Here is a 288358-nt window from a genome sequence, read left to right as displayed (position 1 = left end):
GAGTAAATCGACCCGCAGGAACTCAGAAAACACATCAAAAAGAGCGTAGGACCAGCGGCAGAGAAATGGCGATGAAAATAATGAGTTTTTTGGCTGTAACTTTTGATGCGTTGCTCGCAGCGTATCGGGACTGCGCTTAATCGATTCCTCTCGCAAAATTACGTCGGAATAGTGCCTTGAAGAATTAATTGCAGCACTTTTCAAAGTCATCGAAATTTTCGGCAAAAATCCAAAGGGGTTAGCCTTACTTTTTGGGTCATTTTTGGGGCCGAAAATTTCTGGTCTTGGAATAGATTTGTATGATCATTTCTAGAGTAATTCGACCCCCAGGAACTCAGAAAAAACATAGAAAAGAGCGTAGGACCAGCAGCAGAGAAATGGCGATGAAAATCATGAGTTTTTGGGCTGTAACTTTTGATGCGTTGCTCGCAGCGTATTGGGACTGCGCTTAATCGATTCCTCTCGCAAAATTACGTCGGAATAGTGCCTTAAAGAATTAATTGCAGAACTTTTCAAAGTCATCGAAATTTTCGGCAAAAATCCAAAGGGGTTAGCCTTACTTTTTGGGTCATTGTTGGGGCCGAAAATTTCTGGTCTTGGAATCGATTCGTATGATCATTACTAGAGTAATTCGACCCCCAGGAACTCAGAAAACACATCAAAAAGAGCGTAGGACCAGCAGCAGAGAAATGGCGATGAAAATCATGAGTTTTTTGGCTGTAACTTTTGATGCGTTGCTCGCAGCGTATTGGGACTGCGCTTAATCGATTCCTCTCGCAAAATTACGTCGGAATAGTGCCTTAAAGAATTAATTGCAGCACTTTTCAAAGTCATCGAAATTTTCGGCAAAAATCCAAAGGGGTTAGCCTTACTTTTTGGGTCATTTTTGGAGCCGAAAATTTCTGGTCTTGGAATCAATTTGTATGATCATCTCCAGAGTAAATCGACCCCCAGGAACTCAGAAAACACATCAAAAAGAGCGTAGGACCAGCAGCAGAGAAATGGCGATGAAAATAATGAGTTTTTTGGCTGTAACTTTTGATGCGTTGCTCGCAGCGTATCGGGACTGCGCTTAATCGATTCCTCTCGCAAAATTACGTCGGAATAGTGCCTTAAAGAATTAATTGCAGCACTTTTCAAAGTCATCGAAATTTTCGGCAAAAATCCAAAGGGGTTAGCCTTACTTTTTGGGTCATTTTTGGGGTCGAAAATTTCTGGTCTTGGAATCGATTTGTATGATCATTTCTAGAGTAATTCGACCCCCAGGAACTCAGAAAACACATCAAAAAGAGCGTAGGACCAGCAGCAGAGAAATGGCGATGAAAATCATGAGTTTTTTGGCTGTAACTTTTGATGCGTTGCTCGCAGCGTATTGGGACTGCGCTTAATCGATTCCTCTCGCAAAATTACGTCGGAATAGTGCCTTAAAGAATTAATTGCAGCACTTTTCAAAGTCATCGAAATTTTCGACAAAAATCCAAAGGGGTTAGCCTTACTTTTTGGGTCATTTCTGGAGTCGAAAATTTCTGGTCTTGGAATCGATTTATATGACCATCGCCAGAGTAATTCGACCCCCAGGAACTCAGAAAAAACATCGAAAAGAGCGTAGGACCAGCAGCAGAGAAATGGCGATGAAAATAATGAGTTTTTTGGCTGTAACTTTTGATGCGTTGCTCGCAGCGTATTGGGGCTGCGCTCAATCGATTCCTCTCGAAAAATTACGTCGAAATAGTGCTTTCAAGAATTAATTGCAGCACTTTTCAAAGTCATCGAAATTTTCGACAAAAATCCAAAGGGGTTAGCCTTACTTTTTGGGTCATTTTTGGAGCCGAAAATTTCTGGTCTTGGAATCGATTTGTATGATCATTTCTAGAGTAATTCGAGCCCCAGGAACTCAGAAAACACATCGAAAAGAGCGTAGGACCAGCAGCAGAGAAATGGCGATGAAAATAATGAGTTTTTTGGCTGTAACTTTTGATGCGTTGCTCGCAGCGTATTGGGGCTGCGCTTAATCGATTCCTCTCGAAAAATTACGTCGAAATAGTGCTTTCAAGAATTAATTGCAGCACTTTTCAAAGTCATCGAAATTTTCGACAAAAATCCAAAGGGGTTAGCCTTACTTTTTGGGTCATTTCTGGATCCGAAAATTTCTGGTCTTGGAATCGATTTGTATGATCATTCCTAGAGTAATTCGACCCCCAGGAACTCAGAAAACACATCAAAAAGAGCGTAGGACCAGCAGCAGAGAAATGGCGATGAAAATCATGAGTTTTTTGGCTGTAACTTTTGATGCGTTGCTCGCAGCGTATTGGGACTGCGTTCAATCGATTCCTCTCGCAAAATTACGTCGGAATAGTGCCTGAAAGAATTTATTGCAGTGCTTTTCGGAATCTTCGAAATTTCCGCAAAAAATCCAAATGGGTTAGCCTTATTTCTTTGGTAATTTTCGGAGCCGAAAATTTTTTTGTCTTGGAATCGATTAGTATGACCATTTCTAGAGTCATAGGACCCCCAGGAACTCAGAAAGCACACAAAAAATAGCGTATGTACACTAGCAGAGAAATGACGGTAGAAAGACCTGCAGCAGAGAAATGACAACATAAAGTATTTTGTTTTTCGGTGCCAACTTTTCATGCGTTGCTCGCAGCGTATCAGGACTTTGTAAAATCGATTTTTCTCGAAATATTACGTCGGAATAGTTCATGAAACAAAGGTTCTTAGCATTCTTATAAATTTGTTGAAATTTTTACTACAAATCCAAAGTAGTTAGCCCCACCTTTTTCCCCAGCTTATAATTTTCTTTTACAGTATCGATTGGTGTGACCTAATTCTGACTTATCGATCCGATAATAGTGTGAAAAAGAGATGTTGAGCAGGAACTGACTAGGGTAAGGAAACACAACGGACGTATGTATGTACATACAATCAGAATTCATGTTTCACCATCCAAATCCCTCTTATGTGAAATAGAGACAATACAATATAGCACATCACATATCGTATTGTGCAGAGGCGCGTTGCTCCACTACCAGGCCACCATTTCAGCTGTATGTTAAAACTATGATAATGATGGTCTGACATAGTATTTTTGAAATTCCTCTCAGTCGATCCCCATGTCACATTCATTTCCTCTTATAAATCTTAGATTTCTCATGCAATAATTTTAAAGTGTATTTTTCTATTTCTCTTTGTTTTTCACCTCAATTCTATATGTTAACATGTTGAATTACTACACACAAACACTTGAACACTTGTAATAGATGTAAGGCATATTGAATAAACAGCTGAAACTTAGTAGCTATGAATTTGTGATTCTCCTTCCCCACCTTTTCGAAAACCATCTGAAAATTTTATGTTTTGGCTGTAACTCTTTATCTCTTGGTCGCAGGGAATCGGGACTGCGCCCAATCGATTACTCTCGAAAATCTATGTTGGAGTAGTGCATAAAAGAATTGTTCACATCATTTTTCAAAATTGCCGAATTTTTCATAAAAACTCTAATAAGCCTTACTTTTTTTTTGGCCGAAGAATCTTTTGTCTCGGATTCGATTGGTGTGAGTCTCCATCGACTAATTGGACCCCCAGAACGCAGAAAATACATCAAAAAGAGCGTGGCACTAACATCAGAGAAAATTACACAAAATCTTTCGCTCTTAGCTTGAACACCTGATTCGTTGCTCGCAGCGTACTCGAACTAGGTGCAATTCATTCCGCTTGTAAAATTACGTTGATATAGCACGTCAAAGAATTGGTCACAGCATTTTAAAATTTTTTTTCACATTATCCGCAAAAATTCAAAGGCGTTAGGTCTTACGGTTTTTTTGTCCAAACATCTTTTGGATTCGAACCGATTTGAACGAACTCATCTGGATTAATTGGACCTTCAAAAAAGTGAAGAAGGCATTCAGAACAGTAGCAAACCAATATCCGAGGAAATACATCGAAAATACAGAGAAAATTCGCCACGGCAGTATCCCGATCTATGTATACGACAATAATTCTTAGCGATCTTCTTTAAGGGACTGTACGCATGTAATCCCTAATTTTGAAACGACTAAAATTTGGGATCAGTTGGTCGTGTTGGCAATTCAGGTTCGGCCTGTAGCGACCGGCCTGCAGTAGCACACATAGGTCTTCTACCGCCAAGGAGGGCGTAACCGCAATCGCCTCAATAGGAAGTTGGAGAATGGGGAATCTGTGATATGGTTTACAACGCTGTCTAATGACGCTTTCGTTCAATCTGTTTCAGTAGAGTCTAACCAATGCAAACTTTAACCTCGTACCGAATCGTTTTACGGTCAGTCAATCCGATACACGTGAAGGGGAGCTTGACTGGTATTCGTTTTAGATGCAACCAATAACAAGGTGGTACCGTACGGAGATTACTTCCTACGAAAACTGAAAACGGACTTTGTAAACTGCGCGATCTGTGCAACGAGCTGAAGCCATAACTAGAAAAAGAGTGCAACAGCTGGAGCGGACCCTCTCACTCAAATCGGCGACTTGGTGGGAGAAACACAATCATACAAGTGTGGCATACAAGTATACATCTGCATTGCCAACGTAACAAATTTGTCGAAAAAATTGGCCGCTTAGAATCTTAGTGCATGTCAAGGCGTTAACGTGTGGCAAGGATGGCTGACTGCAAAAGCAAGTTATAATTAAACCTACAAAGGTTCTTAATTGACATAGACGCCCCTGGGCGGTGTGGCCTTGGGCGCTTATCGAAATCACGGTGTCCCAAGTATTATTGGTTAACTTTAGACATTTTACCGTAGAACCGAGCCCCGCGATAAGCCTAAAAAATTTCTAACGTATACAATGAGTGATTGACAACTAATCTGTACTGAGCACTGTACGTCGTGTGTAGTAACGAGCACTAGCGGCTATTGTGATCAGGATTCGGAGAGTTAGTGAGTTTAGAAGGAGTGTCTGAAACAATAACAATGTCATCTAAATTCATATTTCTTGAGTCAGTGGATTTGCTGAGTACTATACCGCAGTACCATCTTCTATTAGGAGCATTTGTGTTACTCTGGTTTGCATGGCTGACTGCGAAAAGACGGTATAATAATCGCCAACTGCCAGAATTGTCCAACGATGAGGTGGAAAGAAAGATAGCTAACTGGCAACCAGAGCCATTGGTAAATTCGATCGAAAAGAAGTATCACCATGCTCTGAAGCCCAAACTGGTCTCAACCAAAGTTGGCAAACGGATTACTGTCAATGGCAAGGATTGTCTCAACTTAGGGACACACAATTATCTGGGATTTGTGGGTTCGTCAGAGATTGAGGATACCGCTATCGCAGCAATTGAAAAATATGGAGTTGGTTCTTGCGGACCCCGAGGCTTTTATGGCACTGTTGACGTCCATTTAGAATTAGAGGAAAAGTTAGCCAAGTTCATGGAATCTGAAGAGGCTATTGTTTATTCTTACGGATTTACCACAATTGCTTCCGCCATTCCAGCTTACTGCAAACGCAGAGACTTGGTGTTTGTCGATGAAAAGATTAATTTTTCTATTCAGAAAGGTCTTGATGCTTCAAGATCCAACATTAAGTACTTCAAGCACAATGACACAGATGACTTGAAAAATTTGTTAACGCAGCAAGCCGAGGAAGACAAAAAAAATCCTCAAAAAGCTGCCAAGATTCGAAGGTTTCTAATTGTTGAAGGAATTTATATGAATACTGGAGAAATTTGTCCATTGCCAGATTTGGTCAAATTATCCAGGGAATACAAATTACGAATATTCATCGATGAGTCCATCTCATTTGGAGTTCTTGGTAAACACGGTAGGGGAGTTACAGAGCACTTTGGAGTCCCCAGACATGAAATAGATATGATAATGGGTAAGTATTTTTGAAACTTTTTTAATGCATTGAGGAAAGCAACTCGCTGAAACTAGGAATAAGTAATTAATCAAATTTTCGTGTTGATTTTACTTTTCAGGATCCTTGGATTGGGCTGTGGCATCAATCGGAGGTTTTTGCGTTGGTTCATCATACATCATCGAGCACCAGCGACTGTCTGGTCTTGGATATTGTTTCTCTGCTTCTCTACCTCCATTTTTAACATCTGCGGCAACAAAGTCGCTTCAAATAATGGAACGCAACCCTGGAATATTTGATACACTTAAACAAAAATGTCTGCAGTTTGATGCCAGACTTAGAGAATTAACTAGTTTTCATTTATCGGGCTTTGCTGAATCTCCAGTTAAACATTTGTATCTCAAGGAGATACCGAACCATGCAGATGAGCGGGAACTGCTAAATCTTATCTCAGATAAGTGCATTGACAACAACATTGCTGTTGTAGTATCTGCATATCTGGAAACAGAGACAACTCTCCCCAGATCAAGCTTGAGAATTTGTGTGTCTGTAGTCTTAGAGGACATGGAAATAAAACATGCGTGTCAGGTGATAGAGAAGTGCAGCAAAGCTGTTTTATCATCTATAAATTAATGAAATTTCAATGAGATAACTTTTACTAATTTCTTTAATGACTACTTCAACAAAGTACACCGCACGTTATACTAATCAATATTTTAGCCGTGTCTGTAATGAGAATTCATTTGTTTGGTTAACTAGAATGTTGTACACTACTAGAATTCAGGTTCAATATTATTTTATAAAATCTCGATCGATTAATTACTTTCAAGCGAAGCATGAAGGTAATCGAGTTCGCTATCACAACTGTAAGCATTCCTGGAATTTAAAGCTTCTCATGACAATGCTCAGTATAACAATTAGCATATCAATAAAAAAAATTTTTATTCATAAGTAAAATATTTATGCACGACGCGCAGTGATTGTACAAAAATTAATTTTTTAAATTATTAGGTACAAACTTACGCACAACTTATGCAATCTGATGGTAGATTCTACCTCTAATACCTCTAAATATACCTAATTTATAGTATGTACGTTTAAATCGTGCAATAATTACAAGCCTTTCAAGACTAATAAATTATTAATATCTGCTTGCGATACGCGGCGTTGAGTGAAGCATTTCAGTCACCGTATATGGATAGGATGTGATTCCTCTCAATTAGATGTGTCTACCTGTTTACATGTAAAAGTAATTATATTTAATAAAGAGAGAATATATTGAAAACTAATGACTTATAATTTATCCCGTGACAATTTCTAGAAATTCGTAAACATTCTGTCTTTGTAACGTTTATCTAACTTACCTATATTATGTATTCCAAATCCAGTAATTACAGGTATGTAGTACAGTGTATTAGTGTGCTCTGGAATCGCCAGTATAATCTAGACAAACGATTAGGTCCTTCGCTATACTAAAAATCAATTCATGTATTTTTAAATCAAGGTGAAAGTAGTCAAATTTGAACAAGCCTTTCTACTACCTGATTGAAGTATTATTGCCAATAATACCATGGTACAGCTTATTTGTAGGGAACTGAAACTGTTCTCTCTGGGATTTTTTAACTTGGAGTATTGAACAGCGTTTTATTTCCGATTTGATAGTTGAACTCTGATACATTGTTATACTCTGCCACTTGTTGCTGTATTAAATCAATACGAACGATAGATTTGAATTAGAGAATTTATGCAAGTGCCTTGTTATTTTTTTTCTAGAAGCACATTTTATTAACAGATTGATAACAATAAGTCACAATAGTAGGTGTAATACAAAAAGTTTCATTATAAAATAACATGCCTAATTCACTATCCAGTATATTGGATGCTCCGGTATGTACTTTTACACTTGCTTATAATAACTATGCCAATTGTGTGCTGCCGTCCAACAGATTCCATACAATATGTCTAAGTTGAAATATGTAACTAACAACGCTCAGCTTTTTTAATCGTGCAAATATTGCACGCCCACTTTTTTACCAAGTAGTAATACTTGGTGTGTATGAATATTGAATAATTTTATTTAAATGAAAAATTAATATATGCAATATCACATGAAATTCTATCTAGTAGAACATACAAAATTTGGTTCATAATTACAAATGAATCAAACAAAAAATTATCGGCAAGCTTTTCAGACAGGTAAAATTCTTTCAATTTATCTATGCACTCTGTGTAATATAAAATTAATACCTTTTAAAATATTCATCAATTTCTGCATATACTGAAACTCCTCTGTACTGTCATATTACTTTACGTTTTTATCGGTTGAAAATTTTTACATGGAACTCCCTCTACAACTTGGAAATACATCCTAGCCTAGCGGTTTTATTTTATATTTCGTATTATGCAAAATGGAATTATTTCTTTCATTCCCTTCGATAGCACATATCAGTTAAAATGATCAACTGTCACGTTAAGGGTCCAAAATTTTTAATATCAAGGGTATAATATCTAGCCGATTAGAGGTATGTATCGATTAATGTCAGAGCTTTAAGTATCGCAATGTTCGTGAACGGAGCTATTAAGTTTTCATACTTTGAAGAACTATAATTTTTTCATTCAATACAAAAACTGATACTTGGTGAATTGTCACATTTATCATACATCGTAAAACACTAAGAACAAGCTTCGAAACATAAAGCACGATAATTTACACTATGAAAGGAAAACTAAGTGATGGATTGTAAAAGAAAACATCTCGATTGCAAGTAAAAAAGTAAAAATAAGTGTAAATTTCTAAACTTCAATCAGATGGCATTAATCATGCTGCATAGTATAAACTATATGTGCAAATTATATTTAATACCTCGTAAATATTTCTTACGATTTCGACCAGATTTAAATACCCATTTCACAATCGGTCTTTTACACTTTCAAATTGCTCATAGTGGTCAAATCTATCCAGATGGATATATGTAGCTGGGCATTCCAAATAAGATCACCTCGGCTATTTTACTTATAGTCTTTAATTCCTTTGCAACTAGGTGAAAGTCTTTTGTATTTGAAGAACATATCTAGTCATTTTCAAAAAATTTTCCACATTCACTAAACCAATACACCTGTTCAAAGACTATAAATCAAGGACTTTTGCCTAAAGTTTGTTCAATTGCTTTCTTCTGAATTTATTATATCTAAAACTATAATTAGTATCTCAAGGAATTGTAGTAATATAAGCTTATCAATTCTCAATTACATCTAGAAAGCTTGAGTCAAAGCTTGACTCCTTTTGGCCGATCTAATATGAAATGCCTCATGTATTTACTAATACTCTCATATGTACTTTAGTACCTTATCTTGAGATGAACATTAGATCATTCAGATATCAATAAAATGATGGAATGATTTGCAACACTAAATTAATGCAAGAATAATTTCCAACCTAGTTGCCAATCAGAGGCAGTGCTACTTTTGTATAGTACTCAATTAATACAAACATAAGTATTTTCTGAACGCAATGCTGACAATAAGTATGCTCATTAAAGAATATGGACGTATACCGAATATGAATTTAAAAAACTACTATAATCCGTAATGCCATCATACATACAAGCTAATAATTACGTTGTATAAGTCGCCATTAATATTTTGTTTTCGTTGTACTACTTAAATAAGTATGTTATTTGATTCAGGTAACTTTGGTTTCAGATTTATCCAGTTATTTTTCCAAATACTATCGCATTCAATAGGTAAGTATAGAAGCATTAGTCGACGATACACAAATCATTTGTGTTGATCAGTACTGGTTTCAAGTTAGATTTACAATTATTTAGTGTTGGATCGAATTGCAATTTATCATTTAGAAAATGTGAATTACAAAATATGTATTTTGCAATTCAATTCCAATCCAATCGATACGATTGGTACATCTAAAATTTTCAAATTCAACTGATTCCTTTCCAACTAGCACAGTGTTAACATGTTCAGAGATCGTAATTAGATTTGATTGACTCATGAATTGTAGTTGAAAATTTCGATCGAGTTGAATGAAGATAATAATTATATTGAAGACTGTACGATTAGGATAATCAAGAAATCGGTTACTTTTGATAATTGCAATTCAATCGACAGAAATAAATACAAATCACGAATGAGTTTTGTAGTTGATTCCGCTTTAATTACGAATTCACATCGTATTATGTAATTAATTTCGTATTTACACGTGTTTGTAATTACAACGTAATTAATCATAAATAATAATTGACTAGTGCCTTATGTCAATTGTGATCCTAAATGTACAAGATTTCAATAATATATTGTGCGATTAATTGTAATTTGTGACCACAAGTTTTGATATGATAGTAAAAAATAAAAGGATACATCAGGCACTGATCAGCTGATATTTTTATCGATAGTCCGTTATAATAGTGAGGATCCAGTTATTTTAAAACCAATTCTTCAATTTCACCATAGAGAACGATAGATACTACGAGACTTTCCTTAAAATTTTGTATTTCTAAATGAATATCGCAAAATAGAAACCGTGCAGATGTTTCAGTTCTAAATTACAGCGTTAAAAATTTGCTATGTGGATGGTTAGTGTATTTAGCATAGTTACCCCCTAATACAATATTAGATTTCAAAACGAGTTGCAACATACACATTTATGGTTGACTAAATTAAAACAGTAAACAACCTTTCACAATACGATATTAAAAAAAGAAATTTTTTTTTAAATAAGCCCATTCTAATAGCATAATTTTCGTTTCAAATACCCTAAATATAAATCTGCCATTCTCTAAAGAATAATCTGTGCTTGGCTTCCTAACGGAAATCAGGCTAGCTTAATATTAAGTCAAGTAGTTTTTAATTGTACATTGATTTGAAATTTCAGGACTATCCCTTAAAACTATCTAAATTGCTATATTGTTCAGAGTACAAGCCGAGCCCGCATATAAGACGACCCTCAATTGTGAGACAATATTTCAGGGTGTTTTTCTTACAATTAGTGACACACACATGTGACGGGTTCGCGTATAAGACAAGGGCGAGTCTGGCAGGTGCTGTCAACGACAATAAATCTCGGCTTAAATTCGGACCAATGCGGTACATCGTTATGCTATACATATGCTACCGCACATAATTATATCTCACATTGACATAACGTTGCTAGATTATAATGTTTGCAAAAAATATATGTTTGATTACAAAACTAAGAAACCTAGGTATATAGTATATAAAGCTATATAAACTTTGGAATATTACAATTTTTTTAGATAGTGAAATAACATAATTATCAATTTAAAATCTGTAAAATATTTGAATGTAATATATTATAGAATTCGTACTGTTGTTCTATGTATATTATTATCAATTTATGTGCACTTTCATATTGTAGAGTTTATAAAGTGTAATAAAAAAAACTTTTCATTTTATGATGCTCTGTATTACTTTCGGTAATATACTCATTTTTTGAGACTTATTCGTTACCCTTGTTATGTACATAACGTATACATACACCATATATTCAGAAAGCAGACAATTTAAAGTGACTTCATTGCCTCGAACTGATGGCTATCAGTTAACTCTAACTGTAGAGAATATGTGTGGCCCTCTTCACTGAATATCCCACGTACAGTACATAATAATTTTACCAAGTCTTTCCATGTTTTTTTTTCACCAGAATTACAGTTATTATCACCAATAGTACGTCCTTCCTTTCTCACATTAATGGGGTACAGAAAAAATGGATGAAGTTTTGGAATTCATATCTTGACATACAATTGTTAAATTTGAATAGGGTTTTTTTCATTAACAAGTATGTAGATCGAGCTTCTTTTATACATTTTTTCATAAGATTCTGATAAAAAAAATACGTACATGAACCTTGATTTACATACTTTTGGATAAAAAATTCCAATCGAATTGAATAATTGGTTGTTGAGATATAAATTCGCAAAATCCCCCCACTTTTTCCATCGTGTACTTGTTCATACTTCATTATTAAAAATTGGTTGTGCATAATACTTCCAAATCTTGAAGCAGTAAATTGAATTTCTTTCTTCAAATTTTAGGATATGTATAATGAAATTTTTAGACTTATTGAGGACAGTTTGAATTCTGTCTACAACGTACTATAAATATTAGTATGAGTAGACAGAGAATAGTAGATTGTGCATCAAGGAGGCAAAGTAGATCTTTTCATGCCGAGCATAAGCTTGCAATAGGAATCACAGGCAAGCGCGTACGCAAGCCGAAAACGGATATTGCAAAAACGCGACGAACGAAAAGACTACCTCCATGGTGCATGCTATACTATGAAAAAGTATGGTTTACAATTTTTTATTTGTACTTCAATGCTCTCTTTTTCTGTACTGTTACAGAAGCGACTACTTTACGTACGGAATTAGGCAGGCAAAAGAAAAACTCGTAAACCATACTTGTATTATATAAAGAATTTTTTAAAACACCAACCAGATTTGTTTACGAAAATCATTTCTTGCAATAATTCTGCATTTCAATGAATTCTCACAAATTTTACTACCACTTTTTCTTATGAAATGGCAAACATCTCAATTTGAAAATAAAATTGATAATTTTTTAAGGACTTTTTTCACTTTCCTCGAAACTTAATCGAGGATATTTTACATATCTTTTCAATATTGACTTTCAGGATTTTTTAAATTGTTCCTTATTTCCAATAATTACTACGAAAAAACTTGGAACAGCATTATAATTAGTTGCAACTGAGATTAGATTTCGAAATCAAATGATTGGCTAGGAAACTTCTAGAACCAAAATCATTTGATTCCATAGATTATCTTGGCTTCTGAATGCCAGACCTTGTCTCTAATCACACATGATGACATAATCAAGGCAATAGCGTTAGGATTTAAAAAGTTTTCCTGATTTTATGTAGTGATGGAATATTTTTGGGATAAAATGTTAAGTTTTTGGAAACCTTGGAATTTTAGAGCATTCCTGAGGACTGTTGTACTTATTGTAATCGAAAAGCCTTTTCACAGTCGGCTTGTCAATATATTCTGAAGCATACACGCTCCACAGCTGTATTATACTTATAGTATGCAGTAAGATAACATCAGCATAAAATATTTAATCATTAATCCGTAGGCATTCCGTGCTTATCAGTTTTTTACAACCCTATGAAAGTTCACCAATCGGGGCATTCTGTAGCCACAAATCATGAATGAAGTTGTACAAATCATCACTGACTGCAACCTGTGAGAAGTAATATATAATGCTTTTTAAACTTGTAAACATTACAGTTAAATATAAATACTGTGTAATAAAAGTGAATAAAAGAAAGCTTTTAATCAGGGATGTACAAATAGTGGTCAGATCCAATAGTCGTGCAGTCTGATTTTTCGAATATTTCGGATAATTCGAGTTATTTTGACAATTTTAGTAGCTCAAAATATTCAAATTTCTCAGTTCAAATCTTCAATTCTCCATTTGTTTTTTTCTATCTTAAAAGTACTTAGTTAAATAACATGTGTGATTGTCAGAATTCGTCTTGACAGCAAATTGAATGTGATTCCTAAAATGAATGAAAAATTTTAAGTCAGAAGATGCATCAATTCGAACGATTGCCAAATTTCAGATGTAAGAGAATTTGTAAATAAAGAATTGACTCTGAAAAAAAACTCATATTTTTTAACCTCTGATGGAATTATTAGGATACTTTATCACACGTATGCAAAATAATAGTTGAAGATTTGTGGTTCCGACCAAATCATCTGAGATCCTCGAATTACTTAAATTGAATTATTCGATTAACATGTCGAATCATATGTAGTTTCGAATAATTTGAACATCCCTACCTTCGATATTATATCACTTCATGAACTTATATAAATTACCTTGTAAGGTGTTGGATTCAGATTTCGTTTGTGGTCATTACGTAATGTTCTAAGGGAAACTTGTACCCTATTTCTAGTTTCTTCTAGTGTCGGTAATGGAGTGGATATCTTACCATTCTCCCAGTACACCTGCAACAATAATTCACAGTCAATTCAAATATTCGAACACATGTGCGTTGTAAACTTATAAATTATTATTGTTATTAGCAAAAATCATGAGCTTAAAACTACACTCAAATATCGGTTAGCGCAAAAAGAACTGGATTTAATTTTATATCTTCACCTTGTACAGTGACTCTACACGGGTTGGAATAACATACGCTCGTTTCGATTCTTGGAATGGGTGTCTGCACAGAACTTTATCCCCCACTTGCGGTGGATCCTCTATGGATCTTTGTAATAAATCAATTAATGCATGTCCGTCAGCGCCATATAATCTATAAGCATTTTTTTTACCAGGCATTGTTACTTTGCCGACATCCTGACTGAGTTTTATTCTTGGCTGGTCATTTATTTCCACCATTTTATAAACACATCCCAATGCAGGTTGCTTTTGACATGTTACCAAATGTGTTCCAATTCCAAAACAGTCAATCTTGTGCCCCTGAAATACATATCATGGAGTATACACTGATGATACAAATTTCCAGTGTTGTATATGGAATTCAATATTATTATTTGGACAAAGAAAAAATTATTTATATCAAAATTCATGTAGCTAAAAATAAAATGAATGAATAAGCAATAAAATGAAAGATAGTTTCTCATACAATTATTTCTCTAATAGATAAGACCATTCTCATTTTTATCTAGATACTCAAAAGAATACCAAAAAAAGAAAACGAGAGATTGTTGATACACTGAGAAAAAAGAATTGATTCAGTAAATTATTTCTTTGTAGGTTTTTCTTCATTTCATGAGAACAAGTTGAATTTAATTTGAGAAATATATTTTTTTTTACCATCAGCACCAAAATATTTAGTCGGCTTTAACGATCCTTTTTTTTAGAATAGTACAATTCAAAATTTTTTTTTTACTAATTATATTAATAAAATTACATCAGAGTCTTGACTTTGAATGACTTCACCAAGATTTCAGTGTTTCTTCTTTTAGTTTACCTCATCTTCATACCGTAAAAAAGGTAAAAACGAATAGCGGATTGATCAAGATGAAGATGAAAGTTGATCTTAGATTAAGTCATCTAGATAACTTACCACACCGCAATTTTGCTAATTGATTATTACAAGCGTAACAGAGAAGTGGAGGTTGTAACACCCAGCAAAACAAATTTTATTTACCTGTTCGTTCAAGCTTAATATAGTCTCTTCATTAATATCATTGGAAGCAACTATTGTCAGCTTTGCAAACCATGGTAAATTATATTTGACTGCAATTTTTTCAAATACTTCTCGTGCAGTCATACTCAAGTAGGCTAGATCCCCACTATCGATGCGAATACCAATTGCTTGGTAACCCAGGTCAGACAACGCCAATGCCACAGCGCAGAAATTCAACAGCCCGCTCCTGTTAAAAAAATTGGTAAATAAACAGAACTAGCATATTTCTGACCCTACACATGCATGAATTGATTGAGCAATGGTGACAATTTCAACTTAACCTTCATTGATGATGGCTTAATTGATGTTTTCTATGAAGCGCTCATAATTTTTTTTTCATTCAAAGCTACATCTAAGTAATTTCATCATTTTACCAGTTATTAAAAGAAAGCTGCATAATTTTTCATTCTATCCAAAATATTTGCAACTGGCATTTTCAGAAAGTAAGTTTTATGAATATAATATAATGAATCCAGCTGAAAAATAATGGACGTGAATTGCCGGGACCTGACGTCATAAACTATATCACATTATGGCCCCAAACAGCCAGCCCAAGTTTGGACAGACTCAACTTTCATCATTTGTTGTGGTTACGTAGATAAATTTGTTACATATCGCCCAACACCATTGATTGGATTTTGAATGAAAGGAAACACTTTTAATGGAGGACCATAGTATCAATGGATTATGCAACCTTCCTGTTTACCCCATGCTGACAATGAGAAAAAAATATGATGGTGTATGCATATGTTTATGCCCTTGGCATGCCAAAGCTTACGGAACTAAGGAATTCTTGCATAAATATCACAAATTGTTGTCAGGGTACTAATTGACTGTACATTCAAATAAAACGCCCATTTGCCGAAGCAATATTGTTAAATGATAGACAATCATGCGTGTGTATAAGGCATAATACACACGCTACAATACGTATACACGAAGACAAATAACTATTGAACAAGGGAAGTTTGTTTGTCAAAAGCACAGTCTTTGAAAACCACTGGACATCAGCCAATTATATTTAACATTATTTTGATAAGTGTTGCGTAACATAGCACAACTACTAAAAGCCTGATGAAAACTTGATTTAAAAATGACAGAGGGAACTGAACAGGGACTGTGAAACATATTTTTTTTATAAACTGTCATTTTGATTCCATTATTCAGGTTCAATAATTTAAAAATTATGCGATATAAGAACATGACGGATTATTTATTAATAGCAAAAAATCTTCAATTTCAGTTTACTCTCGGGCTGAATTTGGGAAGGCACTACATAAGGTCGAACATTGACAACCATTTTTTGTACGAAAAAACACATAAAGCTTTATGTTAAATGAAATCCTTTTAATTTTTGCCTATTCTATGATTTCATGCTGCGTGAATATAGTGATATGATGAAACATTATATTTGCCTGTTATAAAAAGTGATGCTTTATTTCACCATTCATTAGTACAACCCCTGGGAACAGATGTAGTCAATGAGTAAATTTTTATTACTATTATTTACGAAATTAAAATCTTCTGTTCCACAGCTAAGCAATGGAATTTCCAATACAACGTTTCTTTACCTTTTATTACTAAGTCAAGACTTCAAAAAAAAATTCCTACAATCTAGTACTATTTCTGTAACTCGAGGTTTCTCAAAAATTGCATAATAGATAGAATGCATATTCACTGTTCAACTTAGATACAAATGAGAAGAGCGATGTGAATAAAACCCTTTCTTAGCCAATCATGGAATTAGCTGACATTTTTTACTTTTTACGATTATTAATTTTTCCCACATTGCATCTTTTATCAGAAACGTAAGACCGCATACTAACACGAGCCTTACTTCAAATATATGACAAACAAACGAAAGCACAGTAACTGCAGACCTCATCAAGCCCTGGTGATGGTACTGATTAACAATTGCTTGGCAAATCTCAAATCAAATAATTTTTTCATGAAAAAGACTCAATGTGTTTGACCTACCCACTAGACCAAAAATACACGCATTTGTACATTTAAAACTTCTGTCGAATAAGGCAAATATGGCGTTCGCAACCAAGGTGTTCAGGAAAAATGTAAAATTTGACAAACGAAACGTACGAACATCAGCCAATTCCTAGCTGAAACAAGAGCCAATATTCATGACTTGACACCTCTTACACAGATAAATTTTATATGATTCGTTATTGATAGAAATGATTGTAATATTCATGTCAGAATTCAGTGGTGTTAAATATTAGTACCTGTACTTAAAATCAGTTGCTGAATATGAGATGATTCAACTGTGAAATTATAATGTGAACAGAGGTTTGAAAATTGTTTTCATTCATAGTCAAGTCATAAAAGATATTTTGTCATATGGAGTTGACAAATACTTCAACAAGTGTAATAATAACTTGGTGTACATTGGGTTGTACTAATAAAAGTATCACTCTGCGATTAGAAAAGAACTTATAAACATCGCGGATTCGTACCTCACATAGAGCTCACCCAATTCACCTCTTTTTACACAGCCATTGTTGCAATACATCGTAGAATTTGATACTAGCGGGCCATTTTTTCCACCATTTAGTAGTGACTTATTTGCCCCATAAGCAAGTCCGTTAGTTAGAAGTTTAGGCTTTACATTTAGACTGGCTATGTGCGCCTGTCGTTTGGCCGATGCTTCTATGCTACAAACACACTCTTGTTAGGCTACTGTGCACATGCCATCAACTATGTGCTTGTGCGAACACTCGTAAGTATTCTTTGTAATTCATATAAAACTTTTATCCTCATAACTTCCTCATTATTGTTATATTTATTAATATTATTCCTTCAATATTTGTATTTTATTGCGCAAGTATGTTTTACGCTAATAAAAGGGACTTCGATTGTCTGTACTTGGTCTGTGTGATACAGGGTCAGAAATGACTACTTAAACAAATTAAACTCTTTAACGAATTGAAGTACATTGGATTATGGACCCGAGGTAAATTACCTATATAAACGAATACATGATTTAATAAATTATATGTCAGCAACTCTATTAAAGTACGTCAAATACTTACATTCAATTGTCAGAAAGTCATTTTATTATTAATTTTATGACAAGCTGAGTGACAATAGTTTCAGAACATTGAATTTAATAAGTTATGGCGGTCATGCAAAAAAAATAAACATTATAATATACACACACCATACTAGAATGCAACGAGATTTTGGTTTACAGCTTCATTCACGATAAAACATCTATAGTTATCACAAGCACTAATCACAATTTGAATTCCCTGAAATTTTATTTTGTAAAAGTCAGCAAACGCGAAAAAAAAAATTTCGACCTTCTTATAATATTCAGGTCATTCTGACAGACAGAGTATATACAATCAGAAATTTGTATATTTACAGTATTAGATATACACGGACAGTTCCAGCTATTTTCGCTCATTTTATAACTGCTGCTAGTCCTAATTTGAAAGTCACCCTTGTAAAAGTTAAACGTAGGCAAAGACAGCTGGAAATTTTTGTGTAACACATTTTTGGGAGAAAAGCTACACCCGGAATATGAAATATAACGCCATTAATGCAAATGTATGTAAGTATTATTATGTCAATCGAAAAGAAAAACGGAGTATCATAATTCTAAAGAATTCTACTCGGGCTGGTCCAGCTCATATAGTTCACTAAAGATACATAGACATCACCAACCTTTATGGGACAAGTGCAGAGTTTCAATGGGCTAGAGAAGGTATTCGTGAAGCTGAAGCCAACAGCCAGACTACTTCTTTTAAACAGTATAATTTAGTTAAATTTAACGTCTATAATGTTGTAAAAATATTGTACATTCATAAGATTTGACAAAATTCTAATTTATGATTTTTACTATGGACGGGCACCTTCTATTCGATTCTGCAGAGATCGATCCAAAATGTCTAACAAATTGATCTTTTACTATTTCGATCTTGCATGAATTGATCCACAATGGTTAAAATGAAGGAGTCAATTCTAATAAATTCCAAGCAACTTGCGCTTGTGCAGTTCTGGTTTTATGTACGCGAATTTTTGAAGAATTTTGATGCTGAAACTGAAATTTTGGCATGATGCATATTGTCAATAATTAGGTATATGCATACACTTAGTTCGCATTGTATAAATATTATGTTTGATATGCACTGTTTATAATGCTTTTATATTTTATTTCATGCATATTACGAACAATCTATATTTTAATTGTAATTTTATACTTGTAATACGATGCGAAAAATTTAATACTTTTTAAAGAAATGTTTTATTTTTGAATTTTATTCATTCAGTGATTGGAAAAATTAAATGTAAAGCATAATTGAACAGAAACTTTTGTAGAAACAATAACTAGTTTGAATGTTAAAAATGTTTCTGAGAACAATTCATATTAGCTCGAATTTTGGAAGCCAATTTTTGATTACATCAATTCTTAAGAAACCAATTCAAGATCGACCCGAGTATCAATTCATTTGGAACAATCGAACATCCCTAAGTTTCTCTGCCTTATCTCAATTAACAATGGCATGTTTCAGCGCCACTTTAGGCTACTAGTTTCAGCTTGACGATTCAGACTCAGTGAATCCGTTACAGAAATCCGTTCAGGTTTGGTGGTCCTTAATTATTCATCTACAATTAATCTTCCAAGACCTCAAAAAGTTCAACTTCTATTTCTGATAAGTACCAATTTAAATCGTGTAATGTGCCAATTTAGTTATGGAGAGCTATCACGAGCAAGTGTGGGGTTACAGTGCATGGTGTGAAAATACCTCTTAACATCGTACGTGTCTACTAGGGCCATGAATCCTTCTGGCAAAGCAATTGCAAAGCTTATCAAGGCCGCTAGTTCTCCATCTGATGCCTCAGACACTAAAGCTCCCAACTCAGAGGCGATAGAATCACGATAAGTGTAAGCGAGCGCCAAGAGATCGTAAGTTATACCTGTCTTTTTGTGTACCAGTGTCTGAAAATAAATGGCCAAGTGTGAGAAAGACACCTTCTGTTGGTAAGAATTTATACCTTAATTTATCCTCTTTCCCATATTTACCCAGAGCGAGTGCAATTTACAATATATTGGTAGATCAAAATTATTTGTAAAAATGTTTATAACAATGCAACCTGTAACACTGGCCGACAATTGAATTTTTTTTTTGTACCTGGGTTAAGAATGCTACTTTCTTGATGATCACGTTTGGAAAGTAAACGGAAAAAGATACCCATACTTTGCTTAAACTTTATGATAATAATCAGAAGGTAAATATTATACAAATATGCAAAAGTTTCTGAGTTCGTAATCGTGTACTTTAGTTATCTTTCATAGTATTTAAAAATATTACTCTTCTGGTCATAAAATAAATTTATTTGAAGAAAAAGAACGATTTCTTGCACTTTTCAAGTGAAAAAAATACGATCAACTTAGGAATTACTCAAAGCTCAAAAATCGAGTTAAGCAGTGAAATCATTCACTTATTATATAAATAGGTTTTATCTAATCTCAGTATTATAGTGAATATAGGTAAAGAGCAAGAACTCCAAATATATTGAAACATTGTATAAATCGAAACATCCAACAATAAAAATATCACATTATGACTAATCAGTCATCAAGTTTGTGCTCCTTGTAAATAGCTGATCGATATACTTTATCGTATATTAATCTTAATAGTAATAGCACTCACTTTATTCTGTAAGTCTTCAACACCGGTGAAGGAAGTAATGTATGCATGTGCATGGGTCCCTTTTACTGGTATCCCAAATAATTTTCCTGCCAACACGTTACTTGTCCCATCGAAACCACCTGAACATCATTAAAAATATGAAGTTAAGCATTGATATTCATGTTTCATCGAATATTTTTAGGACGCTACATGATTTTAAACATACAATATTGTACTGTAATTATGTTTAAATTAAGAACTACGAATAAACTAATTACGAGTAAGTCTTATTAATCATTTGAATCTGTAATGAATATGAATAATTAACGTTTTATAAAGATTTATTAAGCAAAATATTGTTCTGAACACTGTTCTGTGAATGAAGATCGTATAATGCATTTATCATCTGATCAATCAAAATACAAATTTAGCATGAGTTTGAAATACATTTTTTGATTCCAATTCGTGTACTTGTAAGTCAGATCATAACTATTTGATTGAACCTTTACTATTGTGTCAACTGTGCTTTTATTAGACAGCACAAAATATTTGCACAATGTTATATAAATATAGCACAGCTGTAATATGAATTTATATTTGCTAAAGATAAACACTTATTGGAGAAAACTGATCGGTCATATTAGGAAGACATGTTTTGTCTTGGTGAAATAAAATGTTCATGATAACTATAAATATCTAGTTGGGTTTCTGTAAATTTGTGTTTAGATCGTCAATAAGGGAAAATTTCACCGATCCATAAGAGAATGACAAAATTAGTGATGCTTTTGCGGGATTCAAAGAACATCGATTAATTTTGGCTTAAAAAATACTATAGATACTCTACAAGCAAATACCTGACAATTGAACACAACAGTTTCAGTATGTCTGTTATTTTTGTATAAATTGCCCCAGTGATCCCTCATTCTCTCCAAATCAGATTTACCTAGCAGGTGACTGTTAAAGCAAAGTTTAGAAGCATGTTGGAAAATGATGAGTCATAAGGAATAGGTAAGTCATATATATAAGACCAGGCAGTCCCTAAAATTGTAACACATTGCTAAGATGATACCTGCTGGTACTGAATGGAACATCATATTGATTTTAGTTTTGACGAAATTGTTTGGCATATAGTGCCTGTGGTGTGATGGTGCCAGACACCTGGCTCGTCCGTATTATAGTCAATCAATTACTCACGCACGACGTTCAACACATTTACAGTAAATTGCTTTATCCACCACGGATTCTATGAAATTGTACTAACAACCGTAGGATTGCTATTAGGGAAATACTTTAGTTTTTGGAACTAAACTTGGCTTGGTGAATTTCGATACTCTTACAAGGAATAGATTATTTTATTGTTTACCCTATATCTCTGAATAACATTGCAATGTCTTTCATTATCAACTTCACCACATTTCCATATTAAAAATCGATAAATGTTTGTCAAAATGAGTAGATAGATGCTCAAGTAATGCATTGAATGACGATTAAACATTTATCAAAGGTGTTTCAGTCGTTTATGATGCATCAATAATGTTAATTTATAAAAAAAATAAGTAAATAAACCCTTACAGTAGGTTCGTTGAATATTTTATCTTGATGAGAAAACTGCAAGTACTAAAATACCGTCGACTGAAAACTAAAAACACAGTGCAGTAAACGGAAGCGAATCAGAAAAACGGTATTCACAATAATTCTGTACAGTATCTTTCCAATCTTGACGTCTCAAAGATTTAAATCAGTTCACATTCTTTAACTATACCGCGAATATTTGAGATTGCATTCAATGAATGTAATTCGTTAGAATTCAAATTAATGTGGATAGGAATCCAGTCATCATGCATTCGATTTCCAATTAGATGTTGAATTAAATAATCGTATTTGTTGCATGGATAAAGCTTTCAAAATATAATATTGTACTAATTTGCAATACCGGCAATATAGTATTCGAGGATAACGTTAGCAATTTATTTCGGTTCACTGGAAATTAAATAAGATAGAAAAAGATGTATCATGTTTACATTTTATGTCTTATATCTTGAAAAGTTTAACAATGTATGACAAGCATTGAAGACTGGGGTAGATAACTTGTAGATTATCATGAATGCATTTATTTGTGATTCAAATGAAAAACTACATTACAACTATTGGGCACTTGAGCTACAGTAATCAATCTGTATCCGGACTTCGAGAAGATAAGAATTATGAATCATTTCCAAGACTGGTGTGGAGATAAATGTCAAAAACTACCAATGGAGCTTATATCAGTGCAAGATTGGATGCTATTCATAAATTGCCCGACTACTACTGCTATAAACGATAATGGGTGAAATTGCATGACGCAGAGCCATTAAGAATATGAAAGGTAATTAATTTCAAATAAGGACACTGCAGCATTTTAGCGAAGTTTACTCTAATTCCCCATCTGAGTCAGAATACAGCATTTTGTCTACCCGCACACGTGACAAGGGCTGATAAATTAATCACCGTTTGACCTCTAGTCTAAAAGTTGCAACTTTTAGTAACGCTATAAAAGCCTTTTAAAAGTTAGGTACCTACGAACTATGTTTCAACTAGCATAGCATGAGAAGATAGCATACCAATGTAGCTGTATTTCGAGGCACTCAGTCCACCGTCAGGCCCTTGCGCTCTTCTGAGGCCAAATTCCAACAAGGATACATTTTTTCCTGCAACCATTCGATATCTGGCAGCATTTGTTGCCATTAAACTTGCATAATTCACGAGGGTTAACAAGGTCGTTTCTAAAAGCTGTACCATTATCAAAGGACCTTGTACTCTGATCAATGGCACCCTGAAAGTACAATAAGCAATTCATTTCAGTAAAATTGAAAACGAAGACACTGAACATCTCATAGTTTTATAAAACAGTACCATTATTAATTTGTTAAATTGTTTAATACAACGTATGTTTACGACTTAGAGCAAATAAAGACATTTTTAAGAATGTTACAGTTACCTTGGAAATACAACTGATCCCTCTTCAATAGCACATAAGGTTACATCTTGTGCGGTAAGATTCCTTAGGTATTCATAAAATTCGGGTTCAACAGAAGCTGGTAGAGTGGACTGCAGGTACTCAATATCTAAATGTAATTAATTGATGATAAGTAACATTGACTACAAGGTCAGATACACTTGAATTTTAATTTAGTGCCCTTTTGAGCATCTTTATTAGAGTTGTCTCATTAGGGAGGAAAGGACATTACAGAATGGTAATAATAAGAACGATCGAACAAATTGACAAGAACTGAAACACATCCATATGAAAATTTACTCCAAAAAAATATATGTATTCAAATTTACGGACACTTGAGGAGGCTTCAGATCTAAATAAAACACTTCATACGATTTAGTACATAAACCAAGTTCTCTGATACAAAAAAATTTTACAGTGTGAACCCTTTATCAACATAAATTCAATATTACTTTAAATTTTGATTCCAACGAAATCTAGCAAATGAAAAAATTTCACATAACTGTTGTGGGATGGAGTATTTTGTAATTAATGGATTCTTGGATCGAAAAATCTGAATGAACAATGATTCGAATATCAATTAGTTGCAAATTATTCAAATTTCTAAGAATAGCTTCCGATTCCAACTTATGTCATTAACGGAATGTAAATTCCTAATTCTTTTTGTTATCTGTAAGCCTCTGTGATATTTCTAATGAAGATTATACAGTATAGAATGGGCCAGTACTTTATCAAAGTCATTGAGAGTACTAATAATTCAAAAATAGCTAACTTCCAACTTTTGACAATTGTAAAACTTTAACAATAACATCCTATCATCGAAACTAATCAAAAGCAATTGTTTCAGAATTTCAGTATCATGTTTATGGCAAGCCTCAGCCTTCTTAAAACAGAACATAAAAAGTGAAACACATTCGCCCGTCTTATTAATTCTCTTGTCATCTTGACAGTTCTCAAATGTAGTAAATTGCAATTGACGCGTATTATCTGTTCTACAAACTACAAATACCGTTTACTGTGCTCACACACTATTGCGTAAAAGGTCAATTATTTTTTGTTTATTATAACTAATGATGTAGCTTTTTAAGAGATAACAGAGTCATGTTATTCAATAGTTTAATAATAACGGCGTACCACTGTCTGAATAATAAAAATTCTCAAGAAACTTGAGACATTCTCCAAGACCAGCAAAAATCGTAAACTCTCCTTGGAATGGATTCTTTCGAAAATACAAATCAAATACTGCACGATCCAGGACCTTTCCACTTTTCCAGTAAGCAAAGGCCATTGTGATTTGGTACAAGTCTAGAACACACACAACATTATTACAAAACTTTGTGTCATGAAGATGATCTAATTTTAAATGCTCAATCATTTTAATTGTTCGTAGAGCATCAGAGTAGTCGTTATTTTGGTGTTGGAAAAATAGCCTTTACAACGGTCTCCAAACCAATCATAAAAATTATTAGAAAAACACAAGTGTAAAGTTCTTAGTTCCTATTCCAATGTTAATCCTGAACTAATAAGCTTGAATTTTCTCATTTTCCAATTAAGTTGCAACAATTTTTTACGGAGGTGATGAATGTCGGGTAAAAATAAAAAAGCAAAACAAAATTAGTCAACGTATGAATTATTGTATATATCTAATATATGTACATAACTATATTTTATGATATAGCAGTACGTGTAAGATCTGATCTACTAATTGCAATCTTTCATTAAATACTGGAAAGTGAAAGGACATCGTTATATTAACTGTGAATTAAAGTCGTTAAAACTCAGGTATTCAGTGTAGTGGTTTGTTTCAAAATATACTTACAATTAACAGAGTTCAACAATTATTCAAATTACATATTACAGACCGACATTTTTTTTGAAATATTATATTTGAGGTAGTGAATGCTCCAGGTGTTGAATTTTTCTCCAAATTGCTAAGAATTTTTTTTATACTATTATTAATATTGAGTCATGTGTAATTGTGAAAAATAAAATATTCAATTTGGAAAAATATCAATTGTTCTTTTTAATATCCAAGTTTTTAAAAACTTGTCCGAAATTATTCGTCATTCGATAAATAAATTAAATATTAGGTTGTCTCGTGTAATAATAAATGAACCTCAAACGAAAGGACAACGTAAAATATAATGTTGTAATTATTTAAGTGGATCGTAATCAATCGAAACAAGGAGTATATTCAAGTATTACCGCTCTATAGCTTGATATCCTCATTACGCGTGAATACAAAATGAAATACAGGACGGGCGGGAAAGCAGTTCAAATATTACGCAATGAGTGACAGAAATGACGTCTCGACAATTCAAAGTTTATAGAGTGACGTAACTACGTGACGTGACATGACACTACTTTCTGATTTATATATGTTTAATGTATATGCATAAACGTCCGACGTTTAATGACTGAAGTCGAAAAATTCATGAATTTAAAATTCTGTTTGAGTGTCGTAAAAAAAACAATATTCACGTGGCTCGGCACATAACATTCCGCAGATCTATCATTGTTGTAATTACGGGCACAGTGAGAATGAACCAACAAAAAAGCGGAATGTTTTACACTTGTCAGCGCGAAAACCTTAGCGATTGAATTAAGGAATTTAAAATTGGAGGTTAGAGTTCGAACACAAAGGTTGCATTTACTTTTATTACTGTCCATAAAACAAGGAAATAAATACCTGTAAGAAGTGGTTGAACTACACTGTTTTGCCGCCTTTGCCCCCGCGGCGTGTCCATGTCTGCTGACATGCTTGGATATTCACTGTAAAATGAAAAAAATAACTCAACGCAGTGCTCCTGCTAACAGCTGAGACGACACACGACTAAGCACCCGCCAACAGCTCGAACCAGCTCGAACTGTACTAATGTTGTTCAGTAACTGTGGACATCCCCGAGTCGCTACGATACGTACCACAATCGATAGGAACGTTTGAAGGACGTTCGGTTGAGACCAACGTTCACACTGCTGCGTACCGCTAGTTTACAGTTGTACCAACCAACAGAAAATTGTTGTAAATTGATCGTATTTTCGGATTCAAATATTTTAGCGCAATTTGTCTATATTGATTTCACCTACTGGTGCAGTTTGTCTATACGATTTGATTGCAGCGTTTTCAAAAATTCTTGGGTAATTTAAAATTCTCAGATCGTGGTTTGCTCAAAACATTCGATATGACAACTTGATTTAATCGAATAATTATATATTAGCGAATCCTGTGAATTTATTTTAAAATTGATGTCACTTTCTGTTACGTACGCCAGATCTCGACCGAATAGATAAACTGTACATATTGGAGAAAACAAAAAAAAAAAACTCATTAAAACAGATTCGATTTCATGTCCGCCAATTCGAATTTTATGAGAAAACTGATTGCATGATGAGGAAATCAATACAAATTAATTGTTTTATTATTTTGAATTTACATATATCTAAGGTGGTGGCGGCTGAAAATATGTGAAGACAGTCCTAGATAATTTTTCGTACTCGTTTTGCCGGGCAACTGAAACAGATTTTTCTTCTTCTCAATAGTCAATTCGATAATACTATTATTTGTCGATCAAAGTCAATATTAGTGCAATCTTGGAAAATTAAATATTTAACGACACAGTCTGGTAATAAAAATGGTCACGATGATATTGTAGCGAATTATCTTCTGAATAAAATGAATCTCGCAGAGTGAAATCCAGCGAGTATACCCAATTTTTCGCCGTTTTGGAGCGCTTCGAAATAAAAGATTGATATCGATCTCATAAGTACAGTCAATTTTTTTTAACACACGGCGTGGAACCATATTGTGAAAAAATACCAACAAAGTGTTCATTATCAACTGTACAACATCCTTGGGAAACTTGATTAATATTGCAAGTAATCAGGGTGCGACTAATTGGAAAAAAAGAATTATCTGCGATTAATTTGCATCTTTTTCAAGGGCACAATTGTATATTAAACACCAAGAAGTTTAAAGATCATGAAAGAAAAAAAAAGACAAATCCGTTTATATTTTATTCGTACCAGATATTAATAAGTGTTTAATTTGTTGTTCAAGATTTTGAATCTGGAAATGAAATGTTGAATTAGAAACGATTGTCACCGGGTTTACTCACAAAGATAACGCTTCCTGCGACGTATGCGTTGCATACCAAATCCGTTCTATGTTAATCATCAATCGTGAATATACATGTACAAGTATAAACTGCTTACCTGTAACTAAATACCGTGTCTTATCGTCCTGATCACACGACTAAAAACAATGATGGTTACGAGTATATCACGACTAAGAGGTGACATGAAATTATCACACTACAGACATAAGTGCAGACGACCGGAGATATTTAAAAATTACAATTACGACGTACGATATGAAAGACACAGGCTTTACATGCAGGATCAACTGCAACAAAGTCACAAATATTCGCGTAGCACTTTATACTATCTATGTGCATAGGAGTGGAATAGTGGGAATCCCCTGCTTATATAGGGGACGAATCACTCGTCCACTCGCTTCACACTTTGCTATATTCAGACCCCCCACGGCCTTAAAGCGTTCTGCAGAAATTGCTCTGAGAGTGATTTCAAACGCTGATGTAAACGTCCATACTGTAATATTATACAGAGTTTCCTCTAACTCCCATTGAAAAATTCCACGTCAACTTCCACGGACAGTGTCTCGGACATTGATCTCTTAACCATGTAATTTGATGTGTATCATTCTGTGTTTCTATTTCTCATTTTCTTTATACTTAACTTAATCTTCAATCAAGTCACTTTAGATATTATACACTCATAACTTTTATTCTATTTCTTGATCTGTCGGAGTTTATTTAATATTCGTCACGTTTTCTCGAACTCGCAGATGGCTAAAACTTTACTCAGACCTTCTCTGAACCTCTCCCCTTATTTGATACTTAATTCAACCTTCAATTATGTTTTTTTAAATATTATACACTTATAACTTTTATTTAATTTCTTGGTCTGTCGGAATTTATTCAATATTCGGTGCCAAAATCGCTGGTGTCCAATCGGGCCGTGTTGAATAAATCTCGTGTCTAATATACAGATTTATATTTTTTTAGTGTCCAATAACGCTGGTGCTCCGTCTGGTGATGTGCAAGCCAGTCTTTCTAGAAATAAAACACAAATGTGTGTATGTGTGTATATACATATGACAAATAAGTATAAATGCAAATCTAACTTGTACTTTCTTTTCCCCTAATTACAACTATTATATATACTTTAATTTAAATTACAAAATATAATGTTTAAATGTGTATTTAATTATTTTTATTTACTTCTTCAACTACAAATCATCATTGCACTCTGTATTTTTTTGCCGTCTACATAGCAAATTTTATTTTTATTTGCTATTCTATTAGTTACAACTTTCCCATCATTTGTATTAAATAAAATCTCTTACCTAACAGAGTATAGCCCCTCTATAATCCTGCACTGCGCCAATCCGGCCCCTCCACTTATAGTCCGACGTTTTCTTCGACAAATTCTTGTTTCGTATTTTTGAATTTTCTTTTCTTTTACTTACGACACTATTTTCCATTTTAATATATTTTGTAAATTTTGCGCAATAAATTTAGGTTTTGCTATTAAAATGCATTTTTTCAATGAAGCTTTACAAAATCGTCGTTTTCGTTAATCCGGCAGTTTTCTAAGCTGATATATATCTACCGGATTACCAAGAGACTACTGTAATATGAAGAAAACTTTTTTTTCTACACAGCACACGGCAAATGCCATTGGTATTATGATGTTAAACAAAAACTTACTTTCCTCTACGAGAACCTGAAAATGGCCGCTGTCTTGTAAATTTCCGACTCTAACTATAATACGTCCATGGAAATTAATAATTGTCAATACTACCACAAGTTATAGTACTTAAACCCGAGACTTGTCTACTGATAAACTGCAATAAATATTGAAACGTCACTGTGACTAGCTATAAAGATATGTTTCAGGCCTATTTTCCACTCAACACTATAGTAAAAATAGAGTATTCAGATCTATGCGCAATATTACTGGTATAGAAAAACAATTGAGTATAATTGGAACGTTTGTATAAATACTACGAAGGGCTTCTATTTATGGTTTCGGTAATCGAACAATTATGATATTATACTTAAAAGATTTATTCAGCTCATTCTAGAACGTACTAATTTCGTGTGAAACATATTTTATTACTTCCGATGAAAATATAATTAAATATTCCGATGCGATAAGGAATGGCTGCAAAAAATATATCTAATTGTTACTGCGCGTTGTATGACTTGTTCAAGGTGTTTGAAGTGTTGAAAGCCAATTATTTTTCAGTTTATTTAATTACGAGATACCCACATAATTAATTTTTATCATATTAATAAATTTGTAATCCAAGATTATTTGCATGAAAATGTAAGAAAACATACGAACACGATATGAAGTGCTTTCAATTAGATATGGATTTTGCAATTCAAATTGCCACACAGTAGAAGATCTAGTATAAGATCAGGTTGATTTCTTTTATTTCAAAAACTATTTTCCACCAACTTAGTGAAACTATTTTTTTCAGTTGCTACTTCGAGATATATGTTTGTTGCTGAAAATTAATATCAGTGGAATCTATTACGTTGCATGAGTATACACAAATACTGTTATCAGTTTGATATGAAGCATGTTATCAGTTTAATTCGTTATAAAAAAATGAACATATGGCTGAGCTGTAACATAAATTTTAATCTTCGTTATATTCGATACGAAATTTCGGTCAAACCGAGTGTTTGTTAAATATTTCATGTAAATAACAGAATCGAACATTAATCCTCGATCGGGCAAAGTGCAAAACGTGTGTTTAACACAATTAAGCCATAATTGTTATACATGATGTATGTATGAACTAAATTCAACTTCTACCCCGATGAACAAATCTCATAGCTGTGAAACATTTTTTACATCATCTCAAAAGCAAAGGCAACACATGTGTATAGTGACGTTATTTATGTTACATTAGAGAAACAGTATAATATACGCGTATAAATGTTGCCGTAAATATAAGGAAAGCAGAAAGTAACATTTTTATAACTATTCAAACACAATGTTAAAATGTTACGATATTTGTAGTTTTGTAGGGAATTTAATTTACATGAATCCCACAGAGAATATTTATCTCTAATAGGCGTACCATGGACATTCCATGATGCGCATATACAATACTTCTATTAGACAGCCATTTCAATCTAATTGAAGTACAATAGGGCTCTATTAGAGATCCGAATCAAAGAGGATAGGGCCGAACGTCCGCTATACACACCTATCCCATTAGAGAACTCATGAATTTTGTGGAGAAGGAATTTAGATCGCCAACGGATGTCCTTTCTACCCATTATTCGTGTCCACCTCAATCTTACCCAAACGGAACATTTACGTCTAATGGACGTATTATGTAAAAAATATAAGAAACTACAATGTGCAAATTTGGCTAGCCCCAGATACAAATTCCAAGGCCTAGACAATATAGCCCACAAGCAGGTTACAGACTAGGCACTCAAGAACGACCAAATACATAAATATCGAACGGAGTTCGGAGTAAACGAAAGGGTTCAATTTCTGGTGATTTGTATAATTTGAAGCTCTTTCCTGCGTTTGAGATCCGTGGAATCCGATATTCACGGATACATACGTCAACATCGAAATCGACTAGAGCACTTCCTTAAAGCAAATTAGAAGATAAGATATGGGAAAGTGAAGGAGTAAGTTACGTACAAACTACACACATTTATAGTGAAACTGCAGAAAGACTATCCATTTACTCTGACGTGGGTGGTATGATTTATTTTTGTATGGATACTCAGTGTATAATTTTGCTGTGGTACACGTTGATTTTACAGTTCTATATTCGGTTTTAATAATATAATGTCAATTCACGTGAGTTATACGTGGAACGGATCGGCAATTCACGCACTATTTTAATTAAGGTATTAAAATAGTCCTCAATGCTATCTTTAAATTCATCAGACGAACAATCTTAAAAATCGGAAAATCATGCAGCGTATACCAAAATTTGTATATTTATCACATTTCGTTCTTACATTACTCAGAAGATAAAATCCCTGTCTTTCCGATTGATTAATTGTAAGTGCCAACGGTGTGAAGCTTATTTTTGTAAAATATTTATATGCTCGTTTACAGTATTTCCAATTAATCGTACCGAAATTTTGACCAATTCAAGATGTGCCAAAATTGATTAAATCACACTGAACGCTGGTTGATTAGTGGTAAATTTCAAAGTACTTTTCATCATTGCTTACAAAATTCTCAAATTTCTTTTCAATCCATCCACTTTTCAAAACTGTTAGATTTTTGGCAAATTCATCGTGTGTAAAAAGTATTTGCAAATGTGTAGATACGTATTTTTATTTAAACTATATTAGAACGTCGCATTAGCCACATAATCAATTGGCTAGTATGGCACTATTTAGCAATCAGATTAATGTAAGATTACGAATCGGTTTCATCAATTATTAGTCACTGCAAATTATCTTGGCTACGTGTTTAGTAGTTTTATACATATATTTATTGCAGATATTTTAAGAAGAGGTGCAAATGTCTTCTCTTACTGAAAAGTGGTTTCTGTACTCTCACTGAATAAAACTTTTGAATTAAAAGACATCATCAAACTGCATCAAAAACAACATCCGAGGTCTAAAAATTTTGGAAGCTTACGGAAACGACAAGTTTTCGGATATTGGATTCTTTTCACTGTCTTTTCGACGTCTTTTGACTTTGATATTGTAGAGCGGCAAACTAAACCTATAATAAATTGTAGAAGAAGATAAAAAAAATTAGGATTTAAAAAACACCCTAGGGTATATTGCACGGAAGCACGTTCTATATGATCTATATTTCTACAGTACACAAATATCTAGTCAAAAATTGGTTTCCTAACACTATTCAGACTTCATTTAACATTTATTAATATTAATTTTTCTTGTAAGAATAATGATACGAACTGCAATACGATTCTAAGTAGGCCCTTTAATTCCTTTCTTAAGTTATAATACTATCAATATACGTGTCTAAATATATTTTTCATGACATGGAATTAAAGTATCTTAGACGCTAACTACCTACACTCTTATTTCATCTAATTTGACACACACTTTTCGTATACAGTCTTAACACTGAATGACATATCTACATATATGCTTTGTATTAAACTGTCGCAAACTAGAAAATAGCTTTCGACAATTCTTTATACATGCATAGTTTTCGTACGTTGTATAAAATCACTTTTTTTGTTCCTTCTACGCTACTTGACCTACTCGACTTGGCTTAATCCTACACATAGACAAAATACTGTATCATATATCTTCGACTACCTACATACCTATGTGTATAAATTTCATTTCAAACATGATGACTAGAATCTACCTTACACTGCATTCATGATCTCATTATATTCTATGCAATCAAATTTCTTAATCATAAATTTGAATTCTCCTTACAGGCACGACCATGTGGTACTCTGCTTTTCAAGCATAGGTGTTGCACTTTAAGGAAGCTGGCTGGCAAAAAACTGAGCTGTTTAATTATTTTATTAGGGCATAGTTGTACGTTGAGTACTTATCGAATTGTTACATTCGTACAATACGTATGCTCTTGTTTCTAATTCAGTATGTTTTATTTTGCACTTTTAAGGAAATCATTGCATATAGGTTACGGATATATATGAATTTGATAACGCCTTGTTGTGCAACTACCTCGTAATAAAATTTCTGAATAGTATCTAATTCTGACTTTCCAACCGCATTGAACAAATTATATAAAACAATGGAGATTCTGAACACAATAACATATAATGGTGATATCTAGATTTAAATGCCTGACATTCACGTAAATCATCTCTACTATGTCCAAAGTTACAAATTTGCTTTACCCCTATTTTAGAGTAAAATGAAGATTTGGATATCGAAAAATATGATCATGCCTCAACAATAACAAAATTGCTATTTTCTCATAAACTTGATCAATGTTTATGAAACGATTGATGTAGTTCTCCATACTAATTTCTAAATATACTCAAAATATATCAACTTGTTCCTCATTTTATATTATTTATGATAACGAAATAAAAACAAGTGGTAGTAAAAAGAACTCTGCAATGATACGTCAAATATTTAGCACCACATAATGTGAAAGTAGAATATTTATGGTTACTAGACGTATGCGAGTAATCAAATTTGTCGGATCAGGTAACCTGACAGATTTGGAATTATGTTATCCAGTGTCTTTGAAAAATAATTAAATAGTATCACGCTGGTAGAATTACAGGTATATATTCATTCGACTATGTCGGATACCCACCCAGTTCCGATGATTACATACGTAAAAGACTTCAAGATGTTATATCGCCCATAGAAGTGTTGCATTGTCATTAACTCCTCATTAAACCCATTCTTCGAATTCGCTCTCCGAGGTTCATCTCATTAAATCTGCTGCTCTTTGCCGATCTCGATGAACTTCTCGTGGATGCATTCGTTTTCGATGAGAAAAACAATTTCCAGAGCTTGCGAATGCCTTCGGACAATACGGACATTGGTATGGCCTGGCTCCGGTGTGTTGATTTATATGGAACTTCAGGTCTTGATTTCTCTTGAACGTTTTGTCACATAACGGACAAGCATGGGGTCTCAGATCCGAATGAGTTATACTGTGTGCACGCAGTGTAGAATTTGTTGGATATACTCTGCCGCAAACATTGCACGGAAATTGAATACCTCCATGATACTCTTTGTGACGGAATAAATTGGACTGTGTTTTAAAGCTGGAAAAAAAATTCATTTGTATCGAGTTAGCAAAAAATTTTCTAAAGGGCATGTTATATGCAGTTATTATGATGCTTATTATAGGGACACCATATGTGATATAATAATGATGACAACAAATATCAAAAAACATCCTTAAAAACCAAGAATATTTTCACAAATATTCACTAGATTTGTTTACTCGACTTTGAGTATTACTTATTGATTGCTTTTATTACCCGATAATAATATTACATAAGCTTAAGAATCTTATGAAACTGATATTAACAAAGCAGAGTTGGTGTCAGCAATTATACTATTATTTTTAATACAGTCATCGCCATGTAACATAAAAATTCCGAGGTAGTCGAAATAAAATATTTATTATTTGAGACAACAGCACTATTATTTGATCTCACGAGAAGCATTTCCACCTCTCGAATCACTTATTTGGATGCCAATCAACATAAATGTGATACTCAGCTCCGAGTGTGCCCTACTTTTTCCCTGTTTTTGTAATTTTTTTTATCTATTTACAGTTGTCTCAAAAATGAGTATAGAAAATTAATAAGGGAAGACTGAGACGAGGTAACATTGTGTAAAATAACAATTTTTTTCAGGTTTTACGGATGTGATGGTCACTTTCAAATTAAACAAATGAATAGTAAAATCTTTCTACTAGCATCACCATTCAGTAAATATATACAAATTGTTCCTGCTCTGATCTTATACTTTTTTAAGTATATTGCATGCTCAAAAATCATAATGTGGCCTTCGGTCTTAAACTTCAGAAAGCTCAGCAATAAGATACCTCAGGGATAGTTTCAGTGTCAGTATCAACTTATGTTTTTTATCTTCATATTGACTGATAACAATTTGGCTTATACCATTCAGCAAGGTTTTACATTTCTCTGTATTATTTTTCACTAGCACTCTGCAAGCAGACTTATCGCAGCCAAAAATAAGATTTGATTTAGGAAAAGAATCATGAAAAATTTTCATGCCATAATGTGTAAAGAGTCTGCACTGACGAATCTTATATTTTGAGCAAGATTTACTGCTTATTTACAATGAACGCAGACTTATTTCATTTTGCTACTAGAGTAAATATTTATGCAAATACATATGACTGTACAAGCTATAATATTTGACCTACAAGTTACGGAATTTTCATTCTATAATGAAATTGCCTAGAGTAAAATTGCTAAAAATCCAAACAATTTGACAAAGTTGTTAGAAAAATAGAACGTTTGGTGGGAAGATGTCAAGGACGAGGCTTCGATATCTTTTTTTTCCTAACAATAGTCCGTCCCTTGATTCGCCGAATCATGGGTCTCTTTATTATGACTAAAGAGTCCGTCAAAAATAGTTTTTTCAAGCTCGAATCCTATTATTACGTAACCTTCCCTTGTAACAAAAAAAAGTCTCGCAACTGAGACCTGAAACAAACACCTGTACTCACATTCTGCCACATATATCACAGCCGTACTTCCCCTTAGGCCGGTGTGTTTCCAGATGTACTTTCAAATTTCCTTTTGTTGATATCCGTTTGCTACAAATTGGGCATATAAAATTTCCAGTCGAATTGTTATCTGAATTTGTATGTAGCACGCCATTTGTAGAAAACACCTGTTGTGACCTCAGTATAGGTTTCCCGTCAAATCTATGATCTCTGGGTAAGTGTGACCACAAATGGTTTTGCAGTCCAATTTGAGATATGAAGGATCGAGCACATATTGTACATTCGTAGGGTTTTGTGCTGTTGTTCAATACATCTTCGTCAGTCTCCGTTAATTCAAATGGCTCAGTGTCATAACAGGGTGGTTCTTGTTTTATTTCGATATTCCTAAAAGCATAAAAAAAAATATTAGTGCTGACAAGTGGCGGATTTGAAAACAGATGCCGAAAAATCTCCATCAGTACGACCTGTTTCGAACAAACTCTTTTTTTGTAAGAAAGGAAAATTAATGTTAAAAACTCACTATCTTAAATTTGAAAAATGGAAATTCATTGTTTCAACTTAAACAGCTTGCCTTTTTTCAATCTAAATATGTATATCACATTATTCACAGCTAAGCTTATCTATAATTGTGTATCATCATTAATACACTAACTTGTGCATAACTGACGATGGCTCAGGTGATGACGTTCTAGATACTTTGTCTTCATTATCCGATACATCAGACATATCGGACCCAGATTGTTCTAATGCGCATTGCAAGAATAACATGGGATCAACTTTGACTTCCATTTCTTCCATACTTTGAGTATGTTCGCTGTCTTCATGGGATGACACAGAAACTGACTCGAGCGGTTCACCTTCTGCCAATATTTCTATAGCACCCTAAGTGATAATAAATATAAAAATTTCTAGGCAGGTAAAAAATCATAAATTAATTCGTGATAATTGACGTGTGTATAACTAGAAACGGTGACATAATTAGTGATTCATGAATGTCTCGTATTTGACATGAGAGAAAATTGCTGGAATACTGGAAGCACTGAATTATTTCTGGCAAACGCACTTTAGTGAGGATTGAATGCAGCAATCCTCGATCTTCCATCCTTCTGGTTACCTCTGGATTATTTCTGATTTTCTCTTCTGTCATTTCATCCGTTTCCCTTACATTCTCCAATATATCCGATAGTTGTAATCTTAGCTTTTCCTGTGTTCGATGCGCCATTGTTGCAAACCGATGAATGCCATCCAATCTTTTCGTACATGTCGAACAAACGATCTGTGGCAACTTATCATCGGAGGATACCTTGAATAGAAATTGGATACATATCATGTATTAGAGAATACTTCGATCTGGAGTGTTTAATTTGAACATTCTTAGGTGCAATTTACTTCTGATCCTAACATTAAATGACTTATGGGTAAATGGTATAAATGGATACGTATTCAAAGAGGACATGTGATTTGTATTCAAATAGAGATTGAGATTTTGAATAATATATTTAAAATTTATGCCTTTGCATATTTTAGATATCTAGATTTATTGTGGTGATTAAAGATTTGTACAAAAAATGATGGTAGTTTGTCAGAGATGATTGATTGAGTTTTTAATAGGATGTAGCAAATTATTGTAAAAAAAGGTGACCGTTCCAATAATTCTTCAAGTATTACTCATTTCGAATGAATCCACGACATAAATTATCGTACAATTTCTGAAACTAAATTCGTACAAAATTACGATAACATGCGATACACACGTATTTCGAACGCTGTAGTACATTCCATAATGATCGTCTATGTCGACATTATATTTTTTGCTAATATTTTATAGCCGTACTTATATACGTATGTATAGCGCTCATACAATACAGTCCTCATAGTTAATCAATAAAATGCTAATTTTTTAACATTTCCATACGACGCGGGGAAATGGTTCCCCGCTAATTTTTCGTAACCTAGAATTTTTTGGGAATTTTTCAGTAAACGATCGCAGGGACTGTCGTATTTATCTCATAATTCGTCGTTACATCAATAAAAGCGAACGCTATCGATGTGTTGTTTCGCGAAAACTCAGTACTTTTATCCTCATGCAAATTGCCTTAGACGCCGACTCAGTAAATAATACTGCAACCGTTTTTTCGTCAAAATATTTTGACTAGCATTCAATAATTTTCGTGACTACTTTTTAATTTTTCACTTCGACATGCTTTGATCAAATGACTTATGAGAAACTAAAAATATTTATGCATCTCATTAGATTCAGGTTATATCTGAAACAAAGATGAGCAAAGACAGAACCAAATTCTTTTTCACGCATACGCTCTATGGTCGTGTACCTAAATAACGTTTTCTGCCATTCTTGACAGCAAGCATCAGGTGGAGGAAATTTGACTCACCAACACGTATAAATATTTGCGTATTTTTGCTTGCAGATAGTGTCGTCTGCTTTCCTCAGAAAAAATATACACCCCTTCATCCTTCGAAACGTTGTTTGCACAGATTCTACACTGTTCGCATTCTCTATCTCGATCAAAATCACGGACAGCCGTGCCCATTTCAAAAACAATAAAAAAAAAAAAAAAAAAAAAAAAAACAACTCAATTATAATAATAATTATCCGTTATACGAAATAAAATTCTAATAAATTAATAATAACAACGCAAAGATTATTCCGGTCAGGGCAACGGTCTGTTCATTTATATTGATAACTTAATACATTTTACTTATTTCTTTGAATTTTTTGTTTCCTTTAAAATTTATCGCCCTTTATTGCTTTCTCTACAGACTTTTCAGAAGCTCATCTTTATGACAAACCAGCGTCTGAGAGGGTTGATTATTGTAACGATCTTTTTTACTTATGAGCCCTAGGATTGGTGAGATTACTCTGACACCGCCGACGCTTTAAAAACGACGTCGGCGCCGGGCGTCGGCGTCTCCCCCGAAACGAGTGCTCAATACAAAATATATAATAGCATTCGTCGATTTTAAAAACATATGTATACATGAACGATTGTTTTATTTATAGATAGAGTACTGTGGACTCCGATAAATTCAGAGAGCCTGGAACATGCCTTTTAAATATTCAGAGGCCGGTAGCTTTCGCCGACATCGGGATAAAAAAACATGAATCTCATTATCTTCAAATGTATGTATGTTTTAAGTGAAAAATAAAATATACATACTCGAATCCAACGCTTAATTGGTCGGCCATTTTCCCCGGTACTGAACCTTTTATCATTGCCGTATATGTTCAATTTTGCAACGAAAGCCAAGCTAATTTTCCTGGAACTAATCGTAAAAATGCGTTGTCTCGGAATCACAACATTGTTTGACAGATTTGAGGTTCGTAAGTCGCGTTTCAATCAAGAGCAATATTTAAAATTAGAATTACAAATCCAATCTTTCCCGCCTTTTACAAAGTAGGTATATTTGCATTGGGCTTACTTATGGCTCGACTGAAGCTATAGGTATAAAGAGCACTCACTGACCTTATGGACTTTGGAACGGTGCTAAAGGGAGCTGACGGGCTGCCGGAAATTGTAGTATTCTGCTATTACGACTCGATTCCACATGGAACTCCAACATTCCAACCATTGAAATATAATGTAACTGGAACCCGCGCTCCCCATTCCCTTCCATTAGATGGAGCGTATAGAGAGAGACAGCTCGGCACTGGTTTTCTTATCCTTGTCTTACCGTATCGGACGGAGCTCGACTGACAGAGATGGGAATACCACCAGGCCATCTCTTTTCACCATGTTACTAGCTGACCCTCGGAGCTACTCTCACTACAGAGTTCGTGCGCGAAATGAGCGACAGCGCCAAATCGATCGTATTTGTCCCAACCGACGGGCATTGTCTCCTCTCTACGCCAGTGACTCAGCCAATCATCAGCTTGCGTGGTTACGAACGGCGCGAATTTAACCAATCGTGCTGAATCATCTAGTCACAAATAACAGCTTACTCGATATTCATGAAACTTGGAAAAATGATGGAAAATAACCGCCAACCACTCGTCAGAAGTTGCAGGCGCGCTTTCCACACAAAGAGAAAAACTAGAGCTTAATGCTAAAGAATTCGTCAGACTCACCCACGAACCATTTGATGTTAACACCAACACCGCAGCGTCTCTTGCTCTGTTCCTTAACCTCGTCGGCTTAACACCTTCTTTCCTTCAATGCACCAGCGCACATGCGAAGATCTCAATAATCGGTTGGATTCATAGCAATGCTGCCTTGCGCTGAAACAATGAAGTTGTTTGAAGTATATTTTCAAGAGAGCCTATGAACTTTTTCCGTGAGGATTGATTCCAACGGATTCTTTCGGGTGAATCCAGAAGTTAGACACTCAAATCTATCGCGGATATCGCGAAAATGTAGTTAGACACACGGTTCTCAGTAGTTCAGGTCAGGAGCCTCTTTGATTTGGGGCGATTTGAGGCGCCAAGTACCACTGATCTCTATTGTATGTAGAGATCAATCCCAAGTACCGATTTAGTATTGAAATGAATTGGAATTTGGACTGCGATTTCAGACAAACAGGAAAAAGGGCTATAATTTGAAAATGAATTATCCAAGTTATTCTTATCTTGATGTAAATGCCTGGTGCTATGCAACCGTGACTTAAATGCAACGTTACTGCATTCTGAATGCTGTCTTGATAATTATTAATTAACATACACTGTATTGGAAGGTTTTTAACTTAACATTAACAATCTAGCGATATTGCCACATATTTGTATAATAAACTTTGCTGAGGCTCCTCAGATAACTGTAATGATTTTTAAGGATTGCTGATCGCTAATTTTTAATTAAATAGACCAGTTATGATCAATTCTAAATGACTGAAATATTCATTGCTGTGATTATTAATAAATTATTCCAATTTTAATCAGTGATTTTGGATTAACTTTTCTTTCATCATCATTCATATACAGATTTTGAAAGCTCGATTTCCGATTGTTGAAACGAATTAGGGTCTTCAGTGACATTTCACGAAACATTTGATTGGGAAGAAAAAACGCACCCAAACGCTACAGAAAACAAATATTTCTGGCTTTAAAATGTAATGAATTCACAAGTAACTTCTCTATCATACTCAATTAAAGTGAACTTTCAAAATATGCAGTACCAATTTATAAAAATTCAAAAAATTATTCGGTTCAATGTCTGATAATGAAATGCAAGACTTTTACAATACATCATTAACAAAAAAAGAGATATAATGTTAAAGTATATAAATGTCCTACAAAATAAAAATACACCGGAGAAGGTGGAAAAGAAAAGTTTTTTACAACAATCTGATGCGAGTAACTAAATACTGTCTTTACAAGAAATCTCCCAAAATTTAATAGAATTTAAACAGGAGGGCAAATATAGTTGAAGATTATAATCCTCATAAAATTACTTGTAATCATGTCAAGGCCACAACGCTGCGGTTTTGTATCATTATTGTATAGCATCGGAGATAGACCTCTTAGTTTATGGTCTAAGCATGTTTCATTGGATGGAAGGATTCGTCGAGTCGAAGACCAGGTATTGAATCGCGATAAAGTTATCGAAATAATGGGACCACACCAAACTCCTGTACCAACGAATATAACCTGTCCCGCCAATCCAATGGATGTACTGAACATTAAATTGCCCATTTTTGTTCTTGTGGTTAAAAACTTGGACCTTATGTTCAAACTCGAATTTCAGGTTGGTGAAGAGAAATATTTTCTCAATTAAAGATTACAGTGATAATACAAAGATAATCAATTAATAATTATTTATAAATTTCTGATGGAGTTAATTCTTCAACTATACATTTATATTTATCAGTGGTAATATATTTCGATATTCTAGCTCATAGACAAGGCGAGGCATCGTCGACAATTTTCTCTGACTACCCATAACCATGAAAAGCCTCGATTGGCTCATGCAAACACAACTCAAATACCACTAAAGTTAGACGAAGGCTGGAATAATCTGGAAATAAATCTGCAAACACTTTGCACTCATGTTCATGGATCAGACTATCAAGCTATTCAAAGGATAATTGTATATCCAAATTGTCGACTTAGAAGAGTCTATTTCCAAGACAGACATTATGATCAGAATGACACACCGATTGAATTATGTCAGGCATTTTTTGACATGTATATGTTGAAATGGGGAATTCATTTGGTAGAAAGAAGTTGTCAGACAGAAGAAATATACACAGGTCTGTGTATAACATGATACAGCCATTCCTTCACTTCGTCACCTTTTTTGTCTGATAATTTTTTTAAAATTTCAAACAAACAATCTCGAATTACCACAGTTGTAAAATTTTCATTCTAGTTAACATTCTTACCCCTTAACGTTTAGTTCTAGGATTCAATTTGCTCTGTGACATTCAGATACTGGATATGATAGAGCTAAGACACTACTTATAACAGTCTAATATAATATTAAACATGCTTTATTTAGGCCCACTCCAACCATGTGATATGGAATACTTTGCAACCGAAAGCAACATGTCTATAGGTGTGACAACTGCAAACCTGTGTTCAAATGAAGATCCTCGAATAAATCAAATTAAAAAAATTATGGCGGAGGACATTGGTGTTTCTATGAATACATTTAATAATAGGAATCTAATATTGAAAAATAATTCGAAATCTGTAAACCAACTAGACAAGAAAATAGCGAGACTCTGCGATTATGAATTCAAAGTATTGAATAGCAAACACAGTTCCAGTATGACTAACAACTCTGATAATATCTCATCTGTAGTAGAGAAACGACAAACTAAATCGGCTGACTCTTGCAAAAAGGATGGAAAAAAAACAGATCGCAAGGGTAGGAAAAGCAAAGATCAAACTCAAATCACAGACAAGTCGACTTGTGTTACCGAACGAAAGTCTTTAACACTCAAAGGCAAACAATCTGCTGTAAGGTCGTTTGTACATATAGAAAAAAGTCAATTTTTGAAACGGCAGATTGGTGAGAATTTTCTCAATCTGAGCCTTGAAACCGACAGTAAAAAACCGCAAGACAAATCTGACGAGTGTAATAAAGAAATTGAATCGAACCAGAAACTTAAAAATGAAAAACTAATTTTCATAGATAGCACTGGCTTAGTTCATTCATCCCCAAATGTAGCTACAGTGAAGGGAAATTCAAGAACAGAGATCGATATGATTGTGAAAAAATTCAACTCTGACATTAGCAGTTTGAAAACTTTGAAAAACGTTGAAACTAATCGAGGTAACAATTTGTTGAGTCACAGTGTGAAAGCTATAGAAGAAGTCATCACTGAAGTGCAAAGAATTAGAGAACAACTAACTAATTATGACATTGAAAGAAAAATTAACTCCGGTGAAGTAAAAAGTGGTTCAAAAGATTTTTCATACAACGTACCGCCTGTTGTTGAAGCTCAAGCAGTATTGTCAGAGGAGGAATCGAAAAAGGCAGTACTATCAACCGACAAAGCAGTATGTAACTTCTTAGAATTGCGTCATGCAGTGAACAAAAAAATTTTGACACGATTGAAAGACAAAGGTTTCACAATCACTGAGGTTGAATTATCGATATATAACTCTAAGAATCGAAGAAATTGTTATGGCCAAGGTAAATTAATAGAAAGTGGAAAGGGTTGTGCTGATAAAGGCAGTGGAATCGCCTCGATAGGACCGGTCGAAATGGACTTTTCGTTAAAAAAAGAACAACTTAGTTTGAACGACAAAATATGTATGCAACTCAGAAACGAGCTGGATACTGCATTGCTGCAGTTAAAATCAACGCAAGTTCGTGTTACAACAAAAATGGTACAAGATACTATTGGAAATATAGTGAAAGGCGATACCGACATACCCGAATCTGATTTTTTCACTGTTAAAGAGGCGCAGTACATAAAAAAAAAAGTTTGCAATGAAAGCATGTTCAAACATGATACAGAGACAGCACCATACATTGAGCATATAAAAAGTAGTAAAAATACAATCGATGATTTCATTAAAAATCTGGAAAAATACTCAGGAACAGAAATCGTAAATGTCTTGTTTGAAAGGCAAACATATGACTCTGAAGCGGAATTCAGAAGTGTTTTAAGTTGAAATTATTAATATCACGTGATAACAAACTGGCCAGTTATGCATTGATCAAAGAATCAAATCGAAATTTGATCAAAGAATGATCAAAGAATTTACCAGAAAAATTCATATTGCGTCACTGCGACAATGGGTACAGATATTACAGAGTATTATAAGTTTCACAAAATCGATATTTATGGAAATAAAATCAGATTAATCAAAAAACAAAGTAATTATTTGCGTCCGAAATCTGAACCAGTTTACGAAATGAATCTATAACTTTACAAAAAATTGTAAATACAAGTGCGTCAAATTTACAAAATACATAGTTATTCCATGCATTGTCCATAAGTTACATTTTTTTTTTTTGGCCATTCAGTGTAGTGAAATTTGCTAAATTCACAATTTGCAGATGTGCATCTATATCAGCGAAATAAATATGGGTTACTATAAATATACATACATGAATCTAAATAATATATTATGGGTGAAAACCATGTTTTATGTTTATAATTGATTTACACCTTACAAAGTTATTTCATTTCTTGTAGCTGAGGTTAGATAGGAACTTCTCATCAAATGATCTGAAGGAGTCTCTGAATGTCATATTATTCAATTTGAAGGTAATATGCAATGACAAAATATAGGAATATGATTATGAGTAATATCTGCAGTATCATCGAGCTCACTGTATGGGTTGAAGAATTGTTTTGTGTCTGTCATTTTTAAGGCAAAGGTTTGTATAAAAAGGAACAGAATTCACGTTTGCTTCAAGAATTCCATGAGTATTTTTGGACCCTACAAGGGTACCTCGAAAATAGCATTTAACGTCTGGTTGCACTGGATTGCAATGTTGATAGATACGTTAAAACTATAAAGAATAGTCTTAAGTATCAAGATTAAAACAGGTGTAAATATAGTCATGATGAAACAAGAGATGAAGGCACATGGAGAGAGATATTTATTCTATAAATTATGTCTAGTTTGCATTCAAGTATGCGGTAAGAAAAGGAAAATCTTTGTCATATGAGTTAATTGTTAAAATAGCGGTTACTTAAAATCAACATTTTGCTTTGTTTTGTATAGGAAGGAAGAGCTTAAATTCCGCAGGTAGCTCATCTTCCGAATAGAGTCTATCAGAAAAGTACACTCTTCGTATTCTGCAATTTGCGTGAATTTGAACCCTCAGTGTTTCTACATAATTTGTCCCATAAGCTCTTCGGGTGAAGTCCGCAAGGTTAAACTGAATTTGGTTCCATCCATCATCCAATCGCATTGGCATCGTGCATATGAATGGTTTCACTCTTGTCGTTGATTGATAATTACTTGCTCGAAATCTGCGCCGGACATTTTTATCGTCTATTACCTATAAATAAATTTGAAAAAAGGTGGAATAAGTTATCTGATTAGAAGAATGTGATTAACGATGTTATCCCTCATTGTCTTTATTTTAGTACTATTTGATTAATCAAACAATCGTAATTATTTTTTCAGTTAATAGAAAGATGGAATATAGCTTTAACATTTCTGAAATTTAATAAGTTTTGTGTAATGTTTATTCAACGAATTTAGGAATCAGGGTTCAGAATCAAAATTGTAATCAGATTTACTGGTAATTTAATTGTTCGAACATTCTTAGGAAAACCCTTTGAAACTATTTTACAACGAAATTGTGATGTGAAAATACAGAACTTTTCTAGGACCTTTTAAAAACGATATAAAATAATTGCGATACAATCAAATTTCCAAAATGTTTAGAACTTTTAGGATCGCTGAAGACTGTTGAGCAATATAGTATATATAATTATAATTCAACTTATGGGTAAAAAAATAGCTTAAGTTGAATTGAATCATTTTTTCATATAATCTGATCTCGATTTTGTATATAATCTTTGGTGATCATAACAGGCGGTGCGTGCACCGTGCTCAAGTACCGATAGCTGAATCTTTACTTTTCTCTTTCCTGTCAAAACTTAAGTCGACTTGAGCAGTTATTTGACCCATAGGCTCAATTGGTATAAATTTTATCTCTCTCATCTTACCTGTACTTCAAATGTGAAGTATTTCTTCAGGTTCTTGATAATCATCACTAAGAATGGCAGTTTTATGCCAAGAGTTTTCCTTGGATCGGCTGGACACGTTATGTAAGTGGTGCTAACATTACTGCCAAGAATTTCCAAAACTAAACTCTGAATGTCATTGTCTGTGATCCTCTTTATGTGACCATTTCTCACTTTTTTATCCCAAATTTGCAGTGGCTTGCTGCCAATGCTGTACAAGATGGATAAGAAACCACTTTGGAAAGTATTCTTGAACATTTTCAAATGAATGAATACAAATTCCAGTGGTATCGGTAGCCCGGTGGATTTATTATCGCTGAACCTCAAAGCTCAGCTGGAATTATTGTAAGTTCGAATTTTTTAAGTTTTGATTATCGAATTATATTGATAACCCAACTGTTTGTTTACATATAATTTTTTTCTAGTTATTGGAATTTAGAACCTGTATTATTTTACTACTTTTAGAACAAGTGATCTACAACGGCTGACTGTAAAAAGAATCATTTATTTTTATAATATACGGCTCGGAATTTGTGCAACTTTTCGTGCAGATTTAACATTTTATTTTAGGAATTTAAAGTATTCTCTTCCAAAAAACCTGTTCCGGGGTTATGATGATGTTTGGGTATTTGTTTGATCGATACCATCATGGTTATACCGCAATGTAAGAAGGTGGGAAACTGGATATTGGTGGGAATGCTTGCTACAAGCACGGCGCGCTGCATTCGGTTTCCATAAAAATTAGAAGACTCACCTATAAGTCCGTGCTCACCTACAATCTCCATGCTTCTGATTGCATCTACATATGAATACCGGCCAAGCTTCCTCTTCACGAGTATCTTATTGGCTGTTCGTAGCGTTCTCACGGTCTGGTTCATGGTCTATGCTCGGTGCGTGCTCGTGTGATACCTTTTAGCATATAGTAGAGTGATACGCATCGCGCACGGGCGATTATTGTTACTTTGCCGCACCGGGTATCCCTCGATCGCAGCGACGCCAGCGGCTTGGCACGCTGAGAGGCCCACGTCGAAATCCAGAGTTTCAAAACCTGTGTGCGAAACCGTGGATTAGACGCTACTGAAGACTGAAAAGGATTGTATGAAAGTATCACCAATTGGCGGTTGTGAATTTATAGCACAGATTCCTCACTACGGACATGTAAACCGTCCTTAAAAATGGAACGCGGTTGATGGTCGACTGCGTGATGTAATTGAAATCCACCAATCAGGGCGCAGATGAGAGACCGCCCGACGGGCGCGCAAGCCCCGCAAGCCTACTGTAAACTTGCTTTTAGTCCGCTGAAACATTCATGTAATTAGCAAAGTTGCAGAGTTTACTACAGAAAAAACGAATTTTAATCAATGTACACGGTTCAAAGCATCTTGGTTATCTCTTAATATTATCTTGCATACAGAATAAACTGTTGATTTCTTAACATTTTTGTAATTGTTTATTGATTTCGAATACAAACCGACAATGTTCGAAATGGTCAAATCCATTCTTGCCAAGTCTATTCTGTTAGCTCCATCCCGAAGATCCATAAAAACTTGGCAGACATTAAAAATTCCCGTAGTTTTAATTTGTAATTTTTGTACAATTTACAATAATAAATTGCTGCTGCCTCAACGCAGGAAAAAAACATAATTTTTTACAGTTATTTACTGTTCAAAAAATTAAAACTATAATTTAGAATTTACAACTGGAGTGAGGCTGCCTTTAGTTTCCTGCAGTTAAACTACAGAAATTTTGTATACTTCGACTGATTAAACTGGATGTGAGAGGCATGCACAGACTTGGCATTACATGACTTCCACAGTCATCGGTTACATTATAAGTGAGACTATTATTTAATCGATTCGCAGAGAAAATCATGTCTCAATCGTAGCCAACAGTTCTAAAATTGGATATTTATTTTCTAAACTAGATATTCTCGTACAAAGACGAGAAATCCATACTACGGGTACTGAGAATGATAATACCAGCATAAAAACTCATCGTCAGTACATTTTTAACGAAATCAATCCATTCTTCAATATCTGTATAATTCATTTTTTAGCATAACTAACTACGGTTATGTTTAAATATTAAAAATTGTTTTTAGAACTGTTGCGCATAATATTATTTTTCCCAAATATCTTAGATTTTATATTGATTATAATACTTTAATATTGTACCAACTATCTCTATAAGGCGTGTAATACATTAATGTGGGTAAGGTAGGGCTCATTTGAGCTTCATCTTTGGGAGTTACATAATTCGTTTTCTATTGAAACAGCTATACCTGTTATTGGTAATTGATAAGAACTTCCACCGGTTGGTTCACTGATTACGTCGCGATTTGGCCTAAGTGTAATACGAAATATTTCTCATCAGCAAAATTACCTCATACAGAAGAAAGGGAAATTTTACTAAGCCTTATTTTTGGGGGAGAAACTCATCCCAGAAATTACTACTAGTATTCAACTGTTGTGCACTTGCGGTTGACTAATACCATCATATCATATTTCGGTCAAATCAGTAATCCAGGGGGTGGAAGGTCCCATTGTAAAATAAATTCTAAGCTTTCGTTAAGTTTCAAGACCCTTCAAATTTTTTTATCTCTAATATTTTCCATTAATTGATACATCAAATTCATTTGATATTCTGTTATATACAATTTCTAGCTGAGTTTCATGAAAAAGAATTAAGAACCCCGTTCACACATACACCCATGTGAAACTACAATGCGATATCTGGGAAAATGAACATTTATCAACTTGTGAAGTAATCTATAAACAACTTGACAAAATGGTAATTATATGTTGTAAAAAAACAATGATAATGGAAAAAAAACGTGTGAATATGAAATCAATTCACTCAGAGTAACTTACAATGTTTCAAACATCTCATACGCTTGCTTAGCGTGAAAAAAACTTGGTATATTAATTAAAAATTAACGATCTTTCATAGTTTGAAATTTTAATTAATATTGTAGAGTATGCAATATGAATAATGAATATAAGATAACGTTGCTTGGGAGTTTCAGCACAGAACTTCACGCATGTCTATGAAAATAAAATTGAAAATCAAAACATCAGTTACATTTTAAAACTAAATTAAAGGAAAATAAATGTGCAACCTAATTTTATTTTGCCTCAATCCTGTACTGAGCTCCAAATTGCCTACATCCATTATTATATTTTTTCAAGGTTTTTTTAAATCTTTTTTAAATATTTATTAGTCACAGTAATATTTCAAAATTCGCTACGTCGTATGAAAATTATTCTTAGCAGAATTAAATTAGAATTGTTGAGAATAATTACAAGACAAGACGAGACGAATTTGAAATCTTACCTCTTTTTATGTCTATCAAAACTTCCAATTCAACATCTTGTACAAAGTAGCGATTTACAGTTTACAAGTTATTCATGAAAGCTTTGATACATTTTTTTCTTATCTCTTATTCCATTAGATATTAACATGAATATAACCTCAGAGTGCTTCTAGGCCCTGTTTTAAAAGCACATTGGAGCATAGAATAGTGTACATCAAATTACCTATCTTTTTCCGTTTCTCCTTTTTATTTTCCGCGAGTTCAATTTTCAAATGGTTCTTTTTTTCACGTAACGCAATTTGACAGATCTGCTATCAGAATCATCTAACAATATTGGCTGATTTTATTTACAGGATACTTGATACCGTATTATTTATTGACGAATATTGTTATGAGATTTTGATTTATAAAAAAATTGGAATAATAAATATTCATGTTTTGTATAAGAATCTATTTAAGCATTGGATTGAAATGAATCGAAAAAAGAAACTATTGATTTATATTTAATTCATGTATCTGTGTTAGGTAATTAGATATAGTTTACATTCATGGCAATTGATCTGTAGCGTCAGAAGATAGTTAGAGATGGCCGCATTTTATCTCAGATATCAAAATCCATTAATTTTGGGGATTGTAAACATCACTACAGCATTCAATGAATAATAAGAAAATTTCATTACTTTGTTCTGCTCATACTTATAATTTATATCAAATTAATCTGTAGTGTTTGCATAGTAGCAATTTTCATTATTCGCTTTCAATACTAGGACAAGCTTATTTCCGAAATACTTTCAGCACGACAATCACATGCCAATAAAAAGTACTTAGCAAAATATAAAAAACACCATTCAAATTATAATTGAATTGAAAGTTATCCAAAGCCCGTTTTCATTTACTTATTGATGGCTCCATTTAGAATGTTGTTTTTAACTTGATTACTAATGTGTAAGCCATCCCCTGAGGCTCCCTTATCTTTCTTGTTTTGCGGGTTTGTTACATTGTCCAAGCCAAGTTTGCTGAGGGTGCGCAGAGCTGTGAGCGCAGCTTGATCCCGACTTGCATCTGTCGTTGGTCCGGCTCCATGACATACCTGGGGTGGATCAGTGCTCAGCGAGACAAGAGAAAGGAATTCGTTATGGTTGCCCTAGGATATAGAGAATCGATATTGGATACATGGTGCACATTTCATTTGTTGATAATGAGAGATAATACTATGTTTTATCAATCAAAGCCATTATAAGATGTGATATCAAAAATTCCTCGACAAGTGTGGCTACTCAATTTAGTTTTGAAAATGCCTCTGAATTTTTTATTTTCCTGACTGAAATAACGCTCTTTTCTTGACGTTTTGCTTCAGCATATGTCATTATGCATTACTCCTGTATTTTTAAAAACGCTGAAATAGAATTGTTTATTAATAAAAAATAGAAGGTCGTGGTTTCTAGTAAAAGTAGAAGAAGGTTCGGTCTACAGCATACACATTCACATTCTTATTAATTTCAGCATTATTGTTATTGAATGAACTAAACGTTTCAGTTAGTTTTTGTGTCTGTCAGCAAACGAAAGAATTTCCTCAGTTTTCGTTATGAAAAGACAAAAAAAAAGTAGTAAAATTATGTTCATGCAAAAACAAATTGTGATATTATCATAACAAGACTGGATTCCAATGCATTTCAGTTTCACCCATCAACTCAGTCTTGGTAGGTGAGATAAAAGAAATGGAAGTTTGGGAACGCTCTTTCATGTAACTTATCAGAGTGGTATGGTGTAAGTTCAGCGCATTTGCTCTCAGGCGCGACAGGCGGTTTGTTTTAATTGGGTTATTCTACTCAGATTAGCATGAATAATTCGTAAAATTTCGGTCACAAGCCGCGTAGTGCGGGGGAAGTACCATGCTCTGGTCAGAACCCTCTGACTCTGGCCTGCTACAGGTTACCTCCAGGGACACAAATTACTAGGCGGCAGTAGTAGACCGACTCACTCTGCTGACCCAGTCAATTTGAATCGATTAGTCAGGCCGAATTCAAAGGGATATAAATATGTTGTAATAAACGTTTGTTTCAAAAACTATTTTAATAATGTTAAAAAATTATTGTCAAATATTTAAGCGTCGAGTCAATAAAAAAAAAAAAAAAAAAAAAAATGTTAGTAATAACAAAGAACGTCAAAATAATAAAATGTTTTTGATAATGAATATACGTATCATGTTGAACATACCTTTGGAAAGTCGCTGAACTGTATGTCAAAGCTTAGTAGCTGAGCCAAATACCTCAGCTGATCTTTGGGGGAAACAACAGGTGTCTGTTGCTGTTGCTGGCCACGTAATTCCTCAGCTACAGATTGAACACTGGGTCCTCCGCCGAGTTTCGATTCCTGGCCTCCATCTACTAACAGAAGCCCAGGAACTAGTTGTCGTCCAGTCGTACCTGAAATTTGAGTAAACATGATTGACCGACTGTTGCTGCCAAATCACAGATGTAATTATCTATACGATTCATAATAAAGACCCTACCGCCAATAGAATGATTCGGAATTTCGTTGACCTGATCTTCTTCTAAGAACGTAACCTTTCTTGGTTTTCCCTCAGAATTTTCATTATCCCCTGTCTTGATTGAAGGCTTAACTGGTTGAGGCTGCGGTTTACTATATCCCAATTGCATCAGTAGTGCTTCGGCGGCAGCTCGTTTAGCTAATTTCTTATTGGGCCCAACTCCTTGCGCAGAGTTTGATCCGACGGTAACTTCCATGATGAACTCTCTACGTCGTGGAGCACCCTTTTCATCTACAAGTGTATAAACTGGTTCTCTCTCACGTTTTGCTTGTTGAATTTGGATGAGACGAGAAATAGGATTCACTTCCTCAGCCGCCTCAGGCTCAGTGCGAGGTTCTTGATAAACTTTTATGAGATTTCGTGACTTTTTTTTAGTTGCTGGAGGTTTTCGCTTCATACGCTGTACAGAGGGAGTTTGAATTGTAATAGGAATAGGAGGGAGGCGTTTTAACTCTTCTAGCATCAACTCCGCTGCACGTTTTTTTGATACCTGAAGCAAAAAAAAAAATTCAAGTATAATCAAAAATACTTGACAACGTAATTTTGAACGAATTTAGAGTTTTAACTTTAACTTGCCTTCTTTGAAGACCCCTCTCCAGTTGTGGTTCTATCCCCAACTGTACATTTGGTAACAAAAATTCGAATATGCGGCTTGCCTCGTTCCGATACAACTTCGAAGTTTACCGAAAGGCCTCGTTTCAATGCAGTCTCATGAACGAGCGAAACAGGGCTTTTCAATTCCGCGTTAGGATCATCTATTCCACTTAATGTTCCATTGTCGTTTGCAGCACAAGTATTTATTATTTCTTCAGGCAAAGGTAGCTGGCGCAGTTGTTCCAAAGCTCGGCTAGCTGCATCGTGGCGTGCAGCCTGTCCAGTAACACCTCTTCCAAGAAATTCACGATCCCCAACCTAGAGCAATTAGTTACATTGTTCTTTGTTTGAAATCAACAAGATTTGTCGATCAGCCAAGACGAATTTTAGGTAACGAACCTTCAATGTGACAACATAGAGTCCTTGCTGCTGTGATTGAAATCCTCGATTATAGGTTGGATAACGTGGAGTTAGCATTCGAGGAAAGTTTCCATATCCATGTGGCACAAATTGTTGCAGAGGGGCTGGAGGAGCTTGGCTGAATGTGTAAACTGTTGGTTCGCCACGCTTCATTGCTAAAGCATTCAGTTCTACTGTTGGTGGTAGATGGGCTGAAATTATTGGATAGTATCATTTACCAGTATTAAATAAATCGTGTTCTGAAAATTTTCTAAAATTATTATGTGTTGGACTAAAATGCAATTGGAGTAAAAAATGTTTTCTCAATAATTTTTTCAAGATAACAAATACGATATACATTGATATAATTTTAGATTAGACCAAAATTAAAGGTACCGTGCAGTAATCCGTTTTACTATTCAAAGTGTATTAAGTAGTTGTGGGTCAGTCACGTAACTTCGACAAAATAATGCCCTCTTGTATGTTTATTTTACATGGAAGAGTTCATCTAATCGAGTGATAGTCGGTCGAAAAATGAAATCATAAGTAACATCTCTTGAACGTTTGTATCCAATTGGTTCCTCGTATTGTACTTGTACTGCTGGCATACGTGTTTTGGCACATTACAATTTGCTATTTCTATTTTTATTTTGAAGGACTGGAACATTAATTCTTCGGTGAATGTGTTTTTGTATTATAATATAAACGCAGGATTTACGTTCACGTGTCTGAATTTTATGTAAAAATCGAAGTTTACTGTCGAATAAGCTCGTAAGAGAACTTTCACATTCTCATTGGAATTTACATAATTCATAAGTCACTCAGTTTTATAATTATCATCAAATTAGTATCACGTAACCAACTCCCTAATGTAAAGTACCATGTAATTAAGAAAATCGGCAATGAAGGAGCATTACTAATTATTACCAGAAGCAGCAGGACATTTTCCTGGATGTAAAATCCTCATTGCCCTCGCTGGTTTTGGTGGTGGATGTCTGTACCAGGTATCTTCAAGTGCTTTTGTGGCTGCACTATGTTGTGCTTTTTTAATGCTTGGACCTTCGGCAACAAATTCTTCATCACCAAGTTTTAGAGTAACAGTAAACTTCTTTTTATGTGCAGGGCCTTGTTCATTGGTTAATCTATACTGGTGTTGGATTTTATTAAATCTTGCGAGTTCATTGACGAGACACATCGGAGTTTTCTCTTTCATGTTTGCCAAATTTGTATTATTTGTGTTGATTTGGTTCTGATTGGATGGACTCTGGTCCCTGGACTCTCCGTTGTCTTCATTCGGGGGTGAAATATTCTGTTCCGCATTCTGTTGATTATGCAGTTGCTGTTGAGACAATTGGTCTGTTTGATGTTGTCCTTGCTGAACGGTGAGTTGAGTGGGAAGAGTACCAGCAACTGTATTGCTCTGGTCGATTAATCCAACATTAGCCATTACACCTGGGGAAAGTTGAAAATTAAGATTTACTACCAAGTAATTATAAATGATGGAAAATTAAACTTGTTTGAGGTTCAGCAGCCATCAAGTACGTTTGCTCTTATAATTCAGTCAGTTCGAAAAAAAAAATAATCTGAGCAAGCTAGAAGTTGTCTCCAACCAGGAAGTTAACATTTTTTATCAAGAAAATCAATTTAACGTATAGGCTAATGAAGAATTATTAATTACTAAAGAAACGTGAAAAATTTCCCAAAAAAATTACAGCAACCAAAATTAGTATCACAAAATCACTACAAAAATTGGAAATATCTAACGAACTTTTGTTGAAGATACAAAACTTTCAAATTACCGCGTATTCTTATGGAAGAAAAGTTTTTTCGACTGCAGCACAATAAATTGTAATTTACATTCACTCACAAACAAATTTTTTGAACATCATAACTTGCGGGTCAACTCATTCTTATTAAAATGTCAACAGTATTTTTTTTTTTTTTATAATTTTGGCATCATCTTCATCAAAGGTATGAAACCTTTTTCATTAACTATACGAAAATTGACCATTTCAGGATTTTCCTGTTTATCAGTCATTTGCTGATTTTAGGATCACTATTTATGAAGCCAAGCATTTGGTTCTTTGTACTCTTTCTTGAATCGGTAAGGAAGAAAATTAGGTGGCCCTACAAACACAAATCTTAACTCTGTTTTTCGGTTTAACTCTATACAATTTCAAATGGAATCCCATATTTTCTTCGCGATATATAGCAGCAGACTATTTTCAAAGATTTGTCAAATACTGTTTAAAGTTAAACGTCATTTTGTAATGAATTAGCAATAAAGACTAGGTGTCCCTTATGGATGAGTGTAACTCCCAGTTTTCCCAAATTATAAAGTTACCTGCAATTTTTAAATTCTAGTTTTACCAGTTTTCACCATCTGTTGTCATCCTAAAACAATACAGCAAAAATGTCTACTTATTCCTAGACTTAAATGGTAAAGTATTATATATAAATTACTGAAATAAAACAGACCTTCTATACAACCTGTTGGTCCAAAAAAGATTCGTAAGTCTTCAGCAGTGTAGTTTAACGACGAAAGATGTTTTTTCGCCTCTGCGACATTTAGCAGAAGAAACAAACTTGCCACGGTTACAAACCAGTGGCGGACTGATAAAATCAAATAAATCACATTGAAAATGGAAGTTTGGATAACATTTTAAACTTGTGGCTCTGTCGTGATAATTTATCATCCTTCTTAAAATGATACTTCAATTAATCGAATGAATACTAGCAGTTACATCCTTTAGAATTTAGATTCTTTTCTCATACTCTCACAGCTACCTTATACCCTACATCCTCTCCTTATCATGACATCACTGCCTCTGTTCCTATACTTCATTAGCAGAATATTCCCTCTACTCCTAAACTGCAACCAGCCAGTCCCTACCACCCATATATACATCTCAAGTCATTTTTCGTTTAGCCAACAACTGGATTTACTTCTGTTTCCTTTTTCCTCCTCTATACTTTATCATTGTATTCTACACATCTTTTACAATAAATCAATTATATACTCAAACATTCAACTCACAATACAAGTTCCTCTAATTTCCTTTTATCCTTCATACAACCGCGTAATCGGCAGGTTGCGATCCCAAAATAGGTCGTAATAACATCACGCCTGGATGTGGGTGCAGTCATTGAAAGCTGCTTGTCATGATCACAATAATTTTTTATAAAACAACAAATTTATTAACAAAAAATGCCCACAGCAGGCTTTAACGATTTTGCTATTAATATTGATGTTTAGCTTTATTATTATAAAATTACGCATTACTGAGCCATTGCTATCACTGGTTTATACCATAAAGCAAAATTTCTCTGATCATGGCTGAAACCTGCCATTTCTCGTCTTAGATCTCCAAAATTGCCACATTTAAATTTTGGGTACCTTGTTTTACAGAGTATCATAAGACTTTCAAGGATTTCATAAAATTTGAGCAGCTTTTTTACAATTTCAGGCAGAAAGTCCAACTGTCAAGGATACTGACAAACGCATAAAATTTGGGTAACGCCTAAATGGTAGTTACCAGGTGTGAAAGCTCATAATCAAATATGCTGGCTACCATAACCTTCACGTAACTAAGAATCTGTTTTAAGTATATTCAGTGTTTTCATGGATTTTTCGGAATCCCTTCAATGACTTCACAAAGAAAATTGCAAATACTATCATTGTCCAAAGTTTGAAACAATTTCATTACTCCGATGAGAAAAAAGTATAAAATGTGAATTATTTAATCGGCACTTCCATATCCTCTTGAAGAGTCCAAATTTATTCTATCCACTGCTGTGTAACTTCAGCATAACTTCATTAATTGTTTGGACACTGGAATTTTTGCTAAAAAATTAAAGGCACTCAATTGGCATTTCTAGTGTATGGTGCAGCCACTCTATGAAGGAAATATACAAATTGAGTATTTTTTTTTGTTTGTTTGTAATATTGCTAGTTTAAAGTTTGACATAAGAAATTGAGACTGCTGTTAGAAAACAATCTAGCTAATTGTAAATGAGCTTAAAGAGTCTGAGCGCATACACGGCAGAGCCAAAAGTTTATAAAAAACCAAAACATAATGTTTTACACGTAAATAACTTACTCTTCATTTGTTGAGTCATGACTCTTTGCAATTGAACTTTACAGTATGCAGGCGGGGCATAAATAACAGCCACATCTACGCATCCGCTTAGTTTTCGGGTAATTCCCGGTACATTTGTAACATGCATGCGTGAACAATACGAGAACTGGGCCGGCAAATGGCGCATTGAATGCGTTCTAAAAATGATGAGTTTCGCGACCACTACGGTTGGCAGTGCCTAACTATGTGAGAATCCTAAGAGCAAGGAGCTAAGAGCATGTAGCACTCCTACCCTTACCGACCGAGCAAACTGACCCTTTCCCTTGAACCGCTCTTTCCTAACAGAATTCAAGAAAATTACTCATAATTCGAAAAAAGGTACACTATTCCAATATTTCCCGCATTCCAGGGGCCAAAAAGTGCCTAGTTAAGATACTTTCCACAATTCTCATTTTCGCAATCCGCATTTTCAGATCATTTTACTCCTCATTCTTTCCGGAATTGCAGAAATTATCTCAATTATGCACTTTTTAGCCCCTGAAATGCGGGAAATGCGGGAATAGTGGCAATTGTCGAAAAAACACACATTTTTTTGACGGTTGTCGGATTATGAGTAATTGTACTGAATTCTGTTGTACCTTCGAAATTTGAACCCTTTCCGTTAGTTTGTTTTTTAATAAAATAAAGGAATAAGGTGAGTTTGCTCGGTCAGTAAGAGTAAAAGTGCTGCATACTCTTAGGTACGGCCAAAAAATAAACGCACGCCTTGTATGGAGCAGTCTACACTACCCACTTTCTGCGAAAATTGACATTTTTGATTTGGCTAAAACTTGGCCATCTTTTTGAATCCTGTACAAAACAAGTGTGAACGAAAAGGCTCCTTGATTATTTCAAATTTTTTTGTATAACTTTCAAGTAACATTAGAAGTTTTGAATGAGAAGAAAAAATGAATCAATATTGAAAAATCGAAAAAAATAAAATTAATCATTTCTCCACAATGAAACCGGAGTAAGATTCGTGGAATAGATAGTAGTATTTTTGAGAATTTAGCAAGTAAAAAAAATCAATCGATAGACTCAAGGTCAAAAGCAAGATTTTAATACTGAAAAACAAAAAAATTTCGTAAAAAAGCATTTAATATTTTATTACATTGCATTTTTAAAAAGTGCACTCCAAAACATAGAATTTGACAAAAAAAAAATAGTACGAGTATGCCGAACGGATCGACGAAAAAATTTGAAAAAAATCAAGGAACATTTCTTCACAGAGTGCAAAGAGATACCTAAGTTTCAGCCAAATCAAGAATGTCAAGTTTTGCAGTAGGTTGAATTGGTATGGAAACAGCGTTCTCACAGAAGTAAGTGAGAGGAGCACAGTAAGACTACATACTATCCTACGTGTACTTATCGTAATTGAGTGCCCTGAGCAATGAGTAGATATAATTGGAACTTGAGGGGGTGTTCTGGTCGATTTCAACATTGACGTATATATCTTAAAATATGGAAGTTCACATATTTCAAACATGAAAATGGGCTTAACAGCCCCATTCTATAAACGATTCTGAACAAAAACACTCCCATTCATTTTCTAAAATAGCATGAATTCTACGAATTTACTTTTGTATTTCTTAAAGGCTGTGCGATTTCTTTATTTCTGTGTCAAATGAAAATGTATCATAGTATTTTTGTTCAGAATTGCGTATAGAATAGGGCTGTTAAGCCCCTTTTCGTGTTTGAGATACATGAATTTCGATGGTTGCAGATATATACGACATGTCGAAATTGACTAGTGCGTTTCCTTAATTTAAATAATGGGTGGGATTTGAGGTTGATGAGGAATGTGGTTGTTTAACCCAGTTTTTCTAAGAACTTTCGAGGATTGGTGAATTGTTAAGAAATAAACAATCACATCAATTAAAATCATCGATATAGAAGCAGTGTAGATAATGCTACCAACAATTACTTATACTTCACGCAGTCTATTCCTATAATCTAAGTTCAACAAAACTTTGCAAGTTTGTAGAGTGAAATATTCACATTAATAAAATACGTTGTGTATGTACATGAAAAATGGTCAATGTTAACTTGATGGTGTTGAATCCTCACGATAATATCTGTCTTAATGGCAGAAGGACCAATAAAAAAGATATATCTGAACATGACTGCTTACAAAGGCTAATGGTGCCGAACAGGTTTAAAGTATTCAGTAAAACAATTGTAAATTATTTTTATACCTGTCTCTGAGCCAGGTCCATTAGAACCTCCATGCTAAGTTACAACTATTTAAGCAGTTAAATTGATTAATTAAAGATCGCTAATAATTAATTTTTATCAAGGAAATTTCAACAGCCTCAAATACGTAACTTGTCACTTGTTTTCATAAGCTTCCAGAGAAGTAACAAGTACGCCATTTGCTAAATAAATTCCTTTTTTCAATAAAAGGAAAACTGACTTAACAAAACTATTTATATAGAAAAACAGAGTGATGTTGAAATATGGGAAGATAATTTAAAGTTGTTAAAAAATATTTTGCAGAATTAGGTATTGAAAGTCGAAGAAAATTTGGTTCTAAAGTATCACCAACTTGCAGTAATAAAATGAAGAGAAAACACCTGTACAGCAAAAATTACATTAAATGATATTGAAATCTGAGCTTGCCCTTTTCTACATAATTATTCAATTGCGTTTTCGCAATAAATGGAAAAAGAAAACGCCAAAACAACAAAAGTTGACATCTACAGGGAAATTATATCAAATCTTCCAATGTTGAACTGTTGTATTGATTATTTGGGAATTAAAAAAATTGCTTTGAACTGGAAAGTTGGGTGTATAATTATGAATTGAACATACCATTAGTGTGTTGCGAGTTGATTCCAAGCAACACAGGCTGTCGAGGATTGTTCTGAGGAGCGATACCGTGTGGTATTTGGTGTGGAGGATGTTGATGTGCAGCCATCCCGAGTTGTTGTTGAGGGTGCGTTATATGTGGATTTCGATGTTGATGTGGATGCTGCGGCTGGTGTGGATGCTGCTGCATCGGATGCATAGGTCCTGCCATCCTAAAATCCAACATCCATGTGTAACATTTTGTAATTTCCGTAGATTACAGAACATTTTAAATTCGTTTTTCTCTAGATTTTTTACGGTTTTCCACAGTGCGGTAATAAATTTTTTAAAATTGACAAGAACGTATGAGAATACTGAAAGAGAATAATTTGACATTTTTTACAGCGAATATTTTCAATTCATAAAATTGCCTTAGAGTATAATTCACATAATGACACATAAGTATAAGTACACAAATTGTATTAGAGTTGTATATCTGCATACATAAGTACGTGCATAGCAGATAAGGAGATATGAAAGCTCTTTTTTACTTTGTAATCGTAACTTATAAAATGCAAATGTTATTTGAAATAAATATACACACCTATTCTGATCTCTGAGCTGATTTTGCATTGAATGATGTTGGTGTCGCAACATCCTACTAAAACCCACTCTTTGAAACCTGAAAGATGAAAAAATAAATAAAAATCGCATTCAAACATTTTGGAGTTGAATTAAAATGATAAAATTTTAATACATATAATATAACTACAAATCATAAAATAAACAGGTTTGTCTTAAAGCTGAATTCTGTGTGCCAGGTTCACATTTGTGAGTAAATTTTTTCTCATCTGTATCAATTTCCGGAGAGAATTGCTCTGAAGGATTGACTACAATTACCCCACTATTGCTGAAATATTGCTGAAGTTTTTAAAGGGCAGGAAGCGGACTGATTTGCAGTCGACGTAAAACAAACAATACTTCGAAAAGCGCAACAATTAACTTGGAATTATTATGTCACGTAGTCATTACCATGTGATGTAAAAGTTTGAACCTTTTTACGGATTAACGTGCGACACACGCATGGTGAAATTAAATCATAAATACTGCTAACTATCAGGATATTTATTGTTATAGCACAGAGTGTAAGCTGGTCTGCGAAGGAAAGTTAAAATACGCGATCGCTCGAGATTGCCAAATGAATATACCGTTTTAATTTTCTCAACGAAAGGTAGATCGTTGAACGACATTTTCTTCCAGCGAAAGATCATTCAATTCATAATTGTAAAGTAACTATTATCTATTAATAAATCGGTCAATACACAATGGGCTTGGTCCGGCAAGGACCGGAGTGCGGATGATAAACCGAGTAGGATCTCCTTACCGAAATTCCGTCTATTTCACAAAAAACTTCTGCTCTGACGACGGAGGAATTTTCAGCGAAACAGATCGCGTCACTTGAACCAACACTTTATGCACCCTTTTACCACGTTTGGCAAACAGTAAAGAAAATCAGTCTGTAGACTAAAATGCGGCCATTTTGATGTGTGATCTGAGCTCGCCGCCGTGCCTCCCTAGCGAAGTCAGCGTAAGCATGCGACACAACGCATACACCGATTCGCCCCACCTGCCGCTTTTTTTTCACTCCGACATCGGCGAATTTCCCACATATTTCCAATTTCCATTGTCAACAATCGGGGAAATGCTGCATATTTCCACCCGCGGGACAACGTCCCAAGTTTTCGCGGTGAAAACCTGTCGTTATTTCGAAAACTCGATCGCCAAATATACCGAAATAACTTTCGTCGGATTTCGGAGTTGAACGCACGTCACGGCACGTTTGAAAATCAGTTTATAACCTAGAACTGGTACGAATTTAACCTGCGACGATTTCCCGGTCTCAATTGTATCATTACTTTGATTACTGTAACCCGCTTCATAAGTAATTGGGCAAAAAGTCAACTGTTTACTCCAGGTACTGCAGCCTCATGACTGGAGTTCCTGTTCGTTCCTACAGGATCTGTGTAATTATACATTTCTTCGTGATTGTAAATAAAGGAAAATATCACATGTATTTTTATACTTTATGCAATTCGAAATATTTACGGAGTGAAAATTATTTCAGGATATTACTATGAGAAGATATACATATCCTTAGTAATGAAATCTTGTGCCTGTAAAATAGGGCGAGTCGTCTGCTGCAGAAAAATCACCATTATCAGGAAATATGTTTTTCAATTTAACATTTGGAGAATATTTCATGGGACAAATGTTTACATGCAGTAATAACTTTTTCGTCATCATTTCTGTCAAGCATATATCCGAGATATGACCTACGAGTTATTACACATTTCTATACCTATATTTTCTTATTTTTAATTTATTACTGGGTAATTTCACACAGATACTTAAATTTTTTGTGCAAATATTTATCAACATATGATAACGTTACAGACAATTAGCTATTTCCTATGTACAGGCTCATTTGTGTTAAATGTTGTACTATGCGTATTCACGTTTGCAAGTTCACCAGGTTTTTTAAAATTGCAAGAAATGACAAACCTCTATAACCAGTTTACTGAAATCAATTTTATTGTTTTTTCTTTCTTTTATTCTCATTCAAAGTATTTTTTTTAAATTTATTTTTCTTGTGAAATATAAATGTAAAAATGAAACGATTGTTTCATATCAATTTTAATTCTATTTACAATTTACAGTATTTACACGGTAAGGATAGTACGTTACATTAAGAGTAGGTATTTAAAAAATGTGCATTGTTTAAAAAGAGAACAACGACCTCGTAGATTATATTATCATTTTTAAAACAAAACGAAACTTGTTTAATCGAGATGTGAAAACATGAATATTTTTTTATACTAGAGGAAAATTTTAACACAACTTTAGGTATCGTAAAATCTTATAAACACTATCACAAATATAATTACTCGATAAACAATTTTCAGTCAGTTTTAACAATCTCTATCTTCTCACAAGAATTTTTACATGATTATCATGTAAAATTAAATTTTCTTTCTGTTCCATTTCTTTATTTTTCAGTTATTTTCAGTGCGAGTACCTTTATGTATTAGCTCTCGTAAGTTTTTCGACAATACCGTCAATTATCCTTTGCATATCAAAGAAACCATTTTCACAAGGTTGTTATTGTAAACTAGATATCCTGGTGTAGAATAATCTTTGATGACTTCAAAATGTCATACAGAGAATCTCCCTTTCACACGTTAACTACTTATCGAATGTCTTCGCAAATCAATTAAAGCATTCAACTTTCAATTCATATCTTCTATAGTGCTGTGCGAGCCGCTGGAAACAGTTATGGCTGCCATTTTTAACATGTTTGTTTCGGATTGTGACACACAAGTTATCGATATGAAAGTCAAATACACTATTAACTCATACATCAATTACACACAGCGCATTGTAAACACGTGAGCTATTCTTCGAAAAATGTTCTTATAATCGATAAATTACAGAATCGCACTTAGTGTTTTGCTTTATTTTTAGTAGGAGCTATTAAGCGTATAGCGTCATTGTCCAATGGACTCGGCTGGGCTCCAATTAAAAAAAAAACAAATTACTTACATCATTAACTTACATTAAATATCTAAATCTTTGAACAATAAATAAAGATCCATTTACTGTACATGTGCTAAAAATTTTGTAAAGGGCAGGACATGTTGATATATCTTGTTTATGCTATACCTACATTCTCAGTGCAGAAGTAAATAGACATTGACATCATCAAATAAGTTTTCTGAAAATTCTTCGTACATATTATACATGATATTCAATTGTAAGTCACCTAAAATTTCCAACATACTTATTAATCATTGCTTATTCATCATTTACCTAAAGTCTGGGCAACCGTTCTTTGAAACTTTTGAATGAAATCATATAATTGTGCTATATAGCAACCAATCCAGCATCGCTCTTGAATAACAGAGCAGAATCATTGTCATACTACAGTCAGTTTTCGATTTTTTCTGATGATATCAACAGAATGTCACAATTTTGTGATAAATTATTGCGGCATGATCAAATATCTGAATAGACAAACGTGATCGTGCTTTACTAGCCCTATTAGAATATTAAAAAATTCAATTCATTTTGTTTCATTGATCGTTGACTAGTTCAGGATCAAACTAAACAATACTATTGTTATTGATATAATAACAGGTTCTGAATAGATAAAAAAAAAAAAATTGCGTTGGTAGTGTCCAGGCTTGAAAGTGCCAGGAAGTATCAGTGAAGATATTGGATACTCGACATTTAAAACGAAGGATACTTGATAAATCGAATCGTAAAGGGTTGCAACAGAGAGAATTCAGGAAACAAATTAGGAAAAACGTATTAGGTGAACATCTTGACACCTTGCACAAGCATTTACTGAAGTTTAATGTACTGAATTTTGGATAAGAAAATTTATTCCAACAAGACGTTTCAATTTTCCAGTTCCTTTTAATTTAGTAAAATACATGGTAAAATATTTAATATTTTTCTTTGTTTTTTCAATTACAGAATGTAACTTTTTACAATGTATGATCTGCGAAAATCTGTTTCAAACAAATTCTAAAATTTTCACAGCTTTTTACTACTGATACCGTTCTTTTTCTCGTTTTTTCTTATCTTCAACGTATTATTTCCGTTCCTAGAGCTCGACTTTACTAAGTCAACAAATATAATATGTATATATAACAAAATGTACACAGTGATCAACATTCGATTTGATTATTATACCTTAAAATGAATATACTTAAAATTTAATATTGGCATATATTGCTATTTTTGTAACATCATTCTGCCGTTCTTTTGCGCAAAAAAAGATTTCGTTACAAAAATACAGTGCTAGGTTTCGAATACAATATTATGTTACCGATCTGATATGAAATGCTTTGAAATAAAGCATTGCCAGAAGTCTTGGTCTTTTTTACTTTTACCATTCAAAATGCGTTGTTTAATTAATTTATATCAATTCGACATATGGTATACACTGCACTATAGTACAAAATGCGCGAAATATCAATTACGTTACATTTTGGAATTGTACACTGCGATTGGAATATTCAGTTGAATTTGAATGTATTTTTTGAGGTGCGCAAGAATTTAACTAGTTCAACGTATACTCATTGTACTTTTAATATTCAGATTTTATTTATCAGCCTTTTTCGTTTCCAACAGTTCCACTGGCTGGATATTTCAAAATTTCGTAGACGAGTTATACTTCGTAAAAATTGCATTTCACCACATGATAAACCAGCTATGTTTCAATAGATTTATAGTTAATTATTGATTACTATGCAAATTTCCACGTGTATCACTAAACCTCACTATGTGTGTCATTTTAATATTTTTCACGTTTTTCTCACAGATCGCTGAACTCTAGTTTGTTAAGCCTTTGTACGGTAGTTTCTCATTCGTGTAAACATTATTACTTTGATTTCAACAATATATAATGCCCTAAACTATCAAGTGCTTAGCTTATTTTCGTTGCACCATTGTTGTTCACCTTATGATTCATTGTTCGGCCATCTTCTTGTATCGTTTGAAGATATTCTTCTAATAATGTTGCTAAATTACGTCGTTTAAACCGCAACGACTCTTTGATTACATCGCGTACAAAGGCGAGCCGTATATCTAAGGTTCCTTGTATTTGGTGCAAATGCGAAAATAGCGCGGCATAATCTGTAACATACAAGTTTTATTCATAAATCTCAGGACTTTATTTTGTTTACTTAATTCACCTCAAGACTTATATTAGCCATCTAAGAATCTCTGAACAAGTGATCTGAAGGCAGCACTAGAATCCAAGAATTGAGATTTTCATGATGTTGATATTATAAAAAAAAAATTAACCAAACGATCTTGAAACGTCAACTTTATACATGGAATAAAACCCGGATCTGAACTGCGTTAGTCAGTGCGAGGATCTGTAGATTTGAGGTGAGTAGTCAAGAAATACTATTTGCAAAAACTTGAAACTGCTCAAATGGGACGGCAGAACATAGATGATGTTTGCGAGTATTGGATTTTGCAATTGGACTCTGAAATAGTTTGATAATAAATGTAGTTACTGAGTTCGTATGAGTTAGACACTCAATATTACCATAATAATACTAAATCGTTACTTGATAATAGTTCAATGAATATCAGCATAAACGAATTACAGTGTTAACCGGGGTGTTAATTGAAAGTTCAAAATGAATGTCGCCAATGTGTTCAGCGAATTCAGCGGCAAAAATACTGATTCCCTTCGATTTTCTTAGCTATTATATAAGTACATATAAAATTTTGGTTGAGTTGGAAAAATTTTATGCAAAACCTGTTTTTCATATTTTTCAAATTACAGATAGAGTTTGAAGACATTGCAAAATATTGATATACTCAATTACTTCGATATAATATCGTATATTAAATTATAAGTATATTGTCCAAAGTTTAGTCATTAAATACTTTAAATCATAAACTCACTGTGGCTTACAGTGTATCAAGCATATACGATGAATTCAAAGTTTCATAAATTCGATATTAGTTACAACTATAAACATATGATGGTTTATTGTTTAAGGAAGATGATAATTTTTCCATACATATTCCGGATTTCTGGCCACGATTTCAGATTTTTCTAACTTTACTCTGATTTGTTGAATCAGTCGACACGTATTCGTGCAGAGTCAGGTGATTTGCCGTGAAGAGAATCAATAAAAATTGACATGTCGAGAGAAATGAAATAATTTCAATAGGGATTTGTTTTTTTAACACTACCTGTTCATCTATACAATAGTAAATTAAATTTAATCTCAATGTTGACAGTTCTGTAAAGGATCGAATTCGACTTGAACAAAAATGCATAAACTAACACACTCTTAGTAAAAAGTGACAATGAAACAGTGCGAGATTGTCAAATTTCATTAAACATTGAAATATAATAGTTTTCTACTTTTCGTCCAGATAAAAAATGTAATTCATGGATAACAAGGTCCGCACTAATGAACTATTAATTCACTGTTACGAATTTAAAAATTAGATAGTAATATTAGATGTTTTAGTTTTGCAATAATTTCAATAACAGTCATATGACATATCCACGGATGCTTTTTCTACATTAAAAACTATGAATCACGACTGTTTAGTAAACATGTGTACCAAAACCTACAAGATGAACGGTAATGCTGTACCGAAGACTACGTCAGATTTTCATGCACTTAATTACGAGCAATAAGGCTTGTGAAATTTTTCATGGAAATCTTTATCTTTAGATAAAAACTTTGTAGCCGAATGAACTTCTGGTACGTAGTAATATTAGTATTGATAAATAATTTGGCATAGAATAATAACAATCCAACACAATCGTTATCTCGAAGTATTACGACAGAATTGAGTAAACTTTGTTCAATATTTTGTCAGTATTTTGACCAGATTACGTATGATAAAAATACTTACTTTTTCCTCGTCTTCGTACTTCTTTGTACACAGATTCTCTGATGGACAAATTGTGTTTCCTTATTTCCTCCAACTCTTTCTTTGGTAGTGGTTTATCCTTTTCGATCTTTATCTCTCGCTTTTCATCAACATGATTGGTAAGTTGTTCGTCATTGCAATTTTCAACCTTCACATTATTCGGATTTTCTCCATAATCGTTAACTGGTAAACTGTTTTGATCAGTTTTTATTTCATCCAGTTTTTCAGTTATATTCTCACACTTTGGTGCATCGATGTTGTTTAACATTATTCGAGTTGACGTAGGAAGAGGTTCAGAATGGATGACGACTGGTTCGATTGGCATTGGCTCGAAAGGTGGCATTGCTGGAATCTCAGCCAAACCATTCACCAATTTGTCCGGCACAGTTTGGGATAGTAAATTCAAACTACCAGAGGCACTTGACGAGTTAGATATATTATTGGAATTGGCAGTAGGCACAACCTGGTTTTTGGTCTCATCCATCCATGGTATTGGCGAACTTGGTGGAGTATTGACAGGTGAGTACGATGGTCGCCTTACAATAACATCTTTCGGAATTGGTCCTGGTTTCCGTTTGTTTGGAGGGGGTCTGGGTGCAGGCGGACCTCCGCTATCAGATGGCGGCGTGGCTCGCTTTAAGCTTCCCGTCTTCAAATTTGAGGAAGTAGATCCAACCATGTCTATGTCAGCCTCGTCGACCATCATTCTTTTGTCTATTTTGAAAGGATTACCTGAAATAGTGAAAAGTAAAATTTAGCTTTAGAGGCCAATTACCAATATAAATTACGATATTATACAACAGAAACTTTTCTAGTGGTATATACGACAGTGAAGACTCGAAAACTCTTAATTATAAGTGATACGACACTGTATTAACAAGTCCAAAATAATGCTCCTTATTCAACCTAAATATTTCATATCTATGTACTATACTATGAATTATATTTAAAAATTCTCAATTCAGATGGGGTTAAAAAAAATTTATTCTTGATCTAAAGCAGTTCTGGATTACAATTGTTTGGATATATTTGAATTCAAGGTTTTTCAAGAAATTTTTGTAATTTTCAAGGTGTACTGAAAGTATGATTTTTCATTCAAAGTTTAATCAATCAGTGCACTCTGCAAATTATCTTTTGTTAACAATTCTGAGCATTTTCGTTGGATGTTCGATCAAGCATTAAATTTTGAATAAAATAATTTTTCAGTTAAAAATTGACTATCTGAAGAGTATCAAATAAAATTGTATCAAGTTATCGACAAATTACCTAAAATTTTCAGGTTTTTTTAATGAGAATTCTGAATTTTCAGGGTTCTTCCGCATAGTAGACACTTCGAAAGTCTTATTATGGTCAATTTAATTAGCAAAAGTTATATTGTGAATTACAAGGATACTTACCAAACATGTGCTGTCTCACTGGGGCACTTTCTATTTCCCTCAAAGGTGGAGTCATTCGTTTAAGATATTCCTGATAATTTCCCATTTGGGCTACAGGCATTGAATGGACATAATCATCATCTAATAACTTTGTATGTAATAATCCAGGCTGAAGAAAATTCGCTCGCATCCGAACAACTTGATCCAGCAGTGATTTTCTTGGTACATCAAATGCATTTCTATAACTCTGTGCCCCTCGCTGCTGCTGTTGATTTCTGACAAGTCCTACTACGAACCCACCAAACTCGTTAAGCTGATCTCTGAGCCCTGTGAACTTGTCTTGCAACAGTGGATGTGATACCTGGAATAATCATGAATCTTGTAAAAGCTTGTTTGGTAGTTTTGATGAACCGAACATACAATCTTATTTCTTAAAACTTAATGTGAATGTTCAGTGGGTATGTTTATATTCAAGCGAGAATGTGATGGATCAAAATAATTGTCAGGCATGTAATAAAAAAACTCGAAACTAGCAATAATCCTTAAACCTATAACAGTTGATTTTTTCTCACCAGATCTTTCTTCAGTGGTGTTCGCGGCATAACGCGAACTCCTTCAGTCACAGTTGTTGAGTTACCATTTGCTAAAGTTTTATTTAAATTAGCATTAGCCACTTGCTTTGAAATCACTTCGTTACAAAGTTTTTCAAACTCTATTTTAGCTTGATTTTTTAACCGTTTTAAATAGTTTAAAACACTGTAAGACAAGGAATTGTCCATGTTGTCTGGAATCAACGTCTGAGCCAGCGGTGTAGGTGCACCCATGCGTGTTAGCGCTCTTCTTAATGACTATAAATTCAAAAAATAATTGTATAAGTTTTTTTTGATTAGAGTAGAGAGGAATTTGACGACAAGCAATAGCTATAATTGATTCTGTCTAAAAATTATTTTACATCTGAATAAGATAAATGTATTTGAATGGCTTAAATATTGTTACAGACAGAACAGACTCAGTACCACATGAGTATATTGACAATCTTTACCAAAGATTGTAATAATATGCGGATTATTTCACCAATCTTCAAGCAGCTTTTTAAGGTCAAAGGTTTCATTTGCTTACAATTGTAATAGTGTAGTTGTAAAGTAGTAGAGTGTAAAAATAATGCTTCTTAACCATTACGTGAAAATTCTATAGGTCTCTTCGGAGCACCATGGCACTTGGATGTCTAAAAGTTTCGGTATATTTTTAGTATGACGTGCCCTACAACATAATTTAATTGCAGGCTAAAAAAAATTGTGGGTGTGAAAAGCTGCCTGATAATTGGTGCAATGACACATGTACAGTATTGAAACGAAGGTAACATATAAGTCTCAATAATTGTCTTGGAAATCTGCTCACCATAACTGTACATGAACAGTTGATATGAAATAATTATATTTCTACTTACTGATGCGTAGTAAGTGGGCATAGTCCTCATGTAATTTTGAAACTGGGTTCGCCATTCGTTTGTTGGTTTTAATCGATGCACTTTAAAAAGTTCCTCCAAAAGTGGAAGCAGCACTGGATAATTGTATGGCATAACAAACAAGTTGACGCAGGTAAGGTTTGTACTGGCTTTCAGGTAGCCAAACGGATGTCCAACTTCGCTGGACTTGTAAGAGTTGGCCACAAAAACTTGCCAACAAATTGTGGGCTGTTTTCTTGCAAGAATATACTGCGTCAGAGGACTTGGTTCAAGTTCGTATTTGTCAAAAGGCAGATTTTCAATAACCATTGGTTCTTGACTAGTGCAAGTAAACTTCACATTTGGATGTGCAGACCTTGGCGGCAACGAACTCGCACTGAGATCAGGCCAGAAACTTTCAGGAATTGGCCAAAAGCCTACTGCAAAGCCCTTCTGTGCTGATCGTGGTACATAAATTAACCTTCGACACGAATGCCAGGCGGTATTTCCAGGCGCCATTGTATTCGGAGGGAACTGAGGTCTAATACCATTCAATAGATTCATTTCATCCTCATTTTCATCATCGTCTGGATGCTGTGCATCGTTCGCCAGAGGCGGTGGATCTGGACCAATTTTTTCAAAGTTTATTACAACTCCGGACTGGACCTTCTGAACCAGTGAATCTATGCACTGCATCATCATTCTATGTGACGTTATGCAATACGAACGACCTGAGATAGGAGTAGTATCAGAAATTAACATTGAATTCAACATCGATTAATAATTTTCTTCATTCTATATTGACGAGGTTCAGTTTTTTCATTCGAGTAACTATAAACATTCAAATTTTTCGCTAGAGTACGATTTGAGTCTGCTGAATACCTCAGGATTTGAACATGTAATACAATGAGCATAAATTATAGATTTTATTCAAATGTGTTTAAAAAGATGAAATACAACCGAATAAAAAAAATTTCCAAGCTGCTAAGAGTGTTACGAATTTATGCACCTTATGCAGTGATATTTTCAACCATTGATATGTTGTAAATTAATGCCTCGATGCAGAGGATTTATTACAAAATTTCTCTATCAGTATTTGAAAGCAATAGTCAGTCAAAAATCAGAATTTGTGATATGACGTTTTTGTTAGTAAATGCTGCAATGTTGAAGGCATTTGTCAAACTTGTGCTTGCCTGGAATGCGATAGGAAAGTCCTACAACAAAGCTATTTTGGGCTCAACCAAAAATATTGCAACGCTTTCATTAGATTTTTGTTAATTTGATGCTGGTCAAGAATATCTGTTGTGCACTCTCAATTACAGAAGTAGGGTCATATTCTGTGCCCACTGGCCCAAGATAGCTTCATTGTACAGAAGTAATGAATGAAGGGTACAATCTGTAATTCAAAGGGGTATAATATGAATAGATATCCAAAAAGTGTATGAACTTCGGGAATTTATATCTTGACAAACAATTATTCAATTCGATTGGGGATTGCGTTGTTCAAAATTATCTAAGTAGAGATTCATTTGTATATTCTTTTTATTAAAATCAATCAACAAGAAGCATTGTTATTGACAATATCGTCAATCGTATTTCGCGCAGAGACATGTTTTCCGGTGCCTAGATATCTCCAAAAATGACTCAACCATTGATAGTCTGTGATCTTAGTGCAATGTCTATGATCGAAGTAGTTTATCTTCTGCCACTATTCCATTCTTTTAATAGTTATCACATTTTTATGTTACGATATAGGAAAAGTCATAAATTTTGGTCGAAAAAACAAATTTAAACTCCAGACAATTACCATTTTGTTTAGAAAAAAAAGTATGGCGGTAAAAATAATAAAGTATCCAAAATTACGTTTATGTCAATAACAATGCTTTTTATCAATTGATTTCAATAGAAAAAAATTATGCAAGTTTAGTCTGCATCATATTGAAAAAAAACAAATAAATAACAATATCAAATTGAATAGTTTTCGAGATATAAATTTCCAAAATTCACCCATTTTGACAGACATTTCTTCATATATACCATATTGAAGCAATTGTTCTCGCAATAAATTTGATTATATATTACTACAAGAGGTCATAACTTAGAAATTCTGACTTTTTGCTGTGAAGAACTGTGATTCATTCGAAACGATCCCTGTAATGTGTACATACCTCTCTAAAAGAGATGCATACGTTACCAGCTTCTTGTATGTGAAGCTTACTTCAGACAAAAATGCCGGTACTTCGTTAATTTGAGTACATATACATAAAAATACTAATTTACCTCCAGTGACTTCACACATAGCATCTATCGGTGACGAATCACTGGCTACGAGTCCAGTATCTCGTTCCACAGCTGGGGTACCAGATAGTCTCAAGACCAAAGAAAACAATCGCTGATCCCATCTGAATGGTTCTTTCGTTAGCTCTGTACCAGGTATAGGTGAATGCATGGGTAGAACAAACTGTAAATAAAAACAAAAGAAATATTCGTTACTAAATAAGTGTATTAAATTAGAAAATAAGCATCACAACAAACTGGACATCAAATCGTCCTATTATTTAAAGAATAGTGACTGCAATCAAGACTGGAAATTGAGACTAAATAAAAGATCGACTCATCGCTCAAACTATTATATCATGTTTGTACTTATCCACTTACATCCTGTTGTACTCCTCCATTAGCTGTATATTTTCCACCATCCGTAATCACGACTATGACCGAGGGCTCCAAATAGAATGGACATCTGCCTTGACCATATGTATCGATACCTGTCTGCATACGATTGATATTGAGGACATCCAAGGCGTGCTTCAGAGCTGCACCCAAAGTTGTAAGGCCAACACATTGTAAATTTTTCAGCTCGTTCATAAACGTTGCCAGGTTTTCCTTCCAGCCTGCCTATAAGTAAAATTTAGCGATTAACCCAACATATTTTATCATTAAGTTCATTAATTAGTTAGAGTTAGAATTGGGGAAAGCTTAAGAAGATCATCATGATCAACATGATCAGTATATGTACAGTTCGAGGCAGACTTCTCAAACTGTACTCATGGAAATTCAAGTTTTCAAAACTCAAAAATATTGCAATTTTTTAATTTGGACTGATTGTATCTCAGGAACGATTTAATATAATGCAACGATTCGACACTAAATCATTAAAATAGCAAAGCATTCTATTAAAAATTGAAGATGATTTTGCGATTACTTGACACCTAATTTTTTCAGAAAAAAAAACAGGTCATACCAAGATTTTCTAATTTTAAGATATAACATAATGGGGAAAAAAGAATTCTCCTTCCACAAGCATTGTTCTTACAAATAATTCCAAGTTTCAATCATTGATGCTCTAAGGCTTATAACAAGTCAAGATGATGAAATAATGAACATTAGTAGACTGCAAATTTTGAATACCTGAATTTACAGGCAATGAACTTTTCCAAGAAATCTTTTCCTATGACCCAAAATTATACTTAAAATATGTCCTAAGCAAATCTAGATTGGGAAATTGGGAACCTTCGCTTATTTGTTCGAATCCAAAACAAGATGGTCCAGTTCAAGTTTTGGTGCAGTGTTGGTCAATTAACATGGATTATGCCTTTGCAATGGTATCAAGGTCAGCTCAATCAATAAAATATAAAGGAAGTTTGGAATTGTGATTCAAGTCACATATGAATTAATGTTTGCTTAGTATTCAACAAATCTCTGTAACACAAGACCTTTAATACAGATGTAAATCAAATCAATTTCCTTCGTAAAATATCTATAAGTCCTGCAGTACATTGAAATAATACTGAACTAATACGAGTATTTCTTTACTGAGACAATGGTACCACTGTCCCAAAAATGATTTTCCAATTTCATAGAAAAATCCTTTTACTCGTATGGTGCAGGACTGTAGTTCTACTACACTATCAACTTGTGGAGCATGTCATTATTCTTAGCTACTTGAAAAAATTGGATTGGATAGAAATTTTCAACTTTAATCTGGTGGATGAGTGACTATTAGTCTTTTTCCATGTGTGAGTGGATCAGAAGTGACAACCTGAATTTCTTAAGTAGTTTAGAAAGTATGCTGCTAATTATCGAGCCAATGTCTTAAATATCAGCTGAGGGATATTGATGTCAACCGGAAAGCGATCCAGTTTGGTAGATTCCTGTTAAGGATATTCCTAACATCTGGTAGTACATGGTGATATTTGATTGAGATTAGTTCACAGGATCCTCAAAGATCTGTGAATTTGAGATTTGTGATTAGAAAACTGTTGTTACAGCCAGAAAAAAGCATAACAGAATTTGTAAACTAGTTTTCAATTTGTGGCATTGAAATGGGTAATATAGTTCCGAGAAGTGTCTGAATCAATCATTCAGCATTCAACATCGATTACCAATAACTCATCTTCATTGGATCAATGAGAAATATTCATAATCGTAATTACAACAAATTTCTACTACATTGTAATTAATTTCTAGGAGGCGTGCGGTTGCCGCTCGACGCTCGCAATCAGCCTCTGACACACAGTCACACACCTCACTCAGGCAACCTCAGGGCTGTGTCAATGCGATGCGTGGCGGGCGGTAGGGGGCGCGGTGATTGTGAGTTTCCCCCACCGGCGATACTCGGTAAGATTACCCAGTGTGCACCTCTCTCCCATCGTCAGCGGAGGACGACAAATCGCAGGGGGCACGTTGATCCCCGATAGATGGAATAATTTAACCCAGAAGCAGGAATAATTTCCAGGATATCACGGTCACGGCTCGTCCGTAACCCGTTCGTGCAACCATGGATGTAGTTTTCTATATTGGGGCTTGTGTCGGAGGTAAACTAGGGTCGAAATCCGGCAGCGAACGGAAAACTCGAGGAGTCAACATGGCAGGAATGGCTGAAACGCAGACGTACCTTGATATTTTGAGGAGGTTCTTCGAACGTTAGCAGCATGTAACGGTCCCCGCGGCTTTCCGGCGATCTCTGCCGTACCTAGAAAATAATATCGGTTAGGGATATTGACGGGGAATCGTTTGAAAAGCTAGCGTACCTTAACGAAAGTCTCCACCGCGCTCTTGGCTACGTCCAAGAGCGTAGGGCGCCCGCCCAAATAGGCCCTCTGATTCATAGAGGCCGACGTGTCGATCAAAAAGACAATTATAGTCATTTTGCTGTTACTATTATGGCTAATGTGTGTCGTATGCACGATTGAAACTAGCTAACTAAATGCTGTAGAGCGTAGCGCATAGCAGCGGCCATTCAACGCTCCCTACGTCCGATGTATGCTAAGCTGCCGTGTAGACAGCAGCTGAAATGCACGGTATTGTGAGTTGGGTAGGTCTGCTCTCGCAGTCTCTTCGGTCTTGCTCCCTGCGAGCTGCCCACGTGACGTCGATTCCTTCACCGCATTGGCTCCCCCCCACTCCTGCCCCTTGGCGCGCCGACATTTCGTTGTATGCGTTGTACGGTGTGCAACCCGGCGTGTGCGATTACCCGTACGCTTTCCGTGCGTCTGTCCTGCTTGCCCGCCTGCTTGCCTGGCTACTCGCCTGTCTGTCACAAGTTCTACGCTACCGAACCCTTAGATTGATTCTGACATATTATTCAAGGCCACCATTGGCGATTGTTTCGCATGTTAAACAAGCGGTAGTAGATTAATGTGTCGTAATCAATCCAAGGGTGATCCGAATAAATGCTCTTCAACTGGATTATCAAATTTTCCTTCGCCCGTCTTTGGCCACATCCGACTCACGACTCTTTGAATCTCCAACGTAACGTAACATTGTAATAACATCTGGGCAGACCGGAATAACGGCGTAGTTGCATTGATTTACTTAAAAATAGACGTGTATCACATCTATGTTACGTACACACATGCATATCTACGTATATAATATTACTTGAATAGAAGTTTACAACGGTTTTTACTGCCACAGAGAGTATACCTATGTATACAGACCTTTGTGAAAAACCGCGACACTTGAATTACAGTTTCGTGTTGTGTAAGAATGCATTACGGATTCTTTTGCAAAGCTTACGGGCGAGAGTGAGCGATGTGTGAGAAAGATCACGGATGTAAAATTTATTGCATTTTTTTACACGTACCGGTTTTTTATTCGTCGTCATTTGGTTTTGAACTATGCGCGACACGAAGGATATTACGTACTGCATAGATTTTAAAACGACATTTGTGTGCTGTACTAGAACGTACTAGGTGTAGGAGAGGTACATACGACTAAAAGCTGTAAATAATGTATTCAAATATATATATATAGTAATCTCGAAGTAAAAACGAAATATTCTTTTTGCTTATCCTACGTGTCTGCTTGAGACGTAGGCGATAATACAACTTTGTGTTTGAGTTCAGGGATTCGCTCCATGATACATTCTCTGTGGGGAGTTTTCCAGCAAACGAGTTACCTCAATTTCGCAGTTACTAGACTTTCGCAGACTATTTGCGGTATCCTTACGATTTGCGGTACATTTAAAAAAAATGTCATCACATTTCGTAATTTTTGAGCACACAGGCATCCAGTTAAAAGTCTCATGCAGATCAAGTTAGGTAGATTTCCACTCACTTCTTAACAATTATATGTGTTGACGGAATTTTAATAATGCAGGTATCGAAAAACTGTCAGAACCAAGTTTTTTGACCTCTTTAGTTCTCCTGTTTCCTTGGTTGTAGATAAAATTTTTAAATATTTTTTGCTCTGTACCTTGACCGAAAAATTCTGTTTTACAGTTTTTCAAGAACACTATTGAAATTCTAAAATTTCTTCAATACACATTGATAAGGATGGAGTGCAAATTTACTTATCTTATTAACTGGCTGAGCCTTTCTGACGTCTTCAAATTTTCTTTCTGCGGTTTAAAGGGTTGGGAGTGTGACCAATACTTGTATTTATCTATATACCGGGAGTTTCTGGTGAAAATGTCGACTTCGAACCACGCGCCACCACCTGCGTCAACATATGCACAAATTTTCGTTCGCAGCGTTTGAAGGCACGCTCGGCCAACGTAAAAGTTGTGCGTGTGTTGGCGCTAACGGTGGCGCGTGGCTCGGAATGGGCACTTTCATCAGAGACTCCCGGTAGATTAATGATATAAAGATTTTATCCATTAGTTGATACGAATCTCAAGAGTGGCGTACAAGAGTGTGTCTGCAAACAATTTTGAGGTGACACTTATATGCACACACTCATGCACACATTACATTTCGTACAGGTTTTAAATAATTTCCTGTTAAAAACTTGTATGGATCATGCCAAACGAGCGATTGATGAAAACACTTCAACAAACTTGGTGACGAATATTGAACTCTACGGCTACAAGGTTTCAGAATAGACCGCGTTTTTTTCAAAATTAAATAAATATCTCGAAAATAGTACTCCTCTTGCGGTTATTTATAAGTCACATCTATAGTTACGTTCGATTATAACCTTTATAAATGCTCCAAGCAGTTCTAGACCAACCACAATAGTTCCATAACAAGTAAGCGACGTGTAATCGTTTGCTAGCTAGTCCAAAAGTACTAATGCGAACGGGTTTCATGTTGTATATGTCGAACTGGGATCCTCTGCAACATCAGTTTTTTTTAAATATTGTAACTTTGTCCAAGTCCTATTGAAAAAAACCAACCTATTTGGGTATATTAACTTGAAAGTTATGTGAGACTGATTCTAAAAAAAATACACTTTCATATCTTTGGTTCTTATTCATGCTAACGACAGTGCATATCTATTTCATTATAGTCATTACGGTTAGTGGGAATAAGAAACTTCATTTATTGTAACTAATTCCATCGTTCATACGTGAATTCCAAGACGAACACATAATAGCAGGTAATTCCGTGTTATATCGCACACAAGTATTGAGCTCAAATTTTTACAAATCCATGGGACCTTTATTACGTGAAGTATACGCGAAAAGAGAAGATGGGTATTTTTTGTTTGTCTGGAATGTTTTTTCTTTCGAAAAATCAAAATATTAAAATTTTCTGAAAAGTGAGCGTTTAACCCAATAATTAACATCTTCTATTCCATGCATCAAACTGCTTTCAATTATTGTCGATTTTTAATAAGTTTGAACAATTTTTTCAGGAATTTTGGTTTCTCTATAGTTGAAATCTTTACTAAAATGTATAACATTTTTTTTTACTCTTTGTCACCTATGATAATATAGGACACGTATTGGTTTTGATCGAAACAGGATTTTTCTAATTTCAATAAATTTTCACGTTTTCGGATCTACAGTATTCGAAAAACAAGTTTCTACAACAATGTCGGTATGTCGGTCTGTCGGTCTGTCCCGACAAACTACGGCGATGATATCAGCAACGGGTCGATAAAAAGATTGAAAATTTACGCGGCTTCACATTCAAATGAGTAAGGTTGAAGTTAGTAATGTACTCACTGCAACGATGCATTACTATGAAAATAGTCGTTATTTCAAAACTTAGAATTATATCAAATTCAGTAAATCGCAATAAAGTAAAATTGTACACTTATTTTTTTAAACTCTTAACGATTATACTTTAAAACTCTTCTGAAATTGAAGAACAGGGATTCTTTTCCTGAGGTTTTGTCAAGTTAACGTTACTAACTTCAACTTCGTTCAATTGATGAGCTTGAAAAACAACGATGTTCTTCTTTTATTGAACGTAAGTCTGAAAAAATTCGACAATTCAATTTTGGAAAACTCCCCCGATGATCTGCGAAACGGCTCAACGGGAGATTGTCAAATGTACAGGATTTTACATTTAGTTGATGAGCATGAAAAATTGATACCCCCGATTTGTTTTGAACTTTCAGTTCTACCCGAAAAAAATTCTTAAAAAATGATATGTTAAAATGTGATTCTCTATTTTTCTGTGAAAAATGCACTTTCAACGCACGACTATATGTTTGAATGATTTCGAATAGGAAAACAGGTGATCCAAGTGGCACCGGTGTGCTGTGCTTATCTTGACCTGTTTCACGAAAGACCTACCAGATACATTATGGGCATGAAATTAATGAGTTTTATCCTTAGAGGATGGAACATGGAGGAAGCATCGATGCCGAAAAAGTAGTCGACTCGGAGAAAGAGAAGGACGTAGTATAACTAGATGCGCTCGCTTAAGCGATTTCTACTATCTTTTCACGGGTGCATTATGTGCGCCTGTTATCAGTGGCACAGAAGAGCAGCGAACCGAGAGAGATAGCGTCATAATTTAGTTTTGTCTCTGGTGTTCAGTTGATATGTATTTCATCTACTCGATATAATTTTTTTGACTGGAGGACACTGGAGGACTGGACTGTACGGAGAGAGACACAACTACACATATAGTGTTCGGTAGGGACTCTGGTGATCTGAGTATGTTTGCAGTGCTGCCACTACTGGCAGCGAAAAGAGGAACATGCCCTATTGGGTGCGTTCTAAAACTCCCTAGGACAGAGGCAGAGCTACTGACGAACCAGAGATAAAAGGTTGTTGACAGTAGTGGGAGCTGCTTTCGGAATGCACCCTATATTACGTGAATACAGTGCACTGAAATAGTATGATTATATTTCAGTAGTATAGTGATGATTTGTTAGCAAAAAATTGAGGTTAATGAAACCTCGCTGTCGATAATATTGAATGTAGGATAAATACGATATCTCAGATAATCTACATTACACGGAAAAATTAAGAAAATCAATAAATATGGATAAATTTGTCGCAAAACGTGCGAAACTTTCAAATTTTGTTAACAAATTGGAGGAAGACAGAAAAAACGTAAGGACACCTAAATTTCTACCGAGCATTGTGTTGTTGTTCAAAATGTCAATTCTTAACTGTCAACAAACACTGAGACTCGTTATCATGTATTCAAATGTTTCAGCATTCGGAATCTGTAATGACGTTTAAATTTAACAAAAAAAGAATTAGGGTCCTGACTGCCACGGACAAAGTCAAGGACAACTGTAAAGGCATTGTTTATTGGATGTTTCGAGATTCCAGAGTGCAAGGTAAAATTCTGAATTATGAATTAGTATTAATTAACAATAAGTAAATGATTATTGTTTGCAATAAATTGCTGTGCTAGTCTAACGTCAATCAATCGGAATTTGGGATTTGAACTCCAAATCTTCTAGTTTTCATCCTAGTAAATCACTACTGTACTGCGGAAGGGTAATCAATATTATTTTCCGATATTTTTACTATTACTAGAGTAATGTGCTGCTATTAAACTGCCAAACAGAGTATTAGAATGCTGCACCATTGGAAAAAAAAGCAAAATATTGCATATGCGATAAAGTTCAATGAATGCGTCTTATTGTTGATCGTTCATAATTCCAATTATTGGGATACTACATGCGAAAATTTTTCTTATGAGCAGTCGTTAAGAGTTAGCTTCCCTTGATTCCTTGAAATTACCATATTCTATTATAAACATTTGCTATAGTTTTTTTAAATTGATAAAAAAACTTGGAATTGCTATTCGTATTATGCAAATGTACTAACGTGTCATGTACTATAAGTTGAGACTTAGTTGAAATTTTGATACAAATAATTTCTTCATTTTTAGTTCAACTACAAAATATCTAATAAAAGAATACCTGCAAAATGTAGATTATCGTGGTGCTACGTCTGGCTTCTCAGCCACATGATGGAAAGAATTCTTGTTTTTTTATAGCCATTTTGGAAACTAAAAAATTGTTTGTGTAAAAAATGTATCAAAATTTCACCAAAGTCCCCCATTGAAGATAGGATTTTGCATGCAGAAGTTCAAGTATCAATGGAACATAAATTGAGTCATTACCATATTATACATTTTTAACTGAAAAACCTATGCTGAGAAGTTGATTGAAACGGAAAGTAGAGGCGACTTATGTGATTTTTTGATTCAGTTTCTTCTAAATCAGTAAATCTATTTACCATCAAGAGTTATGGTACTAGAAATTTATTGGATATTACAGAAAATTCAGATGCGCAATAACAAGCTTTGGTGGTAGATTCAAAGTAAATTCCAGAGTGATGTTACAGAGATAAATCAATTTTCACACGTATTTATACGGTTGCATTTTTGTGAGTCATCCTGGTGATCAAATGTTAAGAGTCATGCAGTATTACTTCAGCGAATATAAAGTTCTCAGATTAGACCTTATTTAATTCAGACATGTAATTTTATAGAAATTTGGAATTTCTAGGCGTTTAATGTTTTCCAATCAAATCCGCATAGTAGATTCAACAAAACTTAGGGACCAGAAGTAATAGAATTGATCTAATATAAGTTCAGTAATTCATCGTGAATTTCCTAATGCCCAGAGAGTACAATTTGATTTAGTGTTCCATAGTCTGTTACCATTACATTGCCTTCCAAACATTTATCAATAAATAGCGATAGTTTGAATATCATGAAAAACAGTGCATCAAAAAATTTCATAATGCCCTTCAAAATTGTAAACTAAACATTTCATTTGAAATGACTGGTATTCTGAATTGTAGATGATAAGTGATTTGTTTCTAATAACACAAAACAAAATGTGAAATGATCGAGGCCTGGTGTTATATCATAAATAACTTTTTTCAGATAATTGGGCTTTTTTGTTTGCTCAAAAAATAGCTATGAAAAATCGCCTGCCTCTTCACATCTGTTTTTGCGTTCTACCAAAATTTTTAGGTGCAACTATTCGACATTATAAGTTTCATTTGGCAGCCTTGGAACAGGTTGAATTAGAATGCAAGAATTTAAACGTGAATTTTCATCTCCTGCACGGAGAACCGAATGATGTCATATTAAAATTTGTGGGAAAATATGATATGGGCGCAGTCATCACAGATTTCTTCCCGTTACGATTGCCGCTCTCTTGGGTTGATGATTTGAAGAAGAAGTTACCAGAAAACATTCCCCTTTGTCAAGTAAATACAGATCAAGAAATTTATGATTATTTAATAACAGACTTTATTACCACCGGTTCATTTACTTCGGAGTATTCTGAAATCAATATTCCGAAATTACTTACTTATGATATATAATTGTGCAAAATCTTGGAGAAGTCTCAGGGGCCCGAGGACATAAGAACAAACTGATCTATTGATTTCTAATATTTACTAAATTGTAATCAGTTTATGATTGTGATATCATTTTTATCTAAGTCATGTTTTAGGTTGATGCACATAACATTGTACCTTGTTGGGAAGCATCAGATAAACTGGAATATTCAGCACGAACGATTCGCAATAAAATAAATTCCAAACTGGATGCATATTTGACAGAATTTCCACCAGTAATCAAACATCCATATACTACTAAGCAAAAGTTCACTCAAAATGATTGGGAAAATGCTTTGAAAGATGTTGAAATCGATAAATCAGTGAAGGAAATAACATGGGCGAAGCCAGGGTATGAAGAAGGAATCTTGGAGCTTGAAAGGTTCATAGAAAAACGTCTGAAGCTGTATGATTCCAAGCGAAATGATCCTACGGTCAACGCTCTGAGCAATTTATCACCTTGGTTTCATTTTGGCATGATATCTGTACAACGGTGTATCATAGAAGTTTCAAAATATAAAAACAGTCACAAAAAATCTGTTGAAGGTTTCATGGAAGAAGCTATAGTTAGGAGAGAATTGTCCGATAATTTTTGTTTTTATAACGAACATTACGACTCTCTTAAAGGTGCTAAGCAGTGGGCAATGGATACTCTAGATAATCATCGGTAAGATGTGACTTCGAAATTTGCTTGCAGTAAAGTAATTCTCCGGGTGAAGATCGGTATGAATTTTCGATACTTCAAGTACTGACGAAGTATTGAAAAATCAGTATTACTTTCTTAATCTCTGTACCGTAGAGCTACTTTTTTCTGAGAGGCCACTTTCTCGTCTGTGTGAAGCAATAGCTGTCAAATTAAATCTGTGTAATATGTTGATTAGCAAGGACAAACGTGAGTATATATACACGTTGAAGGAATTTGAAAATTCCTTGACTCACGACGACTTGTGGAATTCAGCTCAGAATCAGTTAATACAGGATGGAAAAATACATGGATTTTTGAGAATGTACTGGGCAAAGAAGATCCTGGAATGGACTCGTACCCCTGAAGAGGCACTTGAATGGTCCATTTACTTGAACGACAAATACAGTATGGATGGGCGAGATCCAAGTGGATATGTTGGTAATTAAAGTTTAAACTTACCAAAAGTATAGTCTTGGAGAAGCACTACCATTGCAGAATGTCCTTATTAAGCAGTGATGCGATTGTCAGGCCCAAGGCATTGATAACTTTAAAAATGAAATTTTTTTTTAAGGATGTATGTGGTCCATATGTGGCATCCACGACCAAGGCTGGGCAGAGAGAAGTATTTTTGGAAAAATACGTTTCATGAATTACAAAGGATGTCAGCGCAAGTTCGATGTCAAGGCGTTCGTTGCTAGGTGGGGTGGTAAAGTACACACGAAGAAAAAATAAATTTAAAGATAAGTATAATAACCACTTACAGTTACCTGAATGTGCTCAATCTAACCAGTGTTTAATTCTAGCATGTTATACTCGAAAACATAATTTCGTATGGTATGTTGAGCACTTGATTTGAGATGACCATGTATTTTTTCTACGAATCACGAGGAAGAAAGAGATCAATTTATTTAATTATTACATACGTACTTAGAGAAATTATTCTCATTAAATCAGACTATAATTTCCTGCAGACTTGGAATATTGTTCGCCTGGTAGTATTCTGAAATATGTATCACCTTGTGCAAAAACTACATAAGGAAGTAGAAGCATATCAGTATCCAGATTTCTTCCTACAGAGTTACTAATTTTTAGTAACCAATCGAAATATTTTTGTGGAATATTATTTTCAACTACGTGTCTGTGTTTCGTATTTGATGATTTTACAGTGTGTGATGGCAGTTCATTAGTTTTTTTATCCGTGTGTTTTATCCAATCTTCTTTATTTAGTTTATCCTCGCGTTTTCTTTGTACACGATCTCTGTTATCAATGTAATTTTCTCTCTGATCAACTTTCTTCCATTTCGAATTACTACCTTTATTTTTAAACTTTGAGCTGTTGTCTTTGACTTCGTTCTTACGAAGCTTAATACCTTTTTTACTTGTTTCCTTATATTTTCTATCGTAACCGCCACCATTCTCAATTTTGTAATTATCGCTGACATGATCTTTTTTGCCCTTTTCCAATAGAATCTCATATACCTTATCACTATTCATTTTATTACTCATAGTTTCGTGTCCAGTTTTGTCTCCTTTCTTCTTTGATTTCATATTGCTATTGTCGATTTTCTTATCCTTGAAATTGACATTCTTATAACTCTCATGGACATCCTTGCTGAAGATTTTCATCTCACCAACATTTTTCTCGTCAATGTCGTTTTTTAATAATCTTCCACCTTTGACGATGAATTTTGAATTAATTTCACCGCCATCACCCTCTTTGTTTACTTCAAATTTAAGACTAGGCCGTTGCCTTTTTCTAGTCTTCACATTATCACCATCAGCTTTGTTTTCGATTAGCTCACCAAAATGATTTTCTGAAAGTGCACAAAATTCAGTAATAAAAATACTGCACTGCAAACAGAATATGATATTATACTTAATTGAGTAAATTCACTTGATATTTGCCTTCTGTCACGTGTGTGCTATTATCTTTACTGTCGTATCTAATCCCATCTTTCTTAATAGACAGATCCTTTTTATGAATATCCAATTTTGCATGGTTCGATCCTACATACTTTAGATCAGTTGTAAATTCCTCATCTTTACATTTCGATGTACTAATCGATGCGTTATCGTCCAAATTCTTGATACCTGTTTTACCTCAAAAGTATCCATATATGTTTTTTATATTGAAATACAAGTAACCTTGATGGTTATATTTTCACTGTTGCAGTATATCATAAGTATAATATATAACAAATGAAATACAAATAAAAAGTACAAAATAAGATAAATATGTTATTTATGCGGTAGAGGATATTACTAACAATCATTACAATTTAAGATAAGATTGCTAAAAGCTGTAACTTTTTAACCGTGGATAATTTGTCTCTACAGTCAAACTTACTCCTGCTGCGTGTAACTTGTTTAAACTTTTTGAAATATGAAATCTAGTGTGTAAGTTTGTTTTTGTCAATTTTATTTAACATTGTTGTGTACATCGAATAGGCATCTATATTATATTTATAGCATTTTTTTTTAATTAAATAAATTTTCAGAAAAAAATCAAATGCTTTACCTCTATCTTCTATAAATTGTCCACTTTTTTTTTCAAGATCAGTGTACAGCTTCGGATTTTCAAACTTCGCTAGCATATAGTTTATTGGGTCGGTGCCTAAAATCTTGGCAATTCTCTCCAGTCTGGTCCATTCCTTTTGGTAATAAACTAAACAATTTGTACAACGTATTCATTATTGTTGCAAAACAATATTTCTTAAAGAAATAGGTTGTTATTATGTGTCATTGATGTCAGGCCTAATGTTATTCATAATTGAAATAATTATGTAAATATTATAAATTGAACAGTAGAATAAATTCAGTTTAATTAAAAATAAAAATTACTCGGGCATTGATGAAGATTTGCCTCCAGTGTAACATTTTTCTCGTTACACTCTTGCGAACAAAAATACAATTGCTTACACATGGGACATACGATCAAAACTTTTCCATGAATACCGAGGCACTCGAAACACACTTTAAACTTATTACTCTGAAAATATAAAACTGTCGTACATTTAATTATAATTTTTGAAGAGAGTATACAGTGAATCAAGAGATATATCCGGAAATATGACATTGTTTATGAAAATCTTTAATTATACTGTACGTTAGGATCTGTCTCAGGTGGATACACTACAATTGAATCAAAGTTCTTGGTTTCTGTACCAAAACTGGCTCTTTCCACTTTATAATCTGCAGCTGATGCAACATTTTTTTTTGGGCCTGACAGCGGCATTATGCTGTTCATTATTGTTTCTGTTTCATTGTCTATCAGCTGAAAGATATTGGGAAAGGATTACATTATGCAGATTAGGGTGGTCCATAATAGGGTTGTTTTTCAATTTTTATGCTTCCAAGGGCTTTAACGCTTTCAGATTGATCGTAAATCGGATTAGTATTAAGCACCTTCAGAATTAATTTTTGTACTGAATTGCGTGAACATTACTAATTACAAATTATAATGGTAAGAAGTATTTTTTTTCTCTAGTACAAATGACATTTCTAATTACAATTGGCGTTTAGAATACATTGTCACGTGAAGTTGACGGAGTATTACTCACATCTATTCCTAACTCACTGTATTTATTTCAGGTACCATTTTTTCGTAAGCTGGTATACGTGCCATTACAAAGAGCCTCATTAATTCCTGGACGTTACTACGACTGTAGTTCATAGTTTCCATAATAATAGCCAAATCTTCTGCATTCATCCAAGCTTCCGCATACTTAAATAATGGCTCCTTAAGCAATGCTAATCGGTTTTCTGAAGGCAAGCTGTACGATATAGTGCATTGACGATGTTAGTGACCTTTCTTAAAATTAAACATTTCAAACGACAGGCTTATTTATAAACATGAAATCGGAAAGTTATGACATTTCAAGACAGTTACTACGGAATCAGCATCTAAATTTTGAAATTGACCACTCAAATCTCGATATTATATTTTTTATGATTTCCTACAGCATAATACGCAAGTCCATCAAGCTTCGAACAAGATTTGCTTTGATTCTTCTTATCAATTTTTCCTTAGCCACTGTTTCAATGAAATTCATGCTTTTAGCAAAATTCGTTGCTGTAGATATCTTTGAGGATTTGGATCTTTTCGACGCAATTGCCTTCTTTCTTTTCTCTTTAACTTCTGTTGTACTCTCAGCTGGATTGGACAACATTATCAATTCTTTCTTTCCGTATTCTATTTGGTTATAGTCTTCTCCTAATACCTGAAAATGAATAGTAACGACTTTGGTACTCGGTTGTTGGACCCACGGACATAGAATGTGTATGCAATTATAATTATTCAATCCCTTACGTTAACTGACACAAATGGACAGCCTCCGTACTGTAATAGCAGCTCGAGCTGTGAAAGTATAAAATCAATCATATAATTCATAAGTTTGATAGTTCGGAGAGTATTTTTTTCAGCGCAGATCAAAACATAACAGATTTGTGACTTACAAATTTTTGCAAAAGTTCAGGTGGCAAGATTTCTTGCAATACACGAGATTCTAGCATCAACATAGCATTGCCCAAATCTACACCCAACTGTTCGTTGACATCGACGTACGTGGATCTTAAAATTGCTTTTGCCGCGGCAAAATTACCTGGTCAAAGTTGATGAAGTCTTGTTTAATACGTGTATTTGTAAAAAAAACATTGCATTTTGGTGAAGTAGGAAATTGCCAGTGAAAATTTATTCCACTTATTAAATTAAGAATCAGTTGTATTTTATTTCAAGTTGGCTTGAATAAATTATACCTTCGAAGATTGCTAAGGACAATGGGGAATGTCCTTGATATAAATCACTGCTTTCGATACGTCCATATTGATAGAAGGCTTTGATGAGTGTCCCTAAGTACTGTTAGAATAAAATGACATTAACATTGAATGGAACAATAAACGAAGTAACAAGATTTCGTAACACATCGATACTGATCGTACTTCATTTTTGTCTGCATCCATATCGTGTCTAACAGCCAAAAGATGCAAGGCAGTCATGCCTTGGTGACAGTCGAGAAATTCTGCACGTCTATTTTGTCTCAAACGTTCCATTAAGTCTGATCTACATGCAGAAAACGTTGATGTACAGCTAACTTGGGATGTTTTTGCAGACGAAGTCACTCGATAATATTACTGAAAATAGTCAGTCGTAATATGTACCTGTAGTCAGAATCAGCTCTTACACTTGGATTTGCCTTGGCCTTTAGTAAAACTTTTGCCATAAGTGCATTTTCGTAAGCCGGTTGAAGAGTAGCCAGGATCAGCAGCGGTGTAAAATAGTGATCCTGATTCGTAAGGATAAAAGGGGATGTAATATTTTATAGTCATTCACTACGGATATGGGGCATTACTCTTTAATCATGATAATGTAATAAAACCTGTTTTTCTATACTAGAAATAAATTGATGATATCTTGAGAATGGATAAACGGATTTTGCTGATGTTTTTGGTTTCAATCGACACGACTTGCTTAGCTTGAAACTGATTTTAATTCGGATATCATCAGTCGAGTAGTTTTAAAGTTATGTAAATAACATATTTGAAAAAAAATTAGAGACATCATTTGTTAATGTTTTATGGGCTGATAACACATTAGAGTGAAAAGTATTTGGCTTCCCTATCAGCAATAAAGTCAATCACTTGTTTTATTTTTAATGGACACAAATTTATCGCGTAAAGTATCGCTCAGTGAACTCTGAATTTCCTGAAATAAAATTCTCACCTTACCGAAAATGAAATTCTTTTGACAGCAACTCGAAGATATTCACATTCAAGTGAATAATAAAAATAGAAAAAGTAATTGGATCACAATTATGCATTGCTTAAAATTTATGAAAAAACCAATACTTGAAACAGAATAAGAAAACAAATCCAGACAAAAAATGATGAATGCTTCTTTCGATAGGCAAGATGTAATTAAAAAATAACGTAAATTAAATATTTAAACTTTGAGTCTTGTTCGATCTAAAAAATAATGTCCCATATGTATACTTTCGGGGCTGATTTTGGCTCACAACTTTAGATAATGTGATATCAGGATCCGCCCCGTACTCTAATAGTTCTGAGAGAAGACATGGTGTTTTGGTAAAAATTGCCATGATTGTAACAGGGTAAGGTACTTCTGCAAAGTTTGGATCAGCGCCTCGTTGTAAAAGTTTCGATATTGTAGCACGTACTTTTTCGATTCTGCATTAGGAAGAAAAAACCGTAATAAAAGTACGAGAGCAAGTACACCAGGAACAGATTAGATTGTCGTATCGAAGCGATAGGTGAATCAACTGTGTTATTGTATAGATAAAAATTTGTTCTACACCAAGAATAATGATTTCAATCATTAGTGATCTAGATATGTGATCGATAAACATAGACTAACTTTGCACAGATTTCTGTATTATTATTGTTGTTATTTTTTTCCAGTTCCATTAACGGCTTGGTACTTTTAGATAATAATTTTCTATCTGTTGGCTTTTCATTATCTGTAGTTTTAGTTCCAATTTTATTTTTGCGTTTAGTTTTACCGATTTTCGATTCTCTCTGAGAAACAAATATTTCATTGATAGGTGACATGTCGAAAATGTATTTCTGGATCTGTGCTTGACCTGCGACAATATTTCATTTAGGTAACGCAAGAGTTAGATTTGTAATATTTCCCTATTCGATATAGAAGTCGAATTAATTGATCTGAAGTCTCACTTACTAGCTGCTACACTTATGTGATGATTATCTTGTACGCCCGCATGTTTTTTGTTTAATAGACTGTCTATGCTTTTATGCTGCCAAAGAGTAATTGTTATTATTCATTGGATGATGTTATAGCTTTACTATCGGACTGCGCTATTATTCATTACCTGATTTGTGGGATCTGATAACTTTATTGGACCTGCATTATCTGTCATGGCGTTCATTGCATTCGTACCTGACCCTGATTCGCCAGTATTAGAGAAATACTCTGGCTCAAATTCTGATAGTGCATTTTTTGTTGGTGCCGGAGTCAAATCCATCTGTTTCGGTGTCTGAAATAGAATATTGAATTTTATAATTCGTTTGAAGCGTGAGTTGCGTTTAATCAATTTGTAAAGCTGGACTCATGGACCTTCACTGCAAATTAATGGTACTGAACTATATCGATTGTAAAGTTCGTTTTCTCATAACTCAACTTCTTCAAAAGTATATTAAAATCACGAAATAGTGATATTCAGTTTAAACATTTCGTTACGTTAACGTTACTAACGTCAACCTGGTAATTTACAGAGATTTAATAATTGACAAACCCGTTGCACGAGTGACTCGTAGCTTATTCTTCCGTGCCACTGTTCATAGTTTTTAAATGTCATAAAATCATTGTCAACCGTCTGTTCGGAAATCGTTCTCTTTGGTAAAAATGCATCCGACCAATTACTCACACCGTGTATCAATTCTAGCAGTCGTAAGATGCACAAGGAAAGTGGCGTCAAACATTCGTCATTTATGGCGTCAATATTTGCGCCAAGATCTAATAGTACGTCTATCACTTCCAATTTATCTCTAATGGGATTAATATAGCCTTCGTGATTAAAGCGTCAACAATGCATTGCAAGTGTCTTTACTTGTCCTACAATACTCGAGTATTACAGATTACATTATTTTGTGCTACAAAAGATTTTTCGTTATTTCAGTCTTGTAATCTTGACTTTTCATCGGATAGAGTGTAGCGCTTTTTGATACTTAATTTTTTGATTCATTGGCTTGCAGATTTAAAAGCAAATTAGTTACCTGGCTGCTGCAAATAACAAGCCTGTGTTCCCTCTACTGTCAGCAACATCTGGGTATAAGTTTTGCGATGAAATTAACCCCATGATACTTTTGTGAAAACCATCGGAGCATGCTTTCAATAAGTCTACTGCAGCCTTTTCGTGAGCTCCCTCTTGTCTGAATGAACCTCGTCTACCAGCCAGGACTTTACTCACGTCAAAGCTCAATGTTTTCTAAGTAAATATTATAGACAAAGAATCTTCGTCGCACATCCAGTCAAGTTATAATTCAATATGTATATATCAACAATGTTCTGCCTGGTTAAAAAGGTGATTATAATTCATAATACTCACCTCAAACTTATGATGCTTGAAAACGTGTTTCAGCACTTCAATGGATATTGGACTATTGTTCCAAGCAATCAGGTCAGTGACTAATACTTTCTTCGTGTATTGCATTCCTGTGATTTTTATTCGTCCAAAGTCATCAAATTCTTCAACCGAGGATTCCTTTTTACTTAAACTTTGAAGCTGTTCTTCAGGCAAGGAATTCACATCTGAACTCTCGTACTTTGAGGGATAAGAAAATTGTCAACATACATTGGCTCACTTCATTAGTCGTAAACAATTACAATTCAGCAGTAAATCTATTTTGGTAGAAATACATACAAGTTTTGGCGGTATAGTGAGAGCAGAGTTCTGAAATATGTTCCACTGTTCTTCATGATTTATGCCCATGAACAACGTGCCATTCATAATTTGTGAATGAATTTGTGCTGGCTTTATACCGCAATAATCAGATTCGTTTTCTTTATTTTCATCCTTGTTTGATATTTCAACGTGTTTGTCGTCATTGAAATCATCTCTAATATAATCTACCGAATCATGTAATACTTCGCGAACAACTTTTGATTCGTGAATCTGTGGTGTAGTATCATTGGCCAAATCTTTCAAAGTAGTAATGCTTTTTTCTTCATTTTCGGCTGCTGTTGAAAACGATGTTAACAATAACTGTAATTCCAAAATGAAGAATTCATTTGCCAAGATACTACGGTCGAGGTACCATGGCCATGTTGACACGGAGTATATCCAACATGACACATGTACACACGAATAAGCAACAAATTTCGAACCAACTAAGGGATTTTTCTTTCAAATCTAACGCAGTGATGACCAAAATTATAATCAGTCAATTACAAATTACAAATTACAAACATGATTTGTAGTAATTTGAGGCGATAATAAATTATAAATGATTTTTATACGTCATTTGTAATTCGACATAAACGAAATACAAATTAGGTTTGTACGTTGTACTGAGGATGAATAATATATTTACAAACTACAGATGCATTATGTAATTACATTTGTAATTAGCAATTAGTACCGGTTATGTAGTTTGTATTTTATTCAGCCCGACACACAAAATATTATCAGTTTGTCTTTTTCTAATGATCAAATGAAATATGTTTCATATTTTATTTTCCCCTAATTACAAAATGATAATCTAGTTTGGATTTCATTTTTTTCATTAAATAACGCTTATGCAATTTTCATCTTTTCTTGCACTCATTACAAACTTTAATAATACGTCTAATTTGTAATTGACATGAGATTAATTAGAAACTATACTTAGGCAGTACCCAATACTGATTTATCATGTAGTTATACCAACTAGTGCAAACACCGTACCAATTTTTAACCGAATTTCCTCTTCCGTCATAAGAACATCTATTGTAAATTGCTCGGTTTCATTTCCAAAAAATGTCTCATCGTACCTAGTTTAAATGATAAATAAATTACATACCTGCAATGAACTGCATTCCTATATCTTTTCTGACAAACAGTTGACATTGATTACACGTCGATCTACTTTAGCAAAAGCAAAAAACTTACCTACCCGTGTCGACGAAAAAGGATAAACCTTAAAAATACTGGCGTAAAATAACAATACCTTGGTTTGTTGAACCACAACGCCCTGTTGTCTTTACACTGTGGGTTGTACAGTTCGCTGGCTCGTTTCAGAGCATTTTTGTCAAAATTTCGTAAATGCATAAGGGATTCGATTAAGTTTTCTGCCAAATGTTTTTCAGTATCCTATAATATAATTAATTGTATTATTTGGAAAAATGTTGGAAATTAGGAGGATGAGTTAGTCGACTGCGCATGTGCAAAATAATTGAACTCTATTGGTCGGCGAGATCATACCGCGGCATTATTTTCGTCTGCGAAGCAGGGATGCCAACTTTCTTGAAACGAGGTTAGAAATATCAAACTCTTCCGCGTGGAGTGGTAAACGAAAATTATGTTGCTATAATAACTCGTAGCAATCAATAATCATCATTCAGTAGATAATCAAAGTCTGCCAAGCCAGCCAAGCCTTGTCGATCTATTACAACTAACATCTGCTTGACTCAAAAAAATTTGCACGACCTACATAAGCTCCATAAGCCGCGTTCGGGTGTCCAGCCTGCGTAAAAAGGGGGCAAAGTTCGTACGTGCGCAGTCGGTAAATAGTGTCACTATTTATTCTTGGTACAAAATCGGATTACCTTTTGTAGTTTCACAATTTGACGATACTGTAAAATTCTAATTTTATCCTCATCTTTAACGGCCAAACGAGGTATCATTTCCTCAGGTTCAAAGGTTCTGGACAACCGAATTAATTTAGAAGATAACCAAATACCAACATTCTGATAACCTGCGGCATCGGTATAAATGCCTGGACCAAATCTATCATCTTCACGATATAGACCCTAAAAAATACATCTATAACTTATGGATTCCATGCCAAAGGAAACCGTCTTCGACCCAGACAGATTTTTATTTTACCTAGTAATTATTTTCTGTCGTTAACCCAAGTGAGAGGAAGTCTGATAAATTTTAAGAAATTTTTTTTTTCAACATTCCTCACTGATTTAAAAATCTCTACAGTTAACTATTCCTGATCCTGCTGTCCTGGACGCTACCGGGATACGACAGCCGATTTTTTTTTTTTTTTTTTAAACCATTAGGTACAAGCCACAACAGCCGATCGCTGTTGGTTCGAAACCGAAATCTACTCAACTGTCTCGAGCACTTCTGGTCGTCACCGTGTCTGGAGCTCGACTGACAAATTTGAATTCTGAAACCCAGGGCGCTACGTTTCTGCCCGATTGTAGCGCCCGACTTCAGTGGCTAATTCAAGAAACTTTTGACCGGCAATACCAAGTCCGTTTCCGATTCATCTCAAATCTCTATCCATAGCTACCGCAACAAAAATATTTTTTTTCTCGGATTTTAATTAAACATTTCTTTTTCTGTATGATCGTGAATGTGAACATAAATTTTTATGTATATGTATATATATTTTTGTTTTTAATGGTAGAATTCAATTAGTTGGTGATACTTGGTATATGTAAAAATCAAATGGGACACGCTGCGAAATTTTGATTTTTGCATTTTGATGTCGGAAAAATGTTTTCGGAAGGGTTCAAAACATATTATTACTAATATGCGACCATGAAAATACGATTGAAAATTAAAGACTAGTTTATATAAGTACTCAATTTTTTCAAGGGAACTTGAGCCTCATAACACATAAGCCGTTTGAAAATTTATCCACTATGAATAAAATTAGTACGCCTTTAAAAATTAATTGTAGAGCGGTAATAGGCTACCAAGTGTTACGTGAAAATATAAAATGACATTTTTGCAGCTCTACTCGCTTGTATCGAGTATGCAGTAAAAAATAGGTTCGTCTAAAAATGGTCGGGATTGGATACCAGCTCACCATTTGGCATGAAATGCACCCGTTTATAATTCCCATCAATCATAAGTATTCGATATTGTGAATATGTTCAACAGACATAACACAATCCATTGAAAATAAAATATATGGTAGTATTTGTATGACCTACTTCAAAGTTTGCACCAGATGGGTACGAGAATCGACCATATCCTTCTTTCTTGTTAACATACCACTGGCCTTCGTAATTGAATCTTGCTGGCTGCCACCTATTATTTAAAATAATCAAGTCAGAAAGAAGTAGGATTTACGTTTAGTCTCAAATATAAGGAAGAACGTATTTTTCTTAAGAAGCCATCACAAAATTTCGTTGAAAAATGGCATATGCAGGTAAATTGATTTCATTACTGAAAGGTGTTTATAAAATGAATTCGGCAGATTGTAGCCTAGGATACTAAAAGTGCTTACAAAAACGTAGTATATGTATAGCGTAACCTAATCGAGCCCAACTTAAACCTCAACCTGCGAAACAAATTTTTGATATTCAAACTTTCTTTACGAGTAATAAAATCAATTTTTTGTCATTTTAACTGCAAGATTTTGTCTTTTGATTTTTAAAAGTCACAATGGTTGAGCTGAATTGACGGCGTGATTGATTAAATTGATTTACTCTTCGAGCTGATCACATTTTCCGAAACACTACTTTTCAGATTAACGGCGCATAGTCTGTAAAGTATAGTTCTTCTCAAAAATATATTTTGCCAAATTAGTATCAAACGACATAACGTACTGGTATTCGCCATAACCATGCATGTTATTCCATACGAATTTCCCCTCATAGCGTTGCATGTACTGAAATACAAACGACTTTAGATTTGTATGAAAATTATTTAGATTGATCGAAGAGACAAGCAGAAAAATAATAAAAAATAAAAATATATAATAATTAGCATATAAATATATATGTATTTACATCATCTCGGCTGTAGGTTATACAACCGATTCCTTCGCTAAGTCCACTTTTTTCATCTCGGGGGCCAGAATAATTTTGTTTCATTGGTTCGTTCACAAAAATATGTGTGCTTAAGTTTACCTGACCATTATGCATTTCAAAATTGAAGTAATATGCGACTGTAGCTATAGAATACGTGAGTTTATGACAGTCAACTATAAAATGAAATTGATGAAACGTGAAAACAGTTGCAGGTTTCATTAATGAATTTGCATTCAAATTTTACTTGGTAATGCGAATAGGCAGTGACTGGTACCTACAGGGAATTTCAATAAATGATTTTCTTTCAGTTCGAACATGGAAAATTCTGTGGTCATCCTGTGTATTCGGTATTTACTCGTATTATATATACGTTAATTTATTCTTTGGGATTCTTCAAGTTTCAAGGATGGTCAAATTTATTTACTTTACATTATACATTTCATATCATGTTGTATAGAGAAAAAATTTGAAGTAGTTTGACAGTGAAAGAAGTGTCGCCTCCTTGCACTTTCTACCGTGCTTTGACCGCAAAAAGGCACATTATTTGTAAGTAGCCATTTCGCAATGTGTTATCAGTATCAAGATTTCTTCAAGCGTGAAAAATACAAATATTCCTGTAACATACGTGAAGATTATAACATACGTAATAATTTCAATGCACGAATCTATCGCAAGCGTCCCAAAAAACGTTCACTTTTGTAGATAAAAATAACTTGAAATATTTTTATTTTCATGTTAAAACTTGATCGTATTTGCAAAATATTCAAATAATTGTGCAGTATTTTTTTTAAAACATCATCCGTACAGGCAAATAATTAATCGCAACGAAGTGTCCTATAATTCTTGACGGGTATTCAATACTAATTATGATACTCACCAACAAAAATGCAGCTCCGAGTAGTAAACCTTTGAGGTTCACATTTGTACCTGCCGGTACAGTCAACGTTATCGTATAATCGAGAAGTATGTGATCCCATTGGTGTATGAGCGAAGCAATCTGATGTGTTCCATCGACAGATACTATCTATAATGTCCAAATACGCCACAATAATTATGCAATACGCGAAATTACGTTCTATAGGAAAACTTGTTTGACAGTAGAAATGAGAAAAAACTTTATTCAATTTTAGTAGCGTCCATTACCTGGAATTGGGTATCTCTCGATATACAGCAGCAAAACATATTAGGTCCATATATTTTGCATAGGGGATTCCGTGCATTATTGTACACCGTGAAGCTAGGCCCAAGAAATGTAAAGTTCTGCTCTATACTTCCGATCGGTCCCGTGCAATCAACTAACATTTTCTGTAATATTATTCATACGTTAAGCGGATGCTGTAGTCAGTATTTACCGACCGAGTTAAATGTCACGAATTTTGATTGTTATTAGAACCAACGCATAGTCGACTGCAAAACGTCGCAGTTAGTGGAACTCTACATGCAATTCAAAACACAAGTATCAAAAAAAATGTTTCTTTTACGCAACATGGTTGTAGAAAATGCATTCCTGTTATTTAATTACCACTGATTGTAGGAATTCAATTTTTTGCGTTATTCTCATTTGAAATCACAAGTTTTTGGGGTACTTTTATCCTGCACTGCGCGTAGAATTGTGTTACGTGCGGCATTCTCACGTCAGTGGGCACTCTGATTAACTAATTAACTGGTTACATTTTACTCGGCTAGCAAGGATTGACACAGCATCCTTTCAAGGATTCATAGACCATCTGAATTAAAAGTTAGGAAAAGCGAAAAAAAACCGTTTGAATGTCCCAGAATTATTATTAATAACGATGATAGCGAACACCCATGACAAAAACATCTCTATTATTTGTTTGTAACAGAGCTGAACCTGAGCAAAATATGGACACAAGTCAAGATATTAATAATTTGTGAAAAGGTTTTATAATCAGAACCTTCGAAATAATGAAAGTCTATTTTTTTTCATCCGATTCTCATGTTTTCGGAAAATTTTACTTGCTTATCAGATCGTTATAAATTGTTTGAAAAAAATTCAAGAAACTTTACATTATAATGTAGTTATTAAACATCTTTGAACTCATACAGAGAACGATGGGTCGTAGAATTTTAATAAAAAATTATTTTTCTGAGAAAACTGTACATTAAAAAATACTTATGTGTTTTCACGAGTCATAACCATGCAAAGTTGCTATGTGAAAATTTGAGTGAGTTTTTAAAAGTTCTCATACAACTTATCTATGAAGATTTTTAAAATAAAATTAGTTTTACGAGGTAACGACAATGCTTACATGCAAAAAACCAGGCATACAACCCCAGCCTGGAGTTTTTGTAAATTTAAAAGCATCTTGTCCCGTGGGATCTGTCAAAGTCAAACTGAAACCTCTGGAAGAACCCAAGATATCGCGCTGGCATGCGGTGGATGTTTCCGAGGCTAGAAATATTGTCTCGGCTCTAGGCACTTTGACTCTATATTGATTTCCAGACTTCGTTTCACCTAGTACTGAAATAGACAATCAGACAAGCAGATTTTGTTACAGGATCTACTGTTTAAGAAAACAAATTTCTTGTTCGAGGGTCGGACCTAGAGGTATTTTTTTATTTTTTATACTTATAGAACTCATCGTGCTTTAAAATTCTCCAAAAAATCGTTTCAATCGGTCTTGATTCCCAAGAGTACTTGACGTGTCTTCACAGATACTTTTTAGTTGTATATTAAATGCAAGTTTCAAATAATGGAGAGAGAACAAATAATTATGCTATAAATACAAGAAATTTCATTTGTTTTCTCAACTGCAGAGCCAGAAACTTACAAAAGCTTTTCTTCTTCTTCGCTTAGCTCCGTATAAATAATATAAGGGTAATTACAAGTGCTCAGCTGTACTGTCTGTTGAATTTCAAGTTGTTCGATTCCGTTTAGAAAGTCCGTTCCTAAGAGTGCATTCAGTTGATTCCGTGGAGTCGAAACCCACTCTGCTGTATTAACTGGTACTGGGACTCTTGGTGCTCTATTTGTACCTGAAGCAGTGGTTGCAATTCATTACTGCAATGCAATTCGAAATTTTTCAGTATCGCGAAAAGCTGTGAAGCTTGCAATTTTTTATTTTTCAGAGAAAAGATCAGCGAAATCTAATTACGGTGACACATTACATCAAGATTAGAAATTACTATTCAGACTTGCTCTTCATTAGATCGCGTTCAGTCATGATGTGAAGATACTTTCCTAGAGTCTAAACGCGGAACTATTTATATTTATAACAATGAACATGCAATGCAAATAAATAAATTATATATTCAAGATGTTTTGTTTTATTTGATAATTTTGATAAGAAAAGTTACGGAGTTTAAAAAAATCTGAAAACATTCAGAAAGTTTTTTTCCAGAGTTATTATGGCCAACCTGATTACGAGTAACAGAAAATTGATTCATCTTCTCAAGAGGTGGAAAGTGGGAGATAAAAACAACGTTATGCTCACCGTTCTGGTGGTGTGGTTGCACCGTAATAATAGTTTGTTTCGTGTATACGGGCGGAACAACAGGTGTTGAATTTCCTCTCGAGTCAATTGATACTTCATCGTAAACTGCTAAAAGTTTGAGCGATGTGTAATACTTTCAAAATTCTAATTTAATTATGAATTACAAATTGTCATATAGTAAAAGCAGCTATTTGATCAGACATCCATCGACGCTTGGCTCTATCATGGAATGTTTCATACACTGGATCATACACTGAAAGTAGTTGCATAAAATGCTGTCTCTACGAAAAGTTTTATTGTATCTTGATGTTAATACTGAAATAATTTACTAGTTTTACCAGATTCTGGTGGTGCACTTGGGCGAATTTCATCGGGAACATATCCAAGATTGTGTTGTGACATTTCTGCTCGACGACAAATACTTGACTAATTTTATCGCTAATTTATCTATTACTTATCTTGCGTATCATTCACGTGACAAGGGTTATCATTACTTTATAGCACAAAGGCTAATGGCGAAGCTTTGTGTCAGGCGTGATACCGTAATTCAAAAAGTTGGACTAATCTTATCTGATACAACGCTAGTACATAATTGTAGCATTTTCGGTCTCATTATTTTTCAAATGTCACTCTCTTGCGCGTAATCTCTGCACATTGCATGGAACTTCGATCAGGATTTTTAATCTAACGCATTTGAAGTCTATCAATTTGATGGATATGATGTTGCTTCAATGTGCCAAGATTCCACAAACCACTGTAGTAAATGCATTTTTGCGGGACTAAACGTCAAGTCCAACGACATTACTGACTCGATGATTCACACGTGTTGCGGGTTGCCTACAACAAGGCTTTACATTCTCATGTCTTCCCACTAACGATAAGAAATAGCTATTTTAGTATCAAGGGCGTAAAGTGTTATGTCCGTGATGTGAACAATACTTTTAATCCCCTGTAGGCGTAAATGGGATTTTGTGATTAATTTTCGGGCTACTATGACGAAAAGATACGTACGTACGTACAGCAGTTGCAATTTTGCACGAATGAGAACGATTCGATATATGCTAAATTTTGTTGACATGTAACAAATCACAATGACTATAATCGAATTGATGTGCTTTTTAATATTGACAATAAGAATTTTCTCTATTGATTAGCGCGATCGTACCGCGGCAATGTTTTCGTGCAGGGGAGCCAATAATAAGATATTTTGTAACAAGGAGACAAATTCGGTCTTTTCGGGCCGATCGTATAAACTCCCGTTGTATAAACTCAATTAAAACGGGACACATGACACGTCCAATTTCCTCGTATGCATCAAATAGCAAATTAAAATTATGGTGTTATCTGATTGGTAGCAGTCATCAATCATCCGTCAGTTACCGGTAAAAGTTTACCAAGCCGTTTTGAATTACTGCATCAATTATTCAAGATTTGCGTAGCCTAATATACATATCCTAATAATATATCCTGTTACTCACATAACCTGTTGAGGTGATCAGCCTGCATGGAAGTCCTACATAGCTCGCGCATGCGCCGTCAGACACTCGATCTGTTAAGTTTCACCATCTCCTCTTGGTGGATGTAAGTATCTTCTTTCGTCATAGATGTAAGTATGCAACAAGTCCCATTATCTTCAACGACTGCTTGGCTATATGTTTAAATATATTTATTATATTCATACATGGAGGCTTGTTACACATGTTACGTGGGTATATTTTATAACATGAATAGAATATCGAATCTATATCAAATCAACAAAACGCAATATTATGCACAGCTGCTTTTTAAAATCCACCTTCATGACCCTTGGTAGCTATTACGTATCAAGAACTGAGTTCATCATTCTTGATGGCTGTACTGCATCTGTAGGAAAATAATTCCATACTATACACAATCACATACATTTCATTCTTATTTATGCAGCAGCAGAGAAAATACATTCATAAGAATGTTAACAAATTTCACTGCTCTTGGTTCATGGGAAATATTTTCCTTGTTTAATTTCTGGTCACGAATGACATTTCAATAATTGTATAAGCATGTATATTGTCTAATAATATATAAGATATCGGTTTTATTCATTTTTAATACGTGCCTCAACAACATTTAGTATATTATATATATGAATATACGAGTATTTTCTCTGATACATATTCAGGAAAGCCAAATGAAAACAATACACGTTTTTTCTCACCTTTTTCAATCGTGTTGCAGCTTCGGAAGATTTTAAATTAGACATACCGCGGTGGAGAAGTTCCATTTGAATTATTTTCAGATTTCAAAATTGTCCTCATTTAATTATTGTAAAGAATTTTTCAATAAAAATTTCAAAATTTTATAGTAATATAACGGTAACGGGTGAAAATGTTTGAATAATTTAAGTAGATCTCACTATTGTATGTCTAAAGCGTAACTAGATGAAGCAAGAAAAAAAATCCATTGATTTCATACGTATTTCCTTATAAGTTTATACGTATGCACCACTGATGTCTTATAACATATATATATATTTTTGAATCGTAAGTGGACGTATCTGTAGGTGACGATTAAAGTGTCACGTGTCATGCGTATTTCGGCAATAGAAAACGAATGAATTCATCTATTTGCGAAGCATCAAAGTACTTTGCTATATTAATATTTTCATAATATCTGAGGAAGATAATAAATCATTACTATCATCATCATCATCTTTGACGCTCTTATCATAATCATCACAGGAAGCCCAGTTTGAGTTTTAAATAAGTTGAGTAAACACGGTTACAGCTAAAATAAAATTTAATATTATCCATATTTCAAACTCGTCTTCTTGTTAATTGGACTCCTATATGAACGTTTATACACGTATATTAATTATAGGTACATATATACGACTAAAGTGCTACGTACAAGTTTAAAAAATTTTCAGTTATTATTGTCTTGATTGATCGAAAAGATTTGTCATATTTAACCAATATTCATTCAAAAATGGATCTACGTAATAGTATAAAAATCAAGTACATTTCCAGTTCATGTCTCGCAAATAGATAGATCATGCTCCATTTTGCCATTCGTATTTTAAACGTACTTTCCATCACTTCGTTAATGAATTCCCTAACCATAAAACATCAGAACCAGCTCATTCGAACTACAATATAGGCCATGACATCGAATCTTGGTACATCACATCTTTATAACGAGAGAAAAAAATTATAAAACTGATGTTTACAGTTTCTAAATAACGTATAAGAATTATTTGGCTTTCAGACTGGAAAATAATCCTATCAATTTTTCGATGTAGTAGTTGAATGCAAGATTATTGCATTTGCTAGTTTCAATATGAAATAGTCAATAAACAGTGTAATAGTTGCTAATAGCTATTTATAAATCTTTGTATTACGCATAACGTGCTAGAAAAAATCATACTTTATAAGAAAAACTGTAGAGCAATGAATAATTATAGAAAGATAAACTATTTTCACTTATCATATAAATACATCTATAATAAATATAACATATATATGTATATATATATATATAATGTGTACCTTAATTCAACTGATTAAAATTTTCAGTCGTACCAGACCATTATTCATTCATATATAATATATGTATACATATTTTTATAATATATACCATGTAACAAATAACAACAAATTCGTCAAATTTTCACATTGCCATAAAACATTGTATAATTTTGAATATAGTGATGTACATACCATTTATTATATTGAGTCATACCTACGTATGCAGGGGAGAGTGTAGGGGCTGAGAAGACACGTTGAGAAGCTTAGTTTCACAAAATCTATCATAACATCATCAGAAAATTTTTCACCATTAGTCGAACATAACTTGAGAGAATCTATCGTCAACATTAAAAATCTTTATCTAAATTGTATACTCGGTTTTTCACCGTTTCCGATCTCGATACGAGAATTACAGTTCTGCCTAAGGTGCCACAAAATCAGAAATGGCGTATTAGTTGCATGTATTAGAAATGCTTATCTGTCTCCCACTTGCCCCTACTATTTTCGTTATTTTTCACTGTTGCACTATCAAATTTGTACAATGCTGGAATTAGTGTGTCGAATCTTTGTCCTCATATGGAATGTCTTTTAACAGTTATTTTAAATCGAACATCATACGAAAGTCGTTTCAAATCATAGGAAAGCCTCGCCATGGTTATTATCACTCAGTGATTACTTTCTCATCTGAGCCTGCAATTCGCAAAGACACAAACCGGGTGTCCCAGCGAGTGGTTGCAACTGTGATAATGTTGTGCGGGCAACGTGTGCTGCCCTTATACAGCCGACGTGACCTTCACATGCCCTAGACGCCGAAGAAAATAGCTTATCGCACGATCGATCGTCCTTCTCCTCTTGAACCTGTTGAAAAATAATAATCATTTACAAAACCTTCCGTCAATGTATTGAATTGAAGAGCTAAAAAAGCTCTTACAAACTTATGTAAGGTATCATATTTTGAATTTTTCATTTCAGATACGGCGCAAAATGGTTGCAAACTGTTGAACGCCTTTTTTCAACCAAAAAATGTACTGTAGATACGTAATAATAATATGTTATCACTGTTCAAAAATCAATTGAATCTGTTCCTTAGTTTGCTTGTAAGACAGTCCCAAATATGTTCCCGTTTTTCGACGCTCTACCCGGATGCAACAGCTCAACATTAGTCTTAAGGTTACAAAATAATTTCTGTACTTGAGATAATTAAGTTTCACTTTTTGTCAATTGTACAAAATGAAAATGCAACAGTTACCCAAAACGTTTCAATAATTCAGAATTATTCAGAACGTAAAATATTACAGTAATTTCGATCATTTTCTACTCACACAGGCGCGGCAGATTTGATGCATGATACAAAGTGGATAGAAAATTTGCGCCCTATTTCCCACCCACATATCAACTGCCTTGCATCTTCTCTCGACAATTTCGATATCAGGACAACCTGCGTCATCGTCGGTACCTTAAAAATTCATTATGTAATAAGAATCATGAAAGATAAGTTAAGGTCAATTATTTCTAGGGACGTATCAATAGACAGCGCTTATTGCTAACGCACAGTGGATGTTATATTTGAGAAAAGTGTTCTTATTGCGGTAGGCATAGATGATTCAGGGCAAGATTAGTTCTTCGATGATGACTAGGAACTGAATCCTAAATTGGCGCGAAATTCTGTGACTACTCGTTCAAAAAGTGATCCGCCAGAAATGGAGTACCTCGTATAAGTATGACTAAATGTATGTACGATAAATACCTTCGTCACTGGTTTCGTTGTTACCGCCGCGTTTGTCGTCGTTCGTATTGTCGGGCAACCCGGTGGTGAGATTATTCTGTGGAGAAGTCACTTTTTGAGTTTGTTTTTGTCCGGCTACATTATTTTGAAATTCGCTCAGCGTCCGTCTCATTTTTTCCAAAGAATAAGACGCCGCTGCTCGAGCCATGATATTATCTTTGACCTAAAAATTGTTACCATAAGACAAATTAAGCCACATGGCAAGTCATTTTTTTTAAATTTTCTACAGTCTTTGTACCTTCTGGATATCGAGGGCATCTCTCGAGCCTGTGTATCGTAACGGCTCTTCGATTATTAGATCCTCAAGATTTTTCAGTCTCGAATCTATTTGTTGCAGCATGTTTCTTTTTTCACTGCTATCTCTATTGGCAACGCGTTCTGATGGTTTCAAATTCTCTGCCATTGTCTGAAACGTGAACAATTGTTCGTGTCATTCAAAGCTACATTTGAACTCAATCAATTCAATTTTTGTCAATCTTCACCATTAACGTATATTTTAATTCAATGTCAAGTTCATCTTAATTTTATTCAAAAGTTCAATGTTTGGTTCATTTTAATCTTAATCTCGAGTGTGGAATTTATTCATACAAAATTAATTAAAAACATTTACAAACATTGATTCAAAATTCGTAGATTCAACTAATTCGCCCCGAATTTTCGATCTACTTGTCTGATTATCCATTCAAATCAACAGAAGCTCGAAACGCTTGCGCGTATTGATAATTCGCTGAGGCCCAACAAGACAGAGTTAGCCAGCGTACTGCAACTTCAATAGATCAATTTAGCAGATACGCACTTGGGCACGACATGATGTAGCTACCTTGTAATATAGTTGTAGTAGCCATTCGTCATCTTGGTCCTGTGTACCAGGTCTAGCTAATAAATTTGCCTTCTTCTTCCTACGATCGATTCCAAAATACTGGGACCAATCGACACTTTTCTTCTTGATTTCAATTGGATGTTCTCTCGGCCTATCTTGTTCGCTTACTTTCTTATCTTGAACCTTTGAGTGGGTCGTAGTGTTGGGCGCCTCCGATGTTTGTTCGTGTTTGTGATCGTGGTCATGAGAGTGAGAATGATCATGCTCACGTGTGTGGTCGTGATGGCGTTTAGTTTTTTGGCCAAATAAATTCCCCAGATCCTGTGCCACCTTTAACGATGTCAGAAAACAGGAAAAAGTTATTGTGACTCGCAGAGTATCGATCTAGCGTAAATTTCCTAACACCAGACAGACAATTAGACGCTGAATATCTCTTAATGATCAGTAAAATATTCATCGTTTCACTGACAATGAATTACCTTCGGATCTGTTACTTGTCTTTTTTGCTGCATTGGTTTGGGGCTCCTCTTAGCAACTGGATAACGTTTCCTTAACTCTCTGTATTCCTTGTATTCTCGTCCTAATGGGTACCTGCCGTTTACATTTCTGCGCTCTGCAGGTAGCACATATACAAGGTTTCGATCCTGATTCTTGGAATCTTGTTTACTGAAAGTTCCACCCCAAGACATCGGTGTATTTAGGAAGTCGTACCTGTAAATGAGATATTCTCATCTCACATTCTTCCAGCACTTCCAAGTTTCACGCAACACCAAATCCCATGTTTAATTTGATGGAGAAACTTGTCGGGACAAGTGAACATCCAGATTGACTGTATCAGTCAATAACCATTCCGATGACTTCATTGTTTAAGTGTTTTTACATTACTATGGTCATTCATTGGGGTTTTCGACATCTCTAACCGACTACTTCTTGGAACTTGAATCAAATGATTCTCATATGTGTTTGACAGAAACTTATGGTGTCTAATGAAACCTACCCTTCAGCTTTACTTTCAGGTTCAACATTGTGCTTATCGTTATACCAATCCCGGAAGATGTTCAAGTCCACTTCGTCATCAGCTTCTGCTGTATGCGTGGACGGCTCATCCTGTAATTCTTGTAAAAATAACTTTGCTAATTGTTTGTCGTCGATACTTGGTCGAGCATTGTTTCCGCCCCTTTTTTGACTTCCGCTTCGATCTCGTTCCCTAAACGCGGATGGTGCTGGTTCTCCCTAAATCAAATAAACCAATTTAAGGACGTAAAAGTAAATATGGCTTTTCGCACTACTGTGCAGTATGCATATCAACAACCATTTCGTGTAATAATAGTTACAGATATAGATTAGCACGCCACTACTTTGACATAATAATTAAAAGAAAAAATTCACCTGACCAACTTCACTTCCTAAGTAATCCAGCAACATCTTGTCGAACAGTTTACTGTTAAGATTTCCTTCAGGTTTTTCATCTGTCCAATGAGCATTTGGTGGAGTTTTTTGAATACCCTCACCGATTGTCTCTAGTTGACCATTTTCTGAAAGCCAGAATTATAATATAAAGATTATTCAAGCAGATACGCAGTTGTCATTCACATTGCAGCTAGTTTATCACATTTAAGTCTGCTCTTTAGTTACACAATTATTTTGATCGACTTAAAGGCTCAATTGATTATTTTTCAATATTTTCCGTTTTAAGCTAAATCAAATAAATACTAAATTTCACCTAAATCGAACCAATGAATGTTAAGTTTAATCAATGAATTAAAAAAAAGAGAGGTAAATGCCCGTCAAAAATAATGAGATGATTCTTATAATCTTGAAACGTGAGGATTCAGTAAAAACATTTTTTTTTTGTATGAACACAATAATATCCTTTTCTTTTCGAGTGGGAAGTTGAGAATCAAAAGTCGGACACATCAAAATCACTTCTCACCAAATGGTAAGAATTCCAAGTCGTCATCGCGTTCACGGTCTCGAGTGCCGTAGAATTTGAGGGAATGTAGATCGTTGTAATATTCATCAGGACTGGATTCTAAAGATCGTTGTTTTCTGGTAACCGCATTCAAAGCACTCCGAAGTGAACCTTCCTCTGTTCGATGTGGTGGTGGACCAAGAGCTGATGCGAAACCCGCAACAAACAACAAGATCCAGTTCTTTTTCATCATTTTGTCTGAAAAATTATTAATTACGATTAAAGAACGGTTTGGATAGATAATAGAACGTGTCTCCGTAATGCTTCAATTTAAAATATTTATCTTAAATCACAAAAACTTTGAAAAATGTTGGTTAGGTGCGTCAACATTGCACGCTAAGTATAATTTTTTCTTCAAAAATTTCCATCTGTTTGTTAAAAAATGATTTTGGCTAAACTGCAAATGCATTTTTCCCAAATTTTAGGGATTGTATTAGAATATGCCCATCTTTCACGGGGTGCGTCATTCGAAGTTTCGCGTGTATCCCATAACATTAAATACTGGGTTTCATGTGTCAAAATAGCCATTATATTCGTCGGTTATTTCAACGTTGTGAAATCTGCTTGTTTCTGCATGTTAAAATATGATATAGATTTGAATATGGAATAGGCATAATTCCAAGAGACTGTCGAGATCTGTGTAGGTACCAGTGATGGGTAAAATTGTAATTAGTAAATTAAAATTCACGCTTATAATTCGTCATCTGGAAAAATGAAAGAAAAATTACTTACGAGTTTGTAATTCGAACGAGATAAAAATTCCATTAATTATTCTTCGTAATTAAGGTGAAGTGAAAAAAAAAAAAACTATATATAATTCTTTGTATAACTTTGTAATAAGAAAAAAAAAAAAAATTCGCATTGCATTACAAAAATAATTTCAAATTAATTAAAAGTGAATATCACGTATCAGAATGAAAATCTGGACAAATAAAATAAATCGGCGCAGTACTTGAATTTAATTCTTCTCCTTGTTTCAAAAATAAAGATAAAATTTGAGGCTGACATGAACAAGTACCGCGGATTTAGCGCCGAAGGATTCAACTGATTGTGAGATACAAGTTTTTGATCAGCAAAAAAGTGTACAAGTTTTTTCCAACGAAAGTTGTTCCGTTTTATCGATGTGCACCGAGGCGAATGAAAGGTATTATAAAACTAAGAATAAGCGAGCGTTCAGCTTGTTTTCATCGTTAGTTGGCATCTTAAAAGTTAGCCTGAGGACAGGGCTTGAGTGACGATCAATAGACTACACCCTTTTCATATCCAGCAATCTATCTCACATTCACCGACGTAACGATGCGTTTGTCTCCGCTATGCTACTCGTTTGGTATTATCGGGCGCGCTCAAAATGAACACGATAAATATCAGGTCTAGTTCCAATATGGATGTGCGAATGGAAACGAATGAAACATTCGAGTCTTGATCAGTCGAAGAGTGCGAATTATTACAGTAATTCGAATAGTTCGAATGATTCAGAATCATCGGTTGAAGTCCTGAATTCGTAATTTCTCTTTCGGTTTTAGAAATATTTATAGTTAAACGAGAGATGCGACTGTTAAATTTCATTTTCACGGGTAATTAAATATTTCTTAGGAATAACGGTAAGTAATTTTTAGGATAAAGGATCACCATATTCGAATGGTTACTGATTTTCAAAATTGACGAAAACTGTGAATCAAAACGAGGTTTTACCAAGTTTTTCAGGGTTTACCGTAAAATGGATTTCATATTCTGAACAATCAGACCTTTTTTCCACAATATAATGAAATAAACTCCTATTTCCGACCTACAGGTGGGATAAAACTCTTCGATAATCAACGACCGAACTATCAAATGATTCCACGTGTGTTGGACTAAATGAATAAATTCTACAAACTCATTAAAATTGAACTTCGGGTTATTTCTATTTCCTCACATTCTTACTACTTATTTTTTTTTTTTGTTTGTAATTAAAATTTTTTTTCTACATACCCTAACTTGTTATTGCACAAAAGATTACATACAATGTGCAAAATGGAGCAAGTTGCCAGAAATAATTCAGTATTTATTTATCCAATCTTGAATTTCGCTGATATTCTATATTCGTAAAACGATTGGTTAACTGACTAAATTTATTACACAAGGGTCATTGCAGGATTTTTACAGTCCAGCCAAAGAATGCACCGTATCAATAGCGATATCTGGTACAAAATCAAAAGGCTGAGTAAATTATCTGTCATTTTCTTATTTATTAAAGGATATTAAAGTTTTATCGAAGTATTATTACTTGACATTTGGCGACGTGATTTATGGCTATTTGTATCATGATCCAATGGTGATATCGGCACACTGGCTTATTGTTAGCGTATTGAAAAATGTACTCACAATCAGATAAAAGCTAAGCATTCGATGGCTTATTTTATTCAGGAGACTGATTCTCACAAATTCACTAAAACCGGTTATATTTTCATAATGTTGACATCACGGAATATTTAATTTTAAAATAGTGCAGCGATATTGATTATATCATACAAATGGTCATATTAAATTAACTACTGAAATGAATATTCGGAATAAATATAAAATAAATAAATAAGTGAAAAATAATATTCGGAATAAAATAAGCCACCGTAGAATAAAGCAAAACAAATCTACTAAATTTTTACCCATTTCGAAGCTCTTTGAAACAAAATATCGGTAGCTAAACTTTTATTTACAATTTTAATAATTTCAAGTTTGAACATGACTACCGCTTGATAAAATTAATGTTAATGATCGGTTTCGGGCTAATCATCCTTCCTTAAAAACTGCCCAAAGCAATCGGTGATCGCATTTTTTCCAACCGATTGTAAATTAAATTTCTCCAAAACAGTCTTATTATTTTCCGAAGATCATCCTCGTAAATTTAAGTTTAAATCTATCGGCTACCGGAAAGAGAAATATGTTATTCGTTAATAATGCATTTAATTCCATTAGATGCCTTTGCATTATTTATTTACTTGCACGCGTAAAACGCTCACTTTAAGATATAAGATACATCTATACATGAGATATACATATACATACATGTATGGCAACTACTAGCATTTACGGTAAGGGTCTGCTGCCTCCATTTCTATGTACTCAGCGCAATTGGTATCGTATTTGAAGAAATTGGCCGATCGTAGCTGAAGGCTGTGTGTACTTGAATGTGTACTTCAAGCGTGTGCGGTTATTTCAATGAATCGACGCTCCCGCACTTTGCGAGATTTCGATCCAGGGATCAACACCGGAATTCGGATGCCTCGAGTATTCGAATAGCTTTCGTGATACCGGGGTTTTTAATAAAACTAAAACCCTTATATTTCGAAATTTGATTCGATTTTTGAAATTGTTTTAGAAAAATGCTCTCTCGTTTATGCATATTTTCACCCTTTTCGCAGGTTCAGTGATTTCTTTTTTCCGTATACGATTATGACCCGCATTTTGTTATCGCAAAGACGCTGATGGTAATTATTTGATGAATATTGATGAGAAATGATTCACCGGTTGTTCTTGAAATGTTTACAATATTTATGTTATATTTGGGGGAATCTACGGGGTATCGATCAAGTTCAGAAGTTGAGATCTTACATTTTTTTTCCGAATTTTTCACAATTTCAAAAAAACATTTATTCAACCATTCCTATCTGAAATAAAAAATTTAATTTGCTATTTCCGAAGGGCTGATTTTGTGAAATTTATAAAAATTCAGAAACAACGGATGAATTGTGATGAAATTTTTGAGCCCTTGTCGAATAAGGAGTTCATCAAATGAAAGGCAAAGATACGTTATTCTGAGAAGTAACCATAAGTATTTATAAATTGTAAATATGTAAATTCACAATATATACTCGTTACTTTGTGATTTGGTAAATGTACTTTTTTCAATCTACTTTATCAAAAACTTCTTCTTTTCTCTCTTTATTTAACAATAAGAGTTTATGATTTTTTTGAATTTGGATTATTTAACAAAATTACGTATCTTTTACTGTAATGAAAATTCCATTCTCAAAAAGGGCTCAAAAATTTTATTATAGTTTACTAAAGTCTTCTAAACTTTTTCAGTTTTTTTTTTCTTCAAACGGATGTTCCAGAAATAACAAATTAAATCATACCGCAGCTTAGTGGAGTGGTTGGAATATTAAGATCCCTATAAAAAATACTGGAGCAAATCTTAAAGAAATCTTAACTTCCAATCTTTATCGATACCTCGTGCAATACCTTATACGTATATCGCGTATTTCACGGTGCTTGCGAGTGTCTCACTTTATTGAGTAGCATTAAATCCGCGTAGGTGACAATTAGGGAAGGCAATTGTAGATTTGTAACCCTTTTATGGTTCTCCTAATTGGCCAATTGAGATTTATTTCTTATTTGCACCACCTTCGTGCTCATTGAATCCCCGTTATAATTGCGTCAGTTGGTTCAATTATTCGCAAGTTATTAATACGTTACGCGAATATCGTTTTCATTTTGAAAGATGATACGGTAATAAAAATGAGATATCTATGTGGTAGTTACTGTAATAATCACGTTATGCGTCATCTGTAATACCGCACGTATGACAAAAAATGAAAAAAGTATCCTAAAGCCCAGGATAATTTTCATAACGATACTCACCTACATTTGAAAAAGAATTTAATCACAAAGTGTTGAAAAATCCTGTGTTATTCAGATGAAAAATTTCAATATTTCAACGTTAATTTTTCTCTCCTAAAATCTAGAAAATTTTCATCGAATATCCGTGTCTATTAGCTAAGAATTTCACAAACTTTAAGATATTTTTCCGCAATACATGAACAGGAAAAAAAAAAAAAAAAATGAATCACTTAGTGTAAAAACTCCTGTTATTAAAATGTGATATAAAATTCAAATGACGTGTACACGCTATAAGTACGCACGTTTCATTGAATTCTTAATTTCAGATCAATTGAATATCACGTGAACAGATAATCGGAAACGGCGCAGTTATCCATGACTCTGAACGTATAGATTTCGTGACGTAAGACGCCCCCCGTCTGTTGGAAAAATCTTGTAGAAATTATACCGTGGGAGTGAATATTCCACGCGCAGTTATCGAGTGGAATTGTTATCGAATAAAACTGGGTCCAGAATTCGAGAGCATGAATAATACGAAGAAGTAATCACGACGTGATCGATTGAGAGGGATGCGTACCTTAATAATCTTTCATCAGCGTGAGAGGCGAGTGTCTAGCCCTTTCCACCAGAGTCGCTGTACCTCGATTCCGTCCAGTCTTCTCTATTATTTCCACCGTATTTTACCCCGGCTGTGAAATCTGTTCTGCCTTTCATCACCATAGTTCCCGTACCTTATATAGGGTGACCCGCGGTCGATATACCCGCGCATGTCATTTTGCGGCCACAGCAACAAGTCGAATTCAACGGGGTGCGCCTGAAACAACATACTTGACAGAGAGGTCTTGGTTAGCCTAGGATATCCTAGGATTACCTAGGCAGCCTTCTCAGTTTGGGGGGGGGGGGGGTGTTCGACTGCAGAGAACGAGCAATTCCCACACCTGCTCAACCTTTGCTTAATTCTTTTTTGCATAATAAACGGCTGGAATATCATTTCTGTCGAGTTATTATCTCTATGGCGATACGTGAAAAGGAAGCACTCCGCAGACCTCGATGAATACCCTATAAGCCCAACCCCCTTATATTGTACTGGGAGTTTTCTGTAAAACTTGCCATTCAATGCCAGTAGATAGATGAATAAAGCTACGTTTTGAATGTGTATAAGCAATTCTAAATTCAGCTTCGGCTGAAGGTTTCGATATATGGCGTTGAGAGAAAAGTTTCACAGAAAACTACTGGCTTGAGTATTGCTTTGGTGTTACCGGTTTCCAAGACTTCATCTGGTAATATCGTGGAAATACAGGGTATACATATACATATATGTATAATGTATATATGTATATATAACCGAAAGGGTGTCGCAGATAACTTTTCCGCTGACGTGTTTCTTTCACTCTTTCTGCACCCTCGTGATCGCAAGAGAAATAATAGCGAGGATAAGTCATATATCCTGCAGGCGACGTTCATTCGTCGATGGAAAGTCCGGAGAAGTCACGAACGATTCCGTTGCCCTTCAGGCATGGGTGAGAATTTAATAACGATTGTAAGGATCGGACGTTTAGTGAAAATAATTGCTTTTCCTGGACTCGGAGCCACGGAACATTTGTTATATTTAATGTCGTAGTTGATAGAGATATTAGACCTGTATTCGAAGATCGTATATATTGTAATCTTATCAGATACGATTGCGAGGTGCGTGTCGTCGGGTAGTTCATGGTGTGCACCTTTTTGATTGAACATCCAAGGTAATTCATTCCAGCCAAAAGAGCCACGTTTAGTTACCCCTTTTCAAGATAAGACGCATTGAAATTTTCCTCGACACTGTGCTAAGGATGACACGGCTCCGTCGTTTGAATAAAATATTACGAGATGAAATAAATCTTTTGGAAAATCTTCAGCAGAATTATTTACGTCAATGATGTTAAAATCGAATGCAATTATTATTAGAATTTAAATTTTTGTCTGTTAGAGCAGATGATCATCTTGTACTTTAATTACGAAAATCATTTTTGCTATTCGTTTTAATTCGCTTCAATTCGGTATCTCTTGTGATTGAACATTCTTTCATGGGGTTCAAATTTATGGTAAGTGAAATCACTGAATCACCTGTCAAGGTGAATTTTCCAAAAATGGCATCTCTAGTTCTGATCTCTGGAACTTAATGTCAATTTATTTCTAGAATGTTCACCGGCGTCATACTAGACTTGGTCAAGTATTTTCTTTACTATATTCACCAGCGCGTTATTAAGAATGTGGAATTCCTTCCCCAGCATCGCTTTTTTTTTTACCGACACCCTTTCTCTCCGTGGTGAATTCTTTCATTCGGTAATTTCTTTGCATTATCTATAAGTTTGACTTTTTGCGTGGAATTAATAAAATTTGGTAAATACCTGTTTGAATATATCATTCATTGAGAAATCATTCGAAATCTGCATTGATCTGCAATGAATCGAGTCGATTCAATCGAGCCACCGAATAAAAAACGAGCAAGTAATTTCTAAGTCAAGTTTAAAAATGGAATTATTTTGTTCAACCATATCTGAGATCGCATAGTTTGATTAAGGCGAGATCCTTAGAGATTAATGTAATTCAGTGAACTTTTAGTATTTCTGTATTTATTAATCGGGTCAAATGACTAATTTTGCTATATCTGCTATGCCTGAGGAGTCAACCACCGTTATTCCAATGATTTCGAAAAATTTCAAAGGATTTTAAATGCTTTTAAAAGATTTCAAGACTCATGGAATAGAATAGATTTCATACGATTTTAAAGATCTCAGTGCTTTCAAAGATTTTAGATTATTTTACCTGATAATTTTACGGAAAATTGCACAAGATTTCAAAAGGTTTCACCATCCAGTGATTTCAGGAAATTTCAGATTCCACAAAATTTCGTAAGTGATGTACATCAGCTTTCAAAGACGGCCATCTCCTCAGCTGTGTATAAACCCCAGGACTAACGGGGGAATCTTGTTTCATGGTAAACATTGTGTTTCGAGGAGTGAAAGCACTCGTCTGAGTATTATTGCGGTATATATATATATATATATATATATATCGGGAGACTCCTTGAGTGTATCGTTAGCCCCTTCCTGCCAATACAGAATAAAAATTTTCCCCTGTCAACATTAGGCCGGTTTCAATTTGTCAAACGGTAGTCGACATTTCAACGAATCTGCTACCTGGGAGGTATTATACCGAGAGAGTTCCTTCAGGTTTAAGGATGCCAACGACGCGTCACCGACAAACAGGCAATCCAAGTTACAGCTTCCAATCGCCTTATAAATTACGAAAGCACGACTCATCAAATAAGATAGATGAACAATCATGTACAGTTGACCATATAATTTTGAATCTCGTATATCTGATGATTCGCATTTTTGTGATTCATTACATGATTTTTTTATATAATTTTCTCGAATTTACAAGATACATCATGTAATAAATTACATGATGATTTCGGTGGTAACATCTTACGATTTATCACATGAACCTTTTCGGCAAGATATGTCAATAAGTTTGCTAAAAACGTCAAGATCAAGACAATCGAAACGAAAATTAGATATCGTAATAGAACTGGCTATAGCGAATATACATCAATATACGTTCATTGATATATTTTTCAATATCCGGAGAATATTGACATTTATTGTTTTAATTCACCCGGTATATATTCAAATGAGCAGCAACGATCGGTGTTTGCAAGTGGGGATTTATTTTTCATATGACGTCACGTTCTGTGACGTAGGCAACATACGACTGAACCAAATAGACAAGCTGTATCGACTTCAAATATGCCCTCTTCGTTCATTTCCGGTTAGTTGACTTCATTCTCTGCTGGAAATAAGTCAAATATTAGTCGATTGAGTGTTACATGGGCTATGGATGATGTAAGAATCAAATTGAAATTCGGTAAATTGGTATTGGGCATAGATCCATCGAATATAGTGAGCGATTCAAGATTTCCTGTGGATCGATCGCAACATTATATTTGGTTCAACGATGACCTATAATTTATACTTCATAATGTTGTCCCAACTAATCTTAATCAAATTCGCAGAGCCAGTTGTGGTGCGTGTGGAAAAACAACTTCCAATGAATGATTTAATTTCCGTGAAGTAATTTAGCCAATAATTGAACAGAACTTTAACTCATTTTATAGCTAAGTACATATTTTATAATTACATGCTGATCACGTACCTACTGCCAGAAGATATAATAACATTCCCGGTGAAATTGTAGTTTATACGGACATGCAATATGCAAATTTATTCATTTCCGTGGAAATGCTAAATTTAAATCCTGACTTTTTCCATTTGGTTGTTAAGTAATGGTCTGTTCCAAAAAAAATAATGCCAATCAAACTTCAGTCAACACCCGGTCCTCGTACCTCAGTCCTCAAACATGACATTAGTTTTGTTGCTACTCTGCAAATTTTAATCAGTTATAAATAGGTAAAGATAAAATAAACATTCGACTATTTCAAATCACTTTAGCTAAGAATATTTATGCACATTACTGGATTTAGGTCAACTTGAAATAAATGTCTTTATACGTGGAAGAAGTCTGTGATAGTGAAATTCTGATATAAAGCTGTGTACCAGAATTAAAATCACATAGGCAAATATACCAAATTAATCAGCAAAGATTGCGTAGAAATATATATTTTTATCTTAATCACGTAAGAGAAAAAATTAATAAAGATCATATTGATAACAATAATAATAACGATAGTAATAATAATAATAATAATAATAAGAAGAAGAATCATAATAGTATATAATAAAATATAAAATGTTATTTACATATTTTTCGTAACATCTGAGATCACTAATAGTCTAGCTTAAAATCGGTGCTAATTTTCGAGTTACAAACAAACGATGGCACTAAAAGCTATAAATTGTTAAGTTACAATTCAAAATGTTTACTGTATCAGTTTAGGCGTAGCTTGAAAGTTTGCAATACGTTTCTGTCAGAATATAAATTAGGAGTTGTACTCTTTAATCGGTATACAATGTATAATATCATAATGTTAAACAATTAAAACACCGTATATATCATCACTCCGTAACGTTCTGTCTCGCCTATTCTACATTTAGTGAAAAAAGCAACAGAAAGTTCATAATTTATAATAATCAGCTCATATTACATTGACGCAGCGATCGAATTGTCATTTCTTGCTTACAATCGTCAAGAATTTTTCTTCGCTGCTCTTAATTTTGCGGATGCTGTCTCGGTGGCCTCGATTCCCCGAGTTTTACAAGACCAAAGAAGCTCTTGTCGTGTTGGAACAAGGTATACCTTTCCTCACCTACATCCTTCAATACCACGCGATCTCCAGCCTGCAGTAGCGCTGCCTGCGCGGAGAAACAGGATCGGCTTTTATGCTCGGTGCCAGGACTGTAAACCTGTAAACGGAATATAATCCAAGAAGTTCCAGAGTTGGTGGCGGAAATTATTGTCAATTTTTCTCAGAGTTCTGCTTCATGTTCCGAAGAACATTTTACCGATGTCAAAAGTAAATTGTAAAATTTGACCGTTCGAGCAACCGACTGCGCATGCGTGAAATAATTGTATTCTATTGGTCGATAATATCACAGGTTGGTAATGTGTTCGTCTGCAAAGCAGAGAAGCCAACCTACCAGAATCGGGGGAGGAGATTTAAATTCTCTCGTGTCAAGTGTTTAATTGAAACTTTTGTTACGGTGACTCGTATAGGAATCATCAGTCAATGGTTAGTTGAGAGGAAAAGTTTGCCAAGCCACTTCGAATCACATCAACTATTTGAGATCGATTTAACTTAATTCGCCCGTTTTAGTGGAGCTGAAGCTTGAGGCGATCAGCTCGCGTGAAAAGACGCCGAAACTCTCACTTGCGCAGTCGGATGCGTAATCTGTCAGATTTCACTACTTCCCCTCGGTATAGCCGCAGTCTATTCCAGAAAAATTAAGGGCGTTGCTTTTTTAATTTGCGTTCAAATGAAATATCAAAAATATCTGAAACGAGAGATTCTACGGAGTGATGAACTGAGAGTGCACCCCAATTTTCTGCAAAAAACTTTAAACACATCCAAGTTATTCTGTTTTGAGGAGAATTGATATCCTGAAGAACACCATTTCGCTGAATGGATTTTTTTTTTTTTTTTTTTTTTTTATAACCTACAAATTATGCGACCAATTCATGGACAGAGCTATTTGTAAGTAAATACTTACCATACACTGCAGTATCGATTCGTTGTTGACCAAAACGCGGAAACCGTTTTCATCATGCCGGTCTAGGTAGTGAATCTGAGCATAGATAAGATAAAGCCCTGTTTCCTGGATCGTCAGTTGTCCCTCGGCTAAAGTAAAGTGCCCGTTCATTCCCAGGTCACTCATCCAACTGGTGGCTCTCCAAGCCTTGAAAATTCCTTGACCGTGCTTCCCTTTTCCGTTCCCAACATGTTCGTCCTCTCCAGTGAAAAGACTGCTGTCAGCAGCGTAGTGCGCGGCGACTATTTGCCGCGATCCTCTAAGGTGTCGTCGAGTCATACCGCGACGTCTAAGAGGCCGCGAGTGGCGCGTGTCCTGGGAAAATGGAATTTGTTAATTCATAATAGGTATGAAATTACGATTGATAGTAGTCGAATGGAGATTCTTTTAGAGGGGTTTGGTCTACAGACAGATGTGGATTATTACCTGCACGAGCTTCCAAGCTTCTGCATTTTTACGGTTCACCGTTGACTCTTTCATAGTAAGAGCTTGAGGACCTTCGTCTTGCCAATTGACAGAACGATAAGCGTGTTTATTTCTCTGCCGTGGATTGCGAGCCTCTGAAGAGTAGGAAGCCGGTGATAAAACATGGGATGTAGCATCCCGTGATTGGATATGATATTTCTTTGGCGGATGTTTATCCCAAGATGTGATGATGCTGTAAAATAAGATTTGTTCCAAATTAAAAGGTACTCATGAGTTAGGTTGGTTTAAAAACACCGAGAGAAAATGGTTAAACTTAGCAGGTTGAGCGTGTGTACCTTCTTTTTTGAATTTTCATACAGACTGGCCGCCTCAAATTTCAAGAGTAAAACACGGCTCACGGATGTTATGCAGATGCAGATAAGAATTTTCTTAGCTTAAGCAGATCTTGTATAGTTAATGAAGGTTTGAAAATCTTTTATTACTAACTGAACGATGATTGTTGACTACTACGAGTAATCAACTTACTCAAAGTTTCACTGCGTTTGTTATAGTCAGTTGCTTTAAATACGATTTTTTATACGTCTGATATTATTTGACTACATTTTCTACGGACAACAAGAGCCAATATGAGTTGACTTTGTGCTACTTAGGCAAACAATGTTTACTTTATGAGATAAATATCGTAGGGTTTTGAGGTTCCACTGCGTAGTAACCTTGAGATTTTTAAGTCGGCTGCTATTATTTCACATAGTATCATTTCATATTTTGACGACGACATTTTTGAGGTCCAAATATTACCAGAACTCGAACAATATCAAAAGGTCTGTTACTAGTCCTCTCGGAAATTTGTTTGCATAGACTATTATTGCAAGGATAAGTTACGTTGCATACATCAATTTATGTGAAAGTTGGTGATTGTTAGTTTTACCGAAAAATTATTTCGAATCTCTGTTCGAAATTCAAAACCTTTAATATAGATTGGATTTTTTTTAAAATCCACTTTCGAGTAAAATGAGCCCAAAACAATGTTGACATTATTTTGGGATCTTGTTTCATCCTATTTCGCTATCATTGCATGGCGCGTACAACCTTGCTTGTAATTTTTTGAACGATATTTTTTCTCTTTTACTAAATCTCGATTCATACAGTGGGGCCCAGTCATGCTTAACCTGACTTGTACTTCCGTGTAAGAATTGTGAGAAGCAATTTTTAAAAGTCGCTAACAATAAATTTAAACAAAAAACAAGTATATTTCAAAAGTCTAGTAGACTGCAGTAATAAAATGAAGCAATACGAATAGCTCATTTCAAGTATGCATAACGCGCTTTTGAAAATACTCAGATTTGTGTCATTAGTCATTCCGTTTAACGAGTTCACTCGTATTGCACCGGCGCAATTTACATTTATTGTATCATACCGGGTTATCGTGCAGGAGACAAAATCTAAGCTTTAAATTATAAAAATCAGCGCTACGTGTACGTTCGCACGAAGAAATGTCCACAATGAAATATGAAATTGCTCAACGACTCAAATCCCTTCGTATAAGGTAGTATCTCTACAATCTACCAACGTGAGGTTAGCAAATAAGCTGCCCTCGAAAATTGCTTTTATTACTAGTATTTATTGTTGCTGACTATATGGGTCAGTGTCAACGTGATGCCATAGCAGATAGTCCACCTGAATATCTCATTCAGTGCCATGTTTCATGGTCCGTGAAGGATTAAACTTGTGCATTACTTTTCAAGGTTTTCGTCCTTTTCCAAGCAAGACATGACAAATTAACTTTTTCTCACAGACGTGACAGAATTTACCATTTCTAAATTCGGTGTATCTTATGTATCTTACGATCGTAGAAAATATTACTTTTGACAATCTTCAGATATTTTTTAGCCTATAATTTTCGTATAAATACTTACGCGTGATGTATCGTCGATTCTTGTTCACTCTTCTCCGTTGTGGTTTTGTCATCTCTCGTCAAACTGTCGTAGAGTTTTAATGTTGGGCTTGGCGAGTTCCCTGTAAAATTTCTTCTGTTTCTCAGTAAGTAGCTGTGGGCGTATATCGGAATGCCGCTCGGATTATAACCAACGGGTCTCTCTTCGTTGACGGATCGCTTCCTTACGATCGTTGGCGAGTCGGGATCCCGAAGAAACTCCCCGAGAAGATCGTCCTCGTTTTCCTCTGCCGGATCCTCCCGCTGTGGAATTTCCGCAGGATTTTTTCCCTCGTCAAGCATTCTTTCTCTGTTTATGCTTTTCCGGTTCTCTCTCACGCTCTTCTCCAAATTCCGTTCTGAGTCTGCCTCAGTTTTCTGAAGTGCAGCGAGGACATTGGCGAAGTCACTTTCGCGGCTTGCAGGACCTAACGAATCGCCAGGACCCGAGTAATCGGCGGTGTAAGGTGCATTGTGATAGTCGTTGAGGTATTCCTGAGACGGAAGCATCGGGTCTTCGTCTTCGTCTTCGTCTTCGTCTTCGTCTTCAGTGTCGTAATCGGAGTCGTAATCATCGTTGTCTAGAGCAGTCTCATCGTCAGCGTTATTCTCGTCAAGTTCTTCGGCTTCTACCTGCACAAAGGAATAAGATATTTAATTGTAGTTTGTCTAACACGTAAAATGTACTTTCCATATATGTAGCAAGAAATGTGAAACGACTCAGCGGTCAAGTTCGCAGCACCTAACCTTGACCACAAGTCTACGTATGGGACATTAAATTTAAGGTCAATCAGTCGGCTCGAAAATTTTTATAATATTGCACGTTGCATAGCAGACTATTTCAGATGAGAGCATTTTTTTTTTATGTTGGAACAAGGTCGAAACTTTAGTATCTAAAGATCCTTCTGAAGTTTACGATTTTCACCTCAAGTCTGACAAGTCTTGGACTTTATCTCATTTAAATAACGTGTCGAAAAGTTAGTCATTCCTGCAGTGAATTCATAGAAATTCATAGAAATTTAACTAATGTATGACTGTATATATATATTATATATATATATATATATATATATATATATATCTGTGAAGTGATTGTAAAATTTAAGCTGATGGATGATGGTATATCAAAATAAGCAAAATATCTCGTTATATTCTTGTCCAATGGATAAATAAACAAAGTTTTTCTAAGCGGATTTGGGTCGTTTATGGTATGGGTGATATTACATCACGTTTGTCTTTCGGATAAAGACTAGTTGAACTAGATTCTTCTTAGATAAGTACCTAGATGATGGTTCGGACTAAAACGGAACGTTTAGGTAGGTATACATATTCTGTCTTGAACGACGAGTGGTCGAAACGATAATCGCTACTCATAGTTAAATAAACTATCAAGTCCTGATCACTAAACTGCAAGATCATAGAAAAGAGTGGTCAAAATACCGCATGTATAAAAACGCGACAATCTATTTCACAAAATTTTAAAACTACGATAGTTGACGTATAGAAAATAAAAAATGTAAGGAAAAGTATTGAAATGGAAACGTTTGGTTCGTTACATTCTTATTCATTGTAACGATTCTGTGAAATATATTCTAGCCTATTTGAATATCCTTTATTGTGACACTTTTATTTTCTCATCTTCTACATTCTTACTCCATTCTACAACAGGCACTTCTTCGCTTTACGTTGATACCAAAAATGGCATATCACAGTATAAACTACAAATATAAAGCTGAATGGCACATACCGAACATACCACAGAGCTATCTGCATACCATTGAACCATATAAGTGCTCAATTTGATGGGAAACAAAGACAAGCATTCGTCAGACTGAGCCCAGAACTGAAGACCTAAAAACCACCTCCGTATCCCTGGTTTACCTATTTATTACACCACTATCGCAGTATGACTCCAAAGGCTTGTATAATTTCACGTCAGGCACACACGGAGTCCCAGAACCGTCAAGCAAGTAACGTGCATCTAATATGTTATGCATTGTACATACATCCATGGGATCTTACACGTAGACGCAGCTGGTCGAAGCCTTGAATTTTGAATATTTTACAAGTCTGTTTTTGGGCTGGCGCCACGAAAAACTGACTGGTCAGAACGATGGTCATGCCCCGGATAAAAGATCGGCCGTGACAAGAACTCGAGGAAGAAGCCAGGGTAACCATGAATGGAATTGGTTGATCCAAGTTGCCGGTTTGTTTGTACCTGCGGGGTATTCGTGTCTGTTTGTGTTTCTTCGAAAGTGAAGCGAATGGCATCTTTTGTACACTCAACTAGGTAAGAGCGAAAGGATCTGGTCAACGGTAACTCAAAACTAGGTGTTCGTATGAGCAACGATTTCGAGCGTATTTGGTGGTAACATGTATTTGTATCTATTATTTCTTCACGTGACTCACCCGTGTGTGAAATGAATTTCATTACAACGGCTGTGATGCAAGTCATGTCAGTCGATGTGAAAAACGAGAATGCGAACTGAGTGAATCGGATACAAGGAGTTGACCACCCTTCAAATCCGGTGTGAACCAATCTTGAAATCGTTAGATTTCTTAAACGAAGAAACTATAAATCCCTGAAAATCTGGTAAAATTGCTAAAAATCGTCTGAAATTTTGTCAAATTTATGAAATTTTGAAACTAAATGAAATTCTATAAATACTGCAAAGTTCTTTAAAATTCAGTGAAATCTTAGGCAACGATCAAACTCAAACTTGTAATTTTGCAAAAGCTTGTAAAATCATCAGCTAAAACTGTCTGATTATTGAATTCCCTGAAATCCAAAGAATTTTTTTCTTTAAAATCCTGCGAAATTCAGTGAAGTCTAGTGAAATCACTCAAGTCTACCCAAATCTTTGAAACTATGAATAACCTTTAAAAATCGTGAAATCTTAAAATCACGTGTGCACTGACAGTGACGATGACTGGCTAACCACTCGATGCTATATTTCCTCTTGAAGCAGGCAGCTCAAACTCTGCACAATGGGTGGCAACTCGCAGAGATTAAGGCAAGGCACGGCGTCACATACCTCAGTTGGATCGAGGAGATATTCACGATGTATTTGGGTCAATTAAAATACCATTACGTCTATCGTGACTCGAGTATTCGAGTGCACTCGACTATTCCGAGGTGAAAATTTTTATTTCTATTAATATTTTTCCCGACAACTATTACGTACGCTAAGGTTGAATATTTATGCGGCACATTTGACGACACCTCGTACCTATACGATTCGCATTTGTATCAAGAAAAAGCCAAGTGCTTATGCGACGATGATCAGCTCTTTCTAGGCTCAATTGAAGTCAAATCTGTGAGGCCAATGCGCTCGTTAGGCATGCGGAGAGAGAGAGAGAGAGAGAGAGAGAGAGAGTTAAGTTTGGCTTTCGGTTTACGACAAGTGATACTTTTAACACACGTGCGTACATACACGCATCCATATATGGATAGATACAATAAGTAACTCGCGTTGTAATCATTCTTACTGTTATCATTATTGCAAAGCTCCAAACGAAGGTTGACCTAAATTCTAAATAAAAATAAATGTCGTATTTATTTTTGTACGCGGTGTTAAACGCCTGCTGCTTTTTACTCTTATCGAAAACTATCGACCAGTTCAAAGATGAATTAGAAATGAGACTTTGGTATGAATTTATCCCTGGCTTAGTAGTAAATTATAAGAACTCTTCAAATTAAAGATGCTGCCACGTTAAAATATTGATTATTATTAAGTAAAATTATACAATAAACGACAATTATTTTGATGCCACGCGATATCGTCAGGACATGCGAAAAAGTATCCAAGTATTTACCTCTCCTTGATGCGAATTAGCTAATCGTATACAAGGATATGAAGCAGGGAGTTAAATTTCAACTTCAGAATACCTAGTCGGACGATCGAAGATCGGTCGACCATCTCACAGAAGCGAAATGGTAATTCGTGAGTACTCGGCGTGGGTACTTAATTATTCTCCTTAAATACAACGGTTGTGTATCTGCGAAATCTTGTAAGTAAACGTGACACGATGACGCCTGCGATACTTTTCATCAAGCTTAAACACGTTTTATTCTTCTCAAAGTAAACACCGCTTTGCTTTAGGCAATACTGATTTACAAATAATATTTAAAAGTGCTCCCCAACTAATGGCTGCCACACTTGGAGTACGATTGATGACAAACTGAACCAACAGATGGTTTTATACGTTATTTACTCCGTGCAGATTTGCTTAAGATTCAATTCTACTTCGGCGACACTTTTACGTTTGTACAATCATACTTCCCGAAATCTTCGTAATTCATCGAAACGATTACGACGATTCGACGTCAGGAAAAGCGATATTACGGGAATGTACTGTTTCGAGGAATCTGGTTTAGGGATCGAATGAATTGTATTTTGTAATTGAAGCGAAATAAAATACAAATTACATTCGTATAATACAAATCTGTATTGTATTCGTACGAGCTTCGGTAGATTATATTCGTATACAAAAAATCGTTGATTCAACGCGATGCGTTAATTATATATTAAAAAATTGTAATAAAACCGAAATCATTTACTAAATACATAAGCGGTGCCAAATACTGTTCGGATTAAGGATCAGCTCCGACCAGTTTCGTTGGTAAGGCGGGTGGAATGTCCTTTTTTTTCAGCTATTGCGACTTTTGAACTTTCCGGATGAGTTATAGCGAGACTTTCAATGTTCTATGAATAACCGTGAGTAGACTTTCGAGTGCAAATCTTATCGCTGAAATATACGTTTCACCGCGGGTTCTATATTCGTGAAGTGATGGTCCGCATTCCTAGTTTTTTCATTGACGGCGGCTTGATCTTCTTGGAACGAATACTTATACTCATGTCTTTTATTAGGATCTACCTAAACTCCTAAGCACGTATGATACATATTTTATATTTCATACACGCGTCATTAAACTGTTAATGTTCGTTATGTCATAAGCCGATTGATTATCCACGATCTTCATCGCTTAGTTATTTTCGAATTATTTCAAAGACAAGCCTAATATCCTACAATATTGAAATATTTTTTTACAATCGCAATATTTTCGCTATTTATAACATATTATCGGTTTTTTTAAATGACACAAATATATGTTTTATAATCTCTGTCACGATTCTTATATAGTTGCACTCTTTCAGGCGATGTCAATGTTTCGTTACTCATGCCGTATACATATAGTTATTATCAGTGGAATGTGAATAGCACACATGTGACGTAAAATGTTACATCTTGCCGATGATAAAGTCCGTGTGAAGTACCGAGATAATTATAAGTTGTACGATGTGTAAGACGTGACTTCTAAATGTATTGCAATAGAATGCAGATGAATTGAACCGCAATAAGGAAGATAAAAATCTATAATTTTCAACAAACACAATAATTGATGTAATAGGATTTATCGCAGCGTAAGTATAAGCATGGATTTGACATTATTCACGCAAGGACGCGGCTAGTTTATGTTTAGTCGATATAACAACACGGGTTTGATTTAGATTTCATCCCTGGATAGTCAATCAACATATTTATCTACGTTATATCTCATTAGCTCTGAGGAATTTTTATTACCCGCGGTAATTAAAAGCTTAACATTCCACTTTCTCGCGATACTGTCGCGTTTGTGTGAAACAGTTTGTTTATTCACACTGAAGAGACAAAAATTTACGATTATACTTTTATCTTTTACACCTAATGCAAGTAAATTCCTACATACCTACATAATTTGGCATTCTTCGACCATATACTAATTTGATAAAAATAAAATTGGGGCGGATAATGATTTCGATCTGAATTCCTTATTTATATGCATATATTGTACTGATTTGGTATTCAGAAAACCAAAGAATACTGTTTGCTGTATTTTTTGATTGTATTCAAACTTGGAAAAGTCCAATTATTCGATCTCAACGTTGATCCGCAGGCCGACAACACTACGATAATTAATTAATCCCACTAAAATAATTCTTTCGACAAGTTTCCGGTCTTCAGACTTTTTTCAAAATATTCAAAATCTTATGAAAATTAATAAAGATATGAAAAAAAAATATACGATTGTTCAACGCAGCAAATTTACAACATGAGGCACCATAAAGTCAGTATTCGTTTTACAGACCATCGATATCGCAATACGTTTATTTAGCCGAAAATCGATTTGTCAGAGTCTTTATAAATAAGAAAATGTATTTTCCGATGATTGTGTTTTTTCTCCTTAATTCTTACCATCAAATTGCATCATTTAGTAATGCGAACTTGATCCTGTACGCAGTTTGTGGGAATTAAATTCTTTACATAAATCATCCGTAAGTTCCTCCGGTAAAGTCACTAATTTTTCCATTAAAAAGTTCAAACAAGAATTTTTACACGAAGTCGACTTTCGAGGCTTACAACTTCTGAACAGTCTAAGCTTCGACTTTCGCTCACTGGACACTTTGTACAGAGTTAAAATCTCCACAGAATGCACCCAAGATTAAATTCATACAATTAAATGCGACTACGTGGTGACGGTTTAAAAAACTAAACCGTCCCCGTATCATTTAAATGAGAAAACTTTGAATTCTCAGAGCAGCCTTTTAAAATTAAGTTTAAGATATATCCTTTCGCAAGGATGGTTTCGTTTTTTTTTTTTTTTTTTGTTTTTTTTCTTTTGTTACGTACCTACTTACAACAAGTTTTTCAAGTGAGAGTAAAACGTAATTTTGCTTCTAAGCGACACGCGCTATGTCTACGCCAATGATACAATTGGCAATTGCAAACTTTATTAGACGTAATAAAGAACATTCTCAGAACTGCAGGTCGGTCTTGTAAGGCGATTACCGTTTTAATCGGATCTATTACAACAATTTCTGCAGAATCCCTGGTAGCATCCTTTCATGCATTAAAGCTGCTTTTGTAGATCATCGTCGAATTTAACGTTGCGAATTTCTTCTTATCTGTAAGTGTGAATTTTGTCGTGTGCACGAAGAATGCATGAAAAATGTCAACAAATTCAGAGATTTTACTACAGGGATATTCAATGTACGTTAAATTTTTTTTTCTAAAAATATGTAGCGTCGATGAAATAATTAATGATTTTATAAGTACACGTGAAAAAAAATAATCCCAACTTTGGATGAATCCGGGATTCTTTAATATCGACAGAAGTTCTGAAAATTTTATTGAAGGTTCGAAATAAAAGACAACCCCCCCCCCCCCCCCCCCCCCCGCCGCTTTCTCACTCGTAGCGTATGAATTTGCATTAGCTACGAAATCGTAGATAATTTTAAACGATGTATTTCCAGGAAAAATAATGCCTAGAATAAAATGTGAGCACATCGCTTATATATCGTCAATTCCATACTCATGCGCATCAATAAGTTTACTTCAATTAGTCTAATTGAAGTCTACAGAGCAACGCAGCGCAAGTTCGCGTTGTACGTTAAGTCGTTTCAAATTAAAAACGAAAAGATATTTTCGTGAAAATTTGAGTTACGAAATAAATAAATGATTGTTACAGCTTCAGACTTCGTTGGAATAAATTCGTTTGTATAACGGGGAAAAGTCAACGATATTAATATGCGTACCAAACTTCTAGCTTCGATATTTCTCTCATCTATCTGCAGGATACGGTTTCTGTAATTGCGCAAACAGTTGAATCAAGTTGAGTCGCGAAACGATTAGTAATCTCAGAATCAAAATCAATCAGTAACGAAGTAAAAATTGCAAAATAGTGTTTTTCTCCTCAATGTTTCATTACATTAACGTTACTAACTTCAACCTCGTAATTTTACAGAATTATAATCATTTTTGAGAGGGTTAAGAATTTTAAAACGAACAATCATAATTACGTTCATTGCAATACTGAAAGCCGATGAAAATGAAACGTTATTGATTCAAAGGATTACATGAATTCGAAAGCATTTTCTATTCTCAGATCTAGTATCTTTATTAGCAGCGTCGAAATATTTCACCAAATTTTGGGACTCAGTATCGCGTAGAAATTCTTCCAAATTTTTTATGGACACAGCTTCGCGATTGTGGTTCTTGTCTGCTGTCATGCGTGGGTGTTTATAACAGTAAACTTTTTTCTAAAAGTCTCCTAGTCGATCACCGAAGTTTAACGTGGGACGATGAACTCCAAACGGCGCCAAGAAACCTGTATTATCTAATATATCCTACATCGTTTCGCGAAATTTGAACTCGACTGGCGCTAGAATATAAGATTTAGGAAAGACTATTTTGTCATTTTTTCGATTAATCGATTAATCGATCAATTGGAAAGAAAATGATTCGAAGTATACGAACGCTAATCTTGAGATTCAAGAATCATACACGTTTACGTATGATGAATTGCAAAAAAAAATTTTCCTCCTGCTTTTACATGTTTTGGCCATTTCAGCAAACACGTGATCATTTGCAACCGCCGATCAAATATGGGCAGAGTTAACGCGTACCGCTTGATTAATGGCATCTGTAGAGTCATTATAATAACCGTATATATACACGATGTATATCATATGCAGTTGGAATACACTAGCCAACGATTACCTCATACGATAATATTATACACCGATGAGAGATACGAAATAATTGTTCGCTTTTCTCGGTTAAGGTGTTTTGAACGTGATGTCATGTGACCGAGCTTTAGTAAGAAACAAAAAATTTGAAAAATTGGAAACACTCATCTTCATTATCTTTGTAATATTTGTAAGTTGAAGAATCAAAGCTCAAAAAAATGTGCGAAAATTGCATCTCATACGAAAATTTTTTTTCAACGATATTATGTGGATAAAAAACATTTGAGTATTGATATCGAAAAAATACGTGTATTTTTGACTCAAAATATTGATCGCTTATTGGTACAGTTAAAATTATCTGCGTGTCTTTAAACTTTCCATATTTTTTCCTTTCCTTTACACACCTTGATGATATTTTCATCCGATTCAAGACGATCTAACTTGGTTACACTACTGCATAGTAACCACAACTAATACAGAATTGCGGTGCAAGTATGCAAAATAAATGTATTTATTGCAAAAATAGTATTGCTTGTACAATCGTACAGCACGATATATACGGTTCTTTTCGTGCGGACGCACTTCGATGACGAAGAAAAGCAAACAGTTTTCAGAGGTACATAGAGGGGCAAATATACAAGCTGCATAAAATGCTACATTAGTCACGAGACCGATTTGGACTGGAATACATGCGAATGAAGGTATAATCTACGTAGAAATGCGTTGACTGCGATAGCGCGTGTATAATCTAAACATGTTGTAAATACTAATAACGGTATAATATATACGGAAATTTATTGAGAGCCAAGCAATCGCCTACAATCACGAGACAAGATGTAGAAGCTGAAAAACAGTGTAATTATCTTATGACAGATGAATAATGCGACACTAATACGTGAAACTTGAACTTGTCAAATGGTCGCACACGTCGCCTCAGATGTTTCAAAGAGAAGGTTACGAACGCTGTGGATATTCAGTGACACAACTTGTGGTAATATATATATGGGAGGGTCAAAGTTCACTTGCGATGACCGAACTGATAGTGCCCCGTGTGAATAATGGATACTGCAGTAAATAAATATCAACAATACAAAATATGAAACAAGCTGTATGAAAATATCGAACTATATCGATTTTTGATTTATGTTTTATTATTATATGGGTATCAGAGTCCACTTTGACGGGTACTTTTGAGTAGCCTCAATCCTGCCAAACGATTTGGTATTTGGATAGTTCGAAAAATTCCACAAAGAGTGAAGGAATGCACGGGTCAAAATTCGGATCAGTCGAAACTCGTATTGACTTGTAATTAGCTGTTTGAAAACTCTGAATGATTTGAATTGCAAATGGTCAAAACTGCGAATGGTCCGAAGACTGAATGCTTGAAATTAAAAATGAAAACTTCCTCAAGATATTCGAAGAAGTAATTACCTCAGGAATTTTTCGCAAATTATAACCCCTCGGAGTTTTCACTATGGAAAATATGAACGATGAAATTCTACGTAACGGTAAACTTGAATTTTGATAATTAATAGTATAATATTAGTCATCTTAGTGTCACCTTAGAATCTCACTAAGCGTGACAACATTTTGAAGAACTACCCTTTAACAAATATGTTATAATCACTGATATAATGTAATTTTTTATGGATTCGCATTTGGAAGTTGATTGTTATTTTTATATGGGATACCGAGACGTAAAATTGGATTGATTCTTACCTGTTCCTCGAAGGCCTTCAAGTCGTTCAGCAAGTCTTCTTCGAGGATGCGATGCTTCATGCCCTCAACGTCTTGCTTCATCATTTCAAGCTCTTGCTTCAGCAGCTCAATTTCTCTCGGGTGATTAATACAGCACCTGGGATTATCCACGACACCAAGGATCTTCCATATTTCAAGCCCGATGCAAAATACGGCCAAGAATATTGCGATCAGACTCAGAACTGTATCCGTTCTAATCCGGGGTCGTCCGTTGTTGAACCCTTGCTCGAGATCCGAATGAGAAACGCTTAAATTCTCGCGGGAAAATTTGAGAAATGATCGAGATTCGTCGGTGGGATTCTTCGGGTTGTCCATCTTGGCTTTCACTGGGATATCGCTGGTCCCTTTGCTGGGTAACATCGAAATCATGCAGGCATCGAAGGAGATCGAAATACGTTCGAAAGAAGCTTTCGGTATCAGTTACCTTCTTCTGTCTTCTCTTCTTCTTAAAATGTCGTCAATTTATCGAATAGCCTTATTATTCCTAGCTAAGCACTCATTATACTTTTTATTTTTCTACAAAGATTTACACCAGCAGCTTGATCGCAGCGATTCCGTTCCTTGTCTGCGGTTTACGTCGGATAACTTCTCTAAAGATTGTGCCAAAATTCGAGGACGACCTCGACGCTCGGTCAACAGTTGCATTCGTCGGTCAAGGTGGTCTGGTTACAATTAAGATTGCAAACTTGACAATTGCGTAGGTACCAATTCCGGAATTGCAAAATTGAATTTACTGTTAATCGGGCAGGTTTCAACCTTGGATGGAGTGATTCGATTATGTATAATACAAATACATATATGAAGAATCATATGCAATAATTTCTCCTTCCGATAAATATTTTTTACATTGACTCAGATATGAGGAAAATATAATATTCCCATTATTTTTTTTTCATCAATCCCTAACTGTGAAGAATTCAGAATTTCCACAAGTTCTAATTCGACTTGAATTTCGGAAACTCGTTACAAGTAGGTGAAGCAATCCACCGGCGCCTCGCGGAGATGTAGAAAATAAAGAAATCTTTATAGATCTACGATACACAAAGACGTTAGCTGCAGTCCTTCGGGGCACAATCTCCATACACTGAGACTGGACCAAAAACCTGTTCGGTAACTTTGAAATTCTCGAACCGAAGACGTCGGAAGCGGTGTCTTTTGTTTCTTCCTTTTAAACGCCCTCGCTTCCTGCGGCTTATAAATCAGCCTCTTTTTATTTCTGGGTCAAAATATAAAAACCAATTATTAACATCGGTTGCGTATATATTTTCTTTTTACTTTTTTATTATTATTTATTGCTTTTCTTTTTTTTTTTTTTTTTTCGTTTGTTACTTATTTTTATCTCGTTTCAAACTTTTTCGTTATCTCGATGCGCCCTCTTCTCAGGGACTTATCAAATTACCTCGGAGACAATCCGAGCTCAACCACGATTAGGAGAACAGCGACTACACGATCTCGGCAGCGCGACACAGACTGACTAGAAGCCCGCAAGCCGACAACGTTTATGTTTCCTCTTTGACATTGGCGCAGCATTCGATGGAGTCACGTTGTAAGTATACCTACAGACTGTAAATATACCGCAGACACCAGTTTTCCACCGTTTCGAGACACACGGTATTAGGAAAAATTTCTAGTTTTGGTTACTTGACGCAGTCTTTTTGTAACTATTTTCATTTTTTACTCGATTCGAAAGAGGCAGTCTGCAGGGTACAAAAGTGAACGTCACAAGTTTTTTTTTTTCTTCTCTAAACTAGTAAATCTAGTATGTGTTAGTATTTTTTTCGATTATGGTCAATCGTATTAATATATATAGGTTCTTCTAAATTTATTCTATGGCCTTGTTTAAATTTTAAAAAAGTTAGTAAACTAAATTAAGATATTTAACGTTGTTGTAAAGAAAAATTCTAGTGTTTAGACAATTATAACAACACTAAGCAATCGTTCCGAAATTATCTTCCGGTGCTGTCAACAATCTTTTATCTCTTTTGCGATGCCAAGTTTATAAGTAGCTCTGCCACTGTCCTAGGGAGTTTTTAACGCTGCCAGGTAGTTTCGGAACGCACCCTGAATAAGAATTTAAAACACATTTTCTTGTAATTAAAACTAAATAATTTTGTTTTCTTAAATATTTTTTATGAGTGAACTTTAGAGTATTTATTAATAGAATTGACGCTCTTGAATAAAGTTTATCGATTATTTCAAATGATTGATCAATTGAGTAATAAATTGACATCAGAATTTCACCCCAAAAAAAATGTACGATCACGCTATCGTTTACACGAATGGTTCGGTTGAAAAACAGGAAGAAGAGATTCGACGCGAAGAGGTTTGGAACATCTGCTGAGGAATTTCCACGGAAAAAAGGACCTACATTTCATTTACACGCATGTATATAGTTAGCATTCAACGTTACACTCATGACGTCTATTATAACAGACGAATACCAGGAATGTAGCAGACATTATAAAGAAGACGTAATCACGTCTGAATTCAAATCCATTACCAGCTGTTCGGATCACGAAAACTGAATGAAAGTAATTGTTAAATTTTTCATAATTATAATTATATTTCAGGTTATGGATAATTGGAAACTTTTAAATTGTTTGTAATGATTTTTTATCTGGACCTCTGCATGCAATGAAAATGTAACAAATCGGTTCCACTAGCACCACAAAACCAAAAATGTAATAAAAAATAATGAAGTTGATATATTCATTTATTACGGAATATTTATTCATAGCAATTCACCGCTTTCAAGATCAATAAAATCACAGATTTACGAACTGTCGAAGCACATTGTCTATTTAATTGTGAATACTAGATATCACTGATGAGTTTCGTAACGATATTTAACAAGCTTCTTACAATTGAACGATGGATATCCTTCGCGAGTTTTCAAGCTTGTTTATACACGAAAGTTTCAAAGTATTCAGATAAAAATTCTAACAACGACGCTAAGTTTTATGTACATATACACATAATATTGTACCTATACCATGTACATTGTACACTATAAATCCATAACCATGATCTATGCGTTTATTGCTCGGCCTTCGAATAATCGAGATAAATGGTATGCCAGCGTATAATCAAGATCGGTTTCAATATCCTAGAATCTATATCGTAGCCGTAATTTCTCGATGCATTATTTTCAATGCGTCGTTTCACGACATCAAGTAGGAGGGTTTGATCTTAACCTTTTCAGACTTTGAAGCGGGTTGATTCTGAGCGAAGGATCGGCTAATCCGATCTTCAATATTACAATGGAAATAACAAGAAGGGAAAAAAGATGGAGGAAAATAATTATTTGTAGTAAACTACAATGCATGGTGCAGTAAGTGAACTAAGAAAACAGCTGGAAACATTATGCAGATTGAAACTAGCCATTATCGCAATGAACAAATAAATTATTGTATTAAACATGATTAAAACCATGTATTACTCGTGTTTTTATCATGACACGAGTGCATCTATATTATGTATGCGTGTCTGCCCAAAATGATTGAAATTCATTGGTCGGCGAGTTTGCCCGCAAAGCAGGGGAGCCAACTTGCACGAAACTCTCCGGCTGCAAGTGACGAATTGAAAATATATTTTTACGACGAATAGTAGCAGTTATCAGTCGTCGGTAAGTTGACGAGAAAAGAAATGAAAATTCAGTTAGTCCAACCTAAAGAATGCGCATCTGTAGCATAACCTCCAAAAACCGCATTTGGCAACTGAAGTTTGAAGTGGCAAGCCTGCGTGAAAATTCTTGGTCAACCAATCATTCTGTAGAGTTTCATCGTGTTTGTCTGATACAATATGGCGTGCTGTTTATTGCTGACTCATGAAAGTGAAAAATATAAGGTTTTTAAGGTCGCCAAAAATGTCGTTTGCAGAAATGTGTTTTTAAGAAATACGTTAGACAAGTCTGCGTCTATAATGGAGAATGGAATGTTATCGCGAGAGGAATATTTTCTACGGGCTCGTGTAAAACTGTTTACAATTCAACTGTTTTGACGTTAGATAAAGCCGCATTAAATTCGGTCTTGTGATTGCGTTCAAGAGATTATTATACATTCCTATCTACCTTACGTACTTTGTTTAAAATTAAGGCGTGTTTGCTGACGAAGGACGCGTCTGTCTGTCTGCCTGTGACTTTGCTGTAGCGTGGCATATGTTGTTATGCCAAGACTATGAAATGCACAATTTACAAACGTAACATTTCCCACATTTCTGCGGTTTCCGGATATTCATTTTTTTCGATACAATACCGACGGTATTATAATTCTGACTAAAATAAAAATATCCTAAAGAACTAATGACTAACATAATTAAGAAGTATCGTTGGTCAAAAATCTTTACTTTTTATTGATTTCATTACAAAATACTCGCACATTCAGTATTTATCGAAGAAATAAAGTTTTTTAATATTATTTCAGCATTTTCTATTTTTTTTTTTTTGCTCTTGAAGAGATCTTCGTAGCTGACGAATATATTAATTTGACAAATACTTAACGTACGATTATCTCGTGATGAAATTAGTAAAAAGTATTAATTTTTGTCTAACCAACCAAAGCCAATTTCTTTAAATGTACGCCTCTTGGAAGCAGCCATAATTTTCTATCTACAGTACTCCATTCTCTGGTATAAGTATAATTATTCAGTTAACTTTGTACTCAGTTTGACAATTGAATCGTCTTACATTAGCTGCGAAGCGTCAACTGCGCGGTTACTTTAGCTATCAGGTTTTATAGTATCCCGAGAAAATAATTCTAGTTTATTATACTGATGTATATTATTAATGTAAGAAAACTTCACACGTCAGCTCGTTGACTTGATTAACGACTCGCTTATACATTGACCTGTGTAGCAAGAGAAAAATGGCTGAAGCAGAGCAGTTATACAGCGACAATATATGGGTAAACAATATAGTTCAGCAACTAACTTATCCTCTCATCGTCAGAGCCTGTCAAGCTTTAACCAACGATTCCTAATTGCTTTTAAATGAATACCCGTCAATTCAACGTTGCTCCACCGCAAACACATCATACATGATCAGCCGTCAGTTGTTGTTTAACAATAAATGATGCTCGGTCCGTAGTAAATTGTGGTATAAGGCTACGGATAGTTGTAAACTTCCAGCTATGACTTGAATGAAATCTGAGAAACAGTTTGCCTAGATCGGAAGAAAAATAAGTTGAAATTCATCCGGTTCATCACATGTACGCAGAAAAATTTTGCTAATTTTATTAACCTATGCAACAATTCGAATTCTTTGTATTTCAAAGGATACATTCATACAAAGTCTGTGCAATGCATTTACTTCGACTCTCCCCAAAAGAATCTAAAATATATGTAATAAATAATTTTTATATTTTAAATTAATTTTCCCAATACACCTAAGGAACAATTTCATCCAAACAGACAAATGATTTTGTACATTAGTATAGATACATTGAATTTTGTAGTTTTTATGTGTTAGTTGTTAAATGTTAGTTTTTGATGTTTCAAGAGCCCACTCCAAAGGACAGTTAAAACAATTTTTTTTTAAGAATTCGCTCCACATTTATTAAAATGTCAGATATCGTCAAAAATCAATTTTTTTTTTTTTTAATTTTCTCTCGTTACGGTATAATTTCATAGACAAAAAAAAAATAAGTTTCCGAAAGTTTCAGTTCAAAATTTGAATTTTGAAAGGTCGTTCATAATTTTTTTTCAATTTTTTGCCGCATTTCTTTAGATCTTTTCGAGCGACCTTTTACTATTCATATTAAAATTTCATAAATTTTTTTTCTTCAATTTAATAAGAAAGAATCGATAACAATACACCACGACATGAATTAAAAATCAAACAAAATACTGAAAATATAATTTTTTAAATGTAATTTTTTGACAATTTTTGACATTTTAGAAAATTTGGAGTGACCTCTTAAAATTTTATTTTTGAGCTGTCCTTTGGAGTGGGCTTTTAAAAAATCAAAAACTAACATTTTGTCACACGAGACTCAAAAAAAAAAAAAACAATAGTCGGTTTTTTTGCGCCACCCTAATGTATATATTTCCAAAATATTTGTCAAACTATTGTTGATATTTTTTCGTTAATGTCGCGATAGGTGCAGGAACAAAGTAAGCTGTGTACACCTGCAGTTATATAGATACGCAAACTAGCGATTATCGATTCAATGTATCGTGGCAGCTTGAGTGCGGATTGAATTTCGTAATTCGTAGTGTAGGTCCAGGTAGGAGATTTGCGTTCATTTGTGCCTCGAGGGCGTTCGAACGACATTGACTTCTTTGCGAGGCGCCAGACCGACCTAAATTCCGTTCCAAGATCCGCCAGCCGGTTCTACCGGGTTAAAAAATACATTTTGCCGATAATACTTTGGTACCTGAAACGAGCCATGAGAGTCTATGTATAGAAATAAATCGCTAAACCTATTTTGAACCGAGTGAATTGACGATGGCTGACTTGAATCGAATCCTTCAAAAATAGATTTGATGCAATTAAGGATCAATAGGCTATACTTTCTGAATATTATCAAAGATAAACATTTTCATCATCTTCAAATCTGACTGACGTTATCTTGTACAGAGACGTTCTCTCTGACATCAAAGTCGTTTCTAATTGTTCTATTTTAATAATCCATGTCCAGATTTGTGCTTTGGAGCGTGACGGGAAATCGAAATTTATAGTAAGTTCAGTCAAGTTTATTCCAATTAGTATAAAACAGTTCTTTGATTAAACAAACGACTAATTCGTGCGTAAGTAATTTATTCGTACGAAATATTTTCATTCCCAAAGCTCGCAACTCTTCTCAAAAAGTATAAGAAACTCGTGAAAGCTTCACAAATACACACTACAGTTTACAAAGAGAGAAAAAAACGTTATTCAAGATGAGAAAACTGACCTAACGAGTTCCCTGCAAACTTCGATGATCTCTTCCTTCTTCCAGTTTATATAGTAATAAATACCTCCACGCGTACGGTCAAGTGAGAACTTTGACCGTGTCATTTTGACCTTGAAAACAAGTTTAGCAACGTTAATACCATCATCGGATCTTGGCTCTTGGTTTTTAGGGTGTAAATTTTCAGATGAAAATAAAAACTTTTTGTGTTCAGACCTTTTTTTTAACAATTCAAAAACGATTTCAGGATTTTAACATATAATTTTTAGTCATGCACGAAGATATATGATTAGTGATAGAATTTTGTGGAAAAAACTGTTTAATTAAAACACAATGTCTGACCAACCAATCTGTATATTTTATCCTTAGGGACAGAAATTTCAGAAATTTGTTTCAAACATGGAAAGGACCCATTAGAATAAAAATTAAGAAATTATTTCTCCAGCGTTTTGTAATACAATGAAATAACGCTAATTAAGGTGACTGTTAATCGCGAAAATGGCACTGACAATCAGATGTGATATTCATGCAGGAAAAGTCATAAGTCAACGACATTGACGATAAGAGCACTCGTGTGTCACTTCCAGATTTAAGTGTTGCTTAAGACGGTTCGTTATTCATATTTATAAAAGAAATAGGAAATGACTGAACGGAAATACTATGACGCATCAAAGATACGGACGTTCTCTTAGGAAGATGCCCTTAACAGATGCTCGAGCGCCTAAGGATATGCAATTCGAGATGCACGAATGTGAAAAAAATTGTTTACTTCAAGGCGTAGCAGAGAATTGTTTATCAGACGTTTCAATCGATGGATGAGTTGAAGGCTTTTTGAACAAGAGTAATCTTTGTTAGTTTAATTATTAGATTGTTGATCTCGTTAGCCATTCCAGTTACTTCCTGGTAACGTCATTCATTTAACTCTAGCACGGTTGGTGATAAATTGCTGATGTACGAGCTTAATTACAAGATATCATTCAATAACGCGAAAAATATGATGTAACAAGTTATTTTGTAGCTACTTATATAAGCGTGGAAAAGTGTTCATGTTGTCTATCCGTGGCCTAACCATCTTCGAAATTATGCAAAATTATATTTTTTCAGAGAACTAATTTTTCATTCATGAGAAATAATATACATTTGAAACGAAAAAAAAGCTCAGTAATCACATGGTCAATTTTTTTTATCCAGTTTCAATGAAATGAGATTATTTGCAAGAAATGCATGTATATTTCATATGCTTGAAAAATTTCGACTTCATTCACGGATAAATAATAACCATAAAATGCGCACAATTTTACTATACGATACTGTTTACTGCGCTATTACACTTTTGAATTGGCACAAGATTTTAAGGTTTAATTGTCGAGTCACTTCAATTTTGAAAATTTCACTCCCCCGATTAAAGAGGACAGGAGTATTCATTAATTTTTTAAATTCCTGTCTTAATTTGTTCTTGAATTATGAATTTCTGAAAAGTACTTGTTCAAGTTTTTCTATTAATAAACTGAAAATCGCAGGGTTGTCAAAAGGATATTTCTACTTTTGTGAATATTTTTTGCATGACACTGAAACGAAACTGTCATCACGAAAGTAATTTTTTTTTTTATTAATTTTTGCAAAAGTTACGTGAATTTTATAAGACATATTTTTTCATTTTTTGTTTCATTAATCCAAGATTTGAGACGAACAAAACATACCTTAACTTTTTTCGTTTTCGAATTATATTTGAAAAAGAAATTTTCAGAAAATTCGCAATTCAAGAACAAATTAAGATAAAAATTTCGACAACGTAAATGAATGCTCTTTTCGATAGATAAACTAAAAGTTTAAGAGACAAAATTTCGACTGTAAATTTATCGACGTTTTAACATCAAACATCACTGCCTCGGTAATACAACTTCATAGTTTTTTATCAACACTTGTCGCATGAATGCAGAAATATGATTAATTGATACAAGTTTCTTTAAGGGTGATCCAACGTTGAAAATCTGAATTGCAGCAATTTTTTTTTTTATATCTTTAGTGTAATAAATGAAAATCCACCTCGTAGCCCAACCGTGTTTGTTTGTTCAGAAGTTGACCGACCTTTTTGCATATCTACACAGGATGTCTTAGATAAAGTGTGATATGCATTCTTACAGTTTATAATGATGAAAAGATATGAATATAGGATAATCACAAAACTAACTATAATATATGACTCTTATAGCAGTTATGGTAAATGTTGAACATAATTATAGACGATAAAAACAAAGTGAGTGGTTTCGTATCAATTTTTTTCTCATTCCGAAGTAAAGCTATGCACAATAGTAGACCCATTTTGAAATTTGAAATACCCATTTAATAACTTTACATGTTTCACTATCAGTATTATTATACCTTATTACCAAAAGAACATAAGATATTAAACTGTAACTGCTGGTTCTTCTGTTGTTGTGAAATACCACATACATCTTAAATGTTGTGTGTGTATTCCAAAAAACAAAATATATCAACTGCTACATACATTTATATTGTTAACTGTTAATTTGTTCCACATACACAATTTACTTTTTCACCGATAAATATAAGAAAAATCTGGTGTATAATTAAAGCCACTTATAAAATCGTGCAAAATCATTTAAAACCGCAAGAGTATCTTGAAATCTTGTGAAATATTTTGAAATCTTATTGAATCCTGTCTTAAATATTGTGAAATCTTGAGAAATCATGCCAACTCTCATGAGATCATTTGAATTCACTGAAACCTTCAATCATGCAATCTTGAAACTGAGGGATTAACTGCAGACTTTCATTCACACGTTTAATATGTTGCAAATAAGTTGTAATAGGATGTCAAGCTTTTCATGGTGACAATATGCTACTTGTTTATAGTCTTTACAGGTCTGATTTCAAATTGCATGGATAGCAATCAACTGGGGAATGCTATTACCGTCAGTACAAGACTAGACAGCGTAAGATAAATACACGTAATAATAATTTTCTAAAACGCGATCGAATGACTGATCCGATTTTTATCAATGCGTACTAACAGCTTCAAAAAGGGAGCTACGCTTTGTATTATCTCAATCCGTTAGTTTCCAGTTGACAATAAACAATAACGAAATTGAAAATAAAATTGCGCCTGAAAGCATGCAGCCTGGCTGCAGACAAACTACTATAATAATAACTGTCTCATAAAACATTGTTCATATTCTGTTTAATGCAATGTATATCGATTTTTTCCCCTTATATATTAGTCAGACTTCTTATGTTCTCATTTTTCTTATCTTGAACCCCAATACTATTGTAGAAAATATTATATTAATTATAATTATTGGTATAATATATGATTGTAATTATAATGTATTTAGTATAACATATTATAATTATACGATACGAAAAGTTGGCAAAGTAATATACACTGATATCTGAACACTTGTACTTGAACTAAGGCATAATAAATACACTGGAACTGAAAATTCGTAGCTGGATTTGTGATTTTTTCTTCTCTTTTCAGCTATTAGCGTAGGACCAACCACAGAGGAATTACAAATGAAATCTTTCATTTTTTGGTTGTAATTCGTGATACTTACGTTGCCATTCATTTGCTTAATCAACGATTCGTGTAGTTCACGTTCGGATAAGTTAGGATTTACTCTACATGAATACTCTCCCTTATACTACGAATAGTTTTCATTTCTGAGGTCAAAGTTTTCTTTCCTCTCACACTTCGTCATGTAAGTCCCTGGGACTAAATACCGCAAACATTCCAGAATCTCCAGTAATTAATGGGATGATTATAGTCAGACTAGAGATTATTAGTCTGTTCATATAATGGGGCTCAAATTCGTTCCAAATGACTAAAAGAAACCTCAATAACTGCCACACTGGAAAAGCCTTCAACTTTTCTTGATTTAGCGATTTTTGGTCACCATTATAGTTGGTGAAAAAAAATTTCGACATACCTTCAACAACCAATTTTTGGATCATGATGAATTTATGGTATAATCGTGGTATGTTAACGATTTATGACATCATATTAACATCTGTAATCATCAATCAGTGACTGGCTTGTATTCCAACGCAACTAGAATATACAAACTATAGAACAGCTCTTTGTGTACGGCGTATCGTTACCTGACCAATCTATGTAGCAGAGAAAATAGAAAATCTACTTGTCTACCTAGATGAAAATGAAAGACGTGTGGAAAAAAGAACGCGGAACTCTCGTGTAAGTGCACGAATGTATCAAATTATAGTGTACAACGTATGATTCATCGAAAAGATATTTGTGAAATGCACCGCGCATTTACGTTCAGAATGAAACGTACGTAGACGTCCATACAGCTATTTGTGAATGAATGGTTGATCAGAGCGGAAACGTAAGCTCACAAGCTACTTCGCTTGTATTTACATACAGATTAGTAGACGTTGAAATTTGATAGGCGCGTTTGACGTAGCAGTAAATGATCCGGAAACGTAGTTGAAACGCGAATCAGAAGTCAATTCGTTACGACAAGCGACTCCTGTTGTAATTTGAAGAAAGAGAATCTAATTGACACTCGACTTTTGTCAATTTCTCGTTTAATATACGTATTTATCTTTTGTCCGAAGTCTCAGAAAAGCCGCATGAACTCATGCAAATGGCAAAAATGTCCGGATAAAATTTCCCAGTAATGTTGCAATTTGATATTACAGAATGATTTTCAAGAAATCCTGGCAACATAGCTTCACTTTATAAATTTATACCGGATACTACGTGATGGGAATCACTATAAAGTGATATACGTATACATGATATGTAAATGTGCATAATAAGTGAACGCAAACGATGACGATATGCTTTTATGAATTACGGTAATATTTGGCTTAAAAATAGAAAGTGATCATCACGCTATGTAAGAATTATTCTCACGGTTTAATTAAAATCCGCAGCGTATCTCAGCAGTTCTTTCACAACAGTTTACTTGTACAACAATACAGTAACATGTAGAAAAATCTACAACATTCAAATAAAACCAGTAAAATTTATCGGTAATATTTTCGGTGAAATAGAGAACGAACCCCAGATAATGTCTAATCCGTCGAAGTGAGAAACTAACGTCTTAAATTTATCGGTGTATATGCAAGAGGCTGTTCAGATTCTTTATGCTGATAGCAATAATTTCGAATTAATTAATTACCAATGCTTTTTACTGATATTACTAAATTTATCAAACGCTTAGAGGCAATTTTATAAAGTGATTCAATTATGTTTTTTCCCTTACCGCATCCTGATGCAGTGTGTTGCAATAAAAGCGAATAAAGTTTAAAACTGCGAAAAGGAGCAAAAATTAAATATTCCCTCATAATGCTTGGACCTGGATTTTTTTTTTTTTTTTTTTATCAACCAATAAATTTGATTCAGTGTACCAGCTACTTTAATTAAGGAGGTTATTAGCCAAAAATCGCTACCATTCATTAGTTACTGTAACGTGGCATTTTGGAATGGCCCGTTACAAGGCCAAAAATCTGAAGGAAACTACCGAAAACGCGTCCCCTGGCGGTGTACTCCAAGAAAGCTCGATACGAAATAGGCGAAAAATACTAGTCACTAATATTTTCTGTATAAATCTTGTAATCCCGCGCTTCGGCGCAAGCTAACCAGGTATCGCAACCACGATCATCGAGGGATCAACACATTTCTTTGATTCACCGAGGGATCAACATCTACCGAAAACTACACTTCCAGCTACCGACGAATTCAACTACCGTTCCGTAATCATGAATCTCCCGTACAACTTCGAATGCCTACTTACTTTCTCGGATTTCGTAAGGTCGACATTAAGGGCAGACCGCAGCCTGTCGTCCCCCGACTTACCCGAACCCAAAACACTACGTCCAAAATTGATAAATCCTTCGTTCTGAGGATCGACGCACCCTTCCTGTCAGTAAGGGCTGCAATCAGTGTGAGTCATGGTCCACGAACATTGAGTTGCTGTAAGTGGTCTTCGTGACATATCGTGGGCAGAAGGCCACTGCCTATACGACGAAGCCGGAGGAGGCAAACAATGTGGAGTTGGACTACATCCGGTAACCTTCCGGAGGTAGCCTACGTACCTGCCTTCGTCAAGGAAACCTCCAATGACAGGCAACCTGGACAGTATAACTCAACAGCCGAAGAAAAGTACGTGTTGGTGTCAACTATGCATCATCTAGCGATAATCGTCGACACGCGTAGCCGATATTCGCCAGAGGGATGACCCAATTATGGTGGGGAACGAATGACCACTGAATGACCATGAGGAGGAAGAATCACCTGACGATCGACAACGGCGAGATCGTTGATCCAGACTCCGAACTCTGGCTATTCTACGCTCAACCCGCCAGGAGACAGCACATCGAATATCTTGCTCTCGTTGAGTTAGAAGTCCTTCAACTTTTCTTATTCTTCCTTTATCGTTCCTGTTCTTTCTTATTATCGCTATCGTTACCGTTTCTCTACCGTTTTCTCACCCACTATCGTTAGCTTCTTTCCTTTCCCGTAGATTCAACTCCCTCTTTCTTTAGCTGAGTTAAGTTTATTTTTATTTAAAAACAGTGTCGTTTAACACCGTCACCGACTAAGGTAAGGCTTTTTAAAGCTTTCCATCAAATGATGGAAGTATCTTTGTGAATCATGGTCCACGGACGTTGGGGTGCTGTAAGCCGCTGTGTGACTGCATGATTTCGTTTTGTAATTAATTTCCGAAAACTTATCGTTGAGCGATCTCGTAACTACCGAATAATTATCTTTTGTATCTCTAATTTTCTCTGCTTCTCGTCAATTTTATGCTAAAATTGCTTTTGTGATTTCTACTGTCTATTACTATCGCTATCTTTAATTTTCTTTACTAGTATTGCCTACCGCTTTGTATCGTATCGGTTATTTTTATTTATTTGTGCATGAAATTTTGTAAACCACTCTCGTTGACTAATTACGTTTTGCTACCTTTCTGTAACAAATTTGACTAATCTACCGCTTGTGAACTGATTAATAATACACGACTGATTGACTTGTTAATTTCCTTGATTCGAGCTTATTTCTTGATTTCTTTACTTCCTTATTTCCGTAATTGTTGTAACTGCCTTGGATACCGCCACTCTACCAGTTCGTGTGAGTACCTGAGCCTAGCCAGCCATACAACGGGTTCTCTAATTATTATTACCCCATCATATCTTTTTCTTTTTCTTTAAAAATTGACGCTGAAGCGTCTGGCGCCCAACGAGTACCTTTTCTTATATTTAAATATCGTATCGAATAATTAGAGAATAGCTCCAAAGTGTTAACGGTAAGTCCTCGTCAGAGGGTAACAGAATTTAGCGTTACAGTATATATCAAATAATCATATTTCTGAGCCGCGAAAATCTCTTTAAAAATACGAGAATGGAAAATACTGGAACTATAAACAAAAGCTTGGATATTGATGCGTCAATTTAAAACCTTTAATTCCAGATTCAAATCTAGTTGATTGATTCGATTTCAATCTACTGTGGCTCATTTTATTCAGAAAACTCTTTCCCACAAGCTGGCTAAAAACGTCGTTTTACATGTCTTTGGCATCATTGAATATTTAATTTTATAAAATTGTGCCGATATTAATTCTGATGAAAAAATAATATCTGTTTCAGTGAATTCGTAGTAAACTGTTGTCTGAACAAAATCACCAATCGTAGAGTGAATCCGAACGAATCTCCGATATTTTGAACAATTCAAAAGCGTTTCGAAATATTAAAAATTGATGCCTAACAATAAGCAGCTGATATTTGTAATTCCAACATTTTTTCATTTGTATGTTATTGAAGACCTATTCATAGCTCGTTTATACAATAATAAATCTCCACTAAATTCACAACAGTTTCGTATTAAAGTTAATAAATAATATCGATTTGTCCCATTCTATACACAATTCTGAACAAACGACTGCAACATATTTTCATTTGATGCATAAACAAAAATGTATTGGCGTCTTTTCGTTCAAAATTGTGTATAAAACGGGACTATTAAGTCCTTTTTACATCAAAAACACGTGGACTTCGATATCTGAAGATATAAGTACGACAAGTTTAAAATCGACGCGGGCACTCCCTTAAATCTCGCGTAGATTCGCCTCCTAGGGACTTCAGGCCCAGGAAAACCGCGTTGGCACCGAAGCCGAATACAGAATAATGTTAGTTCGAGAGTGGGGGACTGAAGTTGCAGAGACTGCATAGGCAGTCAGTGCGTGAGTCGTGAGTGTAGTAAACAAAAGATGGGCCCACGCCGTAGGCGAGCGGACGAACTTTTGTCGACTTAGTATTCACGATCAGTTGAACATTCAACCGTCCAAGAAAAAGACTCGAGCATCTCGTAGAGCCCGGCCATGGCACTAGCGTAAGTAAAGACGTGACAATAACCACGTAAAACTCGTTATTTTACGTATAACTCTTGATACTTTCCATCTCAACAAAGGAGATACGGTATAGCGTCTGCCGCACGTTCCCAGAATGCAACAGGTGCGGTTTGCGGCTGTTTCACTCGCGAAATCTAACGCGATTTGTAAGCAATTTATTCTTTTAGGCGTTACTAAATAATATATACTTGTTATATCAGTGTGAGAAATAACGGAAAGTTTTCTTTTAATCGAGTTATAAATGGGTGAAAATTCTTCAGCAATATTTGAAATTCGTTCCTTTGTGAAGTGAGTCTACATCGAGATGTAAAATATCTTCTTTGTGCTTATTTTTTCCCAAAAAATATGTGTATATAATTTACTGATTATACTCGTGTTGTGATATTTAATTACTGCGCTTTGTATTACGTGTTATTACAGTTGAGCGTGTTGCTTTGTTTTTTTAGCTTTCGAAAAGGAGACCGTTAAAAAGCGTTCGATTAGTTTAAGACTTCCGTTGACGCCTCGGATTTAAACTACTATTGAACTTGCATCGTCTTCGCGCGCAAAATCAAATACCCCCCTCCATCTGTTAAATAAGCATATATATAGTTATACCGGCAATCTGTGCACGTGTCTTATTCGAATAGCAGACAAAATTTCAAGTTTGTTTATATTGTGATAGCAGTTTCACCTTGTTTACATTATTATTTGAATCGATTTTAAAGGTTCTAAACAATTTTGCTTCCGTAGTTCGTGCAGGATTGTAGAAAATATGGAATTTGATTGGTTAAACGAAGTTCCCAAACAATCAGAATGTACTAATTACCGTTACGTTTTAAATTCCTGTAAGCCAAAATATTCGAAAAAGACTATATTTTTCGCAAGTGTCAAATAAAAAATTACTAAATAAATATGTTGCAAAAACGTTGATTTTTGTATTGTATTTCATATATATGATGACAGTATGTATATGTATGTATATAGATATACGTATGTTTCAGAAGATTTGAACAAAAAACGCTTTGCTTTTCATAAAATCTCGCAACACTACAAATTCCTGGAATTCTGGTAACAACAAAGCAAAGAAATAGAAAATCAGCTGGATTCAATCAATTGTGGAATCGAAAGGAAAATACAAAAATGACATTCACTGGTGTGAAAACAGCAGGAGTAGAAAATGTCATTAAAATTCATGGGAATGTTAAGGAGAGGACGACAGAAGTGATTGATGTAAACATAAAAGCCAACCTCACAGTATCAAATTCTAAGGGATCAAAATTTGTTCAAAAATCACTTCTCTTCTTCGTCCTTTTTTTTACCAGCATATTCACCATTATTCTTTTCAACGTAAGAAGAGAATTACAGGCCCTTAAATTTCAGGTAACTAATCTGCAATCGCTTCAAGTATTTCAAATAATTTATACTTTAAACAAATACAATTTGAACCTTAGATTTCTTGACTGAACACGACGAAAGAACTATTTTAAAGTAAACTGTTTTTTTTATATGTGTGAAATTCCTCGACGATCAACAGTCGTATTATTGCAGGAATTTTTAGTAGTAACCCAAAAATAAAATATTTTCACTAGCATTCGATTATAATTCACATGCATATATATATACATATATATTATTTTATATGCATATATATCATACATTCGTTGAAGTTTGCATCATCACATCTTTCCACGCCTTCTGGTTTGTTTCTGTTTTGATTCAGAAGAGAGATTCATGAAAGAGTTATGCAAAAATAAAACAAAAGATAAGGATAAGAATTACGTGACATACATTGGATCGTATGACAAAAGATATGGTACTTTATACATGACACATCTTACTTAATACAGCAGTAGACGTATTACAAACCCGCTTACTTATACATGTGTATGTATTTAGCTACATTCATGAAAGATCTTTGCTTCATTCAACTTTAGGATCCAATAGAACAAGTACCTAAATCGATTCAGCTTCATATCTCTACTATTATTATGATTTGAACAGATTGTTTTGATACTCCCAAGATTTCGAATTTCAAGAAAAAACTTAGTTGCTATACCAATTGTTCGAAGGGGATGTCCGAAATCAGAGGAATTAAGTCAAATTTATATGTTGTAAATATCGTCTTTCAGAGTATAAATATTAATCACATCAAGATGGTATTTTCAAGTTTCTCGAAGCAATGAGCTTTTGCGGGCAGATTAGGTGTGACGTTCTAATAAATATCAAGAAATATTTGTGAACTCGATAAACATTTTTGTTATTCCTTTTTTGTTTAGGAACAATGCATAGAGACAAAAATCGCCATTCTGATGACCAAATATGAGAAAGTTAGCAATCAACTGAGCCGTATCCGTTCCCATACAAATTACAACAAATATCAACCAATCACTACTTCATACACATCAGAACTAATCTTTCCTTCAAATGACAAACCTCTTGTTAAATATGAGGATTTAAATACTCCCCAGTTGCTGAATATACAGAACAATAAAGCTCGTGTAACGACTTCGCCAAGTACCGACCAAGAAAATTCGAGTCTCATTCAAAAAGAGAATATCACTTTAACTGTGACTGGAAAGAGATCTGAAAACGATAAAGAATATTCGGAAAATACTTCAATGAAAAGAAACCAAAGCAAAAATAGTAATCGTTTCATAAGAACAATAATAAATGCGACAGATCAGAATGATAATCCGACTATGGAATACATAGAAAAAAATGTTGCTGACACATCGAGCTTGAATGCAGATAGAGAAAATAATGAGATAATGAATGTGAAAAAAGATGATAATGTTGGTCTGTGGAGCGAAGCCAGGACAGCAAGAATGAGAAGAGATAATGACAGGAGAGGTAAAATACGGACAAAGAACAAAAGGCGGCCCAACCGCAGTCGCAGGCGATTGGGTATACCTAGACGATTTTTGTACTGATTTTGAAACTTCAATTATTGGACTGGAATAGCTTCGCACTTTACATTTTTCCTCATTCAATTAACCATGCATAGTGCATGCTCTAATAGGGAGGTTTCATGGAATTTTGTATTTTATATTTTAACAGCTCGCAGATAAATGATTTGGTCGTATTTTTTCTGTTTACGTTTGAAGTAAAGTTGAAGCAAGAAAAAAGTACTATTTGCCGGCAACCATGTGAAAGAATGAAATTCAATTATATAATAACTTCTACAAGTATCGTTCCGAACAAATATGATCTCATTATTCTTAAATACTCTAGTTTAAGCATATATTAACTTCTGGAATTGTTTTCTCATGAAACTTCCCTAATTAAAAATCAATCAAAACTTGATAAATTGTATTTTATCTTGTAAATAATTTCGAATTACTTTATAAATGGTTCACAATCTCAAGACTCCCATCAGATCACTTTCCTAATTTTTGTATCGATCGTAACAAGGGAAAGTATTGATTTTACTATTTCGAAAATTTGGTTAAAAAAAACATTGAGATCTCTTCGGATAAGATGGTACAGATTAGTATTACTAGTTTACTATGTTTTTGCAGTATTGTTAAAATACCGAAATAGAAAATGAACGACTATCACATCCAAAAACTTGGAATGTGCAAAATCCTTTAGTAAAAAAATTCCAGTGTATCAAGCTTTTGTACAAATAGTTACAATTATCGCTGTTAGATTCTGAACAAGAACATTTGCTCAATCGTATTTGCACAGAACTGATTAGTATTTGTGCTTCAGTTACTTTTAGTTTTCCAGTCAATTATTTCAGCAGGAGCCTTGTGATTTTCGATGCTATAAATTGGAAGCAATTTGAAGTGATTTATTAGATTCGAAAAAATAAAAAAATCGAAATTTTACAATCAACGTGGTCTTAGCTGATAGTGTTACTGTTCACAGGACCGTTGGTAGTAACATTCGTTGGAAGTGTTCCAGAGCAGCACATAACAGATCAAGGTAGTTAGTAGAAATTGTCAATTTAGTAACCAATTAATATTCTGATTGTATGTACAAGTCTGATTAGTGATGATTGCAGACTAAAGTTGGTTAATTTTAAACATCTACATACTGATTATATCGTTTGAGATAGAGAGTGCCACAATCTACTTGTTTATTGGTTTAAAATTTAAATAATCATTTCAACCTGTATTCCAGGTGTAATTGGACCATGGGTGAAGCTTCCCAAAGACACATCGTATTACGATCTTCAAAGATTCCACCTAGTAGACAATAACAAATCAATTGAAATCACCATGAACGGATTGTATATGATATCTGCACAGGTACGTTGTATGTGAAATATGTTGTTCACAAATAACAGATGATAAAACAGCAGTGTTTTGAATCAATTGAAACAATTGTACATACATACCGTGTTGGCCCAAATATAACTCGACCCCGAATTTTCAACTTTTGCTTCATTTTACCCCAATCGCGTAAATTTTTCTCCGATATTACCGTATTTTAACGCAGCCCAGCGATTCTTGGTGTTTTCGATTTCCCGCACAGCTATTAGTTTAAAGTTTGCATCACAACTATGACGAACGTTTTTGTTCATTTGATTTGTCTGTGGAGATCTACACTCCATTCTATGTGCACTTCGAACATTCATTTTCTTAATTATTGCACGCACGAAAAATCTAACGAACAATTTGCTTATTCCAACTTCAGACTGATGCTTTGAAAAAATTGATGTTCGAATTTTCGATCTTCGAGATTAGGCGCGCGCGCACAGCGCGCGAATATTTGAATTGTCTGTCGATAACGGAATTTTCAGTTGATAATGCAAATCCCTCAAAAAGTTCCGAATATAATTCGAGTACGATTTTTGAAGGTGAAGTCGCTTACCAAAAACCTTGACTTATATTAAAGCCAAAACGGTATGTAAAGATAATTTTCAATGGTGACAATTATTTGAGAGACAATATTTGAGAAATAGTCTAAATGAAACAATTCTTACAGATGTTCTACTTTGGTAAGCACACCAATTATTCGTACTGGATTATAGTGACTTCGGAAGGTGAATCAAGTCCTCGAAAAATTACAAAATGTTCAGCGGTTGCAAGTACGTCCGCCAACGAAGTTTCTTGCCATACAAATGTAGTTTTACCTTTACGGAGAGGTGACAGAGTGCAATTAAAACAAGAAGAATGTGATCGGTATATATAGTTTACAATTATTATGCAAAAAGCTTGTAAAAATAGTTACGAGTTAAGGAGATTCACTTGAATTTACAAAACTCTTCGTGCAAATTTATCATAGTCCTACTAATTTTATATATTTATACTCTTACAGACTCATAAATTTACGAGAAGGATTCAGTTACGTACAGCTGGTTTTACTGTCAAACGAAGCCGACAGGAAACGAAGAGAGCTTCGAAAGAGTTCCGCAAGTGAATAATAGATGTACAATGTAAAAGTGTGAGAACAAGTAACTGCATACTAATTAGACGAAATAAGATGAACATTGCAGTATTGTCAAGAATTGAAACCTTGTAACAATCATTGTTAGTATTAGTTCTTTTTTTTTACGGACAGACAGTTAATGTTACACATATCTATTTTAAGTTAAATGCTCAAAGATTTTTATTGTTACCATTGTTCAATGTGCAGACTGTGACAATAGTATCTACGATCTCAAGTGATTTTGATACTGCCATTTTTACTAGTGAGATTCAGGCATAAACGAAATTTCCTCAATGCGGTTTTTAGTTAGCAAGTACGAATAAACAATATGTATTTAGTTGTTTGTTAAGATTATTTCATATTATATACTGTTTTAAACGAAAGATGTTATAATTAGCTGTCAGCAATTATAAAAGTAGCGACTTACTTCCAAGGATTACTTTAGTTGTAAGAAAATTATGTACTCTAATACTTTCTTTTGTATAGACCATTGCTGCTCCTTTTTTCATTACCACTAACAATAATTGGTGACGATTAAAAGCAAAACGAACAAAAGTACTATAACCGTGGATTGCGTGTGTTAACGTATAACTTGAAAAATGTTTCATGTATGAGGGTGTACTTGCATACATAAATCTTTTCATAACTTAATATACTACAATCATGATGTAAAAAAAATACTGTAATTCAGCCTCAGACATTTAATCAATACTTCAACAAGTTTTATTAGTGTTATCTGCTGAATAAACTCGTTCCATTAGTGAAGATAAGGTTTTTTTTTATTTATTGGCATTATGACAAATTGTATATATACTCGAATCATAATTGACAAAAATAAGTTTAAGTTGTGATTAGTCTATACAGGCTGTGCGAATTCTCCAATGATTGACGGTGCATTGTATATTTTACTGATTTTTCTGAATAAAAGTTTATCATAAAAACCAATTGCTAAATGTACGAAAATAATTACTCGGAATAAATATAAGTTATTTTAAATTATATCACAACTGCTTTTTACTATAAACCGAAGCCTTTGGAATAGATTAGAAAACAATAAAATTGCTTTGAATGTAACAGATACCTATGGATCCTGCAAACGTACTGATATTTCATTTCAAAATGTATGATAATTTTTCCTACACGAAACAGATCACCAGGTCTCTAGTTTACATCTTATACCTAATTGATAAACACGATATTGAATGCAATAGAATTTTGCAACAATACCTGTTGAATACAATTCAAGCATATTCAGTATTTTGGAGGTGAAATGTTTCATTGCTCATTTAAAAAAATGTATACATACATACAGTATAAATGACTGAATAACTTTCAATTAATTAACACGTAGACAATCCACAAATTCCAAGCATAGTTACCTGCATTGTAAATAATACTACTCGCGTTAGAAAGTGCATTATTCAGAATGAGTCAACTCTAGGATATTGTGTATGAAAAGTAATTTGAAAAATTTGACAATCATAGAACGCAAATTAAAATCTTGATTGATAGAGAATTGAAAGATCTTCCGATAATTTTCATTAATCAAAGACGTAAATGAAATAATTGTACTGATATATTCACAAGTATTGCTCTAATGTAATGGAAAATACTTGGTCCTTACGTGCAAACCTCACAATTAGTCATGAAAAATTTCGTGTGTGTACGCACAGTTGTCTCACACATGGTTTGCACGAAAATATTCTCAAATATAGTTACCTATCGTTTATTTGTACTTACATAATAGAACCGAATATAATAGTTCAGTTTAAAAAAGACTTCATAATTTATATATTACTATATATTTCACTTCATTATGATTATGCAGTTTGTTTTTTTTTGGGTACAGATAATAAAAATTTGACTGTAAGATTATTTATCTTACATAATTAAAAGAACTTGATGGAGAATAAGTTATGTTGCAAAGTAAATACGATTCGCAACTCAAAAAGCTGACGCTGTATTCTTTTAATACTATAATAATTTTCTTACATCTGTATCCAGATTGAAATCTGTTATACTGAAAATATTCAATCATATTTCTTTCAAAAGTGGAAACTATAGTTCCTGGTACGAATAAAACAAAACTCTGGTAGGGCTTAGCCTGCTGCCGAAGGTTTTAAAAGATGAGCAATTCGAGAATATTGCTGAATCTGAAATTACTGCATCATAGCTGTATTATCTTAGACACGTTTGAAATAGAACTGAAAGCCGTTGTGAGCTTTAAGGTAACGACAAGCTTTATTTCCTTCATCTGCAAGTAGCAGAACTATATATTTTCAGCAAACCATTTTTTCTAAAACCCAAATACTGGTCTAAGACATAATTCTCCTAAATTTTATTAGTTAAGCACAGACAACATTCCGATAGTCTTGAGCCTTATTATGCAGAGTCGCTAGTACAATATACCTGAAAAACGACCCCCAATTTATAATTCAAGGTTATGACTTATCGTTACATGGAATGTTTGCTAAGGCATCTCTTTGCGTGTTAACTTCTTCTGCTAATCGTTTAACGAATGGATGCTTTATCTTTCCATTTGTAGCAGTAAAATATTCCTGTAACTTTCCAGGCGTGGCATCGCGTTTTTCATACTCAAATGCCTGCATTATTAGGTCCAGCCTGTCCAAGTCTTTGACATATTGAGCCTCCGGAGTTTGTTGATCTTCGTACTCCTAAGTGGGAAGTTAATGGAAATTGGAGAGTTCATTGAAACTATAAAATTGTTTTCTAAGTTTTTGGGATAAGTATCTTTACACAATCTGATAAACCAAAGAATGAGGAATTTTCGACACAACAATTCTGTTCTTTCTAAATTTGGTGTTCGATTCGATTCACTATAAGCGATAACTTTTGCGATATATCTGGTTAATTTCAAACAGTCATTGTACTCATCCTTGTATACTTCGTTGTTGAATGTGTATGGAATTATTCGCGTTAATTCGAATAAATAAATAAATATATCAAAGAGTTCATACCCTGAATATCGTCAACATTTGAGGTCCCTTGTCGCCTAGAAGATCGCAGATCTTTTGCATCGCTTCATCTTCCAGCTTATGCTTGTCTTCTGGGGAAACTCCGCAATGCGGTGTAAGATCTCCAACAATGCACTCCGCCAGGTCATGAATCAAAGTCATTTGCATTATCCTGGCAACGAAATCCGACACATACATACAAGCATTGCAAATACATAGAAAGTAGACAGTGATTCAAAGAAAGTATGTCAATAGCTAGTTTACTGCTTAACTACTACTATCTATTATCAAAATATACTCATTTCAAAGATCAATACTTCATTTTATTGATACTCAACACCAAATAATATCCAAAACTGATTTAATTTCCAAATTCATATAATTTTGTAATAAAAATGTTCCATAGATTGGTTGGTAACGACCATTTGAGAATTAGAAACTGTTCTTTATGTACAAGAAAAACAAATTAAGCAAAATCTGCACGACGATAAACAGAAGGAATAAAATTCGAAAATTATGTAATGGGAAATTACATTACTTTGAATATAAGATCAAGGCTACTTACGAGAGTTAAAAAATTTAAAACCACTGTAAATTTCCAACTTGATTCTTACTTTACTCTGTCTAAATTTTCCTTATTGTCGACCAGAAAGGATAGCATAGCCATACGATACATGTGTCCAGAAATAGTTTCAGGTTCTGTTACTTTGCTAAGTATCCACCCCGTCCTTTTGACATGCTGCATAAAGACACCAAAGTTATACTTTGCCGGAGAATGATTACACAGAGGAAATTTTTAATTCATAAAACATCTCGGAGTTATTAGTAATGTAATGCGATTGCGATTCTTTTCGAAGATCGATATACTACATATTCGCGTTTACGTTGATCAGAATTTATAACAGTTACAGCTAGGAATAGCTTGTCACTAATTGTTAGTGCGTTAGTGCTTTATTAGATGCATTTTCCCTTTTGCTTCCACAAATACATGGGGGGGAAGCATTTATTGGTGTTTCCTCAATTTTTATTCCTGAAATAATTCCCTTTTAATACTTGTATTGCAGATGATGGTCATGCGAAAGTTTGCGGTAATGTGCAACTAGCTTTAATTTTTCTGAGAAATTCAAAGATAGTAAATTTTGTTCTTTTCATTTGCGATGATTGTACTTTAAATGCTGACCATAAAACTAAGGTCAAATAGACAAAGGCCAAGAACCCTTCCAAATTATTTTCTTAGAACCTTTCTGCATGGCAACACTAAAAAATTTTCTCCTCACCATCTGAGAAATATCCACTTCAGACCCCATCGTAAATTACAAAATCACAGTAAACTAAACATGCTTTATTTTCTGAACTATCTACAGAGATTTTATGTCCCTTTTTACCATATTATGTGAAAATTAAATGAAGCTCTCAAATGTAAGTTTACTGGAAATATTGTTATTTAATAAACCAGCAAAATTGCTGTGAGAACACGATAATAAATGTAAAAACCATTATGGTAAACCATCGAGGAAGTTTCTTGGAGTTAAATAAAAAAACCTTATACTTTATACGACAATTTTATGGGAGTTGACTGTCTATTGTTGCCATTTACTTTCATTAAATAAATATTGAATTTCATGATTTACATGCCTTAAGTAGACCAATTCTATGCGATGAGAACTTATTGGCGTTCAGGATAGAAACTTTGCCAATAAAATAAATACTTGTAGGAATTTTGTTTCATTAGTTTTCACTATCGTTGGTGCAAATAACATTGCTGGAACTAACTTTCTAACCAACTCCCCAACTTTTTATTCATGCTATTACATTCTTAAAGGTAATACCTTCTTACTACGTTTAACAAAGTTTTTCATCAATTTCAATTTTATTCCGCATGTATAACTTCACCATTGTACGATGCATCATGAGACAACGAACAGCATTTGACAATTGATAAAGATCGACAAGATTGTTTATCACCTAAGTGAACCTTGTGCATACATCAATCAATATTGAAAGGCACTTCACAGCACCGACACAGAGATCGAAAGTGATTTACACAATGCCAAGGTTTTGACATTCACCAAAGTTAACCTGTAAACGGCAACAGACGTTCCGCTGCTGCAAATAGTCTAAACAGCTGTACGTGATGAACGATTGATCACTCATTTCAACACAATAAAGAAAAATGAAAAAAAAAACGATGCGAATAACACGTCGAGACAAAATCGAAAAAGTAATTGGATGGCCAAATATGGATTGAGTATTATTCACTTTCGTACTATGTGATCTGCTCGCAAAAACATATAAACTAATTTTAATCGTACCTTCAGTCTGCCTACTAGCTCCATGAATTCTACCAATTTTGTTGCGTCGGTCATTTCGTTCGATTTCTCACTGAAAACGTACTTTAATATTCTTGCAAAAGCAATTGCACGTCAAATATGTTCACTGTCGTATTTCTTTCGGAAGACTGAGCGAATTCGGAGAGAGCACGAGCGAGCGCTAAAAGTTGAAATACTGGCGAGTGCGGAAGTAGGACTCTCAACCAATCAGAACTCGTCTGATTCCTGGTCCACGACTCTGTAGTCAGTGCTGCTCTCTGTAGGCACGGATAGAATACAGTTTTTCGCGATAACGCGTGGCGCGAAATTCAAATATCTTCACAGTTCTCTCGAAGCAAATCTCGCCATTGACTGAGAATATAATTGATAATTCATTTTGCATGACTTCAAAATGGTTTAAAATTTAGGCAGTAGGTTAGTTTGATCTCACCCTACAAAGGCTTGTTCTATTCAAAAGACTATTTTCTACAAATTTAATGACACAGTTTTTTGTATTGGCATCGCATTCTATTTTGTAAAATTGCAGTGTTATGGATTATGATCAATAAATGCTGAATATCGGATTGACTACTAATCTGTTTCAGAAGTTTTGTAAAGCACGTATCGGAATTATTATCTGCTAATGATATTTGAATACATAAGATGCGTGTGTGTACTGATAATAGCATTAAACACAGTTGTATGGGGTACGTCTTGCGTTTAAGGCGACTCTTATCCAAACTCCCCGGATAATCGAGAGACTGGCTCTGCGTCATTCCCACTTTTGAACGCTTCAAAACCCTGCAGTTGTTTATAAGATGCATTCCAATATTAAGCCTGCATTTCAAGTGCCTTATTTAATCACGACGTTTGTGATGTTACGCTCAGATGAATATTTTCACACTTGAGATAAGTGATTTATATTACCGGCCATTGCATGTCCCATCATTTTTCTCCACAGCGGAGTTTTCATGATTTACAGATTTCTGCGAAGGTGTTTTTCGGAGTAACACAGGAAAAATATTCACTAGTTTCATAAATAATTAATCATTGACCAAAATGTGGATTTCAGATTGAACAAATAAACTTAATTCGATTTCTTGCCAGGAATAAATTAAGGACCAACCAGCCACATCCTCCGACAAAAAAATTAGTAAGAGAAAAAGAACCTTTCACAAAAATTTCCAGTATTCCGAATTTCGTCATGCAATCATAGTGAACGCAAATGATTGGATAAGTCCAACGAAAATGTCTGATTTAACGAAGCGAACCCACGCATGTGCTCCAGCGACAAATCAGATAGTTCTCCACGAGAATTTCCGCCTTCCTGATACTCATGCCCAGTTTTATTGATGTTCGCGGAACAGCTTGTCAAGCACGCTTTCCACTGTGCCACCCGCCCTTGTAAAGTTAGATTCCCATGAACTTGCGACTAGTAGCGATATTACATAATAGTGTAAATCCTCTGGACTAACAGAAATAAATCCGTGTGATTTAAATCCTACATCGAATGTAAACTACACATCGAGACCATCGAGACCAATTTCTTAACAGCTACGAAACGTAGTTTAGTTTTCAACGTCGTTTACTCGCAGGTGTTTCGAATTCGGATATCACACCCTCTATTCGTCGCTCTATAAAAACCCGCCCTCCGTATTTTACAGCTGATTACACGTTACCTAGTAATCTGCGATACAATTTGTACATCATTTTGTACGCGTGTGTAGTGTGTATGTGTTCTTTTAGTATTTCATTTCAGTGCTTAAACATTCGTACGTGTTGATTTTTACGTGACACGATTTTTTGACTTCGGTGGTGCACCATGGTAAATTTATTAATTCACCTTGCAAGTAAAATTTATTAAAAATTGTGGGGAATAAGAACATTTACTGAGGTGGGGAATAAAATTTCAGCAGCAATGTATCTGGCACGGTGATAATATCACATTTACCGTAGGACAGAAATTATTGACCACTTATTGAATAATAATAACAATAACCATAATAAAAATAGTAATATTATTGAGAAAGGTAGCCAACGAATTGAGATTCTCGGATGTTGGGTGTTAAAATAAAGAAGAATCGTAATCTCTTGGGCTCGACCGTTCAACTCGAGTACATAACACAAATACATTTTTCACACTTCATTATTATTTCGTACAATGGCTAGTGGGAATCAACAGCACAGGTAAGTCGAATTACTTTTGCACAGCCTTATATGTAAATGTCATATTAATAATTATAGAAAGCTTTTTTTCTCAATCTAGTTAATTTTTTCTATTGCCTCAAGTTTTTTTTAAATCACTCATCAGTGTTTCTACAATCTGATATTCTTATAACTTTACTGTAATTTGGTTTATTTCCAACCTCCCGACTCATTAAATCATCCTTATACGTACACGAATAGTAGAATAACCGAATAAGGACATAATTGATACAAATCTAAGAAAAATTGAACATATTTATTATTGGTCATCCTTACGTTTCAATAACGTTTTTTCTATCTTCTATCCGACCCATATATGCCTGCAATTGTAAGCGGAACCCAGATTATATTTACCGCTTTATTAGCGAATCGATAATCTACTAATTTATTTACGTAGAATATCGCATTTAAATGTTACAAATACGTTTCACCACTCTTTTTGAACGTATTATTATAAATACATGTATGAAAAATATTACATCGTCAATTTTTCTACGGATTCGATTCTGATCAGCTGTTATTCTGGAGGCGATCCTTATTGCAGGTTTGGGTGGTGTACATAATTCGGTGGCTCTATACGTATTATTTCGCAATATAAAAACGAATCATGATTTTTTTTCGTTCGAAACTCTTTTTTACCCTCGTGAAAATGTTTTTCTAAATGTTTCAGATTTTTTCACTCGTGGTCGCCGAATTCTTCGCAACTTTGCTATGTGCCATTATATACATACAAGGATACCTTGGATAATTTTTTTATTTTTTAAACTCGCCGAAATTTTTTGAAAATAATATTTTTCGCTGTAAGAGATAAAAAAAGCAATCCCTAAGAAAATTTATTCCGATGCAAAAATTTAAAATCTAATCACCAGAACAAAATGTGATCATTAATATGTTTTTTTGAACTCTTCTGCGAGTTATAAAAGTTTACGATATTTCCCATTAAATCTTACAGAATGTTAAGTTAAAATTATTGTACACAAAAATGATTCACTAAGAGCCATGCATCGATACTTTTGAAACTTCTACTACTTCGAGTTAAGTACATCATGAATTTCAAAAGAATGGCCTAAGTCGATTGAATGATGAGATTTTGGAAGAAAATGAAATATTCCGTGAAGATGGGAAATAATTTTTTTCAACATCTCTAAACTTAAAAATCTCTGCTATGTAATGATACAAATTAATAGACCAAATTCGAATAACACAAGCTAAAACATCAACAATTTGAGAAAAGATTTTAAATAATTAGAACGTTCAAAATGATTAAACTCTGGTATATTCAATCCACTTGTTAGGTTTTTGGGCTTATTTTGTTTAGAAATAAAGTCTTCTAAAATTGTTTAAAAAGACTTTTGCAAACAGTTGATTGATGAACAGATGAACAATTGATCTCCATCGTATATAAAAATATATTTATGTTAATATGGTACAACAGATGTTCGTCAACATTTACGTTTCCGCGCCACAACTGCACTATAATCTTAGACTTTTTGAATAATCTTCAGACAATTTGTGGCTATCTGGCCAGCAAGCAAAACGAGCCTAGAAACGTGATTGCTTTAAAAAAAAAAAAAAAAAAACACCGTAACTTAATAAATTCGACTTTTGCGACTATAAGACCTTTGCTCAAAGTGTTGATATCTTAGCTTGTGTCACATAAATTTGTTCATATCCATTCCCATCATACAGCAATAAGGATATTGTATTATGTAGAATTTGTTAAAATGGTCCAATATGTAAAAGTATAACGTCATTTGATAATTCTGATTTCAAATCTTTCCATCTTAATCATGAGTTGCGAACTTATATTGTGGAACTTGAAATTGCCAAACTGTGAAGTTTTACATAATATATTTGTTGTTCTTCACCAGTTTAGATATACCTTCGAGATATGTAATTTAGGATAATCGAAAAATGGCTGTGAAAATCACCGCGTGTCTTACAACCCTCCCCTTCCATCTGTTCTAGGACGTCTTTGCCAGCTCCTGGACGCTCCGAGGTGAACCTTTGCTCGGTTTTGACACTGGGCAAGGACCTCAGTAAAATCACAATGCCTGTCGTTTTCAACGAACCTTTATCCTTTCTCCAACGAGTCGCTGAGTACATGGAGTATGCAAAATTACTCAAACAAGCTGCTATGGAAGAGGATCCTCTTGTTAGACTCCAGGTAATAGCGAAGATCTTCCTGCATTGATTAGCTCAATATATTTGGTGCATTGGAGGCCAAATGGGCTAATTTTTATCACAACTAATTTCAATTTTTTTCAGTATTTTATTTCCGTCCTAGTCACGTCGCTGAAGCTCTTGATTTATTTTTTTAACTAAACTATAAATTCGAATCGATGAACATTACCGGCATTTTTTAAAAGCGTAGAAAAATGAATCGCCAAATTTATCACAAGGTTTACTGCAAATTTAAAATCACCTTATACGAAATATTCATTGTTGTTGAATGGTAATATTTTTTGGAAATATGATGAAAAATATTGAAAAGAGGGAAATATTTTTCTAGAGTGAAACAGTTTATACAGTATCTAGAATTAAAACCGTAGCATGAATCGACAACTCACGATATCGCTTGATATTATAGTAATAATTTTATATCTGCTGTTTCTCTAGTATGTCTCGGCATTTGCAGTAAGCGCATTAGCATCGAACTGGGAGCGCCTGGGAAAACCATTTAATCCGTTGCTTGGCGAAACCTACGAACTTCAACGAGAAGATTTTAGGTACAAGAAATTAATAAAGGAAATTTACCAAACCAAACGAAAAATAGTTATAATAATGACATTTCTGAAAACTAATGTCTAATTATTATCAATGCACTAATGAGATCCATTAAAAACGATTTTCTATAAACAACAAGGTATATTATATACCAACAAGATATTTAAAAAAAATTTGGCCTTATTTTTTGCTACATAATGTTCTCATGTCTGTTGTTTTAGTACATTTTATATTGCTAAGCAGATCCCCATAAATTGTCCAAAACACATCCAAGCAATCTCACGTTCTAGCATAATAGTTACAATACTCGGAAACATTATATTTGGATTAAACACACCCAAGTTCAATAATTTTCCACCTTCTTATTATACCCTTTTTTCAAAATTGTTTATATCGCTAGATCGTGCCGCTCGTATTATCAAATTTGCTCAGATTCATTTCTATCACACAGTAGAGACATCGTTTTATTTGCCCTATTAATTGGCGCAGATAATTCTGCTGAAAGTTACTCGAAGACTCGAACATATTACCAATTTTTAACAACAATGGCGCTGTACAATCGTGCCAATTGTTTTTAAAAACTACACGCTACATAAAACTTCTCTATGATACATACGCACCTATATTTTGTTGCAGAATAATATGCGAGCAGGTGTCACATCATCCACCAGTATCAGCATTTCACGCCGACAGTGAGGACTTCATATTCCACGGCAGCATACATCCAAAGCTCAAGTTCTTCTGCAAATCAGTTGAAATTCATCCTAAGGGTATGGTGACAGTCGAGCTGCCAAAGTGAGTTGACCAAGTATGATGACGTAACGTCAATAAAGTGGAGAATATGCAGAGTTACGTTTGTTTGTTAGATGGAAGGAGGCTTACACATGGCAGAATGTCAATTGCATATTACACAATGTACTTGTCGGCCAGTTCTGGATGGAACAATTGGGTGCATTAGAAATCAGGCAGTACGGAGAGGCTAATTTGAAGTCTACCTTGTCGTTCAAAAGTGCTGGTCGGAATGGAAAAGACTTGCATAAAGTTGAAGGCTTTATAATGGATCAGGAGTAATTTTTACGCTTTATTTTCTTACGTTACGTGACTTTGTGGGATTGGAAACGAATCAGACTTTAGTTTTTTTACACGGAATCGATATATACTACAAAAATTACGATGAAAGAGGTATCGAAAAATCGAATCCGAAATTATTTCGAAATTCTATCTCAACACGGTGAAATTAACTCTATAAAATCGCCAATTTTCGCCAACGGTGATGCCGATGATTTTTGGTGTCCCTGATTCAGAATCCGATAGCAGAATATCAACATTAAAAATAGCGAATCCTAAATGGCGGATCGACTTTGGCAACATCAGTTCTAAATTCGTGAAACCCCTTAAATGCAAATTTTCACGAGATTCAAATTTATTCTGATAACATCAATGCACTGTTTTTGATTTTGAAATTTTGGTACGCGATTCGAAATCGATGAGTTCAAAAATTATTGGCGCCACTTTGTCGTCGCAGAATTTCGCGGATATAAAAAAAGGCCTGTGGCAAAAATATTTTTAGCTCTTCTACAATCCTACAAAGTTTTCTCTAGAATGGAGAACGACACCTGGCAGATTTTCTTTGCGAAGTATTTGTAGGAATGCGATTAAAACTGAGTTTCTTTTTAGCAAAAAAAAATTAGTGTTTCTCTACGGCAAGTGGACTGAAAACTTACGAGTTTGCGAACCAATATTGTACGAAGAAACACTGGAGAGGATTAAACGAGAGAACAGAAGCCCTCAAGGCAGCCCAGGACACAAGAAAGTCCTGGCTAAATTACACAGTTTTAAAGTGGGCGCTTTCAAACCTTCTCATCAGGTATTTTCACATTCGTAAATGTCGTAAATAAGTCCTGATTACGTTTCTCTCACCATTTATATTTTTTATGCAAAATGGCCGCAATCGAATAAGTATATAATGGAATGCACTATAGTTGGCATGCATATGCTTCGTAAGCAAAAATATGACCTGAAGATTTAAGTTTCTGATATTCCCGAGTCAGAAGTGACCGGTAAAAAAAAGTCATCTTTTTACTTCTAATTTTCAACCCAATCAGAATATTTGTGATGATAAAAATTCTAAAAAATTGCATTGAAACATGAAGCGTATTGATGCAGGACATCGATTTTTTTTGAGTCGTGATCATAATTTGTTGAAATGAATAAAAAGGTTCAATTTCTTAACCTGTGATTACATGGTTTCTTACTGGCGTATAATGCAGAATAATTAAACCATCGTTATCCGTCAAGAAACTATAACATCCTCAATTATCATAATCAGATGCGGACGATTAGTGATTATTGATTTTGAGAATCATGTCGATGGATACAAAAGTTTGTTCTTTAATTACTTGGGTGGAAATACAAAATCGAATAATTTAAAAAATCAGAATGATATAATTTTTTGGCCGGTAACTTTATTGACAATAAAGCGTGTAGATTGTAAGTGTAAAATGAAGTTGCCGGTTGTACTACATATTCATATGTTTATTGGACCACGACCTTTAAAACGAAAACTTCAATTTCCACAATGAATAGATTTTTAAGGCATAAGAATATGTAATTATTTACAGATTGATTTAAAGGCCATTCATTTACTTGTCTCTTGGCAACTATTGAAATAAATATTAATTGCTTTAGGATGCAATCGATGAATCTACGGGAACAGAAGGAGATGATAGTCCAACTATTGATGAGATTCCAGGATCAACTACCCTTTGGAAAGTTGCTCCAAGGCCGCAAAGTAGTGCTGAAGTGAGTACAAAGAACCACCAATGTATAAACAAACATATTACACATTCGTTTATGAAACACGTGTTTAAAGCAAAATCAGCGATTGAATCTCTGTGTTACTGTTTAATTTTAGTTTACTAACAACTTTGAAACATTCCGTTTCAGTTCTACCAATTCACCACGTTTGCAATGTCACTTAACGAGATAGAACCTGGAATGGGAAAAATCTTGTGCCCCACAGACTCCAGGCTTCGACCTGACATAAGAAAACTCGAGATGGGAGATCAAGATGGTGCAGCTGCCGAAAAAATAAGATTGGAAGAAAAGCAGAGAAGGTCGCGAAAAACAAGGAAACAAAATAGCGGTTCCGAATGGACACCAAGGTACATACGTTTAACGAACTGTGTTTTAGTTCTTCAAAGTGCCAAGATGATCTCAATATTAACATACCTCAATTACATCGGGAAATTCATACATCAACTGAAAAGTAAAGGGTCAGTCACTGTTGGAATCGGATGAACAATGCAATCCTTTGTAATCCCTTTGTATATTCCATATTACCTTTGTAACCCATGAAATTCCTATAACCTATTCCTACAATTCTCTTTGCATTCTGTATATTACATTTGTAATACTTTAAATTCAAGTCGTCCTTGTAATTTTCTTCATCACTTGTAATCCAGGTAACGGCTTGTGATTTTTGTAGCCTTTTATATTCTGCATCTCATCTTTGTGATGAAAAGGTTGAGTTGTAATCGTTATTCACGTATCGATTCCCCCCTCGTTGAAATGTGATCTCTCAACTAAATGGAATATCAGGGATGAAATTTGATTACTTATGTCCAGGTGGTTCGCTACTGGTATAAATCCACATTCAGAACAAGTGGATTGGCTGTATCAAGGAGAATACTGGAATCGAAATTATTCAGACATCGAAGATATATTTTAGGTCAGTGTGTATAACGTGTAATTGATGTAATCATAACGATATGTAGTAATTAGTACGTAACTTATGTCGCTGGATATTAGGAAGCGTGAACCTTGTAGGATTGTACTCGGTGTATAATGGAAAAAATAATATTGCGCAAGCTGATGTGAGTAAAAGAAAAAAAAAATAAATATGAAAAAAAAAATAAATAAATAGGAATGGCTACTGACCAAATAAATAATCGGCTGTAAGGAGGAAGAATGATAGATGTAGATAATTTATTGATATCTTGCCATGCCACCCCCCGGAGTCAACTTTTTTCGAAGTTCAAAAGTCGATTGATTTGTAGTGACGAAATAGGAATAAAAATAAAATTACACATAAGAAGAAATCGATACTTGCCTTGAGAATCTACAGTTAAATATATGTTAGTTGGCTTCCAGAAGATACTGCAAAAGCGTCTAGCAAAATAGAAATATATAACGTATATTTATTAGAAAATAACGTAATAGATCCTATATAGGAAAATGATATTGACATGTGACTTAGTTGTAGATTGGCTGATTATAATTTAACTTAATAATTAACTTTATTTCTTCATACGAAGTTTATCGATACTCGATTTCGTTTCCTCAGTTTCCTACTAGTGCAAAAGGTTTATGGTGAATATAGAGTCATATTGATGTAACGACAGTTGGACATTGTATAAATAGGTCGGAGTATTGTACGTGCAGCTTAAATAATCGTATGCATGCTGCAACCTTTGAAAATCCAAGAAGAAATTATATTCCATGGGTCAAGTTAATGGCCGAATATCATCTTATTTATATCTGGGTAATTTAGGAAAAATATAAACCGAATCTATAAGTATAATAAATTACCAGAGCATGACTTAAAAACTATGAAAATCGTTAGGGATATATATTTTAAAGATATGAAAAACACTATTGACGAATTGTACATATTTAAATGACAAATTCATTTTATTTTATTAATTATTTATAGTTTTAACTACTTTTCAATATCCTTCGTGTTTTATGTTTATTTTCTTGTATTCTACACGAAGTTATACACAAATTCTGAACTCTTTGAAGAACTTTTTCATAAAAATTACTAATGAATCATGACTTTCTATGAAACCTTTGCTACTATTTTTATAACGTACTTTATACGCTATTTTTTTCACCGCATAACATGAATGCTTTGCGCATACGTCCCGTACCAAGTAATTTCGACCTAGCCATTTTTTATTTTCACATTTTAGTATTTTATAGAACGTTACAAGAAAACACGGTTATCAAAGTTACAGTTTAAAAAAAATATGTTTTTCCGTAATCAAGAGGCTATCGGAATCACCGTCAACTATAATTGATTTCTTTATATGAAATAAAAACTCATGCAATAAAAGCTTGGAAAGAGAACTAATTTAATTCCAGAATGACGTAAGAGCAGGTCAATATAAAGAAAAAAATAAATAAATAAATAAAATAAAAAAGTTAACAATTAAAATTTACAAGGGTCGAATTTTTTTTGTACATTCTACAATTTGTAAATCGTGTTTTCTGTAACGCGTTACAACTGAACAAGAGGCTTAGGACATGGCCACTTCGAAATAGCTTGGAACGCCTCATATGCAATATGTACATATGTTATTAAAGTCTAGATAACTTCGATTGATGGACTATTTAGGAAGAATATAATAGTTAATTTCGAAATTAGTCCCAGAGAATGTTCACAAATTCGAGAGTAGGAAAATAAAAATTAAAGGAAAGACAAACGCTCGTTGGATTATTTTTACACAAAATCCTGTGACGACAGATAGACTTGGAGCAACGTATTGATAGTCTCGTGGTGTCACACACAGACAGACACTTCATGTTTCTAAATACGTATAAAAAAAAGCATTTTTTTTTATCGAGGATTCGGTGTAATTAATAAGCTGTACCAAAGTACATAATTTGTACGATTTTTCTGGCTATCTTACAACTACAAAATTGGAACGTTCTGTGGAAACTTTTGCTTCAATTTTAGCATGCAACTGTATTTTTGATGATATTTCATTTTCGAAATTACACACAAAACAGATTTAAATCTTTCAAGTAAAACGAATTTTGGTGGATAAAATAGCTCGACATAATTTATTTGCACAAATGGTGCGAATTAATTTCATTAAATGTATATCATATGTATTATTTGTACGATCTATTAATATTGGAATTTAATTTCTCACGAGGATTCAAGGGTAGCTTTATACCATTTAGAATGGCATATCAATGTTTAAAATGAATTGTGCTGATCCTCTGTTTTTACGCAAACTGCCAATTACGTATAATGTAAGGAATATTTGTTTCTTTTATAATGTATAAATACGAGTAAATTTGTCATTCTTCTTTCAAAAAGATACGAAAAAAATTCATAAGCTAACAATCATATCTCGGGTCCATATATACGTGCTTTATTCGTCAAAAGTAGACTTTTGAGAAAATTCATACAATGTCAATTAACATTTTTATTCCGTTTCACTAATTCTTTTTCAAGTATTGTGTCTGTAAAGCCAAAAATCAGATAGCAAACGAGGTGATTTATCTTGAGTTTCATTGTTAAGGTCTCGCAGTACAAAAGTTTTAGTGTCTACGTAATGTGTAATATAAATAGTACGTTACTGTATTAAAAACGTTACTGTGTTGAGCCATTTGAGCTTTCGTTCACGTTCGAAGTGCTGATAATGTAATGATAATGCAATGATAATGCAGTCAGTCGTTATCTCATATTAGAAAGTGTTTATCATTTCTTGGACGATGTAACGATAATAATTGTCTTCGCAGAAACTTAAACAGGTAGGTTTCTTCGGACGAATGTTGTAAACTTGTAACAAATACCATGTAAAAGTATTAACCCCTCTCGATGTATGTATGTAGAATGATTAATAAGTATACATATTATATACATACAGTTCACATATAGGAATTGAATTGTGACATGTAACAAAATATTATATAGATGTTAAGTTTACAGCTGTATATGCAGATCATTATTGCAGGGATTGAGTTGAATTCCTTTGCAAAAGATTAATAAAAACATGATGCACATACAAACTATTTTTCATTTTTTACTCATAACCATAGACCCGAATAACATTTTTTACTCCAATTCTGAGTTACAACAAATCATCGTCTTTAGAAGCATTTTTTGTATGCAAGTGTAAGCTCCAAATACCGTATGATAAAAACTCGAAATTAAATTTCGTTTTTCAAAAAGATAAAATACGTTTATTAAAAATAAAATGTATACAAATATAAATTCTGCTTTACGAGATAACATCCTTGCGATGATTCAAATCCTCGAATAAATTCTGTACCCAGGTGAAGCTTCCGGTGTAGTTCAAAGTTCTGCATCATGTCTATTATCTACAATAATCGTCAGCCTGTTTGGTGCCCAATGGTATTAGATCTCCAGGCACTCGCATCAAGTCAACTATGTAACTTGGTCTGAGTAGTTTTGTTGGAAAAATGGACAACACATGTTGGCTGACTGAAACTAATTCTTTCGCTGAACCTTCAAAAGATGGATCGTGACTGGTTGACCCAACGGATGGTCTTGATTTCGTTCCACCTTTTCTCTCGTCGATAGTGTCGCTTATATGCTCACTGCTTTGCGTTTCCATCTAATACCCATGAAATTATAATACTTAAACACCATCTAATTTACGTTTTATATGCATATAAGTAAGTAAGCTGAAATATTTTTATTTACGATTTACGTCGAAAGAAATGAACAAATAATACTCGAAAAAAATTGTACCTCTGGAATAGCAATTTCAATCCATGCTTTTCCATAATCCCCGCGGACTAACGCAGCTGGCAGACAAACTCTATCTGCTATAATTTTGAACAACAATGCTCGTTCAAAGTACGATCCGACTTGCAACTGTCCTAATGGAATTACGTTTGTTCCAATGTCACGTTTAATTTCGCTGAGATGTATCTCAAGTTGGTGATCAATGCAGTTTGTTGTTGGATCGGGTCCCGACATTTTCTGCGCCACGAATTCACCCAACATTTTCGCTCGTGATTTGATAAAAGAAATGTTCACGAGTCCTGGCTTTTCCTGCTCATTCCTGCATACAAAATGGGTCAAATTTCACGCTTTTCCAGGTGTTGGAAATTCTTTGTAACTTGGATAAAACTAAATCAGCATGGTTACGATCGGTAACAATGGTATCTATAGGACACGACGCTGTGGAAGAAATACTCACGCATTTCTCGATTCCTTGGCAATGAGTTTGCATTTGAATAACTCCACCGCATTAAATAAAAACGAATCTGTCTTCTTTATCCCACGTTTATCTCCTGTTATATCATTAGTAACATCTGTACTGTATACGGAATAAATATTTTTTCTAGGCGCATCGTTTTTTTCTGAAAATTACGTATCAAACGGCATTAAAAATGATTACGGGCATGCGTAATTTCAACGGATATTCGGATTTATATTCGGAACTTTTTAAGGGATTTGCATTATCAACTGAAAATTTCGTTATCGACCGATAATTGTAATATTCTCGCAATGCAGTATTCACGTACTGCGCGTGCGCGCCTAATCTCGAAGATCGAAAATTCGAACTTCAATTTTTTCAAAGCATCAGTCTGAAGTTGGAATAAGCAAATTGTTCGTTAGATTTTTCGTGCGTGCAATAATTGAGAAAATGAATCTTCGAAGTGCACATAGAATGGAGTGTAGATCTCCACAGACAAATCAAGTGAACAAAAACGTTCGTCATAGTTACGATGCGAACTTAAAACCAATAATTGTGCGGGGAAACTGAAACCACCAAGAATTGCCGGGCTGTGTTAAAATACAGTATATCAGAGAAAAATGTACGCGAGTTACGTAAGATGAAGCAAAGGCTGAAGTTTTCTGAAATTCAATTCATATTCGGAACCAAAGAAAAAGTCCTGAATCGGAGGTCAAAAATTGGGGGTCGACTTATATTCGGGCCAACACGGTTATAGATGCAGTGAATACAGGTATGAATTTGAAATTTCAGTTACCGTTCGATAAAATCTGATAATCTTTCACTTCAGAGTTTTGATCTAACAATCGACGTCGCTGTGTTGGTATGCAGATGTATATTGTTTGTGCAAGGTCTAAGTTGAACGTAAACAACTGTTCACTAATCGGAAACCTGTAATATATTGAAAATATTGTCATACATACTGCATACATCTGTGAAGCAGTTAAATATATAGTGAAGTCGTATTAACAAACTTACGGATGAACATTTTTGCGCATAACATAAAAACCGTCTTTTGTAATGTCATGTAACGACAAACGCCCAGTAAAAGCGAACTTTGCTGGCAAATAAGAATTAAACATTGCTTTAATACACGATTCCCAAGTTGGAACAATTCTTGAAGTTGATCTGTGTCCAATCATACTAAAAAAATAAATTTTCATTCAAATCACAAAGTACAATATACGGTGATTCGTTGCATCCTACTTCTAGATAAATTTCCTATTCCATCCAGTACCATCAATTCTCATTATAGTATACATATAATAAGTCGACACATGAATGCGAATACGATTCACAAGTTCGATTACTTTTTTTTAAGTATAACCTATTGGAAATATTGATATCGAACTTACTATTCCAAACACCCAGCAAGAATAAGTAAAGGCGCGACACCTTGATCGCCAGATAATTGTGAAACCAGTTGAGCTGCAGCGTTTCTAACCGGAACAGATTCAGATTCAAGTAATAAATTATATAACTTTCTAGGTCCCTCCAGACGCAAAAATATATCTCTTGCAATTTTTTCAATGCAAAATATGGACAATGCACGGCAGTGAGCCACTTTCAATTCGGCAAGATCAAAACTACTCTTGAACTGCAATAAAAAAATTGTAAGATTTTGTTTAAATTATATTGAAGTCTATTCCAATAGTACGCCCGTGTATCTACTGAAAATTACATTACACTTTGTTTTATCAATCACTTACTTCGAATGGAGTGCACAGAGCGTCTATCAAGTTGACATCGACAAATTGCTCTCTGAATTCAGGGTAGCCTCCTATTGACGTAAGACACCGCAATGTTTTAAGACGAGTTTCTAATGGAACATTGCCGATGAGTTGTTTTATCATCCATATCAAATATGTCTAAGGACGTAACAAAATAACTCTGCAGTTTAATTTGCATTGCATGGATACGTATGACTCATTATTAGTATTGCGCTGAATAAGTATATGCTTGTCGCATGTTAGTAATCAAGAAATCTCACAATGTATAACTACCTGTACCGAAAATAAACGGTTAAACCATCGTTGGTTGAACCTAGCAGGCTCAGTGACCGACTGCGCATGCGTAAAGTACCTAATCGAATTCTATTGCTCACAGATTTCAAATTTTCCCGCGTCAAGTGGCGAATGGAAATTATGTTATTATGATGTCTGGTGGCAGCCATCAGTCATCGTTCAGTTAACAATAAAAATTTGCCGAACCTTCTGGAGCCGCTACATGAACGATTTGCGACGTAATAAAAATGTTATCATTTACCATAACCTCCATAAGCCGCGTTGATATATTTGTGAGAACCCACAAAGCTCGCGCATGCGCAGTTGATCGCAGTTTCACCGACTTCTCTTGATATGCATCAGCTATGTAGACTCGCGTATAATCATACTTGTAAGTTTGTTTAGTGAAAATATACATCAACTCGGATGTTTTTTTTACCTGTCCGTTGATGTCCAACAAATTCGAACAGTTCTGCGCGTCGCAAGCCAACAATTCCGCCAAGCAACAGATAGCTGCGTGTCTTACGTGCTGTTTTAGACTTTCATTTTTGATAAAACCTTAAAACCATCGCAATAGGACCGCGTTATTCATCAGCACGTCTAATGATCGTTAGGTAACTACTTTACAGTTTTACCAAGTATCTTGTGCATGGAATTCGATGAGGTGATTTCTTCTGCAGCTGGGCCGTACTGCACCATTTTGGTAAGACCGTAAAAACTCGCACCAACAACGTCAGGATTTGAAGACTCGTGTATGAAGTTTAGCAAAATTTTAACAATTCCATGTTTGTACAGTTCCTTAAAGTATCGAATCAATTACGGAATAAGAAAGTGATGATTTAATGAATACTTGTTTAATGTTAAACTAATTGTCATTATACTACCTTTCTGCTGCTTGCCGAATTTGCTAGACGAACGATGAGATTCAGAAGACACACTGTCAACTTTTTGTCATTGCTTTCCATGAATTTTAAGAGACTTTGAATGCCACCTGTGCTGCAAATTAACTCTGCTGACTTTTCATTGTCACATGCTGATGAGAGAATCTCTAATGCTTTTTCAAGTAAATCATCATATTCGTCATTCTGTAATGTACAAATAATAGTTGTAAAGTGTTTTGGAAAAATAATATCACACAATTTCCAGTCCATTCAATGGTTTCTTTGCTTTTTTACATCGATTATTTCTAACAAGGCCTGAGGACCTCGAGATGCACGGAATAGTTCTTGTATATTTTCATCCTTGTTTCTGGCAACTAACAAATTAATAACGTCAAGTGCCAATAACTGTATCACTGGGTATGGTTGTTTGAGCAGCTCGAATATTCGTGGAAAACTGAAATCCTGGAATGGTTGAAATATGGTTATAGGTATCGAGTAGTTACGCAAAATTTATTGCGACACTAGTTATAGTTAAAGTTGGTTGTAGTTACAGCAAGGATTATGATTGTCTTCAATTAAACATAACTGTGTGATCCGAAGATGATGTGATACTTAAATTACAAGTTTAAAAACTGACTGATTCTACTAAAAAAATTTTAAATTAACGTCAATTAGTCAAGTTCTTTTTCTTTACAATTAATTTGTAATTGAAAAATCTCAAACCTTCGTGTCAATAATTTCTTGTGCACCCATCGGATCTTTCAACAAATTGTATATTATTTCAATTGAATTTTTCTTAACATCGGGATCAGGTGACCGAAGTTTCTCAAACAAGAGGTCGAAGTTATTGAACTGTTTCAATATCTGAGCCACACCGTACATATCTTTGGATAATTCGGCAAATATTAATGTTATGAACTCGTGAATGAAAATGTCCGTGTCATTCTGTAAAATGCTTGTAAAATAAGGCATGTAACAGTTTGAGCTCAGCAAGAAGTTGCGTATATTCGGTAGTGTGGCCATTTCTGCCAACAATTTTGTGGCAAACCTGAATAAAATTAAAAATATTTTCACAAATTGTTGTTATGATATGTTATTAGAATGCAACGAATTATATTCATTTCTATTACGTATGGTAGGGATGTTGTTTAAGCATTGTTTTTTTGGCTTTTCCTAACTTTTAATTTAAACTCTTTCTTTAAATTCATCTTTAAAGCGTGAAGACTTATTGAAGAAAACTTTAAAGGAAAGAAGGTTTAAACAGAAAAAAAATGAATAAATGTCTGTAATCAAATTATCCGATTACCGTAGACTATAATAAAGAAGAATAACAAAAGAAATATTATGATTTATCACGGTCCTTGGAAAAAATGTCAGACCTTCGTACGAATATGTCTTCGTGTTCTGATAAGGGAATCACTAAAGCCACGATATCAAGATCGAACAGTATTTCAAGATTGTCAGAGCTCTTGGAGCCAAATTTTGATAAGGCCGCTGTAGCATTGACTAGAACGGAGTTTTCTTGGCATTTCAGCAACAGTATTGCTGTTCTTGGATCTTGGACCTCAATACTGCAAGAATCGAACCTAGTTTTAGGTAGTATTGAACGATTGTCCCGCTCTTTGCCAGTGGACTTGCATTTCTGTGAATAAGTAATCTACATCAAAATTGAAGTTCGATTCGATTGCATCAATATTCAGGATTGTCAGCAACTTCATATTGCGATTTACAAAATTGCAAATTTCTCAACACTTTTTGTTCAAAATTCAAAGTTCAAAATGAAAATGACCAACGAAAAAATCCAATCAATTCTTATAAAATATATCATATCTATTTTAAAGTCTTAGTACTTCATTTATTACATATTCAAATTTTTCATTCGAAACTGAATGCACTGCAGTTATGATAAGCATTTTGCTATGACTACAACATTTGTAACGATATAAAAGTTTGCGATTCAAGTTTTAGTTTGCCAAGAAATTCGACAAAATTCCCAGACTTTTTTACACTTTTATCAAGTAAAACAAAAATTCCCGAGTATTCAAGGTTTTCGAGGTAGGGTAGAAATCTGGGCCGTGAAAATCACGGAAATATACAGAATCCCTAAAGAATCTTACCTCGGGATGCTGCTTCACCATTGCGCTGGATAAGGTACAACGTGTACCTCATTTTTTGCAGCGCAGTAGGATGCTACTAATTGTAAAATACTCTCCGACGCTGCATCACGTAAAAGTCAGCAACTGATTTAGAATTGGGTGTATAATATTGCTACGACAATGATTAAATAAATTACGTAGGCCACCATATTCACAGGTAGATGAATATGATCATGGCATTACTGTGAAAATTCTTGTCTCTTGCTTGACACATTAAAGATGTACGAATCGGTGAAATATGTTTTTTTTTTAAATCTACGAAACAAATGATGTCATTATCAACTAATGCCTACTGTGTTTTACTATCTATTGGGGTTTCAGCGAGTGGAAATTACGAAGCTTTGTCTATATATGTAGTTCTCTCTTTGTATTTTATCTCTATTGAAATCAAGAAATCAGATCTATATTAACACAATTAACACGGTAGAAAATCTCTAATTATTATTCTCAGATATAAATATACATGTGTGACACATAAAGGTATATGTAACATGATAATCCTAGATAATATCCTGTCAAAATGTAAATTCTCGCAAAATGTAGACCAACGTTTGTATTTACACCTATAAAAGGAAAAACGAAGTAAATCCATTCTCTCCATCACAATCTTCAAATGAAAATTTAAAGTGGAAAATACTGTTAAAATGTTTGGTTTATTGTTCAACTGCAGCAACCGTTGGTTCTCGGTACGTACGTGTCACTGTCAATATTTAAAAAATCCACAATACAAAAAATGGTGGCTATTTAATCCTTGTGCTAACTTCTTCTTATTCAAACATTCGTGAAGAGTGAAAATAATAATATTTTTTATAAGTGATGAATGTGACTTATGAATGATATTTATGAGTATAAAAGTAGCAGCTTTCCTTTAGCTGCGTGGCATTATATTGATACGATTGACAATGATACGGGTGATATAATATTAGTTATACATGTATGAACATATATCTAAAGGCACACGACGTTGGCGTTATTCTAGAGATGCATTACAATGCGATCACAATGTAGAAAAATTTTACAGTTTACGTCATTGTAATAATTCAAGAACAGCTCGATTCACCCGACATTGGTAAAATTGTTACTTAAATGAAACTTTGTACTTAAAAAATTTACTTTAATACTATGAAATGTGACTCATAAAAGTCAATACGTCTTGCACTATACATATATATGTATGTATAATGTATATACATATATGTATGTTTTAATATAGCACAAAACATATGGATATATGAAGTATACATGTACTCTACACTACTTAAATTATTTTTAGAACTTCTATTCATTCGTAATTGGACGGACAATTCGTGCTAAGTAACTTATCACTTCTTGTATGTGTGTAACGTATAGCTAAAAATAACTTGCAATTGCATGACAATTGCGTAACATAAAAATTATCATCTTATATCTATTAAAATCAGACACTATATGCACGTAAAATTTTATATATGCATGTATATACCTATATATATATATGTGTGTGTATATGTATATGTATATAAATATATATTAAGATTTTTGCTCGTATCGATATTAAAATTTAGCTTAAGTTTACTTGTTTTTCATTCAATTGTTTGTCATCTCTAAACGTTGAAATGGTAATCACGATAACATCGTTAGTGGCAGTTTACTTTTAGAAAATTTAACTAATGGAATGTGACGTACACTGTATTTGATAACTGGCTGGAATAATCTAGCCGATATCCTGTTAAAAAAAAGTATACAAATGAATACGAAAGTTTTGTCAGCATGAGTGAAATACGTGATTCGTAAGGTAACGCACTTGTAAAACATTGCAAAATCATCTTATTTACAAATGTACGTGATTGGAATATCATTGGATTGAAACCTGGTGAAATGATTGCACAAAAATCCGCATGAAATTTGATTTGGTGCTTTATATGTATATGGAATAAAGCCTATACAATTTTTATGACAGATTAGAGGGGGTGCGATTAAATTTCGATTGATCAATTAATTGGAAAACCGATCTGTCGATTAATTGCATCCAACATCAGGGCAAAATGTAAAATATTTGTAAGGCTATGTTGAAAATACGTTACCAGCAGTTTTATGACGGTTGTAAATTGATGATATTCCATTCTTTTCGCAAACATTGTATTCTCTGCAGAGAGTAACGATTAATAACAGTTAATTAAGTTAAACAGCTGTTTGTGGAACACCTTGAACTAATTGAGTTTTACTTTTACTTTTCGGTAAAGAAGTCTGACTTCTAGCTTTATTTATTTTTGGCTGCCCGTTAGGTGAACTTGTGACAAAGGTATCAGATCGAATATCTTTCAAGGAACTGTTAGAATTAGTCCTTAACGATGGTGTTGAACTGAATTTACGGTTCTGAGTTAATCGCTCTTGAAGCTTGCTTTCGTTTTGGCGTGGTACCCGGGTTTTCATTGTTGGAGCATCTTTGTACTCATAAACATTTTCCTTTGAACTTTGGGTCAAGTTCTCTATTCCTTGGGAATGATTATCTTCTCGCATCATCAAGATGTCTCCGCTGTAGTAGTGATCAGATTGTCTAAGCAAAAAAAAATATTGGCAAATGTTATGAAACTCAGTTTCCAGCCTGCCGATTTATTCTTTATTTTAGTACAAAACGAAATTTACTATCTCAAATACTTAAAACCAGCATCTGGTAATTGTTATACGCGTGTTTTCAAACTGATCTGCATGTCCCCGAATATGTCTACCCAAGGTTTATTTTAGGGATAGTGAAAAAATGAATACTCAACTGATGGACAGAAGAATAGGAGATGTATGAACAAAAATGATGCTATTTACGGATGAAACGCTAATTATTTTAACATTGTGCCGATAAAACCACCAAGCAGTGAGAAACGTACCTGCACAAACTCTAGCCGCCTTCACTTTGCTAAGCATGTAGATAGGTAGATAATAAATGTTAGTACAGCAGTATGCGTTTGTATTCGAATTTTGTGCATAACTAATATGACCAATGGGGATGGGGTGTATTGCAATTGATTCAACGGACGTGATTCATTTATTTCGAAATTGCAACTAGGAGATTGATGTTCAACGAGAATTCAAATTCTAAGTCACGTTAATAAATACGGAAATTGAACGTGACGACCGAGACAATTCTTACCCATTTTCATTTTTACTACCACCGAGAATTATTGCTCTAGGTATCAAATAAAAATGAGTTTTATAATTGTAATTGAAAAAACTAATATGCCTTATTATTCTTTTCGATTATGGTCACTCGTAATATGTTTTCTCATAATTATTGCAATAATTCGATGTTGGTGCAGCAATAAATTGCTTGTGAATTGTTGTTTGGATGGAAATGTTGCTTCTAAGTATGACTTGTACCAGAATTTATAGAATTGTAGGCAAATCCGAAAGATTCTATCGATAAGGGAAAAATATACAACAGACTTATGTGATTATAAGCAAGTTATAGAGTACTAATATTCCAGAACCATTACTCACATGCACTACCGATCCCCGTGACAGGAATTGTTCATAAGTAGTTCATGGATTTGGTTCTGTTTACCTTTCCTTACCTTTTGGCATTTCGCCACAGCATACAACAGACCACAGATAATACAACCAGCAGCAAGCACGCTGTTGACATCGACCAAAATGCGATTTGTAGAGGTTGTTTCGGTTCCCACCAATACTAAAAAACCGAGAAATTTCTGTTAAAGCTTCATCTCCAAAGGCCGAGTCTATAAGTTGATCAAACAACATTTGGCTAGTTTTTTAGGGTAAAAATTTCTGGTTGTAACCAGGAATTTCGACCCTGAAAAAACTGGGCAAAAGTTGGCGGACTCATATATATTCAAATGATTATCATGTAATCAGTTGGACACATACCTCCGTGACTGGAGGATACGTAGGAACCAGTCGTCCGATGACAGTCGGAAGATACATGGACCAGAAGGCACTTTCAGTCTGTCGATAATTTATTAAAATTGAACTGTTGAAAGTCGTATTGATGTTGAGATACCGAAGCTGTCCTTGTTTAGCCATATCAAAATGCAGCCCATGTATTTGCGATGGTGTCGGGTTTCTAAAATGATGAGTTTCGGTTATTTACTAGTCAACGGTGTTTTGTTATCATTGAATAAATGCTGCGTTACAAAACGTAATGAATCTATAATCACAAAATTTCACTTATTTGAATACATACCCATATCTAGCAAAATTGGAATAAGCTTTCATGAAAAAGTGACTCATGTTTCGATCACTGTCCGTCCACAACTTTCTATCCAACTTCAGTTTTGTGGGAAAAAACTCTGGAAGAAATTTTATCTTTGTCAGTTATAAATTATCTCCGCTTTTCTCACTTTCTATCACTTATAACTGATTCCCAATGCAGTAATCTGTCAAGGAATCGACAAACAAACTCAATTAAGAACACGTTACTTGAATTCAATAGAGATGCTGTAATATATGGGCAAAGCTTAATAATTTCACACCGTTTCGAAATATTCTTAGGAAAGACAAGCTGATAAATATAAGTATATAAGTTTATCCAGCTTCTACTGTAACATAAACTTGAATAATCTCGGTGTCAAATTTTTCAAATCGTTGAATGATTATTTCAAACAAATATCTCCGACTTTTGTTGAGTTTGCAAATTATGGATGATAATTTCGGAAAATTTTACGTAATGTTTTAAAGTTTTTATTGGAATTTTAAATAAACATTTCCACCGCGGAAATAGCGAAACTAAAGCAACAATTAATTAACGACAGTGTAAGATAAAAAAATACATACCCACATCCATGAATGGTGCACCAGTCAACAACAAATGTTCTATGTCATGGGGAACACGTCTCCACCACTGATATCTCAAGGCTTCGATAGTAGTATTCAAAACATACATGTAAACAGGAACATTTTGTTCTACCAATAGTTTGGTAATTTTGTCAGTAGGTGCCACATAGTGAAAGTCTGACAGCAACTGTGAAAACCGATGAAAGTCAATACATTATACGATTTGTTAGACAGTAATCGAATCTTGTGTATGTTATATTGTTATGCTTTTTTGAAATTATAAGCAGCTAATAATAGCTTAAACAGTGCTAAAAAATTTACAGTTTCACTTACGTTTATATACTGATCTCGAATACTGAGAACATTGTCAGGATCAGGCCAGTAGGTGTACATATATTTTACAGCTTCGTAGACGCCCAATGGATTTAGTGTATAATTGTACCGCAGAACCAGTTCTTTGACTTTTTGATCAAATATTTGTGCGTCTATTGTGTAATGATTTTTCGCCAACGTATCATTGTCATCTAAAATATAAAATAAGATTTTTTTTCTTGTGTACCATATAGTTACAATATTTGAGTAACATAGTAAAACTGAATACTTTTTCTATCTAATTAAGTATTCTCTTTAAAACTTACATATAATGAAGGATGCTTCTTGTGTTGTAACACCTGTCATGTAAGCGAGATCTTTGCGAAATTTGCGAGCTTTTATAGATTCTTCAGGCATTTCATTGAATAAATGCCAATCAGAAGCTCCCCAGTCTTCGTACCAAGTATCTTTTGGTACAGTAAAGTTTTGATCTAATACTGGGCCCCAAGGAAATATTCCAACGTCAGGTTGGAACTCAGAATTGCCCAAGTCATTCGCACTACGACTATCTCTCAAACACTGGACAAGTTTCCAACTTGTTTCAATGCTACAACCCAGTATTTCGCCGTAAACTCTTGAAGTGTTCTGCACCCGATATTTATCAGGTATAATCGCCCAGTCGGCCAATGCTGAACCAGATTGTGCTATTACTTTAGCCACAAGGTCCCGTGTTCTATTTGAAAATTTCAATCATTTTTATTTATGTTTATATTCAAGAAGGTTCCAAGTTGTTTCGCATTGGATGTGAATGCTTATTTTCACATACACACTGAGCAAGACAACTGATGTTATTGTAAATAACAATGCTTCCTATTAATTGATTATAATTTTTTTTTTAAATAGTTATGAAGCTCGTCTGAAATAATTTTAAATAAAACAAACTCGACTCGTTAAAAGAAAAAATTAGCTTTTTTACTGAACATACTTTGGAGCCACCATCAGAAGACCAGCACTGGCAGCTCCAGCGCCTGGACCAAAAAGTGTTATGCTTTCGGGATCTCCATTGAAATACACTATGTTATCGTATACCCATCGCAGAGCCATAGCTTGATCCAATATGCCATAATTTCCAGGGCTATTCTCATCTCCCGTACTTAGGAAGCCTGTTACAAAGGAGTTCAAGTGTTTTATAAATGTTTGTAGCACTACGCAAGCTATTAGAGTATTAATAAGAAGGAGATATAACGTTAAACGATTCGACAGATGAAAGTGTGTAATTTTTTCAGATTTTGATAAAATGCCACATCACACATTTACCTATTCCTCCTAAAATTTGTCAAACAACTATTTAAATAATAGCGGCTATTCATCAAAATTTTCTTGTGACCTGAAAATTCAAAGTGTTTACAGCCAGAAAATCCAGTATTTTCAATCGGGCGCGGTAGAATAAATAACTCGAAAAACGTGAACAATAAAACGAAGCACTTAATATAAGTGACGTGAGATGTTTTCATGATCAAGCCTTTCATACTTTCCTTTCGGGATTTAAAAGGTTTAAGAAAATTCGAATTACCAAGTGCTCCGAGACGATAATTCAATGATACTACAACAACTTCATAAAATGCTGCCAACATATGAGCTGGGAATAAATTGCTTGCTCCGTGCATAAATTCTCCGCCATGAATGTAGACCATAACAGCATATCGTTTTGCCAATCCAGATTCAATCTTTAACAATATTTATATCATCAGTTTATCAATTAACATAAGACATATATAAATCGGTTAATTAATGGTTGAGAAGATAGTTGAAAAATTAATATCGAGTGTCATGAAATTTTCTCAACTACTTGATCAAAGTGCAGTTGCAATGTTGCTATGCAATGTTGTTATAACATTGTCTATCAATTATTTGCAATACAAATAAATTTAGCTGGTGATCACCTAAATATCTCCAACTGCGTTTATACTTACATTGGGTGAAAAAACATTGAGATAAAGACAATCTTCATCGACATCGTTAACACCTTTTAAAACACCGGTGTACCTGTAAGGTTGAGGACATGCTGGTCCCCAATCTACGGCTTGCAGAAGTTGCCATCCCCTTGAAAGCCACGAAAAAATATTATACATATCATTAAAAAGCCAGTAAACTGAAAAATGTTATTGAATATAATACCTGTGTGTTCGAGGCGGTTTAAAACGTCCTTCCTTAATCGGCGGAGTAGCGTATGGTATTCCTAAGAAAACATTGACGTTTGCAGTGACCCTTTCTACTGGTACGCTCCAAGGTCTGTGCCTGGCTTCAGGGTGGTCATATAAGTACACTTTGAATCCTTGAACTTGGCCATAATTTGTCACAACGTAAACATCTCGATCCAAAGTCTTTGAATCTGGTCTTTCTCTTCCTTGTAGGTCTGCACGCCAACCGCTCAGCACACCTGGCAATGGTAATCTAGGAGTAACATCCTGCAACAATAATATTAATCTGGTATGAATAACTGTTGCAAAACAATAGCATTTTTTATCATTGAAAGATACTTTGATGCTTTTATTCATAAGCAATCAGCAATTTAAAAACAGTAAAGACTGACGTTGTGGTATTCAATTCAAACCACGTGATCTGGTAGTCATATTAATTCACTTTTATATGTATTAAGCTTTGCTGTTGCATGATAGTAGGCACAGAAAAATGTTGTCTTTATGTCAGGCCACATATAATAATATACATTTACTCTCATTTCCTGTGTTTTATATCCATTGTTTTCAGTGCCTCACAGTTTCCCTTCATTCTTGTTACACATATTTTACAATTAATCTGATTGAAGTTTGAGTGAATAATTTTTTACAAGTTATTTAAAACATTAGGTGAAAATTGGATCCTTGGAATAGAAAGTAATCATTGTTTTCTCCAAATTTCTGATCAACTTTATTTGTAATTCGATTTTTTTCACACATTTTCGAAGTTAAAAAATCATCAAAGAAACAATTCATAAACCACATTATGCTCCACAGTAAACTATTAGACCTGTAATTTTTGAATTGGAAAAATTTATGAAAGTTGATACGAGAACTTCAAATTTACAGAATTTTTAAATAATCATTTTGTATGAAATATCTGCCGAACAAAATTTAATTTATCATTTCTCATTAATTATTTATTCAATTGTAGCGAACAAAAATTGTAATGTACTGTACAAAAAATTAACTAGCAAGAACTAAGAAACTACTTCTGAAATTTCGATTTGTGATCTCTTTAATTACAAGCATGTTGAGGGAATTATGCAAATTTTATAATGTATTATTTTTATAATCCTTCGTGGAAAAAATGCTGTAGTAAGTTTTCTGAGAGAATATAATGTGATAGACAAGATTTCTAAATATTCCTGCAAAAAGTCAGAGATGTTTCTAATATCTGTTTAAAAAATTCAGAGTTTTTAGGAGAAGTTACAAACTATTTTCCCGTGAATTTTTACCAGGAGGATGTGTATCGGCAAGTGCAAGAATTTGAATTGAGAATTCAAGCCATAAACCATGTAAACAATTTCAGTCATGCGTGACATGTAAGATATATAAGTCGGATTTTGTCGGTATTGTGGAATTTCTGTTAAATGGTCTCTTTGATGTAGAAATTAACGGATTGTTCAACACAGCTTCTTGAGGTCTAAAATTTTCTCATGGTTAATAGTCTTTAAGGGGACGACATATTCCTATCCAACCATTTGAATGGCCTAATGTGAGTATTCGGATTACATTTCAACAGAGTATAATAAAACAGGGTTTTTCTTTTGGTAGTCAACAATTTTTAGCTGATGAAATACTTACCCTGTCAGTAAAGTTATGAAAAGAAAGTAGCTTTTAGCAGATTATAATTTATATATTATATAGCAGGCACCATTCTACAACATCTAAATTGTCGATTGATAAAAGAAAATTACATTTTACAATTTCGTTCAAACGTAATCCAAAAACCTGTAATTATGGTAATTCACTCAAGTATAGCAATGCCTCAAAACATGGTATAATCAGCCCTTACCCAACGTATTCGATCTCATTTATCTCGGTTATTAACAGAACCTATGTTATTGATCGTTGACCTTAAAAATTTGCAGATAGTGTATCTCTAAATCAGTGTCCAAAGCAGATATGCTAAGAAATGATTGTTTTATGCAGAAAAAACACCAGAAAAGATATTCCCGCAATGGAATTAAAACTAAAAGTAATCACAAGAATACCTTAGCTGGTGCTATTCTTACAATCAAATGAAAAACAAATAGTTTTTCGATAATTTTTTGTTTAACATTGCATTTAGAATCGCACTATCTGCGGAATTTTCACACCAATAATGCGTAAGCTTTGATAATAGTAAAAATAGTGTTTATTATTCTGCTTGTGTGACACTTGAGAAAATATTGTTGAAATAAAACGTGTGTGAATCATCTGTAATATGTTCACATATACATACAACGTTGTGAATTGTTCTAAAAATTCATTGCAATGACCAAACAAGTAAAATAGCGAACACCAAAGTAGCCCGAAGTTTGAAAAACTTTCGTTAATCAGCAAAGAAAAGAAAAAAAGGGTGAATCACACGCTTGCTGACGAATCCTGGTGCGAGTACAAAGAAAAGTGCGTTTAACTGAAACGTAACGTTCGTGTAGCTCCTCTGGTAATCGAAGGGCGTTGAAATACGGCTCATAAGTAATCAGGCAATGAAATTGGGCCTCACCCCGTAGTTGTAGCGACTCTCGGGGGCCCGTGTAGGGCCTCGGTTGTAAAGGGGGTCCAGGTAGTTTGGCTGCTGCCCGTACCTTCTGCCATTGTAAAGGTAGGTCCGATAGTCCTCGGTGTTTTGCGGAAGGTACGGTGAATCCCTGAGGGAATATCGGTTGCTGGGTTGATTTTGCTGCTGAGCAAACACCAAGGCGGAAATAAACACGAGACAGATGCAAACGCGGGATAAGTAGGCGTGTGCTCGACACACGGCCATCTTCTCGTCCCTTGGATAGACTGAGTTTCGCACAAGTTCCTCCGTCCGTGCACCTCGCCCACCTCGTCCAGCGATGAGGAGTCTCAGGTAATACAGGCTAGAACTTTAATTTTATCTACCGTAGGCCGCTGTTTATATTCGCCGTGTAGAAGCAACGTCGAAGGGAAAGGTTCAGAATCTCGAGAGCATTTTTACGATTAGATATTAGATTCACTCGCAACTACTCACGTAAATCACCAAGTTTAGTTCAATAATTGTTTTGTTACAATTTTGAGCACTGGTCAACACGTGTCAGCTGTCATTTAGAATTATATTAGCACCACGTTACAGTTCACTGCAGGTTACATCGTATCCTCATGGAGTCTATGGGTTGTGTACTCTGATATATATATATATATCTATAAAAATTGTATTCATAATCATGTTCGTGTGGAAAATAACTTTCGCCGTAAGTCCGTAGACTATGAAAAATTGTAATTACGGAACAAAAATCTCAGATTTAGTTACGTGAACGACTAATTTTCAAATTACAAATAAATTTCACGGATCCTGCGACAAATTGTAGCAATATTCTAAAGAAATTTTATCATATTTCGTTTATTTGTTTAAACGGGAATTAAAAAACTAGAATAGGCGGTCGGTAAGGATGGGATTGATACGAAACCGGTTTACAGTTATAATACTAATTCGTATACTTTTTTTACAACTCGATCGTTACATGGAATTCGTGTATAATATGTGTGATGTATATTATGATACAATAAAAATTGTGAACGAAGTATGCAATACACGATGTAAACAATGGAAACTGGTTGTTCAATTCAGTAATAATGAATTCTTGGCCTGTGTCAGATTCTTTCTTGACTAACAATTATAGCTGCTTTCTTTGTCAATCATGTAGATGGATTTTCACATTATTTCAAATTTTCAAACACAACCGTTTCTTTTTTTTTTTTTTATTTTACAAATTCTGATACATCGAGGATATGTGATGAAAAAAGTGTCTCGTGTGTTGGGAAAGAAAATGAAAATTGAGAAAATTCTCAGGAGATCCGTGAAACCTATCGGAAGGTTTATTAATATCGTCGACTGGTAAATTATAACATCTCGATTTGAAAACAATAATATAGGTCTCCAAAACGTTGACGATGAGTTTGAAAATGTGAGAACAAAACCGAAAGGGGACCTTATCAATTACAAGACTTTAAGTTGACTTATTGTAAAAAATATTTTCGAGGCGAAATAATTATCACTCGAAAAAGAACCCTTCGTATTGTTTGATATGTTGGAAATTTATCGAGCCATTAGGGCAGAGCGCATCTTTAAACTCTCAAGAACGGTAATTGACGGCACTTGTGCAGTTAAACGTTATACTCACATTAAGTTAAACACGCGATCACAATTAAAGAGACAAGAAATGCAATTACTTAAAATGACTGATTATAACCACTTTTATGTACCCATAAGGTGAAATTCCATAAAAAGAACAATTACGCAGGTTTTTAATATATAAAATTTGCATGCAACAACTCAATAATGACCAAATAAATTTCTTTGTAAATTTTTTTTAATATCACACAATTATTTTGTTCCCGGTTGCCGATCGATGAAAAACTCGCAAAAAACGTGAAACGTGAACTTCATTTCTTTGATCAATCCCAAATGGAATATAACTATACCTTAAAAATGCAAAAGTTCTTCTTTTTATCGAAAGATACACCGATGTCGAAAATTACTCATCGTAAGCATAATGCACTACTTTGTGTCTAGGTATATTCACTGTTGTAAGTTTCGTTCGCCGTGAACTTAGCGCTGTATGTTACGCGCATGTAATTAGCTGTTCGGGATATAACTGTGTCACTATAACCGCGTGCTTCAGGTTTTGAATTGAAAGTCGTCGACACTACAGGCTTACGGGTATTGGGCGACGCCCTAAACCGTGAAAGTTAATTCCCGACTTGACTCGGAATATCACTCAAATCCGTATTTGATACGACTTGAACCCACGACGATCGTTCCTCTTCACTTGCGATACCACCTGCCTGATTTCACGCGCAGGTATTCGACCATTATTTTATCGCACTGCGGTCGATTTCGTTATCTGAAACCGAACTCGCCCGTGGATTACTTCGTTGTTGACTCAAGTCTTTCGCTGATTCAAAGCGTAACCCCGCAACGTCGCTCTACCTCAACAGACCTCGCTATTGGCCGGACACAAGTTAATGGATGACATGTGAATCATGCTCGACGGCTGAAGAGGAAAGCCGTAGGAGGATAAGTATGGGTGAACAGCCTTAGCGGGGGTTTCATTCATATTTTGACTTTACGTTGCTATCGTTATGACTCTAATGTCCCGTAACTCTCAGTTTGAAGAAATTTTTCTTTTTTTTTTACTTCAAGTTGTAAAAAAATTAGACATTCAAAAAAATACTTTTTTGCCGAATCGGCTCAACCGATTTTTGAAGAAGAAATTTGTGTGGTGACCATTGAAATACGTTTATGAAAAAAATTAGAATACATCTCGATGACGGAAAGGGTCGAAAATAAAATATTTTTGCAGAGCGTAGTCACTTTCTGGGTCGATTTTCTCAACGAAATTGTCTTAGCAGTGCCTAATATTATCAAGAATATGAATTGTTACTGTGAAATCCTATTGAAAAATTAATATTCTTCCGGTTGATACGCTGTAATTCTTCTTTTCATAAATAATATGAGATCTCTTCAAACTTCAAGCAATATATGATAGGGCTTATGATTATTCTTGTGGGAATTGTTTGGAAAAAGTTTGGAAAATTAACAAGAACAACTAATTTTATTAAAGTGAATAGTACAGTGACTATAAATGGTGCATTCCACATACCCTCCACCAATTTTCAGGTTTTCATTTTCACCCATTTTTGAGTTATAGATTTTCAAAATATAACCGTAAATTACGGTCCGTAATACATTTGGGTAGCTTCAATCAATTTTAACCACGGTTCAAAAAATATAAACGCATGGTAACCGAAAACTAACTTTTCACGAAGATCTATTCTATGAAATCTGGAATTGTGGTTCTGGAAACCCGTAGAACAGATTTTTAGACCCTTGCACAGGTTGTAAAAGACGACTTATTTACCCTGAACTACATGACAAGAACTCAAAAGTTGTCGAACTAGCCGTTAACGTGTTGAAAAAAAATTTGGTACTTTTCTTGACTGTTGATATATCGGCCTATTATTATTATGACATAAAATCTTTATTAAAAATCTATCTGTTGTAAGGAATTTTAGCGCCAGGGTTGAAATCTAATACCTAGTGAATAAGATCAGGTTACCATGTGGTGCCGCCATCTGTTGACCTACGGTGAACTCTGCTTCAAATTATCAACGTTGACTGAAGAAACGTTACCAAGCACCTTACCTACATCCTACACGGGAAAGGCCCGTTTGGATATCATCCGATGGGAAACCAATGTTATTCGACGTGAAAAATTGAACCGATTTCCAGCAGTTCGATTGGACACCAGCGATTTTGGGTACCGAACAATGAACAAAGTCCGACAGAACAAGAAATTAAATAAATATTAGAGCATTCGATTGTAACCAAAGTTTTTCGGCTGTTGAAAAGTAAGTCCCGTTCTCAGATCGGCTGCGGAGACGTTTTCCGCAACCGGCATGAAAATGGCACTTATCAGTATACACTTTTCAATATCCGAAAATTTTTGGTTCCAATCGAGTGCTAAAATATTATTTTAATTTCTTGGTCTGTCGAAGTTTATTTGATGTTCGGTGTCCAATATCGCTGGTTTTTGATCGATTGCTGTCCAAAATCGCTGGTGCCCGATCAGACTTTTTGAAATCGTTTCAATTCTCGCTGTCTAAACGGGGTTCAATCCTTGATGAGTTGAACTATAATTAACCTGACAAATATACTTGGTTGACAAATGGACTTGATAGTATGGACTTTGATTTCATGAAACAAAAAACGTCATCAACGATAAGACGTACGTCATTTTATTTATAAATACTCGGTCCCATCCCAGTTCCAAAGTAAAAATCACTCGTTTTACTTGAAAAGTCTCAGTTTTCTAAAGAGAATATTTTTACTGCTTACAAAGTGGCTGCTCAAATAGTAGTACGATTACATAAAAAATTAAGTTGAATTTCAAAAGGTTTTTGGATATGTGAAAAATTCGGGAATATTTTCATCGGATTTTTTTTTTAATATCACAGTTACTTTTTTGACGTTATAACGGAGACGGGTGTGATTTTCATGCCAAAATCCAAAGTCGACGAGTTAGTATGTCTCACTAAAGCAACATAGAACAGAAAAACTACCTTAATGGGCATAAAAAATCTATGTATTACATCGCAGATAAGTCAAATTTTCTCTGTACCATTTCCACCACTTTAAAAGTCATTATATGGTAAATTCCTCAGGGTGAGACATCCGAATTGTTGATGTAATAAAGATTGATTGTAATACCAACAAAGCATTTTCCGCCTTCTTTACGCCGGTAGTTTTGGAAACAATTTAAGAAGTTTTGTAAGTAGTGATTTTCCATGGTTTTAAAGATGAACAAAATTTTTTTTGTTAATAACAAGTTATAACTTTCATATATCTGTACTTGGTGCAAGGTTTTTGCACCTGAGTGCTTTTTTGGGGTAGATTAGTATGGCCGAGAGAATGAAGAGGTAGTTGCGATAAAATTCAATAACTGCGGCTAAATTTTTTATGAACGAAAAAAAAACGTCTAAAAATCTTAGGCGGTGACATTTATATGTATAACTAATGATGGTGAACAGTAATAGAGCAACATCCCTACTACGTAGTAGAAATGAACCTCAATACTGGATATGAACAACCTAAAAATAGTATATTTCGTGCACGTGTGATAAAAAAGGTTTTACAATTAGAACATTTGAAATATATAGATAACATTTGGTGTTTTTGACTCGATTTTAATGTTTTTGGACTTGTTTCGTTTACCTTAGAGATCTCGGGGGTTGCATGTCTGAAAAGAAATTCACGGCAGTCAAGTGAATGGCAGTTATTTCCAGGATAATAGACAATAATAGATTTTTATCAGTAGGGTAGAATAAATTTCCGTGGACAATTGCATTATACGCGTTATAACTCACACTACGATGTAAGATTTCTTTAATATTTTTCAAACGTTTTATGAGGATCTTGCCAGCGAGGAAAATGAGCTCAAGAACATGATTACATTCATGATACAAGTAGAAGTTACCTGTTTTGGCATAAAATTTTCCAAAAACGAGGAAATATGCCCAAATATTTTATTTCCAATTTTCAAGCTCATTTTCTATGATATTACACTTTTGTCTTTATAAAAAATGGAATTAGTCATCTAGTCTATGCTAATTCAATCAAAAGTACGTATAATAAGTCTTATATTTGGTCAATGAATCTAGTCTCGTTATTATAAACAAGTAAATCAAGCATCTTTTGAATCTCAGCATAGTGCAGTACAAGCTCCGTATAGTATTGAAGTGGGATCACGCGTGGGCTGAATTTTGAACAGTCCCAAAAATATTCAACATTCTTTAGCGTTTCCGCAGCTGCTGCAACTCCTTTGAAATTAACTATGCGTGATCGCGTTGCAAGTCTGCCTAGAAACTGCAGGATCACGGATACATCAAGCTGCGAACATGCCGGGCGCGTGCTGCAGGATCGACGAGAATAGACCCAAAATTACATAAAAACTGTGAAAGAAAAAAAGGATGAAAACATCTTTCAGGAATACAAAGACCTTAACGGGCTGCTGCCGGCTGCTGCACTATGCAGGTATCCACGCATCGAAGTCTCCCAAAATTTCTGTCAGGTCAAAGAAAAGGAGGCTGCAGATGCTACCTTCTCCTAGAACAGCGATCTCTACCTGTGTTGGGTCTGCACAGTGGGTACAGTCGAAAAATGACGAAAACCTGGAGAAAACCTTGAAGGGTTATCCGATTTTAAGCAGATGGATCGGCTAAAAATCAATACGTTTTATTAATTTTAGTACGAGAACGTCGTAGATTGAGTATTTTTCAAATTATCATATTTGTAAGCTATAAAGATCCATTTTGAAATGAAAGAAAAAAGAAAAAATGAAAAACACTGCAGAAATTATAAACAAAAGTTTAGCGATCAATGTTTTCTTTCAAATTTTTTCAAAATGGCTTAAACTTATCAGATTTATCCCATGTACTGTGGCTTATTTTATTGAAACTAAATTGAGCGAAACACTTGTTTTTATTATGTTAATAAATTGATTAGTGAAAAAAAAGAAGATATCTGTCATAATGATTTTGTAGAAAATAGTCTTCTCAATAGCGTGAAGCAAAGTGAAAAATCAACGTAATATATTACATAATTTTCAACCAATTCAAAGAGCATGTGGATATAGGAAAATCGATATCGTCCGAATTGAATTGTTTTTTATGCTGAGCATGAAAAACTTTTAGTTTTCAATCAATTTCATAGTACATATAATATGTAAAAAAATATTTATGCAACTAAAAATCGATAAAAAATTCAAGAAACCTTGGTTTCTTTTTTTTCACCCTACTTTCTCCGCTTCCAATTTCAAACAATACTCCTGTACTCGTTCAAAAACATGTTCAAGTTTCGTTATTGATCGCGGATTTAGTTTTTACCAAGTCTTTGTCAAGTTTGACCACTCGGGTCACCCCCAGTCCTGGCAGGGTACAGTATTCCTACAGGATGGCCATCACCGACGAGACGAGGGTGTGCGACGGGGGAGTGGGAATAGGGGCACCGGATCCTCGGAGTGGGGGCGTCTGGCGGCGCGAAGGCTCGGTTCACTTGTTTCGCCGCCACCGATTTGATCTCCACTCGAGAACGCGTTGCCACTGGGGCAACATCGAGGCAACGGGGGCTGACTTGGGCTTGAAAGCACATCGCTTTCCGGCTATGCGTATAGGACAAGTTTTTCACAAACGTGTGTAAAAGTGAATGAGCCGCGTGAATAAATCACTCATCGGTATTGCGACGGGGAAGATTTTTTTCGAATTTTGGAAAATTTCAAACTTTAGACTTTTGTTCGTTGGTCCCAATTTTTCGGTATCCAGGTTTTCAATTATCAAAGGTATTATTCGATAAACCAAATAAATAATACTCTGGGGTACGTTATTCGTGTGGTATAAACGTTGAAAATTAATTAAATTAATTGCGAGTGAAGGCGTGATAATAAAAACACGATAAAAGAAGAAAAACATTGAAAATGAGGCGTGACATGCGATAGTGTAAAAAATAACGACAACCGTGTAAAAATTTCTATATTATTATAGTTCGTCGATAAAGTGAATACCTGTACGAAAATTGAATTATTTTAAAAGTGATCCCTCGCAGACTATAATTTATCATGACCACCGCAACCCTTCCACGGGAGCTGGACGCCCATATAGTAACATTATTCGCAAGAATATCGGCGCTCCGAGATAATGCGAGCGAAAATTCTGTGGAAAGAAGACCGCCGATGTCGATGGAGGCGAGGAGTCTCGAGCTTTGGCGAGCTGTGGCTATCGAATGTCTCGCAACTTCCATCCTTGCTTTGGTCGTACCTGGCGCCATTGCACCTGCCGTAATAGATCCAAGTACTCGTTTGTCCGCATTGGCAGCCGCTCTTGCTACCGGTCTTGCGATGGCCTCGATTTTTTTAATCTTCGGACACATAAGTGGTAAGACACAAATATCTGCCGCCAATTTATAATGTCTAATGAAATTTAATCAGTGTCTTGCATTTGTAACTTCCTGGGAAGAAATAGATTGATAAATAAATAGAATGATAGATAGATAGACACATGGATAGGTAGATAGATAGATGGAGTGGTAGATAGTCTTTATATTAGCCAAAGAGATAATCCCGTAGAAAGTACAAAAGTAAACATATAAAGATAAAGTAACCTAAGAATACCTAGTAAGTACTGCATACACTGGTATAAAGTACCATGAGGGAGGTTAGATTTAGTAGCTCGAGTAAAATAACATGGTGAAAATTAAGATCGAATTAATCAAAATGAAGAGAGAGAGAGAGAAAGAGAAGAGTAAGACGAACGTTCGGTAATAGTGGGTTTGGTACAGTAATATGAATTCAAATCGAACATAAAGCAAGGGATACGATTTACTTTGATATAATTTTCCCGCTCAACCCATACAGTCAGATTAACATTGTAATAACTTCAAAGCTATCCACTTATCCTTATAAATAATTTTCCAATACTCGGTTCTGTTAAATGTTTTTTTTTTGCATTAAATAACAAGCTAAATTAATAATGACCTTTAATGTACTGAAATTGATTGATCGATATATGCGTTCCTTATACTGGGTACAGTGGAACAGTAACCGCTGTATGATGCATCGATTGATAATTCTCACGGTCCATATTTAAATTTATCATTGATATATCTGTAATCTGTGTAATCTCGAAACGATATACGTTGAACGAAGTGTTCGACCAGTAAAACAATGCCGTAATGTTAAACGCGGCTTCATGCTAAACACGGTAGATTATTTGAGACCCTCTCTAACAATGCCACTTGTGGTCGCCCCTATGCCGGCGCTCAATTGGCTTGTTAACTAGATAAAGCAGACAGTATATGTGTATACTTGTGTATATACGCTCACCTACTGAACTTGCTATACCATCCGACATTCGTTTAGGTATGTGCCATGTAAAGAAGTATGCAACAAGCTTGGCTCGGGTAAATGCCTGTGCATCGATTTTTATCTTTCAATTTTTGGGTTGTTAGTAAAATTTTCTGATCATTAATCGTCACATTGAATAGTTATCACCGTTATTCTATAAATGTTTAATTTTTTAATTACTGTACCTATTAAGGACTAAAATTTTCCAGTAACTACGAAAAATGACATTTTTTCTCAGTATGCTTTAAACACCGGTAATTGTTAATATTTTATAGGAGGTCACGTCAATCCAGCAGTATCCATATCCTTCGCCTTGTCCAGACGGATCTCACCGCTACGTGCCGCACTGTACTTGGCAGCACAGTGTGGGGGTGGAATAGCAGGTTCTGCGATACTTCACAGGTAAGCTTTACGTTATACGTACCTGCACGAAACTTTTTTCTCCTCCGTTTCTTCTTTCGTCTCCCTTTGTTTTCCCTTGATCAGAGGAAAAAATCTGTACACAAATACCAGGATGTTGAACGCCCGGAAACGTCGCTCCAGGTTCTTAGTGATATCCTTCCTTAAGGACCTTTTTGAGTTGCTCAGCAATCGTGCATGCACGAAAATTTGTTTTCCCAGTTTTTTCATCTTCATCTGGGAATCCCACTGTATGGGAATGGAATTCAAAATCCTCCGCGAAAATTTAGTGTATGTAATAAATGGTAGTCAGTTTAGTGCCAAGCAAATTAAGTGCCAGGTGGCAATCGATAAATTTTCAACACCATTGAGGATGAGGACTGTATCGATGAAGTCAAGGTATTTGGTACACGCGTATCAACGTATTACATATACTTCGGGAGGCAGAGAGTTTGAACGACAGCTGCAAGACACGAAACTTGAGAACTTCACAGCAAGTAGCTGCATCGTACTACGCTTTACAATTCTACTCTGCCTTTTATTAAAGCCTGCATCGTTCTTGAATGGCCTGAAGTTTTTCAGACAATTTTCTGGTTTCGTGCTTTGCTTTCTCTAAAGGACATTGCATCACTTACTACGTGCTCAGATATTTGATTCATACCTATCTGTACAGTTACTTTGGGGAAATTGCGAGACGCTTAATTTATAAAATCCTTAAACTATTCAAATTTGCGTGGCATCGAGCGGGAAAATAAATTAAAGGATTACTTATGTATATCGGTAGAAATATGAGAAAGTTTTGAAAATTAGATGAAAACGAATAAACACTGCGAAACAGCTTGCATTTTTTTTAAAGCATATAAATGTAAGAAAATGGTTTGTTTTGAACAACGTATGCCGTACTATGATCATCCCACAAATTAAACAGGAAACAAGAACGTTCAGCAAATACCGCCAACGGTTCAATCCGTTCTTGTCACAGCCAAGTCGTACGGTTTTACGAAAGGCACGAGCCATTCTTCGCCACAAGGAACCTTAGGCACCAGGCAACAATTTGTTTCGACCACAGTCGAGCGTCTTTACCGGTTTCTTGAACTGAAAAAGGACTAACTGTAGCCTGAAACAAAAAGGCAAGCCACGGTGTGACCGCGTCGTCGAAAAGAGCAGAACAGAATCGAGTAAGTACGTGCGCCGAGAAATGAAAGAGTGTAAAGAAAAAAGGAAGAAAGAAGGAGAGAAACGTCCTCGTAAGCAAGGGTTGAGGGTGACGAGAATAGGGAGGATGAGGATGAGGATGAGGATGAGAATGAGGATGAGGACTGGAGGATGGAGAGAACGGTGCCCCACGACGGGGGAGCGGCGGGAGGGAATGTGCCAGGCAGGTAATTGGAAGGCCGAGCACCAAGGATCTGGTTGAGGAACACCTGCCTCTTGGCTCTTGGGTCGTCAGCGTGGCCACTGCCTCGCCTCGCCTTGCAGCTGCCGCAGATGTTTCGTATGGACCAAAAAGGAAGACGTGCGAGATTGTGAGACGGCGATAGAGAGTGCGGCGGTACAAGAGAGGAGAGAAGAGCACAGTGTTCGGGTTCGGAAGGAGGCTTTATTAAGAGAGGACAGATACCTACTTCGGGGAGCAGATGTTCCGCCGTTTCGTTTGCGGAGGAGTTCAGCTTGAAGCGGCCCGTTGACGTATGCATACACTGCGGACCTTCCAGCCCCTGCTGTATCCATGTACGCAGACAATCAAACACTTCTTGGATAAATACAGATAAGAACACTCTTCGAGACTCCTGAAGAAATCAGAGGCATCGTATTCGATGCTCGAAAACGGTTGATGGTATGAACTGAACTCGTTGTCATTGCAGAATAACGATTTCCGAAAATTTATTATCGTGACTGAGGTTTGAATTCGTCAAGTTTTGTCGAAAACCTGAGTTGTTGACCAGTAATTTATTCGTTCCAATGGAAACTTTTAATTTCGTACCAGCCCAACTGAAATCTTACGTCGGTAGTATTTTTGGAAAATTGGTTTAGTACGATTGTCGAAATCTTGATACCGTGGCGATTGAGAACCACTGGATGCCAAAGCCAGGTGGAACAGGTAGCCAAAATTTGTGAAGCGCATCTTGAAATGGAGTGAATCGAAGAGCGGAAAAACGGTCGGGCAAATGACAAAGAACTTTGGAATTCGTGAATCTTTCCCACCGCGACGCAATTCGGTACGGTCACATTTTTACTTTTCAACAATTTACTATTTTTCAGTTTAAAAACTTTTCGTACAAATTTCTAACGCAATTATATGATCAAAGTTCAGGTTTCCACACATTTTTATTACAATGACTTCAATGTTTTTTTTTTGTCCTTTTCCGCTTACTCTCCGAATATAACATCAATCTTAAACGCTCGACGAGTTTTCCTGTAAAGTTGAAAAATTCCTGTGAAATTATTCATTCTTAATGGCTTTACCTACCAAGAAACTCGGGTATGGTATTTTACACCCCTCGCCTGACGCATACCTTCCATGAAAGAAAACACGTCCCCAGATTCTCCAAAACCTAATCGAATGGAAGGCTCCCGGATCTCATATCGTAGGCTTTGCCTGCACGGCGAACTACTTTCATATTGAACGATGAATCCTCAGGATGCACTAGACACCAGAGTCGAATGAACGGTTCGGAACCGTTTCAATATGAGGACGTACATTTTAAGCCCCTTTATGTCGCGGCTGCGCCGAAGGCGCCTGAGGATTACACTTTTCCATTACGGACAAGCGTCTTTCACCCAGCCAGCCATAAAGTTTGTTGCTTCTTATGAAGAACCCCACGGAAGCTCGCCACCGTAAATATTTAGAAAAATGTGACACGTCTGCAGGGTCTCTTAACGAATTATAACTACCGACCCCGTGTAACGTCTTGTGAAACGTGGGAACAAGTTGGGTATTCGGTTTAATTAAATTAATTAAGCACATTAAATTTCCTGTTCGAGCTGACTTCCTGTCACAATCCAGGGAGAGGAATGCGACCGAAATCCTAATCCCAAATCAACAATGACATCATGTTTAGTACGTACGTAAGAAGGAAGTTGATAAAAATTTCTGCCCGCTTAATGACTTCGCAATTAGTGCGGCTCACTTTTGTATGCGAACTTTGAATTGTTTTTTCATATTGATTTTCCGAAAGAAGAAAATGATTATGGTTTATTTGATTACTTTTAAGTGTAATTTATATTTATATTCAAATTCAGCACTTCATTTCCTGGCGCTTGTGTTACCAAAAAATTCAATATTTCATTTTCTCAAATTTTCCCATTTTAACAAACACAAAATCCCTTGTAGTACGCGTGCTTTGGAATGCGTGCTTTAGAACCGGTCGACGCAGGTATAGCTCCACAGGTAGCACTGCGTACCTACGTTAATCGTAAAGCAGTATGAAGAGCTTTATCTTCCAAAGAATCGCAAAACTTAATGAAGCCGATGGTAATCTCTGCAGGATGGCAGGATGCGCTTTGTTTAAATAGTCGTTGCACACTGGGTGTTCGGAAAAGTGATCTGCACAATTGGCTGTAGAAATTAAAACGCATAGCTTATTCTAAAATTTTTCCACTTGTCATAGTGAAACTGTGATAAAAGCGATGAAGGCCCATGTTTTTGGGTTGGGTAATATTTTTGAACACATTTTCCACGTGACATAACCTCAATCATCGAAACGCGAAACGAGCAAATAATGCAAAGTCTGTAACAATAAACATCCATAGAATAAAGTGATTGCTGAAATGACACCGTGAAACATTTATCTTTGCACAACTATCTCGATGAAAATAATTACCTTTCAGTTCTTGTCTACGAAGCAGCTAGTGATTAAGGCTGAGGTTAAGTCAATCCTACTACCCATCACGAAAAAATAAAGCTCGAACAATTATATCACCGTTTCACTGTGACAATTAATTGAGAGACATATTATTCATTGCATGCTTCTAGGCTTTTGGGGGTCTCTAAGGGAATGCGAGCTCACATCAATGTTATAGCACGTATACAAACGTGTATGATCCATACCTAGGTTGAAAGATCCGTGGGTACGAAGGTGGGCATAAAAGCATGATACCGGAAATAACCCAAGGGGTGGTTTTGCGTTGACTTCCGGTTCGCCACGCGCACCGCGTGTGTCTTGTCTACGTCAGACCACCTGCTTCCTTACAGCTGTTTCCTGAGAGCATCGGAATCACATGAGCAATACGAAACTACAATTCCGATTCCTCGATGCTCGATGCCAAAGCTAATGCGATTTTTTTTTTTAATCTCATTAACGTGAACATCGGACTGTTCCGTTAATCAGATTAGGGTAACGTTTTTTGTCTCTTTTTTTGTTATTGGAACACGATTTAAACTTTTCTTATTACCGAACTGAAAATCCTTCCAGAGTGGGTATCGGACGTCAGTAATACATTCATTCAAGTTTTTTGCACAATTTTTTTTCCAAGTAATTTTGTAGTAGTTGAACTAGCTTCAATTTAATATGAAGATATAACATATTTGTTTTCGTAGAGCTTGGTAGGTCAGTTCCAGTTCACCGTTTTTCACAAGAAGTACCAAACGCCGTGAGTTTACTAATATCTGGTTACTGATTGCTTCGAAGTGAAAAAATCTATCATCGCTTCTGGGAATAATTTAATTATCTTCTCAATTATATCCATATAAGACCATAGTCACGATTATTTTTACTAGTAATTTAACACAGGAAGAAGTCACATGTTGCGAAATATTTTTTAGACTTGGGCTAAAAATGATCTACAAGGTAACTATTTTTTTTTTTTGTACAAAAAAACCTTGAAGCAAGCAAGAAAAAATTTATTATACTCTGAAACAGTCTAGCTAAGGATCCAGAGATGATCAAAGTAGACTTGAATGTAAACCACCATTACAATCTTATGATATAACCACAGACTCGAACCTTTTTTTGCCTGGCTTGGTAAACCCGGAATGGCACTGACAATCGCCGCATATAAAGACATCACTGTAAATTTTGCACGGGCTGTTAGCCTCGGGCCTTTATTCATTTATTTTGCGATTTATGTGTTTACCCTTATGGTTATTCGCGGCACGTAGAAATGCCGAATCAACCCTTAGAGCGGCCGGAGAACAATACCAGATCACACCCCCCTGAAATACAAGTGTACAGTGTAGCTTTTCCACACTCGAACTTAACAACCGACCGCTAAAATCGCCGCAACAGATGCAGCTTTTTTAGGGTGTCATCCCTCGGGACCGAGGGCGATGCTTTGCGGTCGTCCGGTTAACTAGAGTATTGTTCGATTATTATTTCGGTACATATCGCGCACTTGTTACCTTTTTGTCTGGTCATATGGCGCGCGTGTGCCGCGGTCGATCCTGGCTGCTGCATGGCGCCTCTTCTCTCCTTCGAGAAGCGTTATCGAGACTTTCAAACTTGACAGAATGTTCGAAACATCTGACAGAGAAGGTGCTTTCATTTTCTCACGAAATGCTGCGTTGAAAATTGGATTCAAATCGTTTTCCACACTTGGATAAAAAATTTTACAGTTCGAATTGACCAGATCGCGTTTATGGTGATGCATTTCGACTTGTTGTTACATTCGAACTGTAGAAATCAATGATATCAAGTCTAGATTCATTTGCTTACGAAAGGATAAAACACAACGGAAGATATGCTGACAATAATTATGAAGAATAATTTATTTCAATCTTTCCAAAGCTCTGCTTTATCCACATTATTCCTAGCGTGTGCTCACAATGGCGATGAATTTTTCCTGCTATTAATATTCGTGGAATTTTTTAATTTGACTTAGAAAAAAAAAGTATCCTCTTGAGAAGCTTTTTTGTGACACCGATTACATACTCCGGAACCCAACGATAAATATCATCTAATACAGGTTCATGAAGATCTAAGAGCCATAAATTTGACCAAATTGTAGAGTCTTTCAATCGAGTGATTGCAGATGAATTCACTGGAGATGATTTAAATTGTAGCCGGATTCTCTCTGGTCTGTATTCGACGTACAATCAGAATGTAATTATCGGTTACGGTATTAACCCCGTGAAAGATGGTTGTACCTTGTGACGCTATATGTCTGGACCCGCAGTCAAAACTGTAACTCAGTGTTTTTTTTTTTTTGTTTTTTTTTCTACCGTTGCTGAGGTATAATTGAAGATTAGCCCTGATCTTGCGTCTAGAAACCCCGAACATGTGGCTCTCTGGCGTCGTTAAGCCGGCACGAAAAACTAACCCCCCTTAAAACGAAAACGAAAAGAAAAAAAAAATAATAAGAGAAAAAGGAAAAGCGTGGAGATATCTTCGTACACGAAAGTTCTAAAATTACAGTTTGACGTCGAGAGCTAGCAGGATGCCAACAGATGGTTGCGACCACGTGTTGTAGCTGGGTTCTTAAGAATCTTCCCTTGGACGTACGAAGGTGCGGGTTTTTTCCCTCCTCTTCCGTCGCCTTTTTTCTTTTTTTCTTTTTTTTTTTTTTGCCTTTTTCACCCTGCTTTGATTGGACGCACACGACCAAAGCGTGGCTCCTATTGGCCCGGGCTTCACGATCCAGCACCGAAAACATCTGCTGACCTGCAGCGATTCCCCTGCAGACTAACAGGAGACCCTTCTTTGGTCTCGGTGTTGCGGTACTACGGCTAAGAATATTATTTATGGGGCCCGAAAAGACCCTTTGTGATAATCGCTCCGTGCTCTCGCGTGTTTCCAAAGGAATAGGCATCTATATTCCATTTTCACCGTGCCTGGAAGATTTCTTTTGTGCAACATGTGGCCGGCACGTGTTTTCTCCGGCTTTGGACGCAATCGCATAACCACGGCATAGAACGTATCTTCAGAACCCGAGGGTGTCCTGAACGATGGGTGACGACCTCCTGCAGCTGCGACGGTCATCCTTCGGTTGCTACCGAGGGTCGATGTACCATTTCTTTATTGTCGATACTCTTAACCGCCAGAATTTTATCACTTGTAAAATCTTTTCCCAAATTGTTCATATCTTAGATTTTGCTATTTGAATTTGCTTAGATTCACCATCATTGGCCCAAATAACGTTGATAGAAAATTTCAATCGGGTTTTTTCTTTATTCCTGTCTTTTACTGCAGTCGAACCGGTCGATTCAGCCTTAAGATAGTTCAGGTACTTTGTAGTATATGGTACACAATATACGGATGATTCAGTATGATACAACAAAACTTTTATCACTTTTTCACGCTTCCCTTTTTATCCGATATGCGTGAACTTTATATTCGATTTGCATTGAAATAACATATCATTATAGCTTGTCTAATCTATAGAATAACTCGAAGTGATAAATAAACATTGTTGATTTGGTAAGAAAGGACGTTACTTTTCAAAGGATCATTTTGATAATATCGATTTCCATAAAAACAAATGATATTTGAAACTTCAAATCTTTTTAAACTATTAATACAAAAATTGTTATCTAAATTTGAAAAAATTTACTTTCTTATCGATATTTTTTCCTTACTTTACTCCTTTACTTCTTGACTTCTTTACACATAAAAGTCTTTGAAGGACAACCGGAATTTGATGCTTTGAACGTTACCCACTTCCCTCTAATCCAGTGTACATTATTTCGACTATATGTCGTCGGTTCGATGTGTCAGAGTTCCTATTGTGGAGTAAAATTTTCTATATAGAAGAGTAATCATAACTACCGTAGAAATTGACCGTCCCTGAAATTCCCTCCAGAGTGTAATACTGGATCCTGTGGGAAACTTGGTCTTCTCCCACGGTTTATAGAACGCAGTCAACTTCTGGGGGATTCAAGTTTTCTCGAATTGACCAGTGACGATAGCGTCCTGTGCGTCGTGACTCGATGAATCTTGAAGCAATCTTCTCAATCCGCTACATGCATATCCGGTATTCCCCATTTACAATTTACCATTTCACGAACGAATTTGTAACTCGTGGCTCGTTTCCACGTTTATGTCTATTATTATTCTACATATACATTATACATACGGACTGAACTATTTCTTTCAAATTTGTAGTAAACAGTCTTCTGAATAAAATTAGCTATCGTCGAATGAAATCGAACGAATCTACCAGATTTTTAAGAATCTTAAAGCAAGTTGAAATGAAACATGGATATCTAAGCTTTTGTCCGTGATTCTAATACCACATATATTTCTACTTTAAAATATCACGTTGCAGTTTACAAAGATGACAATTCCCCGAATACTCCACGCGCGATAAACTCGTAATAGAATTCATAGAAAGTATCTATTTTCAGCCAATCAATTACCTCCTCACCAAACAGACTTCCTGTTCTTTCATTTTCCCTTCCGCATTGTTCGTAGGTCGCAAGACGTACGTACGCAGGTCGTATTAGTCGGCAAAGACGTGCGTGAAAACGGAACGCAATTCATTGTGCAAACCGGTTTCACCTGGTACATACATGTAGGTATACGGCATCGTGCGTTTCATATTATTATACATATTACAACATCGTGGCACGGATCGAACTGTGCCGGTAAAAAGCACACCGCCTTTAACAATAAGAGGGTCCTGCAGGAAGTGGGGGCGGGGAATTCGAGGTGGTGAAGAAAAGGGACTGCAGATCCGACGATGAGCTGGACAGAGAGGGAAGCAGCGGTGACGAGAAGAGAAATGACCTCGTTTCATTGCACTGCATCTGAAAGTTCCCATATCAAGTCGCTCTCGGTGGTTGGGGGCACGGCTTACCCTTCGTTTACCCCACATTATCCCACCCTTAAATTTACAATGGAATCAGGTTGATTTCATACTATCCAGTTCACCATGTGCACCCCGTGTTCCGCCCTCGAGAGCAGCCAGAGTCTGTGATCGTGGTCCATCATCGGCGAGTCCCGGTGGAGCTAGCGAACGCACAGTATCAATAGCTCGTTAAACGTTCCCGCGACGGGGAGAAAGTAAGGGAGACTCTCGGCCACTCGGTCTTTCAATTGAAATTTATTTAAAACTTATCGGTTGCCTGGGGAGAATAGGAATCGTTGTGCCGAAGCACAGGTTGCGCGAGCTCTCACGTCAAGTGTTTTCCATTGTATCTCATTCGATTTTTTGGACAACTTTTTTTACCCTTCATTCAATTGCTACAGCTTACAGTGACTCTGGACGGTTAAGTTTTGCCCGATTTTCGAATTTGTTGTATGATTATATTTTTAATTATTGTTATTGACTGCAGACGATTTTTTCCTTTCATTTTTTATGCAAAACGTAATATGTACGAAGAAAAGATGCGGATTATTTTATTTGGAAGGAATATACATTTTTTAAACTAAGGTACAGGATATTTATTAGAATATTCAGTTTTCTTTAAAAGTTGGAGCGCTTTTTAGTTTCACGATAATTGATATTTTCGGTTTCATCCGTTATTTTAAACTATAAAAGAACACGAATTTTCAAGCGAAAGAAAACTTTGAATTGTTACAAACAATTAGAAAACGTTTGAATGCTTTTTCATATAATTTAGCATTACTCAAAATTTATACAGATTCTATTCAGAAAAAATATGCGTCTTACGAACTCGAGTACAAAAAATTTTAGAGATATTTTTTCTCAATTTTCAACAATGTCGAATTTTGTGAAAACAATGTTAAACCCTCGGTTAAACAATTCTAACTATTTACGATGACGAATTTTTCACATTTTTTCTAATTTACATTTTTTATTAAATTCGCTTCCATCCGCTACAAAATGCGCTTTCATTCATCACATTTTAAAATTGAATATTCTGTCATTTACGAAGTACTAAAACGAATTTCGGTTGCATAAAAAAAATACGTATCTTCCCTTTTTACGTACATTGCCTAAACAAATATTCTGTAGTTTAAAAAAATACCAGGTTAAGAAACTTCAACAACCGTCTGACTTGGCGTACAAAATTCTCCATTTTATGATTATTTTAAAATTTTACAAAAGTACACGAACTAATTGTAAGCGAATTCCTCGACATATTATTTGAAGGGCGCACAAAGGTTTTTTCTTCTACATTGTTAAATGTCTCTGTCATTTTTTTTTTCTTTTTTTTTTTTAGTGTTGTATTATGCGGTTTTTGCTGCTGCATTCACGCAAGAGGATTATTTAGGGTACCTTAGGATAACCCAGGGGTAATAAAGTTTTCGCAAATCAGGAAAAATCCGCTTATCATCGGCTGACTGTGCTCAAATTTGCTTTACCAGACTAGCAACGGATGAAGGGAGAAAAAGGCTCAAAGAAATATATCATAGAAATAGTGAGCGCAAAAAATGCCCGCATAGGGTTCATCTCCCTATTTTTCACTTTTCCATCGATTGCGATCGGATACTTCGTGTCGTTTAAACACTTGATCTCAATTGTTCAGGCATGATCTGCATTTCTGATTTCATCAATTTGGGGCGTGACGTCAGCGCAGCGCAGCGCAGACAAAGTGTGAGAGAGAAATAGATACTCTCACATTTGCATAATACGTGAGAACGATAGGGGCTTTTAACTCGAACAAAGCTCTAAAAGCCCACGAGCTATGACCACTTGTCGACCTTCCACGCAGATTTTGTCATACTTCGATGGGAATTAGGGATGGATTAAATTCCGATTACTTACGTCTCGCTGCCAATTTACGATCAATTGATCGATCCAAATCGTTTATGAAATCATTGCGTATCTTATGAAAAAAATTCATTTCTCCTCGATGGGAAAAAGTTATTAAAATTTCAGGCAGTTCATGAATTATTAGACAATCTTTTATGATCACGTCCGAAGAAAGTTTATCTTCGAAATTTTTAATATGTAGGTACGTTTCACCAAAGTACAGTTTTTTTTTTTTTTTTTTTTTTTTTTTTTTTCAAAAAATATTTCGAGAAGTAGAAACTTCTTGAATGCTCTTAACTCCAGATTTTTAGACAGAATATTATTTAAACACTGATATACTTAATACATTCTATGCTACGTAAGTTGGCTGAAAGCGGAAATGAGTTTCGATTTTAAAATTGGTAGTTAGCATGTCCGTTCCGTGTATCGAAAGGTAATAAATAACTTAGGCGGTGCTTTTCAACCTTTGATAGTAGCTCTTGCATAAAATTAATCTTCGAAGGAACAGACCAATAAGAAGGAAATTGGATGCGCATAATAATTAAGGATTCGAGGCCTCTCGCTGTTTGTCGAACGCTTCTCAAAGCGTCAAAGGGAATGCCTGAATTCTAACGGGTCCTATAACCTGTTCGGCACTGTTATACTCTGTGACGATAATTAGGGCTCTCCTGGATTGCAATTAGACTGAGGATTTGAAGTCACGCAATGAACATTCCGTCAGAAGACCAAGATCAAAATGGCTCTAATTTAATTCTGTATCTATAGAAACTGTGACTAATTTTTTTCAAATTTTGAATTTTTATGGTGATTATTTTTCTCCAAAATGACAAGTAATCCTTATCAATCCTGGTAAAAGCGCTCCCTGATTCTGATATCTTATGATTAGTTCATCCCCGATTGATGTTGAACTGACATTGTGTTCACCGATCCTCTGTTATTGTTTTTCTCGAATTGAACATTAAACTAAAGTTATTTTATTTTCTTTTGCTCATCAAGATCTTGTGCTGAATAATAACACAAAAATTTTCAATTACATAAAAGTTATTTTGTGCATCTTTGGTGCACTTTTTCACCAGTATAGAGATATTAGGCTATAAATCACGTGTACAACAACGAAATAACATATTTTTCAAAAATTACAATTTTTCTATCAGTTGCTCAGAATCGATCGATAATAAACGTTTTCTATTTTCTCATCACTGTATAGGAAATTGATAAATTTACATATTTGTATAATTCGTACCTGGAGTTGCATTAATATTCATATTACACGGGTCAGGCGGTGCTCGTGACCCTGTATTATGTTCAAACAATCTCCGCTTGAACTCACCCATGCACATGACCATTTATTCGTATAAAGTACATGCGAACCGACGTCTGTCAAGAGAGGCTGGCCAATGCACCGGCTAATATAAATATTACACCACGGGGACCTCCACCCCTGCACCGGGGCTGATGTCTGTCACGCGAAAGACGGCAGGGGGTGAAAAATTTCAATGGGGTATGGGAATACCCTTTTACTTTGCTATTGCCATACCTATTATTGCGGTTTTGTAACCGCGTGTAGAATCAACTTGAGCCACATTCAATGTAGGAAAAAGACCTTCAACTTATATTGCAGAGAAGTTAGGTCGCCCAGAATCAATGATTCGAATTAATTAATCTCATTACGCGATCGTCGTACGTTGATCAAAGATCTTTCTTAAAGTACAAGATTAAAAAATAATTATCATTATAACGGAAAGCTCAAATCCAACGATATTCTAAAGTTGTAAAGAAATCGCCCATCAAACGTCAGCCCATCGGACGTCTTGGGTTTCGGAAGAACTATTCGTACTTAATTATACAAAGAACCCGCATCTCAAGATCGTGTTCAATTTATACAACACGTATATATATACATCCGTATAACACGCTCCGTAAAGCTTGCAGGATTCATTCTCTCCAAACACGGCTTCTCAACTTTGGGTTATTACGACATGCAGTGAGATAAATAAAACTATACATATTACGGACTTTTTAGATTTTCAAGAATTTAAATTTTCCTTTTCCGTAAAGTTTTTTCTACAATTTCAAAATGTCAACTTGTAAAGCAATTGGCAGTGTCGGTGAGTGATTATGAAATAGAATGGTTACTATCACGGATTCTAATTTGAATCGAATGACCTATCATAACTGGTTTAATAACTTGAAGATTTTCTTAACATGTTTATACAAATCATTTTCTTAATTTTAACGCGATGTTTATTATTTTCGTCATTTTCTCAAACCTTACAATCCCAACGCGCAAAAGGTTGAGGAACACTGACTTGGAGTGCAGAGTACGTGTTTCGAGAAAAACACTTACTTTGATTGTTCCACTTTCATCTGCTGCAGACGTAACTTATATGGCTCTTTATGAAGCTGAAGTTGCGTACCGTTAATATAACGATGCATTTTTAGAAACAATCCTTATTTCGCAATTTCAGGATTATCTCGAATTCAGTAATTCGTAATAAAGTATCACATGTACACCCTTTTCCAACTCGACTCGTTAAAAATGATTAAATAGTTAACAAATTGGGATTTATTTTGCAATTTCAGGGCTGCCGTGCAATTAATCGATTATTCGAAAGAGCAATTATTTCAAAAGGCTGATTAATCGATCAATCGCACAGCCCTAGTCTAAGCAGCCATTTGTGATATTTTTAGTACTCCAGGAGAATACTTTTCTCACACGAGATATCGTTAAATTGTTTCAGCGTGTCACCGGATAGTCTGAAGTCGCAAGGATGGATTAACGGATCTATCCAAAAACTTCTGGTGGAATTGGCACTCTCTATCCTGGTCGTTTTAGCCCATTTCGCTGCTGATACTCCTCGAGGACTTCCGGCAGCTGTTTCCTCGAAACCTGCTATGGTTCTTGCAGCAGCCTACACAACTGCTACATTGGTTTCGGTAATTATATACATTTTTTCATTGCTTTGTGGTTTACAACTTTCGGACATTGGATCTTCCTCGTGATTCTCTACAAACAGTCCGTATTACAAAGTTAATTTCAATCGAAGTGCATGGAAATTTATTAAACTTGAATATGAATTTCAACTGATAAAAACAGCAATTAACATTTGCACGATTGGCGTTGGTATACATCTACTAAACGTTTCATGGGCCAAAAATTTAAATGAATCATTCAAAAATCGATTGCTGCAGAAAGTACACTTATTATTTTTCAATCATTCTTTATACGTTTATTATTAGCTGTACTTCATAATAACTATACGTACATAAGTATGTGCCTCCTTCGTAAGGTGGAATTTGTTTGGTACCACTTGTCGGGAGGGATGGAAGGTTAGCATTCCTACCTGTTCTCACTGGTGGCGCGGTGATAAAACAAAATATAAAAACATAACGAACGAGAACAGACCGGCACAAATGTACAGTTTCTGATTTTGTTGGTCGATAGTTTTTTATTTTTTTTATTTTTTTAAGCATTTATATATATATTATACATCCGAAGTGATAAGAATTTCACGTCGTATTCATATGCATCTAACGGCTGGTTAAAAATCGTCAAGTTTATTTTCACGGGTTACGCACTGATGTTGTAATAAAGCATGCAGCTGATGCTACAAATTGGCTTAAACCGCGCGAGAAGAGCGCCTCGTTCTACCAAAAAAAAATTAGCATTCCAGAGCCAATTAATTTGTTCCTAGCTGTAGCTTGTCAGCATTTATGCAATAGTTTCACCATGGATTAAATGTTGGAATCATATTATTATAATATTATATGATGAAGTTTTGTTTCTATATCGGAAGCCATGTATAGGTATCCCTAAGACACGTGAAATCTATTAGCGACTCGCCACCTCTGTCGTTACAAGTAATTATTGGACAATAATAATTTTCCTGCAAGTAAAATCAAGGCCTTGATGTTACTAACCTCAACGAAATATTGAAATAATCTCATTATTTTGCAAAATGTAATCACGTTTATTAGAACGGTTCGAAAAAGGGTCGTTTTTAGATTGCGCTCTTATTTTTTTTCATTAAAAATTAGCTCACGCGAAAGGGCCGGGCTGAAGAAAATTTTTTACGAGTGCTAGTCTGGTGCAGCAAATTTGAGCACAGTCAGCCGATGATAAACGGATTTTCCGGTCCAATATCTCAATTTCGAAATGCCCGAATTAAACCTTTTTTCGAAATTTTAACGCCATCAAGGCAGTAGTAGTAAAAAAAATTTTCACCTAACCCTTTTGCGTGAGATACCTTTTAGTGAAAAAATACAAGAATCTTGGAGAAGAGAGCAATCTAAAAGATAGGCCCATTTCCAATGCCGATGTACATACATCCATCTAATTAACTTTCCAACTTACGACTGAGTCCCACACTTTATGTTATACCAACTTATGTTTTTTCCTTCATGTACATCAAAATTTCGTTCTGCCATAATCTTTGTTTCATTTTATTCCGTTACAGAGACCCTACCTGAACCCAGCTCGTGCCTTGGGGGTTGCCTTCGTGAAGAACGTCTGGAGCGATCATTATGTTTACTGGGTGGGACCGATTTCCGGGGGTGCAGTAGCAGCCTTACTGCACGAATACGTGCTGAGTTCGAAAAGGTCTAAAAGTTCCCAGGAAAGCGACGACGGTGACGATTCCTCCGTGCGATCAGACGAAGACCCGTATGATGACTTGGACAAGCCAACGGGCCCAAAGTTTCCCAGCGCTTACGCAACCTACAGGCCCATTGCCGGGGCCCCATCCTCGATTTACAGCGCTCCGCCGACGGCCATTGATCGCGTCGAATCAATTTACGGCGGGACGAAATCGCTCTACTGTAAATCCCCGCCATTGACGCGGGCTAATTTGAACAGATCTCAGAGTGTGTATGCAAAATCTACATCAGGACCCAGAGATGGTCTGGTCATTCCCAAACCTGGACCGTTGATGCCTGCCCAGAGTCTCTACCCTATGAGAATCGGACAGAGTTCGCAAGGGGCAAGGGAAACTGTGCAAACCCAGAGTCAGAATCACAACAGCACTAACCAGAACATGCAGAATCAACTGCAGCAATGCACTCAGAGCATTTATGGTATAAGAGGAATTTCAACCAGCATTAGCGCCCGAGAGAATGGAATCTACGGTGTCTCCACCGGGTCTAGTGTTTACGGAAGGGCCCCTGCACCTCCTCCGGGAACCCAGAATGTCCAACAAACTGGCAACGCGCAAAATTCTACCCCAAATCATGGCCCTACGGACTTAGGAGTGCAGGGAAATCCTGGTAACGGTCAAAATCCTGGGCAGAACGTACAAAATCGGGGGGTGCCACTGGGGCACCAAAATGCCCCATCCAGCGTCATTTCTTCGGTCCAAAATCACTCCGCAGGGCACGCAAACGGCCCGTTAGCGACCAGCTCGGAGAACGGAGGGAATCCCCGGAGACCGGAAAGCATGTATGGACATGTTTCTAGGCGCAGTGATGACTCGGCTTACGGAAGCTATCAGAGCTCCGCGAGAGGGAATTATGGGAAGGCTCCTGGTCCTCCTGGACCACCGCAGTACAGGGGCGAAAGGCCCAGTCCGGGACCACTGCAACAGAATCAAAGTCAACAGAGCAATTTTCAAAGGAATTCACCCAATCCACCGTATTGATCGATCGTGAATCTGAATACACGATAAATGTCACTTGACCTCTTACACGTGTGGACATTAATTCAGAGATGGCTACAGTTTTTCGGCTGAGTCGATTACGTTGGTAATACAGATTCAGCCTCGCGGCTGGCCGACATCGGTACTGCAGGCTCAATCTGTTTTTCCAACGTAATCGAATCGGACGAAAAACTAGCCGTCTATGAATTAATGTCCACAGGTGTATACGTGGATACGTCATGACTAGGGATGTGCGAATAGACCGAAATCACGAGTAATTCGACATAAACCGAATAATAACATGAAACGGATAATTCGAACTTCGAATAATTCACTTTCTTTAAATTACAACTGTCTGGTCCCCTTAAGGGGATGCTATAGTCAGTCTTTACCGACGAGCACAATATGTCACTTATTGTGACTATTATCAGCGATTACGAGTTACTGATGGGAAAATCACGCAGATATCGCAATTGTATATTGCAATACCGAAAAAAAAAATATTGGAAAACTTCTTTGTTTCATGCGCGGATAACACCAGAAAATGCATTCCTATACTTAATGATAATTCGATTACAGGAATACATTTTCTAGCGAAATTTTTACGGAAGACCGTCGCATCCTTTCAAGAGTCAACCCTGTTTCTTTCTGCAAGACATATATGTGATATATGTATTCACGTACAAGTGATTTTCACGGACTGAATTCCTGGTTATCACAAGTAGAATTTATTCGGAGGGAAAATTATACTTCTACGACGCTACCACTCGTGCCGTTATGGTTTTGGGCCTGGAATAGCGTTCAATGATTTTTCAGAGCTGTAAATCGTCGAACAAGCGGAATGCTATCGCAGTCGTATATGTATAAGTATGTATCTCATTGTCAGTTATCAATGGAATATCAGTATTAGATAATTTGTACATATTTTTATGCAAATTACATTGAGTTTCCTGTTGAAAAAAAATTCGACAGTTACACCTTTTATTCGACTAATTATTTTCAAAACGGGCAAAAGAAATGTAGACCTAAGATTTGAACCGAATAATTCGAACTATTCAAATAATTAGAATAATTATTAGAATCACTGGAATAATTCAAACTATTCTAATTATTCAAATGCTCGAATATTTTATTCGATTCGACCGCTATTCGCATACCCATAATAATGACTCTGAACGCACTGCCGTTGAACAGTACTTCAAGATGTGTAGTTACGTGTATTGGATATTCCCAATGTGAATATTCCGAAGTATGGATTGGATATTTCATAAATGTTTGTACGATCATCGACTCTTACTTTCATCAATGATCGAATGGATTTATATATTGTACACCTAGACCTAGATTAGTGCAGATTTTTGTTTGGATTCTTTTAAATTTATGTTTTGAGGATATCCAAGATAAATTTAATCTTCGTTTTCAGGTATATACGGTATACATACATACCTATAATTCGCGATAGCGACGTCGTTAGGACGTTTACCTGTAAGTAAAACACGAGACGTCAGGTTTAGAACATAATTTGAAATAATTTAATATTCCATGTAAATATGAAGACCAGATATTCGGTTATAACAATGAAGGACTAGAATTTCAATGGTACATAATCGTACGGAAAATTTGTAAAATACACTGTATGCATACGTTTTCAAAAGGAACATCACATTTGTTACATTGTCATTGGAGATTAGTTTTATTCAGCGAATACGGTTGGCAAAATAGAGTTAATTTGCAACGATGTATTATACTCTTATTATTTATACTCTGATTATACTCTGTGAGTTTATGTGGGGCTTGGCAAAGAGTTTTATTTCATGCTCAATGTTGAGTCCGTTTCGTTATCCTCTAACAGCGGTAAAGATGACAAGAAATTCTAGAATCTCTGGAATAATTGGTACACAAGAATTTAGAACCTCCTACATTAGCGAATGTCGGCAGGACAGATTTTCATTATTAAATGATTCATTGAATTTTCTGAAGATCGTGTGAGGTTGATTATAGAAAACAATAATTGTAAAATTGTATAAGTATTCTATGCGAAGGCCACGGAAATAGTAATGAAATACTGATCCATCATAGACAGTAAGAAAAAATTTTCCTGAATGCTGTCCTTGGTACATATATTTACTTCACTGTAAGAATTAATGGTCAGAATATCGTTAAAAGCGTAAGGCTTGGAAGATGGGACTGACAGGGCTCAGTATTTAACAATAATATATTGATTATTTTTTGTAGAAAAATTATATTACTATTACATATTATTATAATAACTGTCTATTTGTACGTAAGGAAATCAGCGTCTAGTTTGAAAATTTCTGTGCAAAATACGTGATTTTCATTTATTCTAACTTATAAGTTGCAAATTCAATCAGGCATAGGTATAATTGTAGTGATTAGGCTTTGTATATATCTTTTGTATTTATTATTTTTTATGTTATTATAGTACATTTCATAATCGACAGGTGTTTTAAAATAAATTAATAATAACATTAATGATGATGGACGACCATTGCGTTTATTGCATAGAATAAATACAGACACCGCAGGCACCGAAAAGAGTCGAAGAAAATCGAAACTGAAACAAATACGCAAATTATTTGAATAAGTAAAGAGAAATAACAGTTTTCACTCGCTTAATTAGTCCCAATCGAAGTTAACTTAAGAAAATTGAAGAAGAAAAAATTCTTTCTTAAACATCTGCCTGCAAGTACGGAAAACAAGGTTGACGCATGTGCGCAATTGAAATACTTTTTTTACACACTCCAGCTTTACTTGGCGCACGCGCACTTGAGAATAACTCAATTTAACGCACTATGTCATTGAACAAAAGTTACTAGTTCATGTTGCCCCATGTTGCTAGGCACAATTTCCCCGAAATATTCCGAAGCTGTCCGAAGTTCCAACACGTGACGACTCGTAACAAGTCTGGTCTCCAACAATCCGTTTTCCAGAATTGCATATGCGTTACAGTAAGTTCTATTCTAAATAGAAGACTTCATTGGCACCTGACAACGCAGTAGTGACAATAGTCATTGAGCAACAGATAAAGAAGGCTAGCAAGTGTTTATACTATAGTATTCCTCCAAGATTTTTACCGCCTACATTATGCTCCGTTAATAAATCCGTAATTGCATTGCACCTTCAATCCGGTATTCATCCTCCTGGAGCTACTTTGCGTTGGTGCATTTTAACGTAACAACGCTGTGATTGGTTAAAGCTTCCTTTAAATCGAGATTCAACCGTGCGATGGAGACATAGTCAATGTCATTTACGTCAATGCGATGTGATTCTCAATTGGTTGTTTATCCACAGTATTATAGATTCTAAATATTCTTATTGTCTAGATATTTTTGCTTATCGAATAGCTGTTTCGTATCTGATCGTCATTTCGTTTTTAATCTAGTGCGAGTTAGTTCTCATACGAAAGAATAAAAGAACAACGATGGTGGAAGACGAGAATAAATCGTCCGAGGATAGAAATCCAAATGAAAGTGCAACCCAACCTCAAAATACACAGACGTCAGCTGTCAAAGAGAGATCTGAATATTTTGAGAAATTGGAAAAATGGCTGCAGGAGGCGTACGTCTGTCAGAGTGTAGCGGCAATGTTTCCCTACTACATTATGTCGACGCAAATGTTGAACCCTACACCTGGTATGAATTCAACATCAAATATTGACTTCAACCTGTTGTTCGCTCGCTACTTTTGAGTTGCATCTAATGATTATTGCTAGCTAGCATCAACTGATCAATTTCAGTTTGTTGAATTTAAGTTCAAATACTCGATAACATTCGTGGATCAATTTTTATTTTCATCAGGTGTCAATCCATTCCAACAAGTATCAAGCAACGCTGGTTTTGCAGCAGCGTCAAATGTACAAGCTAATGCTGACGTAAACAGTCCTGAAACTAACGAAGGTCTCAGACTAAGGAGACCTCACGATACTGCCGGATTACCACGACCACCTGGAGCCGAAGGTAGAAGGTCATGAAAATAACTCCTGTGTTCTTCAATTGTTAACACAGGTTCAGCCTGCATTTGATTTCATTACAGAGCAAAACTCCTGCATCAGGTCCTAAAGCGTCGGCTGGGAGGAAGAAGGTATTATTTGGGCAGCTAAAATTATTTAAAAAAAATTACTTGTGAAACATCACCTTTTACAAATCGAAGCTGAAACACCTTTTTCATGATAAAGCAGAATCAACACCTTCCTCTTCCCAGCCGATGAAATGTGGTACAAGTTCTTGACAACAAATTTTATTGATCGTGTTGGTCTACCGAGATGAATTCTTCTTGCATATTCTACCTGTACATAATCTTTGTAGAAATAGTCTGCAAACATTTATAAATTCATTCGTTGTTGCTTATTAACAAAAATATTCAGCTAAATTTTCTGTGAATTTACAAGTTTTTTCCATAAGATCTGTTTTTTTTTTAACCACCATTTCTCCATCTGATTCATCCAGATTATCTTGGTTTTTTATTCCAATATTGCTGCAAAAAACTAAATTTTACGTTCAACTGTTCTTCAGAAGGGTCCAATATCGAATATGATTAATTAATTATTGGTAGAAAAGGATATCTCTAATACATTTTATTCAAAATTTAATGGTTTAATATGGGTTTAATTACCTACATATTCAATTGGTTTGAAATTTTAGTAACAAATTATAGATCAATTTCAAAAGATGTAAAAAGAAAACAAGAAATATTCATGAGAATGTAATTTGCAAGTTTGTTTAGAAATCTGATACATTATAAGAAGTGACGAAGATGCAGTAATTTTGACACATCTATCATACATGTCATACTCATTCTGTTAAATTGATGGTATTTATTAGTAGGAACAATGAATTTTCACTTGCAGGTTTTGAATATCGTATACCGCCACTTTGGAAGCGGTTTTTCGCTGAGTTCATTGACTTCATGGTACTATTCTTTCTTAAACTTTCCATTACATTTATTGCCGTCGACTTTTTCGATTTTATGTAAGTCTCAGCTATAAACACTAGGGCTTCAGAGTAGTTATGCTTCTCAGGAGCCCTCAGAATACTCGGAAACTCAAATTTCAATCAGCAACCAATTATTCCTTGATTTTTTCAGAGATATAGAACGATATGATTTAGATATGATACAGAAAAATCTCCGTATTGATTATGAAATGGCTCTAGAAATGACATCTGGAATACTGATCTTGGAGTTGATTCATCGTATCATTGTGTGCATTTTCGAGGTAACTATTTCTTCACACTTTTCATTTCTCTGTTAGCAAATTAAATAATATAACTTTACAGTTGTCCCTTCTTGTGTTATACATAAAATAGTTTGAGACAGTTTAAGCGATCAGATAATTTTAAATAAGACGTGCCTGTTTTTTAAAGGTCAATTTCTTATAGATGTGTCTAAAAATATCAGTAGTATCTGCAAAATAAGGTATCTGCTCAGAAAATGGAGGGTTATTAATAACAAAAGAAGAAGAAAAATACCAGCAGTATTTTTAATGTCGATAATTTTGCAGGCACTCTGGCTCCAGCATGGTATAAATGGCTGCATAGGTGGGGCTACACCAGGTAAAATTGTAATGGGATTACGTGTGGTGCAGTGTCGAAGTATAACACCTATAGAAAGACCTGATGGTTCTGATTTAGTATTCATTACCCCTGGTACAGATCTAGGATTCCCATTATCTCTTGGTCGATCGATAGTGAAGAATTTGATCTTAGCATTTTTGTTTCCTATTTCCTTTGCCCTGTTCTTCTTCAGGTTCAACAGAACCGGTTACGATCTTGTTTGTAACTCAATTGTGATCGAATGTCCTTACAGAAATAGAACAAATAACAGAGCTCGGCAACAGCAACAGTAATTGATGGTGACTCCTCAAAATTTAATGGATTCGATGGCAGGCAGGATATACATACTGAAAGCTGAAATATTTTGCTGTAGATAACTGATTTCTTGTTTATAATGCTTGAATGCTTTGTTTAATTTTTTTTTTTCTAGTACCTTGTCAACGCGTACTATCCAGCCAAGGTTCACACCTGCGTATCTCATATGTGTAAATATGTAATAAAATTTATAATTAGGCTATTACATGAATTAACATACACCATGTTGGGCATAAACCTACAAAATGAATGTATTCATCCTATTGAGACCAAACGAACCATCGTAACTGATCAAGTAAAAACTAAAATAAAAGGAATTTATTTTGCTATACTACTTTAACTCAACGCGAATATTTCTATTTTGTACTATTGACATTGAATTTTAAACTACCACATAATGTAAACATCTTACTTTTATGTATGTGATAAAAGTATAGAGCGGGAAATTACATTTCTATGGATATACACAAATTCTTCAATACACATACACATCCGGTCAACTTTGTTAATTCAGATTTGTGAATTAAAATTCAAGATTTTCTCAAAGTTTCAGGTTTTATTTTCAGTTTTGAATATTGGGAATCCCGCATCGAATAAGAAAGTGGATAGGTTAAGACTGAAGTTGTAATATATTATGTTGTAAAAATGAAAAAAAATTCCTATATAATGCATTTACAGAATTGTTATTCGAACCGCTGGATCAGACTACAGATAAAAACACCGTAGATATTGCGGTAATGACAGTGCTCTACATTTACCAATTTGCATCAGAGCCTACAACGCTGACTGAGTCGGTAACAGTAGAAAATTTCTGTATCGAAACCCGCCTAGCACCGAACTTCGAAATACACCATCGTTTATGAAACCAGTCCCACCCGCGGTTGAAATCTATGATACATACGTGGGTTGTTTGTACGTTATCTCCCGATAATGCGAGCGACACGTGATTCGGTCGGTAAGGGTAGGACTGTTACCGGCTCCCCACACATTTTGACACATGCGATGCATCGACATCTAGCGGCAAGTAATGAAATTATCGCACTGGTGTGATGGAGAAATGGAACGTTAACACAGTGGCGTGACGTCACTTCCCAGTCAAACGTGGCTGCCGTGCCGAAAGGAGTGGCTGTTGAATCTGTCAAATTATATGGTTATTTGGAAATATTAATGATTTTTCCCATCGGCTACGGAGCGATATAGTGATATTTGATTATTGTGTGTCAAGCAAAGTGTAACGAAGCCTCAAAACATGTCGTCTTCGGGTGATTTCGGTAACCCGCTGCGAAAATTCAAGCTCGTTTTTCTAGGTGAACAGAGCGGTGAGCATTTTGACACATATTTCAATCAATTTAAATTTAGTTTTCCTTCGATTCTTTACCTTTTGCTTATCCAACACTCAGTGGGAGACTGAACTTTCGACATCTACACTACGCATGAATTTTCAATAACGTTCTAGGTTATAAATCGATATTTTCCCCTGTCCGTCTGTCGTAGCTGACGTGAGCCTCAAATCCTATCCGGTACTTGCAATAATATTTCGCATCACTGTCATAGTTTATCGGACAAATAAATAATACAGCTTATTGTACGGATAGTTATCATTCAGTCAAATTATATGTGACATAGCATTTTGTTTCTGTCTTGCTGAAAATGAGAATTTTCATTAATACAAGAAATCGATTTTTTTCTGCTTCATTTTCTTTTTTTCTACAAATAAGAATTGAATGAATAAAGACGAAATGACCTTTCATCTGGAATCTTTAGCATCTATCCATTATAAATATTGATATGGTGAACTAGTACGAAAAATAAAGTAAGAACAACTAATAAGTATAAGCTAGTCTAATTGTACGAATAACACTTATTTCAACAGAAACAAAAAAAAAGTTGCATGTGTCGCCTCCTCTATGAATATTGTTCAACTAATTGGATTTCCTAAAGTGATTGTATACCTTGTATACTATTGAAAAATGATCAGAGAATTTTGCCAAAAAAATTAATAAATTATACTGATATTGTAGGCAGTACATGCTTCTGGATCTTTTTACAAGCATGAAAAAAATTGCTTTACTAAGACACGGATAATCATATTTGACTTTTCATAATAATGATCATGTCTACTAGTTCACATTAAAGTATGTATCTAAATATCAATACAGTTCCTGGGAGATCAAATTTACAGATTAATGAACAGTTATTCTGAACTTGCCGGAGCCACAATAAGCATAATGTGATTCTCCATGAACAGTTACTTGCTTACTCAATGGAAAGATGAAAACACAATTCTGCCATGTAGTCGCAGGCTTTTTGTGTCTCGCTGAATGGAAATTCACGCCATTAACATACAATGAATTGATTGTCTAATTTTTCTAGTTCTTAATATATGATGAATAACTATTTTTCACGATTTTTCAACAAAATGATCTGGTTTCCATAATATTCCAAATTGATTATTCAATACAAATTCTCAATGTCATTATCATTGAGAAGAGTAATTTCTAACTCGTCGACAGGGAATTCTGATAAAATCTTGACAAAAATAATTAAATTTTAGTTACTAAATATTGTAAAATTTAAAAACTAGCGCTCTTTCTGAGAATAATTTTGTCAGAAAAACGTGATCACAATATCTCCTCCAATAAGGATAAACGGTTAAATGTAAAATAAAATACAACAAGTAAATTTTGTATAAACAGAATAATTTTTTCGCATCTTTATCATTATCAGCAAATATTGCTGATCATTAGTATACGGCGATGTACCTCAGCAAGTTTGATGCTTAGATCACAACTGATCTTCCTTGTGATTTGTAAAAAATTGATTTCTGCAGCAAGTGATCACAGCATTATAATTCAATCTGCCCAATATGTCCATGTTCACAAATACTGTTCAACTTGTTTTTTTATTGATCTCGAATTAATCAGTTGTGAGTTACTTAACACCCCAGAAGTTTTTCAGTCAGCTGGGCAATGCATTAGTATTAATTACAAACTCCGTCAACTGTTCTTGAGTACTATATATAAAATGATCAGCATTTCATTTCGTGTTATTTTTATTTAATAATTTGATCTTTTTGCAGTTGGTAAAACCTCCCTCATCACAAGGTTTATGTATGATAGCTTTGACAACACGTATCAGGTGCGTATTCAGATGTTTATAATTATAATTATAGTCGGAGCCATCTCTGTATTTTTTGTATTCATTTGGTCACTATACAATCCTGCCACGATAATTTATCACAAATTTTATACACGACTCACTCGTAACTAGTCTCATGTTTGTGTTTACTCGTTGCGTTTTTATTGAATTAGTAGGGCATGTATAGGATAATATTACTTTATTCTTTTCACCGTTTATTCAAGTTGTATATTGTTATTAATTTTTTCTTTGAATACAAATATCAATATCTCTTTGCGTTTTAAGTTGATAAAGTAAATATTTTGGAAAGTAAATTATTGATAAAGTTGATCAAACCCGTATCAACAGAGAGTTTCCTTGTGTGGGCTTTTTAATTGAATTTAATGATATGAGGAAAATTTAATACCAAATTGAACCATTCTCACGTTAGTATTGCATTCTGCAGAGTTATTCGAAGACCATTCATCATCATCCCATTAATCTTGACCTAGGAGAGATGCCAGTATTATCTCATAGATATGAAACACATTGGAAGATACATAACAGGTGTATGAGCCAATGTTAGCTGGAGAAGTAGTAGAAAGGACTAGATATTGACTTTTTCTAATAGTAACGTTTGAGGAAAGGCTTTAACAAGTAAATTCAACCGTGATTGATTACAGAAGTATTGAAATGCACTGTTTGAATATAAATGTAGTCAATTTTGATTCATAATTTGATGATCGGGTATTCTTGATTACAGTATTAATTAATTTTATTTCTTTTTGAAAGTTAAACATCAGGACTTATCCGCACTTATCAGCACCTTATTAATTTCTACAGTATTATAATTTATTAATGAAATTTTATAGTATGAATTTGAGACACATTTTTTCTTGAAATATTTAGCTTCATTCACTTCAAAACTCGATTGCGTTTTAAATGATCAATCGACATTGGCTCCTTATTTAAATATTGGTTCAAGCTGTTGCTAAAATTATAAATATCTGTATCGAGTTTTAAAGGTTTTTTTTCAACTTACAGTTCCTCACAATGTCGATATACTGAAATTTGTTTATAACTGCGATTCAATGATAATATTTTAATTTATTTTATTTTATTCATAAGTTTTACGGACACAAGATCCTTCTACATACGAATTCGAAAATAAAAACAGCATAGGTAGACTAGCTAATAAATATATAACAATTATTGGTCATTTTATTTTTGTATCCGTTGAAACATTTTCTTTTTAACTTGCCATTCCTGTTTTTGCCGAGAAAAATGATGAAGAATACATAAGAAGAATCAGGAAACTTATTAGAATCATCTAACAGCTTAGAACTGACACAATTTTGAATTTTATTGGTCGAATAGTTTTCCAGTTATTTAAATAACAAAATTTAAAAACAAAATACGTATTTTATTTTTTAATAATTTATGGGCTCGAAATGCATCAGAACAGGAATTTCTTATGCTGGCCTATCAATAGCCACCGAATTAACCACTTTTTTTTTTTTTACATTTTGTACACTGTGTACATATGCATTTTTAGAATACAGCGACTGAATTTCGCTTTCACTTGATCTTATTCCATATTTGTTACATTTGAATGCGTTGATGAAAAAGAATTAACATCCGTAATCATTGCCATACACCTTATTTCATAAACTGTTCTTGTTTGTTCCAGGCAACGATAGGAATTGATTTTTTGAGCAAGACTATGTATCTTGAAGATCGAACAGTTAGACTGCAACTGTGGGACACCGCGGGACAGGAACGATTCCGTTCCCTCATTCCTAGTTATATTAGAGACTCGACTGTTGCTGTGGTGGTGTATGACATCACTAGTAAGTTGATAGAAGATAAAATCTCTATGAAAATCCAAAAATAAAATATACTGTAATTATAAACAGAGGCTTAGATATCGATGTTTCAGTTTAAATCGCGTCAAAATGATGAAAAATCTAGTAGTTTCGTAGTAATCGAGTTTCTTCAGAAGATTAGTTTGTACATACTCACTAAATGCAATTTATTTTATCTTATTGACATTATAAATTGCATTATAAAAAGCATTGATATGTTTATTTTTTTAGTTTTAAAGTGATCTTTGTAGTCCACAAATATAATAATGCAATAAATTCTCAATGCACAACAATCTCGTAGTGAAATGATTAAAGAGTATCAATTTTTGGTCAACTAAAATCTTTAGCCTTCAGGCCACCGCTTGGCCAGTATATTGCTATAGCTATAGTCAAATAATATAAATGTGGGTTATTTGAATACACATTAAAATCACCGGCGGTCTAAAGGTTAAACTCCTGTTTACTATCATATGTACATTATTGATGCCTCTCAAAATATTAATATTTTTTAATAAAATTGCATAAAAAACAATCAAACATAATGTCATAGTATAATATGATTTAGTACATAAAATTAGTACAGCCCCGATATTTCGAGGTGAGCTGGAGATTAGAGTATGAATTAATTATTCATTTATGTTGTTCATAGATGCTAACTCCTTTCACCAAACATCCAAATGGATCGACGATGTTCGGACGGAACGAGGTAGCGACGTCATCATAATGCTAGTAGGCAATAAAACTGATTTAAGTGACAAAAGACAAGTTTCCACAGAAGAGGGTGAGCGAAAGGCAAAGGAACTAAACGTTATGTTCATTGAGACTAGTGCTAAGGCTGGCTACAACGTGAAACAGGTACAAGAGTTTAAATTGCTATTAAAATGCAAATCCTTTTTCATCAGTTTTATTTTAGTATCAAATGCCAAACTGTATGTGATAGTCACTTAACAGATTATTGGAAATCGACTCAAGACATCATGTCTTTACTTATTAAGGGTATACATACACTCGTGATTCAAGATTTACATGAACTCCCTGAAAAACGGTCACAGAAACAGTAAAATGTGTATTATATATCTTTTTCTAGGTCGACGTTTCCATAGTTTTACCTTTATTTGAAAATATATAAACATGGCAGAGTGATTTTATTTGTAATTTTATTTTAATGTACTAAAAGTGGTATAACTTTCATAATTTTTTGAATTTCTCGATTGTTCTTGGCTCAAGATATTTTTAAAAGATCAGACTATTCGATTATCTAATGGAAAAAAAAATTCCCAAACCTACTCGAAAGTTCGATTTTCGAAGTCTTTAAAGCGTGCGTAATGTGTACCATTTGCGAACATTGTGGTGAAACATCGTTGGTGCACGCGCACAATAAAATTACTATATTTTACACAGTAGGGCTTTCTTAGGTGCATGCGCATCTTCCAACAAATCAGTTTACCACTGTGACTGAGCGTCAGTTAACTCACCCCAATTTCATACGCTGACTGGGCACCATTGTTGCTTCTCAAATTAAATTCTTGCGCACAGGTGTTGCAAAAAATGGCGTGTGTCACATGTGCCAATAGACAATACCTGACTCGTATGATTATAGCACTCGCCTTTACAGCTGACGCTGCAATTTTCACATTTATCGAAAACTGTCCGCTTTTCATACTAATATAATATGGTATTCTTAAATTTGATAACTATATGTACTTCCTTAACAGACGAATTGTAAGATTATTTTTGATATTACCATTGACATTGCTAGGTTTAATTTATCTGAGAAGATCTTTTTACGTTTTGCACAGAAAATAGTGTTATTGTTTAGTCGATGTCTCTTACAATCACTGATTAAATTTACTTTTCTATGCTATCGAATGAAGAAATTGATACAATCTTCCGATGCTTCTGAAGAAATCCAATACTTATGGATACTTGTGTTAATTTACAGCTGTTCAGAAGAGTGGCTGCAGCTTTGCCGGGTATGGACTCCACTGAGAACAAACCACCAGAAGACAGTATCCTTTACATGAAATTATTCAAACACAAAGTTGCACGTTTTTCAGACAATTTCATTACAAATAATAATACACCGATACAGGGTATTCTATCATTGCCACTTGTGGATTACAAATAATTTGTGCTTTTTTTACAGTACTTCATTTACTACTTTTTCTTTCCAATTTTTGCTTGCTTGTCGGAGTTGCTTTATTTAATTTTTTTCTAGCCCACCAGTTTCTACCTTATCCATCATTTGTGTCAAGCATAAATTTACACTTTGTCATTTCTGAACACAAAACGGGCCTAATCAATAATTGCAAACGATCTAGTTCATTCTGTAAGCTTGGAGTACCGTCATAATTCTTTCGGGATGTATTAGTAAGTTCGATTTGGTACAAACATTTTCGATGTTTTCAACTATTTTATATTACAAGGTCGACACTCGCTGTATTCTAGGTTTTTTCCATTTTGTTTTGTTATTTTTTACGTTATCTTTTGTATTTTTTGTGTTTTCCTTAATGCGTTCCCAACCTGTAGTGCAAGAGGTAGTTCTGAAGGACACGCCGATCGAACTGAAGGCGTCGGAAGGTGGTTGTGCATGCTAAGCCAACATCGGTTCTAATGGTAGATTAAACACTCAATTAAATTAAAACATTTGTTCCACCATTAAAATCTTAGGTCAAATTTGAATGTGACGATATATAGCCACGTTCCTTTACACAACATAACTTAAGTAATGCAAAAAAATAATGATAATAATAATACTTAAAAAAAAAAAGAAATGCAAATGCTAAACACAGGAAATGAAACTTAAAAAAAAAACATGTAACTGTATTGCATACTAAGTATAAGTCTCAGTTGGTAGCTCACAATGACTGCTTTTACTCAACGTTATGGCTCAGTGTACTATTTATTTATATCATTCTTACAATTAGTTGTCTTTTCACCAGCAAGTTAATCCTGTTGAACATCGTGAACCTAAACAATGGATTAAAGCAAGAATTTCAAGTCATTTAGGACCACAATCCATTATTAGTACAAAGTAAACTATCTTTCTCGTGGAACCATAAGTTATTTTTATTATTATTATTTGAAGTCAATAATCGCACGTTTTTGTTGTGAAATTTTTTTTTTACTTTTAGCTGTATCCTGTCAACGGATATGCTAAATTAAAAATTGATCAACTGAGCAGGATCCTAGCTACAGCTGGTTGGTGGCTGTGATTGAAATTTTTCTTCATCAATTAACTTTTTCGATGCAATGAGATTTTCGTAAAATCAAACCTCATTTCCATTTGTAAGAGTTTCTAAAAAGTTCCTTGGAAAACAGATAAGCAGGAGTATTAAAATGCTGACACCTTCATAACGGAAAATCACATTCGTCATCAGGTTTTCGTATTATAAAAAAAACTCAGTTTCCGATTTCACTAAAAATTGGGTTTTTTATTATGCTCACCGTAACTTTTCGAGTTGATAATTGTTCGATTTGAATATTATGTAAAAAATTCGTCAAAATCTTCTCAACTGTACAGCATGATTTAAACGTCGTTGTTTTAATTTGTTGATTGCCCTGTAGTTTTGCTACTGCAGTCAATAAACATAGAAATTACGAAAAGTCTCCGGAATAATATGGGTTCGTGCAAATGTACTATGAACAACTGAGCATTATCTTTGTTAATGGAATATTGCAGTTAGGAAAGTGAATGTATGTACATACATTCCTAGCATGGATGCGAGAAGTATTGTATCTCTTTTACATTTTCATGGTAATGCTTTGATAACAATCAAATTAATACTCTCGTGATAAAGCACACTTTACGTAGATTTTACACTTATTTGAAAAAGAAAAAATTCATATAATTTTATGTTATACTATTACGTATTTCTTTTTTTTCTTTAATTCATGTAAATTTTTTCAATGTTATGAATTGTTTCAAAAGAATAAGATCAAAAAAGTACAAGGACTTGTGGAATTGAAGAAAAAAAAAAAAATATTTTTCATGAAATTATCAGAAACTATAATACTATTAATATAATGCAGTACACCTATTGTAGTAATAGTAAAATGAAGCTGTATAAAAAAAGTTCTAAAAATATACGTCGAATTTATATAAATGTGTTTTATAACAACATATCATAACACTAACGAAAGCGACATGTAACAATAACGTTCTTTGTGTCCATGCTAGATATATCCGATTACAATCGATTCTGAGGTACACAATTTCATCAGGTCAGAAATAAAATCGGGGTGGCGCATGTGTAAACATCAGTAAAGTTACCAATCTTTGTCGTAGATGAATATTTAGAAATCTAAATCGACCACACTTGGGTATACATAGTCATTCATTGCACTGAGAACGTGATATGACTTTGACAAGATAATGCTAAACATTTTGGTACTAACTTTGTACGGACTGTAATTCTCCCAAATCTTCTTTCAAGGTTTTTGACAACTTGGCTTGCTGTATTTTGTAATTTTTGGGAAATCTATTCAACTTTCAGAAGCAATAAAACCTATGACTACGTAAGTGATGTTTTACTCAGTGAAAGAATCACACATTAAACTTGGATGCAAGCTTCGAAACAATGGTTATTAGTTGAGAATATTTTATAGAAAGTTGTACATAAATGACAAATCAAAAAACTGAGAATTGAGATTGCATTAAAAGAAAAAATGATGACACCAACTTTTAACAGAAGCAGGAATCAACATTTTTTCTCATCAATGAAAAATTCAGTATGAATGTGATTTTTTTACATGTAAGAAAAGATCAATCAACAATTTTTCCAATTATTGTGGACAATTTTATAAACCAACCGGAAGAGTTTTATTCTATGAAAATCGCTTTATAATCCCCCAGTGTATCTGACAGGTTCAATTATCAGCTAATTGAGTTATTTATTATGTATAAAAATCGGAGTGCAGTTACATATTGTGTAAACGTAGTCATGACACCATCTCAATCCAATTTTCAGAATTCTGTTTACATCGGATTGAAAGCAGATTTTTGGAATTTGGTCAGATTATTATAAAATAGCAATAAGGGAAAAACCTTGCAGTTATGCATGTACAGTTCGTCCATTCGGTGCTTAAGTCAGAGAAAGTGACTCTATCGGAATTAAATTTTTCTCAAGAACATTGGATTTGCTGCTTATTTGAGTGTATCAAAAGTCAAACCCAATGTTTTCACATTTCTCAAGAATCTTTGCAACTGGTACGATTAAACCGAATGAACAAACTGTGATTTATCTAGAATGCATACATGTTTTGCAGTTACATAAAACAATTTCTAATCGAAATGACAAAAGACTAACGGACTAAAAAAAAAAAAAGATTATTAATTGATTAGCAGATATGAGAAAAATACTTAATATCGATTGACCACTAAAGTATAATTTTTGTATCAGATCTCTATTTTGTTTTCTCGATTTGAGATAATATAGATCATTATACATACATATACTACATTTCTTACTGTATCGAGCAATTTCTTACGGTGGTATAAAAATAATCTATGGAATACCTGTTCACAGTATTTTTTTTGCTGCTTGGAAAATCGTTTATTAGCGTATCAAAATTAAATTAATTCGATTGGATAGAAACATGTTTGGCAAGAAAAATAATTTAAAAAAACTGCCTAGCCCCGAATTGTAAATATTATAAACGATGTGTAGAAGGTGGAAAAAAAACATACAAGCAATCTTGGTGAAGTAATATAGTTAGTTTAACAGTGTCTCTGGCGATGGGAAAGACTTGGAAAACCTCAAAATCCCAGAGAATATTGAAAAAATATGCAAATTTACAGTGATCAGTCGGGTATATACAGTTCAAATAAATTCCGAGTGAAAACGTGATTTATGACGAAAGCAGCCATGAGTGTTGTTTGAAATTTTGACTTTGAAATGTGATCCTTAGTGTTATTTGAATTTGACTCTGAATGTTACAACACATTATTAAATATAACAAACTTAATAAAATTTTTCAAGAAATTGTCGAGTGAGTATAAAGTATAAATGAAAGCCACTCTATTAAAGAAATGCAAAAATTTGTATATTTAATATTTGCAAACCAGGAAACAGTGACCTTTTACTACTATCAAAACCTGACGAATTTTAGTGTGCAAATATCAGAGAATTTTTAAACTCCCTGTCGTTAGAGACCCCGTTAGATATTAATGTCATTTTTATTAATTACTATTATTGTAATCTTTTAATTTATATAAAAACTCACTCAAACATTAAATTACATGGTTTTATTTTGATTTAATAATTTCCACTATTTATTTCCCCGTCTTTCCTGAAGACGATTTTTTTCCAACTGAGTAGACAAATAATTTTTATTACTCTCATTCTAGGGATCCATCCATTCAGGTTACGAGAAGCTGTTTGATGTCAAATATTTCAATAATTACATTTCTCATTAATTAGGACTTGCAGGATTGGTGTTATTAACTACTGCAAATTTCGCCTTAAATATATTATTGGGGTATGCTCCGTCCAATTTTTTTACCATATTTTTGTATAATTCATATGCTTTTCAACCATAGTAAATAAACTTGTCATAATTATATGTGGTAGCAAAATAATAATTTGTGATAAAAATCGTTCTGATTACGTTTAATTTGGATGACTTTATCATAACAAGATTTAGGTACTAAAATGGCATTTAGACGAGTGTATTTGGCTATATTTTTACATATCTGTTATGATCTAATTAATGAGACGTGATTTAAAGTTTCTGCCATCATGATTTATTTTTCTAAGATCTCGTAATTGAGAATAACATTTTAAAAATTACTCCTAGCAGTGTACATAAGTTCAGTAGCAAAATCGGTTCTATTATAAAATTTCGTCCAAATTAAAGGTTGCCAGAGCGCAAGTGATACATATTATACTGAGGTTTCGCTACTTGCTTAGAAATGTTTGAACATCTTATAGATATATCACTTAGACGTTAGTAACCTTTTGTCTTCAAGAATTGACACAAGTGCTACATATGCCAGTATATTTTATCAAGGTGATGTGTAATCTTGCAATCTACCATCCTCAAAGTTTATTTATCATACATATTTTCATTGAAAAATTCAGAATGGAATTTCCTGTGTATCGACATGTGAGTTGCTTGTCACATTCATTATTGTGTATCATGAGTTGGTGTATGGCATATTTTACTTAACCAACAGAGATGGAAAATTAAATCACATCACGCTCATCCTGATGCACACAGACATACCAGTTTTTTTTTTATATGTATTCTGTAGAGGTATCTTGAAGTAGACCTCCGAACCATTCAAAGACACTGTGACCTGCTTTAACTGGTTCTTTTTATATGACCTGTGAGGCTGTGTCGTGTGTGCGAATGTATATGTCTGTTAATGTTGCGTAATTTAAACATGACATAATTGTTTTGCAACTTTATTTGAATTTGTTGTGAAATGAATCTCTGCGAACTGTTGCCTCTGCTTATTTTATCAAACTGATATTATTGAGAATTAATCAAAATCAAAATACAGATAGATTCTATACTGGTTATGATAGTTTAAATAACTGCCATTGGCTATATTTAAATACTGTATAAATTTACTATATAAAATCACAAAATGCACCTTAACAAAAATGCAGCTGTCGACCTACAGAATCAATCACCGATGCAGAATGGTGGAGAAGCCGAAGGCGAAGGAGGATGCATTTGCTAGGGAGCTGATTTACTGATTCTTATCCAGATAACCAGAAAAAAAATACACCTTACACCTGAAAATGAACCAAATCCATCATCCGAATGAACAGAGTGCTAGCTTGTCTCAATGTGTATAACTGTCTTCTCCTAACTTACATTACGAAATGTATTTCGGAACAATACCAGAATTGATTGTATTCAACTGTATAGAATTGATCCATGTTTCGATAAAAGCAAATAGACATTCTGAACTGGAAATGCAAACAGTCTAAGAAGTAACTAAAATAACTGAATATCTACCGAAATGTAGTAGAAGTGTAGGAAAATTAATAGTTATATTGCAGCTTAATATCCAGAAAAAAAGCAATTTAATCTTTCCTTATACACTTATCGAGGTAATCTAGCACTTGACGCGACCGAGAACGGCACAAAGGATGGGCCAATTTTTCACCATTTAGGAACGAAAAAAAAATTAGATTAAAGCCGTTTCAGAAGTATTTGAAAATATTAAATTCCGCAGACCTAAGGTGTCTCTATATGTGATAAGGCTTTAAGAATATTCCACTGTGCTTATACACGTTCTCTCTTGAGTCTATATTGAAATTATTGTCTAAGCTAACTACACTCTCATAGTGCCCTGACAAAGTCGAAGTTAAAAAAAAAGAATAAAAAAAAAGAAAAAAATGTGCAGCAATATTCTAATAACATAATTATTATACGTCAAGCTGTATTTATACTTACAGACTTCCAGTTATCTAAAAGATTTCTATGCAATTATCGTATTCGCTGAACACACGCTTCTCTGTTAGTATGTTTCAGCATTCTATCAGACAGAAAAAAAACGCGTTTAGCTGGTTTTACTCGATTTCTACGCGAAAAATTAAACTTTCATTATATCCCAGAACTCTTTTATTCAATTCAATTCCAACGAATGATAATACATTTTGATTTCACAAGTAATAGCTTTCGTATTCGGTATTTCGTAAAATTAGATTAGCATTTTGTTTTATTTTTCACCTTAATAAATGCATGTGAAAACGCAGGTGCACCCCCAGACGTATTTATCCAGAATAACATAAGTTCGTTATGTAGATTTAATTGGGTTCGAACAATCCTGTAGTTAACTATTAACCAGGTCGTATTTAGGATTGTACTCAATTATCATTTTCACATTTCAGAAATCCTTAAAATTAGAAGAGCTATTATCTGTCTTTGAGATTGCTTAAAGTGTCTTCTAACAAGTAACTATGTTGACTTTATTGATTAACTTTTGTTAGTTTAAATCAGTAGGGAATACATTACACTCAAAGGCGCTCACTAATATATTGAACGTTACGATTGATTGGTGGATATAAACGTACTGTGTACTTTTTGAACCATCCAGGCAATGTTTGCATTTTAATTCACACGTTGTTCAGTAGCAGAAAAAATCTCTTTTCTGTTCCAATAATATTTGTGTTCTATAGTTTTGTAATATTTTATGTGATAACATTTTTGGTTTCTTCCTTGAAAGTAATATCTGTGATATGCACAATTTTTGAAACCTCCAAAAATTTGAAAATATGATTGTGAGGGAAGTGGTTTCTACTGAAAAATTAATTCCACTGCTAATTATTACAATGTTTGTGGTACTTATAAGTAGGAGTGATTGCTTTAGTATTTATTGTTGGTTTCAATATGGTTTTAATATATTTAAGCAAGCCAGAATTGTTAAGAGTTCAAGATGCGTCTAATGTATAAGTATCTGTGAAAAAAGATGCGCTAAGTTTCAAGGTATTCCTAATGATTTGACTCAACAATAGTTCGATGTACTTTAAAAGCGATATGGAGTATAGTAAGCTAACTGCAAAGTAACTATGAAACAATGTAGTACGGAAATAACACTTATATTTGACTAATGATATAGATCTGTGTCAATGGATTATGATTTAAAAAATTGACATTAAAAGTTGATATCGGATTTATTATTTGATACAGTTTAATAGTGAAAAATTTTTAAACATAAACACAATTATTTGGCTTTGAGCTATGTAGAACTGCAGTAGCTGGCATATGTATGCCAATATTATTATTAAAATGATATGTAGAATATATATTTAGGGACTGTTTACATTTTTAATGTTTCATTCTGCAAAAAGAGCCTAGACTGATGTTCTTGGGATTGGTAAACCTAAAAACCCATCGAAAAAATATCAATACAGCTAGCTATAAAAAAAAAAGGTATTAGGAGCGACTGATATGCATCCATCATGTACAAGTAGATGATGAATGTTAAAAATGTGACAGAGACGCAAACTATCCTGCAAATTTTGGTCTGGAAATAATTCTTAGCATTGGTGAAATGGTCAATATTGTTAAACGAAGTCTTTTCTACCATCTTATACATGCAGTTTTGTTTGTACGAAAACGCATATGATATTGAATAATTTTTGCAATTTTGTTATGACTATATATGTGGCAACTATGTTTAAAATAGTAAAGCTTTAAATGAACAAATGAATAAAGGTTTGTGTTCACCAGCCATATGTGTTTTCATTATGACATTGAAGCACAGTCTTTATCACCATCAGTACTAATATACTGTCATTTCTTAAAGCACATTCGGCATGACCGGAGTGCCCTGTGTAGGCTCACTCAAACACAGGTTTCAAATCATACTGGAGATTATACGTTATAAATTACAATTGATAACAATGTCCTCGGATTGGTAGCGAGCAGTAATGAGGCAAACAAAAAAAATGGATGGAAGGAAGTATTAAAATCTTTCAAATGCTCCTCTGTTTGTTCATTCGGTGTAGTCGTAACGGAAATCAAGCATCAGGAGTAACATCTAATGATGAATATCATGCTAAAAACATTAGTCTGGATTCTCTTGTTATTTACACCACCATTTAAGAGTTAATTTCATGAGTCATTATTTTGTTATTATTCTTGATATAAATTGTAAATCGATATATCAAAATACTTTGACAATTTGCAACAAGCGTACACCGGTGACGAGGGTGACACAACTCAAAAATTGTCCTAGCATGACTATTGAAGTCACCTGTTGTTCTCTGCTCTGCGAGGGCTAATTTTTGAACTACAGAAATATCAGTTTTCAGTCTTATAGATTCGAACTTTGCAAATACAAATAAGCTCCCAACTCAAAAATGCCAATTTTGGTTTGAGTCTCTCTGGTTGCCGGGGTACAATACTCTTCAATACCATGATGATATCACTGATGTATTCTTCAGTCGACGTACAGTTATATCATCCGCCTGCAATTCATATTTTCTATTTTTTTTTCATGCAAGTTTTATGGTAGATACGATCAAAACTCCAGGAAATTTTTTGAGGTAGAGAATCCCTCGAATACCATCTACTTTTAACGCAATTTCCACCGTTTCCCACAAACTATTTTTCGATCATTATTTGAATTTCCCGCGACCAGAGATAAATTGACTATAAGCAACATGGCCGCCGCAAGAAGAGATGTTGGTATCACTGATCTCTACTATACACTGGCATACTGGTATAGCTCCGTCTCTCTCGGATTTCCGGAACACGACGTCACGTCAGCTCCGTATGCACGACCCACGCTCCATGTCCATGGTGTATGTAAAGATTGCATGTAATACAACTGCTCCAGAACCAGAAACCTAAAATAATGACTGTGTTACTGGTTGCACACATAAGGTAAACAGAATCTCCATTGCGCAAATCCTTAATTAGTAACGTTTTATCACACGTAAGACGTATAATAAATCAACGATGAACAAAGAATCCCAAGCTGAATATTGATTCCTATAATTCTTATAGACAAAGAAGTATACAGTCATAATAATCTTCGTATCAAATAACAGTTATTGGCATCAAACTAGAGCTTTCATAAACTAAATAGACGTATGTTTGCTTCTATCTGTGACAATCAGCAGCAGACGCAAGTGCTTGGTTACAAAGAACGGGTCAGCGCGCGTAGCGAGCCAGCCAGGGCGCAGGGCGCATGTATCACGTTACGAGTTACGCATACCAGACACACACAAGGCGACGCTCAAGCCATCAGCATCGGCCAGCACGCAACTGGCGTAGCGGCAAATACGTTACGAACGAAGTTAGTCACTTGGTGGGGCGGCAGGGGGGGGGGGGGGGTGCGGTCGATATTCGACTTGAGGCACTTGAGCCGTGGCTCGAGCGGGACTCGGGAGGGAAAGGTTAGGTCAGTTGATACTTTGACAGTAATAAACCGACGCGAGGGAAGATATTCGCCGTGCTCAAGCCTCTGTCTCACTCGTTCTAACATATCGGAGAGAAAAATAAGGCCTCGTACCGCTTCAAAGTCATATTAATCTGCGGCGGTTGTCGCGAAGCGGAGCTTTTTTACGACAAGGTTATGTAAAATCTATCCTGTGGCGCCAGCATCTACGGCGCGGACGTGACGTATCGAGGAATCGAGATCACTTGTTCACGGTAATCAGAGTCGGGATGTGTATCTTCGCTGGTTGATATCGTACCTTCCGTACTCTACACGTACGTTTTGTGTTTAAAACATACAAACGCGTAGTTCGTAACACCGTTCAAGATACCGGTTAGTTGTGGTTTTCACAGTAAACCCGATGCCGGTGCTGTGTGATTTCAACAAGTGCTGAAACTGTGCTGTTGGCCTATGAATTTTCATCGCCGATCGCAAAAGGGTGTGGAACTACGGGGTCTCTGGGACAAGTTAGGTGAGTCTCTTCCTCTCGATCTATTTTTCTTACACTACGTTTAGCCTTTAGGTGCACAGATACTTTGTTATAACTTTCAAGAAATTTATTTTATACATCATTTCTACCAAAGGCTACGCCTGTATGATGTTGCTGCTAACAACTGAGTGAGTGACGGGCGCAACGTTTGACGTATGAGTATACGTACGTCGCCGCGTTTCGTTGTGATTTTTCTTTCACTCGTTTTCTTTCTGTTCCCTCGTCACCATGATCCCCCAAGCGACGACGTCAGACGCCAGAAATGCGCTGTCAGAATTCTCGGAATTTCGTCCAACATGAGATTATCGCGAATACCTAGTGCTCGTGACACCCTACGTTACTCAATACAGCCTCTTGGTGGAAGAGGGTGGACGGTTATTAAACAAATATGTACTATATACATATACGTACCTGTGCTCCTCGGAGGCGTGGCGGGGAGCGAATAATCAATTTTTAAATTTATTTCTAACTGCGCGCGAGATTTTAATAAACATACTTTCGAGGAAGGGTTGAAGCTCGTTTCGCATCAGCAAATAATATAAACATGTCGACGCTACTTACCGATGACCAAGAATTGGAATGACGTAGGCTTCCTTAAAAACACACTCTCGCTACATTTTTTTGTGGAAAAAGCTGATTAGGTAGCAACTGATAACAAGTAGTATTGTCTTTTCCATCGTTTTCAGAAACAAAGCAAAACACTTAAATCTTATTATTATTATTGTAATCATTGTTGTTACTACTGCAATTATTACTATTATTATACTTTTATCGCAGTTATGATTAATAAAAACAGTCACCGCACAACCTGCGTGAGTAATGAATTTTACGACCTATAAGAGAATGAAAACGTCGACCAGAAACATAATGAATCAAAAAAGGAAAAAGTTAAGAGGTAGAAAAATTCTACTCTTCGACGGTATCCTATGAGAAATTAGCCGCGAAGGAATCAAAAGTGGTGTAAAAAAACGTATACAAAGACTTGACCTACCCCAACCTGTTAGATGCATAACGTGGGAACTTCCCACGAAATCTATAGAGCTGCTACTACTTACTCGAAATACACGAAGCGAGTGTTCGAATGCTTCACATAAGATCCTCATTCATCTCCGTTAAAGGAAGTCTAGGATGTGTTTGAGATCGGTTATAACTGAATTCACATAGCCGTAGGAAAATACTTCGTACCGTGGGAAAACTCGGAATCTAAGGTACTGTGTTCGAACATTTTTTCAACGTTTACGTGTTTCTTCGAAAACCCCATCAGGCGTACCTTAATGTGGTTGGTTACCCATAAATCGAAGTTTTATATTAAGTTTATTGCGAGACAGTCGAATCAAATTATTGTATTCGCAAGCTACAAAGATTTTTAAACAGAAAAATATAACATGTTGGAAATAATAACAACAGCATCGATGTCAATGCTTCATTTCAAATCGCGGCGAAATGGTTAAGAATATAATAAATCTATATTCGTTCGATTTCATTTTACGATGGTTAATTATATTTAGAAGACTTATATTTTTTACAAATTATTATACAATATAATATTGTATCGATACTGATTGTGACCAACAAATGGCAATATCGAGTTGACCACTGAAAAAAAGAACTGTCTTATTGCCTTTGTAGAAAATATAGTCTTTTGAATAAAATGAGTCGTCGTAGAATGAAGTCTAACGAGAAATTGAAAGGATTTTATAGCAACAACTTGTACGTGATTCGTACAACTCTCACGGCGTGGCAAAACTCCGTGGCGCCGGTTTAAAGCTGACTTAACCGATATTGTGAGTCAACTGAGGATAATTGGGAATGCACGCGTTAAATTCTTCCTTAATTTGAACGAGGTCGTCGAAGTTGCTGGTAGCGTTTCACTACAATGCGAATTCAGGATTACTTGGAAGTAGTTGAGATTAAACAATATTATTACGATTTAAAATTAGTGAATATCAGACAATCCTAAAGTGGCGAAATAAACGTTTCGTTCGATAAGGAACCTTATGAATTTGAACCGCTCAATTCCTCATTATTATGACACAGGCTATAGTTATCGACGTTCTTCTATACCTGTGTGTACATATAAATGTAGATTTACGAAAGATATTGTGAACCGTAAAGTTTTGTCGTCATACAATACACTCGCAGTATAATGGATAACGGAAATTTATAAAGTAATATTAATAGTTCGTGCTTTGGATACCGTATGAAACGTATGAGTATGATTAATAGTAACAAGTATGCAGGTACGTAAACTATGAGACATTCCATGTCTCGAACAACTTTTGCCTACTTTCCCTTTGATTTCTTTTCCGTGTTCTATTATTACCGAAAATTTCCAATGGAACAACGGAACATTCTTAGATCCGGAGTTTCCAATTTTTATATATATAAAGATGCATTTTTACGAAAAAATTTTATTACAGATTGTACAAAATTCAATAAACCGAAATAAGCACAAAATACTCGCATACTTGGCAAACTCAACTTGCAAATGAAGTGTCATCGTATCCAATTTTCCAAACGTTAACTTTTTCCAATCAGCAAAATTTGAACTGTACCAAATTCCTGAATGAACTCCTTGTGGGATGTTTGATTAGCGCCAAAATAGTTGACTGTCGAAATTTGTCAAAAGAATCGATAGTTTCCAACACCATATACCAAAGATCCTTCATTCGATATAATCGGCATATATTTGTTACACCAAGAACGACCGTTATATTAATTTGGAAGAAGAAGAGATGAAAAAATTGAGGCGAGGATCAGAGGTAGTGGACAAATTGATATGGAATGTACTATACATGTATTATATATATATTTTTCTGAGGCAGTAACCGCTCTTAAGCATCTAGCTTTATTTTATTTATTACCTCACTTATCACGACGAGTGGTACAGAATTACTGACCGTTTAACGCGTAAGACTGGCAGCGAGTCTGGCAGCGAATCGAATCCGAGATTTATTGGAGTGGTATAAATCTTGAGTGATACCATTACGCGACTATTATCTTATATTTTTATAAGCGTCATATGATTGCGGTATGATGATGATGGTTTCGTATTATTAATTTTTCTTTGTCATTTGTTCTATTGACTCTAATAAAATGATGCCTATGATCTACAACTTATGTTTATTGTCATCCCGTAATTATTTGACACAATCATACAAACTTCGTCAAACCTTTCGCAATCCTTGACAAACGCTCGTACATTCATCTATGATCTTTTTTTTTTATCGTCGTAGATGTATCTAGTGAATTACTATTGTATGAGTGATTCGGTTAGTTATTTGCATTGTATATTATTTATAATATAACTGGCTTTGCCCTCAATACAGAGATATGGATTTCGGAATTATGTACGTCCAATGTTCATCCAACATTATCGAGTTTATCTCATCTTAACATGCTCATTGGGTCGCAGGAACAACTTTTGAACTACCGCCACCTGGCGGATGATCCTGAACTGAATCGTACTCGTTGCAAAATCCTTTAAATACTCATACGCCGTTCAAAATTTGTCTCTTATTTCTTTTTTCTCGGCTCCTTGTTGAGATAACTTCCGTATATACCTCCTATGAAAACAATTTGGAGATATTAAAGAAATATCTGTTGAAATTTCGTGGAAATTTGTTTCAAAAGTTTTTGAGATCATCGTTGTCAAAGAAATGCTTTCATCACATTATAACAGCAGTTTAGATCTAGGTGTAGATTTTTGTGCATTCCTTGAGGAGTTGGTGCAATAAATTTATGGTGTGGTAAACTTTTTGGAAATAGAAAAATGCAGTTCAGTCGTATCCTCATAATTAAATGAACTTAGTCGGAGTTCAAGATTTTGATTTTTGGATTTCTACGGATTTTCACTACCTTATTCCAATGAACATTAGATCGTTTGGCTGCTAATTCTCGCTGCTAGCTTCAGTCTCGTCGCAATAATATGATATATGCTACACCGCAAAATTTTTTATCTATATGATGACTGTTCACAGTGAGCTTATAATTAGCTGCTGCAGGCTTCTTTATAATACGCAAATGTAATAGCATGACTGAAACAACTCGAGTCTACTATTGTTAACGGATGTTTAAGCTAATGCAAGAATGCCATAAATTTAATATAAGTTAAACAAGAAGTGGCATTAAAATCTGGGATAACATATGATTATTAGATCCGATAACGTGCCAACAGTTGTGTATATTTTTTACTTATAAACTGCTTTTTTTTGTCGGGTATCACTCTGTGGTTTCGGCGATCTTGATAGAAATAATTTTTTTCAAACAGTGCGATTACATGACGTTGGCGCAGGCGCACAATTCAAATGCTCGATTTTACACACTAGCACATTAATTGCTTTTAAAATCAAATTTTCCTTCACAGGTGTTGCAGAAAATAGCGCGTGTAATTACAGCGCTCGCCTCGGCGCATTGTGAAAATTTTACATTCGTCGGAAATCGCGCACTTTCCGCATTTCTAACACGATATACTATCATATGAACACAACATACCAAGCATATTTTGTTACATGTTTAATTTTACTGAGTTTTTTGCATCTTGAATTATTGATTACTGGATTACATGAAATGAGAAAATCGCAGTTCACACAGCTAATTAACGAATAATTTTAAGAAAGTATAGTATAGGATTTATTATTCAATTTTAACTCTTAATTGCTTTCTCCTCGACACCCCCCCTTTGACATATTTTGCACGTGTCATTACAAACTTTTATTAATTAATTAGAGTGCGATTCTTTTCCGCTTATTATATTGCCATTGCGATATTACGATGTTTATCAATTAGAGATGATGTCAAATGAAATTCCGTTTATGATTGATTATAATTTGCTTCAAAGCCTGAAGGGCAAGCGCTTGTGCGAAAGCAAATTATGTAATAATATCGCTACTCGTCGCCGCAGCGATACGGAAAATATACTTCAACCACATGAATTATTCATTTGCTATAACGTCTGTAAAAATACATGGACATTGTTTTTTTTGCAATATTGGTCCGATTTCAGAGCAACTTACATAATATACCAATAAACCAGATATTGAAAAAAAATAAATATCGATTGCTATTTGAATGATATTCAAATCTATTGCTGCGTTTCCCATTTTTTTTGCGAAAAAATAACTACATACGCACACTTCTACTAAATCCGCGCTGATTATAGTTATATTTTTCGATAAGGAAGAAATTCAGAGGTTTCGAATGAAGAGGCGATGATGCAATGTTAAAGTCGCGATATCATTTATTTACGAGGAATCCTTATTTTACAACTTTAGGATAGTTGTTTGTTTAAAAATTTGCGTATATAAAATTGGGGTTTGGCAACTTGCGGTTAACGACGCAGTGCGTAAAATCGAGTTCTTTGAATGGCGCGTGGGTCGAAGAAAGCCCTAGTGTGGAAAATTGAAACTTTGAACACTGTTCGGAAAAAGGGCACTTTACGCAAGCTGCGTAAGCTGTGAAAATCCAACTTTCCAAGCAGGTGATGGAGGAAAATATTAATCACACATATTACAGATTCGACGATTATTCAAGTTAAAACCTCGGTTCAAGCGGATCAAAAAAACATTCTTTTGATTACTTTGATTGCTATGAGTAGCAGGAAATTTTTTCAACATTAAAAGCATAATTTTAAATAAATTAAATAATTTTATCTATCGTAGGTACGAATTGTCAAACTTTGATTGAATAATCAGCGAGCAGGACAGTGTTCATAATCTAATTTTGGGGCAATAGATAGATAAATAGTTGAGATCGTCGTCGTCGTTCCTTCTCATCGTACTTTGAGATGTCATGTTATGACTCTGATGCATCGATACCATAAGTATACTTACTATTGGTCATTCAGGCATATGTGAAACTGAAATAAAATTGCAATATTGTAAATATTTAATGGAGTGAAGATACGGCATTAGATCGGAAGTTCCCCAAGTATATCCCTCCAAGGTCCATTCCGTATGCTATTTACGTCGCATTTAAGCTCATGTAATATTGGAGCAGCCTATAAAAACCCTGTTTACGGTGCTCCATGGACGATCGTCCATGTCGGGTAAGCAGAAATTTATGCCTTTGATATTATTGCACAACAAAAACTCGGGAATACATAACTCGTGGTGCGCTGCTGTAACGTTATAGCTTCCATACCTAACCAACGAATAAAATTTTAACGTTGAATGTATCGGAAGCACAGCGTTATATGAGTGAGTTTATTATTTAAAATTAGAGATTCCGGTATACAAATCTGTCGGATCAGTAGATGTTTTAATATATTGAAGCTATAATCGCGTGCAAAATATTTGCTATGGACGCAGAATTTACTAGTTATATTGAATAAACTATAATATGTTTATGGTTACGCGAGCTAACCTGAAAGTTCTGGTACTTCCGTTTTTTTTGTTTGTTTGTTTGTTTGCTTTTTTTTTTTTTTTTTTTTTTGCTTGTGCAAAAGTGTTCCCCGAGGTCTAAATATTGAGAAGTAGTAATTTTTTTTTTTTATTTTCAAAATCGGATATCGAGCCATTTTAATTTGCACGCCAAATTTTGAAAATTTAACGGACTTTTGAAGAATACTGTTTTTCTGGCGGACGGTTTTTGATAAGTTTTTTTTAATGCAAAATTAATTTAGGGTAGTGAAAAATGGCAGGAAACTTACATCGATAAATAGAAAATTGAAAAAAGAAAATTACCCTTTTATTAGAAGCGATTCATGAGAAAGCTGGCATCGATCGCTTTTAATAAAAGAGCGATTTTTTTCAATTTTCTATCAGACGATGCCAGTTTTCTGATGTTTTTACACTACCGTGGATCAATTTTCCATCGAAAAAATTATTTAACTCTCCGCAAGGAAAAGAATTTTCTTCAAAAAATTCTTTAAATTTCAAAATTTAGCGAGCAAATCAGAATAGCTCGCTATCTGATTTAAAAGAGAAGAATAAAAAAATATTTCTTAATATTCAGACCTCAGGGAACAACTTTTTGCACAAAATATCAATTGTGTGAGAAATAGAAGAATACTAATTATAAAAATTATAAATTAGTCTCTAACAACATATTTCACGATTGAAACTCGAGTAGATTTTTTGTCCATCTACCGTAAAAATCTTCTCGAAATTTTTAAAAAATATCGACTTTTGGCCAACCAATCTCCTTAAATAAAATAATGCATTTTTTTTTTTATGATCGAAGGAATTCAACTAGCATTGATAAGTTATTCGCATTAATTGTAATTTAAGGCTAGGAGGGGGGGTATTGGACCGCATTAAAGCTGCAGAACTTGTCATTGTTTCTGAAATTTGGTCAACATTTACCCCATGATTGGATCCCTGCGGAGGGTTAAACAGTCGCAATCACAGGAAGAACAAGATTAAACCGCGCCCAATAATTCTGCTCTGTTAAGCTTTATAGCTTTGCGCGTTTCGTGATTCATTATACGTCTCACCGTCTTACTTCGTAAATTTTGTGGGTGTTCTATGTGTTCGTTATATTATACACTAGAAGAAACGGAGCTAATTAACCCTTGATTACTTCGTCGTCGTTTCGCAGTAAAACGACCATTCCAACATTTTTCAACTTCCCATTCCTCTGTGTCTAAGGGAAAAATGAGATCAAGGTAAATTAGCGTGAACACCCAACAAGCGAAAAGTTGAGCTTTTACGAGATTTCACGTTTTGAGGTTTAGAGAATCACCTTTAACCATTTTAGGTTGTCTGTTGGGTGCGAGTGTTTCTGTGATCAATTTTTTGTTTAATAATATCTCAAGAATGAATCAACGAAAATCTAGTACTTTTCCATTTACTTGAATTACATTAAAATTTGTAAAAGACTCTGCCAATGTCAGCCAAATTAACATTATTTTTCTGTACTTTTAACACAATATTTAAATATTAATAAAACGATATCGATTTTACTAGAATTTCGTTGTAACTGTAACTATCGAAAATTTTTCGTCGTTCGTGGAATTTTTGTATATATAGCGGAATAAAAAGCTGTGTGAATCATACCCAGCCATATTAATGTAGGCATCTGTATTAATTTGCTGCGGTGGTCGACTCCATAGGCTCGGCTGTATTGATGTTGAAAGATATGCAGTCGGCTGCGTATATATATAAATTTATACACGACATTATGCGAATATCCAATAAGCATACCCATACGTGAAAGAAATTTTAATTGATTTGCTAAGGATGCGGCGCGAGAATGATTTATTTATATCAGGGTGGCAGGAAAAAACAAATGATGAAAGAAAAAAAAATAAATAAAAGAAAAAAATCAGAATATTTATACACCGTAAATTTCTTTCTGACTTTTCACATTGGAAAATTATTGCGTCTCGGTCAAGATTAAAATTCAGTTGATCTCACATTCTGATCGTGTGCTTCGGAATAAGTTGCCGAAACGCGATATATATAATAATATGTATATCATTTTATAATAGGGAATTCGGCGAGACTGTTTCAAAATCCTAAAGAAATTGATCTTTTTCAAAAAATATGGTGTAAAATTCAGATGCCTCGCGTCCAAACTGCATCAAGAAAAATTTTATTTCATTATAGACACCGGAAAAATCTAGTGAAATGTGTATCGTTATAATAACGGTTTATAAGAAAACAGGTCAGTGAAACTATAATTTTTCGATTTACTTGAAATTTGGACTCGAAATGAAGCTTCGTAAAAAAATTAGTTTTCACCGAGTATCGATGAATTGATCAAAACATTCGTTGAAACATGATCGATTGAAACCAGGTGAAACCAATTCTTCCACGTAGCCTTATTTCTTTCAAAGTCCTTGAAAAAAAATGAGCAAAAATTATTCTATCATGAGATCAATCTTACAATGAATAGAAGAAAAAATGAGAATTCTAAAAAAAAGGTTTGAATATATGTAAGTAACTAAAAAATTATTGCATACAAAAAACACATCAAGGCTCTTTATATACTATCTTCTGAAAGAGTTTCAACATAATTAAAAACGGCGATGGTCGAAATTGATTATTGCAAAAAGCATACACATTATATTACGCTGACGAACTAAACTAAAAGTTTCAACCTGAAACTTTCAATTAATGTCATTACCATCAAGGGGTCAGCTCTTTCAATTACCTAAAGTGTACACGCAGTAAAGTTTAAAAAAAGTAAAACGATATTGTTTCTGTATTATGAAAATTCATGTTGATACTGTACTTCGCATTCGGTGCGGGTGTTACGACATATTATTTGAAGAATATCTTATATCAATATTAAATTGCAAATTATCCATAAAAATTCGATTAAAATTTCGTCGTTTTTCTTTTCACTTTACAATTTACACAATACTCCGGTATTCAGTGTATTCTGCGATTCGCGTTTAAATGTTACATGATCATATGTATCTGAATAAATGAATATAAATTATATTATACCTAATAAAGAACAACTGATAGAAGAACAACAACTCGGGAGGTAAGAAGCTGCGTAATATACGCCGCTATTTATGGATGAGGAAACAAGCGGAAATCTGCTTCAGTAATTTCTGTACCCTTAGTGTACGCAATGCGCTTGAATGTACACAGTACAATATATATATATATATGTATGTATAATATGCCATATATTCTATCTCATTGCTACGAACACACAGCCGTTCGAATGGAGGCAATTTCGAACGCTTCGTCAATTACGATATAAACTCTCTTAAACCTTTCTCTATAATGTCAGTTAATGAAAATGACGCACAACATCCCATAGTCGTATTGTTTATTACCTTATACATGTATATATATATTTTGCCAGCGCAATTACGTTTGTTATTCACATTGTCTCGTCTCGCTATACGTTGTCGGTATATGAAAATTAAGTGCTATTTACGTATCTTTACATGATTGTTATATATAGTACATTATATGTTCAAAAGCGCGTAATTATTATTTGCTGACGTATGCAGCCTCTGGACCTTTTCTATTATTATTAGAACATGGCTGATTTATCACGTATTCAATGAATTCAGAAGACGTTAATAAGGTTTCGGTTAAACAAAATGAAAACGTTGACAAATGACCACGACCGTCATAGTGTAGATAATGGTTGAAGGCTAATTTCTTATGGAGAAACTTGGTATTAGGACATCATTCTTGAAATTGAATAATTTTTTTACCGTTTGAATTTTTTTATTCGTCCATTACCTAGGGATCTGGTTCTAGCCCAGGAGTTAGTCTGCAACGATTTTGATTACAAAGATCACGAAGATTACACGGATTACAGAGACACATAGAATACACAGATCACAAGGAGACAACCACAAAATGTGGCAAGAGATTATGAAGATTATAATAGATTACAAAGATTATATAAGGATTTTATGGATCAAAAAGATAACATGAAGACGAATGCAAAGGAAATAAAAATATTGCAAGGAATTACAAACATAACATAAGAATTACTAAAAATTACAATGTATTACAAAGGGTACAAGTATTATATGAAATCACCAGATGTAAGAAGGATTACATAAGATCACGTGGCGTCTGTGCACCAAGAAAAAGTTTTCACAATTTCTTTGAAAGTTGAAATTTTATCGTAGATTCATAAAAGCAGTAGAAATCACGATAGCAGTATAAACATATGTCGTCAATGCTCTTTTCGATAGGTGATATAAAATCGAACTAATTGAGGAAATAAAAAATTTGATCTGCAGAAGTTATTCAATCATAACCAAAATCATACTTAATTATAAGGATGAATTCAAGTGATATCAGCTAGTCGTATGAGCAGTGGCACGAGCACCGGTGTACCTAACCCATCGTTGCAAAAATATACAGAACCCAAAATAATTCCGGCTAGAACTCTTAATTCTTTTCGCCTCGATTAAACACACACTGATGCGGTATATTGGCTCGGGAGCAATTCAACGAAGCCACAGCTAAATCAAGGAAATGGAATGAGAAAATGCAGAAGATTCAGTTTATCGTTAAAAATTTGAAAATAATTATCTGTAGCAGAAAATCACAAGTTCTTCTCTACAAATAATTTCTGACCACTAATAATGGCAACGAATGAACTGCTTTCTACGGTGAATATTTCGCGCTGTAGATGGCAAACAGCAGCAAGTTTATATTCATACGATTTATTGTTACCGTTGCCGAAGGGTTGACCGCCCTTGAAGTCTGACTTACGTACAGTGAGCACTCATGAAATAATTTGAAATCTTTGAAATATCCCGAATTTCGTTAAATATTTTGAAATCCTGTGGGATTTTGTAAAATATTATGAAATCACGTAAGATTAGCATAAATCTTTGAAATTACATGAGATCCCCGAAAATCTAGATAGTATTTTGCAATCCTTTGAAATATATTCATTGAAATCTCTGTGAATATCATTGGGAATTCCGTGAAATTGTTTAATTTCGAAATCTGGTGTACACAAAAATTGATAAGTCTTCAACTCTATTCGTCCCGTTGCCGATTATCAACGTTACACTGATATGAATTCCAGAATGTCTAAATTCTTGATTGTAACGGTATTTTTTCCGTTTTTGCATCAGAATATTATATTCTACCGTTTTTGTTTTTCTGCGATAACTCTTTTGATACGAGAAAACAATTAGGCATGATAATTGTCAAGTAAGAGTGGGTGAAAGGAGAGAATCGTCTGTAACAGCTATCGCGCCAATTATTTCAATTTAATAAACGTTTCACAGCCTCCGTGACCGCGAAACGAGTCTGGCGATACGCGTAACGTTATCTTTTTTCTGCAATGCCCTGTTGCCTGTTACAATTTGACGGAAGGAAAAACCAGATGTCTTCTCAGTTGACGTCATAACATTTTTAAATATACAGTGATCTGTTTCATGTTCACTCCGAAAGGAGAATCCATTACACATGAATACTAATCGTAACCAAATAACCCCGATCGGTTCTTTATTTCTGATTTATTTCATGTTTTCTTCTATTCATATCGTAAGTTTATCTGCTTCAATTTGTTTTTTCATACGATCAACATTCTTACGCAAGTACTCTCTAAATTTTCTTGGAATGAAAACAGCTATTATTCACTATTCAAGATTGAAATTTTCCATTCCAAACTCTTGGAGTGAATAAAATCACTCGAAATTAAATAAAATGATTTAGTGTATTTGAGCCCTCGAAAACTAAGTATTTCCTTAAGTTAAACCCCCCCCCTCCCCCCTGCCCCTCTATATTGAATTGGCAGACAAGAAAACTCTTGCAATTGTCAAATAATGAAGCGCCGTGTGCGAAATCGAAAAAAATTAAACCAATTGCAGGCTGTTAGTTGTGTTACCCGTTGGAGATTTATTCATCGGTAAATATAACGGCGCCGATAATGAATAACAAGTAGGATTAAAGGCCGACGGGAATGTCAACTCAAGCTCTCAAATTGCGGCGCTGCGCGTTCGAGACATTTTATTACCATTTCCGTTCCTGTTGCCTGGGTGGATGATTTGTTCAACGAGGGATATAATTGCCGCTTCCCCCCTCCCCCTCCCCCACACAATTTTCCCATTCCGCGATCATATTCAATTGCGGGGTAAAACATTTTTCCCGTATCTCGTTTGCTACTTTTCTTGTAAAATTTAGCTATGAAATTCTCCCTTATTATAACTCGTTCAAGGTCACTATAAATAGCTTGATGCATTTCATTAAATATGTTCCTAGAATATAAAATTAGCCTATATATACATTGGAATGTTCTTTATTGAGGGTGTTGAGGAATTTTTGCCGCTCCACCCCCCAAATCAAATTCAAATAATTGCCTAATTTTTACAGATTTTTACCTCAACTCTAAGATATGTAGTCCGCATTGTGGTCGAAGTTTCTTATGGAAATAACATGGGAAAAACTTTATTTCTTAGTATATATTTTATTGTAAAAAATACAATAATGCCCATTAAAACCTCGCAGTTACAGATTTTTAAAAAATATTATTACTCTTGCAACCTAAATTCACTACAAACTGCCCAAGGATGGTACTTTTTATTAGAGCATGAGCGAATAATTATAACAACAAGTATCACGATTCCGCCTTTATTTTATTTATTTTTTTTTTCAATTAAAAAAAAAGAAAAAAAAAATTTCGAATTGCGATGGGTCGGTTTCGGAGAGAAAAGATTTCTTTTATTCTTATTTTCAACGAAAAACTAACGAAGATCATTAGGAATATGATAAAGATTGGTTAAAATTTTCTAAAAAAAAACTGCAGACTATTACATTTTTTCGTGTCATTTAGGGTACGTTTGGTTTATAAATTCAATTTTAGCCTCTAGAAATCGATTGGGATGCTGGTGAGTTGTTTAACACAAAAAAAAAAAAAAAAAAAAAAAGTCCCCGATGATAATAAAAAATGTAGCAGTCAATCGTTTACAGAGTTGGCATGAAATATATTCCACATTATGAAGTAGCGATGTTTCTCTAGATTTCTATAGAAATTTTACGACACGGTTGCAAATTTGCGATAACTTTTTGCGTCCCACGTTTTACGAGACAATGGCTATTCATATACCTGTTACCTACGCGATTTTTTTTTCTCTTTTTCCTCCTCTCGCTTTTCTGCTTCGTTTGCCGGACGTTCATTTTTTCACGTACGACGATATCGCTGCATCCGCAATGATATTTAGTAAAAGTTGAGTCAAATACGAGGATATCTTTTTCGCAATTTCTTAAACCACGCTCTACAAGCACATGATATTATGGTGCCAGTGGCCGTCTTGTCAGGACATGTGCCATGTAGTGTGACGTCAGAAGCATTCAATAAGTTCTGCGATTTGACAGAGATTCTCAACTTAAACAGTCCGTTGTAGTGTTTTATAGAATAATCAACCGTTCACTCGCATGGAAAAAAGTCGTTTATTTTCAGAAAACATTCCGTTTTTAATATCTTAATTTAATATGAACCGAAAATACATTCAAAAGTAATAAAAGTTTTGTTTTCATTTCACTGATCACAAAGAATCGGTTATTGTTGTTGTTGAAAAAAAGTTTTCATTTTGAAGAAATTTGATTTATTTATCCTCCGAAAGAACAATTTGTTTATTGTTGACTAGTATTGTGTGGGAAAAAAAAAACAGATTTATTTATTGTAAATTTAGAAGCATGGGAGAAACAAACTCAAAACAGTCAGGATAATGTTTACGTTAAATGAAGACCAATGAGCAAGATATTATTTTGAATTTATTGAAAATTTATTCAACTGTATAGTAATACAAACAATTTTTGGTTCCAAAGAAATTTCGATTGAACTTAAATAAACCTTTCTTTTCATCCAATTCAACGATATTCCGTCTTTAATTTTAGAATGCCAATACGTTTTATTCTTATTGAAGGTACATTGTTTTTCCATCTACTCTTCACGATTGTTATTTTTTAATATTCCACTCTATTCTATTTTCATCTGTTTCTCTTCTCCCCTTTCCTATTTTCAATTCACTTTAATTAATACAGTATTCAAGTTATTTCTGCCCTTGATTCACGAGCGTTTTGACGGTAAAAATCCAATATTAATAAAATTAGCAAATGATATAATAGCTTCATCCAACTTACTATAGAACATGACACACGTGATACGATCCACACAAATTACCCGACTATTTATATATCTATAAATTAAGTAATTCCTTGATAAAACAAAAAAAAAAAAAAAAAAAAAAATGAATAAATAAAGAAATATCCGCTTTTGTACGAAAACCTGACATTTTGAATTTTGTGAAATGATGAAACACGACTTTGATTTTTTTTTTATTTGGAACAATTTCGTTTCAGATTGAACGAAGATATTAAAAAAAAAAAAAAAAAAAAAAATATATATATGTTACAGTGAATAACTTTTTCCTGAACGTAGTAAAAAAAAAATGTATATACATGTATTCGAACTTTGTTTTATATAACCAAATCGAGGTGGGAAATAAATTTATCGAGTGCTATTTTTATTACTCCCCGATGCGATTTTGCGTCCGAGTAATTTATAAGTGTGCTATATGCATATATAGGCTGCTTATTGACGTAGATTGTCGAACGCCCAGAATCTATTAACATGATATTATATTACATCCATCGGAGTTGTAGTAGCGAATATTCGTGTGGCTTGCAATTGACATCGTTCAATTTTACACAAGAGTCGTGGGCAGTTTTTAACGGACAGCCATGCCGCGAAGAACAGGTCCAGATTATTTTTAAACTATCTTTGCGCGGTATTTTCAAGTGTTGTTTTTTTTTTTTCGTTTAATCGTTGTTATCCTCTCCTTTTCATGTAATACGCGTTTTCTCTTTACCACGTTGCAAACGTAGGTCGAAAACGACTTTTCTTGGAACTTCTACAGGAAAAACTGTTTCCTTCCATATAACAACATTGTAAACGATCAGATTTTTTTATTTTTGAACTGCGAATTTATTATTCTTTGCAGCCGCAGGAAAAGTTGTTTGTTTATCATAAACTACTCACGATCACAATTTAGGATTAACTGTCGTTCTCAAACATGCGCGTCGTTTTCTCGATTATACGATTTTCTTACTTTTTTTTTTCTCCCCCTCCCCGCATCACATTGAACGATATTTGAGTGCAAAAATTGTTTTTTATATCCTTCAATTCATCTAATTTTTTATATCTTGATATTCTTTCTTTATCGTATTCCATTCTTGCAGTACAAATTATCGTTTCATTTCGCATTTACATACATTGCCTCGTTATTGGGCTACAAAATTTAGATGTAACTAAAATTATTTTCTCGTGTCATTTAAATGAAAAAAAGGTAAAATTACATTTAGGAACTACTAAATATTAATATTAAAGGCTCAAATTATAACAGGCCTCTTATTTCCACTTTCGAATTTTTCTTTTTTTTTATCTTTCGCGTATAGTTTGTTGCGCATTACAATTTAAAAAAATTTCCACTCGTAGCCCACTTTCTACAGGAAAATGTACGTATTTGTGGTTTTGTATCCACACAGCTTCGAGGTTGGTATCGGGTTACCACATGCGTATAATGTACGCATAATAACGAGATAACCCGAGTGTCACTGAACAGATGTTTTTTTCAACAAAGTATCTGTTTGGTAGTTGACGATACATTTTCCTACGTTGCACTTGTTTACTTGTTAAATATTTAGTGAGCAAATAGCTTTGTACCATCTGTAAAAGTGTGAAACAGCGCTAACCCAACATTATTTCCTGAAGCAAAATAATAAAAATGTTTTTTTTTTTTTTACTTGGCCTGTATAATAAATATTATATTGATACAAAAAGAGTTATTTACTATTAAAAAGGAAAGAAACGTACATTGATTCAACAATTTTTATAAAACTGTAATAATATAGAAGTACACCTATTAGGATTGTGCGGCTAATAGATTAATTAATACTTCTTTTCTCGGTTAATCTATTATCAATCGATCACGAAAAAGCATAATGAGCAAATAATCATACGTGTAATGAATAAATTTATCAGTATTATTTTACGGGTTGATCAAAAACCGTCTACTTGAAAGGAGTACGAAATTTTATGTAGTAGAACAAGTGGTATCCATGGTGTTTTTTTTTTTATAGGGTTCATCTAAAAAAGTTTTTTCGTGTTCGCAAAACCATATTGACGTTGTAAAAAAACCGATCATCGAGTTTTTACCTCTGAAAAAGATAAAAATTTATTTCAACGTTATGTTACCTTCGAGGAAAATATGCAGTAAGCATACGTGAGGGAAAATACTTTCTATTCCAAAAACATTAAGCTCTATCACTTATATCGACGTTTCACTGTGGCAAAATTGATTAAATTCCAAAACAATGCCTCATGTAGTCGCTGCTAGCGGTCATACAAAATATTTTAGGGAAAAAAAGATGTCGGTTTGACAGGAACCATTTTGTACGTAATATAGAATTTCATGTGCTTAAAGCACTTCGCGGATTCCAAAAGTTACCATCATTTTTAAAGTGCGAATATTACGATTCAGTACTGTTATACATTATTATTGCTGTAGTACTCCTATTGCATTGAATATCACAAAAATAATGAATCCATGCTATTCGTAATATTCTTTTTACTTTTTCGTTTCTAGACTGTATTTTGATCATTCGAGAAAAAATTCTCCAATCATTTGCGTAACTTCAACTCACTTACGGGGCATTCAATGTCAGGTGAAATAGTTCACTTTTGGATGTTTTTCGACTTTACATGTCAATAATCCGTTTGAAGAGATGCATTTGTTGATATGAAAAACCGTTGAGCTATAAATTAGTGAATTTCCTCAAATGTATGTTTTGATTGAGAATTAACTGAAATTTTAGTGCTTGACAATAAATCATAGTTTGATTTATGACAAATAAATTTTCAATAGTATAATTCAGTATTGTTACAATAACGTCTTATATATCTTTTAATAGTAAGGGAAAGTAGTACACATGCAAAAGTTGATTCTGATGCGGAAGTTTTATCTATCGGTACTGATTTGGGTTGGTATACAAACAATACAATACAATACAAACTAGCAACAGTCAGACGTAAAGGCGCTATTTGTTCTGATTGCGAAGTAATACACATCTAAGTCAGTATACCCTAGACACTATTTTCGTTTCAGAATCAATCCGCACAGGTGTACAAATAAGTATTTAGTGTTATTGAAGTTGTTAATACCATACTTTCTGGTTATTGCAATATTGAATCAGTTTGTTTAGTTAACCACATTATGTTCAGTTAAATAAAGCCTTAATATCAATTTATTATTGCACCAACATTAAATCACAACCAGAAATTTCTCCTGGTGTGCACTATACGTTCTCTGATCAATTAAAATAACTAAAGCAGTTTTAAACTAATTGATATAACTGGAAATTTGCGGTAAATCCGAATTCAAAATTGCGTATATTGGTATTTGAGTAATCAGGAATTGGGACGGTTGTATATTTTTTGAGTTTATTTTTCCTTGGAATGTTATTTCAATTTTCACTTTCTTGTTTCTTATTGTTAGTATTTTCTTCACATTACATCAATAAAAAAACTTTGATTAATACTAATATGTGAATACTTTTTTCCATTACAATTTCCAAATTTAAGTATCTCAAACAACTGATATCTTCACAAAGCCATTTTAATATTTGTTATTGTAATAAGTCACCTTACACAGTTTTGGCATTTTTGAACCCAGATGAAATTGTCTACCATATATCTTATTAAAATTGAAAAGCAAAGACAATTTTTCCCAGAAATTTGTGAAGATTTAGAACAGAATCAAAACTTCTACCAACACTGTTTAGTATCAGTTCATCAACGGTTGTATGCATAATGGTTGATATTTGATTAGATTTGAATAATTTTTTTTTTAGTTTTGTTATTAATTTATGAGAAAATCTTCAATAAGAAATTAAATTTCTTTGTTACAGCGGAAGAATTCAGAATTTTATTTCTGTAAGACTGTAGTATTAAATGAGTTAGGGGCCTCTGGCGGCCCCGACATATTCATAATGGACACCGTAGACAGCGCCAGCAGACGCCAAGCTACTCGAGTCTTCAAAAAATCAAGTCCAAATGGGAAGATTACTGTATACCTTGGTAAAAGGGATTTTGTTGACCATATCACACATGTAGATCCAATAGGTAAGATGATATTTGTATCGACGTACCTAGTGTCAAATAAACAATTGATTAATCGTGTGTTATTAAATTAACATATTTCTGTTATAAAATTTGCTTAGAACTATCGAAATTGTTACCTTTCCTTATTCTTGTGCTTACAGACGGAGTTGTTTTAATTGATCCTGATTATGTCAAAGTGCGAAAGGTCTTTGGGCATGTCCTTGCAGCATTCAGGTATGGCCGCGAAGACTTGGATGTCTTGGGGCTGACGTTTCGGAAAGATCTGTACTTGGCTGCGGAACCAATTTTCCCAGTGCCACCTGGGTCGCAACCACCACGACCTTTAACGCGCCTCCAAGAAAGACTTATAAAAAAACTGGGCCCAAATGCATTCCCATTTTACTTTGAATTACCTCCACATTGTCCAGCATCTGTAACTTTGCAACCTGCTCCAGGAGATACTGGAAAACCTTGTGGGGTTGATTACGAACTAAAAGCATTTGTCGGTGAAACTCAAGATGACAAACCTCATAAGCGGTAAGATATCAGTTCTGATTATTTATACAAAAATTAATTTTATTTTAAGTATGTAGTCAAGTCTGCGTGACGTTTTTATTAATTGAGGCAGTTCAGATGTGATTACCTGAAATGTAACACATGTCATATTACAAATTTATCTACACAATAATAACTTTTATCAGAAATCAGAAATTGTTTAAAATAGAGTAGCTGTTCAAGATTCATGCTTTGAAGTTGCATTCAGAAGATCAAGGTGTTAGAAGCGAGTTTTAACCTTTTGGTTTTTGTATAAAGTTTTGTATTTCGCATTCAGAAGCACGTAAAAATTTTTATTCATTTACTAAGAGATTGGGATGATAATTTCTGAAGCCTCTTGTCATTTAAAATATAATTCTTGTGTATCCACGAAATTAAGACAGCAAAATCCGATCGTTTGCTTAACTTATTAAGTTTGATGACACAATTCAAATCTTATGAGTAACTTTTTCGTTGAGATAATTTTATTGTTCTAATGCTAAGACCTTGGTCCTCAGTTTGCCTAACTAGCGTTGTTATACTTTCACATTAATGGCTTTCTGCGGAAGTTATAAAAAAAAAAGTAACACAGTAAAAAACTATAACAAATTTCTCGTAGGCAAAGATTATGAAAGACAAAATAAAACATTAAACAAAAATCCTGTGTTAATATAAATTGTAAAGTCTAAAAAGGATATATTTATAGAAACGTATTTATTATTATGTGTACAGAAACTCAGTGAGACTTGCAATTCGTAAAATAATGTACGCCCCATCAAAACAAGGTGCCCAACCGTCAGTGGAAGTTAGCAAGGAATTCATGATGTCGCCGAACAAGTTGCATCTAGAAGCAACTCTTGACAAGGAGCTCTATCATCATGGTGAAAATATTGCTGTTAATGTGCACATAGCAAATAATAGTAACAGAACAGTTAAAAAAATAAAAGTATCTGTACGACAGTTTGCGGATATTTGTCTGTTCTCAACAGCGCAGTACAAATGTACTGTTGCCGAGGCAGAAAGCGAGTGAGTATCTTTTAATTGTTATTCATTTCTATATTTCTATAATACCATGAAAGGTGAAAAATATATTAGAATAGACGTTAGTTCTTTCTACGTAAGGTTCGTAGGGGTAGACAAAAGTCCCAAATTTACATTTAACTATCATTATTTAAAGTAGTTCAATTTTTGTAACTCATAACGAAGTTACATAGGAGCATTAGACACTAAATATTTCGCATTTTCGTAGTATCTAGTGGGGTACCAAATTCTGAACATTAATGAGTTAATTACTAAAGTGATACCAGAGAATGTCAGGTCGCACATAAAGTGGGTGTGCACTATCAAATGCGAATCATATGTCCAGTTATGATGAATGAAATCAGTTAAATGCATAACGGGCTTTGCGGATAAAAAATACACGTGTGAATCGTAGAATAATTATCTAATTGTCGTATATTTTTAACGAGTATTTCCACTTTGTTCGTTGTATGATTTAATACAAAAAGCCCATGGCTTGTCTACCTTTACAAGCAACAGTTTCCTTTCATCAAAGGTACACATTAGCTTATGACCTAATTATATGCTCGTTAAAAGGCTCGTTGTAGTATTCATTGAATTTATTATTTACAGAGTATAATACGTTTTTCACGTTTGGCAATAAACCAAAATCTTAGATTATCAACCCTTCGAAAAATAATCATGAGCTTTTCTTCGAATAAGTTGGTCAGTTTTACCATTGATTTTACCGTCTTTCATTTGTGTCAAAGTTTAAGAAATTGAATTTTCATATTCAGAATCACATAATTGTTATTTATCGTTGCTTAGGAAAAATAATTTTTTTTTTTTTCATGATCACCAATTAATAATCCGTCAACTATCGTCAATACAGAGTGATCTCAGTTACTTGAAAGAAAATTTTAAAGTTTTCCAACCTTGACGTAGAAGATCTCAAACTTGATTATAAAATTGTAAAACTATTCACAGAATAAAAATAAAATAAAAAAATAACATGAAAGTATTGGCAGTATAGGGGTAACGCCTGGCTTCACATTGAGCAAGGTCTTTTCGCTAAAGCCGATGCTAGCTGACAACAAGGATAAACGGGGCCTTGCCTTAGATGGCCAACTTAAACACGAGGACACCAATCTCGCATCTAGCACTATGTGAGTGCTCGAGCATTGGGCACAGTATAAAAAAAAAACACTGAGTGAAAATGAGAAATAAATTAGATGTTCGGTTAATTGTTTCGAATGTATAGACTCTAGAAGAAATGAAATTTTGAGCTCACCCTCCCTTTTTTTTTCTTTTGTTCAGAATAGGGCTGTGACATTAATCGATTAATCCATTAATCGTACACTTCAATTAATTGTTTTTCGAATTAATCGATTAACTGACAAAATAATTATTTTTGGAAGAACTAATTAGTTGATTGATCGAACAATAAATCGAAGTCTACGGTTAATTGAAATAACGATTATTCGGAGTCTACGATTTATTGAACGATTAATCGAAGTTTATCATTCTTTCAAAAACCATTCAATTGAAGTCCAAGATTAATCTAAACAATATGATTAGTTGATAATATCATTAATCAAAGTACAATTTTTCGATTAATCGCACCAAGTTAAGGCTACCTGGATCAATACAAATCAATTATTGGCACAGTACCAGTTGCACTTCCTAAGACGATATAAATTAGAACATACTCTAAAATAAAAATTTGTCACTAATCATATTTTCATTATTTATTGAGCCATTGTTAATTTTCGTGCACTGGCATTCGTCAGATTAATTATAAATTTTGTACAGAAACGTCAATTATTACTTGGCTTTAATAAGTATATCTAAGACCATGATAGGCGTTAATACAAACATTGGTAATTAGTAACATTGATAATCTTGGTATGTGAAACCAAATATTTATGACGACATTTGAGTTTACCTATTAATGGTTGGTCAGGATAAGCAGTAGGTAATTTTTGGCATTAATTTATTTCGATTTTTCACTCGTGAGAAGACAAAAATTTTGGTGAATGGCTTGACGGTTTTGTAGTCTTTGCTGGGAATTGGCGAGTTTGAAAATATTTGTTTTACTTGGTTTTGGAGCTGATCTGGTGATGGAGTTTTATTCTTTTATTTTCATTTTTCTGTTATTTATCAATATGCCCATATATTATTCTCCACAGAAAGCATATAAAAATTTATCTCCAAAAATACATCAAACCCTGAATTATATTTCACCATCTAGATGGTAACAAATTCCCTACGCATATTTTTCTTGCATAAGATAATTATACAAAAAATTTTATATTATCCCTCAATCCCAAGCATTTTGTAGTCTGTATTTGCACTATGTGACAGATTGTTGGCTGAAATTGAAAGTTGAATTAGCACGATTGATGTCTTTTAGTTACATACTTGGCTTTGTAGATATTGAAATATTTCCTCATCTCGACTGTGAACATGAAAATAAGAAATTTAATTTACTAGCATTACAAATTGAAATGCAAGATTGAATCAATTGGTCAAGTTGATGCAGTTTATTAATTGATGGTCAATTAGCACATTCGTTATCTTTCCGTCAAAATAGACGAAAGATTTGACTGATTTTAAAGGGAAATTGTTACGTAAATCTCATCCAACCTCTTTGCATTATTACGCTATGTGACTGAAAGTAATGGAATTGAAGGAAATGAGCGAAAAAATACAGTGCTACAAAATACTGGGAGGTATACCCAGGTTTTTTTCTAGTCCTTGAGGTACATAGTTCGCAGTTATAAGAATTTAAACAAATATCATGGAACATTTCAACAGTGATTATATTTTACATTGGAACGTGTTAATACAGTATTGCGACCTAGCACTTCAGTCAAGGCTTAATTCTACATTTGGTCCGACTCCGGAGTTGAACTAATGAGAGACAAGCAAAATTGAACTTTTTCCCTGAAAAAAATGGACTTAAGCAACTACTGCGTGACACGAGAAAGGTTTCTCAAGAATTTTATATAATAGCACTATAGGTTTTGCGCCTGCACACTGTCAGTCTCACCCTGTTATGGAGATAAATATTTGAACTTTTTGATTGATTTTGTCATTTCTATTTCTATCATAATTTTACATTGCGGCAATTGACTAGCATTGCTAAAGGTTCATAACAGTCTTAGCTGAAAACGTGCTTATCTTAAGGATAAACAGGCTGCACCACCTGAAACGAAAGCTAGGAGAAAGGCAAAAACGGTTTAAACAATCTCCAGTAATATTATTTGTGGCGATGATGGTGAACAGGATGGACACAGCATCCCTGCTGTATGGCAAAAATTAATCTCAGAAATTTCGAATACAAATTTGAATCGAAAATTGACAAAACTAAAAATCCGCCTATAGAGTGCATTTTATTGAAGTTAGATTGCGAAATGATTTTGAAATTACTATTAATGTAATCATCAATCAAATATCTAACTTGAATCAAATTTTTCAACTGATCATCCACACGGTTGTCTCAATGTATAGATGATCCGCTCCATAGTTCTTTATACCCAGGTCGTCCATTCCTTAGTTTCATATGTCCAAGTAGTCCGCTTTCTATTTCACGTTGACCAAGTCACCTGCTTTGTGTTTTTCCATGTCAAAAGTCATCAACTTTGTTCAATCATCGTCGAGGTTCTGATAACTTGGCTTGGTTTAAAACGTGGACATTGAAAACTAAATAGCAGATGACCTTAACGTTGAAGGATTACGGAGTTAGTAAATTGGTCGTTAAGAACCATGAAACAGTTGACCTGGACATTGTCAATAACGACGCGGATAATGCATTGACCATAAAACGAGTAATTGAGGAATCTGGTATATAATCGTCGAGTCTGATAATCGAGCGAATTCACGTTACTTGTTTTAATTATGAAATAATAGAGGAATATGACTGGAATCGATCAAATTTTGAAATGGAATAAATTCTGCAGGCAGGAACACCATTTCACACCAACTCTGGTGAAACAGTATCAAAAAAATGTTTGATTAACTCCATTAATTTATTAAAGTTTGAATTGTTACTGTTTAACAATTATATTTCACAACAGTAGTACAAGATTTGAAATACCCCAGTGAATTGAACGTGTAAATTAAAGATGCAAAGTTATCTTCGTAATTAACATGTCATTGGGTATTCATTTATCAGGGAGGGTTGCCCAGTGGGGCCAGGTTTCACGCTGAGCAAAGTATTTTGGTTGACTCCGCTTCTCGCCAACAACAAAGATAAATGGGGACTTGCTCTTGATGGCCAGCTGAAACATGAGGACACCAATTTAGCGTCCAGCACGCTGTAAGATCAGTTCATCTCAAAAAATAATAAATGGCATTTACTTTTTTTTCTTCTCATTCTCATTCATCATCTGCATTTTTGTAATATTGAAAAGGTTTACAGTGCAACATAGTAAGATTTTTGTTGTACTTGGTATGGAAAAAATCAAGTAATTTTTCAATCTAAACGATTTCATAATCTTTCCGCAAAACATTTTTATTCAATCCTTTGAATTTCGAGACTCCGGTATTTCAGAAATTATTAGTTACTCGATACTACCCATATTGAAATGAAATATAAAATCAAATTTTAAAGTAGCTACGTTTTATATTCTGATAATCATTAACCAGTTAATTCAAGAAAATTTTATTACACAGAATTTTGGTCCCAGTGAATATTAAAAATTTTGCGGTATATTGGTGTTCCAGATTCATTTGTAACTATTTTGAATTATAGTAATTCTCCACAATTACAATTTAGCGCAACCATTACAACTATCATACTTAGATTTTTATACAAATCTGTGCAACAACCTTAACGTTAGATTCTGATCGATGTCTAATTTAGTAGTCCAAGTGTCACTGAATGCCGTTTACAGAGAACGCATAGTATTAATCAGATGTCGGACATAGTTTGTGTCGTGTTCTGGTTATTTGGTACATTGATTTTCACGATAGTCTTTCTCATATAATTAATTGGATGAATTTTGAATTTAACGATTCTTGATTTACCATTTTAAACTATGTTACGCGCTGCATTGTGAATTTTATAACACGTTTCAATGTTTGCCATCTCTATATCTTGCGCTGTTCATGATGTTACTCTCTATGTTATGGTCATAGTGTTTTCAAAATGTACAATTAATACTGCAGTTTTCTTTTTCTTCTTTCAACGCTTTATATCCTTCAGCTTCCATTCGTCAAATTAATTTTATACACATCATAGACTGCAGAAATGACGCATTAGATACATTCAATTGAAAATCTATCTTCATTACCCGTGATGCTGGATTTATACATCAATCTATGAAGGGGTTTCCTATATTTGTAAAATTTATCCCCATCCTTTTACCTATTACTTAAATTTTGGGCTCTGATATTAGTTATTTGCATGAAGTTACTACGATTCTTTCTTGAGAGTCACAATGATTATTTCAGAAGTTGATGTCTGCAACAAGCCATGTATGTTAAGCGTTATTGCATTACTGTGCTCATATTTTTTTATTCATCTTACAACCCTGATGTAGAAAATCTCATTATTCCAACCCCACGTTTTCTTGAGAGCAAGTTAGAATAACTGTGCTAATCCTAATACAATTCCTGTAATTCATTTTTCATTTTCAGCTGCTGCTACTTTTCAAAGATTTCTGTTTTGAAAAACAATGAAATAATTCATCAAGATAATAATATAACTGTCTGTGGCTTTAAGCGGATTATTCCTAATATTTAATCTTTTCAAATTTCTCTTGAACAATTGGGATATAATTGTTAAATGTATAAAGATATTCACTTCTAAGAAACAACAATTCTAATGGTTTTTTCAAACGATTATTATAGTGCACTCAAATTTGTAATCCTCATATTCTCGATATTGCCAAATCAAATCCACTTTCTTCATGTTCATTCTCGTTTTATGGTTACATTGGAGTTAGTAAATACAAAAGTAAATACGATGGAACCTGGTCCAATGGTATATCATATGGCATGCAACAACTCTTAAATTTTGCTAATTGTGCTTGATAAGATATTACAACTAATATGAGACTCGTGTTTATTGCCTACATTAAGCTTTGTTTAACATCTAACATCTATTTTGATTATATTTTTGCATGCATCGTGTCTAACAGCATGTTATTTGAGGTATACTTTGCTATTTTCTTATTTCAGCTTGAATGTTGGGCATGCTTCGATGTTATTACTCTGAGTAGTTATCACAGGCTTCCTAGTAAAATTATTTTATTCCCATTTACAGTGTAGCAGACCCATCACAACGTGAGAATCTAGGAATTATCGTTCAGTACAAAGTCAAAGTGAAACTTTGCTTAGGTCCGTTAGGCGGGTAAGTGTCAATTTGGATATAGTTTCCTCAATACTAAAGAAGCTTTCAAATTTCACGTAATTTCTTTCATACTTATTGCATATTTACTTATATCCAGTATTAGTTCAGGTTGCAAGTATGCACATTTATGGATAGAACACCTTTTTCATACTTTATGCGAAATTATTTCAATAAATTGACAGGTCCTGGTCGAAAATACGAATAGAAAAGTCATATTTTAACGTTACTGCTTGAAAATATGTAAGTTGCAGTGTTGCACAATAGATAATTTTATCTAAGATAATCATCTTACACTAATTGACCACATCATTAATCTTATAGAGGTGAGTTAAACTCATCTTTCATCTTCATCTAGAAAAATCTATTGTTCACCTTCATCTTCTTTTTTTTTTACAGTCTAAAAATAAGATAAATTGTGTGTACCGAAACAAAGGCTAATCCATTCGAAGTTGAGACTTTGATATAATACTATGATAATGAGTAGTTCAGTAAAATGTCATTACGAAAGAAACTCTTTGCAATCTGCTATACTACATAATGTACTATTGTTCCAGCCGAACGAATAGTTTTTTTCTGGTGGCGAAAAAAATAGTTTACTGTTTGAACTGAATATTATCAACCTCACCAAATCCTTCCTTTTAAATAACCTGCAACATCTAGTTGATCCCAGCAAGTCTTTTATTTTTTTTTCACCACCCGGAAAACAATATTTTATAGAAACAACAATACTGTTTCTCAGAGTATTAAGAATCCCGAATTTTTATCTTATTTATTTTATCTAGTTTAAAATGAAGATAATTCTATCTTAGAGATAATTGCATTTGAAACTATCTTTCACCTTATGTAGATAGGTTTGTATTTAAATATTCTAATTTTCATCTAGATAATGATACTTTTCATCTTGTACAACAATAGACTTACTTATCAGAATCATTTCAAAGAGTAACATTGAAATACAAAGTTCTCAGTCACATATTTTCTAGTTTTCTTCCCAGTAATGTATTTTCATGCATACACGTCAAAATATCCTTTTCTATTAATTTCTCTGAGCTACATATTTTGACTCGAACACATCGATATATTCGTATCATTTGCTTAGAATATCAAATAACTGATGGCCAATGTATTATTCAACTTATGCATTGCTTCAACAGGGAATTAGTCGCAGAGTTACCATTCATTTTGATGCATCCTAAACCAGAAGAAGAACCACCTGATCCTGTGACAGCTAGGCCAAGTCCTGCACACCAACCTGCTGATGGAGAAGTGCCTGTGGATACTAATCTTATTCAGTTAGACGGGTACGCTGATCTGTATATTTATAAGTGGCAATGATGATTGACGTATTTGTTATGTGCATTGCCTGACACTTTCGTGCAAATCCTGAAGGAGCTGTGAAGAAATTCTTTCAAGATATCAACCAACAACATACCTGTGCAATGTATAAATATAACTATTTAGATTGATGACAAACTTTTTTTTTCATTTAAAAAATTTAGTGGACAGTGTTTTACTGATAAACAGCAATCGCTTTTCAAACTTGATTTTATATTTTTGATACTTAAACTTCTGGTTTGATTATTTCAGAGAAATGGATACAGGCGACGATGACATTATCTTTGAAGATTTTGCTCGTTTAAGGCTCAAAGGGGAAACCGATGCCTGACTTAGCCTACGTCGGCGTAAGCCACACACCGTAAATAAGTGAGTAACGCTTGGGGAATTACCAAGAGAGATAATACAGAAAAAAACAGAAGAAAACACTCGATTGCAATCAACAAACGAAGATATGAACCGATTGACAAACAATAGTTGAGGTGAAAACAATAACTTGTATAAATAAACGTCCAAAACTTCAAGTTGTAATAATAGCAGTAACAGGATACATATTTTTTAAAAAATTTGAAAAATCAAACGAAATTTCAAAACTGTTGTCAATAAGTAATACAGGAACTGGCTGAGACGCATGACATGATTTATTTTATGCATTTAAATACCATGAGATACATATAAAATCCTTAGGATTTCATGACTAGAACAAGTTGTTGATTTGTAAGAGATATATGCCAAAAAATAATTAAAACACTTGCAAGTATTTACATTTGATGTCTAATGTAAAAGTATAAGCAAGAAAAAGCACTATCCAAAATGAAATTCACGTTAGTCGATTGACCATGTTTTTTGTCACCACATTTGTAATTTCACATGCAATGAGTCTAGAAAGAGAAGAATACTTTCAAATAACGTATAATATTTCCTATTGCAATGGACACTTTGATATGACGCATAAACAAGGCCTACCTACCAAATAGAAATATATTATACATAGAATTATATCCTTGAAACGCAACAAAATATTCACTGATGGGGTATCAACTAGGGTTCGATTGATGAATCATAGCCTACTAGATTTAACACAGCTTTGTGTTCGAACAAAACAACATTGACATGTGTTTTATTCATGTCAATAAACAAATTTTCTCCCATAAAAAAAGAATTAAAAAAAATATCTAACGAACATTATACCATGAATTAAGATACAACATTATTTTTATAATATATAAGTGGAACTGTAAAGTACAGGGTCATATATTTGTTCCTGAAGCAGAGTGCGACTGATGCAGCTGTTCTATCTGGTGCCCGCATAAGCAGCTCTTTTTCACCTGGGTCTGGTGTTCAGCAACAAATAAATGACTCAGTATATATCATTCAACAAGTAAACAACGTATTAAAACATCAGCAAATAATATTATATCTTTCTTGATATGGAATGTATCACCTGAAGCTGACCAGGAGTTAACGATTGAATGTGCTAACGTTATTGAAATAAAGCAGTCAAGCTTTATTATCCACCATTTTGCCAAATTTTATGGAAAGTTAGTAGTATTTCAGAATCATCCGCATAACTCTGTAACACATTAGTCTACTCAATGAAAGTTCAACGTATTCGGCCGCAGAATCCGGCTACTGATATCATCTTCGTAGATATTAGGAACTAAACATACTGCAGCCATCGTTTTTGTATAGAATGTAAATTTTTATCATAACATCTTTTAATGTTTGAAATGTGACGAGTTTATAGGGGGCCCATCTTTTAAAACAAAAAATTGGTTATTCTTACTCAAAATAACACGTGTTTCGTATTTTACTATAATCTATAGTAAGAAATTGACTGTAATCTTGTATACGTACTTTGAAGCAACAAAACATTGACGAGAGCAGTAGCCATAAATTCCTGTATTACTGAATGATCACTAATCCAAAGATAATGAATGTGCTATTGTATATGTATATGTATATATATTCGAAGTCTAAACTAATCTTGGGATATCCAACATGTTATAACCCAGCAAGAAATGTAAGAGGCAGTTTGATCATCTTTTATTCCGTACTTATGCAGTGTGACGGCTGCCAATGATTAAAAACAAAATTGAATATAACAAAGAACCTTTTCAAGACTTCTTACTTTTCTAATTGTATGCAGGTGTCAGTTGTTGTGTGTCTTAAGAATAATTTGCTTTTTTTTAACCAGTACAAATAGTTAGCAAAAAATGAATGTAATAGTAACTATATCGATGAAATTAAAATAAATCTAATAGCCTTTCGCTATTATTTCTTGGACATTTTTTTTCTGAAATTGATCTACAGCACATCAAATTGTACCAAAGTTTTCCTATACACCTACAATATAGATAAATTTGATATATAATTTATAGAAGTTGGTTTAATATTAAAAAATGATTGAATAATATTTTCAACCGTAACGCTCTCATAATAGCTCTCAATTTTAAGTTAAAATATTGCCCTGTTTGCAGAACACGTGGTATAAATAGCCATAGACGATCAAAATTTTTGTAAACGTGAAAATTGGTATCAAATCCAGAAGTAAATGCATGTTCCTCCAAAGGGTCAACTTGTCTCTGGAGATTCAAGTGGTTTTTTCACAATAACTGGTTAAAATGAACCAAATTCTTATGTTTCCTTCAAAGGAAACTAAATGCCAAATGTTTCATATTTCACATAAGTTTATTGCACTCTTTGAATAAGTTGAAATATAGAAATTGGCCTAGAATGTTGAGAAATATCCATTTCGCCCATTATATTTGTAGATTTCATGGCATCATCCGCCCAGAATAAATGACTGCTGAAACACAATGAACACTAATTAATTGGTTGGTGCATCAAATGCATCACATACGAAAATCGAGCTTATACTTGGCATATGTATGGGGCATTTCATACTAGTTCAATCCGTATCTAACATTCGATCTGTCAGATGCAGCTGGCGATTTTTGTTACGATTGTTCTGGCTCTCGAAGCCATTCAGTGTTTTTCTTGAGTTTTTTCTGGCACAGCATTTTTCGCGTCGGTTATCACGTTGAGGTTTATTCATTTTTACAGCTACATTAAAATTTTGAGAATAATTTTAATATGTATTTACATGTCAAAATACATGAAAATTCGTTCTCTTGTGCCTCTCGTACCTAAACCCCTGACCGGATAAAAATAGATATATACCAACATATTCGCATTCAGTGTCAGTCTCGAGTTGGCTATAACTGACACACGCAACAATGACGTATAGAATAATCGTTATGAGAAGTATTAGGTATACTGTTATATGAAATAAATAGAAATTGAATATTACTGATAGTAGCAAGCGTTTCATTTAAAGCTGACGAATTTTGATAAAGGATTAAAGACTGAAAACGAATCCTCGAAAAAAGAACCGATAGCTTAGCTGGCAAGAGCTTAAATTTATGAAAAGATTCGCGAGGTTTTTTATCTAAGATTACGAAATGTGTCGAGTCTCTCAGGACTATAAACAAACATTGGGCACGTCACAGAAATTGAATATTCTCCGCATAGTAAACTGCAATTGTGATATTGCGAACATAGTATTACATTTTCATCTTTTGTTCCAACTACTTGGATCGTAATCGTTTGAATAATGAGGCCTAGATCAAGTCATTATCATGTTATTTTTTACGGTTTATATTTAAATATTGAATATTAAGATAAATATTTATTTGCAGTCATATGACAGAAGATTTCCACTGGCCTTCAATTTTTAAATGTCTTGATTAAGGATGAATTGGTTGAGCCGTCTATAATTGAATGTTAGAAAACAAGAAAAAAGCGTTTAAAAATTCTTCCGAAAATTTTTCTCAATGATGGTGAAACACGAACGAAAAAATTTTCCTACTGTGTACCAAAAATTATTCTGGGTTATAATTAGAAGATCACCAGCTAAGATATCAATAATTTGATAAAATGCTTTAAATAAGCACGTTAAAAATACTTAAATTCTGGCGTTTTTGACCCAATTCCGATGTTTTGGGCTCATTTTGCTCACTCACCAGATTTCGACGAAATCATTCAAGAAATATCGCATCATGCACAGAAGAGCCAAGCTAATGTGCAAATATAATTGTTGACAAACATCATTGTATCGTCTTTATACGAACGTATTTTTATTTTTTGTGCAGACAACTGTTTGTAGAATTCTTTCAGGCAAACTCAGGAAATCGGGATTGTGAATAAACTAAGCTCAAAAACCTTTGAATCAAAAAAAAAAAAAACACCAGAGTTTAATCACATTACATGTTCTGATGATAAAGTTTTTTTGACGATATAGCTTGTGCTGTACGAATTTGTTGTATTATTCGTGTTCACTATCATTGATGCGTTAACATCTTAGAAGATTTTTCAAAACAGTTTATTTTACTTGCTCTAATTTTTGATTCGGATTGTCCAGCTAATCCGGCCCTAATCATCTATTAATTTTTCAGCCAGTCACTTGAGCAATTGATTTTTTTGAAGTGGTAATTGACTGCCAGATTTCCTAACATAATGGCCAGTAAGGAGAGAAACTTTTGCAATGAATAGATGCGGAGATTATAACTGTATTCGGATATTATGTACGATTATTAAAATTTCAACAGAATCCTGTTCATGATTAATAGTATGAAAACGTAATTCGATGATTCAGATAAAATCTGTTCTTTCCCTGTGAAGCATAATTTGATACATTCATTTTGGGACGGACATCAGGGGCATAGTGTATTAAAATGTATGTAATTACATGCACTTCGTAAAAAAACAGTAGATTTTTCATGATAAAAAATATTTATAATCATACTTAATATGTATTAATGTTGGTATAACTGATCATCAAAGTTCTGATATTTAAAATAAGTTTGTCATTTTTGTACTAACCCTTGAAACTGTTAGGAAAATGAAAGTGTTATTACATAATTCGTTGGGCATCTTTACTAATAAATGCATTCCACCAACAATTTTATCGCAGTTTTACAAAGCAGCATTACGTTCGTTTTTTCTTCTAGCTTGTATAGCAGTCGTACTGTACTTTGAGACGGCTGGAGTCTGATTATTGTAATGGAAAATGTTCTTATAACAGTCCTTATAAAACAGCTCCACTGTATCTCACTTCGGTAAATGATAGAACATGTCATTAATTGCTGGCCATACTTATTGGATTATTTTTCTAATTCAATCAATACTTCAAATTTTCCAAAACACATTGTAGTAACGGCATTTGTTATTTCTGTTCTAAATCTGATCATCATTTGCTACATTAACACATTTTGACTCTACCGCAAAATCTTCATATAAAACTGTCTGTATATCTCCAAACACATTATTGACAAGTTTTATAAATTGAATCTTTGGAAAAAGATGAGTCGTTTTTTTTAACGTAAAATGAGTAAATCTTATTGATTGCGCTACCAAATAAACCACTGATGAAATAATTTGACAGTTCCGATACAGTATCACCAAAACGCACAGTTCGTAATATTTGAAACAACCAATTACTTCAATAGTCCTTGCTTACAATCAAAATTCTAACAAAATTTCATTAATAGTTTTTTTTTTTTTTTTTATCAATACAAACATATCTTTGCATGGTGTGGTGTGAATGAAGTAAGCTTGTCACTTCCTAACAAGTTTTTATATCGTTAAGAGTGATTTTTTATTCATTAGTTGACAATTACTATAATATAAAAAAATTTGTTAGATCAGTTCAACAATGCTTTTCAAAAAGTATCACATTACGTTTTTGAATAAGATCAGTTAAGTAAAGTTCTTTATTCTATGGCATATTACACAGTGAGGAACGGAACAAGCGGTTTTAGGCTGGCCACAAGGCAGCCCCCGAACTACCTGTTCTCACATTGCAGGTTCCAAGTTCAGTAAACAAATAATATCCAATTCGATTTTCGAACTATAAATTCAGATTCATGATTAACGATTTAAAAACCTTCAATGGCAACTTAAGTGACTTTATGGATTTCGGTCCATCATATTGCATCCACCATTTTGCATTTTGGAATTTCGAGTTCAAATTCGTAATCATTGACCCAAGAAACTCTCCTATGCCAAACTTTATCGATGTTCATTGGGTAAATTTAATGTGCGCCTGAAGGGGTTAAATGGGGAAATCGACCCGCTTGCGGGCACGGGTTAGAGTTGAAATAAAAATTTGCAAAAATTAGGGAATTGTTTTTCGAATTATTTGGAGCCGATTTGGCGGGTGAGTCGGTCAAAATCCACAAATCACCTTATTATGAACCTGGAACATTGAGATTTAGTGAAAACTGGACTTTTCATTTACGAGATGATTACGAAAACTTCTTTTTTTGTCTGAACACAGATAAATTGTAAGTTAAGAAAAAATTTGGTATTTCGAGATGCACAGCGACTAAGACCTGGAGGTTTTTAAAATAACATAATTTACGTAATGTTTGTTTCTAACATATTCAGGCAAGCGCAAGCATTACTGCAAACTACTAATGATACTTTGCTTTCGTTCACCATATGACGTGTTTATAATATCAACTTATTATCACAAAGAGTAACTGTAAATTGTCATTTACAGAATAAAGTTAGCGGCCACTCTTCCGAAATTATTATTGGAACGTTACATGGTGACATAATTTATTCAATTTGGTGATGAATAATAAATTAATGTCTAATTAATATGATACGTAGAGGCATACACATAAATTAATATATGCATTCATGATTTTTAATACATATGTACAATTACGTGCACACACACAATCTCAAACATCGGTATCTGTAATTTATTTCCAGATAGTGGTACAGTATTCTAATGCAACAATTAAAACAAAAGAGGATAAAAATCTGAAATACAAACCTGGAAGAAATGTAATCGCAGCTAGGATCGAAAATAATATGACAAATTTTTAGCGAATGTCGACTCAATGAAATGTCTTACTTGATATGCACAGACAAGGTGTTTACAGATGAATTACCCATACGAGTATACTATGGGTGAATTGCATTTCAACATTTAATTTATTAATTGTACAGTACGTGAAGCATTTTAATGTTGAATAGTATTTGTTATTGTCAATAATCTATTTGTATGAAGATAACTACCAACAATACGTGTCGAAAAAAGAAAAAGAAAGTATACAATTCACTTGTATTGAAATGGAGCATAAATAAAATATTACCTAACGGAATAAATATATATATATAAATATATAACATTGTACATGTAAAAAATGGTGTATTCTCATATTATACTTAATTTAATAAATCCTGTATATTGGAGCTGACATAGCAGTGTGTATGTGTGAACTTTGATTGTACCAGGCAGCGAAGTTATAAACTTTAGGTAACTCGAAAAATTAACAACGGAGCCGGAAACTATTATAAACATGGCACCTATGGTTGCTTTTCCGAAGATTTACTCCACTAAACCACCTTGTTGCCCTGACCAAATCAAATCGAACAGACGGCTTAGCATGTCTATACTGATATAGGTTGTATGTTTAATTCAATACTTATTAACTTTAGTTTAAATTAGTTGCTAGACTGTTTATATGGGATCACCTTATTCCGGACTGCAGCGTTTAGCTCACACTGCATCCAAATAACTGGTTCTGAAATTTGGCCAAGACATATTTTGCTTTCAAATCAATTGCTGTAATAAAATCTCACACTGTACATAAACTCTACCATAAAATTTTTTATATTTTATAAAAACATTTTTGATTCGTGAAAGAGAATTTATAGTGTCATTTAATAATAAAAATTGTTGATATCCTTCAATAACTTGTGCATCTGATAAACTTTAGAAATTTCAGAAGTTAATTATGTATAGTGAAATTAGAGATAGTCGAAATGTATGAGCGGATTAACTATGTGTATTTGTAATGATTTTTACTTTTGGTTGTACAAAAATCTATCTGGTTAGCGAAAACAAGTTGATTTTTTATAATTTCAGTTTCGAATACTTCAGAAATAGACTGCGTTGAAACTTCATATCAAAAAATGGAAGAATAATACTATTTTATGATGTACAAGATGTAAATGTGAGTTACATTATCTGACATTATTTTTTTAAGACTTATTTTCACCTAATTTTCTCAATTTCCGTCGTGGAAGCAATACTCCAAAAACTTCCATTGTGACCTCTAAGATTGTCACTATGATTAGGAATTTGTTGGAGAGATTCTGAAAATTGACTAAATGTGTCGTAATAAAAGTCTGTCTTGAAAACTTACTAGTGGGTCTTATTTGTGAATAAAAGAAAGCTGGTAATAAATATACAAAAATTTGAAATAATGATACTCAGGCAGGACGTTTTGGCGAAAAATCCGACGATTCTGAAAAAAGCTGCAATCAATCTTTTGAGGCACTATTCCGACGTAATTTTGCGAGAGGAATCGATTAAGCGCAGTCCCAATACGCCGCGAGCGACGGCTAAAAAGTTACAGCCGAATAACTCATGATTTTCATCGTCATTTCTCTGCTGCTGGTCCTACGCTCTTTTTGACGTGTTTTCTGAGTTCCTGGGGGTCGAATGACTCTTGAAATGGTCATACAAATCAAATCCGAGACGAAAAATTTCCGGCTCTGAAAATGACCAAAAAAGTAAGGCTAACCCCTTTGTATTTTTGGCGAAAAATCCGACGATTCTGGAAAAAGCTGCAATCAATCTTTTGAGGCACTATTCCGACGTAATTTTGCGAGAGGAATCGGTTAAGCGCAGTCCTAATACGCTGCGAGCGACGGCTAAAAAGTTACAGCCGAAAAACTCATGATTTTCATCGTCATTTCTCTGCTGCTGGTCCTACGCTCTTTTTGACGTGTTTTCTGAGTTCCTGGGGGTCGAATTACTCTAGAAATGGTCATACAAATCGAATCCGAAACGAAAAATTTCCGGCTCTGAAAATGACCAAAAAAGTAAGGCTAACCCCTTTGTATTTTCGGCGAAAAATCCGACGATTCTGAAAAAAGCTGCAATCAATCTTTTAAGGCACTATTCCGACGTAATTTTGCGAGAGGAATCGATTAAACGCAGTCCCAATACGCTGCGAGCGACGGCTAAAAAGTTACAGCCGAAAAACTCATGATTTTTATCGTCATTTCTCTGCTGCTGGTCCTACGCTCTTTTTGACGTGTTTTCTGAGTTCCTGGGGGTCGAATTACTCTAGAAATGGTCATACAAATCAAATCCGAGACGAAAAATTTCCGGCTCTGAAAATGACCAAAAAAGTAAGGCTAACCCCTTTGTATTTTTGGCGAAAAATCCGACGATTCTGAAAAAAGCTGCAATCAATCTTTTGAGGCACTATTCCGACGTGATTTTGCGAGAGGAATCGATTAAGCGCAGTCCCAATACGCTGCGAGCGACGGCTAAAAAGTTACAGCCGCAAAACTCATGATTTTCATCGTCATTTCTCTGCTGCTGGTCCTACGCTCTTTTTGACGTGTTTTCTGAGTCCCTGGGGGTCGAATTACTCCAGAAATGGTCATACAAATCGAATTCGAGACGAAAAATTTCCGGCTCTGAAAATGACCAAAAAAGTAAGGCTAACCCCTTTGTATTTTTGGCGAAAAATCCGACGATTCTGAAAAAAGCTGCAATCTATCTTTTAAGGCACTATTCCGACGTAATTTCGCGAGAGGAATCGATTGAGCGCAGTCCCAACACGCTGCGAGCGACGGCTAAAAAGTTACAGCCGAAAAACTCATGATTTTCATCGTCGTTTCTCTGCTGCTGGTCCTACGCTCTTTTTGACGTGTTTTCTGAGTTCCTGGGGGTCGAATTACTCTAGAAATGGTCATACAAATCAAATCCGAGACGAAAAATTTCCGGCTCCGAAAATGACCAAAAAAGTAAGGCTAACCCCTTTGTATTTTTGGCGAAAAATCCGACGATTCTGAAAAAAGCTGCAATCAATCTTTTGAGGCACTATTCCGACGTAATTTTGCGAGAGGAATCGATTGAGCGCAGTCCCAATACGCTGCGAGCGACGGCTAAAAAGTTACAGCCGCAAAACTCATGATTTTCATCGTCATTTCTCTGCTGCTAGTCCTACGCTCTTTTTGACGTGTTTTCTGAGTTCCTGGGGGTCGAATTACTCTAGAAATGGTCATACAAATCGGATCCGAAACGAAAAATTACCGGCTCTGAAAATGACCAAAAAAGTAAGGCTAACCCCTTTGTATTTTTGGCGAAAAATCCGACGATTCTGAAAAAAGCTGCAATCAATCTTTTAAGGCACTATTCTGACGTAATTTCGCGAGAGGAATCGATTGAGCGCAGTCCCAACACGCTGCGAGCGACGGCTAAAAAGTTACAGCCGAAAAACTCATGATTTTCATCGTCGTTTCTCTGCTGCTGGTCCTACGCTCTTTTTGACGTGTTTTCTGAGTTCCTGGGGGTCGAATTACTCTAGAAATGGTCATACAAATCAAATCCGAGACGAAAAATTTCCGGCTCTGAAAATGACCAAAAAAGTAAGGCTAACCCCTTTGTATTTTTGGCGAAAAATCCGACGATTCTGAAAAAAGTTGCAATCAATCTTTCGAGGCACTATTCCGACGTAATTTCGCGAGAGGAATCGATTAAGCGCAGTCCCAATACGCTGCGAGCGACGGCTAAAAAGTTACAGCCGAAAAACTCATGATTTTCATCGTCATTTCTCTGCTGCTGGTCCTACGCTCTTTTTGACGTATTTTCTGAGTTCCTGGGGGTCGAATTACTCCAGAAATGGTCATACAAATCGAATTCGAGACGAGAAATTTCCGGCTCTGAAAATGACCAAAAAAGTAAGGCTAACCCCTTTGTATTTTTGGCGAAAAATCCGACGATTCTGAAAAAAGCTGCAATCAATCTTTTGAGGCACTATTCCGACGTAATTTTGCGAGAGGAATCGATTGAGCCCAGTCCCAATACGCTGCGAGCGACGGCTAAAAAGTTACAGCCGAAAAACTCATGATTTCCATCGTCATTTCTCTGCTGCTGGTCCTACGCTCTTTTTGACGTGTTTTCTGAGTTCCTGGGGGTCGAATTACCCCAGAAATGGTCATACAAATCGAATTCGAGACGAAAAAATTCCGGCTCTGACAATGACTAAAAAAGTAAGGCTAACCCCTTTGTATTTTTGGCGAAAAATCCGACGATTCTGAAGGAAGCTGCAATCAATCTTTTGAGGCACTATTCCGACGTAATTTTGCGAGAGGAATCGATTAAGCGCAGTCCCAATACGCTGCGAGCGACGGCTAAAAAGTTACAGCCGAAAAACTCATGATTTCCATCGTCATTTCTCTGCTGCTGGTCCTACGCTCTTTTTGACGTGTTTTCTGAGTTCCTGGGGGTCGAATTACTCTAGAAATGGTCATACAAATCGAATTCGAGACGAAAAATTTCCGGCTCCGAAAATGACCGAAAAAGTAAGGCTAACCCGTTTGTATTTTTGGCGAAAAATTCGACGATTCTGAAAAAAGCTGCAATCAATCTTTTGAGGCACTGTTTCGACGTAATTTTGCGGGAGGAATCGATTAAGCGCAGTCCCAATACGCTGCGAGCGACAGCTAAAAAGTTACAGCCGAAAAACTCATGATTTCCATCGTCATTTCTCTGCTGCTGGTCCTACGCTCTTTTTGACGTGTTTTCTGAGTCCCTGGGGGTCGAATTACTCCAGAAATGGTCATACAAATCGAATTCGAGACGAAAAATTTCCGGCTCTGAAAATGACCAAAAAAGTAAGGCTAACCCCTTTGTATTTTTGGCGAAAAATCCGACGATTCTGAAAAAAGCTGCAATCAATCTTTTAAGGCACTATTCCGACGTAATTTTGCGAGAGGAATCGATTAAGCGCAGTCCCAATACGCTGCGAGCGACGGCTAAAAAGTTACAGCCGAAAAACTCATGATTTCCATCGTCATTTCTCTGCTGCTGGTCCTACGCTCTTTTTGACGTGTTTTCTGAGTTCCTGGGGGTCGAATTACTCCAGAAGTGGTCATACAAATCGAATTCGAGACGAAAAATTTCCGGCTCTGAAAATGACCAAAAAAGTAAGGCTAACCCCTTTGTATTTTTGGCGAAAAATCCGACGATTCTGAAAAAAGCTGCAATCAATCTTTTGAGGCACTATTCCGACGTAATTTTGCGAGAGGAATCGATTAAGCGCAGTCCCAATACGCTGCGAGCGACGGCTAAAAAGTCACAGCCGAAAAACTCATGATTTCCATCGTCATTTCTCTGCTGCTGGTCCTACGCTCTTTTTGACGTGTTTTCTGAGTTCCTGGGGGTCGAATTACTCTAGAAATGGTCATACAAATCGAATTCGAGACGAAAAATTTCCGGCTCTGAAAATGACCAAAAAAGTAAGGCTAACCCCTTTGTATTTTTGGCGAAAAATCCGACGATTCTGAAAAAAGCTGAAATCAATCTTTTGAGGCACTATTCCGACGTAATTTTGCGAGAGGAATCGATTAAGCGCAGTCCCAATACGCTGCGAGCGACGGCTAAAAAGTTACAGCCGAAAAACTCATGATTTCCATCGTCATTTCTCTGCTGCTGGTCCTACGCTCTTTTTGACGTGTTTTCTGAGTTCCTGGGGGTCGAATTACTCTTGAAATGGTTATACAAATCGAAATCGAGACGAAAAATTTCCGGCTCTGAAAATGACCAAAAAAGTAAGGCTAACCCCTTTGTATTTTTGGCGAAAAATCCGACGATTCTGAAAAAAGCTGCAATCAATCTTTTGAGGCACTATTCCGACGTAATTTTGCGAGAGGAATCGATTAAGCGCAGTCCCAATACGCTGCGAGCGACGGCTAAAAAGTTACAGCCGAAAAACTCATGATTTCCATCGTCATTTCTCTGCTGCTGGTCCTACGCTCTTTTTGACGTGTTTTCTGAGTTCCTGGGGGTCGAATTACTCTTGAAGTGGTTATACAAATCGAAATCGAGACGAAAAATTTCCGGCTCTGAAAATGACCAAAAAAGTAAGGCTAACCCCTTTGTATTTTTGGCGAAAAATCCGACGATTCTGAAAAAAGCTGCAATCAATCTTTTGAGGCACTATTCCGACGTAATTTTGCGAGAGGAATCGATTAAGCGCAGTCCCAATACGCTGCGAACGACGGCTAAAAAGTTACAGCCGAAAAACTCATGATTTCCATCGTCATTTCTCTGCTGCTGGTCCTACGCTCTTTTTGACGTGTTTTCTGAGTTCCTGGGGGTCGAATTACTCCAGAAATGGTCATACAAATCGAATTCGAGACGAAAAATTTCCGGCTCTGAAAATGACCAAAAAAGTAAGGCTAACCCCTTTGTATTTTTGGCGAAAAATCCGACGATTCTGAAAAAAGCTGCAATCAATCTTTTGAGGCACTATTCCGACGTAATTTTGCGAGAGGAATCGATTAAGCGCAGTCCCAATACGCTGCGAGCGACGGCTAAAAAGTTACAGCCGAAAAACTCATGATTTTCATCGTCATTTCTCTGCTGCTGGTCCTACGCTCTTTTTGAGGTGTTTTCTGAGTTCCTGGGGGTCTAATTACTCTAGAAATGGTCATACAAATCGAATTCGAGACGAAAAATTTCCGGCTCTGAAAATGACCAAAAAAGTAAGGCTAACCCCTTTGTATTTTTGGCGAAAAATCCGACGATTCTGAAAAAAGCTGCAATCAATCTTTTGAGGCACTATTCCGACGTAATTTTGCGAAAGGAATCGATTAAGCGCAGTCCCAATACGCTGCCAGCGACGGCTAAAAAGTTACAGCCGAAAAACTCATGATTTCCATCGTCATTTCTCTGCTGCTGGTCCTACGCTCTTTTTGACGTGTTTTCTGAGTTCCTGGGGGTCGAATTACCCCAGAAATGGTCATACAAATCGAATTCGAGACGAAAAAATTCCGGCTCTGACAATGACTAAAAAAGTAAGGCTAACCCCTTTGTATTTTTGGCGAAAAATCCGACGATTCTGAAGGAAGCTGCAATCAATCTTTTGAGGCACTATTCCGACGTAATTTTGCGAGAGGAATCGATTAAGCGCAGTCCCAATACGCTGCGAGCGACGGCTAAAAAGTTACAGCCGAAAAACTCATGATTTCCATCGTCATTTCTCTGCTGCTGGTCCTACGCTCTTTTTGACGTGTTTTCTGAGTTCCTGGGGGTCGAATTACTCTAGAAATGGTCATACAAATCGAATTCGAGACGAAAAATTTCCGGCTCCGAAAATGACCGAAAAAGTAAGGCTAACCCGTTTGTATTTTTGGCGAAAAATTCGACGATTCTGAAAAAAGCTGCAATCAATCTTTTGAGGCACTGTTTCGACGTAATTTTGCGGGAGGAATCGATTAAGCGCAGTCCCAATACGCTGCGAGCGACAGCTAAAAAGTTACAGCCGAAAAACTCATGATTTCCATCGTCATTTCTCTGCTGCTGGTCCTACGCTCTTTTTGACGTGTTTTCTGAGTCCCTGGGGGTCGAATTACTCCAGAAATGGTCATACAAATCGAATTCGAGACGAAAAATTTCCGGCTCTGAAAATGACCAAAAAAGTAAGGCTAACCCCTTTGTATTTTTGGCGAAAAATCCGACGATTCTGAAAAAAGCTGCAATCAATCTTTTAAGGCACTATTCCGACGTAATTTTGCGAGAGGAATCGATTAAGCGCAGTCCCAATACGCTGCGAGCGACGGCTAAAAAGTTACAGCCGAAAAACTCATGATTTCCATCGTCATTTCTCTGCTGCTGGTCCTACGCTCTTTTTGACGTGTTTTCTGAGTTCCTGGGGGTCGAATTACTCCAGAAGTGGTCATACAAATCGAATTCGAGACGAAAAATTTCCGGCTCTGAAAATGACCAAAAAAGTAAGGCTAACCCCTTTGTATTTTTGGCGAAAAATCCGACGATTCTGAAAAAAGCTGCAATCAATCTTTTGAGGCACTATTCCGACGTAATTTTGCGAGAGGAATCGATTAAGCGCAGTCCCAATACGCTGCGAGCGACGGCTAAAAAGTCACAGCCGAAAAACTCATGATTTCCATCGTCATTTCTCTGCTGCTGGTCCTACGCTCTTTTTGACGTGTTTTCTGAGTTCCTGGGGGTCGAATTACTCTAGAAATGGTCATACAAATCGAATTCGAGACGAAAAATTTCCGGCTCTGAAAATGACCAAAAAAGTAAGGCTAACCCCTTTGTATTTTTGGCGAAAAATCCGACGATTCTGAAAAAAGCTGAAATCAATCTTTTGAGGCACTATTCCGACGTAATTTTGCGAGAGGAATCGATTAAGCGCAGTCCCAATACGCTGCGAGCGACGGCTAAAAAGTTACAGCCGAAAAACTCATGATTTCCATCGTCATTTCTCTGCTGCTGGTCCTACGCTCTTTTTGACGTGTTTTCTGAGTTCCTGGGGGTCGAATTACTCTTGAAATGGTTATACAAATCGAAATCGAGACGAAAAATTTCCGGCTCTGAAAATGACCAAAAAAGTAAGGCTAACCCCTTTGTATTTTTGGCGAAAAATCCGACGATTCTGAAAAAAGCTGCAATCAATCTTTTGAGGCACTATTCCGACGTAATTTTGCGAGAGGAATCGATTAAGCGCAGTCCCAATACGCTGCGAGCGACGGCTAAAAAGTTACAGCCGAAAAACTCATGATTTCCATCGTCATTTCTCTGCTGCTGGTCCTACGCTCTTTTTGACGTGTTTTCTGAGTTCCTGGGGGTCGAATTACTCTTGAAATGGTTATACAAATCGAAATCGAGACGAAAAATTTCCGGCTCTGAAAATGACCAAAAAAGTAAGGCTAACCCCTTTGTATTTTTGGCGAAAAATCCGACGATTCTGAAAAAAGCTGCAATCAATCTTTTGAGGCACTATTCCGACGTAATTTTGCGAGAGGAATCGATTAAGCGCAGTCCCAATACGCTGCGAACGACGGCTAAAAAGTTACAGCCGAAAAACTCATGATTTCCATCGTCATTTCTCTGCTGCTGGTCCTACGCTCTTTTTGACGTGTTTTCTGAGTTCCTGGGGGTCGAATTACTCCAGAAATGGTCATACAAATCGAATTCGAGACGAAAAATTTCCGGCTCTGAAAATGACCAAAAAAGTAAGGCTAACCCCTTTGTATTTTTGGCGAAAAATCCGACGATTCTGAAAAAAGCTGCAATCAATCTTTTGAGGCACTATTCCGACGTAATTTTGCGAGAGGAATCGATTAAGCGCAGTCCCAATACGCTGCGAGCGACGGCTAAAAAGTTACAGCCGAAAAACTCATGATTTTCATCGTCATTTCTCTGCTGCTGGTCCTACGCTCTTTTTGAGGTGTTTTCTGAGTTCCTGGGGGTCTAATTACTCTAGAAATGGTCATACAAATCGAATTCGAGACGAAAAATTTCCGGCTCTGAAAATGACCAAAAAAGTAAGGCTAACCCCTTTGTATTTTTGGCGAAAAATCCGACGATTCTGAAAAAAGCTGCAATCAATCTTTTGAGGCACTATTCCGACGTAATTTTGCGAAAGGAATCGATTAAGCGCAGTCCCAATACGCTGCCAGCGACGGCTAAAAAGTTACAGCCGAAAAACTCATGATTTCCATCGTCATTTCTCTGCTGCTGGTCCTACGCTCTTTTTGACGTGTTTTCTGAGTTCCTGGGGGTCGAATTACTCTAGAAATGGTCATACAAATCGAATTCGAGACGAAAAATTTCCGGCTCTGAAAATGACCAAAAAAGTAAGGCGAACCCCTTTGTATTTTTGGCGAAAAATCCGACGATTCTGAAAAAAGCTGCAATCAATCTTTTGAGGCACTATTCCGACGTAATTTTGCGAGAGGAATCGATTAAGCGCAGTCCCAATACGCTGCGAACGACGGCTAAAAAGTTACAGCCGAAAAACTCATGATTTCCATCGTCATTTCTCTGCTGCTGGTCCTACGCTCTTTTTGACGTGTTTTCTGAGTTCCTGGGGGTCGAATTACTCCAGAAATGGTCATACAAATCGAATTCGAGACGAAAAATTTCCGGCTCTGAAAATGACCAAAAAAGTAAGGCTAACCCCTTTGTATTTTTGGCGAAAAATCCGACGATTCTGAAAAAAGCTGCAATCAATCTTTTGAGGCACTATTCCGACGTAATTTTGCGAGAGGAATCGATTAAGCGCAGTCCCAATACGCTGCGAGCGACGGCTAAAAAGTTACAGCCGAAAAACTCATGATTTTCATCGTCATTTCTCTGCTGCTGGTCCTACGCTCTTTTTGACGTGTTTTCTGAGTTCCTGGGGGTCTAATTACTCTAGAAATGGTCATACAAATCGAATTCGAGACGAAAAATTTCCGGCTCTGAAAATGACCAAAAAAGTAAGGCTAACCCCTTTGTATTTTTGGCGAAAAATCCGACGATTCTGAAAAAAGCTGCAATCAATCTTTTGAGGCACTATTCCGACGTAATTTTGCGACAGGAATCGATTAAGCGCAGTCCCAATACGCTGCCAGCGACAGCTAAAAAGTTACAGCCGAAAAACTCATGATTTCCATCGTCATTTCTCTGCTGCTGGTCCTACGCTCTTTTTGACGTGTTTTCTGAGTTCCTGGGGGTCGAATTACTCTAGAAATGGTCATACAAATCGAATTCGAGACGAAAAATTTCCGGCTCTGAAAATGACCAAAAAAGTAAGGCTAACCCCTTTGTATTTTTGGCGAAAAATCCGACGATTCTGAAAAAAGCTGCAATCAATCTTTTGAGGCGCTATTCCGACGTAATTTCGCGATAGGAATCGATTAGGCGCAGTCCCAATACGCTGCGAGCGACGGCTAAAAAGTTACAGCCGAAAAACTCATGATTTTCATCGTCGTTTCTCTGCTGCTGGTCCTACGCTCTTTTTGACGTGTTTTCTGAGTTCCTGGGGGTCGAATTACTCGAGAAATGGTCATACAAATCGAATTCGAGACGAAAAATTTCCGGCTCCGAAAATGACCAAAAAAGTAAGGCTAACCCCTTTGTATTTTTGGCGAAAAATCCGACGATTCTGAAAAAAGCTGCAATCAATCTTTTGAGGCACTATTCCGACGTAATTTTGCGGAAGGAATCGATTAAGCGCAGTCCCAATACGCTGCAAGCGACGGCTAAAAAGTTACAGCCAAAAAACTCATGATTTTCATCGTCATTTCTCTGCTGCTGGTCCTACGCTCTTTTTGACGTGTTTTCTGAGTTCCTGGGGGTCGAATTACTCTAGAAATGGTCATACAAATCGAATCCGAAACGAAAAATTTCCGGCTCTGAAAATGACAAAAAAAGTAAGGCTAACCCCTTTGTATTTTTGGCGAAAATTCCGACGATTCTGAAAAAAGCTGCAATCAATCTTTTGAGGCACTATTTCGACGTAATTTTGCGAGAGGAATCGATTAAGCGCAGTCCCAATACGCCGCGAGCGACGGCTAAAAAGTTACAGCCGAAAAACTCATGATTTTCATCGTCATTTCTCTGCTGCTGGTCCTACGCTCTTTTTGACGTGTTTTCTGAGTTCCTGGGGGTCTAATTACTCTAGAAATGGTCATACAAATCGAATTCGAGACGTAAAATTTCCGGCTCTGAAAATGACCAAAAAAGTAAGGCTAACCCCTTTGTATTTTTGGCGAAAAATCCGACGATTCTGAAAAAAGCTGCAATCAATCTTTTGAGGCACTATTCCGACGTAATTTTGCGAGAGGAATCGATTAAGCGCAGTCCCAATACGCTGCGAGCGACGGCTGAAAAGTTACAGCCGAAAAACTCATGATTTCCATCGTCATTTCTCTGCTGCTGGTCCTACGCTCTTTTTGACGTGTTTTCTGAGTTCCTGGGGGTCAAATTACTCTAGAAATGGTCATACAAATCGAATTCGAGACGAAAAATTTCCGGCTCTGAAAATGACCGAAAAAGTAAGGCTAACCCCTTTGTATTTTTGGCGAAAAATCCGACGATTCTGAAAAAAGCTGCAATCAATCTTTTGAGGCACTATTCCGACGTAATTTTGCGAAAGGAATCGATTAAGCGCAGTCCCAATACGCTGCCAGCGACGGCTAAAAAGTTACAGCCGAAAAACTCATGATTTCCATCGTCATTTCTCTGCTGCTGGTCCTACGCTCTTTTTGACGTGTTTTCTGAGTTCCTGGGGGTCGAATTACTCTAGAAATGGTCATACAAATCGAATTCGAGACGAAAAATTTCCGGCTCTGAAAATGACCAAAAAAGTAAGGCTAACCCCTTTGTATTTTTGGCGAAAAATCCGACGATTCTGAAAAAAGCTGCAATCAATCTTTAGAGGCGCTATTCCGACGTAATTTCGCGATAGGAATCGATTAGGCGCAGTCCCAATACGCTGCGAGCGACGGCTAAAAAGTTACAGCCGAACAACTCATGATTTTCATCGTCGTTTCTCTGCTGCTGGTCCTACGCTCTTTTTGACGTGTTTTCTGAGTTCCTGGGGGTCGAATTACTCTAGAATTGGTCATACAAATCAAATCCGAGACGGAAAATTTCCGGCTCTGAAAATGACCGAAAAAGTAAGGCTAACCCCTTTGTATTTTTAGCGAAAAATCCGACGATTCTGAAAAAAGCTGCAATCAATCTTTTAAGGCACTATTCCGACGTAATTTTGCGAGAGGAATCGATTAAGCGCAGTCCCAATACGCTGCGAGCGACGGCTAAAAAGTTACAGCCGAAAAACTCATGATTTCCATCGTCATTTCTCTGCTGCTGGTCCTACGCTCTTTTTGACGTGTTTTCTGAGTTCCTGGGGGTCGAATTACTCTAGAAATGGTCATACAAATCGAATTCGAGACGAAAAATTTCCGGCTCTGAAAATGACCAAAAAAGTAAGGCTAACCCCTTTGTATTTTTGGCGAAAAATCCGACGATTCTGAAAAAAGCTGCAATCAATCTTTTGAGGCACTATTCCGACGTGATTTTGCGAGAGGAATCGATTAAGCGCAGTCCCAATACGCTGCGAGCGACGGCTAAAAAGTTACAGCCGCAAAACTCATGATTTTCATCGTCATTTCTCTGCTGCTGGTCCTACGCTCTTTTTGACGTGTTTTCTGAGTTCCTGGGGGTCGAATTACTCTAGAAATGGTCATACAAATCGAATCCGAGACGGAAAATTTCCGGCTCTGAAAATGACCAAAAAAGTAAGGCTAACCCCTTTGTATTTTTGGCGAAAAATCCGACGATTCTGAAAAAAGCTGCAAACAATCTTTTAAGGTACTATTCCGACGTAATTTCGCGAGAGGAATCGATTAAGCGCAGTCCCAATACGCTGCGAGCGACGGCTAAAAAGTTACAGCCGAAAAACTCATGATTTTCATCGTCATTTCTCTGCTGCTGGTCCTACGCTCTTTTTGACGTGTTTTCTGAGTTCCTGGGGGTCAAATTACTCTAGAAATGGTCATACAAATCGAATCCGAAACGAAAATTTCCGGCTCTGAAAATGACTAAAAAAGTAAGGCTAACCCCTTTGTATTTTTGGCGAAAAATCCGACGATTCTGAAAAAAGCTGCAATCAATCTTTTGAGGCACTATTCCGACGTAATTTTGCGGAAGGAATCGATTGAGCGCAGTCCCAATACGCTGCAAGCGACGGCTAAAAAGTTACAGCCAAAAAACTCATGATTTTCATCGTCATTTCTCTGCTGCTGGTCCTACGCTCTTTTTGACGTGTTTTCTGAGTTCCTGGGGGTCGAATTACTCTAGAAATGGTCATACAAATCGAATCCGAAACGAAAAATTTCCGGCTCTGAAAATGACCAAAAAAGTAAGGCTAACCCCTTTGTATTTTTGGCGAAAATTCCGACGATTCTGAAAAAAGCTGCAATCAATCTTTTGAGGCACTATTTCGACGTAATTTTGCGAGAGGAATCGATTAAGCGCAGTCCCAATACGCTGCGAGCGACGGCTAAAAAGTTACAGCCGAAAAACTCATGATTTCCATCGTCATTTCTCTGCTGCTGGTCCTACGCTCTTTTTGACGTGTTTTCTGAGTTCCTGGGGGTCGAATTACTCTAGAAATGGTCATACAAATCGAATTCGAGACGAAAAATTTCCGGCTCTGAAAATGACCAAAAAAGTAAGGCTAACCCCTTTGTATTTTTGGCGAAAAATCCGACGATTCTGAAAAAAGCTGCAATCAATCTTTTGAGGCACTATTCCGACGTGATTTTGCGAGAGGAATCGATTAAGCGCAGTCCCAATACGCTGCGAGCGACGGCTAAAAAGTTACAGCCGCAAAACTCATGATTTTCATCGTCATTTCTCTGCTGCTGGTCCTACGCTCTTTTTGACGTGTTTTCTGAGTTCCTGGGGGTCGAATTACTCTAGAAATGGTCATACAAATCGAATCCGAGACGGAAAATTTCCGGCTCTGAAAATGACCAAAAAAGTAAGGCTAACCCCTTTGTATTTTTGGCGAAAAATCCGACGATTCTGAAAAAAGCTGCAAACAATCTTTTAAGGTACTATTCCGACGTAATTTCGCGAGAGGAATCGATTAAGCGCAGTCCCAATACGCTGCGAGCGACGGCTAAAAAGTTACAGCCGAAAAACTCATGATTTTCATCGTCATTTCTCTGCTGCTGGTCCTACGCTCTTTTTGACGTGTTTTCTGAGTTCCTGGGGGTCAAATTACTCTAGAAATGGTCATACAAATCGAATCCGAAACGAAAATTTCCGGCTCTGAAAATGACTAAAAAAGTAAGGCTAACCCCTTTGTATTTTTGGCGAAAAATCCGACGATTCTGAAAAAAGCTGCAATCAATCTTTTGAGGCACTATTCCGACGTAATTTTGCGGAAGGAATCGATTGAGCGCAGTCCCAATACGCTGCAAGCGACGGCTAAAAAGTTACAGCCAAAAAACTCATGATTTTCATCGTCATTTCTCTGCTGCTGGTCCTACGCTCTTTTTGACGTGTTTTCTGAGTTCCTGGGGGTCGAATTACTCTAGAAATGGTCATACAAATCGAATCCGAAACGAAAAATTTCCGGCTCTGAAAATGACCAAAAAAGTAAGGCTAACCCCTTTGTATTTTTGGCGAAAATTCCGACGATTCTGAAAAAAGCTGCAATCAATCTTTTGAGGCACTATTTCGACGTAATTTTGCGAGAGGAATCGATTAAGCGCAGTCCCAATACGCCGCGAGCGACGGCTAAAAAGTTACAGCCGAAAAACTCATGATTTTCATCGTCATTTCTCTGCTGCTGGTCCTACGCTCTTTTTGACGTGTTTTCTGAGTTCCTGGGGGTCGAATTACTCTAGAAATGGTCATACAAATCAAATCCGAGACGAAAAATTTCCGGCTCTGAAAATGACCAAAAAAGTAAGGCTAACCCCTTTGTATTTTTGGCGAAAAATCCGACGATTCTGGAAAAAGCTGCAATCAATCTTTTGAGGCACTATTCCGACGTAATTTTGCGAGAGGAATCGATTAAGCGCAGTCCCAATACGCTGCGAGCGACGGCTAAAAAGTTACAGCCGAAAAACTCATGATTTCCATCGTCATTTCTCTGCTGCTGGTCCTACGCTCTTTTTGACGTGTTTTCTGAGTTCCTGGGGGTCGAATTACTCTAGAAATGGTCATACAAATCGAATCCGAGACGGAAAATTTCCGGCTCTGAAAATGACCAAAAAAGTAAGGCTAACCCCTTTGTATTTTTGGCGAAAAATCCGACGATTCTGAAAAAAGCTGCAAACAATCTTTTAAGGTACTATTCCGACGTAATTTCGCGAGAGGAATCGATTAAGCGCAGTCCCAATACGCTGCGAGCGACGGCTAAAAAGTTACAGCCGAAAAACTCATGATTTTTATCGTCATTTCTCTGCTGCTGGTCCTACGCTCTTTTTGACGTCTTTTCTGAGTTCCGGGGGGTCGAATTACTCTAGAAATGGTCATACAAATCAAATCCGAGACGAAATATTTCCGGCTCCGAAAATGACCAAAAAAGTAAGGCTAACCCCTTTGTATTTTTGGCGAAAAATCCGACGATTCTGGAAAAAGCTGCAATCAATCTTTTGAGGCACTATTCCGACGTAATTTTGCGAGAGGAATCGATTAAGCGCAGTCCCAATACGCTGCGAGCGACGGCTAAAAAGTTACAGCCGAAAAACTCATGATTTTCATCGTCATTTCTCTGCTGCTGGTCCTACGCTCTTTTTGACGTGTTTTCTGAGTTCCTGGGGGTCAAATTACTCTAGAAATGGTCATACAAATCGAATCTGAAACGAAAATTTTCGGCTTTGAAAATGACCAAAAAAGTAAGGCTATTCCCTTTGTATTTTTGGCGAAAAATCCGACGATTCTGAAAAAAGCTGCAATCAATCTTTTAAGGCACTATTCCGACGTAATTTCGCGAGAGGAATCGATTGAGCGCAGTCCCAACACGCTGCGAGCGACGGCTAAAAAGTTACAGCCGAAAAACTCATGATTTTCATCGTCGTTTCTCTGCTGCTGGTCCTACGCTCTTTTTGACGTGTTTCCTGAGTTCCTGGGGGTCAAATTACTCTAGAAATGGTCATACAAATCAAATCCGAGACGAAAAATTTCCGGCTCTGAAAATGACTGAAAAAGTAAGGCTAACCCCTTTGTATTTTTGGCGAAAAATCCCACGATTCTGAAAAAAGCTGCAATCAATCTTTGAAGGCACTATTCCGACGTAATTTCGCGAGAGGAATCGATTAAGCGCAGTCACAATACGCTGCGAGCGACGGCTAAAAAGTTACAGCCGAAAAACTCATGATTTTCATCGTCATTTCTCTGCTGCTGGTCCTACGCTCTTTTTGACGTGTTTTTTGAGTTCCTGGGGGTCGAATTACTCTAGAATTGGTCATACAAATCAAATCCGAGACGAAAAATTTCCGGCTCTGAAAATGACCAAAAAAGTAAGGCTAACCCCTTTGTATTTTTGGCGAAAAATCCGACGATTCTGAAAAAAGCTGCAATCAATCTTTTGAGGCACTATTTCGACGTAATTTCGCGAGAGGAATCGATTAAGCGCAGTCCCAATACGCTGCGAGCGACGGCTAAAAAGTTACAGCCGAAAAACTCATGATTTCCATCGTCATTTCTCTGCTGCTGGTCCTACGCTCTTTTTGACGTGTTTTCTGAGTTCCTGGGGGTCGAATTACTCTAGAAATGGTCATACAAATCGAATTCGAGACGAAAAATTTCCGGCTCTGAAAATGACCAAAAAAGTAAGGCTAACCCCTTTGTATTTTTGGCGAAAAATCCGACGATTCTGAAAAAGGCTGCAATCAATCTTTTGAGGCACTATTCCGACGTAATTTCGCGATAGGAATCGATTAAGCGCAGTCCCAATACGCTGCGAGCGACGGCTAAAAAGTTACAGCCGAAAAACTCATGATTTTCATCGTCATTTCTCTGCTGCTGGTCCTACGCTCTTTTTGACGTTTTTTCTGAGTTCCTGGGGGTCGAATTACTCTGGAAATGGTCATACAAATCAAATCCGAGACGAAAAATTTCCGGCTCTGAAAATGACCAAAAAAGTAAGGCTAACCCCTTTGTATTTTTGGCGAAAAATCCGACGATTCTGGAAAAAGCTGCAATCAATCTTTTGAGGCACTATTCCGACGTAATTTTGCGATAGGAATCGATTAAGCGCAGTCCCAATACGCTGCGAGCGACGGCTAAAAAGTTACAGCCGAAAAACTCATGATTTTCATCGTCATTTCTCTGCTGCTGGTCCTACGCTCTTTTTGACGTGTTTTCTGAGTTCCTGGGGGTCGAATTACTCTAGAAATGGTCATACAAATCGAATCCGAGACGGAAAATTTCCGGCTCCGAAAATGACCAAAAAAGTAAGGCTAACCCCTTTGTATTTTTAGCGAAAAATCCGACGATTCTGAAAAAAGCTGCAATCAATCTTTTAAGGCACTATTCCGACGTAATTTCGCGAGAGGAATCGATTAAGCGCAGTCCCTGCGAGCGACAGCTAAAAAGTTACAGCCGAAAAACTCATGATTTTCATCGTCATTTTTCTGCTGCTGGTCCTACGCTCTTTTTGACGTGTTTTCTGAGTTCCTGGGGGTCGAATTACTCCAGAAAGGGTCATACGAATCGATTCCAGGACGAGAAATTCTTCGCTCAAAAAATGGCAAAAAAGTAAGGCTAACCCCTTTGTATTTTTGGCGAAAAATTCGACGATTCTGAAAAGCGCTGCAGTCAATCTTTTGTGGCACCATTTCGACGTGATTTTCCGAGAGGAATCGATTAAGCGCAGACCCAATACGCTGCGAGCGATAGCTGAAAAGTTACAGCCGAAACACATAAAGTTATCACAGAGTCTTCCAAAAGGTGGGAACGGAGAATCACAACTACATAGCTACTAAGTATCACTGGTTTATTCAATGCGCCTCAAATCTTTTACATAGTAATTTACATGTTCACAGATAGGTCTGAAGTGAAAGATAAGGAAGACCACGAAAATACAATCTGAAATCACTGTATAAGAAATATAGGCTTTGTATGCGGAAATAAGTGTGCAATATACCCGGTTTCAAACATTATATCCAAAATACAATACCAGACATTTGTCATTATAGTTTTAACATATAGCTTAAGTTCAAGCCTGATAGAGGTACAATACACCTCTGCAGGATGCGATATATAATGTATGATAATGTATCATCTCCATTCCATGTAACACACATTAAAATGAATAAAACATCAACTTTTATTGTAATTCGTTCATATTTCCTTCACTTTTACGGTTTCTGTCCTGCATCTCTTTCTCGCACTATTGGGGGTCCACTTAGTCAGGATAGTGTCATATAAATCAATTATGAGCGAAAAGATATCTCACTCGAACCGAAAAGGAAGGCTCACTGCTTTGTATTTTTTGCAAAAATTTCGACGACTTTGAATAAAGCTAGAATCATTTCTTTGATGCGCTACATGGACGTAATTTTTCTAGATGAATCGATTGCGCACAGTTCAAATACGCTGCGGGCAACGGATGAAGAGTCACAGCCAAAGGACGAAAGATTTCTCTTTTCGGGCCTCCGCTGCCGGTCTTTCTTTCGTAATTTCTTTGCTGTTGGTCCTATGCTGTATTTGGTGTGTTTTCCGTGTTCTTGGGGGTTTAAGTAGTCGGAATAGTGTCATACGAATTGATTCTGAGACACTGTTTTCTGTGCGACTATCTGCTCCAAAAAACGTAAGGCTACCTTACCTCTATGTATTTTAGTGAAAATTTTAACGAGTGCGAAAAATGTTGGAAACACTTCTTCGATGCAATATTACGACGTAATTTTGCGATGGTAATCAATTGCGCGAAGTCCAAATACTCTACGAGCAACGGATCAAGAGTTACAGCTGAAAAACGAAAGATATCCTTCGTAACTTATCCTCTGCTTATGGTCCCACGGTCTTTTTGATGTTTTTTCTGCGTGTCTGAGGGTCTTACTAGTTCCGAAGGGGTCAAGCAAATCGATTCCGAAACTGAAATTGTCGATTCCAGTTCATCCATCTTGAGGTGATATCAGTCGTTAGTATCCTACATCCAATTTCGAAATATAATTAATTCACATCACTTTTTGAGAAAGTTTCCCGAGCGGAACTTACGATTGACGCGCATTAAATTATATTCAATTTGTATTTATTTTACATCAACGAAACCTTATTTGTGTATTATTTATCAATGACCCTCTTTGTCTGTGTATACTTCGATTGCACGTTCCAACAACTTGATTTATACTGCAACTTCTTCCTCTCGGACTTTCAACATTCAACAAGTAATTGTCTACCAAATAGGTCAATGAATGACTCTCATTGACGTTTATTGATATTAATTTATAAATTTCACCTCCTTAACACTTATTTATTATGGGCAATATTGGGAGTTACCGGAAAAGTACTGAAATTTCGGGTAAAACAGTATCGACTTTGTCGGGAAAACATATTATCATCTTCGAAACTCCTAATTGAATAATTCTCCGGGCTGTTCACCAATAAACCGAAGAATCTTGTATTTGAAGGTCAATAACCGATTTCACTATTTAATCAAGTGATATTACAGGTGAGAAAATACCCAGATTATTTTTAATCTGTTTTTCTATTACTTTTGTAATAATGATTGCCCAAAGTTCACCGAATATTACTGCAACATGGACTCAACTATTAACAATTATCGGGAATTTTTTTGTTTTAAATAAATATGTGTAAGTACTATATTTATGTGAAAAAGACTCAGTTTGCCGATAAAAATGCAGTGACTTCAAATAAGCTTCGAAAATTTAACGTAAATTAAAGTATTAAAAAATTGATTTTCTGGATCAGCCCCCTTTTTGCTGGCGACGAAAATATTGGTCGTGTATCTTAGACTTGTAAGTACATACGTTACATGCAAGTATAATAACCCCTGTATAATTTCATCCCTTTATTCTAACTCCGTCGGCTATTTTCCTATTGTTTATATCGAGAACTGGTATTTAAAAGTCAATCATGTATACCTATGTTGTGCACTTATTCAAATAACATCATTTTCGTCGATGTGACTCAGATGCAGTTAGATTAACATTGTTGAATTTGGCTGAAATTAATTTATGGAGGATATATAGCGTCTATGCCGCGATACACGCAAAATTTCAATTGGTGGTTTATATTGTCATAAGAATATCCAACAATGCATTATCCTTCTGGATACACGTGATGATAATCTTAGTTCTTGTCGTCTTTACGTACCGACAGTTTGCCGACTTGCTTGCGCGACGCAGTGGACGCCGCTTGACGATGAATTTATTTCGTCTATTTTCGGTTATAGAAAGCTCCATTAGGCTAGAAGTCTTTATACATCTTCAGCC

General features: G+C 34.9%; 21 protein-coding genes across 40 annotated transcripts; 9 read left to right on the top strand and 12 right to left on the bottom strand.

Moving 5' to 3' along the window:
• Window positions 1–4587: 4587 nt before the first annotated feature.
• On the top strand, window positions 4588–6574 carry LOC124409012 (serine palmitoyltransferase 1). Its single transcript, XM_046886396.1, has 2 exons — window positions 4588–5853; window positions 5954–6574. Exons 1-2 carry the CDS (start codon window positions 4947–4949, stop codon window positions 6463–6465), a joined length of 1419 nt encoding a protein of 472 aa, XP_046742352.1. The 5' UTR covers window positions 4588–4946; the 3' UTR covers window positions 6466–6574.
• Window positions 6575–12523: 5949 nt separating this feature from the next.
• Window positions 12524–26525, bottom strand: LOC124408833 (nicotinate phosphoribosyltransferase). Of its 3 annotated transcripts, XM_046886073.1 has the most exons (11): window positions 26379–26525; window positions 24824–24994; window positions 23672–23798; window positions 23295–23506; window positions 20716–20834; window positions 19807–20000; window positions 17512–17709; window positions 15005–15230; window positions 13990–14310; window positions 13707–13835; window positions 12524–13065 (listed from the first exon to the last, which is right to left on the bottom strand). In XM_046886073.1, exons 1-11 carry the CDS (start codon window positions 26446–26448, stop codon window positions 12988–12990), a joined length of 1845 nt encoding a protein of 614 aa, XP_046742029.1. In that variant the 5' UTR covers window positions 26449–26525; the 3' UTR covers window positions 12524–12987. The 3 variants fall into 3 exon arrangements, with proteins under 3 accessions (XP_046742029.1, XP_046742032.1, XP_046742031.1); XM_046886076.1 differs by lacking the exon at window positions 17512–17709; XM_046886075.1 differs by lacking the exon at window positions 24824–24994 and having other exon boundaries at window positions 26379–26513.
• Window positions 26526–31508: 4983 nt separating this feature from the next.
• Window positions 31509–39564, bottom strand: LOC124408834 (zinc finger protein 625-like). Of its 3 annotated transcripts, none has more exons than XM_046886079.1 (6): window positions 39436–39564; window positions 36999–37253; window positions 36603–36832; window positions 35951–36334; window positions 34094–34508; window positions 31509–33245 (listed from the first exon to the last, which is right to left on the bottom strand). In XM_046886079.1, the coding sequence occupies exons 2-5, from the start codon at window positions 37170–37172 to the stop codon at window positions 34163–34165; spliced, it is 1134 nt and encodes a 377-aa protein (XP_046742035.1). In that variant the 5' UTR covers window positions 37173–37253; window positions 39436–39564; the 3' UTR covers window positions 31509–33245; window positions 34094–34162. The 3 variants fall into 3 exon arrangements, with proteins under 3 accessions (XP_046742035.1, XP_046742033.1, XP_046742034.1); XM_046886077.1 differs by lacking the exon at window positions 39436–39564 and adding an exon at window positions 38344–38876; XM_046886078.1 differs by lacking the exon at window positions 39436–39564 and adding an exon at window positions 38344–38875 and having other exon boundaries at window positions 37014–37253.
• Window positions 39565–41282: 1718 nt separating this feature from the next.
• On the top strand, window positions 41283–42536 carry LOC124409477 (cilia- and flagella-associated protein 20-like). Its single transcript, XM_046887093.1, has 2 exons — window positions 41283–41646; window positions 41794–42536. The coding sequence occupies exons 1-2, from the start codon at window positions 41362–41364 to the stop codon at window positions 42166–42168; spliced, it is 660 nt and encodes a 219-aa protein (XP_046743049.1). The 5' UTR covers window positions 41283–41361; the 3' UTR covers window positions 42169–42536.
• A 2405-nt stretch (window positions 42537–44941) lies between these two features.
• LOC124409384 (cilia- and flagella-associated protein 20) lies at window positions 44942–46768 on the bottom strand. Its single transcript, XM_046886969.1, has 2 exons — window positions 46046–46768; window positions 44942–45369 (listed from the first exon to the last, which is right to left on the bottom strand). Exons 1-2 carry the CDS (start codon window positions 46319–46321, stop codon window positions 45064–45066), a joined length of 582 nt encoding a protein of 193 aa, XP_046742925.1. The 5' UTR covers window positions 46322–46768; the 3' UTR covers window positions 44942–45063.
• A 1719-nt stretch (window positions 46769–48487) lies between these two features.
• Window positions 48488–61636, bottom strand: LOC124408547 (double-stranded RNA-binding protein Staufen homolog 2). 3 transcript variants are annotated; one of them, XM_046885542.1, is made up of 9 exons: window positions 61210–61636; window positions 60430–60507; window positions 59850–60058; window positions 53848–54372; window positions 52921–53132; window positions 52504–52839; window positions 51889–52417; window positions 51594–51802; window positions 48488–50520 (listed from the first exon to the last, which is right to left on the bottom strand). In XM_046885542.1, the coding sequence occupies exons 2-9, from the start codon at window positions 60480–60482 to the stop codon at window positions 50269–50271; spliced, it is 2325 nt and encodes a 774-aa protein (XP_046741498.1). In that variant the 5' UTR covers window positions 60483–60507; window positions 61210–61636; the 3' UTR covers window positions 48488–50268. The 3 variants fall into 3 exon arrangements, with proteins under 3 accessions (XP_046741498.1, XP_046741499.1, XP_046741500.1); XM_046885543.1 differs by lacking the exon at window positions 61210–61636 and adding an exon at window positions 61034–61052; XM_046885544.1 differs by lacking the exons at window positions 59850–60058; window positions 60430–60507; window positions 61210–61636 and adding exons at window positions 55399–55533; window positions 57021–57073.
• Window positions 61637–64455: 2819 nt separating this feature from the next.
• Window positions 64456–75469, bottom strand: LOC124408849 (integrator complex subunit 6). 3 transcript variants are annotated; one of them, XM_046886096.1, is made up of 9 exons: window positions 75155–75469; window positions 75019–75096; window positions 72780–73019; window positions 72402–72582; window positions 70125–70852; window positions 69250–69525; window positions 68699–69038; window positions 67280–68033; window positions 64456–65525 (listed from the first exon to the last, which is right to left on the bottom strand). In XM_046886096.1, the coding sequence occupies exons 1-9, from the start codon at window positions 75269–75271 to the stop codon at window positions 65426–65428; spliced, it is 2814 nt and encodes a 937-aa protein (XP_046742052.1). In that variant the 5' UTR covers window positions 75272–75469; the 3' UTR covers window positions 64456–65425. The 3 variants fall into 3 exon arrangements, with proteins under 3 accessions (XP_046742052.1, XP_046742051.1, XP_046742053.1); XM_046886095.1 differs by having other exon boundaries at window positions 67284–68033; window positions 75155–75463; XM_046886097.1 differs by having other exon boundaries at window positions 67284–68033; window positions 70125–70744; window positions 75155–75463.
• Window positions 75470–79733: 4264 nt separating this feature from the next.
• Window positions 79734–83536, top strand: LOC124409038 (deoxyribodipyrimidine photo-lyase). Its single transcript, XM_046886429.1, has 6 exons — window positions 79734–79860; window positions 79967–80093; window positions 81659–81987; window positions 82236–82786; window positions 83001–83242; window positions 83376–83536. Exons 1-6 carry the CDS (start codon window positions 79789–79791, stop codon window positions 83534–83536), a joined length of 1482 nt encoding a protein of 493 aa, XP_046742385.1. The 5' UTR covers window positions 79734–79788.
• A 213-nt stretch (window positions 83537–83749) lies between these two features.
• LOC124409039 lies at window positions 83750–93375 on the bottom strand. Its single transcript, XM_046886430.1, has 22 exons — window positions 93084–93375; window positions 92486–92628; window positions 92224–92309; window positions 91201–91514; window positions 90886–91107; window positions 90554–90765; window positions 90073–90325; window positions 89650–89814; window positions 89499–89574; window positions 89175–89400; window positions 88816–88987; window positions 87962–88086; window positions 87743–87863; window positions 87560–87659; window positions 87260–87405; window positions 87114–87161; window positions 86765–87024; window positions 86382–86577; window positions 85911–86078; window positions 85646–85793; window positions 85323–85469; window positions 83750–84618 (listed from the first exon to the last, which is right to left on the bottom strand). The coding sequence occupies exons 1-22, from the start codon at window positions 93159–93161 to the stop codon at window positions 83750–83752; spliced, it is 4275 nt and encodes a 1424-aa protein (XP_046742386.1). The 5' UTR covers window positions 93162–93375.
• Window positions 93376–95716: 2341 nt separating this feature from the next.
• On the bottom strand, window positions 95717–99307 carry LOC124408608 (phospholipid scramblase 2-like). Of its 2 annotated transcripts, none has more exons than XM_046885648.1 (7): window positions 99046–99307; window positions 98708–98815; window positions 98100–98249; window positions 97523–97734; window positions 96396–96557; window positions 96130–96276; window positions 95717–95866 (listed from the first exon to the last, which is right to left on the bottom strand). In XM_046885648.1, exons 1-7 carry the CDS (start codon window positions 99107–99109, stop codon window positions 95831–95833), a joined length of 879 nt encoding a protein of 292 aa, XP_046741604.1. In that variant the 5' UTR covers window positions 99110–99307; the 3' UTR covers window positions 95717–95830. The 2 variants fall into 2 exon arrangements, with proteins under 2 accessions (XP_046741604.1, XP_046741605.1); XM_046885649.1 differs by having other exon boundaries at window positions 98708–98812.
• Window positions 99308–102785: 3478 nt separating this feature from the next.
• Window positions 102786–112109, bottom strand: LOC124408988. Of its 2 annotated transcripts, none has more exons than XM_046886365.1 (10): window positions 111965–112109; window positions 106750–106986; window positions 106206–106351; window positions 105814–106049; window positions 105296–105527; window positions 104817–105146; window positions 104235–104402; window positions 103958–104159; window positions 103533–103666; window positions 102786–103068 (listed from the first exon to the last, which is right to left on the bottom strand). In XM_046886365.1, exons 2-10 carry the CDS (start codon window positions 106979–106981, stop codon window positions 102883–102885), a joined length of 1866 nt encoding a protein of 621 aa, XP_046742321.1. In that variant the 5' UTR covers window positions 106982–106986; window positions 111965–112109; the 3' UTR covers window positions 102786–102882. The 2 variants fall into 2 exon arrangements, with proteins under 2 accessions (XP_046742321.1, XP_046742322.1); XM_046886366.1 differs by having other exon boundaries at window positions 103958–104033.
• Window positions 112110–116072: 3963 nt separating this feature from the next.
• Window positions 116073–131064, bottom strand: LOC124408784. Its single transcript, XM_046885973.1, has 5 exons — window positions 130224–131064; window positions 119978–120627; window positions 118062–118293; window positions 117597–117950; window positions 116073–116792 (listed from the first exon to the last, which is right to left on the bottom strand). The coding sequence occupies exons 1-5, from the start codon at window positions 130629–130631 to the stop codon at window positions 116598–116600; spliced, it is 1839 nt and encodes a 612-aa protein (XP_046741929.1). The 5' UTR covers window positions 130632–131064; the 3' UTR covers window positions 116073–116597.
• A 14213-nt stretch (window positions 131065–145277) lies between these two features.
• On the top strand, window positions 145278–151028 carry LOC124409111. Its single transcript, XM_046886532.1, has 8 exons — window positions 145278–145526; window positions 146529–146907; window positions 147804–147965; window positions 148011–148431; window positions 149398–149457; window positions 149653–149780; window positions 150460–150656; window positions 150793–151028. The coding sequence occupies exons 2-8, from the start codon at window positions 146668–146670 to the stop codon at window positions 150896–150898; spliced, it is 1314 nt and encodes a 437-aa protein (XP_046742488.1). The 5' UTR covers window positions 145278–145526; window positions 146529–146667; the 3' UTR covers window positions 150899–151028.
• Window positions 151029–152570: 1542 nt separating this feature from the next.
• LOC124409108 (5'-deoxynucleotidase HDDC2) lies at window positions 152571–156347 on the bottom strand. Its single transcript, XM_046886527.1, has 4 exons — window positions 156191–156347; window positions 154493–154617; window positions 153882–154050; window positions 152571–153578 (listed from the first exon to the last, which is right to left on the bottom strand). Exons 1-4 carry the CDS (start codon window positions 156242–156244, stop codon window positions 153345–153347), a joined length of 582 nt encoding a protein of 193 aa, XP_046742483.1. The 5' UTR covers window positions 156245–156347; the 3' UTR covers window positions 152571–153344.
• A 1649-nt stretch (window positions 156348–157996) lies between these two features.
• LOC124409102 (oxysterol-binding protein-related protein 2) lies at window positions 157997–165202 on the top strand. The gene is made up of 9 exons (XM_046886514.1): window positions 157997–158374; window positions 160361–160559; window positions 161012–161121; window positions 161756–161914; window positions 161986–162186; window positions 162797–162986; window positions 163808–163921; window positions 164066–164283; window positions 164747–165202. Exons 1-9 carry the CDS (start codon window positions 158349–158351, stop codon window positions 164847–164849), a joined length of 1320 nt encoding a protein of 439 aa, XP_046742470.1. The 5' UTR covers window positions 157997–158348; the 3' UTR covers window positions 164850–165202.
• A 2915-nt stretch (window positions 165203–168117) lies between these two features.
• LOC124409057 (armadillo repeat-containing protein 3) lies at window positions 168118–174144 on the bottom strand. The gene is made up of 14 exons (XM_046886450.1): window positions 174124–174144; window positions 173355–173663; window positions 172730–173059; window positions 172301–172468; window positions 172010–172210; window positions 171761–171923; window positions 171565–171683; window positions 170832–170990; window positions 170478–170719; window positions 170101–170265; window positions 169877–170013; window positions 169084–169246; window positions 168630–168945; window positions 168118–168492 (listed from the first exon to the last, which is right to left on the bottom strand). The coding sequence occupies exons 1-14, from the start codon at window positions 174142–174144 to the stop codon at window positions 168232–168234; spliced, it is 2754 nt and encodes a 917-aa protein (XP_046742406.1). The 3' UTR covers window positions 168118–168231.
• Window positions 174145–174577: 433 nt separating this feature from the next.
• LOC124409086 (cholinesterase) lies at window positions 174578–184618 on the bottom strand. Of its 3 annotated transcripts, XM_046886487.1 has the most exons (13): window positions 183967–184618; window positions 181417–181706; window positions 181212–181341; window positions 180812–180965; window positions 180224–180401; window positions 179565–179971; window positions 179260–179450; window positions 178927–179113; window positions 178337–178442; window positions 178021–178216; window positions 177708–177823; window positions 177024–177052; window positions 176530–176698 (listed from the first exon to the last, which is right to left on the bottom strand). In XM_046886487.1, exons 1-13 carry the CDS (start codon window positions 184225–184227, stop codon window positions 176664–176666), a joined length of 2280 nt encoding a protein of 759 aa, XP_046742443.1. In that variant the 5' UTR covers window positions 184228–184618; the 3' UTR covers window positions 176530–176663. The 3 variants fall into 3 exon arrangements, with proteins under 3 accessions (XP_046742442.1, XP_046742443.1, XP_046742444.1); XM_046886486.1 differs by lacking the exon at window positions 177024–177052 and having other exon boundaries at window positions 174578–176698; window positions 183967–184617; XM_046886488.1 differs by lacking the exon at window positions 177024–177052 and having other exon boundaries at window positions 176563–176698; window positions 177698–177823.
• A 6818-nt stretch (window positions 184619–191436) lies between these two features.
• On the top strand, window positions 191437–210140 carry LOC124409092 (neurogenic protein big brain-like). Its single transcript, XM_046886496.1, has 4 exons — window positions 191437–191912; window positions 193156–193282; window positions 206617–206812; window positions 208333–210140. Exons 1-4 carry the CDS (start codon window positions 191597–191599, stop codon window positions 209506–209508), a joined length of 1815 nt encoding a protein of 604 aa, XP_046742452.1. The 5' UTR covers window positions 191437–191596; the 3' UTR covers window positions 209509–210140.
• A 2499-nt stretch (window positions 210141–212639) lies between these two features.
• LOC124409104 (protein FAM8A1) lies at window positions 212640–216129 on the top strand. 2 transcript variants are annotated; one of them, XM_046886516.1, is made up of 6 exons: window positions 212640–212800; window positions 212868–213158; window positions 213324–213482; window positions 214373–214493; window positions 214609–214738; window positions 215024–216129. In XM_046886516.1, exons 2-6 carry the CDS (start codon window positions 212948–212950, stop codon window positions 215366–215368), a joined length of 966 nt encoding a protein of 321 aa, XP_046742472.1. In that variant the 5' UTR covers window positions 212640–212800; window positions 212868–212947; the 3' UTR covers window positions 215369–216129. The 2 variants fall into 2 exon arrangements, with proteins under 2 accessions (XP_046742472.1, XP_046742474.1); XM_046886518.1 differs by lacking the exon at window positions 214373–214493 and having other exon boundaries at window positions 213324–213489.
• A 329-nt stretch (window positions 216130–216458) lies between these two features.
• LOC124409106 (ras-related protein Rab6) lies at window positions 216459–228094 on the top strand. 5 transcript variants are annotated; one of them, XM_046886523.1, is made up of 7 exons: window positions 216460–216709; window positions 218470–218528; window positions 220198–220357; window positions 221022–221227; window positions 222315–222381; window positions 222902–222988; window positions 228003–228094. In XM_046886523.1, exons 1-6 carry the CDS (start codon window positions 216640–216642, stop codon window positions 222967–222969), a joined length of 630 nt encoding a protein of 209 aa, XP_046742479.1. In that variant the 5' UTR covers window positions 216460–216639; the 3' UTR covers window positions 222970–222988; window positions 228003–228094. The 5 variants fall into 5 exon arrangements, with proteins under 5 accessions (XP_046742476.1, XP_046742479.1, XP_046742480.1 ...); XM_046886524.1 differs by having other exon boundaries at window positions 227989–228094; XM_046886522.1 differs by lacking the exon at window positions 228003–228094 and adding an exon at window positions 224553–225021.
• A 4116-nt stretch (window positions 228095–232210) lies between these two features.
• Window positions 232211–260945, top strand: LOC124409098 (beta-arrestin-1). 3 transcript variants are annotated; one of them, XM_046886508.1, is made up of 9 exons: window positions 232211–232749; window positions 251121–251334; window positions 251475–251850; window positions 252580–252873; window positions 253875–254012; window positions 257024–257167; window positions 259118–259204; window positions 260359–260505; window positions 260792–260945. In XM_046886508.1, the coding sequence occupies exons 2-9, from the start codon at window positions 251202–251204 to the stop codon at window positions 260868–260870; spliced, it is 1398 nt and encodes a 465-aa protein (XP_046742464.1). In that variant the 5' UTR covers window positions 232211–232749; window positions 251121–251201; the 3' UTR covers window positions 260871–260945. The 3 variants fall into 3 exon arrangements, with proteins under 3 accessions (XP_046742464.1, XP_046742465.1, XP_046742466.1); XM_046886509.1 differs by lacking the exon at window positions 253875–254012 and having other exon boundaries at window positions 232213–232749; XM_046886510.1 differs by lacking the exon at window positions 257024–257167 and having other exon boundaries at window positions 232214–232749.
• Window positions 260946–288358: the final 27413 nt, after the last annotated feature.

The sequence above is a fragment of the Diprion similis genome, chromosome 8 (genome assembly GCF_021155765.1).
Source record: "Diprion similis isolate iyDipSimi1 chromosome 8, iyDipSimi1.1, whole genome shotgun sequence".
NCBI lineage: Eukaryota > Metazoa > Arthropoda > Insecta > Hymenoptera > Diprionidae > Diprion > Diprion similis.
Note: the sequence above shows the minus strand (reverse complement) of the source record. Positions and strands in the feature narration are given on the sequence as shown.

What these genes read in the sequence shown, in the direction of transcription:
- LOC124408784 (XM_046885973.1), bottom strand. Translation starts at nt 130,631, where the DNA reads ATGATTTCGATGTTACCCAGCAAAGGGACCAGCGATATCCCAGTGAAA. An exon ending in GAATCGACGATACATCACGC is followed by an intron (nt 118,294 to 119,977) that starts GTAAGTATTTAT and finishes CTTATTTTACAG; the next exon opens with CATCATCACATCTTGGGATA. An exon ending in AATCGATACTGCAGTGTATG is followed by an intron (nt 116,793 to 117,596) that starts GTAAGTATTTAC and finishes TTCCGTTTACAG; the next exon opens with GTTTACAGTCCTGGCACCGA.
- LOC124409057 (XM_046886450.1), bottom strand. Translation starts at nt 174,144, where the DNA reads ATGGTGAAGCAGCATCCCGAG. An exon ending in CTCTGTGCACTCCATTCGAA is followed by an intron (nt 170,720 to 170,831) that starts GTAAGTGATTGA and finishes TTTTTATTGCAG; the next exon opens with TTCAAGAGTAGTTTTGATCT. An exon ending in CTTGCTGGGTGTTTGGAATA is followed by an intron (nt 170,266 to 170,477) that starts GTAAGTTCGATA and finishes TTATTTTTTTAG; the next exon opens with TATGATTGGACACAGATCAA.
- LOC124408547 (XM_046885542.1), bottom strand. Translation starts at nt 60,482, where the DNA reads ATGTTGCGACACCAACATCATTCAATGCAAAATCAGCTCAGAGATCAG. An exon ending in CAGCTCAGAGATCAGAATAG is followed by an intron (nt 60,059 to 60,429) that starts GTGTGTATATTT and finishes GTTGGATTTTAG; the next exon opens with GATGGCAGGACCTATGCATC. An exon ending in CAACTCGCAACACACTAATG is followed by an intron (nt 54,373 to 59,849) that starts GTATGTTCAATT and finishes AACTTTCCCCAG; the next exon opens with GTGTAATGGCTAATGTTGGA.
- LOC124409106 (XM_046886520.1), top strand. Translation starts at nt 216,640, where the DNA reads ATGTCGTCTTCGGGTGATTTCGGTAACCCGCTGCGAAAATTCAAGCTC. An exon ending in TTTTCTAGGTGAACAGAGCG is followed by an intron (nt 216,710 to 218,469) that starts GTGAGCATTTTG and finishes ATCTTTTTGCAG; the next exon opens with TTGGTAAAACCTCCCTCATC. An exon ending in GCTTTGACAACACGTATCAG is followed by an intron (nt 218,529 to 220,197) that starts GTGCGTATTCAG and finishes TGTTTGTTCCAG; the next exon opens with GCAACGATAGGAATTGATTT.
- LOC124409098 (XM_046886508.1), top strand. Translation starts at nt 251,202, where the DNA reads ATGGACACCGTAGACAGCGCCAGCAGACGCCAAGCTACTCGAGTCTTC. An exon ending in GTTGCCGAGGCAGAAAGCGA is followed by an intron (nt 252,874 to 253,874) that starts GTGAGTATCTTT and finishes AAGTATTGGCAG; the next exon opens with TATAGGGGTAACGCCTGGCT. An exon ending in AATCTTATTCAGTTAGACGG is followed by an intron (nt 260,506 to 260,791) that starts GTACGCTGATCT and finishes TGATTATTTCAG; the next exon opens with AGAAATGGATACAGGCGACG.
- LOC124409384 (XM_046886969.1), bottom strand. Translation starts at nt 46,321, where the DNA reads ATGTTCAAGAATACTTTCCAAAGTGGTTTCTTATCCATCTTGTACAGC. An exon ending in ACTTCACATTTGAAGTACAG is followed by an intron (nt 45,370 to 46,045) that starts GTAAGATGAGAG and finishes ATTTATTTATAG; the next exon opens with GTAATAGACGATAAAAATGT.
- LOC124409038 (XM_046886429.1), top strand. Translation starts at nt 79,789, where the DNA reads ATGGATAAATTTGTCGCAAAACGTGCGAAACTTTCAAATTTTGTTAAC. An exon ending in TGGAGGAAGACAGAAAAAAC is followed by an intron (nt 79,861 to 79,966) that starts GTAAGGACACCT and finishes CAAATGTTTCAG; the next exon opens with CATTCGGAATCTGTAATGAC. An exon ending in AGATCCAAGTGGATATGTTG is followed by an intron (nt 83,243 to 83,375) that starts GTAATTAAAGTT and finishes TTTTTTTTTAAG; the next exon opens with GATGTATGTGGTCCATATGT.
- LOC124409111 (XM_046886532.1), top strand. Translation starts at nt 146,668, where the DNA reads ATGACATTCACTGGTGTGAAAACAGCAGGAGTAGAAAATGTCATTAAA. An exon ending in CTTCAAATGACAAACCTCTT is followed by an intron (nt 147,966 to 148,010) that starts GTTAAATATGAG and finishes CTGAATATACAG; the next exon opens with AACAATAAAGCTCGTGTAAC. An exon ending in TGTATATGATATCTGCACAG is followed by an intron (nt 149,781 to 150,459) that starts GTACGTTGTATG and finishes CAATTCTTACAG; the next exon opens with ATGTTCTACTTTGGTAAGCA.
- LOC124409039 (XM_046886430.1), bottom strand. Translation starts at nt 93,161, where the DNA reads ATGATACCTCGTTTGGCCGTTAAAGATGAGGATAAAATTAGAATTTTA. An exon ending in TATCAGATCCCACAAATCAG is followed by an intron (nt 89,575 to 89,649) that starts GTAATGAATAAT and finishes ACTCTTTGGCAG; the next exon opens with CATAAAAGCATAGACAGTCT. An exon ending in TGGATGCAGACAAAAATGAA is followed by an intron (nt 87,660 to 87,742) that starts GTACGATCAGTA and finishes TTATTCTAACAG; the next exon opens with TACTTAGGGACACTCATCAA.
- LOC124409086 (XM_046886486.1), bottom strand. Translation starts at nt 184,227, where the DNA reads ATGGCCGTGTGTCGAGCACACGCCTACTTATCCCGCGTTTGCATCTGT. An exon ending in TCAATGTTTTTTCACCCAAT is followed by an intron (nt 180,966 to 181,211) that starts GTAAGTATAAAC and finishes ATATTGTTAAAG; the next exon opens with ATTGAATCTGGATTGGCAAA. An exon ending in CTGTGGCGAAATGCCAAAAG is followed by an intron (nt 176,699 to 177,707) that starts GTAAGGAAAGGT and finishes TTTTTTGCTTAG; the next exon opens with ACAATCTGATCACTACTACA.
- LOC124409092 (XM_046886496.1), top strand. Translation starts at nt 191,597, where the DNA reads ATGACCACCGCAACCCTTCCACGGGAGCTGGACGCCCATATAGTAACA. An exon ending in AATCTTCGGACACATAAGTG is followed by an intron (nt 191,913 to 193,155) that starts GTAAGACACAAA and finishes AATATTTTATAG; the next exon opens with GAGGTCACGTCAATCCAGCA. An exon ending in GGTTCTGCGATACTTCACAG is followed by an intron (nt 193,283 to 206,616) that starts GTAAGCTTTACG and finishes AAATTGTTTCAG; the next exon opens with CGTGTCACCGGATAGTCTGA.
- LOC124408834 (XM_046886077.1), bottom strand. Translation starts at nt 38,502, where the DNA reads ATGGGCACGGCTGTCCGTGATTTTGATCGAGATAGAGAATGCGAACAG. An exon ending in GCAAATATTTATACGTGTTG is followed by an intron (nt 37,254 to 38,343) that starts GTGAGTCAAATT and finishes TTTCTATTCAAG; the next exon opens with GTATCCTCCGATGATAAGTT. An exon ending in CCATCGTCAGTTATGCACAA is followed by an intron (nt 36,335 to 36,602) that starts GTTAGTGTATTA and finishes TTATGCTTTTAG; the next exon opens with GAATATCGAAATAAAACAAG.
- LOC124409102 (XM_046886514.1), top strand. Translation starts at nt 158,349, where the DNA reads ATGGCTAGTGGGAATCAACAGCACAG. An exon ending in AGTGGGAATCAACAGCACAG is followed by an intron (nt 158,375 to 160,360) that starts GTAAGTCGAATT and finishes CATCTGTTCTAG; the next exon opens with GACGTCTTTGCCAGCTCCTG. An exon ending in GGTTCCGAATGGACACCAAG is followed by an intron (nt 164,284 to 164,746) that starts GTACATACGTTT and finishes ACTTATGTCCAG; the next exon opens with GTGGTTCGCTACTGGTATAA.
- LOC124409477 (XM_046887093.1), top strand. Translation starts at nt 41,362, where the DNA reads ATGTCAAGGCCACAACGCTGCGGTTTTGTATCATTATTGTATAGCATC. An exon ending in TGTTCAAACTCGAATTTCAG is followed by an intron (nt 41,647 to 41,793) that starts GTTGGTGAAGAG and finishes TCGATATTCTAG; the next exon opens with CTCATAGACAAGGCGAGGCA.
- LOC124408833 (XM_046886073.1), bottom strand. Translation starts at nt 26,448, where the DNA reads ATGTCAGCAGACATGGACACGCCGCGGGGGCAAAGGCGGCAAAACAGT. An exon ending in TTGAAGACTTACAGAATAAA is followed by an intron (nt 20,001 to 20,715) that starts GTGAGTGCTATT and finishes ATTTATTTTCAG; the next exon opens with ACACTGGTACACAAAAAGAC. An exon ending in TGAATCCAACACCTTACAAG is followed by an intron (nt 13,066 to 13,706) that starts GTAATTTATATA and finishes TACTTCTCACAG; the next exon opens with GTTGCAGTCAGTGATGATTT.
- LOC124408608 (XM_046885648.1), bottom strand. Translation starts at nt 99,109, where the DNA reads ATGTCACAACACAATCTTGGATATGTTCCCGATGAAATTCGCCCAAGT. An exon ending in GACAGTACAGCTGAGCACTT is followed by an intron (nt 97,735 to 98,099) that starts GTAATTACCCTT and finishes TGTCTATTTCAG; the next exon opens with TACTAGGTGAAACGAAGTCT. An exon ending in CGAGAGATACCCAATTCCAG is followed by an intron (nt 96,277 to 96,395) that starts GTAATGGACGCT and finishes TGGACATTATAG; the next exon opens with ATAGTATCTGTCGATGGAAC.
- LOC124408988 (XM_046886365.1), bottom strand. Translation starts at nt 106,981, where the DNA reads ATGATGAAAAAGAACTGGATCTTGTTGTTTGTTGCGGGTTTCGCATCA. An exon ending in CCTGAAAGTAAAGCTGAAGG is followed by an intron (nt 105,528 to 105,813) that starts GTAGGTTTCATT and finishes TCTCATTTACAG; the next exon opens with GTACGACTTCCTAAATACAC. An exon ending in CAACGAAACCAGTGACGAAG is followed by an intron (nt 103,667 to 103,957) that starts GTATTTATCGTA and finishes TGAATTTTTAAG; the next exon opens with GTACCGACGATGACGCAGGT.
- LOC124408849 (XM_046886095.1), bottom strand. Translation starts at nt 75,271, where the DNA reads ATGACTATAATTGTCTTTTTGATCGACACGTCGGCCTCTATGAATCAG. An exon ending in TATGTGTGAAGTCACTGGAG is followed by an intron (nt 70,853 to 72,401) that starts GTAAATTAGTAT and finishes CTCCTATCTCAG; the next exon opens with GTCGTTCGTATTGCATAACG. An exon ending in AGTGAGACAGCACATGTTTG is followed by an intron (nt 68,034 to 68,698) that starts GTAAGTATCCTT and finishes TCACTATTTCAG; the next exon opens with GTAATCCTTTCAAAATAGAC.
- LOC124409012 (XM_046886396.1), top strand. Translation starts at nt 4,947, where the DNA reads ATGTCATCTAAATTCATATTTCTTGAGTCAGTGGATTTGCTGAGTACT. An exon ending in TGAAATAGATATGATAATGG is followed by an intron (nt 5,854 to 5,953) that starts GTAAGTATTTTT and finishes TTTACTTTTCAG; the next exon opens with GATCCTTGGATTGGGCTGTG.
- LOC124409104 (XM_046886516.1), top strand. Translation starts at nt 212,948, where the DNA reads ATGGTGGAAGACGAGAATAAATCGTCCGAGGATAGAAATCCAAATGAA. An exon ending in ACGACCACCTGGAGCCGAAG is followed by an intron (nt 213,483 to 214,372) that starts GTAGAAGGTCAT and finishes TTTCACTTGCAG; the next exon opens with GTTTTGAATATCGTATACCG. An exon ending in TCATTGTGTGCATTTTCGAG is followed by an intron (nt 214,739 to 215,023) that starts GTAACTATTTCT and finishes ATAATTTTGCAG; the next exon opens with GCACTCTGGCTCCAGCATGG.
- LOC124409108 (XM_046886527.1), bottom strand. Translation starts at nt 156,244, where the DNA reads ATGACCGACGCAACAAAATTGGTAGAATTCATGGAGCTAGTAGGCAGA. An exon ending in AGCTAGTAGGCAGACTGAAG is followed by an intron (nt 154,618 to 156,190) that starts GTACGATTAAAA and finishes GTCTTTATGCAG; the next exon opens with CATGTCAAAAGGACGGGGTG. An exon ending in AAATGTTGACGATATTCAGG is followed by an intron (nt 153,579 to 153,881) that starts GTATGAACTCTT and finishes CTTCCCACTTAG; the next exon opens with GAGTACGAAGATCAACAAAC.